Below are 288,358 nucleotides of genomic sequence, written 5' to 3'. Positions count from 1 at the left end.
GGGATTCAAATCGGGACAGCGAGCAGGCCACACATGCATGCAGTTTCTTCCGTTTCCAAGAAAACATCAGCCGTTCGTGCTGTATGAGGTCGAACATTATCATCCATCAATATGGGGTGTGTGCTGACAGCCCCTCGTAATAACCTTACATGAGGTCCTCAGATCTCGTTACGGTACCTGTCAGCAGTTTAATCTTTCCAATTCACCGATACAATTTCAGGAACAGGTGTTCGAGTGGGTAATAATCCCTGTCCAGCCCTTTAGCGATCCTCCTCGATACCAGTCTCTTTCCACAATTATCGGGTCTCAGAAAGGTCTTCCACATTCCCTTCAGATGCGAATCTGTCGAGAATCACTCTCCAGACCAAATCGCGACTCATCTGTGGAACGAACATTGGTCCACTCTTCGACTGTCCCGGTGGAATGCTGACAATTCCATTCTAGACGTCCCCTTCTGTGACGACTCGTTAAAGGCATACATACGGCAGGTCGCGAACAATAAAGGCAACTCTGTCGAAGCCCTCTCTACGCCGTTTGCCTCGATACAAAACGTCCAGTGGATGCTGCGAGATCAGATGCCAGTGGCCGTGCAGTACTAAGACGGCACCGTCTTGCCTTTACAGTCAAATAATGGTTCTCCCTTTCTGATGTCAAATGTGTCGGAGCTGCCCTGTCCTTCGAGATACAGTTTCGGTGTCTATAAACTGTCGCCATGTCCGAGAAACAACAGAACGATTCACGTTAAGCCATCTTTCCACAAGAGTATGCGACTGTCCTGTTTCCATTCTTCCTATGGCCCTTCACCTCAGAGAGTTTGATAGGAGTCTTCTCTGCCCTACACTGCACAGTCTGTGACTATGTACACAGATATTGTGGACGTTGGACTACCAGACGAACTCTACTCCGTTTGATAGGTGTCCGGACGTCATCGTTGGCGTGGTTTTCCGCTGACTTAAATGCCGTCTTCCGTGCAGAATACGATCTGTTGACAGTTTGTATAAGTATATCGTGAATTAAACACAGGACGTTGAAACAGCTGTTCGTTGCTTAAATTTTGGACACAAGTGTATGTATGTTGGGTCCATATTGCTGTTATAACTAAGTTCGGTTAAGTCCTCTTTCGTTATTCAGATCTTGCACTGATATTCCGTGAAACTCACGTTGTCTCAACGTTTCCCAGCTCTGGTAGACGTGATGACAGTCGCGATCTCAATACGATGAGTCGTGGATCCAAACCCTTGCTGAAATTGAAAAGTCTGTCGCGAACACCCAAAGGACTTTTGGTTATCATTTCAGATCAAGGGAGTCATCGCGTTATCGAGTGGTGCAGTCGCTATATTTATAAGTGGAAAAGATCGGTAGACTTCGAACACCATTGCTCTAATTACAAGCAAGGGTGGCGCACACACTCCGGCGTGCTGCTCCATCGAGACGTTGATATCAGTTTTGAGAGACAGTATCCGAAAAATAACCAAACCGCGCGAGTAGTTCGTTTTTATAATACTTACAGATTGGCGTTGTCGTAATCGACGGACGCCGTTCCACGTCGTCTCGATTGGGACAACCATTACCATCAAGCCGAGAAAGAAACAAGACGTCACACTACGGAAAGATAGCTCCGAGTGCATTCGCTCCCGCCAACAAAGATGATCTAGGTATCCGAAAGCAGGATGTGTACTACGATAAATACGAATGTGACATGCCTTACATGAGGCAGAGTATTAGACCAGTCGAGGAGAGAAGCAAGAAACATCAATGACACGTCTCACTAAAGCAGCAAGTCGAAATCACGGCCGCCGATTACTGCCTCGAATATACCATCTTCTGACAAATTTCATCCACTGAAGAATTCCTAGGAAAACTCGTTATAAACAATTTTCACTAGTACAGTATTAGGAACCACAGTCATCACATTATCCGGAGCTTTGCAATAAGCCGAGCCACTCTGCTGAGCTTCAGTCACGTCGCTGAATTCGTTAAACTTCAAATAATAAAAACGGTCAAGAGCGGGAATAAAGTTCAGAGTGAAAGGATGTCTGTGCGAAAATTCGCTGATAATATTGGTACCCTCAGTCAAAGTGAGAAGCGTTATAGGACGTATTGAATGGAATGCACGTTCTAACTAGTACAGGATATGGTTTGAGCTTAATCCGAAGAAAGACGTAACGTCAAAATTAGGAATCACGAATTAGAAGACTAACAAATTCTGCTACCTTGGAAGCCAGATAATACATAACAAACGAAACAAACTTGGCATAAAAAAGCATATTAGCACAGGAATTAAAGCATGTCTCGCCAAGAGAAGGATCCTAGTACAAACATCGGCTTTAATCTGAGGAAGGCATTTCTTTGAGTACGTTTGATGGACAGCATTTTAGACAAAGAATCATGGACCATTGGAAAACTGGAGAAAAGGGAATCGAAGCGTTTGAGAGGGGGTCCTATACAAGGATAAGAAACGAGGCGGTTATCCACAGAATCGACGAAGAAAGGTGTTTACGGTACATACTGAAAAGATATGGATCAGGATAGGTTACGATATCAGGGAATCTCTTGGTACTAAAAGGAACTGTGTGGGGTATGCACTGAGGTGACAAAAGTCATGGGATAGTGATATCCACACATACAGATGGCGGTAGTATCGTGTACACGAGCTATAAAAGGGCAGTGGATAGGCGGAGCTGTCTTTAGCGCTCAGGTGATTCGTGTGTCGCACAACGGGAGTTAACAGACCTTGAACGCGGAATAGTAGTTGGAGCTAGAAGCATAGGACATTCCACTTCGGAAATCGTCGGGGGATTAAATATTCAGAGACCCACAGTGTCAAGAGTGCGTCAAGAATATCAAGTTTCTGGTATTACCTCTCACCACGGACAACGCAGCGGCCGGCGGCCTTCACTTAACGACCGAGAGCAGCGGCGTTCGCTTTGAGCTGCCAGTGCTAACAGACAAATAACACTGCGTAAAATAACAGCAGAAATCACTGCGGGACCTATGGCGAAGATATTCGTTAAGACAGTGAGGCTAAATCTGCCGTCAACAGGCTATGGCTGCAGACTACAGACACGAGTGCCTTTCTTAAAAGAACGGTACAGCCTGGTCAAATGAGTCCTGAGTTCACTTCGTAAGAGCTGACGGTAGGGTTCGAGTGTGGCGTAGACTCCACGAAACTATGTATTCAAGTTGTCAACAAGGCTCTGTGCAAGCTGCTGGTGGCTCCAGAATGGTGCGGGCTGTATTTACAGGACTGATAATTGACTGGCAGTGGTTATATTGGGCTACTTTGAGACCTTGGAGAACGCCGACATAGAGACGTAATGAAACGGCTTCGGAAACCACAATGATTAGAAGCAATCCACTATTTGTGTTGTTGCGTTACAGTAGTCTTGACCTAAAAGCATTCCTGTGCAAAATCAAATCAAAATAACAGTGTCAAACAAATGCGAGGGTCAGAATACATGAGGCCATTTACGTTCGCTGACGTACAGAAGGCGTTTCTGGGTAGAGGGGCGGCTTTGGATATCAGTAAACTCAGCCTGAATGCGCTGCGGGCACGACAAAGAGGGAAGCCAACTTGGCCAGCATGCGACCTGACGTTTGAATAGAGGTACTGCGTCGTCGATAAACACAGTCGTCCGTTTCCATGTATCTAACAATCGCTGTCAGTAGAAAATCATTAATTACCATTTCAGAAGTATCTAAAGCCGTGATAAATATTTATGACACGTCTTCCGGTTGCGTTGCTTCGATAGTGAGCGGGCGTCGCAAACAATGCAGCGAAGAGCGTGCGAGGCGGTGTCTGAATGCTGCTGTGTACGCGAGGCAGGGGCGCCGCGATGTATCGGGGCTGGCGCTGCGGCTTTTTACCCCTGACGTGGCTTCCGGCGCCTCGTACGCGAAGGCCAACGGGGCGGAAATCAGCAGCGTCTGCGATCGCAGAGGAGGAGCGAAAGAATCTCACAGATGGGATAGAGGTCTTGTAGGGGACATCCCACTGTACAACTTTCTACAGGAGACTCCGGACTTTTAACGACGAAACTACGTAAAACCACACAGATAGTTAAGGGTCCAGTAGTTATAAATGACTGTCCAAAGCGGTGCGAAATCTTGAACAAGCCAAGAATGTAAGATATAGGTTTTTAAACTGCTAATGTTTCGTAAATCTTTTTAATACGCATACAAAAACTTTTTCCGGTGTGTGGGCTGCGGGACTGTGTGCTGAGTTGTGTGGGAGTGGGTTGGGGGAGGGGGGGGAGGAGAGAAGGAAACAGCGTTCCACGACACCTCTATATTTTCCATTTCGATTCTTTATCTTTCGTTCTTTGATGCTAGTTTGGAGGTCATTGTCCTTTTCTGAAGCTGCCCTCACCGACATCTGCCAAACCATCGGACTGGGCTCCAGAGAATCTTCATAATCTCTCGTCAACATATATCATAGTCCTATGGAATTTTAATGTGCCTAATAAACACAATAAAATGAAACTCAAACTCATACATAAGATAAAGTGTAATAATGACCTAGGTAGAGGTTTTGCAATATACTCGTACAAAATAACACTCCAGGAACGCTGCATCTTCTATTACACTCCTGTAAATTGAAATAAGAACACCGTGAATTCATTGTCCCAGGAAGGGGAAACTTTATTGACACATTCCTGGGGTCAGATACATCACATGATCACACTGACAGAACCACAGGCACATAGACACAGGCAACAGAGCATGCACAATGTCGGCACTAGTACAGTGTATATCCACCTTTCGCAGCAATGCAGGCTGCTATTCTCCCATGGAGACGATCGTAGAGATGCTGGATGTAGTCCTGTGGAACGGCTTGCCATGCCATTTCCACCTGGCGCCTCAGTTGGACCAGCGTTCGTGCTGGACGTGCAGACCGCGTGAGACGACGCTTCATCCAGTCCCAAACATGCTCAATGGGGGACAGATCCGGAGATCTTGCTGGCCAGGGTAGTTGACTTACACCTTCTAGAGCACGTTGGGTGGCACGGGATACATGCGGACGTGCATTGTCCTGTTGGAACAGCAAGTTCCCTTGCCGGTCTAGGAATGGTAGAACGATGGGTTCGATGACGGTTTGGATGTACCGTGCACTATTCAGTGTCCCCTCGACGATCACCAGTGGTGTACGGCCAGTGTAGGAGATCGCTCCCCACACCATGATGCCGGGTGTTGGCCCTGTGTGCCTCGGTCGTATGCAGTCCTGATTGTGGCGCTCACCTGCACGGCGCCAAACACGCATACGACCATCATTGGCACCAAGGCAGAAGCGACTCTCATCGCTGAAGACGACACGTCTCCATTCGTCCCTCCATTCACGCCTGTCGCGACACCACTGGAGGCGGGCTGCACGATGATGGGGCGTGAGCGGAAGACGGCCTAACGGTGTGCGGGACCGTAGCCCAGCTTCATGGAGACGGTTGCGAATGGTCCTCGCCGATACCCCAGGAGCAACAGTGTCCCTAATTTGCTGGGAAGTGGCGGTGCGGTCCCCTACGGCACTGCGTAGGATCCTACGGTCTAGGCGTGCATCCGTGCGTCGCTGCGGTCCGGTCCCAGGTCGACGGGCACGTGCACCTTCCGCCGACCACTGGCGACAACATCGATGTACTGTGGAGACCTCACGCCCCACGTGTTGAGCAATTCGGCGGTACGTCCACCCGGCCTCCCGCATGCCCACTATACGCCCTCGCTCAAAGTCCGTCAACTGCACATACGGTTCACGTCCACGCTGTCGCGGCATGCTACCAGTGTTAAAGACTGCGATGGAGCTCCGTATGCCACGGCAAACTGGCTGACACTGACGGCGGCGGTGCACAAATGCTGCGCAGCTAGCGCCATTCGACGGCCAACACCGCGGTTCCTGGTGTGTCCGCTGTGCCGTGCGTGTGATCATTGCTTGTACAGCCCTCTCGCAGTGTCCGGAGCAAGTATGGTGGGTCTGACACACCGGTGTCAATGTGTTCTTTTTTCCATTTCCAGGAGTGTATAACAGTATACAGAGCACATTAAAGCCTACACACACAACAGACACTTATCAGCAATATACTCACATACAGTACAGGACAGCGATTTGGAAATGTAGAGCAAAAGTCAAAGTATTCTACCGATTAAACAAACGTTATAAAATCTGTAGGAATAACTAGAGATATATTTACATTACAGAAAATTTAAAGACAAATTATTAAACTAAAAAGCTGAAACTGACTCAGAGAATTTCTGTTTTCTGCTGTGACTGTAAATAATTGATACAAAGAAATTAGTACCTTTACTAAATACTCAAAGTAAAATTATGATGAAAATTATGAAGAAAAATACTCTGTGCACGAAAGAATAATATATCATTCGCTGTTGACATCTATGGCTTTATCTCTGTTGACTGTACCTACAAATATTTGCTTATCTGTTTTGTTTTTATACTTTTTATATTGCGAAATTTTACTGTGCAAACAAAACTGTTTGGTTGTTTATCATATATGAGTTTTCACCTAAGTGGTCTACAAGAATATCGTAAGTGGAAGTTCTATTCGAATTCGCCGTTAACTCTGTAAGAAAACAGTTCACTAATTACGAAATTGTTCGCGTTTATATATTACGGTAAAGGTAACTCAACAATTAGCACCTCACATAACGAAAACGTCATGAATAAATGGCGTAATAAACAAAAAACGCACTGGAAAATTTCGGTAAGTTTCCGAAACGCGCCGTGCAAAATACAAATAAAAAGAAAATTGCGACCTTTAGGAGAACAAGTTATGTTATAAACAAATTATTCAAGCGAACATTGGTTTTGTTTTGGGGAATACATTTATAAGATCGTACATTTGGAAACAGCACTGTATATCAGTGAATCGTGAACCATGGGAAAATCAGTGCGTTTCAGAATACAACTACATGGATACTCTGCAAATCAAATTCAAGTGCCTGGCAGAGGGTTCATCAAACAACCTTCACAGCTCTCTATTATTCCAAACTCGTTTAGCGCGCGGAAAGAACAAACACCTCTAACCGTACGAGTTCTGATTTCCCTTATCTTATCATTGTGTTCGTTTCTCCCTATGTAGGTAGGTGACAACTAAATATTTTCGCAGTCGGAGAAGAAAGTTGGTGATAGGAATTTCGTGAGAAGATTCCGCCGCAACGAAAAACATCTTTCTTTTAATGATGTCAGCCCCAAATCCTGCATCATTTCAGTGACACTCTCTCCCCTATTTCGCGATAATACAAAACGTGCTGCCCTTCTTAGAAGTTTTTCGACGTTCTCCCTCAATCCTACCTCGTAAGGATCCCACACCGTGCAATGTTGGTAGCTGTTCTCGATTCTGATTCTGGAATATTTACTTCGTCTTCTTTTGTGAAGGCAGCACTCTGCTTTGGCAGCACTGTCTTCGATAGTATCTCCATTGCTATCGCGCAGAGAAGGCATTAATTATTTCTTGTCACTAGCATACTTCACATACGACCAGAATCTCATTGGATTTTCTGCCAGATTTCGGGCCAAATTTTCGTTGTGGAAACTATTATAAGCATCTCGAATCGAAGTCCGCGCTAAATTTCGGGCTTACGTAAAACATCGCCAATCGTGTGGAATTTGCGCCTGTTTAAATTTGGCATGTTTGTTTCGTTGTTTCTGCAACAGTGCTCTGACCCGTTTCGTGTACCAAGGAGGAGCAGCTCCGTCGTTTGTTAATTTCTTTGGTGTAAATCTCTCAATTGCTGCCTATACTATTTCTTTGAATTCAAGCCATATCTGGTCTACACTTATTTTGTTAATTTGAAAGGAGTGGAGACTGTCTCTGAGGAAGGCGTCAAGTGAATTTTTATCTGCTTTTTTGAATATATATATATATATATATATATATATATATATATATATATATATATATATATATTTGTTTATTTTTGGCGGATTTGGAATACATGCCAACCATCGGAAAGAAAAAAGGGACGGTAAGCTGGGACATGTACATCTTGGTACTAGAGAGAGCTGTAGAGAGTAAAAAACTGTAGGATAAGGCAGAGATTATATGCAAGCGGTTCAGTTTAAGTACAACTCTGCGTTGAAGAGGTGGCACTAGTCAGAAAGTTAATGACAACAACAACAGAAATAATATAGGGAATGGCTACTTTAAGTAAAGGAAAACACAGTTCATGAAGGCCATTTAGGTTGTTCGGAAACATGACATACGAACTGAATGGAACTCCTCAGTCAGAACGCCAATGAAATAATCCCGGGAAAGGGTACTTCAGATTTAGGAACGCACAGGCCATTCAGGACGTTGACGAGAAAGATATGCAAACTGAATGGGGCTCTGTCATTTTGGAACCAATCATATACATGAATATCAAGTGCGATTCTTTCAGCAATGTTCGATGTGTGTCTTTCAGTAATACAATATGCATTTGTGGTACAGATAGCAGATGTTCGCTTATTGCTCAATCATTTACTGGAGTATCCACTATTTCACTGCGTACGTGTGTCAAAGCCTCGCTATATGTGTGCTGGTAGGAGATTCCCAATAGCACTTACTGAGAGAACGAACGTTTCGTATTTGGAAAAAGAGGCCTCATGTGAGAAAATTGCATTCTAAATGAAGTGGCCATGTAGTGCTGCAGTATCCATTATCCGTATTGGGTCAACAAGAAGTTAAATCTTGCACTTTCTGTTAACGTAGCACTGAGCTGCATTTCTTTTATCATTGGACGAGAACACCATAGCAAGAAAATGGAAATGCACTTTAATGTTTCTGTAACTGAATTTTTGTACGTGTAAGAACTTCTTCGGATCGCTTTACCTGGCACCTCTAAGCTCTCTGATTGTCAGACATACACTGAGGTGACAAATACTGTTCGATAAGTAGTATCGGGTCGGAACTCCTTTTGATCGGTGTAACGCATCAACTTGACGTGGCATAGGCTCAACTAGTAGTTTGAAATCCCCTGCGGAAATATTAAGCCACTCTGCCTCTTAGCCGTCCATAACTGCAAAAGAGTTGCCGGTGCAGGATTTTGTGCACGAATTGACCTCTAGATTATGTCCCATAAATGTTCGATGGATTTATGTCTGAAAAATTGGGGGTCAAATAATTCGCTCGACATTTCCAGAGCGTTCGTCGAACGAATCGCCAACAGTGGTGATCCAGTGACATGATGCAGAACAAATCCATCGTTGTTTGGTAACTTGAAGTCCACGAATGACTGAAAATGGTCTACAAGTAGCCAAACATAGCCATATCCAGTGAATGATCGGTCCATTTGGACCAGAGGATGCAGGCCATTCAGTGTGAACGCAGACCTCACCGCTATGGAGACACCACTAGCTTGCACAGTGACAACTTAGTCCTGGGCTTCGTGGGTTCTGCGCCACATTCGAACACTCCCATCAGTTCTTACCAACTGAAATCGAGACTAATGTGACCAGGCCATGGTTTTACAGTCGTCTAGGATCCAACCGATATGTTCACGAGTCCAGCATTGGCACTGCAGGCGATATCGTGCTGTTAGCAAAGCCACACATGTGGGTCGGCTGCTGCCACTGCCCACTGACGCCGAATTTCGCCACACTGTCCAGGGGTACGCTAATTGTACGTTCCACATTCATTTCCGGTGTTATTTTACTCAGTGTTACTTGTCTCTTGTCACTGAAACCTCTACACAAACGCTTCTGCTCTCGGTCGTTAAGCGACGCCCATCGACCACTGCACTGTCCGTAGTGAGAGAAACTCGGTATTCACGGCACACTCTTGACACTATGGATATTGAATTTGCTAATGACTAGCGAAATGAAATATCCTATGCGTCTATCTCCAACTACCATTCCGCGTTCAGAATCTGTCAGTTCACGTCGTGCGGCCACAATCACCTCGGAAAACTTACGAACGACATCTAAGCCAATGCACTGCCCTCATAACATTGCGCATGCGATACTACTGCCACTTGTATATGTGCATATCGCTATCCCATGACTCTTGTCACCTCGCTGCATATCACATTCCTATGGAATTTTAGTGTGGCTATGACCAGTTTCTAATAAATATAATGAACTACGTAAGTAGTCTGTTTGTATGTTGGCTGCGCTATAGACTGCGATAATATAGCTGACAGCGCTCTGCCCCTTCGGCAAGAGACTCTGTGGTTAGACGGACTAGCAGCTAGCGAGTGGATAGAGCAGTGTACGGACATGTTTTTCTTAGTGGAGACTCTGTGTTGGTAGGACACGTATTGTAAAGTGAGACGCAAGAAACTGAGGATGGATGTTGTGGTAATGTTTGGATAGTGGAAATATTGACATCTATGTAATTTTTGGAACTACTTTTACATGATAAGGTAAAATTTTCTAAATACATTGTTTGCGAACCATATGCCACCTAGTAATTTGGATCTTTTTATTTAGCTGGCTATAGTTGCTGCTTGCTGTAATTGCTGTAGTTCGTGTTAGGAAGATTTTCTGTGAGGTAAGTGACATATAAATGAAATGAGGTTCATGATTGAAATGAGTTTAGGCAACTAACAGAGTTGGATGCTGAAATCCCTGGGCTAGCAGGACAAAGCGGATGAGATTATATTTGTGGAAAGGGGCCAAAATAAATTACTGTCAGTTGCACTCAACATATAAACTTAATTTGCTAAAACACACAATCACACAAGCAAGAATCAAAAACTCCCAGGGTTTTAACGAAAGACCTCCTTTGATTTAATGTAGATTGGCTGAAGGCCACATCGAAATTCCAAGCACAAGACCTAAGCAAGGAATTGAGTACAGAAGTTCTTCTGAAGGTTTCACTTCTTTAAAAAAATTATTTTACCTTCAATATACACTCCTGGAAATTGAAATAAGAACACCGCGAATTCATTGTCCCAGGAAGGGGAAACTTTATTGACACATTCCTGGGGTCAGATACATCACATGATCACACTGACAGAACCACAGGCACATAGACACAGGCAACAGAGCATACACAATGTCGGCACTAGTACAGTGTATATCCACCTTTCGCAGCAATGCAGGCTGCTATTCTCCCATGGAGACGATCGTAGAGATGCTGGATGTAGTCCTGTGGAACGGCTTGCCATGCCATTTCCACCTGGCGCCTCAGTTGGACCAGCGTTCGTGCTGGACGTGCAGACCGCGTGAGACGACGCTTCATCCAGTCCCAAACATGCTCAATGGGGGACAGATCCGGAGATCTTGCTGGCCAGGGTAGTTGACTTACACCTTCTAGAGCACGTTGGGTGGCACGGGATACATGCGGACGTGCATTGTCCTGTTGGAACAGCAAGTTCCCTTGCCGGTCTAGGAATGGTAGAACGATGGGTTCGATGACGGTTTGGATGTACCGTGCACTATTCAGTGTCCCCTCGACGATCACCAGTGGTGTACGGCCAGTGTAGGAGATCGCTCCCCACACCATGATGCCGGGTGTTGGCCCTGTGTGCCTCGGTCGTATGCAGTCCTGATTGTGGCGCTCACCTGCACGGCGCCAAACACGCATACGACCATCATTGGCACCAAGGCAGAAGCGACTCTCATCGCTGAAGACGACACGTCTCCATTCGTCCCTCCATTCACGCCTGTCGCGACACCACTGGAGGCGGGCTGCACGATGTTGGGGCGTGAGCGGAAGACGGCCTAACGGTGTGCGGGACCGTAGCCCAGCTTCATGGAGACGGTTGCGAATGGTCCTCGCCGATACCCCAGGAGCAACAGTGTCCCTAATTTGCTGGGAAGTGGCGGTGCGGTCCCCTACGGCACTGCGTAGGATCCTACGGTCTAGGCGTGCATCCGTGCGTCGCTGCGGTCCGGTCCCAGGTCGACGGGCACGTGCACCTTCCGCCGACCACTGGCGACAACATCGATGTACTGTGGAGACCTCACGCCCCACGTGTTGAGCAATTCGGCGGTACGTCCACCCGGCCTCCCGCATGCCCACTATACGCCCTCGCTCAAAGTCCGTCAACTGCACATACGGTTCACGTCCACGCTGTCGCGGCATGCTACCAGTGTTAAAGACTGCGATGGAGCTCCGTATGCCACGGCAAACTGGCTGACACTGACGGCGGCGGTGCACAAATGCTGCGCAGCTAGCGCCATTCGACGGCCAACACCGCGGCTCCTGGTGTGTCCGCTGCGCCGTGCGTGTGATCATTGCTTGTACAGCCCTCTCGCAGTGTCCGGAGCAAGTATGGTGGGTCTGACACACCGGTGTCAATGTGTTCTTTTTTCCATTTCCAGGAGTGTAAATAGGCCTGAGGACTTAGCTTGAATCTTTCCCATAGAACTCGGCTAAAGGTCACACATTAATCAGGAACAGTGTTACGGCTTAAGGCCGAGACAAAGTTTTTCAATCTTTAATCTAAATAGGCTGAAAATTCGGCTGAAGGCCGCATGTCAACAAACCAATTTAACGGCTTAAGGCCTAGGAAGAAGAGCTTCCAAATTGAAAAGGCTGAAAGCAAGACAAGGATTTTGAATTTTTAAAGTAAGAGATATTAAAACTCGGCTGAAGGCCACACATCCCGCAGAAAACAATTTTACGGCTTAAGGCCTAGTGGGAAGAGCTTCTAAATTTCTACTAAAATAGGCTTTATCCTAAAATGATTCACATAAAACTCGGCTGAAGGCCACATACGAAACCCAAACAATCTCATGGCTTAAAGCCTAGATAAAGAAATTTCCAATTTTTAATTTAAGCTGGAAAACTCGGCTGAAGGCCACCTACAAAATAGAAAATATTTCTTGCGGCTTGCCGGCCGCTGTGACCGAGGGAGTCTAGGCGCTTCAGTCCGGAACCGCGCGACCGCTACGGTCGCAGATTCGAATCCTGCCTCGAACATGGCTGTGTGTGATGTCCTTAGGTTAGTTAGGTTAAAGTAGTTCTAAGTTCTAGAGGACTGATGACCTCAAATGTTAAGTCCCATAGTGCTCAGAGGCATTTGAACCATTTGATTGTTATGGCTTAAGGCCTAGGCACCATTTTTCAACTTTTGATTTGAAAAGACTGAAACTCGGCTAAAGGCCACATACCAAACAAGAAACAATTTTTTTTTAGGGCTTAAGGTCGAAGAAGAAAAGCCTTGCAATTTTAATAAGCTAAAACTCGGCTGAAACTCACACAGGGTACTTAAGACTGAAAAGAAAATCACTATGTAAAACACAAGGAGCGGTGCTCAGAAGGTTCCAAGGGTCGGCCTGGGAAGGTAACACTGACGCACGTTTAGGTGTGACAGGCAGCCAGGACGGCAACCTCTTACTCGGAAGGCAACCCAACTGCAAGCCAGCCAACGAACCAACCAACAGGATCGGTTCTGCTCCGCCCGACCATCAAAACTACAACAAGATGTCAATAGCACTACATTCTGGATACTGGTACCTAATCCAATCAGGCCAGAATAAACGCCCAAAACCACCAACAACACCTCTGCTGTCACACTGCACGCCGTGCTGGACAGCATCAACATGGCGAGGAAAATAGACTGCTGAAAACTACATCAACGGCCAGTTCAGGTAACCAGAAAGTCAACGGCCACAAGGCAGCAGACACCGCTGGTACACTTAATTAATGAAGGAATGAATTAAGTTAAACACCACACAGGAAGATGGCTGCAATTCTAGCCGACTTCGATGCACACACATTGTTGCTCGCGGGAATCTCCCACAAAGCGAAAACCAGGATCAAACGAAGACATGTGATAGCAGTTGAGGCTTGATAGTAGGTTAAGTGAGAACTCAACTTTAGTGTCCAGGATCGGTGGGCGGCGAACTTCGTAACCCTCGCAAGAAGCGCCTCACAACTCCAGCCGCGCGTGCACGCCGCCAGTGGCTCCGGCCTGTCCACGCGCCACGGAGACTTCCTCGCTGCTCTGCCCCAACCAACTAACTGTGTAAGTATGCAGTTTAGGTTTTTTTATTGGTAACGCCACGTAGCGCTCTGTATGAAAATCACTGGCTGTGCTGTGTGCAGTCTGTGGCTGGTTTGCATTGTTGTTGGCTACTGTAGTGCTGGGCAGTTGGCTGTGAACAGCGCATAGCGTTGCGCAGTTGGAGGTGAGCCGCCAGCAGTGGTGGATGTGGGGAAGTGAGATGGCGGATTTTTGAGAGCGGATGATCTGGACGTGTGTCCCCCATTACCTGTATGCATGTCAAGAGTCAGCACTGTCTTTCCGTTGGAAGGACAACACTACTTCTTCAAGACTGCATGGAATTCCACTACTTCCGTGTGCATTCTCTTTTACTGCTCACACTTTGAGAAAAAAAAAAACACTGCAATTTTACTGTGATGAATGATCAGGACTGTCTTTATGGACTGTGAGAAAATTTTAGGTTTTGACCAACATTGTATCAATAAGTGTGTGCATTTGATATCTTTGTTATTGTAATTATGAAAAATTTTATGAAATCGTTATTGGTCACTGCCCAAAACAATTTGTAAAATTTTTTGTGGGGAGCATGGGGGCTATGTAAGTAGGCTGTTTAGGTTTTTTTATTGGTAACGCCACGTAGCGCTCTGTATGAAAATCACTGGCTGTGCTGTGTGCAGTCTGTGGCTGGTTTGCATTGTTGTTGGCTATTGTAGTGTTGGGCAGTTGGCTGTGAACAGCGCGTAGCGCTGCGCAGTTGGAGGTGAGCCGCCAGCAGTGGTGGATGTGGGTAGAAATTGAAACAATCAGTGAACAGGGAACTATCGTCGATCGGTCGGTCGGTAACATTTCGCCTCAGGAATGCAAAATAACAGAACAAAATCTTGCAAATACTGTAGATTCAGGTTTGGCATCATTACACTTTTCTCAATTACGTCAATACACACTCTCTGCTTTTCAAAATACGAATATTGTCAGTGAAAACCCACATACGAAAAACACGAAAGAACATGTTTCAGTCACTAACGCATTTTTATTGCAGTTAATTATAAATGTGGACAAACAGAGGAACAAACACAGCAACAACCTCAAAATTTACACGCAATGGAACAAAATCAGAAACAAACACAGCAAAAAATGAAACAAAATTAGAAACAAAAACAGCAACAGCTTCAAAATTAGACACAATTAACGAAATTAAACAAACACTTGAACAAACACGTAAAGATTTAACCGCTGTGATACACAAAATCGAATCGAAACATCAAAACATTTCTGAAGACGTAAAAACACAAATTTGTGAGGATTTTCAGCCTTTTTTTTCGTGAGATGAAGATACACTACAGAACGACGAAGCAGCGGTAAAAAACTGCTGACCATTTTAGACGAAAATCACGACACCTTGCAGGCTAAAGCTGACTGTGTTGCATCTACCGATACGGTCGTGCAACTTGTCAAAAATCAGGAAAAGTTAAAGAACACAGTAGATACGATCACGACACAAATGGACACTCTAAAACTTGGCTCTGAAAAACACACGGAGGAAATCAGCACACTATCGAACAAATTAGCCAAACTTCCGGATTAGTTAACAATTTATCTACGTAGGTAGATGATGATTTGAATGATACAAGATCGATAGCCTTTACTGACACAGAGAAGTATGAGAAAATTATGAATTTTAAACAGAGTCAGAAACAAATTAATACGCAAGACAAGAGAGATCAGTTGGCACAGGTGATACAAGAATTACATATTTGAGAGGATACTCGCGATCCGATACGGGAAGAGGGATGTTGAAATACGGAAAAGTCATACGGTAATAATACATGGTATTTCCGAGATCTTTTTGCCTCTATGGGTTAGAGAACTGGGAGAATTGTCTAGTTACATAGCTGGTGTCAGTGAAAAACACAAATGCCTTTGCACAGTAGCAGACTAAGTGCAAGGCAGTTTATGTTGAGTTTTTTTGCTGGAGATAAAATTCTATATTTAGAAACAGCAGAGTTAAAGTTAAAAAAGCATGCACTTGTGAGAGTAAAGTGTACGTAAAGGGAATTAGAGTCGAAAAAAGGCTGCATACTGCTGCTTGTTGCATATGCTCTGCAATGTGCATTATGTTTAGCACTGCCACTTGAGAGACGCTATACATTTCCGAGATCTCTTTGATGTGACGGTCTGAACATAATGACAGTGGGAAGAACATGCAACAAGTAGCAGTATGCAGACGTTTTTAGGCTCTGCTTCCCTGTAAGTACCCTTTACTCTTACATATTCATATCTTTTAAGTTTAACAGTGCCTTTTTCTAAACATTCAATTTTATCACTAGCAAAAGATGCAAGGTGACCTGCCTTGCACTTGGTCTGATGCTGTGGAATATTTACACTCTTCATTAACACCTGATAGCTAACTAAAAATTTTCCACCTGAAGGTGATGGTGTGAACCATCGAAACGCTAGCGGTAGAAAAAATATGAGTCTGATGCAGAAAATTCTTTTATTTATTTTTGTAAACATACGCAGCCCTCATGATGTCACAGTTTATGGATGAAATATTAACAAGGTCTACATTGTATACAACTGCCTTTGAATTACGAAGGAAACAGAAATCTTCAAGAACAGTAATACATAATGGTAAGAACGCAAAACAAAGAAGTGGACGCATTGCTGGGCGCACACGCGCGAATCAGTTAGACGCGTGATGAGAATCACTCAGCATAAGCCCTCCGTGAGGACCTCTCCGTCTTCTGCGAAGACGGATGCCACCTCGGATGACCGGCGCCATCCACCAGAGCGCGTTATCGCGCCGCCGGCCGCGATTGGCCTGTGCGGTCACGTGCGCTCGAGATGGATGCCCCAATATCTGGCGCTCCATCCCTCACGGCGACCCGCGGCGCTGACCGAATGTCGACCTGCAGTTGGTGGCACTTCCCGCGTCACGAAGCGGCCGCTACTGACCTCGCTCAACTCCTAGACACGATTCCTCGAAACAGTACGCAATTAGCATCGCTCTCCCAAACACGACCAACGAGTCTCTTCGAGTACCACAATTTGTTCCCAAGCAGCCACTTGACTGGACACGGTTACAGTCTTCTAGACTGGAATCTGGAACCCGTAACATTTAGACCTAGTTACTGCTTTTCAGTATCACGAATATCCTAATAGCTGTCGGTTAGTACCGTAACATCCAACTGCTCTACTTCCTAACTTTTTGTTTTCTCATATTACAAGCACCAAGTTTTCGATCTCCCATTACAAAGAAAATATTCGCATGAGTCACTAGTTTCTGTATATACATGCTGCACCATAGCGTTATCACGGGGCTTATTTACATGCTGTAATTGCTGACGGATGGCAAATTTATCTAATAACAACACCCTCTCTAATTATTCAGCATAGTTGACAAGTGGCACATAGAATTAATTCCCGAGTACATCTGAGGTTTCAGGACAGAATCATTTTTGACAGTTACTAACCTATCACGGTTCAACGTAATACTTTCATATAACTTGTTTCATACTTAATATCTTATCATCAGAGTGTCCTCATTGACATATGAGTTGTAATTCAGTGATGATTTGATGAGAAGTACTGTTTCTTTTTGTCAGAGGGTGCGGATAAAATGTAACTAGTACTGGAGCTTACCACTGTTACAAAAAACGCCAAACCAGAAAACGTAGCGAATCACTACCTCATGATGCCGTCAGTCTTGATGCGCTGTACACTGTGCCACCTTGCGGTGAACAAACCAATTGTTTCATATTTTGTCTCAAACAGGCATATAACTTAAATGCCTGTTTTCAAAACAAGCGAAATTGGAAACTCTAATTTGTTGTAAAAAGGTTAACAAAACGAGGCCAATGGAGTGTTTCGAAAAGGACTTGTAGCTCATTCTTTCTGAAAGTCAACGCACAAATAATTCATTGCCAGCTACACAGCAATGTGATGTAATTATACTGGAATTTACAGAAAACCTTGTAATATTTGATAAAAATGTAAGCATCTTTAGTGGTGTGTCAGTGGGTAGGGGTCGGTCTACAAGAATAAATGTTCGGCACTCAATTATTAATCACTTCTAGGAACTTTTAATTTATTTATAGCTCCTTTCATCTCTGGCAGTAATTTGTATGTGAGAGCAATGACATGCTGCACCATTGTGCAGGTTATTCTGCAGGTTCCTAAATATATCTGTTCAAAGTTCGTTAGTTAGTTGCATGTCTCATAAATAATTTGAACTCGTCGTAATGGCGAGGAACGAGTCAGTTTACAGATATGTTAACACTGTCACTGTTAAAATTAACGAACACATTGTATTCCTACTTATGCCACTGACATTTGTAGTTTTTTTTTTTTGTCATCAGTCTACTGACTGTTTTGATGCGGCCCGCCACGAATTATTTTCCTGTGCTAACCTCTTCATCTCAGAGTAGCACTTGCAACCTACGTCCTCAATTATTTGCTTGACGTATTCCAATCTCTGTCTTCCTCTACAGTTTTTGCCCTCTACAGCTCCCTCTAGTACCATGGAAGTCATTCCCTCATGTCTTAGCAGATGTCCTATCATCCTGACCCTTCTCCTTATCAGTGTTTTCCACATATTCCTTTCCTCTCCGATTCTGCGTAGAACCTCCTCATTCCTTACCTTATCAGTCCACCTAATTTTCAACATTCGTCTGTAGCACCACATCTCAAATGCTTCGATTCTCTTCTCTTCCGGTTTTCCCACAGTCCATGTTTCACTACCATACAATGCTGTACTCCAGACGTACATCCTCAGACATTTCTTCCTCAAATTAAGGCCGGTATTTGATATTAGTAGACTTCTCTTGGCCAGAAATGCCTTTTTTGCCATAGCGAGTCTGCTTTTAATGTCCTCCTTGTTCTGTCCGTCATTGGTTATTTTACTGCCTAGGTAGCAGAATTCCTTAACTTCATTGACTTCGTGACCATCAATCCTGATGTTAAGATTCTCGCTGTTCTCATTTCTACTACTTCTCATTACCTTCGTCTTTCTCCGATTTACTCTCAAAACATACTGTGTACTCAATAGACTGTTCATTCCGTTCAGCAGATCATTTAATTCTTCTTCACTTTCACTCAGGATAGCAATGTCATCAGCGAATCGTATCATTGATATCCTTTCACCTTGTATTTTAATTCCACTCCTGAACCATTCTTTTATTTCAATCATAGCTTCCTCGATGTACATATTGGAGAGAAGGGGCGAAATGCTACAGCCTTGTCTTACACCCTTCTTAATACGAGCACTTCGTTCTTGATCGTCCACTCTTGATATTCTCTCTTGGTTGTTGTACATACTGTATATGACCCGTCTCTCCCTATAGCTTACCCCTACTTTTTTCAGAATCTCGAACAGCTTGCACCATTTAATATTGTCGAACGCTTTTTCCAGGTCGACAAATCCTATGAAAGTGTCTTGATTTTTCTTTAGCCTTGCTGCCATTATTAGCCGTAACGTCAGAATTGCCTCTCTCGTCCCTTTACTTTTCCTAAAGCCAAACTGATCGTCACCTAGCGCATTCTCAATTTTCTTTTCCATTCTTCTGTATATTACTCTTATAAGCAGCTTCGATGCATGAGATGTTAAGCTGATTGTGCGATAATTATCGCACTTGTCAGCTCTTGCCGTCTTCGGAATTGTGTGGATGATGCTTTTCCGAAAGTCAGATGGTATATCGCCAGACTCATATATTCTACACACGAACGTGAATAGTCGTTTTGTTGCTTCCCCCAACGATTTTAGAAATTCTGATGGAATGTTATCTATCCCTTCTGCCTTATTTGACCGTAAGTCCTCCAAAGCTCTTTTAAATTCCGATTCTAATACTGGATCCCCTATCTCTTCTAAATCGACTCCTGTTTCTTCTTCTATCACATCAGACAAATCTTCACCCTTATAGAGGCTTTTAATGTATTCTTTCCACCTATTTGCTCTCTCCTCTGCATTTAACAGTGGAATTCCCGTTGTACTCCTAATGTTACCACCGTTGCTTTTAATTTCACCAAAGGTTGTTTTGACTTTCCTGTATGCTGACTCTGTCCTTCCGACAATCATATCTTTTTCGATGTCTTCACATTTTTCCTGCAGCCATTTCGTCTTAGCTTCCCTGCACTTCCTATTTATTTCATTCCTCAGCGACTTGTATTTCTGTATTCCTGATTTTCCCGGAACATGTTTGTACTTCCTCCTTTCATCAATCAACTGAAGTATTTCTTCTGTTACCCATGGTTTCTTCGCAGCTACCTTCTTTGAACCTTTGTTTTCCTTCCCAACTTCTGTGTTGGCCCTTTTTAGAGATGTCCATTCCTCTTCAACTGTACTGCCTACTGCGCTATTCCTTATTGCTGTATCTATAGCGTAAGAGAACTTCACACGTATCTCGTCATTCCTTAGTACTTCCGTATCCCACTTCTTTGCGTATTGATTCTTCCTGACTAATGTCTTGAACTTCAGCCTACTCTTCATCACTACTATATTGTGATCTGAGTCTATATCTGCACCTGGGTACGCCTTACAATCCGGTATCTGATTTCAGAATCTCTGTCTGACCATGATGTAATCTAATAGAAATCTTCCCGTATCTCCCGGGCTTTTCCAAGTATACCTCCTCCTCTTGTGATTCTTGAACAGGGTATTCGCTATTACTAGCTGAAACTTGTTACAGAACTCAATTAGTCTTTCTCCTCTTTCATTCCTTGTCCCAAGCCCATATTCTTCTGTAACCTTTTCTTCTACTCCTTCCCCTACAACTGCATTCCATTCGCCCATGACTATTAGATTTTCGTCCCCCTTTACTTACTGTATTACCCTTTCAATATCCTCATACACTTTCTCTCTCTGTTCATCTTCAGCTTGCGACGTCGGCATGTATACCTGAACTATCGCTGTCGGTGTTGGTCTGCTGTCGATTCTGATTAGAACAACCCGGTCACTGTTCACAGTAACACACCCTCTGCTCTACCGTCCTATTCATAACGAATCCTACACCTGTTATACCATTTTATGCTGCTGTTGATATTACCCGATACTCATCTGACCAGAAATCCTTGTCTTCCTTCCACTTCACTTCACTGACCCCTACTATATCTAGATTGAGCCTTTGCATTTCCCTTTTCAGATTTTCTTGTTTCCCTACCACGTTCAAGCTTCTGACATTCCACGCCCCGACTCGTAGAACGTTATCCTTTCGTCGATTATTCAATCTTTTTCTCATGGTAACCTCCCCCTTGGCAGTGCCCTCCCGGAGATCCGAATGGGGACTATTCCGGAATCTTTTGCCAATGGAGAGATCATCATGACACTTCTTCAATTACAGGCCACATGTCCTGTGGATACACGTTACGTGTCTTTAATCAGTGGTTTCCATTGCCTTCTGCATCCTCATGTCGTTGATCATTGCTGATTGTTCCGCCTTTAGAGGCAATTTCCCACCCCTAGGACAAGAGAGTGCCCTGAACCTCTGACCGCTCCTCCGCCCTCTTTGACAAGGCCGTTGGCAGAATGAGGCTGACTTCTTATGCCGTAAGTCTTCGGCCGCCAATGCTGATTACACTGGGCAACAACCAAAAAAACGTCATGGGTTTCTCAGCTGATTTCGACTAATTTTGGTGTTCTGAGTCCGAATATCACATTGATTTTGCTCTATCAGGTCAACTTTTTGAGATACAGCCATAGGCCTACATGACCATTTTTCCCTGAAATGTAAGCCTTTTTATAGGCTTCAATATGCTAATATTAGGGGTTTTAAGGGGATTATTCAGGACATATGAAAACAAAAGAAGCCTTTAAGATTGTAACAGTTAATCATTCCAATAGATGCCTTTTTTCCTTACTATAGTATAAAATTTATTCTAATTTTTATTGTCTGACAGTCAACTGCATATTTCTATTACTATTTCAGATTGATATGGCTACTGCGCGACGTTCATGCAAGAATAATCCAGACGTTTTCTGCTACATCTGCGGAGAATACACGCTTTCAGTGGACAGGAAGAACATCACGGGATTTGTGAAGAACGCCTACCAGGCTTACTTTCAAGTCAAGCTGGGTGACCAAGATAAGCCCTGGGCACCGCACACGGTCTGCAAGAAGTGCGTGGAATACCTCCGGCGGTGGACGAAGGGCACGAAAACTTCACTGAAGTTTGGGATTCCGATGGTTTGGAGGGAGCCCTTTGACCATGCATCGGATTGTTACTTCTGCGCCATCAATACTACTGGCATCAACCGGATGAATCGGCACAGCCTCCAGTACCCCGACCTTCCATCTGCCCGCCGTCCAGTTGCTCACTGCGAAGAAATTCCTGTACCAGCGTTCACAGAACTTCCTAACATCGACGACGAGGCCACCACTGCAGACGAGGGAGGATATATAGCAGACGAGGAGTATGAAGCACAAGATGGTCGGCAGCTCTTTTCACAATGTGAGCTTAATGATCTTGTTCGGGATCTCAGCTTGTCGAAGACTTCATCCGAGCTGTTGGCCTCCAGACTCAAAGAGAAAAATCTACTTGGCGAGGACGCGCGTATCACTTTCTTTCGTAGAAGGCATGAGGACTACATGGGCTACTTCTGCCAGGAGGAAGACGTAGTGTACTGCCGAGATGTCGCCGGTCTTCTTGTTAAAATCGGGGCTCCTACATACGATCCGAGAGATTGGCGACTCTTTATTGACAGCTGCAAGCGCTCTTTGAAGTGTGTGCTCCTCCACAACGGGAACGAGTTCGCCTCAATCCCTCTTGCTCACTCCACAACTCTCGTAGAGAAATATGAAGCAGTGAAGTACGTGATCGACAAAATCCAATACGAGCAGCACCAATGGATCATCTGCGTCGACTTCAAGATGGTGAACTTTCTACTTGGTCAGCAGTCCGGGTTCACGAAATACCCATGCTTTATATGTATGTGGGACAGTCGAGACAGAACCCAGCACTATGTAAAGAAAGTGTGGCCGCCACGAGAGCAGTTAGTACCTGGTGCGAGAAACATCATAAACGAACCTCTTGTTGACCGGGAGAAGATATTGATCCCACCGCTACACATGAAGCTTGGGTTAATGAAACAGTTCGCGCGTGCTCTGGACAAGGATGGGAGGTGCTTCCACTACCTGTGCCGAGCCTTTCCGCGACTGACCATTGAGAAGCTGAAGGCCGGCATTTTCGATGGGCCACAGATACGGCAGCTCATAAAGGACACAGAGTTCGAAAACTCCATGAACACGTTAGAGTGCGCCGCGTGGAAATCGTTTGTGCAGGTGGTGAACAACTTCCGGGGGAACACGAAGGCAGCAAATCACGCCAGACTCATCAGCAGCATGACAGAGGCCTTTCAAAAGCTCGGGTGTTTGATGAGTATAAAGAAGCACTTCCTGTACTCACACATGGAGAAGTTTCCTGGAAACCTTGGGGCGATGAGCGACCAGCAGGGAGAAAGGTTCCATCAGGACATGCGCCAAATGGAGGATAGGTACCAGGGGAGGTGGGACGCAGTCATGATGGCGGACTACTGCTGGATGCTGAAGAGAGACAACCCAGCAGCTGCTCACAAACGGGAATCGAAGAAACGCCGATTCATGCCGTGAACTCTGAACTTTTGTGTCACGTAACGATCATTGTTATACTAATATTATGATAAATATGCTTATTTAATTTGATGGAGTAAATAAAAACTTAATGAATTTGCATACGTTGACGTTTATTTCTTGAGGAAAACGGAAAAAATCTTCCGGGGTTTCTCAGCAGATGATACAAAGAAATTTGTTTTCTTACGAAAAATCGATTTTTAAAAATTTCTGTAGCAAAAAATCCTGACCTGATAGAACAAAACCAAGGTCATTTTCGGAGTCAGGGCATCAACATTAGTCTAATTCAGCGGGAAAACCATAGACTTTTTTTAAAAAAATTTTTTTTTGTTGCCCAGTGTTATTTATCAAAATTTAGGCAGTGGCGGAGATCGAACCCAGGACCGAAGACGTTTTGATTATGAATCAAAGACGTTACCCCTAGACCACGGGTAATAGATTGTAAATGTTTTTTCCACAAGTGTTGTGGGTGTGGAATCACTATTGTTCCCAAATTGTGATGGTTTATTTATGACGAATTTCACTAGCGAATATATATATATATATATATATATATATATATATATATATATATATATATTGATGGTGCAGGTAACATGCCAAACTCCATCAAGAACTACCTAAATGACGACTGCCAGTGAACACCACATATTGTTCTTATTGCCCGCTTTTATGCAATCAATACTTTGTTTCAAAGTAGTGAATTGCCCCAGAAAATCATGTCATAAGACATTATTGAGTAGAAATGTGCAAAATATGAAACATAGTTAATTAGTTTGTTTCCAAGACTAGCAATTTTACGAAAAACAAAAGTAGCTGAATTTCACTGGTCGAGAGGCTCAGTAATATGCTTCTTCCGGTTCAAGTATTCATCAGTATGAACACAAAAAAATTTTGAGCAAATCCAAATACGTATATTACCCTATGTACTAAAGAGCGTTTTTGGGATGAGTTTATTTGTTGTACAGAATTATATACAGTGTGTTTTCTCAAAATTGAGGGAGTGTTTGGTTTCAGAGAACCACTTAACAATTCTTTGAAAAACATCATTAACAATCTCTTCCGTTGCTTTCTTTCTCATAGGATTTGTTACAACACGAGTATTTTCTGAAAAATGTACCTGTTATTCTTGTTAAATGTTAAGTGGAAGTTATTTATATGTACGATTATATAAGGAATAAGAGTGGAAACAAAACGGAAACTTGTGGGACTCACTTTATGATTTCTCCACGGTCACTAAAATTTTCTACTTTCCCAGCATTCCTTGAATATTCAGCACAACTTTATGAATTCTATTTGTTAAGTATAATTCAAATCAGTTGTGTGTAAAGCCATACACTCCGTAAATTTAAGTTTTCCTAAGAGAGTAACATAATCGATACAGTCAAGCTCCTTAGAAAGATCACAAAAATTTCCAGCTAGTAATAATTTATTATTTACGGTTCATAACATTTGCTGGATAAGCGTATAAATCGCATTCTCGGACGGGTAACACTTTTTCAAATATTTTGCAAAATGATGACTGTAAGGAAATAGGACTATAATTATGTAGTCTTTCTTGTCACCTTTCTTTTCAAAAGGTCTACCAATTACACACTTTAATCGGTCTGGAAAAATTCCTTACTCCAGTGGTGCATTACACATACCACTAAGGTCAATACTTATTGAGCAAGGGCATCTTTCCAGAATTCCTATTGAAACCCCTCGACATCGTATGAGCTTTTGTTCTTTATAATTTTTACAATTCTATTAATTTTAGTGAAGAATGTTCGTGCTACTTCTAGTTGTTCAAGTTCTGTGAAGTGACATTTTTATTATATTGTCTTGCTTCTAGAACTAAGCCGTTTGATTGTATTTTTGCTTCTACATTTAGAAAGTGACTTTTAAAAGTACATGCAACTTGCGAATTATCGGTCAGAAAATTGTCATGTAGATAAATTGCTATTGTATCCTGTACACTGATATCCTGTACACAGACTGGCTGACATATCCACAATTTGAAAATACCCTGTACAGCTGTAACATTATTATCTGCGTTGTTTATTTGCGTCAGGGCATGCTTACTTCTAGAAATTCTAAACAGTTTCCTTGAAATACTACAGCATTTTTTGTACTATGCAAATAGTATCGATGTCGTGGCCCTTACATAATTTTCTCTCTTCCTGTTACATAAGATTTTATTATCGTTAGTTGTCCAGAGCTTTAACTGTTTTGTTAATGGATTTCCTGGATAACATTTTAGGAAAGCTTCATGCAAACGATGATACAAATTCACTCTGAAATAATGAATTTACTCGTTAAATACTGTATCCTGGTGTCACTAGTAATTCTCACTGCTTTGTATGAACTTGCCTCAGGGATGTAAGGTACTATATTCTTTATTTCAATAAATTCTGCATCATGATCTCATGATCAAATGGTCCATTAACAATTGCGTAAACATTATCTATTTCATCCTGAGCAGTCTGAAATATGTTATGAATCAGGGACCTGCCACCTTGCTGCACACGAGTTGGAAAGTTAAATACTGAAACTCCAAAATAATGATTCCAGTTCATTTTTTCTGCCTGTACCTTTTAAATCTACTTTGAAATATTCTCAAACTAATAACTGTGTCTTCTTGTCTGACAAGCAGCTCAAAATGCATCTAAATTTCCCATAAATAGTTGTCAGTTTATAACACTACCGCCTGCTACTGCTGTACCATAACCTTAAAGTTGGAGACAGGTTGTGAAATAAAACTATCTTCTTAAAGCAGTTATGGTATAACGCAACAGAGCAGTGTTAGCCTCTGAGAGAAATTTTGTTATATTGACCGCATTGTACCTAACGGAGGTGGCTTATCGGAAGTGAAAGTCTGGATTACTTAAACATTCAAACAGTAACAAGTAATATATTACCTAGCTACACTGTTTAAAGAATAACGGAAACGGTCGACAGCCTAATTAGGCAAGAGAATTATTAACATGCTTGTTTAAGAAAACAGTTATCAGTAACTTCAAGGGACAAACACAACCTATATTTTGCCACACGCGAGAGCAATGAACTCTGACACTTGCATATGTTCACGGTTAAGATTGGAAGCTGACAGAGCAGGACAGGCTATTTGCATAAATATAACAGATGACGAAACACACTATCACTTTCAGGGCTTATTCAAACCGAATAAGTTTTATAACATTACTATTAATATGCACCGCAGACCCATAAATTGGACACAGGTTAAGTATTAATTTTCAAACACTTTCCTAGTTGACATAAAATTATATATGTAGTTCACTGCAAAATTATGAGCTGGTCACAGGTTAAGTCTCTCTCAGTTAAATACTTTACTATTTAAAATGAAAGTTAATTGGAATTCGCCAACAGGTTACTTCTCACTGTCTTTTGAATAAATAAATTATTGTTTTCATAAATAGTGGTCTTCCTGTTCCTTGTTACCTAGCATTAGCACAATAGACGAACTGTGGATCCTATTATACTATTAATATGCACTTCCAATACACAAGAGAGACAAACACTTAGCAAACCTGAATATATAACTTTCTACTACTGCAGTTTTCCACTTTTGTTACAGTGAAACACAATGTTGACAAATTTGCAAGAAACTGACTCACCTTTTAAAATTTACTGCAGGCAGCACTATGATCATTAACTAAGCAAAACTTTATAAGCCTTAGTTTTAAGGACTTAAAAGAAACAGCAAATTGTCTTTATTACCACAGTCTTCTACTTTCAAGTAAATGATTACATAGGTGTCTTTGAAACTTCACAAAACTACATTTACTACCTCCCACAATTTCACTAAATCCACAGTAAACCTGAATATTCCCTTCTTACCAAAGATCAAACAACATTATTTAACTAACTATTTTGCTTTAAGGCTTTCATTTTTTCCACAAACTAGGACACTCGGTAATCATAGTTCAAATGGAGAGGAACCTGAGAGGTGTTGTGATAGGGAAAAAATCAAGGTAGGTACATAAATTCAGTTGTAAGTCACCTTATATTTGTGCACACTAAAACATCCAATAAGCTGATCCTTCACTGTACATTATTATAGTATTCCGTTACAGTGATTGCGCAATGTGGTGGCTACTGCATGTTGGTAGGTGGACTTGCAGGCAGAATTGCTGGACTCTGTCCCTTCTTGGTGGCGATGATAGATACCAATTCGAGAATAGTTCCAGCTATTTATCCATCCATCCGAGGCATTGGTAAGCGGCAGGAAAAGCCTCTCTCGGAACCAGCATAATTCTACCTGTGCCAACCACAATTTGCGCGCGGTACACAGTTCCGTTCCCGAGGGGAACCACAACACCTTTTATATACAAATAACTAAGTACCCTAAGTGAGGATCAGCAATTTGCATAACAGTAACCAAATATATTAATTAAAACAGAACATTTGCACATATTGACATTTCTAAAAAAACTGTTTAAACAAATTCCAAATATATACAGTAAGTTTTGTCTCCCTCCAATTGGGACAAAGAGTTTAAATGACAGGTATACTACATTGCATAGAATCAAATCATGACATCAAAGTTTTTACAAAGTAGGGAGTATAAGGTTTTGTGTTATCTATTCAATCAAGCACATTTCCAGAGGTTCAACGATGTAACATTAAATAAAACAAAAGGTAAAATAAATCATTAGAGTGTTAGAGCTATGGTGTTAAAAGTTTCCTTGAAGGAATCTATAGACTGTTAAAATTACCAGGGAAGTATAACAACTCCGAGGTACATATAAACCAGTTTATTTCAAATTACAAATTTTGCAACTCCTCTTTTCTTCATATTAACGCTACATCGCCAGGGCTCAACCACTAGAGGGAACACCAGCGTCTAACCGCATGACCAGGTGGAAGAGCAAGCTACCATCTGATATCCCTGTGAAGGAAGAGCTAGCTCCAGAAAATGACTTGCCCTACCCTATTTGGAGATCGCTCAATCGTCTTAGGGTGGGTGTTCCCCTTTGCAAGACCAACATGTATAAATGGGACATTCTTCCAGGTGATGGAGATACATCCTGCGACTGCGGAACAACACAAGACCCGGCCCACCTGCTTATTTGTCCTCAACTTGAATAACCGTGCACAACACAGGACCTGATCGAGGGAAACAGCAAGCCCATCGGGGTTGCTACCTTCTGTAAATGATGACGGGACACGGAAACGAATGAATTATCGTTGGTATTTAACTTCTTCATCCCTGTGGTTACGCGATTTCATAGAGGCACAGAACATCTATCACTTCCGAGTTTTACACATCTTCTGTACATACAAGAAGCTCAGCTGTCTTGTTTTCGAGCCCCTTCACTTTTCCTGAAACGGTTACATGAATTATGATCTCGTTCTGTTCTAACTTACCTGAAGACTGTCTGTTTGTAGCCTGATTGTAACCTGAAAAATGTGCCCCTCTCACGCCACTAATCACAGGGATTTTGTTTTGCTTGCTTGTGGCCCACTCCCTTACACTTTCTGCAAGGAGCTCAGCTATCTATCCTCCTCCCACCTATTCATGTGCAGGTTTTGGTTTGTGTATCCCCAACTCTCTATTGCAGCAATAGGTGCAGCACAGATATGAGACTTTGTTTCAGTCGAAAGCAACCCACTCAGCTCTTTGTCTACGTAGCTCGCAGGGCTGATCGTTTCGCTGTAAATCACATATGAATTTTTTTGGTGCACCTATTTCCTCCACGTACCATTTAACGCTAATCCGTCGTTTGCGGCTTCATCCGTTATATCTATCTCATCCTCTTTATCAACATCTCTGCGCAGATCCACTACGTTCTCTATCACCTGGCTAAGCTTGGGACTAGGTATTCTACACCTAGATTTTCTTACAGCATTTGGCCGGTACCCCTCCCGTGACGAGTCCCTAGCAGTAATATTCTTTTGTTTCTATGTAAATTTTCAACCGACTATGCTTTGAAGTTGTTCATACGAGTCTGCTGCACACTAATTTGCTCACAACATTGGTTGAGTCTCTTTTCCTATTTCAGGTAACAAATCAGAATGGTTGCTGACAGGAATCTGAAACATAATTTCTGAGATTTTCTACTTTTTCTTTTTATTTGCCACCTTTTCCCAGCTCGCAACGCCTCTTTCTCCATTCGATACATCTAATTAAAAATACGTCATTTCTAATCCTACGTCGGGCATAAATCTTTCTTCCTTGTTCCACGATACTCTTTCCTACACTACGTGATCTACATCATGGGAGAGCCTCATCTGATACTGTTCCCATCCTAAGGCAGTATTCAGATTTGCCACTCATGACAATTTTTCTACCTTAAACTAAAAAGCACTAAAACACATACTATAATAAATTAAGATTTAGTGAAAACTTATTTGCCGATGAGCAGCGCAGCTAACTTCCATGCGACAGGCGGACGTGAAACACGAAAATATAAACACGACACAGATACCCGCTGAAAGTAAGTTTTAGGTAGCACAAGACGCGAAATGAAGGAAAACAAAAAAGTACTATATTTTTAACAACAATCTTCAACCGAAAATATCAGGAAATTGTGTAACACACTGAAATGTGTCAAAACAACTCCCAACGACAAAACGGCTGTCTGATATTAACACTAGAATGTAAATACACCACAGATACTCACTAAACTTTTATATCGCAGAGTATACGAAATGAATGAAAACAAAAAAAAAGATATTTTAACAACAACATTAAGCAGACACTATCAAGAAATTAACACATACGCGACTGCTGACGCTGAATGGAGAGTGCTCGCGGACCGCGACCTGTCGCCTCCGGTTGTCAAGGTCGTTTGAGTACGCTGCACAAGTTTCATTGGGAAACCATTACACATCCTCCATACAGTCGCTGTCTCTTCCCCCGTGATATCCATATTTCAGGAGCCTTGAAGAAAGACATTCCTGGCCGTCGGTTTGCATCAGGCGAGGAGGTGCTCGCCTGGTACCAGTCATGTTTCTGTAGTATATGTACTCTCTTACTTATATTCCATACATTATGAAGCACAGTTACTACGTTGTAATTACTATCTCACAGTTTAAATAACGTTAAAATGTACAGTAAGTACATATGCACTGTATTTGCAGATAATAGTACTTACCTTGCAAAGTTGGTCTCAGTGTCACGGCTGATTCCTTTGTTCCTGTTTAAGCTATTAAAAAGATTTTGGCCATGGTCGTTTGCTGACAAATTAGTGGAACTTTATGTTGCTTTTAAGCATTTTTCTTCTTTTATTTTCATGTTATTGAAAAATAATTTACCTTCATGTATTTGAAACTTTTTAAATGTACATTGTTCAAGTTGCTTAAACCATACAAAGAATCTATCAGAGAACAACACATGCCAAACTAAGCAGATGCTAAACCAATTCTGACGCTGTCCAACCAAATTCTTACGAGCTTGGCGCCATACATCGAACTATATAGCACGAGCCCAGTGTCCAGTGCCTTCTGGAATAGGATATGGTCCAAATTAGCATTAGCATGTCTGTCTTAATTGAAATTGTTTTTCAAATATAATCTATATGTTGTGTTTTAAAAATAATTATTTATGTGATTTATAGGCTTGATTGTTAACAAAAGAAGGCTGCGAATTTTGACACTGCGAAAATTGGTAGCTAACCGTCATTTTTTAAAATCAATTCCATTATCGACAGTAAAAGTAAAAAAAAATTATAAATAAAGACAGAAATATTGTTTGCATGAAAACTGAGGACTAATAATATTGTGTTTAGTGGAAATTTGTTTTTAGATCATTTTATGATTACTAATTTTCAAGGTACTAGATTGATACTACGAAATGTATCGATAGGAATAACAAAAAAATATTATCGGAAAAGTAGTTCTTTGTTAATCACACATGTTCAGGGATACCTTCATATAAGAAATATATAATTAGAGTTAAAAAAATTAACGCAAGTCTGGCCAAAACTTATACAGAATCGAACATTTCGGTTTAAATGCGAAAGATCCATGATTGTGCGATAATTCTCGCACGTGTCAACTCTTGCAGTTTTCGGAATTGTGTAGATGATTTGTTGTTGTTGATGTGGTCTTCAATCCTGAGACTGGTTTGATGCAGCTCACCATGCTACTCTATCCTGTGCAAGCTTCTTCATCTCCCAGTACCTACTGCAACCTACATCCTTCTGAATCTACTTAGTGTATTGATCTCTTGGTCTCCCTCTAAGATTTTTACCCTCCACGCTGCCCTCCAATGCTAAATTTGTGATCCCTTGATGCCTCAAAACATGTCCTACCAACCGATTCCTTCTTCTAGTCAAGTTGTGCCACAAACTTCTCTTCTCCCCAATCCTATTCAATACCTCTTCTTCAGAAACGATTTCCTTGCCACTGCCAGTCTACATTTTATATCCTCTCTACTTCGACCATCATCAGTTATTTTACTCCCTAAATAGCAAAACTCCTTTACTACTTTAAGTGTCTCATTTCCTAATCTAATCCCCTCAGCATCACCCGATTTAATTTGACTACATTCCATTATCCTCGTTTTGCTTTTGTTGATGTTCATCTTATATCCTCCTTTCAAGACACTGTCCATTCCGTTCAACTGCTCTTCCAAGTCCTTTGCTGTCTCTGACAGAATTACAATGTCATCGGCGAATCTCAAAGTTTTTATTTCTTCTCCGTGGATTTTAATACCTACTCCGAATTTTTCTTTTGTTTCCTTTACTGCTTGCTCAATATACAGATTGAATAACATCGGGGAGAGTCTACAACCCTGTCTCACTCCCTTCCCAACCACTGCTTCCCTTTCATGTCCCTCGACTCTTATAACTGCCCTCTGGTTTCTGTACAAATTGTAAATAGCCTTTCGCTCCCTGTATTTTACCCTGCCACCTTCAGAATTTGAAAGAGAGTATTCCAGTTAACGTTGTCAAAAGCTTTCTCTAAGTCTACAAATGCTAGAAACGTAGGTTTGCCTTTTCTTAATCTTTCTTCTAAGATAAGTCGTAAGGTTAGTATTGCCTCACGTGTTCCAACATTTCTACGGAATCCAAACTGATCTTCCCCGAGGTCCGCTTCTACCAGTTTTTCCATTCGTCTGTAAAGAATTCGCGTTAGTATTTTGCAGCTGTGACTTATTAAACTGATAGTTCGGTAATTTTCACATCTGTCAACACCTGCTTTCTTTGGTATTGGAATTATTATATTCTTCTTGAAGTCTGTGGGTATTTCGCCTGTCTCATACATCTTGCTCACCAGATGGTAGAGTTTTGTCATGACTGGCTCTCCCAAGGCCATCAGTAGTTCTAATGGAATGTTGTCTATTCCCGGGGCCTTGTTTCGACTCAGGTCTTTCAGTGCTCTGTCAAACTCTTCACGCAGTATCTTATCTCCCATTTCATCTTCATCTACATCCTCTTCCATTTCCATAATACTGTCCTCAAGTACATCGCCCTTGTATAAACCCTCTATATACTCCTTCCACCTTTCTGCCTTCCCTTCTTTGCTTAGAACTGGGTTGCCATCTGAGCTCTTGATATTCATGCAAGTGGTTCTCTTCTCTCCAAAGGTCTCTTTAATTTTCCTGTAGGCAGTATCTATCTTACCCCTAGTGAGACAAGCCTCTACATCCTTACATTTGTCCTCTAGCCATCCCTGCTTAGCCATTTTGGACTTTCTGTGGATCTCATTTTTGAGACGTTTGTATTCCCTTTTGCCTGCTTCATTTACTGCATTTCTATATTTTCTCCTTTCATCAATTAAATTCAATATTTCTTACCCAAGGATTTCTATTAGCCCTCGTCTTTTTACCTACTTTATCCTCTGCTGCCTTCACTACTTCATCCCTCAGAGCTACCCATTCTTCTTCTACTGTATTTCTTTCCCCCATTCCTGTCAATTGTTCCCTTATGCTCTCCCTGAAACTCTCTACAACCTCTGGTTCTTTCAGTTTATCCAGGTCCCATCTCCTTAAATTCCCACCTTTTTGCAGTTTCTTCAGTTTCAATCTGCAGTTCATAACCAATAGATTGTGGTCAGAATCCACATCTGCCCCTGGAAATGTCTTACAATTTAAAACCTGGTTCCTAAATCTCTGTCTTACCATTATATAATCTATCTGATACCTATTAGTATCTCCAGGATTCTTCCAGGTATACAACCTTCTTTTATGATTCTTGAACCAAGTGTTAGCTATGATTAAGTTATGCTCTGTGCAAAATTCTACAAGGCGGCTTCCTCTTTCATTTCTTCCCCCCAATCCATATTCACCTACTATGTTTCCTTCTCTCCCTTTTCCTACTGACGAATTCCAGTCACCCATGACTATTAAATTTTCGTTTCCCTTCACTACCTGAATAATTTCTTTTATCTCGTCATACATTTCATCAATTTCTTCATCATCTGCAGAGCTAGTTGGCATATAAACTTGTACTACTGTAGTAGGCATGGGCTTTGTGTCTATCTTGGCCACAATAATGCGTTCACTATGCTGTTTGTAGTAGCTAACCCGCACTCCTATTTTTTATTCATTATTAAACCTACTCCTGCATTACCCCTATTCGATTTTGTATTTATAACCCTGTAATCACCTGACCAAAAGTCTTGTTCCTCCTGCCACCGAACTTCACTAATTCCCACTATATCTAACTTTAACCTATCCATTTCCCTTTTTAAATTTTCTAACCTACCTGCCTGATTAAGGGATCTGACATTCCACGCTCCGATCCGTAGAATGCCAGTTTTCTTTCTCCTGATAACGACGTCCTCTTGAGTAGTCCCCGCCCGGAGATCCGAATGGGGGACTATTTTACCTCCGGAATATTTTACCCAAGAGGACGCCATCATCATTTAATCATACAGTAAAGCTGCATGTCCTCGGGAAAAATTACGGCTGTAGCTTCCCCTTGCTTTCAGCCGTTCGCAGTACCAGCACAGCAAGGCCGTTTTGGTTAATGTTACAAGGCCAGATCAGTCAATCATCCAGACTGTTGCCCCTGCAACTAGTGAAAAGGCTGCTGCCCCTCTTCAGGAACCACATGTTTGTCTGGGCTCTCAACAGATACCTCTCCGTTGTGGTTGCACCTACGGTACGGCCATCTGTATCGCTGAGGCACGCAAGCGTCCCCACCAACGGCAAGGTCCATGGTTCATGGGGGAAGGTGTAGATGATATTTTTCCGAAAGTCAGATGGTATGTCGCCAGACTCATACATTCTATACACCAACATGAATAGTCGTTTTGTTGTCACTTCGCCCAATGTTTTTAAAAATTCTGATTGAATGTTATCTATCCCTTCTGTCTTATTTGATCTTAAGCCCTCCAAAACTCCCTTAAATAATGATTCTAATATTGAATCCCTTATCACTTCCAAACCGACTCCTGTTTCTTCTTCTATTCAAATCATCCTCCTCATACAAGCCTTCAATGTACTCATTAAACATATCCGTTCTTTCCTCTACATTTACAGTGGAATTCCCATTGCACTCTTAAAGTTACCACCAGTGCCTTTAATTTCACTGAAGGTTATTTTGACTTTCCTACACGCTGAGTCAGTCCTACCGACAATTATTTCATTTTCAGTTTTTTGGTATTTTTCATAGAGCCATTTCATCTTAGCTTCCCTGCACGTCCTATTTATTTCATTGCTAAGCGATTTGTATTTCTGTATTCCTGAATTTTCCTGAATATTATTGCACTTCCTTCTTTAATCGATAAACTACAGTATTCTTTCTGTTACCCATGGTTTCTTCGCCGTTTCTTTCTTTGTACTTATACTTTTCTTTCCTACTTCTGTGATTGCTCTTTTTTGAGATGTACATTTCTCTTCAACTGTACTGCCTGCTAAGCTATTGTTCCATAAAATTTGGGGCGTGCAGCTGCATAGATTTGACTTCTTTTTCTAATATTTCAGCTGATTACCGTCCAGCTATCTTCAGAGTGAGGCGAGGTGACTGACGCTCTAGCACTTGCTCCGTCCTTTTAAAATTGCGAATCGCACCACTGCGCGTGCGGACATAGATACACAAGGCGCCAGAAACGTTGATCGGCGCCAAAGAGGTATGGCATATGCATGGAATTACATCTATGGCTGCGCGGTTGATCCACACCGTGATATCGATGTGTCACTGCGAGCTGCACCTTCGAGACGTCTTTGTGAGTTTGTTACAGAAATTGCTGGATTCCATGATTTTCCAGATCTGAAGCCACTGTCTCTATTAATTTAATTCATCGCCACCCGAATTTCAATTGCTTCTTTCATCACGGAGTCCCAGAAAGATGAAGTCGAGACTAAAATTTCGACATTGTCGTACACCATAGAGTGCCCAGTGTCAATACAGTGCTCTGCCTCCGCAGATTTAATTTATTACGTTCTAAGAGCCGGATTTATTCGGCTGCACGCCCCAAATTTTTATGAACAGACTTTGTGCCGTGAAAATATGAAGGTGCATACTGAGCTATTGCTTCTAGCTGTATCTATAGCCTTAGGAACTTAAAGCGTATCTCGTCATTGCTTGGTACTTCTGTATCCCACTTATTTGCGTATTGATTCTTATGACTAGTCTCTTAAACTTCAACCAACTGTGCTCGGTGCATCTCTCTCTTGGATTGTACGTGTCGTCCGTCAGATGTATGAACGGCCGTACTCACAGGGGATCTTGTAAACCCCACGCTTCCGAAGCACCAAGTCATCTTCAACAGAACCCAGGAGTACTTCTGTCTTTGGTGGAGTGCAAAAGATCACTTTCACTTTGTGTTTACTGAGGATCACCGATCAACGTCTCTGGCGCCTTGTGTATCTATGGCCGGATGCGCATTGGTGTGGTCCACAGGTTTAAAAGGACGAAGCAAGTGCTAGAGCGTCAGTCACCTCGTCTCACTCTGAAGATGGCTGGACGATATTCAGCCGAAATATTAGAAGAAGAAGTCGAATTTATTCGGCTGCACGCCCCAAATTTTTATGAACAGTCTTTGTGCCGCGAAACTAGGAAGGTGCATACTGAGCTATTGCTTCTAGCTGTATCTATAGCCTTAGGAACTTAAAGCGTATCTCGTCATTGCTTAGTACTTCTGTATCCCACTTATTTGCGTATTGATTCTTATGACTAGTCTCTTAAACTTCAACCTACTCGTCATCACTACTACATTGTGATCTGAGTCTATATCTGCTCCTGGGTACACTTTACAATCGAGTATTTGATTTACGAACGTCTGTCTGATCATCTAACTGAAATCCTCCCGTAACACCCAGCCTTCTCCAAGTACACTTCCTTCTCTTGTGATTCTTGAACAGAATATTCGCTATTACTAGCTGAAATTTATTACTGGACTCATTTAGTCATTCTCCTCTCTCATTTCTTGTCCCAAGCCCATGTTCTCCCACAACCTTTTCTTCTACTCTCCTCGTAACTGTATTCCAGACCCCATGACTATAAGATTTTCTTCTCCCTTTATGTACTGTAATACCGTTGCAGTACCTTCACATACTTCATCCATCTCTTCTTCAGCTTGTGACGTCGGCAAGTGTACCTGAACTGTCGTTGTCAGTGTTGGTTTGATGTAGGTTCTGATAAGAGCGACCATATCACTTGTTCTCAGTAACACACTCTCTACCCTACGTTCCTATTAATAACGGATAGTACTCTCGATATATATTTTTCTGTTGCTGTTGATATTAGCCTATATCATTTCACCACAAATGCTTTTCTTCTTTCCATTTCGTTTCACTGACCCCTACTGTATCTAGGTTGAGCGTTTGCCTTTCCCTTTTGAGATTTTGTAGCTTCCCTACCACGTTCAAACTTCTGAAATTTCACACCCCAATTCGTAGAACGATCTCCTTTCGTTGGCTTTTCAATCTTTCTCTCGTGGTCACTTCCACTTTGTCAGTTCCCTCCCGGAGATCAGAATGGGGGACTACTCTGGAATCTTTCGCCAATGGAGAGATGATCATGACACTGTTTAAAATACAGGCTACATGTCCTGTGGATACGCTTTATTTGTCTTCAACGCAGTCTTTTCCATTGCCTTCTAAGTCCTCATGCCGTTGATCATTGGTGACATTTCCGCCTCTAGGGCACATTCCTGCCCCAAGGACAAGAGAGTGCTCTGAACCTCTGCCCGCTCCTCCGACCTCTTTGACAAGACCGTTGGCAGAATGAGGGTGACTTCTTGTGCCAGAAGTCTACACCGCCAATACTGGTTATTAATCAAATTTTTATTAGTGGCATGTTTCGAACACGGAACGGGGTATATTTTGATTACTAATCAAAGACGCTACCCCTTTTCTTCGGTCTGTTAGGGCCCCAGCCAACTACAGATTGGAGGAGACAAGGTGGGCAGGGGCCGAATCCCGAGGACTGACCACAATGCTTACCCCTTCCTGTCGCCGTGCTCCGCCCTCACATTGCTCACATTAATTTTACATATTTAATTCTTTATTTAAGTTTTTATGGAAATATGTACAGATGAATTACAGTTTAAAACAAGTCCACCCACCGGAATCCTGGAAACATCGCAAGGTGGTAAAGGATGGCAGGCGGCTCGAACCCAAGGCGTAAGCGCGTCTTGGATCAGTCCTATGGCATGGAGCCGCTGATTAGTTGGATACTTTCCACAGGTCGCTTAATACCAAGTCGATCTGATATGCTTCGGAATGTGGGGCCAAATCATAGTTCACCGCAGCAACGGAAACTTGCCTTCTTCGACGTTACAGGTGACACCAGGCAGGAAAAGGACGGAAATCCTTCGCCCTCAGCAGCGGCGTTCGTGCGAGTTCGGCGAGGGATACTGGCACAAGGACGGCAATTAATTGGTGTCTAACGCAGGCCTTGATATTGCGCCATTGTTTATGCATTGCGGCCATGTACAGTGCTGCCACACGATAGCGGACGTTCGTAACACCACCCGTCCTGGACGCGGGAGGGGGAGGGGGGGCGAGTGCGTGTGTCGCAGTGTACTTATAAGATGGATCCAGCAGTCACAAAGTATCTAAATGTCGCTTGAATACAACGTCCTATCGTAATCGGCAACGGTAGAATCTGCGATGGATGCTACATAGGCATTCAGGTGGGCAGCGCGCTGCAAAGGACAGAGGTGGCGTAGGGACCTGTGACTGATTATCATACGGACGGTTCTCAAAACTTGGCGAAAGGTGACCGGCGCTATACGGCGCGTTGACAATGTTAAGATGATCCCAAGATAGAGGAGATGTTGGACACAGGGCAGGGGTGCCATGTCTTCCACGGTTAACCCGCGACCAATAAACAGTGCCGTAGATTTGCGCATATTCATCACACTTACGTCCTATCGTAATCGGCAACGGTAGAATCTGCGATGGATGCTACATAGGCATTCAGGTGGGCAACGCGCTGCAAAGGACAGAGGTGGCGTAGGGACCTGTGACTGATTATCATACGGACGGTTCTCAAAACTTGGCGAAAGGTGACCGGCGCTATACGGCGCGTTGACAATGTTAAGATGATCCCAAGGTAGAGGAGATGTTGGACACAGGGCAGGGGTGCCATGTCTTCCACGGTTAACCCGCGACCAATAAACAGTGCCGTAGATTTGCGCATATTCATCACACTTACGTCCTATCGTAATCGGCAACGGTAGAATCTGCGATGGATGCTACATAGGCATTCAGGTGGGCAACGCGCTGCAAAGGACAGAGGTGGCGTAGGGACCTGTGACTGATTATCATACGGACGGTTCTCAAAACTTGGCGAAAGGTGACCGGCGCTATACGGCGCGTTGACAATGTTAAGATGATCCCAAGGTAGAGGAGATGTTGGACACAGGGCAGGGGTGCCATGTCTTCCACGGTTAACCCGCGACCAATAAACAGTGCCGTAGATTTGCGCATATTCATCACACTTACGTCCTATCGTAATCGGCAACGGTAGAATCTGCGATGGATGCTACATAGGCATTCAGGTGGGCAACGCGCTGCAAAGGACAGAGGTGGCGTAGGGACCTGTGACTGATTATCATACGGACGGTTCTCAAAACTTGGCGAAAGGTGACCGGCGCTATACGGCGCGTTGACAATGTTAAGATGATCCCAAGATAGAGGAGATGTTGGACACAGGGCAGGGGTGCCATGTCTTCCACGGTTAACCCGCGACCAATAAACAGTGCCGTAGATTTGCGCATATTCATCACACTTCCATCCTCTCTTCCATGAGCCGTGGGGGTATGGAGGATCTGTGTGACCTCCTCCCGAGACCAGCAGCAGGAGGTTATCTCCATATGAGATACACGACATCGGAAGGTGTAACCGGGTAAGGAGAGTCCAGACAACAGAGTCGTCAGCAGGCTTATGAGCAGCTCCAGCGCCACTGCATAAAAGTACATGGACGGGGTACACCCTTGTCGGATCGACCGTTGGGTCTGTATCGGACCCGTCACGCGCCCACTGAAGGCCGCTAATGAATCGGGCAAGAAAGAGAATACAGGAAGACATGGCGCACCCTGTCAAACGCACGGTCAAAATCTACGGCAACAATCGCCTTACTAAGTCTGCACGCCTCTGCCAGCGCAGTCTCGTCGCTGTAGTCTCCAGTTGCTGTTTGGACTTTAGCTGTGCCATCTGGCGTAGTTTGCGCGTTGGAGAGGGCACGTGGTAATATGGGTGTACAGCGCGCCGCCAATAACCATTCAAAAACCTTGCAAACATTATTTAATAAGATGATAGAGCCGAAGTGGCCCATAGTAATCCCAGGTGTCGGTTTATGAACGGGAATAATTATGCCCTCGCCTAAGGCTGGCGGAATCGCAGATGCAGACGTAATGAGCTCATTGTAAATCTCTGTCTATCGTGTTGACATGAGACCAAAAAACGTACGATAAAATTCAGTAGGAAGTCCGGCGATGATTGGTGATTGAAGATAGCGGTACTGACCTCCACGGAGGTGAAAGGTACCATTAACGTAAGCTCCTCTTCGGGCGTGAGGGTGTGCGCAAAGTCTACGGGGATAGGATCGTAGTCCAGGATGGCCCCGTCACTGGCGCAGTACACTCGGCGTAAATGTTCGATGAACCAATGGACTATGTTCGCTTGGCAGGTCACCCACTGCACACGAATTCGAGAACTAAATTTTGGCTTCTATGTCTGCGATCGTGCACAGTATGTTGCATGGAGGGATTCTCCTGCCACAACACATCACGTCTGCGGGCACGCACCACAGCCCCCTGTAGTTTACGGCGAGCAGTCGCTAGTAGCTTCGCCTTAATCACGCTGCGTTCAGTCTGTACTTCCATGGAACGTGGCTGCCTATCAGGGTCACGGAGGGAGCTGAAGTACAAGGCTGTAGTGTGCCAGTACCAAGCGATGAAGTGATGAATGTGCGCCTGAGCATCGGTTGTGCATGATTCAGCCTCCGACGACGGATGCGTAGTGTAGGAGACGCTTTTCGCATCTTGTTCACGTCTCAGTGATACCTTGGCGACAATCAGAATCCTGAAGAAGCTGAGTGTGAAGTTTCCATGGCGCTCGACTCCTCCAAACCTCCTGCTGAAGCAGCAGCAATTTACGTATGTACTCGCAGTAGTCAGAGAACACCAAAGGCCAGCGCTCTACGTCGAGCACCGCATCAATCAGCCTGCGGAAGACATAAATTCGGTCTAATCGACTAGCCGAATAATCCGTGTGAAACGTGAATCCCGGATCGTCGACGTGCCGCACCTTCCAGGTATCCCGTAGGGCTAGATCACAAACAATGAGAGGGACTTCCTGGCATGGTATAAAATTCGGGTATTGGTCTTTCCTCCAGAGCACGCAATTAAAGTCCCCTCAAAAGAGATTATGTTCATCTCGACCTAAGAACAATGGGGTAATCTCCTCCGCATAAAACTGTGCTCTTTCACGCCGACATCCAGTACCAGAAGGCGGATATATATTAATGAAACGCGTGGAGTGAATCGTAGAAGCCTTACCCCTGAAAGATAGGAGGTACATGATGTCGTCAATCAGGATGCCTTCGATATACACAGACCGCCACTCCACGGCCAACGTGATCGTCATAAGGGGCATAGAAGTGCCTGCTGTCCTGCTCTCCTGCTGCTCGGGGTAGCGCTGCTAAATGCACCTCCTGTAACAATGCGATGTCTAGTTTTAGTTTTGAGAAGATGGATGTCGACCGGCGCGCAGAAGCCGTTAACATTCACCGTCGCAATACGGTATGCGTGGAGCTGTGCCCTATCAGGGTGGGAGGCTGTAGGTCGCTGCTGTGAAGATGCGGGGGGCACCCGGGTCAGCAGGGGCTGTCGGCGTCCCTCGCACGGCCGACCGGAGTGGCCGAGCGGTTGTAGGCGCTACAGTCTGGAGCCGCGCGGCCGCTACGGTCGCAGGTTCGAATCCTGCCTCGGGCATGGATGTGTGTGATGTCCTTAGGTTAGTTAGGTTTAAGTAGTTCTAAGTTCTAGGGAACTGATGACCTCAGAAGTTAAGTCCCATAGTGCTCAGAGCCATTTGAACCATTTTGTCGTCCCTCGCACGGCGCAGAATTTGACATCAGCAGATGGAGACTCCTGCACTGGATCTGTCGTTTCTTCAAAATCCTCGCACTACTCCGGGGGTGACCCGTCGCCGTGGTATCCGTATGTTCAACGGCTTCTGACACAGTCAGATCGACCGGTATCATTCCTTCTTCGGCATGAGCTTCAGAAGCAGGAACATTCCGTTACGTCGATGCGAGAGACCCTGAGAGCCGCCGTTCCACAGACGCACTGACGGCGCCGTTGTCCACGGTCTCAGACAATGAAGCGTTGATTTCATCATACGCCGACTACCACTGCGGCGTTTAGGGGAGCGTTGTTTACGCAAAAGTCCTTAGGCGGGAGGGAGTCGCGTTGGTCAGGCAGAAAGGCCGCCATCGGGAAAACATAGAATCGACCTAGGGGTCACGGTCAACATCACCGTCTACCACGGGCGCAGCCAGAGCAACCTTTGGAACTGAGGATATGGCGGAACTCATATCGTCAGTCATCTCGTCCGAAACCGGTTCAGGAAGGAGCGTTAGATCCGTCAGCAGTCCACTTTATTCCGAAAGCCGCCGGGTGGCCGACGGCAACTTAAAGATCGTCGCATATATGATCAGAAGTACCGCAGACGATGAGGAAAGTGCTACGCCTCCAGTGGGTAGCGGCGTTATCCGTCGCTGCAGACATTCAGGTTTGATGTGTCGCTGTTTTGCACACCCAGAACAAGTACGCGGCTGTCCTTCGTACATGATTAAGTCTCGACAATCCGCTGATGGTGAGATAAGACGGAACACGACTTCGCAGTTCAATTGTAATCTGGAGTGCGCTTTTAAAAACATGGCATATGCGGAGTGGGACCCAGCGTTCTGCCTTATGATCATGAACAGCGCCTTATAGCCGGAAAGCCGCTACGACGTCCTCTGCAGGTACCTCGGTTGGCAGTTCGAACACGCGAATAGTTCTAACGCCTAATCCCGCATGTTCGACTTTGACTATGCGGACGTTACCGTCAGCATGACGGAAACAGATTCCCTGATCATTTTATCGTAAACGGTGTTGCCGAGAAAGGAGAGGTGGATACCCATACGTTCCGATGGCAGGATCTTCGCCTCCTCACGAAGGAAACGTTCCACATCTAAGGCTTTGGGGTCGTTCAAATTACGGGCAACAGCTGAATCGTAATGTCGATTTGCTGAACTTATTTGCCTTATAGCAGTTCGCGAAGGCCGAGCGCAGGCCAAGTCGCAATGTAAACAAATACGAGCTCACACGCTCCGCAGGCGGAATCACGGCACGTCCACTACAAGCTACCCATAAATACATATGTTCCGCAAACATTTTTCCTTGAAGACTAGACTGTCTTGTCTCAGAGTAGGATAAATTCATCAACAGTTATGGCTACTAATTTTGAAATAATAAACAGTTTACGCTCTTATTTCCATCTGCCTCGTTTTTATTTGACTTATACTAGAACTTCGATCGTTGGTTTTATAATCAGTATACGTATCTTCCTGAAAACTGCGTAATCTGATCTGGCTTTATGTCTTTTAATTAGTTTCCACAGAAGGCAGCGTCCCCGTTAAATTACACTCACGTCACAAATGTCTAAGGAGCATCGTAACATCGTGTCGTACCTCCTTTAGCCCGGCGTAGCGCAGGGACACGACGTGGCATTGGCCCAACGAGTCCTTGGAATTCCCCTGTAGAAATATTGAGCCATGCTGCCTCCGAAGGCGTCCATAATTGCGGAAGTGCACGAACTAACGTCTCGATGATGTCCCATAGATGTTAGATGGGTGCCCACATCATTCACTCGAATGATCCAGAATGTTCTTCAAACAAATTGCGAACAATTGTGAGCCGATGACATGGTGTATTGTCAACCATAAAAATAACATCGTCGTTCGGAAATATGACGTCCGAACATAACTGTTTTCAATGATCTGTTCGGTTGGACTAGAGGACCCAGTCCATGCCACGTAAACACAGCGCACACCATTATGGAGCCACCACCAGCTTGCATAGTCCATTGTTGGCAGGTTGGGTCCATGGCTTCGTGGGGTTTGCGCCGGACTCGAAGCCTGCCATCAGCCCTTAGCGACCGAAATAAGAGCTCGTTTGACGAGGTCACCGTTTTCCACTAGTCTAAGGTACAACCGACTGGCGACGAGCCCAGGAGAGGTGCAGCAGGTATGTGCTGTTAACAAAGCGACTCGTGTCGATCTCCCGCTGCCATAGTCCGTTAACGCCAAATTTCACTGCACTGTGCTGACTGATACGTTCGTCGTTCGTCCCACATTGATGACAACTCTCGATCGTTAAGTGAAGGCCTCCGGCCACTGCATTATCTGTGGTGACAGGTACTGCCTGAAATTTAGTGTTCTCGGGACAATCACCCTCGTCGTGTCGGTTACGCGTGTGCTCGTCCGAATGATATTGTGGACTGTTAATCAACCATTAATCGGGATAACTCTTCTGAATTAGAATGTAAACAGTGCAATCTGCGACTTTCTTTTATCGTCTCAGAATATAGTTGTTCATACCAGACGTCGGACAGTGTTGTGTTTCAATGTTGAGTGACTCTCCTAAACCCTCTTGCATACTTCGATAGATAATTTCAGGCAAGCCAGCAGCAGTGTGGAGCAGAACAGTACGACCGCCGCGGGATTATCAGGTACGTGGTGTGGACAGGGTGCACGGTCAAGCAACAGTCCGAAACGACAAACAGTTTAAGGGTCCCCCACCCCCATTAGTACTCCCGGGCGTGTTACATACTGTACCCTATCTCTGAATTCAGTTTATTTGTAAACTGGTTTTCCATCGACTCGTTAACTGGTCTTTTCTGAATTCAGTTTATTCGTAAACTGGTTTTCCATCGACTCGTTAACTGGACTTACAGCTATGTAGCTGAATCATTCTTAAAACAAGACATATGTTTATATAACCTCTTTGACTAGAATGAGAAATCAGGGGTTTTTTAACTGTCCGACGGTTGTCTATAACCTCATCTTCGGTACGGTGCACGAATTGCCAGTGGGCAGAAAAAGTAGTGTGCGGCAGTGAGGCCTGATAGCAGGGCTCGTTATCTGCCTTGGGACACAAAGGCGCAGCCGTATGGCTCCCCTCTGACAGCAGTGGCCTCTGGGGAAAGCAGGTCAGCAGCGGCGGGAAGTGGGAGTCGCGGCACCTCGCGCTGACCTCGCCTTAGCTGCTGACGTATTTCGTCCCATCAGTGCGTTTTGCGTCATACGACTTGTAGGCGCCTCCGGTCGTACGATCTGGCAACCCTGCGTCGCTTGTAGTCGGATACTCCAAACTGGCCGTCGGCCGCAAGCGCCAACACCCGACAACTTTGGCCGACGCAGGGAGAGGTGAGGTGTGTGGGTGGCTCGCATCCCTCTCGATAAGCTGATGGGCTACACCCGTGCCTTCGGTTTCAGCGAAATCAGCGCGAACACATGATGATATCTAGCGCTGATTATTCTTGTTGTCGTGGAAGTCAAACTCTAACCCTGTGATGACATCTCCATACATTTAAGAACACAGAAGCGAACAACAAAAATACAAAACAAAGTGGTATACACAAAACAAGAGATAATAGCTAGTGTAACTGCATGATATAAACGAGGAATTAGTGACCCGATCTCTAACGATATCTTAATGCAGCCTTTGTCCACGGCATCCATCCCCATCCTTCCCTTTCTGCCCTCCCCCTAGGGCATCAGTTTACATAATATGTATTGCAGCTGCGGGTTCCGCGTGGTTTCTGTTCCTTCAGACATGTACGAAAGAACAGATAACACATAACACACTTTCATATAAAAAGATCGTTCCCTCTCCCTGTGCAGGAGTCGGGAAATGCGCGACCGTATTGGTTGTGGACTACGTGACATACGGTTTTGGTCGGTCCTGGAGGTGTGTTCGGGTAGCCGTAGTCGTAAAAGTAAAGGTGGTTAAGGCGACCACTGTTGGTAAGTGGGAAATACGGTTTCAGGCCCCGTCCGGCACACAGATAACTTCACTCCGGATTCTCGAAATCCGAATCCACTTCATAATTTCTAAGGTCGATATCTGAAACCAGTAGGTTTCTTTTAGCCAGTAATCCCGTCTTGCATACCCTAGTCTGCTTTTTATGTCCTTCCTGCTTCGTCTCCCCTGTGTTATTTGATTTCCACGGTAGCAGAAGTCATTCATGCCGTTTTCTGGGTTACCAATTTCGGTGTTAAGTTTATCGCTGATCGTATTTCTGTTACTCCTCATTACTTCCGGCTTCCTTTGGTTTCATTTATTCCATTCATCAAGTGATGCAATTATTTCTCATTTTCATTTAGCAATGTCATGGATGAATATTTCATCCACATGCTTTCCACCGGAATTAAAATCCTACTCCCCAAACTTTCTTTTGTTTCCACCATTCCTTCTTCGAGGTATAGATTGAACAGTGGTGATGAAAGACTGCGTTCCTGTCTTACACCCCTTTTAATCTAAACTCTTTGTTCTTGGCCTTCCATTCTTATTATGAAGCACTTCACAGTGCATCGTGGGTGCCACCTACAACTCCTTCTGAGGAAAAAGAGCTTACAATCCACATTGAGGACAGTCACTTACTTCAAAACATGTTTGCACTACAGCGCTCTTCTCCTTAGAGACATTTGCTTCATCCACACTCGTTTCAAATAGCCGAATAATGGTGTAGGTTACCCGCCCGTACAGCCGCGCGCACTAGCACGCCGATTAGAGGATTCCGGGATACGTTCCGGCCCAGGATCGGATGCGGCCAGCGGGTTAACGTCAAAGGCTGGTGTGCCGGTTAGATTGGATTTTTAGGCGGTTCTCCCGATCTGACTAGATGAATACCTGGCTGATACACACGTTCCGCTTTAGTTACAGTGTTACACGATTCGTAAACATTTAGATAAGTTTCTTACACATTCCCGTGGGATAAAACTGGACGCAGACAGGTGAGGTACAGGGTGGACATCCGGTCGCCCAATACTAGCATTGCAAATCAAGATTAATCTGTCGACCACGTGCATACACGGGATATGGCCAGCAAGGAAAAAGGAATAATGATGGATATTGACGCACGAATATATCATTTCGTTTTGCCTCCCTGGATGTATACACAATTAAATGTTGTTGAATATTTTGAGCTTATTTCTTTGACATCGCAAAATTGTAGCTGTCGTAAGTGTATCCCTAGTCTTGAAAATACACATTTATGTGTCCACCTGTGAAAAGCTTGAGTAACCACTTTTTGCAGAGCAATCACAATGAAACATGTAGTGAACCAGACTGTGATGTTCTGGAAGGTATTGCCGGCCGGGGTGGCCGAGTGGTTCTAGGCGCTACAGTCTGTAACCGCTCGGCCGCTCGCTACGGTCGCAAGTTCGAGTCCTGCCTCGGGCGTGGATGTGTGTGATGTCTTTAGGTTAGTTAGGTTTAAGTAGTTCTAAGTTCTAGGGGACTGATGACCTCAGCAGTTAAATCCCATAGTGCTCAGAGCCATTTGAACCATTGTTTTGGAAAGTATCGACAGGGATATGGAGCCATGCCGACTCCAGAGCCGTGGCTAGCTGCAATTGATTTTTCGACTGAGGGTGAATGGCACGAACAGCCCGTTTGGTTCAAATTCAAATGGCTCTGAGCACTATGGGCCTTGACATCTGAGGTCATCAGTCTCCTAGAACTTAGAACTACTTAAACCTAACTAACCTAAGGACATCACAAACATACATGCCCGAAGCAGGATTCGAACCTGCGACCGTAGCGGTCGCGCGGTTCCAGAATGAATCGCCTAGAACCTTTCGGCCACACCGGCCGGCGCCCGTTTGGTGATCGGGGGAGTACGGTAAACTCGTCCTGGTGCTCTTCGAACCAAGAACGTTCACTGCGCGCTGTGTGACACATTGCATTGTCTTGCTGGTAGATGCCCTCGGGCCGAGGAAAAACAAACTGCAAGCGGGGGACAGGATCCCTAAGGATAGCTGCACAAATGTGTTGATCCATTGTGCCTTTCAGAATGACGAGACCACCCAGACAGTGTTTACCAGCGATTGTTGCAGGACGTCTGCTTTCAGACGTTTCACGCCGTACACGCCAACGGCCATCTGTCCGATGGAGCACAAGACGTCATTCACCGGAAAACGACACACGTCGGCACTCAGTGTATGTCCAGTTGAGGTATTGCATCAAGCAGGCGACTGTTGCAGAAGCCCACATGCAACAACGTTCACTGGACGGTCGCACAGCAGACACTGTTGTTAGAACCTTGCTTCATCTACGCCAACGGCCTTGCCGCAGTGGTAACAGCAGTTCCCGTCAGACCACCGAAGTTAACCGCTGTCGGGCTGGGCTAGCACGTAGATGGGTAACCATCCGGTCTGCCGAGCGCTGTTGGCAAGCTGGGTGCACTCTGCCCTTGGGAGGCAAACTGAGGAGCCACTTGACCGAGAAGTAGCGGCTCTGGTCTCATAAACTGAATACGGCCAGGAGAGGGATGTGCTGACCACATGCCCCTCCATATCCGCATCCAGTGACACCTTTGGGATGAGGATGATACGGTGGCCGGTCGGTACCGTTGGGATTTAAAAGGGCTGTTCGGACTGAGTTTAGTTTAGTTTTTCTTCATCTAGGCGGTCAAGTACTCAACAGTTGCACATCAGTTCCCCCGTACACATCTCGGTGGACGTCGTTTACCCTTGCAGTCTATCGCCCGTGGTAAACTACACTCATGCTCATAAATGAAGGATAATGCTGATACATGGTGAAACAACGCTCTCGTGGGCGGTTTGCGGGTTTAAATCACCTCGGGGTATGATCATGCGGTGCATTTGACCTGCGGTCGTCTCACGGTGGCGCTGGCAGCAGTCCACATACGCAGAGCTGTGTTGGTGCATGTCAGAGTACGGTGCAGCGAGTAAGTGTGCAGACGTTTCCAGACGTGCTAATGGTGCCTGAGTGTTGAAGATGGCTCAAAGAACACATATTGATGACGTTATGAGGGGCTGAATACTAGGGCGACTGGAGGCTGGTCAAACACAGCAGGTCGTAGCACGGGCCCTCCGTGTGCCACAAAGTGTGATCCCAAGATTATGGCAACGATTCCAGCAGACAGGAAACGTGTCCAGGCGCTACAGTACGGGACATACACAGTGTACAACACCATAAGAAGACCGATAACTCACCATCAGTGCCCGCAGACGACCACGGAGTACTGCAAGTAGCCTTGCTCGGGACCTTACTGCAGCCACTGGAACAGTTGTCTCCAGACACACAGTCTACAGACGACTGAACAGACATGGTTTACTCGTCCGAAGACCTGCAAGGTGCATTCCACTGACCCCTGGTCACAGGAGAGCCCTTAAAGCCTGGTGTCAAGAACAACGGTATATGGTCATTGGAACATTGGTCCCAGGTTATGTTCATGGACGAGTCCAGGTATAGTCTGAACTGTGATTCTCGCCGGGTTTTCATCTGGCGTGAACCAGGAACCAGATACCAACCCCTTAATGTCCTTGAAAGGGACCTGTATGGAGGCCGTGGTTTGATCGTGTGCGGTGGGATTATGATTGGTGAACGTACAGCCCTGCATGTCTTTGACAGAAGAACTGTAACAGGTCAGGTGTATCGGGATGTCATTTTGCACCAGTATGTCCGCCTTTTTAGGGGTGCAGTGGGTCCTATCTTCCTCCTGATGGATGATAACGCACGGCCCCACCGAGCTGCCATCGTGGAGGAGTACCTTAAAATAGAAAATATCAGGCGAATGGAGTGGCCTGCCTGTTCTCCATACCTAAACCCCATCGAGCACGTCTGGGATGCTCTCTGCCGACGTATCGCAGCACGTCTTCAAACCCCTACGACACTTCAGAAGCTCCGACAGGCACTGGTGCAAGAATGGGAGGCTATACCCCAGCATTTGTTCGAACACCTCATCCAGAGTATGCCAACCCGTTGTGCGACCTGTGTACGTGTGCATGGTGATCATATCCCATATTGATGTCGCGATACATGCGCAGGAAACAGTGGCGTTTTGTAGCACATGTGTTTCGGGACGGTTTTCTCGAGTTATCACCAATACTGTGGGATTACAGATCTGTGTCGTGTGTGTTCCTAATGTGCCTATGCTATTAGCACCAGTTTTGTATAGTGCCACGTTGTTGGCACCACATTCTGGATTTATCCTTAATTTATGAGCATGGGTGTAGTTACGTTGGTGCACGGCGGCACGCTAACAGTTTACAAACTTAGCCATTTCTGAAATGCTTCCACCCTTACCATGAAAGCCAAATATGCCGATTTGGACGTCAGAGAATTCGTTCCACTTACGCTTTATGACAATGACAGCACTGTTTTTCGCATCACCGGACACGCTATGTACACCCTCCACTGCTGGTGCTGCCATCTAATGTCTGAGAATGGTTACTGCACGTTGGTGGCGAACATAGACGGTGGCCACATTAATGTGACTAAACCGTATATAATCGCCGGGAATTACACAATTTGACAGAATGCTAGGTATTTCATCCAACCAATCTCTGTTTTGCTCCGTGGGTTTGGTCTCCCATTGCTTTCAGACTCCTTATTTGTTTCCAGTTTCCGTTTTAATTGTATTTCTGAGTCTCGGTCACACAATATCATCAATTTCGAACTCCTAGTAAGTCATGATCAGATATTGCGTATTCGTGAAGTAACCGTTCAAGTAAACAGGCAAGAGGTGTGGCCGAAGCTGAGGAATACAATGAAAGAATTTCGTTGCACGACGATCACCACCGTCACGTCTGTTCGGATACAGAAGGCTGTTGCAGAATTGCGTTCTTTTCAAACACAGCCCTGAGACTGTGAAGAATAGTTAAAAATGAAAAACACCCTAGAAAGGTTTATTCAATTCGGCATTTGCCTTATAACTAAGGGAGACCATAGAACAAATTTAATCGTAGGCGAAGGATCTGAGTAATGGAGGAGAGTTGCGTACAGTAATAGGAAAAGGAAACTGTGATAAATATTGGTTCCCAACCCCAACAAGCTTTAACAGCAGACAGAAAGTGCTGCGGTACATAAGCGCATAGTGTGGCAACGGTCATGAGCAACGAGTAATTACTTTGTTTTACCGACGTGACCGGATGGCATTAATAACATTGGGGGAACAATGTGTAAAACAATTTCTGTTGTGTTGCATGTTTAAGCTGTTGCACCCGTGGTCTAGGGGTAGCGTCTTTCATTCATAATCAAAACATCTTCGGTCCCGTGTTTGAATCTCACCACTGCTTATATTTTAATTAATAATCAGCATTGGTGGCCGAAGACTTCCGGCATAAGAAGTCACCCTCATTCTGCCAACGGTCTTGTCAAAGTGGTCGCAAGAGCAGACAGAGTTTCAGGGCACTGTCTTGTCCAAGGAGTGGGAAACTGCCCCTAGAGGCGGAAGAATCAGCAATGATCAACGGCATGAGGATGCTGAAGGCAATGGAAAACACTACATTAAACACACGTAACGTGTATCCACAGGACATGTGGACTTTCATTGAAGAAGTGTCATGATGATCTCTCCATTGGCAAAAGATTCCGGAATAGTCCCCCATTCGGATCTCCTGGAGGCGACTGCGAAAGGGGAGGTTACCATGAGAAAAAGACTGAATAATCATCGAGTCGGGGCGAGGAATGTCAGAAGCCTGAACGTAGTAGGGATGATGGAAAATATGAAAAAGGAAATGCAAAGGCTCCGTCTACATATAGTAGGGGTCACTGAACTGAAGTGGAAATAAGACAAGGATTTCTGGTCAGATGAGTATAGGATAATTCCAAAGCAGCAGAAAATTTTATAACAGGAGTAGGATTCCTCATGAATAGGAAGGTAGGGCACAGATTGTGATACTGTGAACAGTTCAGTGATAGAGTTGTTCGCATCAGAATCAACAGCAAACCAACGATAGTTCAGGTATACATGCCGACGTCGCAAGCTGAAGGTTAAGAGATAAAGAAGGTGAATAAGGATGTTGAAAGGGTAATACAATGTGAAAATGTATTAGTTATGGCGGACTGGAATGCAGCTGTAGGGGAAGGAGTAGAAGAAAAGGTTACTCGAGAATATGAGCTTGGGACAGGGAATGAGAGAGGAGGATGACTAATTGAGTTCTGTAACAAGTTTCAGGTAGTAATAACGAATATTCTGTTAAAGGATCACGAGAGAAGGAGGTATACTTGGAAAAGGTCGGATGATACGGGAAGATTACAGTTAGATTACATCATGGTCAGACAGAGATTTCGAAATCAAATACTAGATTGTAAGGTGTACCCAGTAACAGATATAGAATCAGATCCATCACAGTAATGATGAAGAGTAGTCTGAACTTTAAGACATTAGTCAGGAAGAATCAATACGCAAAGAAGTGGGATACGGAAATACAAAGGAGTGAAACGATACGGTTGAAGCTCTCTAAGGCTACAGATACAGCAATAAGGAGTAGCTCAGTAGGCAGTGCAGTGGAAGAGAAATGGAAATCTCTAAAAAGAACCACCACAGAAGCTGGGAATGAAGACATAGGTACAAAGAAGGTAACTGCGAACAAACCATTGGTAACAGAGGAAATACTTCAATTGATCGATGATAGGAGGAAGTAAAAAAACTTTCGGGAAAACTGAGGAATAGAGAAATACAAGTCGCTGGGCAATGAAATAAATAGGAAGTGCAGGGAAGCTTAGCGAAATGGCTGCAGGAAAAATGTGAAGACATCGAAAAAGAAATGATTGTTGGAAGGACAGACTCATCCTAAAGGACAGTCAAAATATCCTTCGGTGACATTAAGAGCAAGGCTGATAACATTATGAGTGCAACTGGAATTACACTGTCAAATGCAGAGGAGAGAGCAGATAGGTGGAAAGAATACATACATGGCCTATATGAGGGAGAAGATTTGCCTGATGTGACAGAAGAAGAAACAGGAGTCGAAGCAGAAGAGATAGGACATCCAGTATCAGAATGAGAATTTAAAAGAGCTTTGGAGGACTTAAGATCAAATAGGGCAGAAGGGTTTGATAACATTCCATCAGAATTTCTAAAATCATTGAGGAAAGTGGCAACAAAACGACTATTCACTTCGGTATGTACAATCTATGTGTCTGGCAACATGCAATCCGACTTTCGGAAAAATATCATTCACATCTGGAAACTGCAAGAGCTGACAAGTGCGAGAATTATCGCACAATCAGCTTAACACCTCATGCATCCAATATGTTTACAAGAATAATATACCGAAGAAGGGAAAAGAAAATTGAGAGTGCGCTAGATGACGATCAGTTTAGCTTTAGGAAAGCTAAAGGCACATGAGAGGCAATTCTGAAGTTGCCGTTATTAATGGAAGCAACACTGAAGAAAAATCAAGACACGTTCATAGGATTTGTCGGCCTGGAAAAAGCGTTCGACAATGTAAAATGGTGAAAGATGTTCGAAATTCTTTAATAAGTAGGGGTAAGGTATAGTGAGAGACGGGTCATATACAATATGTACAACAGCCAAGAGCGAATATCAAGAGTGGACGACCAAGAACAAAGCGCGCGTATTAAAAAGAGTGTAAGACAAAGTTGTAGCCTTTCGCCCTAACTGCCCAATCTGTGCATCGAGGAAGCAATGATGGAAACAAAAGCAAGGTTCAGGAGTGGAAATAAAGTTCAAAATGATATGGATATCAATGATACGATTCGCTGGTGACATTGCTGCCTTGAGTGAAAGTGAAGAAGAATTACATGATCTGCTGAACGGAATCAACAGTCTATTGAGTACAAAGTATAGATTGAGAGTAAATCGAAGAAAGACGAAGGTAATGAGAAGTATGAGAAATGACAACAGCGACAAACGTAACATCGGGATTGATGGTCACGAAGATGATGAAGTTAAGGAATTGTGCTACCTAGGCAGTAAAATAACCAATGACGGACGGGGCAAGTAGGACATCAAAAGCAGACTATCAATGACAAAAGGGGCATTACTGGCCAAGCGAAGTCTACTGATATCAAATATTGGCCTTAAATTGAGGAATAAATTTAAAAGACGTACGTGTGGAGTAAAGCATAGTTTGGTAGTGAAACATGAGCTGTGGGGAAACCGGAACAGATGAGAATCGAAGCATTTGAGATGTGGTGCAACAGACGAATGTTACAGATTAGGTAGAGTGGTAAGGTAAGGGGTAAGGAGGTTCTGCGCAGAATCGGAGAGGAAAGGAACATGTGGAAAACACTGATAAGGAAGGGAAAGAATGATAGGACGTCTGTTAAGACATGAGGGAATGACTTCCATTGTACTAGATAGTGCTGTTGAGGACAAAAACTGTAGAGGAAGACAGAGATTGGAATACATCCAGCAAATAATTGAGGACGTAGGTTGCAAGTGCTGCTCTGAGATGAAGATGTTAGCACAGGAAAGGAATTCGTGGCGGGCCGCATCAAATCAGTCAGAAGCCTGATGACAAAAAAGATAGTTAAATATTCATGTTGATTCCAAAAGTGTTATTAGTTTGCTTCTACCACGTTAAGTTTTTGTGTACACTTTATGCGAATATGACCAATCTCCGGGAGATCTAACGTGGAGCACAGCAAGCACTATTGCTCTCCCATTGGCTGACATAAGCCTTCTCCGACCGACGAGGGGAGGGATGAATGACACCGCAGCAGACCAGCGGCAGGTTCATTATGTCTAGACCACTCATTTACACTTGAGATACTGTAGTGAGACGTTGTGTTACTCTGATATAGTGAATCATATTCCGATGTCGGAGCGGATTTCTTGTTTATGTGCAAATATGGCCGAGCGGTTTTAGGCGCTTCAGTCTGGAACCGCGCGACTACGGACACAGGTTCGAATTCTACCTCGGGCATGGATGTGTGTGATGTCCTTAGGTTAGTTAGGTTTAAGTAGTTCTAAGTTCTAGGGGACACATACCTCAGATGTTAAGTCCCATAGTGCTCAGAGCCATTTGAATCATTTTTGTGCAAATATTGCAGTGTTTAGTTTTTTTTAATTTAAATATAAACTAGTACCTTCTCTGAAGTCTATTGGCAGTTCGCATCTTAAGTCCTTAAACAGACTCTATTCAATTTACAGTATATGCGACAATTTTACCATTCTTAGTCAAAGAACAAACATCAATACCTTTTTCAGGAAAACCTATTTTGCCTATTTTAAAGTGAAATTTACTGATCAAAATAAATCATGGACCCCTGCGCAAGGAGTGGTCGAAATGGTCGGATGTGGATGGACGGATCACGTGGTAAATTTCCATTTGGTATATCTATGATTTGGCGAGGGTCTGTTCCTTGTCTATAGTGAAAATGTCAGGATACAACAAGAAGACAAACATAAAACAAAATATCCTAGTTTACCATTAGTTATAAGTCCAGTGCATTGTTCAGATGAAATCGCAGTGCCAGTTTTCAAGGAATTACGCTCTCTGGAAACACAGGAGTACGAGTCTCGTGGAGATCGAAGTGAATCGAAGTGACCCCAACGACGAAGATATTGCTACTAATGATAGTTCCGTTCTTAAGGGATTTGAGTAGCATGAGTTGAACGATTTGGCAACCAATTTGTGACTATCCGTAAAACTTTCAGAATATTAGCATCTTTACTTGCTTGAAAAAGGAGCTAAGGTATCCTACTTTCCATCAAGAGAAATCGCGTTTTTACGATACGTTTGAAGTGATGATGGAGTTTTATGTTGCCACAGCGTACATGATTTATGGCTGGAGTTGTGAATTTCAGCTTATGCATCGATATCTCAAATCGGAGATTGAAATGTGTCCCCCTTCACAATGGAAATTTATTTGGTTTAATTCCAATAGGACATTCCGTTTGTTTGCGAGAACAAAACCAAGATATAAAGAGTCACTGATTTGTTGCAATATCATATGCACCAAAGGATCATTGTGTTGACTTTAAAATGGTCTGATTCCTGCTTGGCCAGCTAAATGGGTATATCAAGTAAAGCTGTCATTTATTGTGTATGTGAGAAAGCAGAGTCGTGAAAAGCAATGGATGCAGCCGATTTGGCCGCCAAGGTCTAACCTGAAACCTGGTGATCCAAACATTCTACATCAGTCACCTGTCGACAGAAAGGGCATCATATTTCCACCTCTGCATACAAAACTGGGCCTCAAGAAGAAATTTGTTAAATCTGTGTCAATTGAGCTGAAGGAGACTCGAGTACAGTATCTCATTTCGGCATTTACTACCGTGTTATATGAAAAGATAAAGGCAAGTGTGTTTGTTGATCTACAAATTCTGAACTCGTTAAAAATGAACACTTCGTCGTAACTATGACAGAACTTAAAAATAATTCTTGGTTGGCATTCAGAAACATTGTGAACGAAGTTCTTGGAAATGTGCACACTTGGAACTACACCGAAAATGTTGAGCAACTCTTGGAGAGCTTCAAAATACTTGGTTGCAAAATGAGAATGAAACTGCATTTTTTCCATAGCCATCCTGCTGACTTCGAGGAAAATATTGGTGCTGTAAGCGATTAGCAGAGCAAGCAATTCCATGCTAGCAATTCCACGAAGCTTTGAAGATCATGGAGCCACGGTATCAAGGTAGGTGGGATATACATTTGATGCCTCACTATTTGGAATGTCCACAGATTAAACATTCCAGAAGACGCTATAAGCGAAACATTTTACATTAAATTGTATGTTTACCATTTGGTAAATAAACTGTAGTATTTTAATGAATTTAAATTCCATTAACTTGTCTGATAGCAATTTTGTCAGTGAATATAAGGTAGTAGCGATGTTCGAATTAGTTTACTCAGGCCTTTGTAATAAGTAGCGAAATAATTCCGTCTTATAGTTTAGGTAAAGTCTGTAGCCCTTTCACAGATCAGAATTGAAACATCTCTAAAACTACACATCGTATCCAAACAACTTACAATTAAAATTTGATTGTCTCGGAGGGGCACATACCACACTCGACCCTACACCCTCACCCAACGTGTGTGCGTCGGAGGGGAGGGGGGGGGGGGATGGGACCAACTTTGAAATCTTAAATTGAAATCCCCATTTTTATTTCTAATTCGGATTCTACGGAAAAAATACGTAAGTTTTGTGTGGAACTTTTTTTTCCTTTCGCTACAGATGACGCTGTAACAGGAAAAATCAAAATGTGTAGAAAATAGAGTATGTTTCAAAATGATATCCAATGACTCTTGAATTAACCTCCACGCTGCGAGGATAAGACAGGCAATTATTTCGCAACTTTTAATGCGAAACCACATTCTCAACGTTGTATTCCTCCGACAAAACGAAAAGAGGACTGCCCTACACGCCACGCCGTGTAGCGAACTATGACTTATCAAAATGGGCAGTCCAGTGCGACCAGAGAAAGGTTCATAGATTTTTTTAGCAGTAGGTCAAAAATAACGGTTAGCTTTCACCATGAACAACGACGTGGGAGTAGTAGTTTGCTTTTCACTTTGGGGTGTTTGATGAGTTTAAGTCCCTGGGAATCTCACATATCGCAGTGATTTTTTTCTAATTAGAGTAAGTGTTTAAACATTTGAAGTTCAATACATTTATTGATCCTTCCTTCAGATGACTGTGCAGAGGACAGAAGCATATCTGTGGGAATTTCAGCAGAAGCGTTTCTTACGCATTCTACTATGTTTTGAAGTTCTGTTAGCACTTTACGTGAAACTCATCTTTTAGGTAATCACATAGAACGAAATACGACGAAGTCACAGTAGGCCAATCCACCAACCATTGCAAACACGGTCTAATACCTAGTGTGCTTGAACTGAGTAATGCACTGGACAACCGTCACGCTGGAATGACATATTTTGTCGAACGTCCAATGGAACGGCGTCAAGTGGTATCGGTAGTTCCTGCTCCAAAAAATTTCAATAATTGATTCCATTCAGAAATCCTCCAATAACGTAAGGACCAATTGTAACACCTGTTTTTGACTTATTTTGTATCTATATCGATACTTCTATTTTGTCCCTCTCCTTCCTGCCCCCTCCCCCCCCCCCCCCCCGCCCCCCACGCCACACACACACACACACATACACGCGCGCACACACACGTGTTATTGACTTATTTTGTATCTATATCGATACTTCTATTTTGTCCCTCTCCTTCCTGCCCCCTCCCCCCCCCCCCCGCCCCCCACGCCACACACACACATACATACATACACGTGCGCACACACACACACACACACACACACACACACACACACACACATGGGGTAGGGTGGATGGTCGAGTTTGGTATTATTGGATGTCCCCATCCGAGACGAACAACTTTTAGTTAAAAATTGCTTGGATTCATCCTGTATTTGTTCATTTTTCGAGTTAATTCAATGTCTTGAGATAACTGAACACACTGTATACACACTTACAGAAGAAAAATTGCACCACCCAACAATAATTGAAGTAGAGTAATGATCTTTCGGGAATATATTTGTGTAGGTAAAATATTTGAATGATTAACATTTCAAGATAACAAGTTAATATAAGCGCCAAGAAACATAACGGATGTCATCCGTTAGATTTCGTAAAGAATTGCTAAAGAATTTTTCCTGATTACTTACCTGATGTGAGAAAAGATAGATGTAATGATTAGCGCCTATGAAGGTGATGCCAAGCGCTGGGGACTTAACCTGAATAATGAGCAAATGACTTTTAATAAATTTAAACAAAAATTCACAGAAGAATATTGGTTTGAACAAAAGCAGGAGTGCTTATGGCCGGAGTTTATGATGACTAAATTCCATGATAACAGGAGCAGGAATTCTATAAAAGATTTCTGCCAATACTGGTATGGGCGTTGACACACTTACGAATTAGACGATCAGAATCCGAAATTATCTAGGAACTATGGAAAAAGCTCCCAGAATATACAGAAAGATACCAGGAAGCAACCACCAAAGCTTCTTAACGTTCTTAGGAGTGGACGACGAAGACCATTGGCGAGGAAACAGGGATAACCGCCTGAATAATACTAACAGAAACAATCGTAAATATGACGAACAAAATGACAGGGATGGTTATAGAGTTAATGTAATCAAGGTAATTCAAAGAGGTGGAAGTAGGGGCAGAGGAAGAGGAAACTCTGCCGGTCGCGGTAGAGGTTTTACCCAAACGAAATGCACACCGGAATGATACGCAAAACTGAATACCGCCGATGTTAAGGGCCATACTGACGTGGACAGAATTTACTGGCCCAAACGAGGTAAATTTTTCCGGAATAGTCACCAAATAATGAAACAGGAAAACGGTTGCACGGCAAAGCACAACGCATCACGTACATCGACAGGTGCACGCTACAGTGATCCCCCGATGGCAGGCAGCGGGCCCAATTTCAGCAAACTTATAAGCTATCAGAGAGCAACGACCGGTGCGAATGTTCCAGCTATTCCAACAGAAGCCGTGTGTGATTCAGAAGAACAGAATGTAAGCATCACAGCAGATAGAAGCAAAACCGCCACGGTAAATAATAGTTCCGTGGTGGAGGAAGAAACAGGCGCATTCATACACGTAAGAGAACGCGCGAGTAGCAGTACAAATAGGAGTGAAATTAGCGAAAATGAGTTTTTACTCGTGACAGAATGGCGTGTGCAGATAGTCGATCTGTACAGGGGCCTCACAATCAGAATGGAGGGATTTTACGAAAACATATGCAACCAAAAAGTTGATTAAAGGTAGGAGACATAATAGGGACCCCGATTAGGTGACGTTGCCCGAAAATAAGGAAGGGGAAATAAAAAGCGCCGCGCAACGTTCGCATGCAGCCAATGAAAAGGTCGTTATGGATAGAAGGGTGTTGGAGGACGAAATCCTAGGCATTAACGATGTCTGTTAACGGTTCGCAAACAGTACTAACTGCTACCGAAAGGCTCGGATTTGAAGATAATGATAATATAGACAATTGTGTACGTGTTCTTGGAGCCCATAAAGATGATACGAAGTATGAAGTAACTGTGGACCTTATTAGAGCTGACGAGGATGATAGATCATCAGAAAAAATGTGCGAGCCTGAGAGATTAGTTGCACCAACCAATGACAGAAAGAAGGATCCACATGATGATAATTAACACTTCAACGAAGCGTTCAAGTAATTAAAAACTTTGAATTTCAGGAAGCCACCTGATATAGGTGATTTACACTAGGAAGGTTTGTAGGACCTATTCCCACCATAACCATCGAGCATGGGGCAGATTTGTACTTGAATTTGAGAGTGTATTGAATACCTAGCTCATGAATGTACTGGGTTCACATCTGAGGAAATCCTGCTCAATAATAAGAGCAAATGTTTAATTGAGGAAAAACTACAAATTCCACCGTGTACAGATTTGGGATTAACCCAAAAAAACAGTTAATAAGGAAAAAAAGCAGAAGCGAGATCTAAAAGGCACAATAGGAACCGGAAGTTTGCCAGGTTCAAGATCGGAGACTATGTTCTTTTGAAGACTCATGAAAAATCAAGTGAACTTAACTATGATATATCAAAATTTAAATATGCGTATAATGGGTCACTCATAATACAAGATACGCCTCACAACAATTTTTATTTAATCCGCCCAAAGTCCCGTAACATAGTGGTTATCAAACTGTATGTCCCTGGGTATGAGTAACAAAGTATATTCAGACATGATATTGGAATAAAAAATATATATTACACTGTAATATAAATGTACCTATCGTATAAAGTTTCTGTAATGTACTTAACTGTAATTTATGTTTTTATAAAAGTGTTGGTACCTGTATAAAATTGCTGATACTTCTAAGTTTCAGATTCAAAAAATTCTTGTAAATGACTAAAGGCAAAATGTTGCGAAATTGAAAAGAAATGTGGACTGGCTTAAATACAGAGTGGGCAGCATAAAAGACTTGCCAAAGTGTGGCAAGAACATATATCTGAAGAGGACTGCCAAAACCCAAAGTTAGCAGCCAGTTGATTAATATAATGAATATGCAGTGTTGAAATATTTAGAAACATGGTCTTCCAAATGCTATTGCAGGCAGAAAACTTTATTTGATTGTTATCTTGGTAAATGTTGTATGAGTTTTGCTATGATTTTCAAAGATGGTCAGTGACAAAATAATACTAGGTTCAATTTAAAGATGTTTATATGTCTATGTAAGTATGAATGAATGGACTGCTATTATTCGAAGCAGCATTGACAATTTCTCGCTTAATAAGTTCAGAATTATGCTATACTATATATTACATGTACAGTGTTAAAATTTCTTGTAATATTGTTAGGTGTATACTTGTATATGCATACCTACATTTTGTGAATGCTTACAACATTCTACTCAATGTTCTTGGCAATACGGAAAAATTTTGATTACTAGTCAACTTGTTGTGTAACAAATTAAGGATCAATAATGATAGGTGTACAGAATTGAATACTGATGCCTACGTCTTTTTTTGTGTATTGGTGTGTATAAAGTGTATGTGTTTTAGTGAGTTTGTGAGATTTTTATTTTCATGCCCAACTCTGGTTGGCGTAATTATTTTTTTTTTGACTGCTCGACACTATTTAGGTGTTATTGATGTTCCATTGATGTATCGCTGACAGGAAACATCAATGAATCATGGGGCATATGTAACACCTATTTTTGACCTATTTTGTATCTGTATCGATATTTCTGTCAATTTGTAGTACTGCTTGTGTATAACGTTGTATTTGTCATGAAAATTCTTTGACTATGTATACATGTTTCAGTTATGTGAGATTTTGAAGGATGTTTTTTAAATTATGCTTGTGAATTTAAATAATTACTGAAATGATTGTTATGTATTGTACTATAAATGACTTGGTCCATAATTAGAGAACGTATGGTTAAATGTAAAAGATGTGGGGCCTGGCGGACTGGAAAAGGAGTAGTTGGCGCGTGAGTGGCAGCTCGACCTTTGTGACTGGTAAGGAGCCTGGGCTGAGCAGTGCTGTGGTTAACATCTCTCTAGCAGTAGTGGATCATTGCGGCTCACATTCCTGGAGATTTGAGGCCAGATGAGCTTAGGGGCAGTATTATGGGTTTCGGATGCTGCATCTGGTGATACCATTAACGTGGCATGATTTTTGCCCTATAAAAGTATAATTCTGACGCCAAGAAGGTATGTAACAGGGCGAGGCCAACAGTATTGCTGTGACTGCATCGCCGCCAGGTTAACAGGCACTGCAAATTGCGCCACCAGTGCCACCAGTCTTCCACTAAATTGTTTATATTTGGCACTCTTTAAATGGACCCGGTATTTCTGAAATTTGGTTGATTTTAATAACAATAACAACCACGACGATCCCAAATCACAAACCTAGACATTAATCCTGTCCTGATGTATTTAATTCCGAGTGTCCTGATTTATTATGAGAAAGTGGTTAAACTTGAATATAAATTTGTGTTGTTATTTGCACAGCCAATTATACTTTCTAGTAGGTCAAAAACTGCTTTTGAAAGTACATTTGTTGTATGAAAAGCTATAGTTTGTTGTACATTATTTAACTAATAATTAATGACAATAATACTTACCTTTTCTCATATATGCTGGTGTAGTTTTGTTAATGAGCATGATTCTTCATTTACAAAAGTTTAAGGGACCTCATGTATTATCCAAGTTAGTTAATGAAGCATTGCAATGCCAAGGCTCCCTCAGAGCCAGTGTAATTAGATTTTCATTCCGTTTAGTTGTCTCAAACCGAATTTATGAAAGAACTATTTAATGCGTTATCTTTTCTAATGCAAGTTGGTTAATGCACAGTGCATAGGCATAGAGACCCAGTACTAAGCAATGAAGTAATGGAGTATGATCATTAACAGACCCCTGATTCCAGAATCATTTCAAGCTTTTCCCTGTTCAATATTGCTACTAATTTCATGTGTGTCGGTAGTTGGTTTTATAAACCGTTGCACCTAGTTCATTTAAAGTACGTGTTGTTGAGAGGCTTACGTTGCTGTTTACTATCTCATTGGCCATTTGTTATCTGACTTACTAATTAGTAGCACATTTATCTGCAAGGTCACGTTACTGCGTTGTAGTGTGAACAGACATAAGGAAAGAATTTAGTGTGTGTGTGTGTGTCAAGGAAGGTTAGGTTATTCTTAGCACTGCTTTCTGCTTCATCATTTTGCTTGACAGAAGAGTGTCTAATTAGGCTGGCGACCAATTTTACTATGTCATGTTACAACTTTCTTTTGTGCTGAGAGAACGTCTGTTCAAGAACCTCGTTTACTGTTGTTTGTACTCTGCTGGAGTGTTTCGGAACGAATCCCAGTTTGATTGTTCTGTTTCCATTAGGTTATATCACGGTCACAGCTTTCAAAAATTCCTCGCAGAGGTATAACGTTAGCAACGATTGCCGTTTAAGGTGACCGGTGGTACTATTGCACAATGAGTTTGTTCCCTATGATGCCACACCCAACATTTACTGACCAAGGACGCTGATGTTCATCTTGTCGTAAGCATTGCGGATTTCCTACATGCTAGTAATGTATGTTATGGCAATAAACGTTACCAAGGTTTGTGAATATAAACTCATTCAAAAATATTACATTAGCAAAGACGTTGCGGTTAGTTTGAATTTGTTGAAATGCCCATTCAAACAATACTACTACACTACGAAAATGTCACCGTTAAGTCCCGATGTAGTGTAAATTCATATGGAGCATATTTATAACAAAATAATGTGAAAGTACTACTTATGGAAATTCGAGAATCGCATTGTAACTGCCGAGTGCTTATCTGTGGGTTTTTGTGAACGGCTGCTGATACAGCTATATCATTACCTTTTCGTGTAACAGATTTTCTTCTTTTCCTTTTTTCGGTGTTCAGGCATTCACAACTTTGTAAAAAAGAACGAGAGCGAACATTATCTGAAAACCGCTCAGCAGGCAAGGCAACAGCATCTTCAATATTTCCTGTACATTCGTCATAAATCAGTAACGTCCAATATTTTTCTTCTGCAGCAATACTGTCCACTTGTAATTCTGTTCCAGAAATGAAGGGTAGACGTGATGGCAAATAAAACTACTTACGCAATGAAATGTTTATAGACGCTTGCAGTTCTGCTTCCGAAAGAAAAGTAAACAGTGATCGCATTGCAGTGCCTTTTAGGATATGTCGTAGTTCGCTACATGGTCACTAAGACGCGTCGTATATTCTCAATTTTAATTTTTTCCAGAGCAATACAACATTGAGAATAGGGTTCTCCATTAAAAGTCATGAAATAATTGTTGCCCTAATGCCAGAATATGGACCTGAAGGACTAATTCAAGTGTGACTGGACATCATTTTTAAACCTACGACTTTCTACCCGGTTTGATTTTTTCCGATTATAGCACCACCTGAGACGAAACGTAAAAAACGTTTCAGATAAAACGATTATATTTCTTCTGTGGATTCCGAATCTGCAATAAAAATCGGAGTTCCCATGTAAGATTCAATGTTGTCACTCTCCTCCCTGGCTTCCCCCTCCCCCGCTCCCCCCCGCTGCGCCAGCCCCCCCCCCCCCCTCCCCCCCCCCCACACACACAAATTGCTTTGATCCGACCTGTAGTTTTGCGGTTTTCGAGGTAATTCAATATCTTGAGGTATGTGAACACACTGTACCTTGTAGACTGTATACACTTAGGGCAGAACAATCGCAGCACTCAAAAATAATTGATGTAGAGTAATGACATTTCGGTAATATATTTGTCTAGGTAAAATATCTGAGTGATTAACATTTCAAGATCACAAGTTAATGTAAGCATGAAATAAGCTGTTGAAAATGTCAAATGCTGGTACATTAATAACCGGTGTAACCGCCAGAATGTTGAATACAGGGATGAAAACGTGCATGCATTGTGTTGCACAGGTATCGGATGTCAATTTGTGTGACTGAGTTGCGTGCTTGTTGCACTTGGTCCAATACAGGGGTGGTTAAAGATGTTTGTGGATGACGCTGAAGTAGTGGCCCCATGATGTCCCATATGTGCTCGAATAAAGACGGATCTGGTGATCGAGAAGGAAAAGGCAATATGTCGATACTCTGTAGAGCATGTTGCGGTTGCAACAGCCTTATGAGAGTCAGCGTTATCCTGTTGGAAAACACCCCCTGGAATGATGTTCATGAAAGGCAGCACAACATGTCGAATCACCAAACCGACATACAGATTTGCAGTCAGGTTTCGTCGGATAACCACGAGACTGTTCGTGATGTCGTACGAAATCGCGCCCGAGACCATAACTCCAGGTGTAATTCCAGTGTGTCTAGCACGCAGACAGGTTGGTTGCGAGTCCTCAACTGGTCTCCTAACCAGGACATGGCCATCACTAGCTTTGAGGCAGAAACAGATTTCACCAGAAAACACAACAGACCTCCACCCTACCCTCCAACAAGCTCTCCCTTGACGCCACTGAGTCGCAGATGGCGGTGGTTTGGAGTCAGTGGAATGCACGCTGCAGGGCGTCTGTCTCGGAGCTGTGCGTGAAGTAACCAGTTTGTGACAGTTCACTTTGGCACTGTGGAGCCAACTGCTGCTCAAATTACTGCTGCAGATGCACTACAATGCACCACAGCCATACGCCGAACACTATGCTCTTCCCTCTCGGTAGTGCTACGTGTCGTCTTTCGTGCCCAGTCTGCTAGCAACCATACATTCTCGTGACCACCGTTGCCAACAACGGGGTGAGATGTTGATAATGCCGTCTTTGTCATGCTAAAGGTGTTCTTCACTAACATCGACTCACCATGTCCCGTCTCACAGGTAACTAACCCGCAACACAGTTACAGAGTGAATTTGAAACACACCTGATTTGCACCGTGATACTGGAACCACTAGCGCCACTCTTATGCGACTGGCGCGAAATTTGAATAGAAATCATCTTTTAATTTTTTATCACAGTAATAGGCAGAGTTCTTTGCATTCTCGAAGATATTTACCATTGGAGTGATGATGAAAGTTTTAGTTATACAATAACAAAAATATCGCCAATATGCCTGGTGTTCTTTGCTCCATGCAGGCTGTATAGCTCATGGCATGTTCTACGTACTTATTCAGTACTGATTACACAAACGAGTGATGCTGGAAGTTAAAGCACGGCTACATACCGGCTACTGAGCGCTTTGTCACTGGCAGATGCTATACTCTGACCAGTCACCAGCTCTTGGGCGACACCTCAACTGTACGGAGCTTCCCAGCACTGGTGTATCATTAGCGCATAGTCCTTAACAATCTGACCCACTATTTCGATCTGAATTAAATCTCTTTTGGCCGGCCGCGGTGGTCTCGCGGTTCTAGGCGCGCAGTCCGGAACCGCGCGACTGCTACGGTCGCAGGTTCGAATCCTGCCTCGGGCATGGATGTGTGTGATGTCCTTAGGTTAGTTAGGTTTAAGTAGTTCTAAGTTCTAGGGGACTTATGACCACAGCAGTTGAGTCCCATAGCGCTCAGAACCATTTGAACCATTTTTTAAATCTCTTTTACCATGATATTTGTGTTATCATTATCATCAGTACAACAGCCATAGAGACAAACATCGTATTAATTTCAATTTTAAAAACCAACAGCCTCAGTTGCAAAGTTAACCTAGCTTTACCTAGGTTTCAGTCAGGATAACCCAACCTTCTTCAGAATAAGAGTAACTACCGTTTGTCCATAGTGGACATCGTCAAGCTAAAACTACAAATCCATGAATTCATGAATTATCGTCACACCGTAAAAACTTATCTGGCACTGCCTCGGTCCGACTTTGCGACCGCGGTGCGGCAGCCACGAGTGCTGTACTGGAACTGACCGTGGCGTCATGAGGCCCGCCTAAGCGGACACAATATCTGGCGCCTGCGCATAAACTGTGTGATGGGTACTTGTTGGGACAAGACGTGAACCTAACTCCTGACCTTTACTACTAAAGTGAAGTAAAAGGTACAGCCAAGGAAAAGGGCGTACTTGTTATCTTGTGCAGAACGTGCTTAGATCGACTGTCTTAACATTTATGAAGTATTCGTTGGTCATGATATAAGGAAGACATTGTGTGCTTACAACGTATGGCCTGTCTAGGAAAAGTTTGTGCTTAAGCACGAAGTTTAATCACATAAAAAGAACTAAGGAGTGGGAAGGATAATATAAAGCCCATGGTTTGGACTAGTTCTTTAAGTACACATTGAACATTGTCGGTGAGTTATTTTAAGTGTGTTAACTGGAGCGATGTTCGCCGAGTCACACATCAGGTTTGAGCAAAGTTGACCTTTGTCGGTCAATAGTTTTAAGTGTGTTGACCAGAGCGATGTTCGCCAAGACACACTTTAGCTTTAAATACAATTCCGCTGTCATTCCCTAAGTTCAATGACAGTTGACACCAGCCCGAATTATGCTGGCAGTGTTCAACACACAGTTTTTACAATAAGTGTGTGGATCACTTCCACGAAGACAAATTGAGTACCCCATTGCCGCCACATTATCCCTTACTTTAGATTTTTCTGTAACTCATAAACATAACTTCGTCATGAAACTCAGCCAGGCACGTGGATTAGTTTGATAGACCATTTCAGGTCAAATATACTAATCAGCCGGCCGCGGTGGTTTAGCGGTTCTAGGCGCTCAGTCCGGAGCCGCGCGACTGCTACGGTCGCAGGTTCGAATCCTGCCTCGGGCATGGATGTGTGTGATGTCCTTAGGTTAGTTAGCTTTAAGTGGTTCTAAGTTCTAGGGGCTTATGACCTCAGCAGTTGAGTCCCATAGTGCTCAGAGCCATTTGAACCATTTTTATACTAATCATGAATAATGACCATCTATTTTAAATGTCCCGTATTGCCGGATGTAGACTTGTTCATAAGTTCATTCATGACCATTTGTGTGCTAAGTCAATAGGATGTTCATGGGTTGTAACCATAGCTAAGCAAATGCTTAACATTTACGTCCAAAAAATTTTTAGACCTAGTCATAATAATGACGATGTTGGCTTTATATTATCCTTCCCACTCCTAAGTTCTGTTTAGGTGATTAAACTTCGTGCTTAAGCAGAAAAGTTTCCTAGACAGGCCATACGTTGCAAGCACACGATGTCTTCCTTATATCATGACCAACGAATACTTCATAAATGTTAAGACAGTCAATCTAAATACGTTCTGCACAAGATAACATATACGCCCTTTTCCTCAGCTGTACCTTTTACTTCACTTTAGTAGTAAATTAAAGGTCAGGAGTTAGGTTCACGTCTTGTCCCAACAAGTACCCATCACACAGTTTATGCGCAGGCGCCAGATATTGTGTCCGCTTAGGCGGGCCTCATGACGCCACGGTCAGTTCCAGTACAGCACTCGTGGCTGCCGCACCGCGGTCGCAAAGTCGGACCGAGGCAGTGCCAGATAAGTTTTTACGGTCTGACGATAATTCATGGATTCATGGATTTGTAGTTTTAGCTTGACGATGTCCACTATGGACAAACGGTAGTTACTCTTATTCTGAAGAAGGTTGGGTTATCCCGACTGAAACCTAGGTAAAGCTAGGTTAACTTTGCAACTGAGGCTGTTGGTTGTTGGTTTTTAAAATCAAAATTAAGATTTATAAAGCTGCTGACAGGGCCGAGAAATGTTTAAAATATACAAACATCATATGCTTACATTCAAATTTCATGTTATTCATAAATAATAATAATCTGGAAATGTCGTAAGTGAAATACTGCACATCAAGTTTAAAATTCCACGTCAGAATCGTAAGGTCTGTTCATAAATAATGCAACACATTCTTCCCTGAAAGTAGGTTGATTTTATTCATGATTCCAATACACCATATGATTCCCCATGCTTTTGGCTACAAAATCCTATTTTTCAGCATCATCCTCCTAATACCTAGAACAAGGATCGGGATTAATTTAAGGAAAGGGTGGCCCAACTTGATACATCATTAATCTATCCCAAACAAATATTTTTATTTAATAACAATTAGGTCATGAGTCAACTAACAGTTACGACGATTCTTGCGAAATACAAACAATTAGTTACGATTTCGAAATTGAATTCACAATGTATAAGGGTATTTGGATTACGTATAAAATTACCAATAGTAGACAAAAAATGTCAGTTGTGCAACACATCGGTGACTCGACTACAAACGGTTCATTAATCAAATGAACCTGCGGCAGCACTCTGTCTCCGCAACTAGATCACAACTCTTAGTTAATCCCACAACAGGACTTGAATGTAAGTTCAAAAAACGTCAAATAAAAAACATTGAAATGCGTGCATCTCCATTGGTCATTCTGTTCTAATATAGAGATATGGCCATGCTGCCCAAAGGCTACCCACATGTAGAACCGAGGTAACACTAGTACTTCACTGCCTGACCACAAGCTTGTTCCATGTAAACCACGTTAAGTCCTTAAATAAATTTTGCGCCCCCTAAAACACAATTAAAATGATAATGACAATTAAACCCTTAATTTTTTAAAGAAAACAGGAAACTCTGTGCTCAGTTTGCCCAAAGACTTTCACCACACGCTCACAAGCGTCTTACAATAGCGGAAATACTGAGTCAACTACTTCCTAACCCGGCGACACCCTCGTCGTGGCATGATACCAAAAGAATAACAACAAACTACCCAACTAGGGGCTGGAACGAGAGATGTGCGGAATCGCGTGTGACCTGCCAACACATAAGGCCTCTTGCGATGATGGGAATGCCGCCGAGGAGAAGGTAAACGTGTCCCTGCACCGGACCAGCAGAACAGCAACGCGTCAACCGCTGCCGATACGAGGCTGTCAACAAACAGCAAAGCTAGTTTGATAAAAATTCACATACCTAGTAAGACGAGAAATTGAAAATTCAGCTATTAAAATTTCAGTGTGGGAGTGGCCCGCTCGTAACATTGTAAGTTATCCTTCCCAGCAATAACAAAAAACAACGTGCAAGGTCATTTAAAAGAAGAATTGCATAATAATTCCAACAATATTTTAAAAAATCAAGGTGTACCGTTACTGGGCCCTCTTAGGGGCTAACGGACACTGTAACTGGGATACGCACCAAATGTCAGATTACCGGTTAAACTGTAGAGCTATAACCAGAAGGAATCCTCAGTACCGAGTAAGGCAGTGTACAAATACATGAACGCACACACACACCTCGCCCACTTGTGGATACCTTTAGGCTGTGCGTACACAACTTTCGTTACAACCCAAATCCGGGAAAGGGCCATGTAACAAACAGAAATCGCACTCAGTAGTATCAAATACTCAATAATAACAAGCCAAGGTTTAAAGTACAAGATTAACATTGCAATAATCTAGCTTGGCGTACACAGACACCTCCTGATTGAGACACACAGCCCCAAAGGGGTCACCAAAAGTCGTAAGAAAACTGGATTCCTGGCCAGCTCACACCGTGTGGAATTAACATTACTTAGTCTTCATAGACAATTTCAAGCAAATGCCAAGGAGGCAAATAGCTTCAGGACTCCAGGTAGGCAACGGATACTACTTCCCTGCTTCTCGTGGCTGCTAACAATACATCTCGCCGTATGTAGCACACCTCAACTTATTGATGCACGTCGTGACCGGGTTGCAAGCGTCGAGAGCCGTTCCTTGCCACTAAACTCCCCGACAGCAACGGTCAACGGTGCAGGAAAACACGGGGCCACATAGCCCAACGGTCAAAGGTGTTAACTCGCTGCAATCTCCAGGACGCTGATTACTCGGGCACATACGTTGATCTCCGTGTCCGACACACCACTCGCCACCACACAGCCCCATCGAAGGTCATACGATGAGGGCCACAGTCGATTGAACAAGCGGCGCCATTAGGATAACACGCGCCCTCGCGGAAGCCGCGGCGCCTCATTCCTGTCGATGCAGCGGCCTTACGCCACTGTACTGGGAGGCCCTGTAAGTCTGGACAGTACCAATCTACTGATCGACTTCAGAGCCAATGTCTTTTTGCACCAATAAGCTCCCTATTATCCGCGTACTGCTTCCTGCGGAATGCATCCTTCATTGGGCCCAACAAATGGAAGTCGGAATGTGCGAGAACCGGACTGTAGGGTGGATGAGGAAGAGCAGTCCAGTGAAGTTCCTCCCAGGGGATTTATGTCAAGCCTTGCACTATCATGGAGAAGGAAAGTTCGTTTGAATTTTTGTGACAACGAAAACTCTGAAGTCTTTTCTTTCGTTTCCTGGAGGGGATCGGGAAGGTTTGCGCGATGATGCAGACGTGTCGCCCAACGACTGACTGTGCTTTTATTCACTTCTAAATCTCTGCAGACGTTTTACAGGCTCCTACTAATTATTGCGCTTCTCTGGTTTGCCGCCGAAAAAAAACTCAATAGCAGCTCTCTGTTTGGAACACATCTCCGTTACAGATCCCATTTAGGAGGCTACGTGTAGCACCGCGTACTCTAGAAACTTCATGAAATTACAGCGGCTGAAACGGGAATGTTCAATGTCACACAACAAATTCCGCCTATCTTTTCTACCAAAATTGTCCGAGAAAAAAATGTGTTGCATTACTTACTGAACGCCCCTTGTGTTTATTTCAGTAAATAGTTTACCGTGTTTTCTTCCGGCGAGAAACTGGAATCAGTTGCCATCCGTCGAAAATGTGTGGAAGTTATTTTTTCAGACAAAGCGGCGGATAATACGTCATTAGTTGCACAAAAACACCTCCACGGCGTCTCCCCAGCCGTTGAATTAGAGCGTCGCCCGCTTAAGACATATACGTGGAGTGTAGTGACGCTAGATAGGGATTCAAAGGGCTCTAAGCACTATGGGACTTAACTTCTGAGGTCATCAGTCCCATAGAACTTAGAACTACTTAAACCTAATAACCTTTGGACAACACACACATCCAAGCCCGAGGCAGGATCCGAACCTACCACCGAAGCGGTCGCGCGGCTCCAGACTGTAGCGCCTAGAACCGCTCGGCCACTCCGGCCGGCCTAGATAGGGAAAGTTTTATTGGTAAAAAAGAAAAATGCTAAAATTCAGGATCGAATTGGGGCAGGAAGGAGAAGAACATAAGGCGTACTTTTTACTAAGAAACCATTACGGCATCTTTATTTACCGATACACAGAAAGCACGGAAAACTTCAAGCAGAAAGGCCATCCTCCCAAAAGCGAGTCCAGTGTATTACCCCTGCATCACATCGTTCTTAATATATGACATGTACTCCAGTAACTTCCATGAGGTTGCGGTTGTCGTCATATCCCCTGGCACTTTCTCTTGCGAAGTGCAGCTAGTTACCCGTGCACAATTCAGTTCACTACGACATGTTAAGAAAGAATTCATATACGAAAGTGCGCAGATGAACCCTACAGTGTTCACGATCACTCGCTGGAGGCCCCGGTCACTCAACAGCACAGCTGCACTTCTTCCTCACCAAGAATGTGATTGATTTGGTCCACACCGATGCGCATATACAAACTGGATGTGCTGCTACACCCATCCATGTTAGATCCACACGATATTACTCTTTCAGACATACATAAAACAGCCCTGCCACAGCCTACGGATACGCTCACATGGGTGGCAGTATTACGTGTGGCATGTTTAAAGGTTATCGGTACCTCACGTTACTGTAGCCAGGAGGACTGTAAACGTACAATATCTGATGTACGTACAGTGCTGGTATTACTTCTCTACTTCCGGAACAAAGCGATGTAGTGTCAAAATGTTGGTGTTCGTTCCTTTGCCATACACCCTCGTACATGTATGGAAACTGAGGCTTCACACTTTGTCTCCGCCGAGTAAGTGTACTGTGCCGTTTATGTTGATTTATTTATTTGGTTTCCGTGGATCATGTGAGCCAAAGCTACGTGGCGTGTATAGGAATAAATAAGACGTTAGACAGAAAAGTTCTGAACCACTGCGAGTAACTCCTGTACAGAACATACGGAGTGTGCCACAAGCAAACCTTTCAACTTCCATTTAAATAGTCGGAGGTTAGTTACTCAATTTTTTCCAGTTCTGATCAAATTTGCTGGACAGTACACGCCCTTTTGTATACTGCATCACTAACTGTTATGTAACTTCATATGGTTTTTCCGTCTATTTTGCACTTCATGAATTCTCCAATTTCTTCTGAACGAGTCGATATCGTCAACAAAAAAATCCAACGACGGATAACATGTAGAGCGATGGCCGAGGATGGGATTCAGCGACCCTTGAAGAACGTCCTAAAGGAAGTTCGCGAACAGATAGATCAGTTTTTCCTGGACTTATGATATCCTTTTTTTGCACAGAGTTGCCGGAAAATGTAACACCATACGACATAACACAGTGAAAGTAATCAAAATAAACAAGCCTTCGTATTTCAGTGTCAGAGACAATGGATGTCAATCGTATTGTTAAGACAGTAGCAGTAATTTTCTGTACAAGATCTTAAAAGCTATTCTTCCAGGAAAGTGTTCCATCCACCCTCAGTCCCAAAATTTGAAATGGTCGATTACACTGTCTGTTTGATCATTTTAGAACGGCAAAATTACGCCTCTACAAGAGCTCCGTGTCAGAAACGTTATGCATAACGTTTTGTTGCAGTAAATATTTTCTCTTAAAGACACGTGCTGATGATACTGATTACCCTTCCAGCTACATCATTTGTTTTAGGTTCCACGTCTTTGACAGTAACACTGTGCCGTCATCGCCCATGCTCGCTGCAGATCAGTCATGTATGATACATGCATTTTCAGAGTTCTATAATTTCTAAATTATTACAAGTACAAATATGATAGACTCGCCGAGTTTGCATTCTGGCCATCAGTTGGCGCTGCGTATGCAGTACCTTCGCAAAACGGCGACAAAGCAAGAAAAGAGTATTGTGTGTAGGAATATGCGAGAGGTTTATCTGTTATGAAAGTGCAGCATGAATTGAGAAGGAAGTATGGAAAAGAAGTGTATACTGCGTGGAAGATTTTGTGGCGGCTATTATTAGGTTGGTGCATACACGATAAGTTCGCAGCGTTTTTATTTTGCATGTATGTATTCCGATTGTAATGGGTTTATATATCGATTGTCATTTTTTTTTGTACTTGCTATTAGAGTATACCTATTGTCGTTTTGTCCTTTGGAAGTAGTGAATGGAGCGTTGGACGCTAAAAAATGGAGTGCCAAGTGGGGAATTTGGAGCACTGCCCAGATATCCTTCTGTCTGAGTTCGGGGTAGCAGCGGCGGAGGCAGCCAGAAACACTTGCGCCGTGTATGGGATAATGCCATTGGACAGAGCATGGCAAGGAAATAGTTTTCTCGTTTTAAGGAGGATAGTTTTGACATTAGTAACTCTTCAGGTTCACGAAGACCTTCAGGATTTGATGAAGATTGTTTAAACGCATTAATCCACAATGATCCCCGTCAGTGTACTTGAGAACTGACAGATGTGATGAACTTGATTGTGCGACATTTGCAGCAAATCCCCGTAAGACGATCTACGCGCATCCACGAAAGGACGACTGTGTGACGACTACTAATTGCTTTACCGAGGTGTGACTATCACTAATGACGTTTATTGTTAACAACTGAGATGTCTTGCAGAGGCAGTCCAAGAACAACGACCAGGAAGACTACGTGAAGTGATGCTAGTCAACAATAACGCTCGGCCGCATTGTGCTCGCGCCCTCAGGTTTTCCCCTCTTCCGTTCTCTATGGAATAGCCCTCAAAGGAACTTTCTTACCGGTTAAAAATGAGCCACGAACAAGGCCCAACGAGATCTTCGCATCAAAACAACGCGACTTCTACAATCGCTGAAACGAAAAGCTACCCCAGCGTTGACAGACTGTTGTAAACAGTCAAGGAGAACCCATTATTGATCACTAAACGCCCTATTATGAGTATCTGTTGTATTTATTAAAGTTACGGAAAAGCGCTAAGAAGTTATACACAAACCCAATACATTCCTAACCATACCGTCTGCAGTTCGACCAATAGTTGATATAGGAATATCATGGATGGCGTCTTCAATTTTGTGTAATAATGCAGGAAGTACCAGAGGATGTTGTGTGACCAGATGGGCACTCATATAGCATTTGAAGAGGGCAACTGCAAACTTGGTGGGTTTACCGTTCTATTCACGCATCAGTCATGTTTGTAACTGTAATAGTTGGAAAACATAGTGCTCTGAAAACGAGTGAATGATTTATAGTAATACTTATTGTTGTGAGCAGACGAAACCACTTTCGTCCGACCTTAGCTGTGCGTCTCTGATTTCTCTGGGAAAACGTTCTTCAAACTAGAACACATGCAATATCTGTTCACTTTATTACATAAATGAACAAAAGGTTTACTTAACTTTAACATATTTCTTTGCCGCAGGAGTACTGGATGATTTTTAACAAACCGTTCTCTTAAGGTACAGTGTTCAACATTTACAACAGCACAAGTTCACCTGAAACTTTAACAACTCGTTGGCCCAACACTACGACGCTGACTCCTTCAGATCAGGTCACGAACTCGGTTGAGCTCCTGCTTGCTTTACACTATATTGGCCTCAGCGTAGCGGCACTGAAGTTTGCTCTCGTGGTCCAGGGGCAGTCGGCTCTCAGCCGTGGCAGCGTGCGGACGGCCCCGCGCGCCGGCCAGTGCTCCGCTGCAGGCGTTGTTTACTTCCGCGTCGTAGCTTTAAGGCTTGTGTCCGTCCACCGTGAACAACATGTCGAGCGCTTACCGCCGTGCGACGCTTAAAGTTTCCTTCCCAGCTGAACATGCACGACCTCGTGCACATGAAGTTGAAACGTTCATACGTGAAGAAGTTCGTTTAGATCCTAACCACGTTATCGGAATCCATTTTTCGATCACGAGTAGTGTCGTTCATATTAAAATGACAAACACCGAGGTGTGTGAAGATGTTATTCGCCGCCATGCCAATGGACTTAAGTTCAAATACTCTGATGGTCACGTCGGAGCTGTAACACTTGAACTCGCAGAGTACGGTCAACGCACGATTAGGGTGTCTGAACTACCTTTTGAAGTGCCGAAGGACGAAGTTGTCTCTGCGTTACAACCAAACGGTAACGTCATCGGTTACGTAGAGGAAAAATGGCAAACCTTCACGACCTACCATGTCCATGCGTCAGGTCAAAATTGAACTGAAAAAACATATAACATCATACCTGACCATTGGCGGGGTGCGAGCCATTGTCATGTACGACGGCCAACCCCGAACATGTGCGGGTTGTGGACAAGAAGGCCACGTCAGATCCGCCTGCATGCGACGCCGCCTGATCCAGACGCCGGTCGGCGAGGAAGCGTCCCCAGCGGTGATGACTCAGATCCCTGTCACATACGCCAAGGTTGCCCAGGAAGGTAGCACGTCTACACAGAGTCTTCCTTCTCCGTTGACGTCGTCTGATCCGGTAGATGCAACCGCTCCTGAGATTCCTTCTGAGGTGCCCCAGACGCCAGATCCTGACCTGCCGAATCATCGCAGCACTGTGACTGAAAATGCTACTGAGATGGACGTTGATCCGGGAGTGGTACCTAATTCTGCTTTCCTTCAGACTGGTCCGGAGTCCGACGAAAGCCACCCGCAATCGGACACTGAACGACCTGTTCGAAAACAAGGGTCGACACAAAAGAGAAAGAAACGTAGCCGTACACCCCCTGATGAATCCATTCTACGGATGGATACCAGGGATGCAGACCCGAAGATGGACGACAAACCGCTCTTTGATGACCAAAAGTCTGATGCGAAAGACCCGCCACAGGCGACCACTGGCAACGAACACCCCTCCTTACTGGCGCCGTCGCCCCCACAGGTCGCCGTTGAAGAGAGCCTATCCGATGAGACGAAAACTACGTCTCCTCTCCACGTGGATGATGCCCTACCGCAGACGACGTGAAGATCGAAGGGACTGGGGTGGACCCTGCTGATGATGGGGCACCCCCATCGGTTGCGCCCGCGGCCGCAAACTCTCCACAATAGCAGCCTCTTCAGCGGACCGGCAAGATCGACGACCTCTCGCTCCTGAAGAAGAAGCCCCAGCTGTGCCTGTGGGACTCCAAAACCAGCATTATCGTGCCGCAACGATTAACCTCGCGACCATTCGTGCGCCCCACAAACTGGCGCTGCTCCGCGATAAGATTTATGATGCGGACATACACTCCTGGAAATTGAAATAAGAACACCGTGAATTCATTGTCCCAGGAAGGGGAAACTTTATTGACACATTCCTGGGGTCAGATACATCACATGATCACACTGACAGAACCACAGGCACATAGACACAGGCAACAGAGCATGCACAATGTCGGCACTAGTACAGTGTATATCCACCTTTCGCAGCAATGCAGGCTGCTATTCTCCCATGGAGACGATCGTAGAGATGCTGGATGTAGTCCTGTGGAACGGCTTGCCATGCCACCTGGCGCCTCAGTTGGACCAGCGTTCGTGCTGGACGTACAGACCGCGTGAGACGACGCTTCATCCAGTCCCAAACATGCTCAATGGGGGACAGATCCGGAGATCTTGCTGGCCAGGGTAGTTGACTTACACCTTCTAGAGCACGTTGGGTGGCACGGGATACATGCGGACGTGCATTGTCCTGTTGGAACAGCAAGTTCCCTTGCCGGTCTAGGAATGGTAGAACGATGGGTTCGATGACGGTTTGGATGTACCGTGCACTATTCAGTGTCCCCTCGACGATCACCAGTGCTGTACGGCCAGTGTAGGAGATCGCTCCCCACACCATGATGTCGGGTGTTGGCCCTGTGTGCCTCGGTCGTATGCAGTCCTGATTGTGGCGCTCACCTGCACGGCGCCAAACACGCATACGACCATCATTGGCACCAAGGCAGAAGCGACTCTCATCGCTGAAGACGACACGTCTCCATTCGTCCCTCCATTCACGCCTGTCGCGACATCACTGGAGGCGCGCTGCACGATGTTGGGGCGTGAGCGGAAGACGGCCTAACGGTGTGCGGGACCGTAGCCCAGCTTCATGGAGACGGTTGCGAATGGTCCTCGCCGATACCCCAGGAGCAACAGTGTCCCTAATTTGCTGGGAAGTGGCGGTGCGGTCCCCTACGGCACTGCGTAGGATCCTACGGTCTTGGCGTGCATCCGTGCGTCGCTGCGGTCCGGTCCCAGGTCGACGGGCACGTGCACCTTCCGCTGACCACTGGCGACAACATCGATGTACTGTGGAGACCACACGCCACACGTGTTGAGCAATTCGGCGGTACGTCCACCCGGCCTCCCGCATGCCCACTATACGCCATCGCTCAAAGTCCGTCAACTGCACATACGGTTCACGTCCACGCTGTCGCGGCATGCTACCAGTGTTAAAGACTGCGATGGAGCTCCGTATGCCACGGCAAACTGGCTGACACTGACGGCGGCGGTGCACAAATGCTGCGCAGCTAGCGCCATTCGACGGCCAACACCGCGGTTCCTGGTGTGTCCGCTGTGCCGTGCGTGTGATCATTGCTTGTACAGCCCTCTCGCAGTGTCCGGAGCAAGTATGGTGGGTCTGACACACCGGTGTCAATGTGTTCTTTTTTCCATTTCCAGGAGGGTAGATATTGCGCTTTTTCAGGAAGTGCATGTCGCCGATTTTTCACCACCACATGGCTTCACGGTGCATCTTTCTCCCGCTTCGGACACCGGTAGTGGTGTTGCCATCATCTTACGCGAAGGTCTTCCTGCCGAAGATGTCCTATACCTCCCAGCGGCAGAGGTATGGCCCTTACTCTCTTTGGTGTACGCATCGTCAACATTTATGCGCCGTCGGGCTCCAGCTACCGTCGTGAACGCAATGCCTTCTTCGCGAATGAAGTTACACCCCTTTTTATGGGACCACACGATGACTGGGTCATGGGTGGAGACTTCAACTGCACCCAGCGACCTCAGGATCAATTGCCGCGTCACTCACCATGCGCAGCTCTGGAAACAGTCGTCACGCGGCTACAATTTGTCGACACGTGGAGACATGTTCACGGTGATCTTTTGGGCTTTACGTACTACACTGCGCACTCCTCTAGCCGACTGGATCGCATCTACATCTCGCGATCCCTAATTCAACACACTCGACAGGCTGAAATCTGGCCTGTTGCTTTCTCAAACCATGAGGCTTACTTCTGTGATGTTGTTCTCACAAGACAGGCAGTATGGCACGGACGTGGTTTATGGAAACTGAACACGGCACTTCTTAATTCACCTGACTGTCGACTTCTAATAGAAGACACTTGGATCACATGTAATAGACGCCGACCCACGTATCCGTCTACCATATCCTGGTGGATCCAGTGTGCAAAACCTGCTCTTCGAAAAACTTTAATCCGGTATGGAAAAGATGTTGTCGCCTGGAGGAAGAGCACTATGGAGTTTTACTACAGGATCCTACGAGAATGCTCCACGATGCCAGCCTCCCCTGAGCGCCATACAAGGATGAACCAAGCTAAGGCCCAAATCTCCAATCTCATGCGACGGCATTTGGAAGGTGCGATAGTACGATCTCGTACTGCTGATCGCATGCCTCATGAACATCCGTCGATGTACCATATCATCCAAGAACGACAAAATCGACGCCGAAAATAGATTCACGTCCTAACGGATCAATGAGGGCGTCGCTACGTAACCCAATCTGCAATAGGGAATGTGCTTCACGCCCACTACCGGCAGCTCTACGCCGCAATTCCACATTCCCCAGAGTTGATCGAGGAAGTCTAACAGCTCAACTTCGGTGGTATCCCAGGAGATGCGGCGATTGACTTGATGTCAGAGGTGACTGATGAGGAAGTCCGCGATGCGATCCGGGCAGGAACCATCAATCGCTCCCCAGGACCCGACGGTCTTCCCCTCGAATTTTATCGCACCTTCCGTGATTTGTTAGAGTCCACATTCACCTCCATCTGTCGGGAACTGATGTCTCCGGAAGTACCTGTGCCGGACGCTTTCACGGAAGGAATTATTATTCCTGTACATAAACCGCACGGTGGCAACAATATCAGTGATTATCGGCCCCTCACCCTCCTTAACAGTGATATGAAAATCTTCACTCGCCTTTTGGCAGCACGACTTAAAAACGTTGCCCGATATGTTGTGTCGCCAGACCAAGCCTCTTTGGGAGGAGATAATAATATTCGCACGGCTTTATGCCGCTACAGGGATATGATCGCCGTTACCCAGGCACAACGCCTCTCTGGGGCACTTGCGTCTTTGGACTTTAGTCAAGCTTTTGATAGGGTTGACATTTCGTTCCTTACGGCCGTTCTCCACCATATGGGTTTCCCAGTCGCCGTTATCACGGTAGTGATGCGCCTTCTGCGGGGTGCCTCATCCAGGTTTATTTACAATGGCAGACTCACTCCACCGATAATAATAGGTCGATCCGTACGTCAAGGTTGCCCTCTATCAGCAATTTTGTACGCCTTTTCCTTGGAATCCTTGCTATGTGGACTAAGACACCGTTTGGTAGGGTTGTCCATAGATCGCTACCGATTCTGTTGCACGGCCTATGCTGACGATGTACTCATCTGTTTACGTAATGCTGACGAGGTTCGAGCTGGTTTGACGTGGGTAGCGACTTATGGTGAGGCGTCGGGAAGCTCTTTAAACGTACGTAAGTCACAAGTTATGTTCATTGGCACGGGACTTCCCGTGGAGTGCGTTATACCTCTCACCACCGTTGATACCATTCGCTGTTTGGGAATGGATTTTTCATCTGATCTCCGGCGTTCAGCCACCATCAAATGCCGACGCCTCCTTTTAATGATCAGAGCAGGTCTTATGGACCATCGCCTTCGATCCCTAGATATTCTCCAACGAGTTCAATATGTGAATACATATATTGCATCCCGAGTTCCCCATGTAGCACAAGTTCTACCTTTCCCGCTTACTGTGGCATGTCGCATGTTGGCAGCGATGGCATCTTTCGTCAGCTCAGGGCTGCTGTTCAAAGTTAACTATGCAACCCTTATTCTTCCCCGTGAACGAGGTGGGATAGGTCTGTTTCACGTGCCGGATAGAGCTCGCGCCCTATTTGTCAGCTCCCAGATGACGGTATGGACACGTTGCCCAACGAGCCTCACTGGTCTCCTCCTGTCGGCATACTCGCCGGTCTCACTGTCAGCCCCAGTGATGATCTCGGATGTTCCGGCCCAGTTCCATTATATACGGTACTTCTTTCTGGAACTCAGTTATCTAAGCCTCACCTTACCAAGACAGTTTTTACTCAAGACAAAGGCAGTATACAATGTCCTCCAATTAGGTCGTCCACCTAACCCGATTGAACGAAAGTTCCCCCAGGTTGACTGGCGTCATGTATGGCGCGCGGTGTTCGCCTGTTACCTTGACACGAATGTTCAATCTGTCTGGTACCTAACTGTCAATGGTAAGCAAATCAACCAATTTCGCCTTCATCGTATCCACCTCGCCCAATCACCTCTATGCTCCACGTGTGGAGTGCCAGACAATGATGAACATCGGTTTGATTGCGGACCGGCGGCGGAGGTTTGGCACTTGGTTCGACGTATTGTGGCTTTTCTAACGCGGGACATTCCGGATCGGATTACTCCCCTTTCATTATTATTTCCGGAACGTGACTATTTTCCTCGGACAAAGACCACTGCTGTGTATTGGATTCGCGGACATGCCATTCACTACTTATTTGGACAAACTGTAGACTCTGTACTCGATTTTTGGACATACCTCAATGACCGTCATTATGTCGTTGTCCGTCACCCAAAATACAGACAATTTTTCTCGAACTTCCTTGGGAGTGCTTTCCACGAGCCGCCTCGCAGCTGGAATGTGTTAAGCCAAGAGAGAAGAAGGTTTCCTGTTTGAACCGATGAACATTTCTGAACAATTGAACGGAACACATCAATTTCGAGAAGACGTGACTCAACATATTACCAGTGGGGCGCAGAAGGCCTCTGATCACTTACACACACACAACAACACCAAAAAAAAAAAAAAAAAAAAAAAAAAAAATCAGAAAAAGGAAGATTTTGTTTTGTTTGTAAAGATAGCCCTAACCTTGATTTCCCATATTTACCCTGGTATATAGGCAGCTCTCTGGGGTAGGTTTAGTCAGGAGCCAACGCCTGAAGTGGCCTAGATTTTTTTTGTTATAGGATGAAAAGTGGCGCTTGTTTTTTTTTTCGTTCCACTTTATTACAGGGTTTCTTAAAAAAAAGAAAAAAAAAGGGGTAGCATCTTTGATTCATCATCAAAACGTCTTCGGTCCCGGGTTCGAATCCCACCGATACGTAAATTTTGATTAATAATCAGCATTGGTAGCCGAACACTTTCGGCATAAGAAGCCACATTCATTCTGCCAACGGCCTTGTCAAAGAGGGCGGAGGAGCGGACAGAGTTTCGGGGCACTCTCTTGTCCCAGGATTGGGAAACTGCCCCTAAATGCGGAAGAATCAGCAGTGATCAATGGCATGAGGATGCAGAAGGCAATGGAAACCACTGCATTAAAGACACGTAACGTGTATCCACAGGACATGTGGCCTGTAACTGAAGAAGTGTCATAATGATCTCTCCATTGGCAAAAGAATCCGGATCAGTCCCCCATTCGGATCTCCGGGAGGCGTTTGCCAAAGGGGAGGTAACCATGAGACAAACATTGAATTATCAACGAAAGGATAATGTTCTACGAATTGGGACGTGGAATGACCGAAGCTTGAACGTGGTAGTAGGAAAACTAGCAAATCTAAAAACTCAAAAGGGAAATGCAAAGTCTCAATCTAGATATAGTAGGGACCAGTGAAGTGATGTGGAAAGAAGACAAGGTGTTCTGGTCAGAAGAGTATAGGGTAATATCAACAGCAGCAGAAAGTGGTATAACGGGAGTAGGATTCGTTATGAATAGGAAGGTAGGGCAGAGAGTACGTTAGTGTGAACAGTTCAGGACAGGGTTGTTTTAATCATAATCGACAGTAAACCAACACCGACAACGATAGTTCAGGTATACATGCCGACGTCGCAAGCTGAAGATGAAGAGGTAGAAAAAGTGTTTGAGGATATTGAAAGGGAATTACAGTATGTAAAGGGGGATGAAAATCTAATAGTTATGGGGGACTGGAATGCAGTTGTAGGGGAAGCAGTAGAAGAATATGGGATTGGGACAAGGAATGAAAGAGGAGGAAGACTAATTGAGTTCTGTAACAAGTTTCAGCTAGTAATAGCGAATACTCTGTTCAAAAATCACAAGGGGAGGAGGTATACTTGGAAAAAGCCGTGTGATACGGGAAGATTTCAGTTAGATTACATCATCGTCAGACAGAGAGTCCGAAATCAGATACTGGATTGTAAGGCATACCCAGGAGCAGATATGGACTGTGTAGTGATAAACAGTAGGCTGAATTGTAAGATATTAGTCAGGAAGAATATATACGCAAAGAAGTGGGATACGGAAGTGTTAAGGAATGACGAGATACGGTTGAAGTTCTCTAAGGCTATAGATATAGCATATGGAATAGCTAAGAAGAGACCACAGATGAAGAAGAATGAACATTTCTAAAAAAAAAGCCATCACGAAAGTTGGGAAGGAAAACATAGTAACAAAGAAGGTAACAGCGAAGAAACCATGGGTAACAGAAGAAATACTTCAATTGATCGATGAAAGGAGGAAGTACACAAATCTTCCGGAAAACTCAGGAATACAGAAATACAAGTTGCTGAGAAATAAAATAAATAGGAAGTGCAGTGAAGTTAAGACGAAATGGGTGCAGGAAAAATGTGAAGACATCGAAAAAGGAATGATTGTCGGAAGGACAGATTCAGCATACAGGAAAGCCAAGACAGCCTTCGGTGACATTAAACGCAAGGGTGATAACATTAAGTGTGCAACGGGAATTGCACTGTTAAATGCAAAGGAGAGAGTAGATAGGTGGAAAGAATGCATTGAAAGCCTCCATGAGGCGGAATGTTTGTCTGATGTGATAGAAGAAGGAACAGGAGTCGATTTAGAAGAGATAGGGGATCTCGTGTTAGAATCAGAATTTAAAAGAGCTTTGGAGGATTAAGATCAAATATGGCAGAAGGGATAGATAACATTCTATCAGAACTTCTAGAATCTTTGGGGGCAGTAGCAACAAAAGGACTGTTCACGTTGATGTGTAGAATGTATGAGTCTGGCGACATACCATCTGACTTTCGGAAAAGCATCATCCGTACAATTCCGAAGACTGCAAGAGCTGATAAGTGCGAAAATTATCGCACAATCATCGTAACAGCTCATGCATCCAAGTTGCTGAGAAGAATAATGTGCAAAAAAATGGAAAAGAGAATTAAGGATGCGCTAGATGACGATCAGTTTGGCTCTAGGAAAGGTAAAGGCACGAGAGAGGCAATTCTGACGTTGCGTCTATTAATGGAAGCAAGACTAAAGAAAAATCAAGACGCTTTCATAGGATTTGTCGACCTGGAATAAGCGTTCGACAGTGTAAAATGCTGCAAGATGTTCGGAATTCTGAAAAAGTAGGGGTAACCTATAGGGAGTGATGGGTCATATACAGTATGTACAACAGCCAAGAGGGAATAATAAGAGTGGACCACTAAGAACGAAGTGCCCGTATTAAAAACGATGTAAGACAAGTATGTAGCATTTCAGACTTACCGTTCAATCGGCACATCGAGGAAGCAATAATGGAAATAAAAGAAAGGTTCAGGAGTGGAATTAAAATTCATGGTGAAAGGATATCAAGGATATGATTCTCTGATAACATTGCTATCTTGAGTGAAAGTGAAGAAGAATTACATGAGCTGCTCAACGGAATGAACAGTCTAATGGGTACGGTGTATGGGTTCAAGGTAAACTGAAGAAAGACGAAGGTAATGAAAAGTAGTAGAAATGAGAACAGCGAGAAATTTAACATCAGGATTGATAATCACAAAGTAGATGAAGTTAAAGAATTCTGCTACCTAGGCAATAAAATAACAAACGACGGACGGAGCAAGGAGGACATGAAAAGCAGACTAGTGACGTCCAAAAGGGCATTCCTGGCCAAGTGAAGTCTACTAATATCAAATATCGGCCTTAATTTGAGGAGGAAATTTCTGAGAGTTTATGTCTGGAGTATAGCATTGTATGGTAGTGAAACATGGACTAGGGGAAAAGCGGAACAGAAGAGAATCGGAGCATCTGAGATGTGGTGCTACAGACTAATGTTGAAAATTAGGTGGACTGATAGGGTAAGGAATGAGGAGGTTCTGCGCAGAATCGGAGAGGAAAGGAATATGTGGAAAACACTGATAAGAAGAAGGGGCAAGATGATTGGACATCTGTTAAGACATGAGGGAATGACTTCCATGGTACTAGAGGGAGCTGTAGTGGGCAAAAACTGTAGAAGAAGAGAGAGTTTGAAATACATCCAGCAAATAACTGAGGGCGTAGGAAGCAAGTGCTACTCTGAGATGAAGAGGTTAGCACAGGACAGGAATTCGTGGCGGGTGAGAAGACTGATGACAAACAAAGAAAGGAGGGGAGGGCACTGCAGTTCTGAGAGGGAGGAGAGCTCTTCTGGATTGCCTGACATTGATTGTTTCGGGCTGCAGCGAGATCTCCTAGTGTCGTACAGACACTGGATGATATCACACTTAGATCAACGGGAGCCACAGATGCAAGATATAACACTGTGGTACCTGCTCCTCTCTCTCCTCTCCACCTTCCACATGATCCCAGTCAGATTGAAAGCTCTTCCCTGATGTTGACTCTGAAGGACAATTCTGCATCCCACTTTCCAACTACGAAGTAATCATTGTTGAGCTTTTTTCTCTGATCTCACTATGTCCCAGTTTAAGCAAAGCAGTTGCATGGTGTAGACCGTTGTGGGAATCTGTGTATGTGCTAGCCACGCAGTGACATTAGCGATAAGAGATGAAGAGAGAGGTGTGCCCTTGCAGCCTCCCACGAGGACCGAAGCCGTTGAGTTGGGCACGTGGCTGTGCATCCTGGGAGCGGCGCGACGGCGGGTCGTACAGGGAGGCAGCCAGTAGCAGGCGGCCGGCAGTCGGCAGCTCCGGCGGCGATCGGGCGTGGCGCGGCCGCGGATAGCCGGATTACCGGCGCTCATTAAAATGGAAATTGCGATAAGGCCGATAAGGCGCGCCGGGGCGGGCCGGCGCCGTCCTGGGATTCCTGGCGGATAGCCGCCTAAATCACGCAGCGGCGTGCCCCCGGCGCCGGAGCGCAGCGCCCCAAGCCGAACAAGGGAGGGGCGCTGCGTACCGCACCAGCGGCTGCTAGCACGACGTCTTTCAACAGAAGGAGGCAACGTAATCTTAGAATACCTCGCTGAGTCAGGGGCCAGTTGTGGAATAGTTTTTCTTCGATAAATTTTTAAAAGAAGGCTATTTTAACGCCGAGTATCCTCTAATGTTCCAACATTATTATACACTGACGGGAAGAAAATCGCAAAACGAACAAGCAGTTGTGCGACGTAAACAAAAGTTGGTTGGCGTATTTCTACATCTGAAAGATAATACCTGTTCAAATTCGCGCCAGTAGTATAAGAGTGGCACTAGTAGCGTCTATATGAGGATGCATATCAAGTTTGTTTTAAATACACGCTGTAACGGTCATGGGCGTATCATGTCATTTCTGGAAACCCAGAATCTACTGTGTAGGAATCAACATGGATTCCGCAAACAGCGATCGTGTGAGACCCAACTCGCTTTATTTGTTCATGAGACCCAGATACAGGCTCACAGGTAGATGCCATTTTCCTTGACTTCCGGAAGGCGTTCGATACAGTTCCGCACTGTCACCTGATAAACAAAGTAAAAGCCTACGGAACATCAGACCAGCTGTGTGGCTGGATTGAAGAGTTTTTAGCAAACAGAAAAGAGCATGTTGTTCTCAATGGAGAGACGTCCACAGACGTTAAAGTAACCTCTGGCGTGCCACAGGGGAGTGTTATGGGACCATTGCTTTTCGCAATATATATAAATGACCTAGTAGATAGTGTCGGAAGTTCCATGCGGCTTTTCGCGGATGATGCTGTAGTATACAGAGAAGTTGCAGAATTAGGAAATTGCAGCGAAAAGCAGGAAGATCTGCAGCGGATAGGCACTTGGTGCAGGGAGTGGCAACTGACCCTTAACATAGACAAATGTAATGTATTGCGAATACATAGAAAGAAGGATCCTTTATTGTATGATTATATGATAGCGGAACAAACACTGGTAGCAGTTACTTCTGTAAAATATCTGGCAGTATGCCTGTTGAACGATTTGAAGTGGAATGATCATATAAAATTAATTCTTGGTAAGGCGGGTGCCGGGTTGAGATTCATTGGGAGAGTCCTTAGAAAATGTAGTCCATCAACAAAGGAGGTGGCTTACAAAACACTCGTTCGACCTACACTTGAGTATTGCTCATCAGTGTGGGATCCGTACCAGGTCGGGTTGACGGAGGAGATACAGAAGATCCAAAGAAGAGCGGCGCGTTTCGTCACAGGGTTATTTGGTAACCGTGATAGCGTTACGGAGATGTTTATCAAACTCAAGTGGCAGACTCTGCAAGAGAGGCGCTCTGCATCGCAGTGTAGCTTCCTGTACAGGTTCCGAGAGGGTGCGTTTCTGGATGAGGTATCGAATATATTGCTTCCCCCTACTTATACCTCCCGAGGAGATCACGAGTGTAAAAAGAGAGTTCGAGCGCGCACGGAGGCTTTCCGGCAGTCGTCCTTCCCGCGAACCATACGCGACTGGAACAGAAAAGGGAGGTAATGAGAGTGACACGTAAAGTGCCTTCCGCCACACACCGTTGGGTGGCTTGCGGAGTATAAATGTAGATGTAGATGTAGAGGGTTAGTTATTCACGAGATTGGATGAGGCTAATGTTAGACAAGAATGTCTTTATCAACACTTCGCTGAGTTTGAACGGAGTCGTGTAACAAGGCTACGAGAGGCTGGATGTTCCTTCTGCGATGTTACAGAAAGACTTGGCATCAACAAGGGCACTCTACATGATTTCTGACAACGGTGGTCACGAGAATGTACAGTCGAAAGAAGACAGGGTTACAGACGCTTACGTGGCACTACTGAGAAGGATGGTGGTGGTTGTTAGTGTTTAACGTCTCGTCGACAACGAGGTCATTAGAGACGGAGCGCAAGCTCGGGTTAGGGAAGGATTGGGAAGGAAATCGGCCGTGCCCTTTCAAAGGAACCATCCCGGCATTTACCTGAAACGATTTAGGGAAATCACGGAAAACCTAAATCAGGATGGCTGGAGACGGGATTGAACCGTCGTCCTCCCGAATGCGAGTCCAGTGACCGAGAAGGAAGACCATCAAGTTCGGAGTATGGTTCAAATGGCTCTGAGCACTATGCGGCTTAACTTCTGAGGTCATCAGTCGCCTAGAACTTAGAACTATTTAAACCTAACCAACATAAGGACACCACACACATCCATGCCCGAGGCAGGATTCGAACCTGCGACCGTAGCGGTCGCTCGGCTCCAGACTGTAGCGCCTAGAACCGCACGGCTTCGGAGTATGGTTCTGGCTCAGTGTACTGCATCTGCAGCAGCAATCTGAACAGCTGCTGGCATCACAGTCACACAACGAACTGCCTTTTCTTTTGTTGTAATTTTCTCATGTCTTAACCGATGCCCTATCATCCTGCTACCATCCTGTCCCTGCTGCTTATCAGTGTTTTCCACATATTCCCTCTCCGATTCTGCGCAGAATCTCCTCATTCCTTACCTTATCATTGCATCTACACTACTGGCCATTAAAATTGCTACACCACGAAGATGACGTTCTACTGTCGCGAAATTTAACCGACAAGAAGAAGATGCTGTGATATGGAATGATTGGCTTTTCAGAGCATTCACACAAGGTTGGCGCCGGTGGCGACACCTACAACGTGCTGACAAGAGGGAAGTTTCCAACCGATTTCTCATACACAAACAGCACCTGACCGGCGTTGCCTGGTGAAACGTTGTTGTGATGCCTCGTGTGAGGAGGAGAAATGCTTAACCATCACGTTTCCGACTTTGATAAAGGTCGGATTGTAGCCTATCACGATTGCGGTTTAAAGTATCGAGACATTGCTCCTCGCGTTGATCGAGGTCCAATGACTATGAGCAGAATATGGAATCGTTGGGTTCAGGAGGGTAATACGGAACGCCGTGCTGGACCCCAACGGCCTCATATCACTAGCAGTCGAGATGACAGGCATCTTATCCGCATGGCTGTAACGGATCGTGCAGTCACGTCACGATCCCTGAGTCAACAGATGGGGACGTTTGCAAGACAACAACCAACTGCACGAACAGTTCGACGACGTTTGCAGCAGCATGGACTATCAGCTCGGAGACCATGGATGCGGTTAACCTTGACGCTGCATCACAGACAGGAGCGCCTGCGATGGTGCACTCAACGACGAACCTGGGTGCACGAATGGCAAGACGTCATTTTTTCGGATGAATCCAGGTTCTGTTTACAGCATCATGGTGGTCGCATCCGTGTTTGGTGACATAGCGGTGAACGCACGTTGGAAGCGTGTATTCATCGGCATACTGGCGTATCACCCGGCGTGATGGTATGGGGTGCCATTGGTTACACGTCTCGGTCACCTCTTGTTCACATTCACGGCACTTTGAACAGTGGACGTTACATTCGTACGACCCGTGGCTCCACCCTTCATTCGATCCCTGCGAAACCCTACATTTCAGCAGGATAATGCACGAACGCATGTTGCAGGTCCTGTACGGGCCTTTCAGGATACAGGAAATGTTCGACTGCTGCGCTGGCCAGCACATTCTCCAGATCTCTCACCAATTGAAAACGTCTGGTCAATGGTGGCCGAGCAACTGTCTCGTCACAATACGCCAGTCACTACTCTTGATGAACTGTGGTATCGTGTTGAAGCTGCATGGGCAGCTGTACCTGTACACGCCATCCAAGCTCTGTTTGACTCAATGCCCAGGCGTATCAAGGCCATTATTATGGCCAGAGGTGGTTGTTCTGGGTATTGATTTCTCAGGATCTATGCACCCAAATTGCGTGAAAATGTAATCACATATCAGTTCTAGTATAATATATTTGTCCAATGAATACCCGTTTATCATCTGCATTTCTTCTTGGTGTGGCAATTTTAATGGCCAGTAGTGTAATTTCTTCCCCCATGAACCATGGACCTTGCCGTTGGTGGGGAGGCTTGCGTGCCTCAGCGATACAGATGGCCGTACCGTAGGTGCAACCACAACGGAGGGGTAATTGTTGAGAGGCCAGACAAACATGTGGTTCCTGAAGAGGGGCAGCAACCTTTTCAGTAGTTGCAGGGGCAACAGTCTGGATGATTGACTGATCTGGCATTGTAACATTAACCAAAACGGCCTTGCTGTGCTGGTACTGCGAACGGCTGAAAGCAAGGGGAAACTACAGCCGTAATTTTTCCCGAGGGCATGCAGCTTTACTCTATGATTAATTGATGATGGCGTCCTCTTGGGTAAAATATTCCGGAGGTAAAATAGTCCCCCATTCGGATCTCCGGGCAGGGACTACTCAAGAGGACGTCGTTATCAGGAGAAAGAAAACTGGCATTCTACGGATCGGAGCAGGTAGGTTAGAAAATTTAAAAAGGGAAATGGATAGGTTAAAGTTAGATATAGTGGGAATTAGTGAAGTTCGGTGGCAGGAGGAACAAGACTTTTGGTCAGGTGATTACAGGGTTATAAATACAAAATCAAATAGGGGTAATGCAGGAGTAGGTTTAATAATGAATAAAAAAAATAGGAGTGCGGGTTAGCTACTACAAACAGCATAGTGAACGCATTATTGTGGCCAAGATAGACACGAAGCCCATGCCTACTACAGTAGTACAAGTTTATATGCCAACTAGCTCTGCAGATGATGAAGAAATTGATGAAATGTATGACGAGATAAAAGAAATTATTCAGGTAGTGAAGGGAGACGAAAATTTAATAGTCATGGGTGACTGGAATTCGACAGTAGGAAAAGGGAGAGAAGGAAACATAGTAGGTGAATATGGATTGGGGGGAAGAAATGAAAGAGGAGCCTCCTTGTAGAATTTTGCACAGAGCATAACTTAATCATAGCTAACACTTGGTTCAAGAATCATAAAAGAATGTTGTATACCTGGAAGAATCCTGGAGATACTAATAGGTGTCAGATAGATTATATAATGGTAAGACAGAGTTTTAGGAACCAGGTTTTAAATTGTAAGACATTTCCAGGGGCAGATGTGGATTCTGACCACAATCTATTGGTTATGAACTGCAGATTGAAACTGAAGAAACTGCAAAAAGGTGGGAATTTAAGGAGATGGGACCTGGATAAACTGACTTAACCAGAGGTTGTAGAGAGTTTCAGGGAGAGCATAAGGGCACAATTGACAGGAATGGGGGAAAGAAATACAGTAGAAGAAGAATGGGTAGCTCTGAGGGATGAAGTAGTGAAGGCAGCAGAGGATCAAGTAGGTAAAAAGACGAGGGCTAATAGAAATCCTTGGGTAACAGAAGACGTATTGAATTTAATTGATGAAAGGAGAAAATATAAAAAAAACAGTAAATGTAGCAGGCAAAAGGGAATACAAACGTCTCAAAAATGAGATCGACAGAAAGTGCAAAATGGCTAAGCAGGGATGGCTAGAGGACAAATGTAAGGATGTAGAGGCTTGTCTCACTAGGGGTAAGATAGATACTGCCTACAGGAAAATTAAAGAGACCTTTGGAGAGAAGAGAACCACTTGTATGAATATCAAGAGCTCAGATGGCAACCTAGTTCTAAGCAAAGAAGGGAAGGCAGAAAGGTGGAAGGAGTATATAGAGGATTTATACAAGGGCGATGTACTTGAGGACAATATTATGGAGATGGAAGAGGATGTAGATGAAGATGACATGGGAGTTAAGATACTGCGTGAAGAGTTTGACAGAGCACTGAAAGACCTGAGTCGAAACAAGGCCCCGGGAGTAGACAACATTCCATTCGAACCATCTTATGAGCAAGATGTATGAGACTGGCGAAATACCCTCAGACTTCAAGAAGAATATAATAATTCCAATCCCAAAGAAAGCAGGTGTTGACAGATGTGAAAATTACCGAACTATCAGTTTAATAAGTCACAGCTGCAAAATACTAACGCGAATTCTATACAGACGAATGGAAAAACTGGTAGAAGCGGACCTCGGGGAAGATCAGTTTGGATTCCGTAGAAATGTTGGAACACGTGAGGTAATACTAACCTTACGACATATCTTAAAAGAAAGATTAAGAAAAGGCAAACCTACGTTTCTAGCATTTGTAGACTTAGAGAAAGCTTTTGACAACGTTAACTGGAATACTCTCTTTCAAATTCTGAAGGTGGCAGGGGTAAAATACAGGGAGCGAAAGGCTATTTACAATTTGTACAGAAACCAGATGGCAGTTATAAGAGTCGAGGGGCATGAAAGGGAAGCAGTGGTTGGGAAAGGAGTGAGACAGGGTTGTAGCCTCTCCCCGATGTTATTCAATCTGTATATTGAGCAAGCAGTAAAGGAAACAAAAGAAAAATTCGGAGTAGGTATTAAAATTCATGGAGAAGAAGTAAAAACTTTGAGGTTCGCCGATGACATTGTAATTCTGTCAGAGACAGCAAAGGACTTGGAAGAGCAGTTGAACGGAATGGTCAGTGTCTTGAAAGGAGGATGTAAGATGAACATCAACAAAAGCAAAACGAGGATAATGGAATGTAGTCAAATTAAATCGGGTGATGCTGAGGGGATTAGATTAGGAAATGAGACACTTAAAGTAGTAAAGGAGTTTTGCTATTTAGGGAGTAAAATAACTGATGATGGTCGAAGTAGAGAGGATATAAAATGTAGACTGGCAATGGCAAGGAAATCGTTTCTGAAGAAGAGAAATTTGTTAACATCGAGTATAGATTTAAGTGTCAGGAAGTCGTTTCTGAAAGTATTAGTATGGAGTGTAGCCATGTATGGAAGTGAAACATGGACGATAACCAGTTTGGACAAGAAGAGAATAGAAGCTTTCGAAATGTGGTGCTACAGAAGAATGCTGAAGATAAGATGGGTAGATCACGTAACTAATGGGGAGGTATTGAATAGAATTGGGGAGAAGAGAAGTTTGTGGCACAACTTGACTAGAAGAAGGGATCGGTTGGTAGGACATGTTTTGAGGCATCAAGGGATCACAAATTTAGCATTGGATGGCAGCGTGGAGGGTAAAAATCGTAGAGGGAGACCAAGAGATGAATACACTAAGCAGAATCAGAAGGATGTAGGTTGCAGTAGGTACTGGGAGATGAAGAAGCTTGCACAGGATAGAGTAGCATGGAGAGCTGCATCAAACCAGTCTCAGGACTGAAGACCACAACAATAGTGTAATTTACAACATTCGTCTGTAGAACCACGTTTCGTATGCTTCGATTCTCTTCTGTTCCAGTTTCCTCATAGTCCATGTTCCGCTACCATACAATGCTGTGTTCCAATAGTACATTCTCAGTAATTTCTTCCTCAAATTAACGTCTATGTTCGATACTAACAGACTTCTCTTGGCCGTGAATGCCCTTTTGGGTATGTTAGTCTGCTTTTGATGTCCTCCTTGCTCCGTCCGCCATAGGTTATTTTGCTGCCTAGATAGTAGAATGCCTTAACTTCATCTACTTCGTGACCATCAATCCTGACGTTAAGTTTCTCACTGTCCTTATTTATTGATTGGCGACTCCATGGAGTGTTCTGTGCACCACGACCAAATAGTGGATAGAATTGGAAGGAAAATCAGCATTGGCCGTATGTTATTGTTTTATTGTCAGCAAAATCTATTTTCGGTCACTTAGTGACCATCCTCAGTGCTGTAATATGCAATTAAAATTGGTAGGCACTGGTATCAAGCTATAACCACAAGCCTAGAGCGATCACATAAACTGAACCAACATCAGTTTATGTGATCGCTCTAAGCTTGTGGTTATAGCTTGATACCAGTGCCTACCAATTTTAATTGTATATTACAGCACTGAGGATGGTCACTAAGTGACCGAAAATCGATTTTGCTGACAATAAAACAACAAAATATGGCCAATGCTGATTTTCCTTCCAATTCTGTCCTTATTTATGCTACATCTCATTACATTCGTCTTTTTCGATTTACTCTCAGTCCATGTTCTGTACTCATTAGACTGTTCATTCTATTCAGCAGACCACGTAATTCTTCTTCACTTTCGCTTAGGATAACAATGTTATCAACGAATATTATCATTGGTATTCTTTCACCTTGAATTTTAATTCCAGTCCTGTTTGGTACATGACCGCTGCTCGTTTAACAACCGGTCATGAAGCAAATAGTTTTGTCTTGTGACTTCGGTTTTACATATCTGATGGAAAAGAATGACCATGAGAGTAGTTGTTTTTTTTATTTTTTTGTGACAATGATTTTATATCAGCAGGTCTGCCTCATGTATCGTTATATCCAAATGGTTTGTAAATGTTAAGCTACATTCAGATCCGATGATGGCAACTTTAGTGCGTTGAAACCGGTTATCCAGTAAAGAGTATTTAAGCGAGATGGCTTTTGAATTATTTCTACCTATGAAGGTGTCTAGATTTTTCTTTAGTCTTGCTTCTAATATCAATCGCAAGTTCACAATTGTCTCCATGATGTCTTTACCCTAGCCAAAGCCAAACTGATCGTCATCTAACACATCGTCAATTTTCCTTTCCATTCTTCTGGTTATTTTTCTTGTAAGAAACTTGGATGCATGATCTGCTATGCTGCACTTGCCAGCTCTTGCACTCTTAGGAATTGTGTGGATGATATTTTTCCGAAAGTCAGATGGAATGTCGCCAGACATATGCATTTTACACACCAACTTGTTGCCCCTTACCCCAGTGATTTTAGAAATTCTGATGGAATATTATCTATCCCTTCTGCCTTATTTGATCTTAAGTCCTCTGAAGCTCTCTTAAATTCTTATCCTAATAGTGGATCCCCTGTCTCTTCTTTTTCGACTCCTACTTCTTCTTCTATCACATCAGACAAATCATTCCCCTCATAGAGGTCTTCAATGTACACTTTCCACGTATTCGCTCTCTCATCTGCATCAACAGTGGAACTCCCGTTGCACTCTTAATGTTACAACCCTTGCTTTCAATTTCATAGAAGATTGTCTTCCTATATGCTGAGTTAGTCCTCTGACAGTCATATCTCTTTCGATTTCTTCACATTTTACCTGCATCCATTTTGTCTTAGCTCCCGTGCATTTCATATTTACTTCATTCCTCAGCAATATGTATTTCTATATTCCTGAATTTTTCCTAAACGTTTTCTACTTCTTTCTTTCATCGATCAACTACATCATTTCTTCAGCTACCCATTGTTTCTTCGCGGTTACCTTCTCAGTACCTACGTTTCTCTTTCCAGTTTCTGTGTTTGCCATTGCTAGAGATGTCCATTCGTCTTCAACTGTACTGCCTACTTGGTGATTCTTAATTGCTGTATCTACAGCCTTAGGGAACATCGAGCGTATTTTGTTATTCCTCAGTATTTCCGTATCTCAGTATTTGTTAATTTATTCTTCCTGACTAATCTCTTCAACTTCAGCCTACTCTCCATAACTACTACATTGTGATCTGAGTCTATGTCTCCTCCTGGGTACGTCTCACAATCGCGTATCTGATTTCGGAATCTCTGTCTGACCATGACGTAATCTAACTCAAGTTTTCACGTATCAACCCGTGTTTTGCAAGTACCCCTCCTCCTCTTGTGATTCTTGAACAGAGTATTCGCTATTACTAGCTGATATTTGTTACAGAACTCAATTAGTCTTTCTCCTCTCTCCTTCCTTGTCCCAAGCCCATACTCCCCTGTAACCTTTTCTTCTACTCCATCCCCTGCAACTGCATTCCAGTCCCCTTGACACTCAGATTTTCGTCTTCCTCTCGTACTTTCTCTGCCTCTTCATCTTCAGCTTGCGATGTCGCCATGTATACCTCGGCTATCGTTGTTGGTGTTGGTTTACCGTCCATTCTACTAAGAACAACCTTATCACTGAACTGTTCATAGTAGGACACTCTCTGCCCTACATCCCTATTCATAGCGAAGCCTACTCGCGTTATACCATTATGTGCTGCTGTTGTTATAACTCAATTCTCATCTGGCCAGGAATTGTTGTCTTCTTTCCAATTTATTTCACTGACCAGTAATATGCCTAGATTGAGTCTTTGCATTTCCCTTTTCAGATTCTCTAGCTTACCTACCACCTTCAACCTCCTGACATTCCAAGTCCCGACTCGTAGATCCTTTCGTTGGTTGCTCAATATTTTTCTCAGGGTCACCTCCCATTTGGCAGTCCCCTACCAGAGAAACGAATTGGGGACTATTTCGGAATCTTTCACCAATGGAGAGATCAACATGACACTTTTTCAATTACAGGCCACATGCCCTTTGGATACACGTTGTACGTCTTTAATGGAGTGGTTTCCGTTGCCTTCTGCACCCTCATACTGTTGGTCATTGCTGATTTATCCGCTTTTAGGGGCATTTTTCACCCCAAGGACAAGACAGTGCCCTGAACCTCTCTCCGCTCTTCCGCCCTCTTTGACAAGACTGTTGGGAGAATGAGGGTGACGTCTTATGCCGGATGTACTGGTACTAATCAAAATTCAAGCGGTGCTGGGACCGAGATGTTTTGATTCATAATCAAAGACGCTATCCTTTTTTTTTTAAAAAAAAAAGGAACTTTCCTGGCGCCCAAAGGGAGGGGTGGGGGCATACTGGGTAGGGTTGCAACCCGCGGGCTGACAACCGTGTCCCGTTCCTACCCAAGGAAAGCGTAGGGAAGAGAGTAGAGGTGCAATGTACATCGTTTATTTATTCATTTTTCTTTTCGTTCTCTTTATTTTTATTTATTTATTTTTTACATAAATACCACCGAGAATATCAGGAAACCGGCGTCACACTAGGAGGAGGGCGCAGTAAGCCATCAGGCTTTTTGAGACTATGAACGTATAGTTGCTCCGAAAGAACATTCCGATTACCAGTGAAGATATGGGTTCTAAGTATGGAAGAGGTTCGGATCAACTCTTCTTGACAGAAGCATTCCAGCTCTGCGGTGGGTTAAGGAAGACACTGCAGAGGGAACTGGATAAAAATAGTCAATGGCGTTCATTAAGGAACTGCCAAAAGTCAAGGGTACTTTTCTCGCCATAAGCAAACAAGAAGTTTGCTGCGCGTCCACAAATCCACCACACAGAATTAGTCTTCGCTTCCTGGATGTATCCCAAGTCCGGAAAGAGGAGCAGTTGGGTAGGTATCTGATGAGGTGTCATACTGGTCATGAGGGACAACATCTGTTGCGCGAAGAACCAGACACCTCTCGCCGACCTGCACACCAGGCGGTGTTCGTCTCTGTCCATAATATCACAGTCGACACCCAAGGGGTGATCTGCGAGGTGAATCCTGTGAAGACGTGACCGGCATAGTTGCTTCGCATTGACAGTAAGGAACTATGTGGACTGGACGGTAGTGTGAAGATGAGGAGTGCACATTGATTGCCAACCGACACGTTAGTCGACGTGGGGAAGCTTCCTCTCAACCACATTCGGTGACCGGTGCTGGTGAAGGAAACCATAGATCGCCTTCGTGGATGTCAATTGCGTCGGCAGTATCACAGTACGGGCATGGCTCAGTTCAAGGAAAAAGCGGCGGATGTAAAAGAAGGGTGGCGGAACTTCCGAAAGTTGGATAGGTGCTGATACAGAGTGTGGTGCAAGGATCTCCAGCAATAGGCTTGTAAGGCACGTAGGACTACGGCGCCACAGCGTCATGTGAGAGCCAATGAAAAGGGCTACCGCTCTGTCAGGCATATGATACAGATATAAACCTCCCCTGCACCGTGGGAGGGAGAGGTTTCCGTACCTAATTTGAACAGAAAGCCTGTGCCGTTAGCAAGCAGCGGGCCATTGGTGGCGGAATAGGAAGTGTCTGTGCCACGTGGGCGGGAGGGGCGTGGGATACGTGACGGCAAATATTCATTTACGTAATGTGTGCGCTGCATAAGCTAGAGTGCTCATAAACGGTGATCTAAGAGCCCAGTTCGTAGTTGGGAAAGTTGAGGGCAATTGTTCCAAGTCAAGATATGCTAAAAGTCCAGCCGTACGACGAACGTGAGCAAGAGTGATTATGTCCCGACAGATGCAGAGGGCAGTGCGGATTTTATTGGTACCGCCCAAAGAAGTTTGATCGGGGGGAAACCACGTACCGAGCTCTCCGTTTAAGCCACGCAGCCATCAGCCGGGTAAAGATCTTTGTATCGCCGATGAGCAACATCAAGTGGTGGTAAGCTCATATCCGTGAGATATCCCGAGGCTTGTGGATGGGAATAAGGAAACCATCGAGGAAACCGCCTCGATTCGGCACGAAATGTGACATAAGGTCCTGACAAATTTCCATCCACAATGGCGCCAGAAGGGGACGAAACGACCGATAAAACTACAGTGGGAGGCGACCAGGGCCAGCCGAACTGTCCGTAGAACCCGCCTGGATAGCGTCTTGGACTTCGTCCTCCGTGACGTTAACAGAAATGAAATGAGCTTACGGCATCGTTGGTCGGGAGGCCCCATGCGGGGAAGTTCAGCCTCCAAGTGCAAGTCTTGTTTCATTCGACGCCACATTGGGCGACTTGAGGGCAGATGATGAGGATGAAATGATGATGAGGACAACACAGCACTCAGTCCCAGAGCGGAGAAAACCTCCAACCCGGTCGGGAATCGAACCGGGCCTGCTGGCATGGGAGGCGAGCACGTTACCACGCAGCTAAGCAGGCGGACATTACGTTAGCAATCAGATCCATCGTCGCATCCACGGGTACCGAGTCTGGAGACAGTCGTAATGTTGTCAGGGCGGTGACATTGTTCAGAGTACAGCGTAACATAATGTCCGTGGAGGGCAGACGCGATACCCCGGGTATCAAAACACTGCCCATCATCAGTCGTAAGGACATTAAGCAAATTGCTATGACGATGGCGTCGTTCCGCTACGATATAATACATAGATGGAAGCTCTTCCACTAACCCATCGTGTTTGCACGCCCTGACCACAGCTCCTTCAAGGTGGCGGCGAGAGAGGGACGTGAGCTGAGCCTTAGCACGATTCGCCATCGCATGGCACTCTGTCGATTACGACATCATAGTACATTCCAGGAGAATGGTGGAAAAGAATGTCTGAGTCCGTCACCGCCACGCCGCAACCTTCCGTAAACGATCAAGGCCTTGCGGAGAGCATTCTTTGCACAGAGCACTCACCAAGACAGGACAGACTGAAGGGCATCACGGCGTCGAAGACAAGCTGCCCACGTGGTCTCGATGAGCTGCCGGCAGTAGGGTGAAGTAAGGTGGATCGTGTTCAGTTTCCATGGTCCATAACCACGCCGCACTCTTTGGCGGCAGAGATGGATGGCGCAGATATATGCGTCATAGTCAGAGAAGGCAATGGGCTATACTTGAGCAGCCTGCACTCCACTGACAATATCGCGGGCGATATAAACACGATCGAGTCGGCTGGAAGAATGGCTACTGAAATACGTAAACCCCGGACGATCGCCAAAAACAGGCTCCCAAGAATCACTAGGCCGAGGTTCTGGAGAATTGTCGCTAGCGCCGCGCACGGAGAGTGACATTGTAGTTGATTTTTTGGTGGCGGGGTGCAGTTGAAATCGCCTCCCATGATCAATGCATCCTGCCGACCCATGAAGAGAGGCATGACTGTCTCTGAGAAGAATGTGGAACTTTATGGCACCGACCCGAACCAGATGGCACATAACATTAACGATGCTGACGCCACTAAACGTGAGAGCCACACCTCTGGCATCAGAGAGATAGGCAACTGCATCAGCGAGGATACCGTCCCGTAAGAGGATCGCCATCCCACTACCAGTAGGGGAAGCATGAGAGACATGTGCTGTAAAACCGTGGAGAGCACAGAAGTTGCAACTTGCACCTCCTGAAAGAGAAGTACATCAACGCGGCATACAGCATGTCATCATGTCGTGAAGTAAAGCCAGTTTGTGGCGTACACGAATAGTATTGACACTGACAGTGTCTATGCGATAAGTCTGAAAAGCTGCCGTCACCAAGAGGACAGGAAGGGAACATCGCTGTGACGGGGAGGAAGCTGACTCAACAAGGGTGGTACATCGTTCTGTACAGCTCCAGAATGTCCATCCTCAACATCGATGGGCCGGTTCAGTGGAACATTACCAGAGGTGCGCCCACAGGTAGCGTAAGACACAAAGGGAGGCAACCACATAAGACGCAGGCGAGAGAAGTTCGGTGTCCGGAGGTGGATGCCGATTGGAGACGGAGGGGGAAGGACGTCGCATCGTCAGATGACAGAGCGTCAGAGGACAGCGCACCATAAGTAGCAGGGTCGTCATCCAGTGCAGATTTCCGATGGACGCAGTCATCAGAAGGTGTACTGCGTTGTCTCTTCCGTTTCCTCGGCGACCGTCGCTTCCTAACGTGGTGTTCCGTGTTGTATGGTGGGCATCTGTCGTCCGACATGTGGCCAAATGGCAGAAAGGCGGAGGTAGGTACAGCTCCATGATCAACACCCATGGGGTCGGGACTGACAGCTTGTGCCTGCCGACGGTCATAGTTCTTTTGCATTGCCTCCGGCAGGGGTGCTGGAGAGACAGGCGAAACACCCATCGCGTCGTAGAGAGAAGCCGACACTGGTATCGACTGGTTCAGAGGGGTCTCAGCAGACAGTACAGCTGCAGACGCTTAGGACAGAAGTGACACAGTGGGCACCACAGGAGGAGCGATGTCTCCGATCGGCGTCTGAACCAGTCTACGTCGGATACATTCAGAACGGAGATGGTCTTTATGGCTAAAACCTGAACAGGTGCGCGGTTGGCCATAGTACATGACGACAGCCCTGCAGCCGGCAATAATCAAGTAGGAAGGCACGTATTTCCGTAGTTCAATTTTTATCTGGCAGACACTATTGGGGACACGGTATGTATCGAAAGTCTTCCACGTGACTGACGACGTTGCCGTAAGGCTTAAAAGCGGCTACCACAGCGTCCGACCGTACTTCAAACGGGAGTTCGAAAACCCGTAACGTTCGGAGGCTAAAACCAGTGTGGTCAACCATTAGAGTCCCTACATGTCCGTCAGAGTATCGAAACTTGAGATCGCTAGCGTGGCGACGTACAACGCGGGGTACAGATCGTCAATCGCCAACTTTATGTACACAGTCGTATTGAGGATCGAAAAATATATTCCGACAATGTCTTGTGGCGGGAGAAGCAGTTCATCCCGTATAAAGCGTTCAACTTCATACGCTTTTGGTCGTTCCTGCTAATGGAAAAGTTAATTTAATTGTGGTTTGGCAGTAAGAAAACATCATGATGATCATTGAAGTCGGACTCTGAGACAAGCCGCTACGAGGAAGTAAACAAACGCCCTCTCGCACGCAAGCAGCACAACAGCCAAGACGCAAACAAGGCGTGCGTGCCTCTTCATAGCCAAAGGCCGACTGACCCATAAAAAATGGCTCTGAGCACGATGGGACTTAACATCTGAGATCATCAGTGCCCTAGAACTTAGAACTACTTAAACATAACTAACCTAAGGACATCACACACATGCATGCCCGAGGCAGGATTCGAACCTGCGACCGTAGCGGTCGCGCGGTTCCAGGCTGAAGCGCCTAGAACCGCTCGGCCACTTCGACCGGTGACTGACCCATAGACAACGGTTACAAATCGTTGACTCCAAGACAGACGTCATGTACCGACCACAAACCACCGCCATGTGTGTCTTTACCAAGTCAGAGCACATTGGAGTTATTATTTTATTTATTTATTGCCAAATTATAGACCTGTTACCTAATGTTTTAAAACAGGTCGTACATCTTACAATATTCGTTTTTCATCTTTTTACAGTTTTCTTTTCTTCTGTTTTATCTACAACATTTACAAAGAATGATACTTTTCAAAACAACAATAATTTAAGTTTGCTATATAAATAAATTTTGTTGTTTTTTTAAGAACAATATAAAAAGATTATAGGATAGAGGAGAGATTTGTTAGTACCTTCACCGAATATGACTGACGGTGAATACCTCGGAATGGTTTCTTCGAGCCGCTGACCGCCAGTCACACACACACACACACACACACACACACACACACACACACAGACACACACACACATACACACAAATGGTTATTACTAGAGAAATAGTATTACTTATGCTGTTTATTACTAATCCTATGTATTAACTTCAACGTATTAACTTTAGGTGCTCATTCTTGGCTAGATCGCCAGCACCTTATGCCTATTTACTATCACATCTGGGCTACGTCCTCCTGTTTCTCCTCATTGTCACTGTTTACGCTGTCACTGTGGGTATCGCTGTCCACCCTCTGAAGATTGTTGTTTCGTTGCACATAGGCATGTCTGTTATGTCGTGTCCGCATGTATTCTTCATGTGTTGTTTTTGAAATACTGTTTGTCAGCACTTTTAATTGTGCCCATTATTATTCGTCTCTTATTGCTGTGTATATATCTACGTCTGTACCTGTGTAGTCTAAGTGTAGTGTATATCTATTGTTCACGTATTGCCCGCAGAAAAAGACAGTGTGTTCTAGGGAATCTTCTTCCCCGCATGTGCATGTGGGTGTCTGCCTCAGACTCACGCCGTTTAAGTGCGTGGGATAAGGTCCGTGTCCGGTTAAGAAATGTAACATACCGCGGCTAGGATCGATATGTTTCATTCTCAACCGCTCCCTTATGTCAGGGAGGAGGTCGTGCAGTCTACGTCCCTTATCACTTACATCTCACTCACCTTGCCATGCATCCAAACGCCAACTTTTACGGTGATGTATCGTCTCTATCGGCACACCAGTTATTGTGTGTACGTTATCTAGTCTCCCCATCTTTAACCAGTACCTTGCAGCTCTGTATTTGATCGTGCTATCTCTGGGGCATATTCCGAGCACCACACACAGTGCATCCGCTGAGGTGGTTCCGAAGGCTCCAGATAGCCTAAGTAGGACACTTCTCTGCTCTCGTATGACCGATGCTTTGTAGGTGACCACGTTGTCTATGTGCCCACGTGCTAACTGCGAAGCTGAGTACTGATTTGAAGAGCGCACAGTGGTACATCCGTATGACTGGTAGAGGTATTCTGTACTGTTTTGAATGTTGCCTCACCAGTTTCTGAAGTATTTTTTCTGCTTTGTCAGTTGTTAACCTTATGCGTTCGTGGTAATTTAATTTTTTATCTATGTGTATCCCAACATAGGGCGTAACGTGTGCTCGTTTGATGTTTGTGTCCTCAATTTTAACCAAAGGATTCCTTTGGAGTGATCCTTTCAGTAATGTGTATGTTGTTTTTTTTCTTTTTCGGCTATCCTGAGCTTATTTTTGTGACAACACTGTGTAATTGTTTGAAGTATTCCACTGACTTTTTCTTATAACTTGGCTCTGTTGTTTGCAGTGACTACAACTAATAGGTCATCTGCGTAGGCGACAATTCCGTCTGACCTGTCATCCCCATCCAGAAGTTGTAGGAGGGGTTCGATTGTTATGTCCCAGAAGATGTGGCCGCAGATCGATCCTTGAGGACAGCCTTTGGTAATTCTTTTAATTACTTTCCGGCTGTCCATCTGCCATTCGACTACTCGGTGTTTACCATAGTCTAGGAAACTGTTGTACAGTGACCTCGGTACCTCCAGATGTTTTAACCTTGGAAAAAGTGCGGGCCACCAGAGATTATAGAATGCTCCGGCAATGTCAATCATTATTGCCATGGCGTATATCTGTTTTTTAGTATTACCTATGTGTAGGGCCTGGTTGATGGCATCATCTAAAGATATGCCAGTTCTGAAGCCGAATTGGTGTTGGCTCATACCCCTGAGAGCTCTGAGTGTTTGCAGGCGCTTATACAGTAGCTTCTCCTGAATCTCTGCTAGGGTGTTTATTAGGCATATTGGCCTTTAAGTCTTTGGATCTGAGGGATCCGTGTCCTCGGATTTCTTAATAATGGCTGCTTTGAGGTTTTCCGTACTGTAGGTAACCTGCCCAGCCTTGTAGGGCAGCGTTCAGTAACGTTGTTAGGAACCGAGTGACCTGCGGTGCCAGTTTTTTCAGTGTTTCCGAGTGGATACCATCTGGTCCAGGTGCTTTCTTGTTTTTGAACTCTGAGATTGCTAGCGCAACCTCTTACTGCACAAAATTGCAGGTGACAGTTGCAGTGTTGTATGGTGTGTGTAGGTGTTTTCTTAGTGTTGCTTGATATTGTGTGTCTGTATCGATAACGTCGTAAGGGAGCAGTTTATACATAGGGTCTGTTTGTATAAGTCTTGTGCATGCCTATATGCTTCAAGTCTTATTCGTCTGTCCCTATCTGCTATCGGCCTTTGATATAATTTTCTTTTGCGTCTTGCATCTTGTTTGAGTCTCGTTAGTTCGTTGGTCCATGGTACTGGTGAGCGTTTTGTGTTCTTTGCTGTCGATATTGATGTGTTTTGTGCATGTTGTATTACCTGTGTTAACTTGTGTGTTCTGTAATCGATACTTCCATTGATGTTTTCTAGATCGTGTCGTTGGATAACTTCCGTTAATTTGTTCCTGTTTGCTTTGTGCAACAATAGGTGTCTGGTGTGTGAGTTAGTGTGCATGTTATGAAATTGTGATCACTACTGATTATGTCGTCGTGTACAGTCCAGTTTGTAATGTATGCCATTGCTGCATTATTTGCTAGTGTAAAGTCTGTTATTACTGCTCGTACCATCGAACCTTGAATATGTTGGTATAGGCCCTTCCCTATTCATTACATGTAATTGTGTTAATTATATTAGGTCGGTGATTATGCGTCCTCTGTCATCTGTTCTGTCTGAGTTCCAGAGGGTCCATCTGGAATTAATGTCAGCACTTATCACTATTTTTTTGCCTCTGGCATAAATTGCTAGGTATCTGATGTAGTCTGCGTACGGCTGTATTTGATGGTTGTATTGCGCGTACATGGATTCAGTAACCCATGTGACGTTCCCATTAGTTATCTCTATGGTAACTAGATTTGGCTGCATAACTGTGTTCCATTAATTATGTTATAAGTTCTATTTAAAATTACTATTTCAGCCTTACAGTCATTGCTGCATGTTATTGTGGTAGCATGTTTTGGTAGACAAATCAGTTGCCCTTTTCTGTTATAAGGTTCTTGTAAGTACATGATGTCTGCCTGCAGGTCTTGTGCTATTTTAGGGATTTCCGCGCTGACTGTCGTACTGTTGAAACTTCCTGACAGATTAAAACCGTGTGCCGGACGGGGGACTCGAACTCGGGACCTATGCCTTTCGCGGGCAAGTGCTCTACCAACTGAGCTACCCAAGCACGACTCACGACCCGTCCTCACAGCTTTACTTCTGCCAGTACCTCGTCTCCTACCTTCCATACTTTACAGAAGCTCTCCTGCGAACCTTGCAGAACTAGCACTCCTGAAAGAAAGGATATTGCGGAGACATGGCTTAGCCACAGCATGGGGGATGTTTCCAGAATGAGATTTCCACTCTGCAGCGGAGTGTGCGCTGATATGAAACTTCCTGGCAGATTAAAGCTGTGTGCCGGACCGAGACGAGGTACTGGCAGAAGTAAAGCTGTGAGGACGGGCCGTGAGTCGTGCTTGGGTAGCTCAGTTGGTAGAGCACTTGCCCGTGAAAGGCAAAGGTCACGAATTCGAGTCTCGGTCCGGCACACAGTTTTAATCTGCCAGGAAGTTTCATATCAGCGCACACTCCGCTGCAGAGTGAAAAATCTCATTCTGTCGTACTGTACATTGTATCATGTTGCAAGATATTCATTTTTTGTCTATTGGAGTGCAGGATGGAGGTGTGTCGTGTTTCCTGATGAAAGATGGTTCTGCCTCGGTGTCAGTAATGGCCGTGTGTTGAATAGGAAGAGGCCACTGCAACCAACTGTCTGCGTGCTGGCCACATTGGATCTACATCTGGAGTTTGGTCTGGGGTTCGATTTCTTATGACAGCTGGAGCAATCTCGTGGGTATTCCACACACACTGACTACAAAGTTGTATATCAGTTTGGTGATTCGACATGTTGTGCTGCATTCGTGAACAGTATTCCAAGGGGGGGGTGGGGGGGGTGACGGGTTCCAACCATAACACGGGGGGGGGGGATGACGGGTTCCAACCATAACACGCTCTACAGACTGGCGAAATGTTGTCTTAGCGTGCTCGATCACTGGATCTGCCTTCAATCGCGCACACACAGGACATCACGGACGGTAAATTTAGCGCCATCCACAACGAGCATTAACCGTCCCTGCCTTGACCGACCAAGTGAAACAGACATGGAACTCCACCACATTAACGTGCTTGCATTCAACATTCTGGTGGTTAACCGGTTATTAATGCACCAGCAACTAACATTTCCAATAGCTTAATTCGTGTTTACGTTAACCTGTGATCTTACAATGTTAATCACTTGAATATGTCACCCAGACAGACGTATTCTCAAAATTTCATTACTCTAAATTAAATTATTTTTTGGTGTTGTTATCTTCTTCCGTCAGTGTAGATTGATCGCGTATTCCCTTTTTATTATGCTCAGCTATGAGGAATATCACTGACATTACATTAGTTCCGGTCATGCTCTCTATATCAGGTCACATTTCTTTCATGTCCTTCTCCTCCTCTCCCTTCGTTCCATTATTCTGCCCGTATCCTTAATTCCTCACAAAGGAGAGTGCTAACTGGATAAAAGTTCTGTCGGAATACACATTTCGGGGTTCTGTCGGAATACACAACTAATTTCGGGCACCACTTTTGTGTAAATATTTGGACAGTAGTTGACATTTGTCGAGAAGCCAGCCCTATTGTATAGGGGAACTATTCTATGGGCACCTAACGTGCCAAATTTTACAGAAGGAGCGCCAAACTGATGGCAAAATCCTGGATGTATCGAGAAATTAGTTCTTCTGTCCCAGTAAGTTGTTTGCAGTTATGCTCCTGACTTGGGTAACATTATATTGTCAAAAACAAGTTTTGAAACGCACTCATCACTTGTACGAGGGATGTCCAAAAACTAACGCTGCACTTTTCTTTCTGGAGACATGCTGGTTTTATTCAGAATTCAAATAATCCATATTATTCCGCATGCTTCCGGCTACAAAACTCAGTTTCTCAATATAATCTCGGTTCATTGCAGCGGTCTTATGCCAACTTACTGGAAGGGCCCGAACACCCGTATGGTTCGATGTCAGAGCCAACGTCTTTCTGCATCAGAAATTTATCCGTCATCCACGCACCGCTTCCCGCGGAGTGCATCGTTCATTGGGACAAACAGATAAAAGTCGGAATGTGCGAGGAAGAAATGTGTTGCATTACTTATTGAGCGCCCATCGTTTTTTGACCACAGAGTAATACAGAGGCTTATTCTGGAGATAGTGATTGTCAATGAAGTGAAATGGGAAGAAGATAAGGATTTACTGTCACCTGAAAATAGAGTCATACCAATAGCAGCAGAAAATCGTGAAACGTGAGTAGAATTCGACATGAATAGGAAGGTAGGTCAAAGACTGAGTTACATACTATAAACACTTGAGTGATGGGAGAGTTCGAGTCAGAATCGATAACAATAGTTCAGGTATTCATGCCATTGCCGATGTCATAAGCATAAGATGAAAGAAAGGAAAGTACGCAACGACATTGAATGGTTAATGCAGTATGTAATGGGGATGGAAAGCTCATACATATGGGAATTGGAACGTCTTAGTAAAGAATGGAACTAATGACACTGAATGGATAATACAGTATGTAACGAGGATGAAAGACTCATAAATTTGGGGAATTGGAACGCCTTTGTAAGGGAGGGAACAGGGGAAAGAGTTACGGGACAATATGCCCAGAGATGCAGGACAATTCGAGCATACGCAGGGACTAATGTAGACTCAGACCACATTTAGTACTGGTGAACAGTAGACAAGTTTAAGAGAATTGTCCGGAGGAATTAATGTAGAAGAAGAATGATGCGACCCGCTTGAAGTTATCTAAGGTTGTAGATACTACGATAACGATTAAGAACATAGCCAGTTCACCTAAAGAAGAATGGAAAGCTCTAAGAAGAGCAATCATAGAAGTTGAATGGCCAAACGCAGGTACTGGAATGTAACACTGAAGAAAGCTGACATAAAACAAGATGTAATCGAGGAACGATAAACGCACAAAAATGATGAGAACACCGGAATACAGCAATATAAGACACAGAAATTAAAATATAGGGAAGCTAAAGCGAATTCATTGATGGAAAATTGCTAAGAAATCGAGAAAGAAATAAACCTCGGGGGTAAAGATTGAGCATATAGAAAAATCAACCCCCCTTCGGTGAAATTAAAGCAAATGTCTCCATATTATAAGAGGAATTTCACTATCAATGACAGAGGGATGAGGGCATACGGATGAAAAGAGTACCCTGAAGACCTCCACGAGGGGCAGAAACTGTTTCACGACGCGATAAAAGAAGAAATAAGATTCCATGTGGATGGGATAATGAATCCAGTATTAGAGTCCGAGTTTGGCAAAAGTTTAGAAGACTGACGATCAAATAAAGCTGAACGCATAAAAAACATTCCTTCGGAATTTCTGATATCATTGGTGGAAGTAGTAAGCATTGACTGTTCAGTTTGGTGCTCAGTACCTATGAAACTGGAGAAACACCATCACGGATTTGTTTCCAAGAAGCGGGAACTACAAAATTTCGCTCGCATTTACGACTTCAAACATTAATATTAATGAATAGTTTCTCTTTGACGAACAACATAGCACTGATGTCCTAATACAGCTCCCCATTGTATCGTATACAAACATGGTTTATGGTTTTTTTTAAGATGTTCGTCTTTTTCACACATTTAATAAGAAAAATGGCTTCAGAACAGGAGAAGTTAATTTCCCTCAGGGATTAGTTACAAGTGTAGCTATGTTTGCTACATTAAGTAATGGTATTACCAAGCCTTCGAACTACCATCCAATGTCGAAAATTCCTGGCAGATTAAAACTTAGTATTGGAGCCTACTCGAAACCAGGACATTTGCCTTTGGCAAACAAATGCTCAACCAAGTGAGAACCTGAGTACGACTCACGACCCATCCTCACATCTTTACTTGATCTCCTGTCATCGAACTTCACAGAAAATCTCATGCTTAACTTGCAGGACTAGCACTCCTAAAAAAAAAAATATTTTTTTCTTAAGTCTAACTTTCGGTTAGGCCCTTTCATTAACGTGACACCTCAAGCACTTAAAGTTTGTATCGTTCAGTTTGTGTCACCTGTTACGGGGAGAGGATGAAAACAGTTATACTGTTTACGTTTTAGCTGGCAATACATTTTGAAATAATTTCTATCGATTGTTGTGAGGGTATCAGGTTAATAATAGGGCTATGTAATGCTAGTCTGATTCAGAAGCGCTTTGTAGAGCCTGGCAGAGCCGTAACCAACCATCTGAAGACAGCTGCGCGCTTGTCATATTACAGAGAAGTATCAACTCTACATGTTATCCATGGTTTACGTTTCCTCCCCCCCCCCTCCCCCCCCCCCTACAAAGTGCAGGTCATAGAATTATGTTAAGTGACCAAGAGTAAAGAGCCATTTGATATTCATGCTAAGCAACTACTTGAAAAAACAGTGTGTGAAGTCTTTTGGAGAACAAAATCCAGGATGGAGCCATGCAGAACCCTGGCTAATAAGGAGAATCATTTTAGGTTTATCAGACTACACAAATAGTTGTGACAAAACCAAGTACGCAGGTCCATGTTTTTTATTTGTTGGAATTTTTCTCTAATAGATCGAAGCTCGAAAACATTTGGATGGAAAGTAAGAGCAATTAGGGTTTAACGTCCCCTTGACAACGAGTTCATAAGAGACGCTGCAAAAGCTCGATCTGAGAAACGATGAAGGAACTAGGTCCTATCGTTTCAAGAGCATTCATCGCAGGATTTCGTTAAGCGATTTAGATGAACAATTGAAAACCTGAATTGCAATAGCCAGACAGAGATTTCAACTGCTGTGCCCCCGAAAGCAACTGATACCACTGAGTCGAGACTCGACTACAAAATATAATCATTGTGTCTGATGCAAGGTTATTTTCGATTCTGGGCTCTTGAAGCAGACGAGACGATATCACACACTTTAATTTCCTTTTTCCTGCAACGGTGCATATGTATCCAGTAGACAGACAATTTCTTTTTAACTAGTAGAATACTGCAGCACAACGTTTCATCCGCTTACATGAAGCCCCATGGCTCTTGTGCAACAGAACCATCTGACAACAGAAGAAATAGCAGGGCTGAGGGAAAATACTAGTCGATGTAGCCTCCTTGCACTGGGGCAGAAGGGCAGAAGAGGCTATTCTAGCGTGCATCTAGACAGAATGCAATCCAATGACAAACAGGTTTCTTTTCTGGCAGAAGAAGAAACCAGTGTGCAGAGCATGTGGCATAGAGAGTTAAGTGTTCCATATTTCAATGTAAGGTAATTAACTTGCTCATCCACTGATCAATTTGTATGTCACATGTAGACAGATACTGGGATATATGCTCGTCCTCTGTTTTATTATGATCAACGAAGTACAATCCCATAGCAAGTGTGTTCTTGTAGCATTGACTTCTCAGCTGCGGAAGTGGACCTTACATTTGATTAAATTTTGCATTTTCAGTGGTTGTGTACACATTTCATCCAGATCTCTTATAAATAGTGTAGAGAATCTGCAACAAAGGGTTGCTTAGAGAATGTCTAGAGTCTTCCCATTAAACAAGAAAGCAATAAATCCCCTATTCAGTCACTCGTTGACCACGATGGCACCGAAACAGAGGACGACCGAAGAAAGGCAGAAATACTGAATTCAGTGTTCCGAAACTGTTTCACTGCGGAAAATCGTAACACGGTCCCTGACTTCAGCCGTCGCACGGACGCCAAAATGGAAAATATTGAAATAAACGATATCGGAATTGAAAAACAACTGCTATCACTTAGTAGCGGAAAAGCACCCGGACCAGACGAGATACCCTTAAGATTCTACAGTGATTATGCTAAAGAACTTGCCCCCTTTCTATCAGCAATTTATCGTAGATCTCTGGAAGAACGTAAAGTACCTAGCGACTGGAAGAAAGCGCAGGTCGTTCCCATTTTCAAGAAGGGTCATAAATCAGATGCGAATAATTATAGGCCTATTTCGCTTACGTCAATCTGTTGTAGAATAATGGAACATGTTTTGTGTTCTCGTATTATGACGTTCTTAGATAATGCAAATCTCCTTCATCATAACCAACATGGATTCCGCAAACAGAGATCATGTGAAACTCAGCTCGCCCTATTTGCCCAAGAAATTCACAGTGCCGTAGACACTGGCGAGCAGATTGATGCCGTATTCCTGGACTTCAGGAAGGCATTTGATACGGTTCCGCACTTACGTTTAGTGAAAAAAATACGAGCTTACGGAATATCGGACCAGGTTTGTGATTGGATTCAGGATTTCCTAGAAGAAAGAACACAACATGTCATTCTTAACGGTTCAAAATCTGCAGATGTAGAGGTAATTTCGGGAGTACCGCAAGGAAGCGTGATAGGACCTTTATTGTTTACAATATACATAAATGACTTAGTTGACAACATCGGTAGCTCCGTGAGGCTATTTGCAGATGACACGGTTGTCTACAAGAAAGTAGCAACATCAGAAGACTCGTACGTACTCCAGGAAGACCTGCAGAGGATTAATGAATGGTGCGACAGCTGGCAGCTTTCCCTAAACGTAGATAAATGTAATATAATGCGCATACATAGGGGCAGAAATCCATTCCAGTACGATTATGCCATAGGTGGTAAATCATTGGAAGCGGTAACGACCGTAAAATACTTAGGAGTTACTATCCGGAGCGATCTGAAGTGGAATGATCACATAAAACAAATAGTGGGAAAAGCAGGCGCCAGGTTGAGATTCATAGGAAGAATTCTAAGAAAATGTGACTCATCGACGAAAGAAGTAGCTTACAAAACGCTTGTTCGTCCGATTCTTGAGTATTGCTCATCAGTATGGGACCCTTACCAGGTTGGATTAATAGAAGAGATAGACATGATCCAGCGAAAAGCAGCGCGATTCGTCATGGGGACATTTAGTCAGCGCGAGAGCGTTACGGAGATGCTGAACAAGCTCCAGTGGCGGACACTTCAAGAAAGGCGTTACGCAATACGGAGAGGTTTATTATCGAAATTACGAGAGAGCACATTCCGGGAAGAGATGGGCAACATATTACTACCGCCCACATATATCTCGCGTAATGATCACAACGAAAAGATCCGAGAAATTAGAGCAAATACGGAGACTTACAAGCAGTCGTTCTTCCCACGCACAATTCGTGAATGGAACAGGGAAGGGGGGATCAGATAGTGGTACAATAAGTACCCTCCGCCACACACCGTAAGGTGGCTCGCGGAGTATAGATGTAGATGTAGATGTAGTGAAAGCCTACCGCAAATATGCCGCCAATGATGAAGTAGAAACGAGGAAAAAAATGTTTTCGTAAAAAGTCTAACTGTTGTGTGAGTCTGAGCAATGGCATAAACCTTTTTCAATAACCACATTGTAAACATCGTAACTATTAAAACGCAAGCACCATTACTGTAATTGTGCTGCTTCGTAAGTATAGGTGTAAGATACAACGTCGCAATGTCATATATGAAATAAAAACCTTGTCGATATTGTAACTTAATGTTGTTTTACTCGGTCTGTTCTGGATCTCATTAAGTGGCAATTAACCACTTTTATAAAACTAATGTAGTATCTGTGACCTATCAGCCTCACCAAACTGTACATTTTTACCTCATGTACCATGTCAACTTGTTTCTATTGTTCTTATACATTTGAGTCTCCAGCGTGCTTGACTGTCGTTTTCGTATTACACATTAAAACTTTCATACGAATGAAATCTAATCTACTGTTTAAAGTTCCACTGATTGGAAGCTTCTATGTTTTTCTACTTTCTTTCACATACATACTCTTACGAAACAGCACAATTACAGTAATGGTGCTTGCGTTTTAATAGTTACGATGTTTACGATGTGGTTATTGAAGAAGGTTTATGCCATTGCTCAGACTCACACAACGTTTAGACTTTTTAGGAAAATTACTATTAAAAACAGTCTTGATCACAATTTATTTAACAAGGTGACCGGTTTCAACCACTACTGTGGTCATCTTCAGACCATTGAGTAGGAACCTCTTTCCTTGAAGAATCACCCATAATGTATTCAAAAGTAATTTTTTTAGGAAAACATTTTTTTCCTCGTTTCTACTTCATCATTGGCGGCATATTTGCATTTATTGCTTTCTTGTTTAATGGGAAGACTCTTTAGTTAAGTACAATAATTTTATGGGTATTATAAACGTGATATGTTACTGTAACGAGACAGCACGGACGAATATATTGTAAATGACTTTGATTACTGCTGCTGCCTCAAAGCAAAAAAAGTAAGAAACCCATATCTTAAGTTCATCCGTTCCTTAGCTTAGCAGTGCCGAATACTCGTACTTATTTCTCAATGGACGAGATTTTTTTAGCTAATGGCTATTTGTGTAAGTACAATGTTGTAAGAGATGATATAGAACCGTCAGAATTCGATATGTATTATGGATTTTTCTGTGACATGTACCGCGTACCTTTCGGTACATTATATCTTTGGAATAGCTTATTCTTTAAGTGGTTATCGCAGACAGTTTTATGTGGGATTATGATACAAATATACAAATGACATGCGGTACGTGTATTTTACATCCATTACAGTACGATTTACTTGGGGTATGTATTTTGACAGATACGTTACATGTTAACTGTATGAGAGATGCCGTTGTACGAAATATCGTTTTGCACGTGCGGATAGTCCTGCGTGTACGATGTTGCTGTGTACACTGTTGCTTTAGTTCTCAGTTTCTCAAGGAAGGGAAAAAACATCTGTCTCGAGGATTCTAAATAATTAAAGAAGACGTGGCTTTACGCATTTGGCTTTATAGTGCTTACGTTTCCGTGAAGCTACCGAATATTTTGCTACTTCATATTGCAACAACTGGTAGAAAAATTATTCTCTGGCTTGGTTATTGGACATTATGTCCTAACATGTCCAAATGTTAAGTAAATAAATACTTTCGTGAAGATACGATGTCTCAGATATTTCAAAAGTGGTTAATTATAATCGAAGATATACGTTCTAATCTGTAATAGGCTGTATGAAAATTAATTGTGGTTGAGATGTTGGTTTTAAGTAAAAGAGCAATTTCTTTCCCTTCAAAATATCTTTCTTAGCGTTCGCAAGTAATATTTTATTTAGGTTTTCTAGAACACGTGTTATATTTCGTCCAATAGAAACAGATATTGAAACATTTTAGACAATAGGTCGCATATGTGCGCTTGCTTGCCTGATATTCATGAATTCTATCCTTTCGCACCATTCCTCTGAACGCTTCTAACATACTTATGATTTACATTACGTGCATAGGTGCTAATGTTCTTGTTTTGTGCGCCCAAAAAAGAAATCATCATCAAACGCAAACACGAGATTTTCATCCATCGTCGCCTCTATACGTGGCAAGGTAATTAAGAGGAATATTTGTACTAACGTCGTGGAGTCATAAAACTGACTACTACCACAGGCATGTAAATCAGAGGAACGGTCCAGATGTTTCGAATCAGGACCCATATCGTAATCAGTATCAACCACACTTAATGGAGTGCTATTCTGAAAACACGCAGACCCACTCAATTTCAAAGGTACAGTATGTCTGTTGCAAAGAAGAGTATAGATGCGACTCTTCCTGGGCCGAAGTCACACAGTGAAGGTAGTGGCGTCCACCATCCGCAGCTGCTGCTGCTCGTTGTCGGGAGTGTGGTCGTCGACGTCTGCACCGTCAGTGTCAGTGTCAGCAGCGGGAGAGCCCGCCGGCGCGGTGAGGACGGCTCGCAGCCGCCTCCACATGGAGTGCTGGGCGGATGGCTGCGACGGCCACGTCAGGTAGGTGCGCGTGTCGATCAGGAAGCGCAGGTGCCGCTCCAGCTGGCGCCGCTCCAGCCGTTCCAGCTCCAACAGCACCAAGTGGTGCACCTTCTGCGACGCCAGATCCAGCTCCCAGCGGCACCACTGCAACATATCATTCACCTTCAAGAAAATCCAACAACTCAGATGATGCTTCCGGTCAAAGTAGTACAAGGTAGAAATCGTTTGTCTTTGAAATATATGCTAACGAATCTGCCTCTACTTATGAACTTCGGAAGCCACCGTGCGATGAATGGCGGAGTGTACTATACATCCCCACTAATCACTTCCTCTCCTCTTCACTCACAAATACTCAAAAACAATTACCTATGCGCTTTTTTTCTTGATTCGTCGATCTTCTGAGTGGTTTATGAGGCCCGCCACGAATTTCTAACCTGTAGGAACCTCTTCACCTCAGAGTGGCACTTGCAACCTACACTATGTGATCAAAAGTATCCGGACATACGTTTTTCTTATTATCAGGTTACCCTCCATTCTGAGGCTGTTGCACGCAGCGACCGTTATTTTGATTTGTAAATGACAGATTTTATGTCAGTCATCCTTTGGAATTTTTACTGGCAGATCTAGATTTCAGATAGAAACTAGCCTTCTCAATGTACTATCATTTTTGGTCAATGAATGTAATGCCTGTTGGTCGAGCTTTGTCCACAGTTCATTGAATGATAGTGCATTGATAATGGCTAGTTTCTATCTGAAATCTAGATCTGCCAATAAAAAATCAAGGACGACTGATAGCTGAAATCTATTATTTACATTTTTTTCTTATTAGGTGCATTGTGCTGCCATCTACGGCCTGGTATTCCGTATCAGTGACCTCAGTAGTCATTAGAGATCGGGAGAGAGCAGAATGGAACACTCCGAGGAATTCACGGACTTCGAACGTGGTCAGGTGATTGGATGTGACTCGTGTCATACGTCTGTATGCGAGATTTCCACACTCCTAAACATCCCTAGGTCCACTGTTTCCGATGTGATAGTGAAGGGGAAACGTACAGCACAAAAGCGTACAGGCCGACCTCGTCTGTTGGCTGACAGAGACCGCCGACAGTTGAAGAGGGTAGTAATATGTTATATGTTGTTGTTGTTGTGATCTTCAGTCCTGAGACTGGTTTGATGCAGCTCTCCATGCTACTCTATCCTGTGATCTACCTATCTAATCTTCAGCATTCTTCTGTAGCACCACATATCGAAACCTATTCTCTTCTTGTCTAAAATATTTATCGTCCATGTTTCACTTCCATACATGGCTACACTCCATATAAATACTTTCAGAAAAGACTTACTGACACTTAAATCTATACTCGATGTTAACAAATTTCTCTTCTTTAGAAATGCTTTCCTTGCCATTGCCAGTCTACATTTTATATCGTCTCTACTTCGACCATCATCAGTTATTTTGCTCCCCAAACAGCAAAACTCCTTTACTACTTTAAATGTTTCATTTTCTAATCTAATTGCCTCAGCATCACCCGATTTAATTTGACTACTTTCCATTATCCTCGTTTTGTTTTTGTTGATGTTCATCTTATATCCTCCTTTCAAGACACTGTCCATTCCGTTCAACTGCTCTTCCAAGTCCTTTGCTGTCTCTGACAGAATTACAATGTCATCGGCGAACCTCAAAGTTTTTACTTCTTCTCCATGAATTTTAATACCTACTCCGAATTTTTCTTTTGTTTCCTTTACTGCTTGCTCAATATACAGATTGAATAACATCGGGGAGAGGCTACAACCCTGTCTCACTCCTTTCCCAACCACTGCTTCCCTTTCATGCCCCTCGACTCTTATAACTGCCATCTGGTTTCTGTACAAATTGTAAATAGCCTTTCGCTCCCTGTATTTTACCCCTGCCACCTTCAGAATTTGAAAGAGAGTATTCCAGTTAACGTTGTCAAAAGCTTTCTCTAAGTCTACAAATGCTAGAGACGTAGGTTTGCCTTTTCTTAATCTTTCTTCTAAGATAAGTCGTAAGGTTGGTATTTCCTCACGTGTTCCAACATTTCTACGGAATCCAAACTGATCTTCCCCGAGGTCCGCTTCTACCAGTTTTTCCATTCGTCTGTAAAGAATTCGCGTTAGTATTTTGCAGCTGTGACTTATTAAACTGATATTTCGGTAATTTTCACATCTGTCAACACCTGCTTTCTTTGGTATTGGAATTATTATATTCTTCTTGAAGTCTGTGGGTATTTCGCCTGTCTCGTACATCTTGCTCACCAGATGGTAGAGTTTTGTCATGACTGGCTCCCCCAAGGCCATCAGTAGTTCTAATGGAATGTTGTCTACTCCCGGGGCCTTGTTTCGACTCAGGTCTTTCAGTGCTCTGTCAAACTCTTCACGCAGTATCTTATCTCCCATTTCATCTACATCCTCTTCCATTTCCATAATACTGTCCTCAAGTACATCGCCCTTGTATAAACCCTCTATATACTCCTTCCACCTTTCTGCCTTCCCTTCTTTGCTTAGAACTGGGTTGCCATCTGAGCTCTTGATATTCATACAAGTGGTTCTCTTACCTCCAAAGGTCTCTTTAATTTTCCTGTAGGCAGTATCGATCTTACCCCTAGTGAGACAAGCCTCTACATCCTTACATTTGTCCTCTAGCCATCCCTGCTTAGCCATTTTGCACTTTCTGTCGATCTCATTCTTGAGACGTTTGTATTCCCTTTTGCCTGCTTCATTTACTGCATTTTTATATTTTCTCCTTTCATCAATTAAATTCAATATTTCTTCTGTTACCCAAGGATTTCTATTAGCCCTTGTCTTTTTACCTACTTGATCCTCTGCTGCCTTCACTACTTCATCCCTCAGAGCTACCCATTCTTCTTCTACTGTATTTCTTTCCCCCATTCCTGTCAATTGTTCCCTTATGCTCTCCCTGAAACTCTGTACAACGTCTGGTTCTTTCAGTTTATCCAGGTCCCATCTCCTTAAATTCCCACCTTTTTGCAGTTTCTTCAGTTTCAATCTGCAGTTCATAACCAATAGATTGTGGTCAGAATCCACATCTGCCCCAGGAAATGTCTTACAATTTAAAACCTGGTTCCTAAATCTCTGTCTTACCATTATATAATCTATCTGATACCTATTAGTATCTCCAGGATTCTTCCAGGTATACAACCTTCTTTTATGATTCTTGAACCAAGTGTTAGCTATGATTAAGTTATGCTCTGTGCAAAATTCTACAAGGCGGCTTCCTCTTTCATTTCTTCCCCCCAATCCATATTCACATACTATGTTTCCTTCTCTCCCTTTTCCTACTGACGAATTCCAGTCACCCATGACTATTAAATTTTCGTCTCCCTTCACTACCTGAATAATTTCTTTTATCTCGTCATACATTTCATCAATTTCTTCATCATCTGCAGAGCTAGTTGGCATATAAACTTGTACTACTGTAGTAGGCATGGGCTTTGTGTCTATCTTGGCCACAATAATGCGTTCACTATGCTGTTTGTAGTAGCTAACCCGCACTCCTATTTTTTTTATTCATTATTAAACCTACTCCTGCATTACCCCTATTTGATTTTGTATTTATAACCCTGTAATCACCTGACCAAAAGTCTTGTTCCTCCTGCCACCGAACTTCACTAATTCCCACTATATCTAACTTTAACCTATCCATTTCCCTTTATAAATTTTCTAACCTACCTGCCCGATTAAGGGATCTGACATTCCACGCTCCGATCCGTAGAATGCCAGTTTTCTTTCTCCTGATAACGACGTCCTCTTGAGTAGTCCCCGCCCGGAGATCCGAATGGGGGACTATTTTACCTCCGGAATATTTTACCCAAGAGGACGCCATCATCATTTAATCATACAGTAAAGCTGCATGTCCTCGGGAAAAATTACGGCTGTAGTTTCCCCTTGCTTTCAGCCGTTCGCAGTACCAGCACAGCAAGGCCGTTTTGGTTAATGTTACAAGGCCAGATCAGTCAATCATCCAGACTGTTGCCCCTGCAACTACTGAAAGGGCTGCTGCCCCTCTTCAGGAACCACATGTTTGTCTGGCCTCTCAACAGATACCCCTCCGTTGTGGTTGCACCTAAGGTACGGCCATCTGTATCGCTGAGGCACGCAAGCCTCCCCACCAACGGCAAGGTCCATGGTTCATGGGGGAAGAATATGTTATAGGCAGCCATCTATCCAGAACATCACGTATGAATTCCAAACTCCATCAAGGAGCCACTGCAAGTACTATGACAGGTAGGCAGGAGGTGAGAAAACTTGGATTTCTTGGCCGAGCGGCTGCTCATAAACCACACATCAGGCCGGTAAATGTCAAACGCCGCCTGGCTTGGTGCAAGGAGCGTAAACATTGGACGATTGAACGGTGTAAAAACGTTGTGTGCAGTAACGAATCACTGTGCACAATGTGGCGATCCGATGGCAAGGCGTGATTATAGCGAAGGCCCGGTGAACGTCATCCGTCAGCGTGCGTAGTGCCAACAGTAAAATTCGGAGGCGGTGGTTTTATGACGTGCTCGTGTTTTTCAAGGAGGGGGCTTCCATCCCTTATTGTTTTCCGTGGCACTATCACAGCACAGGCCTACATTTATGTTTTAAGCACCTTCTTGCTTCCCACTGTTGAAGAACAATTCGTGGATGGGGACTGCATCTATCAACACGATCGAGCACGTTTTCATAATGCACGGCCTCTGGCGGAGTGGTTACACGACAACAACATCCATGTAATGGACTGGCCTCCACAGTGTCCTGACCTGAACCATATAGAACATGTTTGGGATGTTTTGGAACGCCGAGTTCGTACCACGCCTCACCGACTGACACCGATACCTCTCCACAGTGCAGCACTCCTTGAAGAAAGGGATGCCATTCCCCAAGAGACCTTCCGGCACAAGATTGAACGTATGCCTGCGAGAGTGGAAGCTGTCAGCAAGGCTAAGGGTGGGCCAACACCACATTGAATTCTAGCATTATCGATGGAGGGCGCCACGAACTTTTAAGTCATTTTCAGCTACGTGTCCGGACACTTTTGATCACATAGTGTACATCATCGTTATTCAAATGGTTCTGATCACTATGGGACTTAACATCTGAGGTCTCAATCCCCTAGAACTTAGAACTACTTAAGCCTAACTAACCTAAGGACATCACACACATCCATGCCCGAGGCAGGATTCGAACCTGCGACCGTAGCAGTCGCGTGGCTCCGGACTGAAGCGCCTGGTACCGCTCGGCCACAGCGGCCGACCATCATCGTTATTATACCAAATCTACAATCAAATATACCGTAACTGATGTAACCTTATCAGTTACAAGAATAGCCCGTCCAACTTATCAGCAAAACTTCACGTGTTACGCCACAGGGTAAAATAGTGGTTTGGTAGAAACCATTACATTAAATGTTTCAGTGACTTTGAAATGAGTTGCAGTTCTAGATGAATTACGTGTAATTCGACATTCAGTTCCTGCTTGTTGTTATCCAGGTATCTAATTTCATATTTCAGCCAGTTAGTTTTGCCAGCAACAGTACGTGAAGAAGTAAAAACATCCAGAAGACACCGCCAACGACCTAAAAATTATCAAATGCAGCCACAACCCCCAACAGAATCTAATAAGTGAAGAATTCCCCCAAATACAGAAAGCCATAGTTGAAAATAAAAAAATAAATAAACTGATGCTTCAAATTCATCAAGCATGTCTAGGTAAGAATAAGAACCAATTCAAAATGAAACTGCATATTTCTGAACATATGATGATTAATTATTTTATTTTTGTCTACACATCTGACGAAACCGACCATTGTAATAAAAATTTGAAGCAATCTAGAAAAACAACAAAATATGTGTAACGACAAGTGATAACGCAATTTCTCCCATGACAGTACGTTAATTTATGCAAATATAGATGGTAACTGATCTAAAATTGTCGATATTATGAACTAATGACCGGTAATGAGTATTTAGTTTCTCACTGACGTAAACTTCTCTATTAACAGCTTAAACTCACGTCAAACGTTCGAAGTGCCTACCGGCCGGTGCATAAATACTACCGCTCTCTTCCAGAAAGAGTTGTACAGTACAGCTCGGATCCAGTTCCAACCATTTTGTCTCCATTTTGTACTGGCTTTTCATACAACAACGACTAGATGTAGCCCCATAGTAAAATGACCATACGAGCCAGATCCTTGGATAGCTCCAGCCATTGGATATTCTAAACAGACGATCAGGGTATCTGTCGTTTAGCTGCTCACAGATGTTACTATCAAAGTGGAATCGTGTTCCGTCATATTGAAACACGATAACGAGAACTGTATGCTCCAACGACTGTGGCAGTATATCCAGCCCCGGACCTACGATATTTCCGAACCGGGCAAATACCTGATAGGGGCGACCTCCCGCCTCCTGCTCGAGCGCTTGGCATAGGACGTCAAAAATTAAAAAAAAAAATGGTTCAAATGGATCTGAGCACTATGGGACTTTACATCTACGGTCATCAGCCCCTAGAACTTAGAACTACTTAAACCTAACTAACCTAAGGACATCACACAACACCCAGTCATCACGAAGCAGAGAAAATCCCTGACCCCGCCGGGAATCGAACCCGGGAACCCGGGCGTGGGAAGCGAGAACGCTACCGTACGACCACGAGCTGCGGACAAAAATTAAAAAAAAATCGATTTTTCAAGTATGTGTTCATTTTGTAGCGCACATCCTTCTGATGGGTTTGATATATTAAACATGTATGTTCGAGAATGTTTAAAATGTGTTATTTGGTCTTAGGTGTGCCAAAGTGCAGTGCCACACCTCATCACACAGCATTCTTCTATCCCATGTTACTTTATTTCGAACTGTGGATTTCAAACTTATATATTTTGTAATAGAGGCCATCAAGCATATATTCTTGACAATGGAAATTAAAATGTCCTGTGGTGCCTCTCCTGCTCCCAGTCGGCCGGTTTGATATCGTACCTACCTTAAAAAATTTCGCAGTTAATACTGCGTGTGATTATTCGTAACAGGGAAAATAAGAACTCTTCAGAAAATTTGCCCTCTTCATCGCCTATTAGATAATAACATTCTCTTCTCTGTGACATAAAATTAAATGTGGGAAACAAAAAGCTAGGAAACGCAAGAGACAAGGAAGATAGTACACATTTCTTCAATCCTTAGGTCCAGCATTTTTTTTCTCTCTAATCTTGCTACAGCTTTACATGCAGTGCTTTACTTTCTGCGAAGGAAACTATTACATCATCAAAGTTCGTCAAAGGTTTTGCTACGTGAAAAATCAAAATGTCCTTGTCTAATACTGAAAAAGTTGTTAATACGAGTAGTATCCAAGATTAGAGTGGTTTTTCGATTTGATTACGTCTGTTTTTCCACTGTCTGCTACATAAAACGAGAAGGTATTTCTAATATTGCAGCAATTGTAACACACGCCAAATAAGCGAGTCTGTTTCAATACAAATAGTCCTTTTTTCCTACATCATTTACATAAATAACACAACAGAATATAATTCACGATATACCAACACCAAATTCCAACAGGGCCTACTACAAGCAAAAAGGTTTTCATACATACGCTCCAGTTTCCCAAACATGAGACTGAAAAGTAGTAGTAAGAAAGTCTTACGTAAAATTTGGAATCGTCATATTCTTCCATATAATCCGTGTGACGTCCCCATTTCTTCTCTTTCCTAGTTCTAATAAGCTACCTTCTCATTCTGTAACTATTCCTCTATTCCTGCTATTGTAAAAACTTATTCTCCGGTTAACTTTATTAACCCTGCCGGAGTCACCGGATTAGTTACCCCGCCTTTATTGTCCGATTAGGCGTTATTACGTGTTCGTACAACGCGTTTTCCGCGCTTTTCCGATAACAAAACTTAAACGCTGCTAAACGGTGACTTTACAATTGGGCCTTCCTAGTGTTGGTAGTATTGGATACACCTAGAAGATAATATGTAATCTTTCTTACCTGTTATTTCTGTTAGTCGTTTGCTTCCACCCTGGTAGACTGAATCTATGGATTTCACTAATTTGGACTGCAGGTTTTGGTTCATTCACCAATAGCAGATCAAGGGAAGTGTTGGTACAATGTATAGACCGCAAGAAATGGGCACCTGATAAATGTAAGCAGAAGCTGCCCATTTTGTTTGTCAAAATTTTCAGATTAATTTCGTAAAGTCCTAACAATTTTTATTTCAGGGCTGTTATCAGCTAACTGTTTTCACCGTAGGATATTGTTGAAGGCCTACGATCTTAGCTTTTTCTTGTATATGTTGAATTGCCGAACTTCTTGTGTAGAATCATCAGAATTATTTTGCTTGTCTATATGTTATTAGTGTTAAATATGGTAGTTCTATTTTAATCTTGAATGTTCCTTTGGCTTGAATTAATTTATATGAATACAGGAAGTGTTTTGTTACTTTAAACACCTACATTTTTCATGTAATATTAACACGTGACAAGGAACTCCATCCGTGTTACTACCTTCCCAGTCTCGGAGACGGCAGTGGCAAACAGCGCATAATAGAAAAGGCAATGCTAATTTTATCATAATAATTATGAAGCCATATATTATTTTACAAACATTCTTAAAAATATAGACTACAAGTTAGTGAAATTAAAGTGAGAGTATTCATGTTGACGATCACCTAAAAAATTAAAAATAAAGGAAGAGAATACCATACCCGGCATCCCCTATACATTACAGATGATTGTGTGCTATTTTACAAGACATCGGCTCCAAATTCAGATCAGCACCAGTTGATAATTATGAAACATAATCAGTTTACACACAGGATCGACACCTAATCTCACATAAAGTATTTTTTTTTTTGTACTTGTAGATATTAATTTTCCAATATCGTAAACATGGCTGCAACTTCAGCAACTATGTTACAGTAAACGTGGAGAGGTTGAAAAATTCAACCAGTCAGTAGCAAATAAAGATTTATTGGTACCCTTGACCTTGGTATATACAATTTTAAAATTGTCTTCTTCAGAAGGTGTAATTGACATTGTTACATCGATGCCGATTAAGTACACTGAATAAAGCCAAACAGCTCTATCCATCTTACGAACACAAATAATCACAAGCCATGACTTAGGATTGCAGCACTACTGTGTTTCAGGCATCCAGACAAAATGCCAGGTGCAGTGGCCAATGAACAAAAAGGTCTCGTCGACGTAAAATTCGACTTGTATACAATAGATTACAATGGAGCACAGCACTGCCACCTGGCTTGCAGCAGTATGTGTACAGCAAACAGTCAAATCTTGACGGGCCTTTTAGTCCCTAGATTGTTACCTTCTTCCTACAACTCACCCGGCTGTCGACGAAAGCTTGAGACAGGACAATGACTGTTGAGCGGCTGGTTTTCATGGAGGTGACAATGTTGTCAGCAATGTAGGATCCCAGCGGGAAGTCCCTCTCGTGCAGGCAGAGACGCAGCGCCACTTCATCGGGGGAATCCCCCGCAGTCTCCAGGTGCGGTACTAGTTGGTCCACAACCCACTCCCGGTCCGCACTGCTGCTCTCCCAGAAATAATAATGTCACATGTAATGCAATATTGACACATGAAATATTCAGATTTTTATTTCTCCTTTTAAACTTGATGGAAATTTGAGCTATTATACTGAAATCCAAACATGTATAAACGGATGTACGAACGAATATTGCATCGCAGGATAGCACAAAGGAACTGGATGATAGTTACCATGCAGCAGTCCAGAGTCCGACTGTAGCAGAGCCTATCATCTTTCATGTGCAGTGCAGTCAAGAGAACAAACGAATGGGTGCGATTTCCTTGCGTTGTGAGTGAACATGCAAATGCTGTATAGACACATTGATGACGTTGAAATACCTTCATTCGTGACCACAGGCGTTAACGTAGTGTTCTTGAGGAAAAATATTGTCAATGCACCGAAAATAGCAATATTCCAAGAACCAGATTTTGCACAAGAGTATCGTGCACTTAGATTTGAAGCTATATGACGTATCAAATTCCTGTGCTGGACTGAAATTTACAGAAGTTGATCATAAATTTTTAACTAACTGAAGTTACAAAATTATTTTTTTCTTTGTTTGCAGTTACGCGACTGTAGGCGTGATACTAAAATTCCCGCATCCATTAACAATTTTGCCTTCGCTTCTCTAGAATTCGTGATTGGCCGCAACAAATCAGTCAAAAGACTGAAGACGCAAAGAAAGTAATGCCCAGAATAGAACAGTCACTCATGACTTGTCACCAGTGATCAACACTGAAGTGGGCACATCACAGGCGACGGTGTACTGTTTTAAAGCTTCACCTGCAAATCGCTTAATGGTTACAAGGCGAGATATCGTAGCAAAATGTTTACGTCATCTGGCAAAAATACCGAGACAGTGTGGAACTACTAGTTTTAACTGAAGATATCAATACATGCTGCGTATCTAACGTTTGGGTAAGACATACCGTAACTGTTTACAATAGTAACGGTATAAATACAGACTGCATACTGCATACACGGTGAGTAGTGTAACACACTTTACCTGTTCCGATTTACTGTTTCCTTAGGCGATTACATTGCTCGATTTCGGAATTTTGGGGTGGAATTATAAATAAATGAATAGTCAATGCTGTTAACATAAGAAACATTAATCCTACGTAAAAATTTGCGTAAATACCTGTTTTCCAATGAGTAGAGGAGATAGTTACACAATAAACCTAGTGCAATCACATCACAATATTGACAAGCTCTGAGCTTATGTTGTCGTGTAGACAACGTACGAATAAGGTGTGGTAGGAATGATAAACGTTGTAGGCTGCGTACCTAACGAAAATTAGATTAAAAGTACAGCAGTGTTTTCTTAAGTTGGTTAATCCTAGGAAACACTGATAATTTTTAAACAGTTGTTAACATGAGATGGTTACATTGTATAAGATTTATGGTATTGTATCACACATTATTACCGAAGGATAAAATGCTGATGGCATCAAATTGATGTAAAAGTTTGCACGGATTGAAAGACTCTCTACGTGTGTATGTTAGTGTGTGTGTGTGTTTTGGTAGTTACATATCTTCAGGAGGCGAAATTATTTTGAGTACTGTCAATAGACACATTTCGAAGTACACGACGGAACTATCCTAACTTTAGGAATGAGTAGATCCATCCTCGGGTAAGAGGAAGAAATAGATTGGGGAAGGTAAAAGGGAGGGGCTGCTCAATATGAGAGGCACCCAGCTGCTGTGAGGGCGAGGTGAGACAAACAAGAACGGGAAACGCCGGAAAGAGTAGTCGAACATAGATGGTTCACGGATAAGCTGTGTGCCAGTATCAGTCCAGAGACGATGAGAACGAAACAAACAAAGATGAATCACGAGGAATAGGAATGAAATGGGTAGTGCAATTATGAACTAGAGGTAAATGAGATCGAAGAAAACATCGAGAGAAATGGGATGTATGCGAGTGAGAAGAATCAAGATGAAAAAATAAAGAAAAAGGGAATGAAATAAGACATAGCACATAAAAAGCACGTGAAATGCAAATAATAATGAAGAAACAGAGTGGTAGCCAATAAGTCAACGAAATCCAGGTGTGTGCTGGAATGCTATGGTATGTTGCAGGGAAAGTACTCATCTCTGAGGTTCAAGGTTAGATTTAAAGAGCCCATATGTAGTAGCAGCCACTCAGCTCCCTTAAGTAATACTGTGGAACAAGATTGGCAACTGATTTCTGTTCCAAAGGTTAGGAGTTCTTCTATGTTTGCACGCGCTCATCCAGTTTAGTGCGGAAATTCGTTCATAAAACGCTATGCAGTGGGTACATGTTAGCTGTAAAACAACGTGCGTGGTTTCTCAAGTTGCTCTGTCGCCGATATTGTGTGACTTACTAGTGGTGGGCTGCAATAGATGGCGAAGAATTCGTGCTCTGAGTTCATAATGCTATTTCTTCCTTGCACAGTAACAATAAATAAGTGACTGTAACAAAATTTCGCTCTATGCATATTCTGTAGTAGTAAAAGAGATCAAAGAATGGCACTTTGATTACACTGTATTCACAAGTACGCCGCATACATTCATTTTCTCGTATTGGGATCTGGATTCGAATGTATTAGATGAAATGTGTAACGAAATGTTAGTCACAAAATACCTTTGTGGTTTCAAAGAGACATCTGCGTGAAACGTACAACACATACAGCAAATTGACACTAATCAGTAGGTGGAGCACCTATCCAAGTTCTTAGGTGACGTTACAGGTGCTCAACATACACACCGTTTGTGATGTGGTAAACGTTAACAAGGTATGAAACTTCCTGGCAGATTAAAACTGTGTGCCCGACCGAGACTCGAACTCGGGACCTTTGCCTTTCGCGGGCAAGTGCTCTACCAACTGAGCTACCGAAGCACGACTCACGCCCGGTACTCACAGCTTTACTTCTGCCAGTACCTCGTCTCCTACCTTCCAAACTTTACAGAAGCTCTCCTGCGAACCATGCAGAACTAGCACTCCTGAAAGAAAGGATATTGCGGAGACATGGCTTAACCACAGCCTGGGGGATGTTTCCAGAATGAGATTTTCACTCTGCAGCGGAGTGTGCGCTGATATGAAACTTCCTGGCAGATTCGCAGGAGAGCTTCTGTAAAGTTTGGAAGGTAGGAGACGAGGTACTGGCAGAAGTAAAGCTGTGAGTACCGGGCGTGAGTCGTGCTTCGGTAGCTCAGTTGGTAGAGCACTTGCCCGCGAAAGGCAAAGGTCCCGAGTTCGAGTCTCGGTCGGGCACACAGTTTTAATCTGCCAGGAAGTTTCATATCAGCGCACACTCCGCTGCAGAGTGAAAATCTCATTCTGTTAACAAGGTAGTCAAATTCTGGCTCCATATGTCCAAACACATCATAGTCGATATCAGCGATTGCGTTTATTATTTTTCCTTTCAATTCTTCCATATTAAGTGGCACTGGAGGTAAAAAACGCAAGATGTGAGACATAACTCCTCACTAAGATCTCACATGGTGCTAGGTGGCAGTGGGGGCCATTGAAGAAGAGTCGCGTTGCGACGCACGTCCAATCCAGTCCTGCGGCAGTTCGAACGTCTGAAAGAAAGTGTGGTGGCACACTTCCTCATTGCATACTGAAGTTTCCTCTGCCTTGCTGTAATTGTACAGCAGTTCGTCCACGTACACGAAATCAGTCACTGTTTTCTCTGCAAAGAAAAAACGTCCATATACTTTGGAAGAAGATATTAATTCTAGGTGAATTTCGAACGTGTGGACGTTCTGTGCTCAAATAAGCAATCGTCTTTCTACACACACGAAACTTGGTTCTGTCACTGAAAACCAACTTCTGCGAGACGCCTCCCTCCTCCAGTAGCCGCTGCAAAACTAAGAAGGAAATTCACCGCCCCAGGTATTCAGCGCACGTAACAACTGCAATCAGTATCGTTTCACACCCATAGTACATCATAAGAAATGAAATAATAAAGTTGATAGTACTTCATTTCTGTGTCACTATTTAGTTATTGCACTGTTTTGTACAAGACCTGCAGTAATTGCTGCATACTGATTAATCAGCTTAATACTACACCACGCATACTAAAAATTAGAAAATGAAAACAGAAACATTTACTCTTGTAGTCGAAACCTCCACCTCTAGCTATATATTCTACACTCTAGAAGTCGCTTGTAGATTACTAGTGAATAAGTGATGAGCAAAGTGTGCAGCGTTTGCGTAATTATATGAATTGTGGAAGGAGGTAGGAAAAAGACAAGGAAAACGAAGGGGTTGTTGATAGTAGTTGCATCAGGACTTCGTGCGGCATAAGCGGCGACGAGTGAAAATATGTGCCACGCCTTCTCTCGTCGCCGCTGATGATGTAATTGACAATGGAGGTATTCATGTTGCAGTTCGTTACGCTGCCAAAGGGGTATTCTCAGACATGCACTTTTTTATGGAGTTATGCAAAAGACGGACTCTTGTTGTAGGCTTTTTCGTTGATAGTAGTTTAGTAATCACACTGTGGACTACAAATGCACAGTACGCAGGATAAGCCGGCTGAAGGAGGCTAGCACAATGCCGTTTTATTTTCTTTTTTCTATGAGATTGGAAAGAGCCATCCCAGAGGACCACAATGACATTGGAACAGAAACAGCCTGCTTTGTATGGCGGCTTTACATTAAGGCAAATAAACGATTTTCAAGCTCCTGATGTGTAGCCTGCCCTGCATCGCATATCTATTGTAGTAATAATAGTACTGATCTCCTTTATTGAACTCTACTGCAGAGCCTACACATGTGTATGAGCGTGTCTGGGGCAGCTTGGGATGCGTAGAGGCTTGGATGAAGAGAGCGAGGGGGGAAGGAAATGGACAGAGGTGAGGAGGGGGAAGTGACTGAGGCCGCTGGAAGCTGTAGATGTGGCTTGGGCATGTGGGAAAGGAAGAGGGGGAGTCGTAGATTGAAAGAGAGATTGGGGCAGTAACATGGTATGAAGGGAAGGGAAGGAAAGGAAAATATAGTCAGAGAGAGGGATGGAGAAAATGGACAAAGAGAGGGGAGGAGAAGATGAAAATATGGAAAAAGTGGGAAGGAGGCGATAGACAGAGGTGGGAGGATCGGATGGACAGACAGAGCAAGGAAAATGTGGACACAGAGAGAGCGAGGAAGTGGTGTGTCCAATATATGAGTCGAATGCATAAGTGGTCAGAGCCGTGGGGAAAAGGCTAGTGATCCATAAGCAACATTAGTTGTGTATGAAATATATAATAAGACTTCAGTCGTCTTTCCATCCCTTTAAAAGTAAGAATCGCCTTCACTCTCATGCTCACCACAAATAATAATTATTTCTTATCTTGTTGCTATGAAAACAAGTTTCCTTTTAAACTGAAAGAATACGCTGGAATAACCGGTATCATGTAAATATTGTAACGCATTGTCGATGATTATTTCCAAGACTGTACGAAAATTTTAGTGGAAGACTGAGTTCCTAGATTGTACCTGGCTATATTATTTTATCTTTTTATTCGAGCTGAAACTATTGGAGAATTTTGCCTCTTCTGAGCCGAGAAAAGCGACTTTTATGTGAAATAAGAGAGACCAGGGGTGTGAAAAATTATATGACAAAACTCCAGTTCTATAATTCAAACTAAAGGGAAACAACGTAGGTGTAGCCTTGACTGAAATGAGGTACCAACTGTTGTTCCATTGTCTCAAGAGAAGTATGCCACAACGTAGTAAGAGAGTGTGTAATATTGTATATAAAATGGGGTAAGAATCGATGGCATGCACCTTATATAGTGAGTGTTATAGGTATCTCAAATACGATCGACCCTTAAAACGATGCGATATCGCATTGCCTGTGTTATTCCGATTTACAAGAATCCTTCGGACATGCATGATTGTTTGCCGGAACAGACCCTGCGGCAACTACAGCCATTATGAAATACATTCAAAACGGAATGACGACAACAAATAATTTGTGCCGGATCGTGACACGAACCCAGATTTTCCACTTATCGCTTTACCATTTTTTTCGAAAGGAACCTTCCTGGAGACCAAAGGGAGGGGTGGGCGCAAAGTGGGCAGGGGTCGCAACCCGAGGGCTCGCCACTATGTACAGTCCCCTCCTCAGGAACCAAGGAAAGTTTAGGCAATGTGGAGCAGAAGTACATAGAACATTAATGGTTTATTTATTTGTATGCAGCAGTAATTTCCTTTGTTTTTTAATTGATTTTTTGTGTGTGTGAACATTCCGATGAGCAGAGAATAATCACTTCTAAGAGTGGGAATGGTTTCTATCAACTACTCATTGCAGCAACACCCCAAATCAACGGGTGGGGTAAGAAAGACAAAAAAAAAATGGCTCTGAGCACTATGGGACTCAACTGCTGAGGTCATTAGTCCCCTAGAACTTAGAACTAGTTAAACCTACCTAACCTAAGGACATCACAAACATCCATGCCCGAGGCAGGATTCGAACCTCCGACCGTAGCGGTCTTGCGGTTCCAGACTGCAGCGCCTTTAACCGCACGGCCACTTCGGCCGGCTAAGAAAGACACTACGAAGGAAATACGAGGAAAATTGTCTGTATTTGGGATTGCGGACAACTGCACAACGGCGTTCATATAAGAAGTGGCAAAAATCAAGGATATTTTTCTTGCCTTCAGCAAACAAGAGAAAACTGCGTGTCCACAAATTCGCTTCACGGAGCTACTCATGGCTTGCGGAAAGGTCCGGAAAGAGGAGCAAGCGATGATTTATCTGGTGAGGAGTCGTACCGGTAATGATGGCCAGCATCTGTCACACCAAGATCACGTATTCGCCAATCGGCACACCAAGGGATGCTCGTCATAACATAACAGGTGGCATACAACGGGGTGTCTGGAAGATGAATTGCATGAAGGCGAGACTGGCATTCTATCATCCCACTGACCGCAAGGTACCTTGCAGACTATATATCACTGGCAAGGTAAAGAGCGCACACCGATCACCACACCGCACGCCAGTCGACGTGGGGATGCTCCCCCTTAACCACATCCAGTGACCTGTGCTGCTGAAGTAAACCGTAGACCGCCTCTGTGGATGTCAAGTGCGTTAACAGTACCTCAGGATGGGCGTAGATCAGTTCGAAGGGAAATTGACGGAAGGACGGGTGGTGCGACGTCTGAAAGCTGGATAGGCGGTGAGAGAATGTGGTGCAAAGGCCACCAGCAACAGGCTGGTAAGGTTCGTAGGACAATGGTTCCACAGCGCCGTATGAGAGCCGAGGAAAAGGACTATCGCTCCATAAGGGGCATGATAGAGACCTAAACCGACCCTGCGCCGCGGGAGGGTGAGTGTCTCGTATCTTTTCTCGAATAGCAAGCCTTGGCAAACATACAAACTCAATGCCGCTAGCATGCAGCAGGCAACGGACGGAGGAATAGGACGTTTCTGTGCCCAGTGGGGGGGATACGTGACGCCAAATATACATTTGCATATTGTGTCCGCTTCAGAAGATGGAGGGGGCGTAAATGATGCTCTAAGAACCCAGCTCGAAGTTGGGACAGTATGCGCCGGCAGTTGAGGGCGATCGTGCGCCGCATATCACTTGCGGAATCGAGTCCTAAGCACTGCATAGCTGCAGCTACAGCCAAAGAAGCAGCTCTGTCTGCAGGAAGCACCGCACCTATAGCCATAGCGCTCGGTTTGTGGACCTTAAGCCTCGCCATTAGGTGGTAACCCATGCCAGTGACTCCTTGACCTCAGCACCGCTACGAAGAACGATGACGAAATCGTCTGCATACGCAGTCCAGCTGAATACATGGTCACCGAGAGACATCCCAGAGAGGCGTCTAGGAGGACGCAGAGCAACAGTTCCATGGCGAAAGCCCAGTGCAGAGAGCTGCAGCCTTCATGTACTGATCGACGGATCGAGATGGTAGGAGTGAGGTGGTCATTGTACCTCCACGAAGGAGACGCATTACGACGTCGACGGTAGTATCAAGGTATCTCATAATGCGAAGTGATTGACCCGATCACTTTAAACACAGAGTTCCATTAGAGCAGTTCAATAATTGGTACTTGTGAACAATAGTTTTAGAAAAAACTATTTTCAAGGTGCAGGGTGAGTAACAGAGGTCGTTTTATCGTTTCTATGGCTGCGTACGCCATTTGACCCATGCAAATGTAAAGTTGTTAGTTGCTATACATCGAGTTTTGTAAATATCATACTACATATCGACGCGAAGTATCACTTATGTCAACTGATGAATTTATTTACGAGCAGAATAGGATTACTTCGTCCTGTTGAATGGAGTTGGTTTATAATACGTGACATGTGAATAATCTTGTTAAAAGCAAGGTGAGATTTCTTTTGCTTGTATGTTAGTATCTGGAATGACCAGTGATTTTATAAAGTATTACAGTATAATTCAAAGAATAAAATTAAATCGCAAACAAAGACTAAAATTAAATCGCAAACAGACATCTATGAAGTTAACTCTGCGAACAAATGAAACTTCGAAAATATTGAATTCTTTCATCGATTAGTAAAAATTTAAACTAATTACGAACGCAGTTGCAACTATAGAGTCAGTATACTAGGGCTATTCGGAAAGTAAGTTCCGATTGATCGCGAAATGGAAACCACTGAGACAAGTAGAAATATTTTACCTGAAACAGTTAGCCACAGCTTCCAGCCACTGCTCTACATAGTCACCACTCCGACTTAGACATTTGTCGTAGCGTTGTACCAACTTTCCAATATCCTCAGCATAGAAAGCAGCCGCCTGTGCTTCCCGCCAATTATGTACGCTCATCTGTAGCTCGTTGTCTGTGCGAAAATGTTGTCTTCACAGCCAGTAATTAATGTGAGCAGAGATGGAACACAGAGGGAGCCAATTACCGGCTGTAGTGCGGATGATCAAATACTTTCTATCTAAAACGCTGCAGGAGCATTTTCATTGCCCCTGCAAATTGCGACCGAGAACTGCCACGAAGTAGGAACCGTATGACAGTTCTGTAATGTGGGCTGCATAACATCAGGCGAATTCTCTCACCAGGACCTCATACTTGGCGGGAGACACTATTTTCTACGCATCTTTATGTGCTCACCATGCGCTCAGAACTAAAAAGAGCCAAGTGATGCAACCGATAGGCATACTAGAGACAATTTCGAACACACATGTGCAAAACTTTATTAGATTTTCACAGTGGTTTCCATTTCTTGACCGATCGGAACTTACTTTCCGAATATCCCTCGTACATACAGTTAACTGCGAAAATATTTTTGTATATAACAGTGAAATTTGGAGAGTTGATGTATTGTTTAAGTGTTGTTTCAATGTCTAAATCTGCTGGAGGCAACAAGTGAATGTCCTTCGCATATGCCTATAGTGTCATTTAAGGTGTTGGTACTGCGAATACACATTGAAATAACTTTTTATTTAATTAATGTTTAACTAGCCAATAAAACAGCACATGACACTGTTATCATTGACAGAATAATATCAGTCAGTGTAGAAAACGAAGCACATACTGTTGCGAGAAGTACAGCTTTGTTATATAGTGATGAACCAAAACATTATGACCTCCAGCTTAATAGGTTCTTTATCCTTGGGGACAAAATAAATCACTGATTCTGCGTATCAAGGATACGACTGTTTACTGGTAGGATTATGGAGGTATGTGGCATTACATGTCTACGAACAGATCATTTAACCCGCGTAAATAACGAGTCGCTGATTTGAGTACGCGTTGATGGCGCCCGATAGCGACCCAGATGGGTTCCATAGGATTTACATCAGGCGAATTTGGTCACCTATAAATCAACGTGAATTCGCTATAATACTCCTCAAACCACTTTAGCACGGTTATGGCTCCGAGATACGGAAAACTATACTGCTGAAAGATGACGTCGCCGTCGGGGAAGTCATCAAGCATGAATGGGTGCAGGTGGTTCGCAGCTGTCAGCGTGTTTTCGCTTACTACCATAGGTCCCATGAAAGTGCAGGGGAATGTCTCCCATAACATAATACTGCGTCCGTGGCGCGGAGCACGGTTCGAACCGCCGTTCACCTCGATGACGGCGTTCGTGGGGATGACCAACGACCTTGCGTAGCAAACATGTGATTGACCCGAAGAGCCGACATGTTTCATTGATCCCCGGTCGAATCTCGATAGTCGCTTGCACGCTGAAATCGTAACTGACGGTGTCGTTAGGTCAACGTGTGACCACGTAGGGGTGGTCTGCTGCGGAGCTCCATGTGTGACAATGTCGATGAACGATGTGCTCTAAAACACTTGTGTGTGTACCAGCATTGTGCTCTTTTGCAAGAGATGCCTTAGACACCATCTATCCTACCATACAGAGCAGACAAGCGTCTGAACCCCCTCAGAACTCCACGTTCTGTGAAGAGTTGTGTACGCCCAACCATTCAGCGCCTAGTGGTCGTTTCGCTGTCCTACTTCTTTCCGTAGCTGCTCGTGACAGTAACCTGTGAACATTCGACCAGCTTCGCCGAATAGTCTGCCCTTTGTCAGAGTCGCTTAACTCAATGGATTTCCCCATTTTCAGCCCATATCTTTGCTAGGCTGATACCCGTCCATGTCCGCTCCACTTGCATACTTTCGTTCCCGCGTCACGTGCCCGCAACGTCACCAGGCGGCATACAACGTCGCGGTGGGCATTGGTCATAATATTTTGGATGATCAGTGTATTTTGTTTGATATTATAATGCCAAGATAAACTTTATCAGATCATTGCTAGATGGAAATACGAGTGTAACAGTCTGTAATGATAGCTCCGGAAAGTAAAACTCTCACAGCATAGTTTCCTGTACAGCGGAATGTTTGAGAGTGAGACTCAAGCACAGTGCTACGAGTAACTAGAGGTCACCATTGCCGGGATAACGGGAGAGCAGTGCGTCTGCCAGAGCCGTTTCGCGGAATTTGCGAGTGCTGATTGCGTTACTCACCTGTAGCAGACGAAAGCGTCGTATTTGTAGCTGCCTGAATTACGCCTCTCGGCGGCCACTCTTTCACGTCGCATCTCCATCAGGTGCATCATGTAAGTTATCTCATACCTGGGCGGACATATGTTCACAAATTAAACACTCTTTTGTTATTTAATGGAACTCTTGCTGAACTGTATTAACGACAACTATACAGAAAAGACAGACAAAAGCTGAGAAATTTGTCACGGAAATTCTCAAGTGCCGAGAATGTCTATTTCCGTTTTGAAAGTGTACGTGGAAGATACAATGCCAAAATTGGGAAATACGTCCCTAGACGTATTTTTAATGACTCTGCAAGCAGAGAAATTCGGGCAGATGTGTATATACATCAGTTCCTATTGCACACTACCTGCAATTTTAGCAGCGAGAAAAATATATTCTCTCGTCATATCGTACCATGGTTTCTGTAGTGTAGCTATTGATGCATGTATGACGTGATGTATACTGAGAGATAGTGGTTCAAGAATTCACGTCCTTGACTCGTTTGAAACATAGTCTGCTTAACGTGGTAGTATAATTTCGTACTCTCGTATACTACTGGTAAGGGATTCACATGTCAAACGGTTACTGATTCGTTACAAACCAATCATTGGTCAAAATTTACGATGAATACGTTGCTGCTGTTCTTCTCCTAGGCCAGTACTGAGTTTCATATGGGTCGTGTTGATGACAGATATACTGTAGTCTGAGCGGCATTAAGACCGCTACTTTGAAGCATAGAATATTCTACCTTACAGCTGGAGTTGCATTTGTTTAAATAAACGTTTCTGCAAGATATATGAAGGATTTACGTTCATTTGAAGCGCTCTCAAATAACTTAGAGCAAATTAATTCACCTCCTTTAGATTGTACATATCATTTCGACACCAGAAGGATGTTCAACTTACCATACCACTGCGAAATGGCTTCACAAGGTATGTGTTCAAAGGGCGCCTACTTCGATTTTTTTTATATAGCATTTCAAGGTCAATGATAGGTCATAAATTTCTCTACGCACTATGATGCATTTCCCGAAAGCACTCCAAAAATCGAATTTGAACATTTTCGAGCGTTATTAAGTATAAAACATTAAGAGATGAGGTGTGTTAGACTGATTTACCCTAATCATGGATTTAACCAAAGGCGATCTGAAATAAAATTCCCGATATGTTTTACAGATTAATAATTAATATGGAATATTTGTGTGTAATTTTTAACAAAATAGAACAAGAAGGGGATATGACTTGTTGACTTGTCTTTTATCAGTAAGATCCATAAAAAGGGAAACAAGCGGTGTTGTCCAAATTGCATGGAATTTGTGTAGTACATGGAATAACAAAACTTTCCTCTAGTATCTTTAAGGAAGAAGCTTGAAAAATTACTCCGAGGTACAAAGTGGCGCTAGAACAGGTAGATCATGTTTAGATAATATCCACTATAAGACTGAAGAATGTAGCCAGTAACAGGAAAAGGCACGTGACTTCTGTTGAACAAGCATGTTAAGCACACGAAGATTGCATGTGGCATGAAGAGACTAAAAGTACGAGATGAACGGGTTTACAGAATTACGAGATTCCACAAAGAGACAGAAGCAAAAGTAAAGCTGGAAAACAGAATAACAGAAACTGTTAAAGCCATGAAAATCCTTAAGGAAAGTTACAGTCTGTCTACTTTTTAACATAAGGATGAGCCAATCACTGAAGGTATAGACAAAACAGGTTAAAGTATGAGTATGTTAAATGGACAGGACAGAATGTTGCAAACGATCAAATAACCATCGAAATTAGGATATACACTATGGAACACATTCTAGAAGGTTGTAGCTGAGGTCTAAAACTAAATTTTGAAAAGAAAGAGTAGGCGTACACGTATATTGGTAACGAAAGAACGGATTTTCTATTGCTTGATAAGAAAATAAAAATATAAAATTTTTAAATATTTAGGCATTGTTTAGGCATTGTCATAACGTAGTGAAAGCGCCCGCAAAAAAGCCATGGGCGACAAAATAGAGACGAATTCTCCACATGGACTGATTTGGAACGATAGTAATAGTCGACAGAACACAGCAACATATTCCATAGCGATATTGAATATATGTAACTTCTTACGATGCAGAAAGGTGACCACTTACCAACATAAGAAGGGGCAAGATCAGAACAGTGGACTTAGATTATATGAGGAGATTAATGGATTCATATGCAGAGGGTTGACAAAAATATGGAAACACCAAAAACACAACACATCACTGTGCCTAAAACGGTGCAGGAAGACCGATGGATTTTATAACAGCTTCCAGTCGTCTTGAAGTGGATAAATACTGGTGCTGTCTCGGTTTCTATCTGCACAATAATGGCACGTTCAGGTAACGTTGGTGGAGGTGGATAGCTACCAGGCACTCTTCTCTCCAAAGTAGACCTCAAAGACTCAATAATATTGTAATCTTGTGATTGTGATGGCCAGGAGAGGTGCGACAATTCATCCTCGTTCTCAGAAAACCTGTCCTGAATGATGCGTGCTGTGTGAACAGGGGCCCTTACATCTTGAAGCACAACATCACCATTGAGGAACGAATACTGTACCATGGAATGAAATAGACCAGCCAGATTGGTCACATAAACCTTGGAAATAACGTGACCTTGCAAACGATTGGGCGCATGGAATTCGGCGATATGACTACCACAATTATAATCTTGGAAGTAATCTCGGTCAGGAGTTGGAAACAATATGAAACAAGAGTCACCCGATTAAATGACTTTCTGGTATTGCTCTATAGACCTGGTTTTATGGCTCTGGCACCGGGTTTTCTTATTACGGGGATTGTATCACTGATGATGTGGTTTTGGAATTCTAGCTCGCCCTGCGGTTCCCAGTTTATGGAGATCTCTTCGTGTTACTTTTGGCGCTGACAGGTTTCACATGTGCAACATTCGCTTCCGCTGTTGTAATATTATTTTTCGTCATATTCCTCTTCAATCATCGTCTGTCACGAGCACACAACACACACTTTGTCCACGTTGTGCCTTTCTCTCTTTCCGTTGTACGCGGTATACAATGAGTGACAAAAGTAATGTGTATTGTGTCGAAGCTCCTTTGGCCCAGCGTAGTGCAGCATCTCGACGCGGCATGGACACAACAAGTTGTTGGAAGTCTTGTGCAGGAATATTGAACTGTGGTACATTTATAGTCATCCACAACTGCGAAGGTGTGGCCGGTGCAGGAGTATGCGCACGAAATTATCTCTAGATCATGTCCCACAAATGTTCGATGGGATTCATTCTGGGCAATCTGGATGATTAAACCATTCACCAGAACTGTTCAGAATGTTCTTCAGACCAATCGCGAACAATTGTGGCCCAGTGATATGGCGCACTGTCATCCATTAAAATTCTACCGTTGCCTGGGAATATGAAGCCTATGAATTGCTGAAAACTATCCCCAAGTATCCGAATAAAACCATTTCCCGCCAACGTTCCGTTCAGTTGGACCAGGGGCTCGGTATATTCCATGTAAACACAGCCCACACCATTATGGAGCCACCACCAGCATGCACGTTGCCCTGTTGACAACATGTGTCCATGGCTTCCGTGGGGTCTGCGCGACACTCGAAGGCTACCATCAGCTCTTACCATCTGAAATGGGGACTCATCTGACCAGGCCACTGTTTTCAAGTCCTCTAGGGTCCGACCGATATGGTCACGAACCCAGGAGAGGCACTGGAAGCAATATGCTGTTTTGCAAAGGCACTCACGTCTGTCATCTGCTGCCATAGCCTACTAACGTCAAGTTTTGATGCACTGTCCTAACGGATATGTTTGTCGTACATCCTAAATTAATTTCTGCGGGCATTTCAAACAGTATTTCATGTCAGCAGTGACGACTCAGTGCAAACGCAGCTGCTCGCGGTCGCTAAGTGGAGGCCGTTCGCCACTGCGATCTCCGTGGTGGTATTTATGAATCACTCTTGACACTGTGGATCACGTAGTACTGAAATCTCTAACGATTTCCAAATGGAATGTCCCATGTCTAGTTATAACCAACATTCCGCGCTCAGAGTCCATTGCCGTCATGCGGCCGTAATCACATGGGCAACCTTCTCACACGAATCACCTGAGTATAAATGACTGTTCCGCCAAAATACTGCCTTTTTATACCGTGTGTATGCGATAATACTGCCACCTGTATATATGCATATCGCTATCCCATGCCTTCTGCCACCTAAGAGTAAATCTTCAATATGGAGCCTCTAGAATCACCAATCACTTTGGATACCTCGGCTATAGAAGCACCCACCACACGAACACCAACCATTTGCTTAGCTTTCAGAATATGCACGGACAACACAAAACTCAACGGTTAACACTTGCAACGTATTGAGAACATACGTTGCGGTTGGCAGTCACATGCAACAGCGGAACCTGCTGCCTCATCTAGCCTCTGAATTTATGTTCAAGCATGCATTTTTCGTGGTTTCTGCATATTTTTGTCCAGTGCCTGTAGTAATGAGAATGTAGGAAAAGACTGATGCCGAATGGATGGGGCAGCTTTGGTGTTGTGATTATATATTGGTCGAGTGATAAATGGGAGGAGTTAGCAGCTTACGATTACAGTAATCTACACTCCTGGAAATTGAAATAAGAACACCGTGAATTCATTGTCCCAGGAAGGGGAAACTTTATTGACACATTCCTGGGGTCAGATACATCACATGATCACACTGACAGAACCACAGGCACATAGACACAGGCAACAGAGCATGCACAATGTCGGCACTAGTACAGTGTATATCCACCTTTCGCAGCAATGCAGGCTGCTATTCTCCCATGGAGACGATCGTAGAGATGCTGGATGTAGTCCTGTGGAACGACTTGCCATGCCATTTCCACCTGGCGCCTCAGTTGGACCAGCGTTCGTGCTGGACGTGCAGACCGCGTGAGACGACGCTTCATCCAGTCCCAAACATGCTCAATGGGGGACAGATCCGGAGATCTTGCTGGCCAGGGTAGTTGACTTACACCTTCTAGAGCACGTTGGGTGGCACGGGATACATGCGGACGTGCATTGTCCTGTTGGAACAGCAAGTTCCCTTGCCGGTCTAGGAATGGTAGAACATGGGTTCGATGACGGTTTGGATGTACCGTGCACTATTCAGTGTCCCCTCGACGATCACCAGTGGTGTACGGCCAGTGTAGGAGATCGCTCCCCACACCATGATGCCGGGTGTTGGCCCTGTGTGCCTCGGTCGTATGCAGTCCTGATTGTGGCGCTCACCTGCACGGCGCCAAACACGCATACGACCATCATTGGCACCAAGGCAGAAGCGACTCTCATCGCTGAAGACGACACGTCTCCATTCGTCCCTCCATTCACGCCTGTCGCGACACCACTGGAGGCGGGCTGCACGATGTTGGGGCGTGAGCGGAAGACGGCCTAACGGTGTGCGGGACCGTAGCCCAGCTTCATGGAGACGGCTGCGAATGGTCCCCGCCGATACCCCAGGAGCAACAGTGTCTCTAATTTGCTGGGAAGTGGCGGTGCGGTCCCCTACGGCACTGCGTAGGATCCTACGGTCTTGGCGTGCATCCGTGCGTCGCTGCGGTCCGGTCCCAGGTCGACGGGCACGTGCACCTTCCGCCGACCACTGGCGACAACATCGATGTACTGTGGAGACCTCACGCCCCACGTGTTGAGCAATTCGGCGGTACGTCCACCCGGCCTCCCGCATGCCCACTATACGCCCTCGCTCAAAGTCCGTCAACTGCACATACGGTTCACGTCCACGCTGTCGCAGCATGCTACCAGTGTTAAAGACTGCGATGGAGCTCCGTATGCCACGGCAAACTGGCTGACACTGACGGCGGCGGTGCACAAATGCTGCGCAGCTAGCGCCATTCGACGGCCAACACCGCGGTTCCTGGTGTGTCCGCTGTGCCGTGCTTGTGATCATTGCTTGTACAGCCCTCTCGCAGTGTCCGGAGCAAGTATGGTGGGTCTGACACACCGGCGTCAATGTGTTCTTTTTTCCATTTCCAGGAGTGTAGACTACTAGAAGGCGTAAACGAATGAACTCTAGTGGGAAAAATCAAAGAAGAAAGTTACCATGCGCTGACCTTCGAAACTTGTAAGAAATCTTCTAAGGATGAAGAAATTCGAAGACAACAAATGCATAAGATCATCTCGTTGGATGTGTTCCACCAAATTCAGGGAAATATAGAAAGATAAAAAAAGCTACATGCCACAAAGTGGTCATCCGAATGGGACGGAAATCGATAAATGTGATGTACTTGTACAGACAAACGATAATAATTTCAGAAAACTTGCTTGACTTAATCACGAGAAAAAGTTTCACGAATTGAGCAAGTCAGTAGACATCCGGTCACTATGCTGGCATTGAGTGACAGTTGTTGGATGTCCTCCAAAAGGATATCGTGCCAGATTCTATCCAATTGGTGCCTGATATCGTCAAAATCCCTAGCCTTATGGAGGGCCATGCCAATAATTCTCCAAACATTCTGAATTGGGGCGAGATCAGATGACCTCGCTGGCCAAGGGAGGAGTTGCAAAGCACGAAGAGAAGCAGCAGAAATCGTCGCCGTTTGTGTCACCCATGAAGGTGATCAAAACGGGGCATAGAATCTTGTCGACGAGCCTCTGTACTGTGAAGGTGCCACGGATAACGACTAAATAGGTCGCGCCATGAAATAAAATGGCATGACAGATCGTCACTGCTGGCTGTCGAGTCATATGGCGGGCGACATTTAGGTTGCACCCCACAGAAACAGACGGGTTGGTGTCCAACCAATGTTTGGGGCGTCTCAAGACACGTCTTTGCTGGATTTCAGGGCTCAAGCGAAGTGGGACTCTCATTCACTGAAGCTGAATAGTCTTCAGTGATGAATCCCGCTTCGAACTGAGCTCCTATGACCAGCGAATATGCCCCTGGAGACAGTCCAGACAGCGGTGGGATTACAGCCTGACCACCACCGGCTCGACAACCAGGAGTGACCCTCTGGTTGGCCGTTTCGTTTCATAGCGGGGTGCCTGTGGTTGTCATCTGCAACACGCTACATCGACAATATTCTACCTCCCGTTTTGTTGCCCTCCGTGGCAAGCCATCCTGGGTTTACTTTTTAGCAAGATAAGCCCGCCCGCACACAGCGATGGTTTCTACTGCTTGTCTTCGTGCTTGGAAAACCCTACCTTGGACAACAAGTTTACCCGTGTCTACCCATTTGGGCACATTTGGAACATTAAGGGCAGGGCACTCCAACCATCACGGAATTCTGACGATGTCGCGTGTCAGTTGGACAGAACCTGTCACGATATCCCTTAAGATGATATACAACAACTTTTTCAATCAGCGCCAAGCCGGAAAAGTTCTCGTACAAGGACCAGACGGTGGACCACCGCGTTATTGACTTCCTCAATTTATGAAAGTCTTCCTCTTAAATCCATTTATTCTGAAACTGTAATAAACTGTTTATCTGTACATGTACATCACATATACCGATTTCGCTCCCTTTTGGGATAATTGGTTAGAGGTGGAAGTTTCTTGTGCTGGAGGGAGTGTACCTGAATCAAATTTTCAAGCAAGTTTTGAAGCGGTGGACCTGACCTGCGGCAGTAGCAGACAGCGCAGACGACGGCGACGACCGCCAGCAGCGAGACGCAGAGCAGTGCGGACTGCGCCACGTGGCGGGCGGAGCCGGGGCAGCTCGGCGAGTCCCGCAGAGAGGGCGCCTGCAGCAGCGGCGTGCCGGCAGCTGGCCACGGGCCGGAGCACACCGGCCGCAGCGGCCGCACCACGCGCGGGCCTCCCGCCGACGCGCTACGGCAGCATCAGCACACTACAGCCACTGCACGGGGCTACGCAATTTCAGCATTTTACTGATGAAGGACCTCCAACTCACTTTTTCATGAAGAACTTGTTACAAAGACGTTACAGTTCAATTACATACACAGTAACGGAAAAAAACATCGCAACACAAAAAATTAATTAATTTAGAGTAATGAAATTTCTGGAATACATTTGTCTGGGTAACATATGTAAGTGGGTAACATTGCGAGATCAAAGCGCAATATAAGTCATTGTGAAATTTAGATACATGAGGTGTTACCTCCAGAACGTTGAATGCAAGCCCGCAAACGTGCATGCTTTCTGTTGTACAGGTGGCGGATGGTAGTTGGTGGGATGGAGTTTCGTGCTTGTTGCGCTTGATCAATGCAGGGACGGTAATGTAGTTTGAGAATGAAGCTGGTGTTGTTGTCCAGTAATGTCCCAAATGTGCTCGATTGGAGACAGAGCTGGTGATCGACCACGCCAAAGCAACATGTCGACACTCTGTAGAGCATGTTGGGTTAAAACAGCGGTATACAGGCGAACGTTATCCCGTTGGGACTCCCCCCCCCCCCCCCCCGCCTTGAATCCTGTTCATGAGTGGCAGCACAACAGATCGAATCACCAGATTGGCCAAATTAGTAGCCGGGTTGCGTGGGGTAACCACGAGAGTGGTTCTGCCATCACGAAATCGCACGCCAGACCATAACTCCAGGTATAGGTCTAGTGCGTCTAGCAATCAAGCAGATTGGTTGCAAGCCCGCACATGGTCTCATTCTAACCAACACCCGGCCTCCACTGGCATCGAGGCAGAACTATCTGTCATCAGGAAACACAACAGGCCTCCACCCTGACCTACACTGACACAACGTAAGTCTCAAATGGCGTAATACAAGCTACAGGCCGCCTGGCTCGGACCTGTCCACGAAATAAGCAATTCGTTACAGTTCATTGTGACACTGGGTGCCAATTGCTGCACAAATTGCTGCTCCATATGCACTTCGATGCGCCAGAGCCATACGCCGAACACTATGATCATCCCTGTCGGTAGTGCCATGTGGCCATCGTGAGCCCGGTCTTCTTGCGACCGTGCATTCTCGACACCGCCGCTGCCAGCAGTCATGTACAGTGGCTACATTTCTCCCAAGTCTTATCTGACTGGCAAGAAATTTTAATACACATCATCTTTCAGATACGGAAACACACCTAAAACATTCGTTTACGTCGCGCAACTTGTTTTTGGTGTCTTAATTTTTTTTCACCATCAGTTAATTTTCGGGACTAGTTTCCAACAGACTGATTCATTGTTACTTATCATCCGTCTTGATTGCAAAAATGTTTATTCACATGACAGTTTTCGGTTCCTCTAGAACCATCTTCAGATCTGAAACGACAATGATACTAATTTACTATTTCACAAATGCAAACCTTTTTCATCCTATCCGATCAACTTCAAATGTACCAGAACGTACCTGTGTTTTCGGTTACAAGAGTAACCAGTCCACACGCAGCAACCTTCAAATGCTGTGTCACATTAAATTGGTAGGCAGAATGCATTTCATTTATATTAATTATAAAACTATTACCGACAGGTGGCATCTGGTACATTTGTTACATTACATATGCACATTCCGTATTAAGTAGATTTTTCTAATTTGCTTTTATCTTTAAAAATACTTAATTAAAATCTTTAGTTGTCAAGGTTACAATCTGTACTTGTCAAAATTAAAATACACGATAAAATTATCATTTTAACGTCGTTGACGGGGCCCTCCTGCACGGCCCTCATACCCACGGCGATGGACATCATACGACTGAACGGCTCGCGGCACAACACCGAAAATAGCGGGAACCACGGAAGCAGATCATGGATGGAAACAAGTGTACACCAGCACCATGGATATAGAAATTGCCCTTTATTTTCGATCGTTTGTAAGTAACATTGTGTAAACAGTGCTTGCGGTATCCAATCAGACATTATGTCTGTTTTTGCAAAGGCTGATTCATTCTGGAGACTGATCTGACTTTTTATAGTGAGCATATGTATATTGTGACGTATATCTACCGCCACTGTGTGATGAATGCATTGCCAATTTTAGATGTCAACAAATTCACGCACTTTCAGTGCGGCCTCGGTAGCTCAGGCTTGAAATAGAGGCAGCCGTGACGGATTTGTAACAAACGCGTTACTGTACAAGGCACCAGAAGCGTAAGTCAGTGTGGCGTTCAAGGCAGCGTGGCCACTCGAGAGTGTATCCGATTTTTTTATTTTTTACTCGCAAAGCGAGGCTCATTTAAGAGATCAGCTCACTGAGCTGTGTGGTTCTTGCCGTGTGTTCACCCACGGCACGGACACACCTCGTGTTGGTATGAAACTTCCAGACAGGTTAAAACCTTGTGCCAGCCCAAGATTCGAACTCGGTACCTTTGCCTTTTGCGGCAAGTACTCCACTGACTGAACTACCCCAAGTCACGATGATAGCTCCTCATAGCTTTACCTACGCCAGTACCTCATCTCCTGCCTCCATGTTGGTGTGTGTCTCAATACCCATACTACTGCGAATCAGGCACGCGCCAAGTTTGCGCTCCGTGAACCACTGCATGGAGTGGATATGTTTATTGTCTTACCATACCATCTGGTACGGTAAGGTTCAGTGATGACATCGCTATCTTCAGCGAAACTGAGAGAATTGCAGACACCTATCTAATGAGAACAGAATATGGATTCATTATAAACCAAAGAAAGGCGAAATCAATCAGGAGCAGAAAAAATGAGATTAGCGATAAACCTGACCCCAAAAGTGGTAACCAATAAATAGACGAAGTGGAGAAATTTTGCTAATTTGGTATTAAAATAAAGCATGGTGGACGAAGGATGGGGAAGCAGAAGTGAGTTATTTCTTTAAAGTCAGTACCACCATTTGACTGTTTTTTATTTGCAGTGTTACATTTACACGATCATGATTTCGGCTTCAAAGTGCCATTATCAAGTGTTTTAATGTTTTACAGTGCCTAAGATGGCATACTGTCGTATTTAAAATACACTATTAGACACAATGTAGAGTATTTTAGATACGACAGTATGCCATCTTAGACACTATAACATTAAAACACTTGATAATGACAATTTGAAACCGAAATCATGATCGTGTTAATGTAACACTGCAAATAAAAAATAATCAAATGGCGATACTGACTTTAAAGAAGTGTATTATGACTGTGGCCCCACATTATGAAAAAATTATTAGGAGTGAAATACGTATTTTGGTAGAAAAGCATTGTATCGTAGCGAATGAAGGACAATGAAGAAGCCAGAACAAAATAAAATCAAAGTGACTGAGCTGTGGAGTTATCGAAGGATATTGGAAACTAATTGAACCGAGAAGGCACAAAGTAAGGACATTGTGCGCAGAGTCAGCGAATGAAGGAATGTGTGGAAATGACCGAACAGAAGAAGGGGCACGATAGAAACAGACGGGTTGAGGCAGCAGGGAATAATTTCCGTGGTAGCAGAGAGAGCTGTGAAGTGTACAACTTGTTGGAGAAGACGGATATTGGAACAGTGGGTACACCAAAAGATTGTGATAACCGAAGCTCACAATATTATAATACAGAAAGCAATATGAGTTGGCTTAGATTCAAAATAACGGAACACATATCACGAGATTTTAATTCATTGAGGCAGGCAGGACACCAAAGGAGGAATGGGCATGTGGGGAAATCGATATTGAAAAGGATGTTGTCAGACCATCTAATTCACCATATGGAATCCCTATATTTCTAGTAGCCAAGTCCGATTGCCAGTGTAGACCTAGCCTGTGGTGGACTACTGTGAACTGAATAAACAGATCATAATTAGGTCACTCCTTTATTGGATACACATTCCAGTTTAGTGTGGTTCAAGAGAGCCACGATTTTCACAAAGTTAGTTCTTAACCAAGCATATAACCAGATCCCGTTGGCCAATGAGTCGGAGACGGTAACTGAACTTTCTACGACTAAAATATCTATGGGTACGTGTACCATTTGGGCTAGCGACTGCGGCGGTTGTTCTATCCCAATTAATGAGTCAATTTTTTGGAGCCATAAAATTCAGATATCTGTGCCACTACCTAGCCGATCCTTGAGGAACATGGACAGTATTTGAAGGAAGTTTGTACAAGGTTGACGAAAGGTGAATTAACTATGAATCCTAAGAAATTGAAGCAGACATACAGTAGCATGCAATTCTTGGGTCACACTGTGTCAGCTGATGGCGTGGTTATTGATACCCAGAGGGTGCAACCCATACTAGAATTTTCGACACCCACTAACGTAAAGGCCAATGCTGGCTTCGTCGGCATGGCGAATTTTTCTCGAAAACTTATTGGCAACTTCGCTCAAAAGACTGCTCCACTAGATAGTGTAAGGCGCAAAGAGTGCAAATTTAAGTGGAGGGAACACCAACAACCGGTACTCGAAAGTATTATGCAAGCACTGAGTACGGCATTGGATTTGGCAAGGCCAGATTTTAATAGCCAATTTATCCTTCAGACTGATGCATTCATGCAGGGAGTGAGAGCGGATTTGCTCGAGGAAAGTGCTGAATTGAGGCAACCCATAGGTTATGCATCGAGGGCGCTTAACGAATTGCAAAAAAACATGTTCCGTTTACGAAGTGGAAGCGCTGGCAGTACTGTAAGGATTAGAAAAGTTCGGAAACTACCAAGAACACGCCCGCTTTAAACCGGATACAGACAACAGGCTCTTAGTTGGGTGCTGGTCAAACCTCGTAAACATAGTGCGATGGACACCAAGTAGACTAATTTTTCTTTGCTATAGTAAATATAAGAGGAAGAGACAAACATTATTGTGGATACCTTAGGTAGAATGTTTGATTCACGGAACTCCTAAGAAGAACCGCAGTTACTTAATTTTATATTAAATGATACACCAGACTTATTTAAGGATATTGTGGAATTTCAGACACAAGATCAGAAATTGATTGATATCACAAATATGGTTAAAAAGGAAGATATTCAGAAGCCATACATTATGAAAAAGGGAGTGTTATGCTATTATGCTGAAAGCCTATGGTGGTAGCTCCTCAGGCTCTGGTTCCATACATGTTTAAATATTTCAATGAGTCACCAGAGGGGCACACGGGAGTATATAAAACTCGTAGAAAAATCTGGGAAAGTTTATCTGGGAAAATATGGATACCGATATAAGAAACCATACTGCAGCCTGCCAGATTTGTGCGGAGAGCAAGCCGGCACAGAAAATGGGGTCATGCCGAAAGACACGATATTCCGTACGACCTTCGTCGACTTTGGCAGACATCTCAAGAAAACAAAGGAAGGGAATATCTTTATTTACGTTGAGGTATTTTGTAGATTTACCTCCTCTACCCCGACGAAAGAGGCAAACTCTCACGCAGTTCTCTGTGGTTTGAAGGATGATTTTGCAGTGTTTGGTCCGGTCAACGTTGGCAGTGGATAATGCATTGCCATTTACGTCATATGATTTTAAATATTTTTTTTAAGGATATGGTGATCAAGTATATTATCACTACACCTTACTGTCCAAATCCTTCGTATGTGGAACGTGTAAATCGGAAGCTCACTGTTTGCGGTAGTTGCGTACCACGGCAAAGGCCAGGACTGCACGTAGTCTTGGTTCATGCTTTCATTTAATACCGCTAAGCATGGGAATACTCCCTCCGAATTAATCTTCGAATTCAAAGTGGTGACTAACTTGTGCAGCTTGTGGTCATTAGATGATCCGTTGCCGGTAAGGCAGTTGGATGGACAATGGAGGAACACCAAACGGGACATACATCAAGCGCATGTGGTTGAAACTAAGAGTTATAATGATGTTAGGAAGAATTCCGCTAACAGCTTGTAAATCTTGTTTATCAGAACAACCGGTTTCTCTGGCTAAAGCCACATCAACAGGTGCAAAAAAGCAAAGTGCAGTGTTATCACATTTTGTGGAAGTTAAAGAAATGGTTCAAATGGCTCTGAGCACTATGGGACTCAACTTCTGAGGTCATCAGTTCCCCAGACATAGAACTGCTTAAACCTAAGGACATCACAAACAACCATGCCCGAGGCAGGATTCGAACCTGCGACCGTAGCAGCAGCGCGGTTCCGGACTGGAGCGCCTAGAACCGATCGGCCACCACGGCCGGCCTGTGGAGGTTAAAATTAATAACGAATTTTTAAAATATATAATCACAATCTTAAAATATCATAGGCTTACCCATCGATCCCCGTCAAAATTTACTGTTCAGTCAATATCATTAATACTATGGCGAGCGAAACGTAAAGAATAAGTGCTCCATTCTTTAAAATTTACCTGTATCTGTGAAGAAAACAGAAAATATTTCATACTGAGCAGAAGCTAAAAGGTCTTAAAACGGGACCAGATTGGCGATAAAAAATTTGTCACTGTCAATATGATTAGTCACGGCACATGCAAATTACTATGTGGAATATATCAGGTGTCAGTGTCTTACCGGTGTGACAGCAGGGTAACGCGGTGTTGGGCAAAGTAAAAGCGACCCTCACGAAAGACAAAGAGAAACCAGCTGACGTAATGGAAGCTATCAATGTGGGCAGTGTGACGTCCTATATTCATGGCTAGGAGCGCTGGGTTCCTACCTTTACAAGCGAGAATAATACACAGTTTTATTCTTACTAATACCTAATCATACAAGCAACCAAAATTAGCCAGAACGCTATGGTGCTTTAAGTCCGATTTGTTATTCAAAGTGAACTGTGCTTTTTGGGTACTTATGCCTAAAAATATTGTGAAGGTCCCCTCTTGCCGTACGTGCGCTGTTAATGATGACCGTGTGTTATTTAAGTCAAGGCCTTCCTGAAACCTTATTCGAAATGACCTAACGGTTTGTCCTAAATATTTCATAGGGCAATCATTACCTGGAAAGCAGTATAGTATACAACCGCTTCATTATTTTTATTTACCATAGCTTCATTCCTTGTGTCTGAATTTTATGCCTAGATTCGAAAATGTAAAATACACTGGAATAATGTTTTGGTCTCATAAGTCGAACAGTTTTTTCGGATACTACACCCAGATGTGGTAGTCTACAGAAAATAGTTTGTTCCTTTCTCTGTTCGGTTGGTCTAAGCGTTATAAATTCTGCCTCAGATCCGCTATGGGAAGGAACATTATTCCAACGTATTTCAAATTGTTTGTGCCGTAAAAAACTTCTGTATTATTCTCGCTTGTAAAAGTAGCGACCCAGCGCTCCTAGTCATGAGCGAGGCCTACGAGAAAGACAGGCTGCGGCGCTTACGTCACGAAAGTAGGACTGAATTCGCTCACTCGTTCGCTCAATTCAGAAGACAAACTACGTTTCTACACTTGTTAACTCGCAGCTGGGAGTGTACGTACCTACCAGAACTGTATCTCCTACTGGAATCTGCTATTAAGAAGTCTCACAGATCAATATTACAACAACATTTCATTTAAGATAAATACTCGATTGTTGTTGTTGTTGCTGCTGTCTTCAGTCCTGAGACTGGTTTGATGCAGCTCTCCATGCTACTCCATCCTGTGCAAGCTTCTTCATCTCCCAGTACTTACTGCAACCTACATCCTTCTGAATCTGCTTAGTGCATTCATCTCTTGGTCTCCCTCTACGATTTTTACCCTCCACGCTGCCCTCCAATACTAAATTTGTGATCCTTTAATGCCTCAGAACATGTCCTACCAACCGGTCCCTTCTTCTTGTCAAGTTGTGCCACAAACTCCTCTACTCCCCAATTCTATTCAATACCTCCTCATTAGTTATGTGATCTACCTATCTAATCTTCAGCATTCTTCTGTAGCACCACATATCGAAACCTATTCTCTTCTTGTCTAAAATATTTATCGTCCATGTTTCACTTCCATACATGGCTACACTCCATATAAATACTTTCAGAAAAGACTTACTGACACTTAAATCTATACTCGATGTTAACAAATTTCTCTTCTTTAGAAATGCTTTCCTTGCCATTGCCAGTCTACATTTTATATCGTCTCTACTTCGACCATCATCAGTTATTTTGCTCCCCAAACAGCAAAACTCCTTTACTACTTTAAATGTTTCATTTTCTAATCTAATTGCCTCAGCATCACCCGACTTAATTTGACTACATTCCATTATCCTCGTTTTGCTTTTGTTGATGTTCATCTTATATCCTCCTTTCAAGACACTGTCCATTCCGTTCAACTGCACTTCCAAGTACTTTGCTGTCTCTGACAGAATTACAATGTCATCGGCGAACCTCAGCGTTTTTATTTATTCTACATGCAATTTAATACCAACTCCGAATTTTTCTTTTGTTTCCTTTACTGCTTGCTCAATATACAGATTGAATAACATCGGGGAGAGGCTACAACCCTGTCTCACTCCCTTCCCAACCACTGCTTCCCTTTCATGCCCCTCGACTCTTATAACTGCCATCTGGTTTCTGTACAAATTGTAAATAGCCTTTTGCTTCCTGTATTTTACCCCTGCCACCTTCAGAATTTGAAAGAGAGTATTCCAGTCCACATTGTCAAAAGCTTCCTCTAAGTTTGCAAATGCTAGAAACATAGGTTTGCCTTTTCTTAATCTAGCTTCTAAAATAAGTCGTAGGGTCAGTATTACCTCACGTGCTCCAACATTTCTGCAGAATCCAAACTGATCTTCACCGAGGTCGGCGTCTACCAGTTTTTCCATTCGTCTGTAAAGAATTCGCTTTAGTATTTTGCAGCTGTGACTTATTAAACTGATAGTTCGGTAATTTTCACATCTGCCAACACCTGCTTTCTTTGTACCGGATTGGAATTATTATATTCTTCTTGAAGTCTGAGGGTATTTCGCCTGTCTCATACATCTTACTCACCAGATGGTAGAGTTTTGTCAGGACTGGCTCTCCCAAGTCCGTCAGTAGTTCCAATGGAATATTGTCTACTCCCGGGGCCTTGTTTCGACTCAGGTCTTTCAGTGCTCCGTCAAACTCTTCACGCAGTATCGTATCTCCCGTTTCATCCTCATCTACATCCTCTTCCATTTCCATAATATTGTCCTCAAGTACGTCGCCCTTGTATAGACCCTCTATATACTCCTTCCACCTTTCTGCTTTCCCTTCTTTGCTTAGAACTGGGTTTCCATCTGAGCTCTTGGTATTCATACAGGTGATGGTTCTCTTTTCCTGTAGGCAGTGTCTATCTTACCCCTAGTGATATGTGCCTCTACATCCTTACAGTTGTCCCCTAGCCATCCCTGCTTAGCCATTTTGCACTTCCTGTCGATCTCATTTTTGAGACGTTTGTATTCCTTTTTGCCTGCTTCATTTACTGCGTTTTTATATTTCCTCCTTTCATCAATTAAATTCAATATTTCTTCTGTTACCCAAGGTTTTCTACTAGCCCTCGTCTTTTTACCTACTTGATCCTCTGCTGCCTTCACTACTTCATCCCTCAGAGCTACCCATTCTTCTTCTACTGTATTTCTTTCCCCCATTACTGTCAATTGTTCCCTTATGCTCTCCCTGAAACTCTGTACAACCTCTGGTTTAGTCTGTTTATCCAGGTCCCATCTCCTTAAATTCCCACCTTTTTGCAGTTTCTTCAGTTTTAATCTACAGATTGTGGTCAGAGTCCACATCTGCCCCTGGAAATGTCTTACAATTTAAAATCTGGTTCCCAAATCTCTGTCTTACCATTATATAATCTATCCGATACCTTCTAGTATCTCCAGGATTCTTCCATATATACAACCTTCTTTTATGATTCTTGAACCGAGTGTTAACTATGATTAAGTTATGCTCTGTGCAAAATTCTATCAGGCGGCTTCCTCTTTCATTTCTTAGCCCCAATCCATATTCACCTATTACGTTTCCTTCTCTCCCTTTACCTACTCTCGAATTCCAGGCACCCATGACTATTAAATTTTCGTCTCCCTTCACTACTTGAATAATTTCTTTTATCTCATCATACATTTCATCAATTTCTTCATCTGCAGAGCTAGTTGGCATATAAACTTGTACTACTGTAGTAGGCATGGGCTTCGTGTCTATTTTGGCCACAATAATGCGTTCACTATGCTGTTTGTAGTAGCTTACCCGCACTCCTATTTTTTTATTCATTATTAAACTCGATATAAATGCTATAACAGCTTGTTTATGGTATTTAGTCTTTTCTGCTTAACAGACCTCATTTCATACAGGAAGTGGCACCTTATACAACTGCTAATCATTTTTGCATGATTTTAATCTTATTGTAGCCCAGTACAGCTGTAACAAATTATAAGTACGCCTATGGACTTCCGATTATTATAGGACTAACAACAGTAAGACCCCATAATTGTGTATTCCAGTATAAGATACAATTTTCATTTGTATGTACACACCTAGATACGAGTTAAAAAGTGTAGAAGCGTAGAATATCTGCTGAGTTGAGCGAGCGTGCGATCTCAGGCCTACCTTCGTGACTTACTACTTGACGCCAGCGAGGGAAGGGACATGTGTTCTCATCTTTCCCAGGTGAAGAAACGAGCCCCTGATAAGCCCAAAACTCTGACACTGTGGTATTATTGTGTGATCTCTCGGAAGCGTGGAAGAGAGGATGTGGTGGAATAGAAGGGGGTTAACTTGTGCCGGTTTGCACGTCTTTGCCACGCATCTCGTGGTCGTGCGGTAGCGTTCTCGTTTCCCACGCCCGGGTTCCCGGGTTCGATTCCCGGCGGGGTCAGGGATTTTCTCTGCCTCGTGATGGCTGGGTGTTGTGTGATGTCCTTAGGTTAGTTAGGTTTAAGCAGTTCTAAATTCTAGGGGACTGATGACCATAGATGTTTAGTCCCATAGTGCTCAGAGCCACGTCTTTGCCCATCTATGGCGGTCGATGGGCTGCGTGTCGTGCATCGCCGGGAGGGTGACGCCAACGGCTGGGACGGTTGTTACATGGGGGACCGCGAAGCGATAACAAGCAAGCGCAGGCTGTTTGTGGGGTAGGACGTACCGGAACGGGTGTGTAACAAGTTCGGCTAGGGCAATCGGTGTCCTGTAAACGACGTGGAAGTTTGCAGTGGTCACTGTGGTTAAGTCTGTGGGGATTTTGAGTCATTTTCTCCAGAGGGGAACAAGACCTATGTAACATGGACATGATGATATGTTGCTTTGATGGGACGTGGTAGAATGGAGAAGTTTCCCGTTCTATAGTAGGGATCGACCGAGTCAAGGGAATCTTATGCGGTTAGCAGTCTGAGTAATTCCGTACTGAAGGTAACTTGCTGCTCTGAACTGACTGCTTGTTGTCACTGTGTTTTGCCGCACACTTACTGGCCGTGGCCCCATGTAAGTATGGGGCCTTGTGATCCATTAACCATTACAGAACACTCGTAACGGAGCAGATGGCATTGAGATGGCATTGATGATTTTTGCCCGTCGGGTTAGCGCGTATATTTTGATGCGAGTAGAAAGTCCACAGCTCATTGATGTGGAGACTGGGTTATAGTGCAATTCTGGTATTAAATCACATTTACCTAACTCCGGTTCTAATCGTGTCATTGGACCTCACGTGAATTTTTCTGCTTCTTGCTGGCCAGCAGAGGCGTATCACATAGTGTCTCTGTCTCAGATGAACTTCAGATTTGGTAAGTACCAGTTACATGTGTACACAGGAAACAGAAAGGCCCAACCAAGTAGTGGCGGTTAGATGAAAGGAAACGTACCACGCTGGTGGCAAAAGATGCATCTGCATGAGCCACTTCGCTGATGTTCACAAAGTACGTAAATGTTTGTTTTGTATCTCTGTGTCCTACATTAACTGCTTTTAAATTCATTAATTATATTTTAGTTTTGTAATTTAGTAATGCTATTGTTGAGGGACTATTGTGTGGGCTTTGCTATTTCCCCATCAGACGCCTCCCCAGGTGGCGGATGGAAGAAAGCTCTCCAGATATGGAGGGTACGGGAGAAATAAAATACCTTGGGTGGACCAAAACTAGCATGGGCGGAAGAGGCTCGCCAAGCCGTGGTGAAGGCAACGCTCTTACTGGTAGAACTCCTCAAAATCAAGACTCCTGATCCTTGAAGTTGAGGTTTGTGCTGAGAGCTACCAACCTACTTACGTAAAGATGCTGACCGGTGAGGATACTCAATGCATGCCTCGGTAACAGGACAGAATATACTGGAACAAAAGTTGGCAAAGCTACAAGGGATTCTCTTTTGGTTCTTGGAAAATCAGAAGTCTCTACCGCCCTAGAAATGCCCAAATGCTAATAAATTAAGTACAGAAATGCAGGGTACAACTGGTTGCTTTCCTATAAGTAAGATGGCAAGGAACTGGCTCACTGAAAACAGGAGACGGACTATAATGCATGGAGATTGCGGCTAACGCCATGAGTTTGGAACTGGATTCCACATTCACAAATCAATAAATGACTCGATAAAGGAATTCAAACATGTGACTAATCGAATATCATACATCGCAGTTCAGGTTCAGTGGTTAGATATTACATTTCTAAATGCCCATGCACCCACAGAAGATAAGGATAATGGTATGAAAGAAGAATTCTTCAGTCAATTGGCCCACACATACAACTCAATAAGTAGACATAATGTAAAAGTAGCCTTAGGAGATTTTAATGCCAAAGCAGAAAAAGAGGAAATTTGCAAACCATTGGCAATTTCAGCTTACACGAGAAAAGTTCTGATAATGGGTTTCGACTTATAAACTTTGCAATAACAAATGATCTCACCCTAAGCACCACAAAATTTCAACACAAACACATTCACTTAGGGACATGGATATCACCTTATGGAGAAGTAGTGAATCAGATTGACCATGTGGCTATCCAAAAAAGATTACAACAGAATTAAAGATATTAGAACCTTTATGGGCGCCTATTGTGACACAGACCATGCGTTAATCATGTCAAAAATTAAAATAAAATTAAAAAGGAAAATAAATGGAAATAGAGCGGAAATTACTAGATATAACCTAGGAAATCTGGCTGAAGAATCTTCAAAAGAAAACTTTACCAAAGAAATGAAAAGCAACCTACCAAAACCAACAATGTCCAACAGGGAACAACAAGATGTCGAAAGCAGATGGAGACCCCTGAAGGACATTATTCAGGAGGCGTCTTCCAAAGTTATAGGAAAAAGGAAACGACCCAACAGAATTTGGTCTAACAAAAAGTGCCAAGAAATAGTTGAGGAGAGAAGAAATGCGAGAAAAGTGTGGATTACAGAAATGAAAGATATGATACTGATGGAAAGACATTACAAAATTCGCCAGGAAACACAACTAACCCTAAGACAAGAGAAATTGGAGTACTGGGACAATATGATGAAAGAAGCAGAGGATGATTTTAAGCACCACAGAGCAAGGCAGATATATCAAAATATTGAATAATCTTTGGGTAAATCTACTAAAAGAGAACAGTTTATAAAGGATCAGCATGGGAAAATACTGACCAAAAACAGTGACACCCAAAAACGTGGAAGACATACTTGTCACAATTATTCACCTGCAATGAACCACAGTCTTACTTTAAATCTGAAGAACCTGATACAGTCGATGCGCAAGTTACCACCCCATCAGTAAATGAAATACAACAAACCATAATGAAATTTAAGAATAACAAGGCTTGTGGTGAAGACCAGATACACGCTGAGTTATTAAAGAATGGAGTACGACAACTGGAAGTAGAGCTACAATCTTTAATAAAACAATTTGGAAGACATAAACCATACCTGCAGACTGGAAAATCGAAATTATAGCCCCATAGTTAAGAAGAATGATCCCCTTGTGTGCGAAAACTATAGAGGAATTGCTTTACTGGATGTTACTTATAAAATCCTATCGAAGTGCCTCTTAAACAGACTGATCCCAATTACTGAAGAATTAATTGGTGACTAACAGTGCGGTTTCCGCAGAAATAGATCCACACTAAATCATCTTTTCACTCTAAGACAGATAACTGAAAAAGCGTGGGAATTCCATGCAGATGTACACATATTATTTGTAGATTTCAAAAAGGCCTACGATAGCATACACCAGCTGACACTTCTAAATATAATGAGAGAATTTTAAATATCATCAAAGCTAATCAAATTAATCCAGATGAAACTTTATGTCGTATCAAGACACCTGTAGGAGAAACAGAAAATTTTAAGGGGTTGACTAGACTGAGACAAGGCCAAGTAATGTAGATTATTGCTGGTTCTTACGGTGCTACAGTTTTATGTCTGACATGGCCAAACTTCGACATACACTACTTTAGTGTCACTCGCTTCTGAAGAAGGCCAAATTCTTTTGGCTGACACCTGGGTAAAATTTGGTTTCTATTTGCAACTGAGGCTGACATGTTACATGTTCAATAATCACAGTTGCTGACAGGGCTGCACAATGTTAAAAATTCTTAGCCATACATGATTTACGTCGATCGCATGGGCATGTGGCACGCTATGTTCTATCTGGCATTACTTCTGCCCTTTTCCCCCCACTCCCCGTTCTCCTCACTACTGTCTGTTAATCACAAAATTATTTCATTCAGCTTCAATGTGCACTAGAAAGTTTCACACCTCAGGTACTAGATGCATTACCGTTATGAAGCACATTATCATGTCGAGTGCAACGTTGTGTTCGTGCTGTTGATAGTTGTAATGGGGCAGAGAAACTAAATACACCGTATTTAGCAAAATGGTAAGTTCATTCAATGGCCTGACAGTGTACTTTAAAAATAATCTGGGAAATAATTCAAAATTTAATCTGGAACACTGGTGTACAGTTGAGCATGTACGATTCGTATATTGTCGAAGGGGAAGAGGTAGGAAGAGCAATTGAGGTGGCAGTTAACAATGATGAAATGACAACTTACGAAGTATGCCGAATTCAGTAATATCCGACCTCTGCAGTGAAAAGACTACGAATACATGAAAATTTCATAGTGTCAGTGAAATCTGAACTCTGAACACTGTTTGAGATTACCTGCAACGTGAATTCCAAGTTTTGCAAGAAGATATTCACTGCATGGTCTTTGGCCACAGAGGATAAGCAAAGTAAACACTTTGGAACATCAAGTGCCTAAAGTGTTAGACCTATGTTAGACAAAAGGTATCCAGTCCCAGTAAGAATCGAATTTATTTCATTTAATTGACAACTGAAACATGTGGAATACAGTCCCATCAAACTGCAAATCCACACTACTTCAACCCTGTACCAGAATTCATCAGTTGTAGCAGCAGCTACTGCCAAGCAGTGGTGTGCAACTCTCTCAACAAGCCATGGCCAGGTGTTGTCAGCGGGTGAGAGGTTTGGAGATCATGCTCACCATTGTAACTGTCGAACACCCTCTGGATTGGGCATGTGGTCTTGTGTTTCCTTGATGAAATATAGCGTCACGGAGACCACATGTATGACTGGGGAATATTTTAGTTTAACATCACAGTATAACTGGAACACTTCCAATGCACTTCTTGGCAGACGCCCACGTGTGTGCCCCCTCGCGACACAAAGGCAAGGCAAACCTAAATTCACAGAATGGTCTTCCAAGGCTACAGCGTGTGGTTAACACTTGCCAAACATGCCAAGGAGATGCCACGACAAGGCCTAACGCATGATAGGAATAACACATTTCCGAATCTTGACCAATAGATTGAAAATTAAGACCATCATATGGGGACGCAATGTTCCAGAACAGGTCATATGTAACCAGATCCGAATGGACAAAAGCTCTTGAAAAGAGTATAAAGAGACAGCCATGGTGAGCGTCGAATCAGTAATGGAGTAACAGAGTTACAAGCAGTAGCGGAGAGCAATAGGGCAGCTCAATGGCGGAATACCAAAGAACTATCCAGAAGGAGCTAGCAACACTGCTTGAGAGCAGCCACTACAGATGGAGCAGTAGGATTTCATCCAAGAGCAAACAGTATTACTCAGACGACGAAACTGCAAGAGATAGATGTGTAACAATTTTACTAGTGTCTTTTATAAAGACACATCAAAAAAATTTCCCAGAACTCCTGAAGACAGATGTTGACTGTGGATATTGTATCACAGACACCGTCCCTTTTATTATTCAGAGATGTCACTAAACCCGTCCAGAGATGTAAGCAACCATCAGCCAGCAGCGCTCATTAGACGGAAGGGGTCCGATAGCCTATCAGTTCCAGTCATCCAACAGGGAGGAGGTGTACGGCTCGTGTTGTGTGTAACTCAACCATGCCTAGCCAGTCAGTACCGTGGTTCGATCGCGTCCACATTGTTACTGTGCCAGGAAGGGCTCTCAACAAGGGAAGTGTCCAGGCGTCTCTGAGTGAACCAAAGCGATGTTGTTCGCATTTGCCTCGCTCAGGGCGTCCAAGGGCTACTACTGCAGTGGATGACCGCTACCTACGGATTATGGCTCGGAGGAACACTGACAGCAACGCCACCATGTTGCATAATGCTTTTCGTGCAGCCACATGACGTAGTGTTACTACTCAAACTGTGCGCAATAGGCTGCATGACGCGCAACTTCGCCCCCAACGTCCATGGCGTGGTCCATCTTTGCAACCACGACACCATGCAGCGCGATACAGATGGGCCCAACAACATGCTGAATGGACCGCTCTGTATTGGCATCACGTTCTCTTCACTGATGGGTGCTGTATATGCCTTCAACCAGCCAATGGTCGGAGACGTATTTGAAGGCAACCCGGTCAGGCTGAACGCCTTAGATACACCTTCCAGTGAGTGCAGTAAGGTCGAGGTTCCCTGCTGTTTTGGGGTGGCATTATGTGGGGCCGAAGTACGCCGCTGGTGGTCATGGAAGGCGCCGTAACGGCTGTACGATACGTGAATGCCATCCTCCGACCAATAGTGCAACCATGTCGGCAGCATACAGGCGAGGCATTCGTCTTAATGGAAGACAATTCGCGTCCCCATCATGCACATCTTGTAAGTGACTTCCTCCAGGATAACGACATCGCTTGACTAGAGTGGCCAGCATGTTCTTCAGACATGAACCCTATCGAATATGCCTGGGATAGATTTAAAAGGACTGCTTATGGAAGACCACTCTGACGGATCTACGCCGTTGGGGAGTTGGACAATCTGAACCAACAGTTCCTTGATGAATTTGTAGGTAGTATGTCACGACGAATCAGCCATGCATCAGTGTAAGAGGACGATCTATTGAGTATTAGAGGTATCGGTGTGTACAGCAATCTGGACCACAACATCTGAAGGTCTCGCTGTATGGTGGTACAACATGTGAAACGTGGATACTTACTGGAATTAAGGAAAACGCGGAAGGGACGTCCCACCAATATAACTTTCTTTTGACACAACCTGTTTATTTAACAATCTATAACCATACTTTTTTTTACAAACGAATTTGAAAAACTCTTTTGACCTTAAAAAGGTGAATATGCTTTTGCAAAAGGAATCAAAACAGCAAACAATATGACAATAATTAGAAGAAGGCCGGACCTGCAGCCCACCCGTTATAGGGTGAAACAGCAGTGTTTGCTACTGTGCTGGACACAGTCTCTCGGACTTCGTGACTACCTCTTGTCGCGACGCTGCCGCCAATCCCCAAACTTCATGCCTCCGCCTCTCAGGCCAGCGAGTCTTATATATATATATATATATATATATATATATATATATATATATATATAGGCGACACCACCCTTGAGCCAATGGAGCCAGACGGAACAGTCTATTAACTCAATGGCGCCATGGCTCAACATGCAATGTGTGGTTTTCATGAGCAATAAAAGAGCGAAATTGATGTTTATGTTGACCTCTATTCCAGTTTTCTGTACATGTTCCCGAACTATCGGAACCGTGGAGATGCAAAAGTGTTTTTGATGTGTGTGTATATATTTTCCACTGAATAGTGGTGAAGAGAGACAGACTGTTTGTGTCTCAAATAACCGTGTTATTTCAGTTACTATTAGGAAGAAATAGCTGCATACTATTTGTCTCTTGTGAATTAGTTTATTAGTATTAGTTTATTAGTCGGAGCTAAGTGAATTCTATCGTGGGCAAATTGTTGGTGCTCATATGGTGGGTGCCTCCGTAACCAAAGAAGCCGATGTGTTTGGTGTTTCAAAAGGCACCACGTCGAAGATTTATACTACATGCAGAGAAATTGGAACACAACACGCGCTGAGTCACAACGCGACGAAAGAGCGTGTCGGATGATCGTGACAGACGGTCACTGAAAAGGACTGTGACGAAAAGTAGTAGGACGACAGCTTCTAAAGTGAATGCCAGCCCTGTTAGCACCAATACAACACAAAGTTCCAGCAGCAGCAAATTGTAGGGCAAGCAGGACCTCCAAAAACACAGTGATCCTGTCAAAAGATTCTTCTCTATTCCCCAGTATTAACTCTAAATAACCAAGGAGGCTCTACTCCCTTTCGATTTCGTTGTAAAGGTTAGTCAGGGGAAACACAACAGAACAACAATGTAATCAACGTCCTTATTACGCCATGCAGGCTACATCAAATCGCTATTGGTAGCTTGGGCATGTGACAGAACGCGACATACGAAATACAGCAAACAGGAAAACCAAGAAATTGACGGTGAACATAATAGAAAAGGCATTTCGAACTTTTATGTGAGAAAGCCTATGACGTGTAGTGCACGTACGTTCTGTTCCCGTTTGTGTGTGAGGAGTGTATTCTGAAAATTTGGAACTTTTTGTTACACATAGCATAAAAATTAGAGGATGATGTCCCCTACTCAATACGACATTGCTCACACACGAAAGCTTCGATAACGTTGCAGAGCAAGGAGTTGGAATAATTTCAGCAACAGTAAAAATATATATCTATAAATATATTACTTATTTTTGAGAATGCCGGTTATTGTTTTACACATATTTATTTTATATTACTCAGAAATCTTTCATTATTCGACGTTCTTTTATCAACACTTCAGACCCAACTGTTTAGGGAAAAAGGTAACTTACAACTCGTTCCATTGTATCGATGTATCCTAAACTTATTTAACAAACAGAGGCGTGATCGCATTAAGTTGTTAACTTTTATTTTTTAGATGACCGGTTTCTATCTTCTAAGAGCTCTCATCATATCTATATTCATTGATAACTGTAGGAATCGCCGATGTGGAGCAGGTCCGTCCATGCTGACGTGCAAACTGCAGTGCTCATGACTTTTGTTTATTAAGTGAGGTATAACATTAATTGATTACTGTTTTTCTTAGAGCTATGTTCCCAAAGATTTCGTTTTTGTTACCATTGATTTACAGGACGCTCTCTTCACGGTATATATCAATGTAATGAATTATGTTACTTTTGGTAAATTATTCAATAGTCTGTTCATCGTTTCAGTTTTCTGGGGAAATAAAATTGTTGCTTGTATCTACCATTTCATGGATTAATTATTTCGTCTTTTTTAAATGAGCAGCTTTACACACTACGTACCGTAAATGGGATCATCCATTTGGAGTAGGCCTACCAGTGATGAGAAGAATAATCGGAATGATACTCACGTGGTGCTCCTGTTCCCTTAGTGAAGTCGAAGATTAGATGAACTTCGCTTCACTGTGCAAAAAATTACTGTGTACGAAGCCGCTCGGACTGTGCGGCTGATTCCGGCGGAGTTTCGAGTCCTCCCTCTGGCATGGGTGTGTGTGTGTGTGTTTGTCCTTAGGATAATTTAGGTTAAGTAGTGTGTAAGCTTAGGGACTGATGACCTTAGCAGTTAAGTCCCATAAGATTTCACACACACCTGAACATTTGGACTGTGTACGAAACTTATATTAATGTTACCGTTAACTTTAGTTATAGTGCCGCTAAAGTGCCGCGTTACTTTTTCGTCTAAGAACGGGTTTCCCGTTGCAGTGACAAAGTACAGTTGTAATTGTTCCAACACAGGAGGGAAAAAAATAATATTTTTCTACTTCTAATAAAAGACGCAAAACATGATTATTAACTCAGTTTTAAATGTTGTAGTGAATAATTTACGTTGAATTTCGCAGATGGCTGAATATTACTTCTAACTCAACACAGTGAATTCCTACCGATGAACATGAGCATTTAGTCATAGAAACAAATGTTCCACTGTCGGACGCTACGACCTTCACTCGGAATCTGTATGCCCTCACCACACTTCCATTTTCCGGCTGAGTTACAACAGAATTACTTTTTTTCTCTCGCAGAGTGGCAATTGCACAGCTGTAGCTGCCTCGTCTTTACCACAAAGCACTTTCACATTTGCAGACGTAACGTTACATAAGGGAGACGCGGTATGGTCCAACACAGTGTGGATCTCGAATGGGCGTGAGATACGCTTATTGCTTTCCGTATTGGATGTGCACTGGATGCACTGGATACACTGGATGTGCACTTTAGATATCATGCCATAGGCACCCATTTGCACATTTGCTGTTAGCAAATACAACAGGAGGGCGACGCATATCCATGTACTGAATTTGCCTGTGGTAGACAATCGCAGGTTTCTGTCTGCCAAGCACATACCAAGAAGAAGGAATCCTTCTCAAAGGTTAAACTATCGAACTGTAGTTTGTTGAAAACAAAAATATAACATGCTCTTCAGTCGGGAGACTAAGAAATGACATATGCCGAAAGTAAAATTTCATCTGAAGTACAAACTGTTATCAAAGGCTTTGTAGTAAAGCCATCGAAACATATAGTCATGGTGACTATTTTTAGAGAAAAGGAGAAACCAGGAGCCACGTTCCCTGTCCACGGTGCTTAGGCCGCTGTCCGACGTCTGAGGCGTCCGAACAAAGTGAACTTCTGATGGCGTCCCTGCAGCTATGAATGAAACGGCAGGAACAAGAAAATTTCATGGATCACTTCTTTGCAACCCGGAAGATTCACCGACAACTATTTTAATGTCTGATTTTACACTGAATGCGTTGTATCGCCTACACCAGCCTTGAAACGCCCTATTCTTGAGTATTGCTCGAGCGTTTGGGATCCCTATCAGGTCGGATTGAGGGAGGACATAGAAGCAATTCAGAGGTGGGCTGCTAGATTTGTTACTGGTAGGTTTGATCATCACGCGAGTGTTACGGAAATGCTTCAGGAACTCGGGTGGGAGTCTCTGGAGGAAAGGAAGCGTTCTTTTCGTGAATCGCTACTGAGGAAATTTAGAGAACCAGCATTTGAGGCTGACTGCAGTACAATTTTACTGCCGCCAACTTATATTTCTCGGAAAGACCACAAAGATAAGATAAGAGAGATTAGGGCTCGTACAGAGGGATATAGGCAGTCATTTTTCCCTCGTTCTGTTTGGGAGTGGAACAGGGAGAGAAGATGCTAATTGTGGTACGAGGTACCCTCCGCCACGCACCGTATGGTGGGTTGCGGAGTATGTATGTAAATGTAAGTGAAACAGTTGGGTACTCAAGAAAGCAGGTGTTGGGGAGGAGTGGAGTAACACGGGGCACTGCATCATGCGGCATGCCAGCGAGTAGTGTCGCATCTGCTGGACAAAAATACGGAAACGCCGCGATAAATGTACGCTTCAACATAAATTCAGAAGCTAGCTGAGCCTGCAGGTTGCGCTGTCGTAGTTGACCACGAACGGCACCTTGGCAATGTCCTAAATGCGTTGGAAATGTCAGTTGTGTTCACAACAGAGTTTTGTGAAGTCGTGAGCCCATTAGGTCGTAGACAAGTGAATTAGAAGGCGGGAAAATTGTGGGTACTTTCGCAACAAACGGAGCCGTAGTGCTCTGTGTTTCGAAAGGCGTCGTGTCGCAGATTTATATCACGTGCGGAGAAACCGGAAAAACATTATCTGCTAAGTCACAATGCGGTCGAAAGAGTGCGTTGAGTGATCGTGACGGTCTCAGGAGAGGATTGTAACGAAGAATAAGAGGAGAATAGACGAAGATCCCTGCGAGCTCCTGCAGCACCAGAACAACACAAAGGGAACTCCACAAGCAGGAAGTTGCAGGGGAAGCTGTAACTCCAAAAAACACAAAGCCGCGTAAGAAAAACGTGTTGCGAGTCCAAAAACGTGGGCTCTTGAACGACGGAAGAAAGTTATTTGGTCGGATGAGTCTTTTTTCACAGTCTTTTTTGGTCAAGTTTACTTCCTAAGCGTGATAGATGGCGGGGATTCGGTGATGATTTGGACAGCTATATCGTGTTAATCCAAGAGGCCCATAGTTACTCTGCAAGGACGCATTTTTGCCAAGGTTTATACGACCATTTAGCTGATCAGGTGCGTCCCAGGGTGCAACATCTGTTCCCCAGTAGTAACCCTGTGTTCCGGGCTGATAGGGCACCTGTTCAGATAACTTTTATCACCCAGGACTGGTTTCGTGAATACGAGGGTGAATTGCCGTAACTCTTCTGGCCAGCACAGTCACATCTCAATATTATTGAGTTCTAGTTGTCTGCTTTGGGAAGGAGTGATCGCTATCCACCTCCATCATCGTTGCCTGAACGTGCCGTTATTTTACAGGAAGAATGGTGTAAGATTCTCTTGTAAACCAGACAGGAACTGTACCTGTCCTTTTCGGGACGAATGGAAGCTGTGTCAAAATCCAACCGTATCCCTACACCGTATTAAACGTGGTAATGTGTTGCGTTTCTGCTGTTTCCATTTTTTTTTCACCCCCTGTAGCGCATCTGTCAGTATCCAGTTCTTAGCGGAGCACCTTCAATAAGTATCGTTGATTTTTGGTTTAGTTAGTGTTTCCTACGCCTTACTAGGCGTAGTAGTGTGCTGTATTTGTGATGCTGCCATTTTTTTATCAACTCTCTGTAGTGCATCTGTCTGTCTGCAGCCTGCGCTTTGTGGAACCCTCTTCCATAAGTACTGTTGATTTTTATTTGAGTGTAGACGTGCAGTGTGGCACAACAAGTGTACACACTGGAGCTGCCGCGAAGTAGTCTCCGTCTCCATCTGCACCGAACGCCTCACGCTCTTGATTTATAACTTGTACACCACTCTAGAAGTAGCTGTCTTGTAGCTTGGTGCCCGAAAGGAAACACTACTCGTGGCAGCGTACTACACAAGCCGCACACTGAATGAGGTCCCAAGACTGGGAGGGGCTGACTCACTTGGACATCTGGCGGAGCAGCCAGCAGCGCAGCTGCAGGGCGACGCGGCTGGCCGGGGAGCAGGGGTCGCAGTCCAGCGGCAGGTCCTCCCCCAGGTCCACCAGCAGGGACGGGCTGGGGTACGAGCCTCCAGACCACTCCAGGCCCAGCGCCGCCCCAGGGTTCCCCACCAGGGCGATCTCGTGGCCTCGAACCTGTTGCAAACCCGGGAATTGCTCCTCTCTGCTGCAGTGCCAAAGCTAATGGTAGTAAAACTAAAAATGGCACGGAACCCGGCGATCCCAAAGTAACATGTGACTACTTCAAGAAACTTCAGATGTGCTTTTATACAATAATAACAAATATTAATAACAATTGAGAACAGCTCAAGTACATCCATACCGAAAATTCACAAAGTAAATACAGCTATCAAACCAGTGATAAAATGTAAATCTGCACCAGAAGAACAAGTTATGTTCAATAAAATACCTAAGAATATGCATATAGAGCGATTTGAAGTGGAACGACCACGTAAGATTCAGTGAAGGCAGGTAGATTCATTGGAAGGAAATTTAGTTCTTCATTGAAGATACTTATAAATCACTCGTTGGACCAACAAATGGGTATATCTTGTCAGTCTGGGGTCTGTACCAAATAGAAGAAATACAGAAAAATCCAAATAAGAGCAGTACATTTCAGATTCTTTTGGAGATTTGTGCTAAAGATCTATGGGACCAAATTGCTGAGGTCATCGGTCCCTAGGTTTAACACAAATTAAACTAACTTAAACTAACTTACGCTAGGGACAACACACACTCCCATGCCCGAGGGAGGACTCTAACCACGGGTGGAGTCGCGCGATACGTGACAAGGCGCCTTAGACTGCGCGGCTACCCCGTGCGGCACAGCACATTTCATTATATGTACATGTAGTAAGTTCGGATGTGTCCGATGCTGCAAGACAGACATTCTGCAGTCTGCTTTTGAAGTTCCAAGAGCACACATCCTACAAGAGTCTCCCAAGTAGAACATGAATGTTAGAGCTATTGGAGCCCACTCGAAGGCTTACCAGCAATTATATTTCTCACAAACTCTACGCGACTAGAACAGGAAAACGGGGAAGTGACAGTACACAAAGCACCCTCCATGGCTTGCAGAATATAAATGTAGATGCAGATGTATATGTAGATGTAGTTATAGAAGGATCCATACGCTTTTGAAATATTGCACGTGGATCAGCTCGCAGGAGAGCTCTGTTGTTTTTGGTACAAGTTCTTGTAACAATGCGCACTTCCATCTGTTAGAGTAACTGGAGATATAACTGCACAAAATCAAAAAATCAGAATCTATATCAAGTGAACAAACAGATTTCGCAAGCCACAGTTACTTCAGTAATCTTAAAGACGTATTCTTAAGTTGCTGCATATATGAATTGTCTTATAATTATATGTTTAGCACTACGAATAAATTCATCGCCGGCCGCTGTGGCCGAGCGGTTCTAGGCGCTTCAGTCCGGAACCGCGCTGCTGCTACGGTCGCAAGTTCGAATCCTGCCTCGGTCATGGATGTGTGTGATGTCCTTAGGTTAGTTAGGATTAAATAGTTCTAAGTCGAGGGGACTGATGACTTCAGATCTTAAGTCCCATAGTGCTTAGAGCCATTTGAACCTTTTGAATAAATTCATCTTTGACCACACCATGTACAAAAACATCGGTGAATACAAACGTGTATGCAAATGTGCCTCTTGAATGATGTGACATGTATGAAAACGGTCGATAAAAGAATGTATGCTGGTGCTAAAACGTTAAAAACGCTTTTCTTGGATTATGTGGTAAGTTTACACTGTTCATCTTTTCCACTATTTCGCACATATTTTCCGCGTTTGACTTACGAAATTCATAACATCAAACCTTTTCGTGACAAGAATACGCATTTCAGCTTATTCAAGAGAAAAAATAAAGCATGTATTAATAAAAATTACACTTGCTCCCACAGGGTACGAAATGCATTGTGCACTTAATAAAAAACGAAAAGTTGTGACCGAAGACGTTTTTTAATTCATACCTCCAGTACACTTCTAAATGTCTTTCTTCAAGAGCTGAAGCGTTGTTCCTTATCAAGATAGACCTATTGCATAGGGGCCTATACGAGAGCTATTTAGAAAGTAAGGTCCGATAGGTCGCCAAATAGCAGTAAAAATCCGATAACGCTTTGCACAGATGTGTTGGTTAGTGTAAGTGTTATGCCCTTCGACAGCGTCACTTGACTTTTTCAGATCTGAGCAGACAGCGAGTATGTACAGATGCCTGGAACAATAGTGCCTCCTGCCAGCTATGGGTGACCACTGTGAGATTTCGCCTATTTTCATGCAACCCCACATAACGTGCCTATCTTGCATTTTCTTCTTGATGACAATTCACAGCCCTACCCTGAGGGGACAACGAGCTTGCGCCTGCAATGTTTTCTATGGAAGTGTTTGATCACCCACTGTGCAGCCTGGACTTAGCTCCCTCTGAGTTTCATTTCTGTTCACTTGGAAACTACATTGGTATAAACAACAAACTGCAGACTAGCGTAAAGAAGTGACGTAAAGAACAGGCGGCTGTCTTCTACAACGAGGATGTTGGGAAGTTGGTACAACGCTATGACAGTGTCTAAGTCGGAGCGACGACTGTGTAGAGAAATAGGTGGACTACTGTCTACAGTAAAGTAATGGCGGCTAGTGCACGCAAACTGCGTCGCAATTTTTCTCAAAGGAATGTATAATACTCTTTTTTTCTTAATGGTCATAGCTATTGTGATATCTCGAAATTAAGTAATCCACTGCACAAAATTCAGATCGTTTGCATAGGAGTAAATCAGTCGTTATGATTTTATATTTAGTGCATTGTGTAAATTAGGTCGTTCATTGCTGCGTGCAAAATGTAATTAAGATACTGAATTTTTTAAACTGGAGGCCTCTATATCCAACTCCAATCTAGAAAAAATGAATTGTACGTAGCGCACACACTTCCACCATCATGCACAAACAGCGTGGTCAGACTAATTGTTCAGACATCCACATTTCTCATAAACAGTTTAAGAGTTCTAAACGGATTTTTCGGGTAATGATTGCACCAAGAATGGAGAGTATTTTGCCGTATCGTTAATACATGAAATTCTGCATCTACTGTGACACAAAGCAACTACAAAATATTTTTAATGGGTTACTGTATTATTTTAAAGGTCATCGATAGCTGGTGAAATGAGAGATATTATGGGTTTGCAGCAAGTAAAGAAATTACGTTAATTTTTATTATTTTTTACCACCAATGGGCTTTCCTAGAAGTGACAGACAATTACATCTGCAGGTGCACTACATTCTACGTGTACTTCTCTACCTGTCTGGCCAGGCAGAGTCCACACAGGATACAGTGGCCTATGTACACAGACGAATTCTCGTCCAAAGTTCTGGGTGAGTTCATTTGTTTGTACAGAAGTGGAGGCGGCCATTGTTTGCCCGCTTTCTGCCAGCTGGCGACGCACTGCGTTGACGGAATCGAGGCGCACGCCCTGAAATCTTCGGCATGCAATTTTACAGAAAATCAAAAAAATTGATTTTGCATTAATTATAGCTTTATATGTCAGCTTCACGATGAAGTTCCCATCATTACGTTAATGGCAATAGTTCTGATATTTGCATTCAAATAAGAAACTGCCGCCGTGCGTGGTAGCCGCACGGTCCAGGGCGGTCTTCTTACGGTCCGCGTGGCTCCCCGTGCCGGAAGTTCGAGTCCTCCCTCGGGCATGAGTGTGTGTGTCGTCCTTAGCGTAAGCTAATGACCTCAGCAGTTTGGTCCCATAAAACCTTACCACAAATTTTCCAAAAAAAGAAAAGAAAAGAAACTGCCCAAAATTCCTAAAGGTTTGCAATGAAAACTAGGGGCAGCAACGATTTTGCGTTTGGTGCATATTAGATCACATTATGTAACATGCAACAAACGCAGAATTAGCTAACATATTGAATTTTTTTTTCTTTTGGTTTGGGTGGAGGTCACCAGTCTTTAAAAAATTGATTTTATGTACGATACTCAGTTGCAATCACGTACACCAGTGACAAAGCCAGAATGAATTATCCATTCTTAATATCTCATAAACGGTTTCAGACATCGAAACGAAATTTTCGCATACAAAGGGGAGATTGTTTTGCCATACTGAAAACATCCAAAATTTCAATTTCTTCCCTAGTACTCCACTAACAGCTGACTTCTTCTATGAACTAATGTAATCCTTAAGGACCATAGTTAGGTAGTGAATCGAGAAGTGCTGTGGGTTTTGGTAAAACGTAAGTGAAGACCTTACGCTATTATTACGGTACCGAGGATGAGCTTTTTCGTAAGCTACTGACCTCACTTGTTCGCAGTTCATCTACATCTACATTTATACTCCGCAAGCCACCCAACGGTGTGTGGCGGAGGGCACTTTACGTGCCACAGCATTACCTCCCTTTCCTGTTCCAGTCGCGTATGGTTCGCGGGAAGAACGACTGCCGGAAAGCCTCCGTGCGTTCTCGAATCTCTCTAATTTTACGTTCGTGATCTCCTCGGGAGGTATAAGTAGGGGGAAGCAATATATGTGGCCGAGCGGTTCTAGGCGCTACAGTCTGGAACCGCGCGACCGCTATGGTCGCAGGTTCGAATCCTGCCTCGGGCATGGGTGTGTGTGATGTCCTTAGGTTAGTTAGGTTTAAGTAGTTATTAGTTCTAGGGGACTGATGACCTCAGAAGTTGAGTCGCATAGTGCTCAGACCCATTTGAATCATTTTTTTGACGCAATATATTCGATACCTCATCCAGAAACGCACCCTCTCGAAACCTGAACAGCAAGCTACACCGCGATGCAGAGCACCTTTCTTGCAGAGTCTGCCACTTGAGTTTGCTAAACATCTCCGTAACGCTATCACGCTTACCAAATAACACTGTGACGAAACGCGCCGCTCTTCTTTGGATCTTCTGTATCTCCTCCGTCAACCCGACCTGGTACGGATCCCACACTGATGAGCAATACTCAAGTATAGGTCGAACGAGTGTTTTGTAAGCCACCTCCTTTGTTGATGGACTACATTTTCTAAGGACTCTCCCAATGAATCTCAACCTGGCACCCGCCTTAACAACAATTAATTTTATATGATCATTCCACTTCAAATCGTTCCGTACGCATATTACCAGATATTTTACAGAAGTAACTGCTACCGGTGTTTGTTCTGCTATCATATAATCATACAATAAAGGATCCTTCTTTCTATGTATTCGTAACACATTATATTTGTCTACGTTAAGGGTCAGTTGCCACTCCCTGCACCAAGTCCCCATCCGCTGCAGATCTACCTGCATTTCGTTGAAATTTTCTAATGCTGCAACTTCTCTGTATACCACAGCATCATCCGCGAAAAGCCGCATGGAACTTCCGGTACTATCTACTAGGTCATTTATATATATTGTGAAAAGCAATGGCCGGACGGAGTGGCCGTGCGATTCTAGGCGCTATAGTCTGGAACCCAGCGACCGCTACGGTCGCAGGTTCGAATCCTGCCTCGGGCATGGATGTGTGTGATATCCTTAGGTTAGTTAGGTTTAATTAGTTCTAAGTTTTAGGCGACTGATGACCTCAGAAGTTAAGTCGCATAGTGCTCAGAGCCATTTGAACCATTTGAAAAGCAATGGTCCCATAACACTCCCCTGTGACACGCCAGAGGTTACTTTAACGTCTGTAGACGACTCTGCATTGAGAACAACATGCTGTGTTTTGTTTGCTAAAAACTCTTCAATCCACCCACACAGCTGGTGTAGTATTCCGTAGGCTCTTACTTCGTTTATCAGGCGACAGTGCGGAACTGTATCCTCACTTGATAAACTTGATGAACCACTGTTTCAAGATTCTGTCGCAATTGCGCCTGCACCATATGTTAGTCAGGTGACACTGTGTAAACTCCACTGTTGTTTGGCAAAAGAAGAAAATTTTAACAAGGCAGCAATAGACTTATAAATCACAATCAATTGCCACTCGTGGCACTTCTCTGAAAGTGCTTAACAAGTCGGACGAAAATAAATCGCTGCTTTTGTTGCATTTTTATGGAATTCTTTTTAGATACTAACCACAGCGGAGATGACAACAGATCTTTTCGGGCGATCACTATACAATTCTAGGCGTGGGGGACCCGACTTAATATTTACAAAACGATGGTTTAGAGCGGCATTCCTTCTGCAGTGCTCTTGCATTTCCCTTCCAGCGCTATGACGGCCCGCCCGCAGTCCCTCCCCATTACCCCTTTCCCCATGCTTGGCCACCCAACTGCACGTTTACCGGCCATGTTATTCTGGTACAGTCTAACCAAGCATTCTGTGTGCCTCTGCAGGCTTATGTAACTGCGCTAGGGCGTGGGGGTATGAGTACCTTCTACCAGCTTTCTTTGTTTCCCTACATTTTGATGACACGTCACACGAGAGACCACGGTATGGGACTCCCAGCGTCACCAACCTCCAGCAGAGAAAGCGGAAATCACTGGCTCCCAGTAGGAAACAGCGCAGGGAGAGCCGACACCAGCTCCTTAGAGAAAATTTCCACACATCTTCTCGGAGCAGCCATTGCTAAACATGACGTTTGTGCCTGCATTTTTTCATTACCTTAATACCAGACTCTACATCTTACCACCATCATACCGTCGGGCGACCGCTGTCTGCGCATCGCCACTGTGCTTGCTTACTTGGGTCGAGTAGACTTCACGTTGCAGTCGTGACGCCACTAGTGCGCTTCCGACTATAGACTTTTGCGAGCTTGTGTGCACGCCCCAGTGTGAATCAACTGAAGATGTGTACAGACAAGTCACCCTTATCATAAAAAGTCAGTTAATAAAGCATGGAAGATACAATGCTTCATCAGATATTACGTTAATCGCTACGAGAGACAGAACTCGTACGATTAATCTGTAGCGTAATAAATAACGTCGCGGTTTTCAGAGGTGATAGGTTCGGATCTTGCTACAAATTGACATTTTCTCCCATATTAGCGTTGTTAACAGGTTCTGGGGCTTCTTTATGAATGTAATACCAGTATTTTCAGCAATATTCAACCTTATTTAACATTTCCGTCTTATTAGGGAACAAAGAATGGCATAAATATTTGCCTGTCCATTTCCGAATACGTGATGATTTCCGAGTGTGTGGTTAGGCACGAACTTTAGAGGACAGCTTAGATCGTTGCAAGTGAAACGATGAGCAATAACATTCATATTCATCCTTTCGCACGTTACACAACCACAAAAACATTCCCGTAAAGAGTTTCGCTACAACTGAGATTCTTCTATCATATCCATAAACATCATCACCTCAGCGCTACAGCCATCGACAAATCGATAGCCTCGTTTCTGGTCTCCTTCACAGCACCTCTATGTCACGATTACGTCAGTTCCTGCAAAAAGTAGTGAGGAACGCACTCGGTCGTGCTTACTCTGGCACGTATCCGAAGGCTTCGCTCATAAGTCGCCTAGTGATCAGTGAGCTCCTACCTGAACCAAGGCCACCGTAACACGCCAGCGGCTCGCCGTGCCCGCCCTAATCAGACATTCTGGCATCGCCTATGGCGTGGTCTGCTACTTGTATAGCGCTTAACGAAACGAACAACGTGCGAGTTCTCTTGTTCAGTTCTGCGTAGCAGCTTTTCTCGAACCACAGGAGACGGGCCTGTCCATCGTTTTAACCGTGAGATCATGCGACCTCGTGCCACGTCGCTGTACCCAAGCTCCGATTGATAATGGGATCGAAGGATTTGTGACTGGTTTCCGTCTTCTGACGATTCAATAAACCACTTACCTGCAGTGCTGGTCACTGAGAGATTGTCCTAGATGCGGAATTTTATTTTGACCTCCGACTTACTGTGTTTAGAGCATGATGCGTGGGAAGCAGAAGAAGATAGAGTGAGCCTAATATTTCCATCACAAGTTATTGATGCATTTGGATACAAAAATCAACCGAAATTTTACTACTTTTCTTTGTTTCAGAGTACTTAGAAACGTAAAAAAGAGCGAATTGGTATAATATCTTCTCTTATCTTTAGAATGTACCGTACAATTTAAGAGCGAATGCTCTATGATGATGACGTCTTCTAGGTAACTGTAATTGGATTTTAAGAGCAATATTGTCTGTTTTTACATGAAGAGCACGAGAAAAAAGCTACAATCAGTATTTATCGAATCACTGAAACAATTCTTAGTCTGAGAGGAAAACTAATTTTCCGTCCTCCATTTTTTAGACCACACGACACACGTTTGATCAACGTTTTCGAAAAGCTAAGACCAATTTGTCTTCGAATTACAAGTTCAGCAGAATTTGCGGAGAATTTTGTTTCCTACATGGCACAAAAAGTGCCTCCTACGTTCATCTCTCATCGCTGAGTATCACTCACATCTTTGTCATTCTAGACCTGTAAGTCTGCTATTGTCTCTATATGTGATTTACTTTATTTTTGTTGCTCTTAAACTGTAATACCAATGCATGTCCAATATCCCTGTAAAAGAGATCCACGGGTAATAAAAGCAGCTACTACTACTACTACTACTACTACTACTACTACTACTACTACTAATACTATTGCGATAATATCGGAAATGCCTTTTGGAGCGCACTAGTCTGCGACATAAGAATGAGGAAGATAATTATCTGTTAGATGACTATCAGTGTGTTGTTCGGAAAGGGTAGCACCAGAGTGGCGGTCCTGACGTTGCTATTGGAAACAAGAATTAAGAAAAATCAAGACATGTTAAAGGGATGTATCGACACGGAAAAAGCATTCGTCGGTGTAAAATGGTGCAAGATGTCCAGAATTACGAAAAAATACAAGTTGTACAATAACCAAGAGGGAACCAAAAGAATTGATGATCAAGAACGAAGTTATCGGATTAGAAAGACTGTAGCCTCAGGCATTAGCCCCTACTGCTCAAACTACACATCGAAATTGCAATGACGGAAATAAGAGAAAGTTTCAAATGCGAGAATAAAATTCAAGGTGAAACGATATCAGTCATAAGATTCGCTGATGACATTGCTATCCATATTGAAAGTCAAGAATTAAAGGACGTGTTCAATGGAATGAACAGTACGCTGAGAATATGCATTGAGAGAAAACCGAAGAAAAACGAAAGTAATACAGAGTGGCAGAAATTAAATTACAGGAACAACTTCAGATCGACATTTGGGATCAAGAAGTTGACGCAGTTAACGGATTTTGCTACCCTGTAAGCAAAATAAATCTGAAGGACGAAGCAAGCAGGTCGTAAAAAGCAGATAAGCTTAAGCATAGAGGGCACACTCCGCCAAACGAAACATCAAAAATCGGCCTTAAATAGAGTAATAAATTTCTGAGACCGTATATTTGAAGCACAGCATGGTGCGGTAGTGAGTCACGGATTGCGGGATATCAGGAAAAGAAGACAACCGAAACGTTTGAGATGTGGCGCTACAGGACGTTGTAGAAAGTTATGCGGGTTAATAAGGTGAGGGATGAAGAGGTTCTCCACAGAGTCGACGAGGGTAGAAACATTTCAAAGTGGATCAAACATGGCCGTCAGATGATTTTACAGGCCCCCTTCGTCAGCAGCAGTAGTGTCGGAATATCTGAGGGGATCTTGGAGAATGTTTCGAGTAAATTCCCTTGTCATGTTGTAATTTTGTCAGGTATAGACTCACACTAGTGATTAGGAGGGTAGCAGGGATAGAAAATGAAGTGAAATTGTTCTAAATGCTGTATCCGAAATTTTACTTTCAACAGTTAATCGGAGAACCGGCTCCCGAAGATAATATTTTAGACCTGCTGGTGACAAACAGACCAGAAGTTTTCGACTCAGTTGACGTTGAACAGAGAACAGTGATCATAAGTCATTATAGCATCACTGCATACGGCTGGAAATAGGAATACAAAGAAAGGGAGGAAGATCTTTCCGTTTATCAAGAGGTGACATTAAATGGATTTCAGATTACCTGACAGGTTTAACACGAAAATCTCCTGCGCTGAAAATACTGAGCATCAACGGACAAAGTTTAAAATCATCGTACGATACGCTTTAGACAGCTAAGTGCCGAGCAAATTTGTGAAGGATGGAAAAGACCCATCATGGCACGTCAACCGTGTTAGAAAGCTGCAAGGAAATCAAAGAGAGCTTCACTGAAAATTTAAATGTAGCCAAAACCTCACAGACAGAAAACACTAACAGAAACCAAAATTAGCGTAAGAAGCGTTACGCGTGAAGCGTTCAACGAATTTCAAAGTGAAATTTAACCTACCGATCTCAAAATATGTCCTAATAAGTTTTGGTCATAATATTAAACCAGTAAACGGGTCGAAGCCGTCTACCAAGACCCTTTGCGATCGTAATGGCGTTGAAAAAGAGGACGAAAAAATACCCAATAGTGAACCTCTTCCTACAAAAATGTTTCAAAAAGAAAGATCGCACCGTAGTTCTTGCTTTGAATCGCCGTACGAACGACAAAATAAAATACATCGCAATAAGTGACCAAAGGATAGAAAGACAACTGAAATTGCTCTACAGAGGAAAGGCAACTGGACCAAATTGGATATAGATTTCATTCTACACTGAATAGCCTAACGATTGGAATAAAGTACAGCTCATTCTACTTTTGAAGAATAGTCGTCGAACTGACTTATAAAACTATACATCTATATCTCTGACGTCGCTCTGTTGTAGAATTTTGGAACATGTTTTACATTAGCGCATTATGCCATTTCTGGAGACTGAATACCTCCTCTGTACGTTTCCAAAAATAATGATCATGTAAAACCCAGCTCGCTCTGTTCGTTCACGAGACCCAGAAGGGAGTAGATACAGGCTACCACGTAGATTCCGTGACTTTCGGAATGTGTTCGATAGAGTTCCGCGTCTCCGCTCAATGACAAGCGTACGGAATATGAGGACAACTGTGTGGACTGAAGACTTTCTAGCAGACAGAACACTGCATATCAGTTTGAATGGAGACAAGTCTTCAGACGAAAAAGTAACTTACGGCGTACCCAAAGGAGTATTATAGGATCTCTGCTTTCCATAATATAAATAAATGACTTAGTCAGTAACATCGAAAGTTCCATGAAGCTTTTCGCGGATGATGCTGTTGTGAACAGAGAGCTCGCAACGCTAGAAAATTTTAGCGAAACAGGGAAACCTGCAGTGGATCGTTGCTTGGTGCAGAAGCATGCAATTGGTCCCTAGCATAAACAAAAAGAATGTTTTGCGAGTACATAGACAGAACGATTCTTTATTGCATCATTACACGACTACAGAACAACCACTGGAAGCAGTCACTTGCATAAAATATACTAGGAGTATGGTTACGGAGCGATCTGAAGTGGGTCGACCACACAGAAGTAATCGTGGGAAAGACAGATGCCAGACTGAGAGTTGTTGGAAGAAACCTCAAGAAATGTAGTCCAGCAGCAAAGGAAGTAGCTAATAAAACGCTGGCTTGACCACTACTTAATACGTACGAGATAGGACTGATAGAAGAAATACAAATTGGAAAGTTTCAAAGAAGAACAGCACGTTTCGTTACAGGTTCATTTACCTACCACAAAAGTGTCACAGAGAGCTCAGCTAAATCCATTGGCCGCCAGTGCAAGAGAAGTGTTTCTGTTGAAGTCCAGAGAGCGTACTTTCTAGACAGAGTCAGCCAGTAATTTGCTTTCTCCTACGTACGTCATGCAAAAACATTGACAAAAAGATATAAGAAAATAACTTCCATGGTCATGAGAGAGAGCTGTAGGTTGCAAAAACTGGCGGGGAAGATTGAGAGTGGAATACATCCAACAAATAATTGAGAATTTAGTGTTCAAATGCTACTCTGAGGTTAACAGTTTATCGTAAGAGACGAATGCGTCGTGGATCACACCGAACCAGTCAGATGACTGAAAAATAAATACATGTTTGTATCTGAAAATCCTCTGGTCAGGTCAAATGATTGCCTCTTGGGTGTCTGCCAGCTAGCCTCCAATTATCCCACGATTACCTACGATAGTACCGGAGACACCAAAAAAGGATCGCTCTGCTTAGAAACTCTGACTTCAGTTACCTGTCTCCTCTGAGCAGGTCTACTGACGAAAACCTCAATGATCGTATCGCTATTGAGGACTTTTATCATTTCACAGTCCACCATTTGTCGACAATGACGGATATTCCACTGCAAAATCTCTCTTGAAATATCAGAGCTCATAAATGCTTATAGCTCGACATGGTATCACTTAGCGTCCTTCTGCGAAAGTAAGGCGTCGTAAGTCACGCGAAATCTTCGGCAGGGCCAACTGCTTGTGCACGCAAATCATTACACAAATAAACAGGCGTCAGCAGAAAATCTCGAGAGCAATGTACGGCCCCGCCAGCCAGGTTAACAATAAATTATACTTGATAATTGCTGAACAGGACTGCAACCGAATTGAAGTCCACAGTTCTATGCTAGCTAGGGGATTACTTCCATCTACATATACAGGGTGATTCAAAAAAAATACCACAACTTTAAAAATGTGTATTTAATGAAAGAAACATAATATAACCTTCAGTTATACATCATTAGAGTATTTAAAAAGGTTTTTTTCACTCAAAAACAAGTTCAGAGATGTTCAATATGGCCCCCTCCAGACACACGAGCAATATCAACCCGATACTCCAACTCGTTCCACACTCTCTGTAGCATATCAGGCGTAACAGTTTGGATAGCTGCTGTTATTTCTCGTTTCAAATCATCAATGGTGGCTGGGAGAGGTGGCCGAAACACCATATCCTTAACATACCCCCATAAGAAAAAATCGCAGGGGGTAAGATCAGGGCTTCTTGGAGGCCAGTGATGAAGTGCTCTGTCACGGGCTGCCTGGCGGCCGATCCATCGCCTCGGGTAGTTGACGTTCAGGTAGTTACTGACAGATAAGTGCCAATGTGGTGGCGCTCCATCCTGCTGAAATATGAATTGTTGTGCTTCTTGTTCGAGCTGAGGTAACAGCCAATTCTCGATTTTCCTGGGCTGCGAACAAATGCTTGCTTGATGCGTGCTACATTTTCATCACTCGTTCTCGGCCGTCCAGAACTTTTCCCTTTGCACAAACACCCATTCTCTGTAAACTGTTAATACCAACGTTTAATACACCACCTATCAGGAGGTTTAACACCATACTTCGTTCGAAATGCACGCTGAACAACTGTCGTCGATTCACTTCTGCCGTACTCAATAACACAAAAAGCTTTCTGTTGAGCGGTCGCCATCTTAGCATCAACTGACGCTGACGCCTAGTCAACAGCGCCTCAAGCGAACAAATGTACAACTAAATGAAACTTTATAGCTCCCTTAATTCGCCGACAGATAGTGCTTAGCTCTGCCTTTTGTCGTTGCAGAGTTTTAAATTCCTAAAGTTGTGGTATTCTTTTTGAATCACCCTGTATATCTCTATCCACACGATGCATACCACAGTGAAGCGCATGGCAGAAGGCAATCCCCATTGTACCAGTAATAAGACCTATCTCCCCGTTTCGTTCAGGTAAGGAGCGCGGATGGAAATTTAATCCTCACGAACCCTGCTGGAACGATATGGACGAGATAGTAATATATCCCTGCACTCATCATTTAAAGCCTGTTCTAGGAACTTTTTAAGTAGGTTTTCTCGGGTTAGTTTGCGTCTATCTTCGTCTGCTAGCTCAGTTTCTTCAATCTAAATGGCTCTGAGCACTATGGGACTCAACTGCTGTGGTCATAAGTCCCCTAGAACTTAGAACTACTTAAACCTAACTAACCTAAGGACATCACACACATCCATGCCCGAGTCAGGATTCGAACCTGCGACCGTAGCAGTCGCACGATTCCGGACTGCGCGCCTAGAACCGCGAGACCACTGCGGCCGGCTTTCTTCAATCTCTCTGCGACACTCTCCTACAGGTCAAACAAATCTGTGACCATTTGTATTGCCCTTCTCTGTTTACACTCAATATCCCGTTATTCCTATTCTGTGCGGATCGTTCATTCTTGAGCAGCATTCTGCATTATATCGCACGATTCTTTTGTAAGCAATACGTTTGCACACTGATTGCGTTCCTCCAGATACCGAAGTCTGCTTTTTGGACATGGTTGTGGAGATGAAGCAGCGATTAGTATGATTAATCAATTACTCAAAAACAGTCTTAATCGCATTTATTATTGTTATACCGCCAACCGGTTTCAACCCGACGTAGGGGGTCATCTTCTGCGCGTTTACACTGTGAAATTATAGATATCCGTCAGAAAAGTTCCATTATACAACAGCTAAAATTATGTAAATTTAAAATATGTTACCCATTGGTCGACTGCTGGTGGTGTTACTCCTGTCTACATAACGGCAGGAAACTATGCAAGACTAACCCTTCGTATGGGATTAAATAGCGCGCTGAGATCACGTGAATAGACGGCAACACCCCCAGCGGCGATCAACGGCATTTAATACTGTTTATTATATGTAATTACTAGTCACTTTGGTTTAACATAAATTTAAGTGACTGTAAATAACAGAAAACGGAACCATTCCATTTAAAAAGAGTTACAATTATAGTGTTAATTATAAAATAATAACAAATGTTCCATAGTAAACTCGTAAAATTCGTAAAAGTATATTGCATTATGTGCCATAATATAAAGTAAAACAATTTGTGACACACAAAACCTGGTGTCGTCTTGTATTATAATATATCTATTCGTATATTTACGTAGAAAACATTTGAGTCAATTTAATAAAACGGCTAATATGGAAGGACTACAAAGCCGTCTACTCCTTGTGGTGAGGACGCTGTTGCCATGGATTATAAAGCGTATATCAGGCGCTCTCTAGTCTGTGTAGCGATGACGCCGTCGTCATGGTAGCAGCTGGTGTGTTCGTATGGTGTTATCTTTGCCCAGGCCACGGCGTCCGTTGCCGTGGTAGAGGTATGTCACGGCTCTTCATCCACAGTGAAGTTGTGACTTATTTGAGGTTATGGAAATATCGACAATCAAGGATAACCTAAAAAATCTAAAGATAGGAAAAAAGTTTACGACACGTTTTTAGTACCCATTAAAGGAATTAAAGTATTAAAATAATAAAAGGAAAAGTAGCATCATTGTGAACAAATAATATTTTCGAATGGCTCGAAAAAAATTTTATCGTGACTATTTGTTCATTCAGCATCTCTGCGGGATTCCGTTTATTATGCATAAAAATTTCCAGGCTCTCTAGAATATCCATCATAGGTCCTTTTCGGTTACATGCAGTATCTTCAGATTTTCCCTTATATTGATTTCTGCATGTTTTTCCATATCTAAATGCTGTCCGAAGAGTGATATTAAAACTTCTCCCTGTTTGCCCGATGTAAATTTGCTACAATCTTTACAAGTCAATTTATAAATTCCTGATTTAGCAAGCATCTTGTTTTCAACATCTCATATACTATGCCTAAGACTATTAGCTATGGTATTTGTAGAGAAGGAAATCGTAACATCCGAATTCTTGAACAGTTTGTTTATCCTATCTGATATAGTCCCCATACATAGCGTCTTCGCAAAAGTTCTCTTTTCGGATATTTTCGCCAGTCTGACGTGTATTTTCTGTTGTATCGTCTCCACTATATTTGCGTTATATCCATTAGATATCGCAATTTGATTAACCGAAGTCTGCTGTCTACTTTACCTACGACTTATTATTCCAATAGAATAATGAAACTCTAATGACTCCAAGAAAAATGAACTGCGATGATATTGCCCCACGCGGCAAGTTTCTCACCTTCCAGGACTGGATGTCGTTGTACGATGCGTCTATGTAGGACACACATCCCGGCCCCAAAAGGTTGAGTCTCCGAAGCTGGTTGTGGGAGACGTTGAGCAGCTCCAGCTGGTGGGACAGCCACAGGTCCTCCACGGCAAATAGCCCGTTGTGCGACACGTCCAGCAGCCTCAATGTCTGCAGTGGGACCAGCAACTGAGGGCACAACGTTTGCAGCCTGTTGTGGGACACCTACACACACGAAGGGAAAGTCGGTGAGTTTCAAACGCTGACGTCGGTTAATACGTAAATTAAAACGATAGCTGAAGACGTTCAAATGGCTCTGAGCACGATGGGACTTAACTTCTAAGGTCACCAGTCCCCTAGAACTTAGAACTACTTAAACCTAACTAACCTAAGGACATCACACACATCCATGCCCGCGGCAGGATTCGAACCTGCGACCGTAGCGGTCGCGCGGTTCCAGACTGTAGCGCTTTTAACCGCTTGGCCACCACGGCCGGCAGCTGAAGACGTGCTCTGAAAAATCTGTTACTGAACAAGAACAAAATGTGACACTTTACCTGATGGTCAACAGTTTTTTATAATTTTTTAGTCTAACTGGAGATACATTAAGAAGTATCTACCAGATGGAGCTATCAAGAAAACTTACCAAGCTCTAGCTGTGTTACTTCACTCGCAGAAACCGTTATTATCTGCGCTGAACATCCTCAATGGAAAGTGCTTTCGCCGAAGCTGCTGACGTTTTATTGATGTTAACAACAGGAAAGAAACGACGAGCGTTGTATTTGTTTTACAGTTTAGTTAAAATCTGGACACAGGTCTGGAGTAAACAGTAAACAATGAAACGCAATTACCAGTGAGAGCTCCGAAAGATGTCCAAATAGACTTGCCCAAAAGAATGAAAGGATCGCTCTTTTTAAATCCTGTAATTTTGCCCCATTGTCGCGAAGAAGTTTGAAATTTGGCTGAAAGGTGGTTACGACCTCCCTTGTAATTGTGCAAAAGCGCGGTGCTCTGCGACGCCATCCTTGGGCTTGGCGACGCTTCCAACAGCAGGGTATCGATACATGCGAAAAAATAAGGCCAGAGCTCAAAGGTTCATGTGGGGTGTAATCATGTCAAACTGGCACCAAATTTCACCACAATTTTGCTCGACGCCACCGTCGACCAGTCACATGAGCTCGACACCCCTTCCCCTTTATCTCACTACATCTCTTGACTGCGACGGAGGACAGAATCGCGAAACCCAATGTTGAAATCGCGTGGTTTCCTTACTAAGGCCGAGGAAAACATTCCAGAGTCACCGATGCTCAGAATCGACACGAAAAGACATCAGGAGGTGGCCTAAATGGTGTCATTATATAGACTCTTCTCTTGGAGCTCTCATTGAACACATTTTGTAGTCTAAACGACAGTTTTCAATGCATTTTGCATCAGAACATTTTCGGTAACATTTGACTCTGCTGACTCTTCCAAGACGATTCATTCCCTCTGTAACGCCTTCCAGCCAAACTGAACAGGATATGACCCATTTGAGGCGTAGCACAATCACAGTTTTTCTCTAGTGTATATGGTGGAACGACTAGTGACTATTAAAAACCATTCGATTAAATATGAATTTGACAGAAAGGAGCAAATGGGGCTTAGCTTTTCCAGGCCTACAGCTTGACATTGACACATACATGCAAAAGATCCCTCTAAGGCCCCAGTTCCGCAACACCCTTGGTGACACCAGCATACTTTTGTTGAACACTTTAAAAAGGTACCTGTACAAAGGCAACCCTTGACAAATTTCTAGGCGCCTGCAGGCAGGCAACCCCTTCGACACACAACAGCTAATTGGCGATAGACTGCTTCTCTCGTTCCAGGTTCTGCTCATGTTGAACCTTGGTGTGCAGTAGTGTTCTTCAGTCTATGGACGCAACGACTTATCTCATTGCACTTCTTCGTCTCACTAATCGAATTATTTGCTAAAATTTTTGTTTACATTCATATGATCTTTTCCCTTCTTGAAGTCACACACGCAGCAAGACGATTCCACCAGAAAGCATTCCAGTGTCACCTTCGCAGCAAACTCCCTGTTCAGGTGTACTGCCCATTTGTCAGCTCCATTCGGTAAGTGTCTTTATTGTTCAGTTATCACTTTTGCTGCGGTTCAGCAACATGCACTGGGTTCACAACAGGACCTCGTTCGTGGATACCACAGCATAACTTAAAAGTGACTTGCACAGCCTCTGTAGCTATAGGCAGACAACGACATTTCAGATATACGTGCCGAAGTCGCAGGCTGAAGATGAAGAGGTAGAGAAAGTACATGAGGATACTGAAAGGGTAATGCAGTACGTAAATCTAATAGTCATGTGTGACTGGAATGCAGTTGTAGGGGCAGGAGTGGTAGAAAAGGTTACATATGGGCTTGGGACAAAGAATGAGAGAGGAGAAGGCTAGTATTAGCAAATACTCTCTTCAAGAATCACAAGAGGATCTGGTATATTTCCTTTACTTTACGTCTATAATCACAATCTTTTTGTCAACAGATTACCGGTTACGGTCTAAAATCACCATCTTCAGATCTGTTTTATAAAAACATGCCATAGTGGCATGGCTGCAGTACATTAAGACATCGTTTTTATAAAACAGATCTGAAGATGGTCATTATAGACCGATACCGGTAATCTGTTGACAAAAGTTTGTGACCATAGACGTAAAGCAAAGGAAATTTATTCTATATTCGGGTCACTATTTTATTCGCGACAATGGCGCAGCTTGTGAAAGGATGAGGTATATACTTGGAAAAGGCCAAATGACATGGGAAGATTTAAGTTAGATTCCGTCATGGTCAGGCAGACACTCCGAAATCAGATACTAGATTGTAAGGCGTACCAAGGAGCACATACAGACTCAGATCACAATGTAGTAGTGATGAAGAGAAGGCTAAAGATTAAGACATTAATCAGGAAGAATCAATATACAAAGAAGTGGTTTACGGAAGTATTAAGGAATGATGAGACAAACTTGAAGTTCTCTAACGTTATAGATAAGGCAATAAGGAATAGCTTTGTAGGCAGTACAGTTGAAGAGGAATGGACATCTCTAGAAAGGAAAATCACAGAAGTCGGAAAGAAAAACATAGGTACAACGAAGCTAACTGCGAAGAAACCAAGGGTAACAGAATAAATACTTCAATAGGCCGATGAAGGAAGGAAGTACAAAATGTCCAGGTTAATTCAGGAATACAGAAATCAAGTCACCGAGGGATGAAATAAACAGTAAGTGCTGGGAAGCTAAGACGAAATGGCTGCATGAAAAATGTGTAGAAATCGAAAAAGAATTGATTGTCGTAAGGACTGACTCAGCATATAGGAAAATAAAAACAAACTTCGGTGAAATTAAAAGTATGGACGGGAATTCCACTGTCAAATGCAGAGGAGAGAGCGAACAGGTAGAAAGAGTACATTGAACGGCTCTATGACGGGGAAGATTTGTCTGATGTGATAGAAGAGATAGGGGACCCAGCAATAGAATCGTTATTTAAGAGAGCTTTGGAGGACTTACGATCAGATAAGGCAATAAAGCAGAAGGGATAGACAATATTACAGCAGATTAGCAACAAAACGACTATTTACGATGGTGTGCAGAACGTATGAGTCTGGAGACATGCCATCGAACTTTCGGCAAAATATCATCCACACAATTCCGAAGACTGCAAGAAATGACAAGTGCGAGAATTATTGCACAATCAGCTTAACAGCTCGTGCATCCAAATTGCTAACAAGGATAATATACAGGACAATGGGAAAGAAAACTGAGGATGTGTTATATGACGATGAGTTTCGCTTTAGGAAAAATCAAGAGACGTTCATAGGATTTGTCAACCTCGAAAAAGCGTTCTAAAATGCAAAATGGTGCAGGATGTTAAGGATAAGCTTTAGAAACACACAGTTAATATACAACATGTTCAAGAACCGAGACGGAATAATAAAAGTGACAACCAAGAACGAAGTGCTCGGATTAAATAGGGCGTAAGATAGAAATATAGCTTTTCGCTCCTACTGTTCAACCTGTACATTGAAGAAGCAATGATGGAATTAAAAGAAAGGTTCTGGAGGGGAATTAAAATTCAAGGTGAAAAGATATCAATGATACGATTCGCTTATGGCATTGCTATCCTGAGTGAAAGTGAAGAAGAATTTCAGGCTCTGCTAAATGGAATGAACAGTCTAATGAGTACAGAATATGGAATGAGAGTAAATCGAAGAAAGACGAAAGTAATGAGAAATAGCAGAAATGAGAACAGAGAGAAACTTTACATTAGGACTGATGGTCACGAAGTAGATGAAGTTAAGGAATTGTACTATAACCAGTGACACACGGAGCAAGGAGGGCTTCAAAAACAGACTAGCACTGGCAAAAAGGGCATTCCTGGCGAGGACAAGTCTACTATTACCAAACATAGGCCTTGATTTGAGGAAGAAATTTCTGAGAACGTACGTTTGGAGCGCAGCCTATGTAGCGAAACATGCAGTGTGGGAATCCGGAACAGAAGAGAATCGAAGCATTTGAGCTCTGGTGCTACAGGCGAATGTTGAAAATTAGATGGACTGATAAGGTGAGGAATTAGGAAGTTCTGCGCCGAATCGGAGAGGGGAAGAATGTGAGGGAAACGCTGACAAGGAGAAGGGACAGGATGACAGGACATCTGTAAGGACATCAGGAAAAGACTTCCATGGTAATAGTGCGATCTGTAGAGCGCAAAAACTGTAGAGGAAGACTGAGATTGGAATACATCCAGCAAATAATTGAACACGTAGGCTACAAGTGCTACTCTGAGATGAAAAGGTTGGCACAGGATAGGAAATCGTGGCGGGTCGCATCAAAACAGTCAAAAACCAAAAAATAAATAATAAAATGTAAAATGCCTCAAGTGTTTTGAGTTTCAAGATTTTACTCTAAATCAATTTGCTTTTTTAAGCTTTTAATAGCTTCTGATAACAGTCATTAGATCAGCTGGGCGTCCCACTTACCTACCGCCACAGCGAACGCGTCCTCCTTAACCGCATTACCTGCAGTACTTGTAGCGCTGGAGGCAGGTGCTGGGGCAGCTCCAGCAGCAGGTTGTGAGAGGCGGCGAGCAGCCACAGCCCTGCTGGTAGCCTCTGGGGCAGCCTCCTCAGCCTATTATTCGACGCATCCAGCTGCTGCAGGCCGCCAGGTAGCGGCTCCGGCAGCGTCTGCAACGACGCTATGTCACCTTACCATCGGGTAGTTCAGTTGCAGACGAGACTAAAAGCTAAGATAACCAACATTTTCAGAAGATCAATTTGGATTTAGGGAATGAAAAGGAACCATGGAATCTATAATGACAAACACTTAAACATTCAAGAACAGTAGACCTGCCAGTTTTCTGCTGAACTGAAACAACCGACGGAAGGCAACCCTGATATTTTCATTAAGGGGGGGTAGGACGTCAAACGGGACGACTTGGAGCAGGAGAGGCACCAGAGGACATTTTAATTTCCGCTGTCTATACTTTTACGAATAAATTCATAAAACTTTGTCAAAATGACCAGAGAGTATTCAGGATTTACACTCATAGCAGTAGAAGTTCAAAAATATAAGAATTTTTTTTTACATTTGAAATTTGATCTTTTTTCACTTACCATTGGCTGCATTTGTTGCTATAGGTACACTTTTCTTCATAAGTAAGGGAGATTCTTCAATGAATTTTGCACAGCATACAAACAATACTTACAGATGTATGAAACTCTAGAATTATCCAAATCTATTGAAAACTGTGGTAAAAATTGAGATAATTAACTATAAAATTTTAGTTTTTTCTAAACATGAAGTTTAAAATGTAACAGCACTTTCATTTTTTCATAAATTAAATAATTTCTCTTTCTTATGAAGAAACGTGTACCTACAGCAACAAATGCAGCCAATAGTAAGTGAAAAAATGAACTTTCACATGTAAAACAAAATTAATTTTGTTATGTTTTTGACCTTCCACTGCTATGAGTGGGAATCCTGAATCCTTCCTGGTCATGCTGAAAAAGGTTTATGAATTTATTCGTAGAAATATAGACAGTGGGAATTAAAAAGTCCTGTGGTGTCTCTCCTGCTCCAAGACGGCCCGTTTAACGTCCTACCCCCCTTAATGTAATGGATACATTATTACTTTCGTATTCTAAATGAAGTGATGAAAATGTATAATTTTTTGTAAGGGTAACTGAAACGAACTACCTGTGAATGTTATCTGTTCCATATGTAATTTACTTTGAGAGGGACATCTCGTACGTGCCGACCAGCCGATTCCAGCCCCGCCTGGCACAAGCTACATTTTCTGTGTGTCCTTTACCTACACATATTTGAAAGTAACATCGCTAAAAATTATCTATTGCCATGCAGCATCGTAGAAGGCACCCTCTGTCATCAAACATTGGTGTTAAATATCCCTCGACTATACAAAAACAGTACTAAACACCTTCTGCCATTCAACATTTGTACAAAGCACCCTCTGTGATCCAACACCAAAACAGAACACGTCTGCCACTCGGCATTGGTATGAAGCACCCTCTGCAGCACAACATCCCTACGGATCATCCGTCTCCATATGATATTGGTATAGTGCTCCCCCACTGTATAACACTGGTACGAATTACCCTCAGTCATGTAAAACAGTACTAAGCACCATTTTTTCATGCATCATTGGTACGAAGCACACTCCGCCACGCGAACATCGGTACGAAGCACTGTCATCCATGAAACAAAGGTACGGAACATACACTGCCACGCAAGCATCAGTACGAAGCGTCCTTCACCACATAACATTGAGAGAAAGCACTCTCTGGTGCGCAGCATTGGTACAAAGCACCTTCTGATACATAACACTGATAAGAAGCACCCACCACCCTTCAATATTCGTTAGGAGCCTTGCGCCAGTTACCGCAAATCCTAAGAATTCTGCCACTCACTTACACCTACATTCACCGTATGATTTATGGAGCAGGGTATGTTGTATCACTACTTCCAATTCTACTCCATGTTCCACTCTCAAAAAGGAACGTGGGAGAAACAGCCATCTATATACCTCCGTCCGAACCCTAATTTCTCTTATCTTGTCTTCACTCGAATTTTGGGAATGTACGTTGGACACAGTAGAATCTTCCTGCTGTCAGAGGCAAATGCGTGTTCTATAAATTTTTTTAGTAATCTTTCGCGAAAAGAACAGTGTCTTCCCTCCAGGTATTCCTATTCCAGTTCACGAAGGATCTCCGGAACTCTCGCGTGTTGATTGTACCAGTAAATGGGTTACACTTTCCCAGAATTCCCCCCAATAAACCATTCGCTTTCCCTAACACTGTCCTTAAGTCCATTTCCTATCGCTTTTCAACGTTACGCCTAGATATTTAATTGAAGTAAATGTGTCAAGCGGTACAAAACTGTACTTGGGCGATACAGGATTGTTTTTCCTACTTCTCTTCATTAACGTCTACGTTTAGAGCATCCTGCCCATCCAGCGCACCAAATACAAATTCTGTCTTAGTCATCCTTAACCCACTGTAGTCACTCAACGACGTTACTTTCCCGGATACTGAAGCGTCATCAGCAAACCGTCTCAGCTTGCTGGTCACGCTATCCTCAGATGATTTACATGATATAAAGTTTAAAAGCGGTCCTATCACACTCTCGTGGGAAGAAACTGAAGATACCTTTGCCACTAATGCACAGACCGCCGTCCAGGCCAATGTATTTGGTGGGTTCGAGCCGCTCACATACCTGGAAAACTATTCGGTATGCTCGGACCTTCGTTCACAGTCTGCAGTAAGGTACCGTGACGAACGCTTTTCGGAAAAACCAGAAATATGTTTGGTGCCTGTTGCTTTTCATCCATTATCAGCAGGATATCACGTGAGAAAGAGGCAAGCTGAGTTTCGAACAATCTATGCTTTCAAAATTCGTGCTGATTTGGAGGACTGAAGCTTCTCTGTCTCAAGAGAATTTATTCTGCTCGATATGAGAACATGTCCGAGTATTCAGCAGCAAACCTGATTTAAGGACAGTGGTCCGTATTTCTGCGGGTCCGCTGTTTTATCCTTCTTTTGCTCAGGAGTCACCTGCGCTTTTTTCCAATCGCTTGGGACTGCTCTGGCCGAGAAATTGGCGATAAATGCAAGCTGATTAAGGGGTCAATGTCGTAGTTTACTCTCTGTAAAACTACTTGACGGCAATGGTGTCTTTTTCACAGTGGTGGGAGACTTTAATCCATCATGTTTCATCTAGTTTGCAGTAAATATTTATGGATAATATACGCAAACCTTCCTTGTAAATGAGTCTAGTGAAAACAGCATCAAAATCCCTACAGTAGTTCCTGAGATTAGTCCGAACACACAGACAGAAACATGAAGGGGGACTTCAGTTCATATGTATTTTTATGTACAGTCAGGCAAAGATTCTTCATTGTGTTAGTAGTCACCAGGTATAGTGAACTCTTAATGAGAAATTTCTTGCGTTAATATTTAGATGGTGACATCTTGTTCATGTCTTTGTTGGTATCTTTTTAATAATGCAGTTGCACTAGGTTTTATTCTGCGTAAGGTTATTTTGCTATCATAAAACTTTAGCAATTACAGAAGGTACTTTCACTATTCTCTGCTTAACCTATCTTTGGCACAGAAAGGCTAAAATATGCTGCTGTAAAACTTTTCTATAAATTACCAGACGAAATAAAATGTCTGACAGGCAGCAGTAATAGTTTCAAAAATAAACTGAAATAGTATCTGCTTGACAGCTCCTTCTATATCATATATGAATTCTTGGAAAAGAATAACAAATCTGTAGGTATAACACAGTGTGTTTCAAAATGAACATACGGGTTTTAAGGCTTTGTAGCATTTATTACGTCCACCTTACAAATATAAATAATACATCAAATAAAAGAGCAACTCAAACAGTTTTGTTTATATACCTGTACGCAAAGGGAAGAGACTGAAACGACCAAGAGTGACTGAAGGACGTGTCGAACGAGTGAGAGACTTTCACGCGTAGCAGCAAGAAATCAGTTCGGATGGCTAGTCGTGATTTAGCATTTCCAGTGATTGTGGAGACGTTTAAGGAGACGCTTACAACTACATCCTTATCGTCTGCAGTTGTTACAAGCTGTAAGAAGACCACCGCGTACGGTTTATGTGTCAGTTTTGCAAACGAAACGTTGCTGCATGACGATGAAGATATTCTGGGTCGTGTCGTCTTCGGTGATGACTTGACATTTCACCTAAGTGAACACTTGTAAGAAAAACTGTTTCAGCTGCACTTTCATTTGATGTATTATTTATAACTGTAAGTTGAATGTAGTAAATGCTAAAAGCCTTAGAACCCGTACATTCATTATGAAACGCCCTGTATATGCATTTTGTGCCATTTAAGGGAATGGAGAAGGTAATAAAAATTCTATGCTTTTTTTTAAAGTAAAGAATCTCGATTAATGTGTGCACTTCTTATACACTTGACACGTTCCACATCACAGCAGTCCCGGCGAGATTGATCAATGGAACACGTAACTGACTAACTAACTAACTACACTGTCGTTTGTGAAAGGTGTAGCACCGAGAAGGAATTACCCGAACAGCGCCACACTTGGTTGAAGTGGCGACGGGTGTGCAAGCAATACGTGATACGTTTTGCAGCGAGATGGGGTACACGTAGGCCGAGCAGAGCCAGGATCGGTGTTGCGCCTAGTGTAGTAGGTGCAGAGCTGTCACACAAGGTGGAAACAATACACTGAGTGCCAGTATGCCTCGGCGACGTCAAAGGGAGTCATATCGACATGTGGGTGAGTTCTAACGGGGGAGAACGATCAGTCTCCGGGAAACGGGGTTGTCATACGTGACATATCGGCTCGCACAGGGCATGCTGCTACGACAATGCGTGTGTGGAAGCAGTGGATAGAGGAAAGTCGTACGCAGCGACAAGCAGGAACTGGACCACGGAACATGACCAGAGCACGGGATGACTTTCATCTTGTCCGCATGGTCAATACTGACCGTACAGCGTCATCCACAGTGTTGGCTCGTCGCTGGACCACAGAAACAGGTGTGAATATGTCTGCATCGACGGTTTGTTGCCGTCTGTTGCCGGTTGGACTGGTTGCACGCATGTTTTTACTTCGGTTTCCATTGTCCATAAACCACAAGTTCCTTCAACTGCAATGGGCTCTTGAACACCCTCACTGGGGTGCTGAGTGGCAACATGTAATCTGTTCGGATGAGTCCCGCTTCAACGTGTCCTACAGTGACGGCCGCATACTTGTTCGGCGGTACCGTGGTGAGTGCAACCTGGAGGGCTGCATTTTGGAGCAGCATAGTGGACGCCAGGTGTGACCGTTTGGGGCGCCATTCGTTACAACAACCATCTCGCCTCGTATGTATTGAGGGAACTTTGAACAGCAATCGGTACCTAACGAAGGTTGTGGAGCCTGAGGTACTCCCCCTGCTTCAGGCATCTCCACAGGCCACATTTCAACAGGACAATGCCCGGCCACATATTGCGAGGAATGTACAGGCCTTCTTCAAAGAGGAACGGGTACCGTTGCTTCCCTGACCTGCACGCTCGCCAGACATGTCGCCCATCGAACATGTCTGGGATATGGTTGGTCGACACCTGGAGCGTCACGGTCCTCCAGTAACTGGTGTTACGGATTTGTGGACTCGGATACAAACTGCGCGGAGGGAAATCCCTCAGGAACATATTCAGAACTTTATTGATTCACTGCCACGCGGTATGACAACTGTGATTGCAGAGCATGGTGGCCACACGACATGCTGAATAGTAGGGCTCAAAGGACATGTACAGATTTGAAAAGGTAATCATTTGTTACTTGTCATGTACCTAACATGTGGTATTAAATTAATTGAATTCATGCGTTTTATTCTTGATGTTGCAATTTCCACAAACGGTAATGCAGTTAGTGGGGCAAGTCGTCTTCAAGGAAGCGGTGTAATTTTATATTTTCAACTTCGCATAATAAATGTTTCATTTTTAAAATAGTTATAAAATCACAGAGTTCATAGTTGTTAAATGAAATTCGTAATTCTCTCAGAATTACGTATTCTGATTTGTTTACAGGTTGAACTCCCAATTCAGAGCAAACAAGGCTGGCCAGCAACAATATTTTAACTATGTTTTGTTATGTTTAATATTTAACAGGTCAGTTGTGAATTATTGTAAAATATATCGCACGCAATCAGACCAATTCCCCCACTCCCTTTGTGCTCGTTATCGATAACTGTTGACAGAATATACTTAATTTCAATTTTGCGTGAGAAAGTCCTCAAGTAGTTAATGTATCCTAATTTACAGTATATTTCATGTTGCGTTTCTCAGAGCAGTTAACTGCAAATATAATTAAACGACCGCATTGAACTACCGCAGATGATCAGCCTGATTTAAAAGTGGTGTTTATCATTACAATGTTTTGTGGTTTATGCACGTTCCCCATTATGAGTGCTGATAAACTGTGCTGACACTAGTTTATGTTTATAAAGTGTTCTGATACTGCGAGTATGTCAGACAAGGACTGTACTTGCCTCTAGATTGTTGAAGGAAACGTTGAGGATGATGAGTGACTGAGGCAGTCTGGCGTTGAGAGCAATCATCCTATTGCGGGAGACATTGAGGTTCTCTAGTCTCGCAGGCAACAGCTGTGGCAGTTCCTCCAACTCGTTGCCAGAGAGGTCCAGCTTCAGCAACCAGGGTACGCCCTCGAGCGCAGCTGTGGTCCAATGAAGCACCATGTTCTGTGTTACTAAAACCTCCTAATCAAACATAACACAACATCTCTCATTCTACACAAATGTCCCCTTTCAGTGGCTTCTGTAGCCCCAACATTCATCTTTGAAAATGACATTGTAATTGCGATCTTCCACAACGCTTTCTATAGAATTAGATGAATGACGTTATTCTTTGTCACATTTAATGCATTATTTAAATTTAGCCGCATTAGAATGGAACCGATTTAAGTGAGAGATTGTCTTGTAAGATTTATAAAATGTTATACGTATACGGCCTCACAACCTTCTTTTACTTTCCAGTGTTAGTACATGTCTAATTCACTTTCAGAAGTATATTTTATTGCTATGCTCTGTGTTGATAACAGGACGTGATTTATTACGTTAGTATGTCATTCGTAGTGTAATATTTTAGTGCTTTTTATTTGCTTTCTGTTCTCAGAACCTAACATAGAGAACGGGTTTCTAGGGGTAATGACCCATTGTAGAGTCAGAGACTTCCCAGCCAGACACCAGGCGAGCTGGTAGCGGGACAGAGATGATCACAATTGGAAATATTTGAGAGAAGATTTCCAATGATGAAATCTGAACTACAGCCAAGGTACGTCCCCCAAAACTGAAGGTGGATCTGTATTAATTTAAACATGCTCCTTTTTTACTTACTAAAATAATCAACAATGAGTCGCACAAAAGATGGATAAAATATTATACTTTTTTAACTTTCTGTTCTCAGCTTGAAGAGCGGGCTGTTGCAGATCCATTCCAGTACAGAACCTTGTTTGTTTTATTCATATACCAGGCCAGCTTTTAGTGCAACAGAAGGGGAGAGGATAAGCAGTTGTATCATTTGCTTACAACAAAGGAAAAACCATCGATAACCTTTTGCAGAAAGGAGGTAACTATTTTTGTTTTTGGGACCATGTTGCCCTTTACCCTGTACCGTGATTACGCGACTCAGAATTATTTCCACCTCTATCCAGCAGGTGGCGTCAAGGTGACAGCATTTCACTCGGATGATCAGAGGGAGGAGGGTGGGAAGAGGGTGGACAGAGGGCCACCTGTATCAAGAACAGAGTTTCTGCAAAGGTCACCCGAAATCATCAAGCTGGAGGCCAGAATGACGAAAAGTCAGTCTGTCGGGGATCAGCGGGGTCGCCTAGTCTGGAAACATGCGCCGGCGAAACTCGTTGGCAGCTGCGTTTGTCAACATAGAGGGGGCGGTACGAACACATGAAGAGTGGGCCGGACGGTGTTCTGCTGGTTCCCGGGCAGACCGTGCCTACAGTGCACAGACGTGGCGCTGATTAGTACAGTGTGTCCGGCACACAGGATTGCTTAAGGAAACTGTCAAACTTTTCAGTTGGAAGTTAGCCATCTTTGAAACTTCTTATGCATTTCATGGTTTAACGCGGGGAATGGCTTAACACAACAGATGTATTTAGTTGTGTGCTTTTTGTATTTTGAAACGGTGTTGCTGATTGCTCACTACGTACTACAGCCGATTGCAAAGACAATATTGTTACCATAGGGGCCTCTCCTGCCTTGTTAAGTCTCATTGTTACACTTGGAAGCCCTTCATGCAGATTCGTGTCTGCTCTGATGAAACATTGTTCTCGCATTCTTAGTTTTTTAATATGGTATCACGATACCTTCCAGGATCGAGGTTTAGTTATGTTAAGAGTTTCTCATACTCTTTTGATCTCATGTTATTCATGTTGTGGAATGAAGTATGTGTATGCAAGGAAGGTTTTCAATTAGCATAATATTTTGGCTTCAGCCAGTATTACGGTGTCTCTAGTTGATTGTGTTTCATCTATTTTGTACAATATCAGTTTTAATGGCAACATTATGTTATGGCTTTTAGATTAGTGATATAGTGTTACCTTGCTGATTATTCTCTGACTGAGTATTTAGTGTTAACTATTTGATTATTCTTTGTTTTTTCTTTCTTTCTTGTATTTCAATTCCCCCTCAAGATTGGGGGGGGGGGGGGGCTGGCAGCAGCGTAATATGCTGCTCTACAGCCTACAGAAAAGTTAAAAAACATAATGAGAACAGAAACAAACAAGGAAAACAGAAACAAACAAGGAAAACAGAAACAAACAAGGAAAACAGAAACAAACAAGGAAAACAGAAACAAACAAGGAAAACAGGCGATAAAACGGTGACTTCTCTTTGGTCCAATGAAGGATGCACTCCGCAGGAAGCAGTACTTGGATGACAGAGGTTACTGATGCAGCAAGACGTTGGTTCCTTCGTCGACAAGTAAAGTTGTACCATGCGAGCCTAGAGGCCCTCCCAGTAAGGTAGCGTGAGGTCGTTGCATTTTGATGAGAAGTAGGGTTTTGTAGTTAAAAGAGTGGGGAATAATATGACGTATTGGAATCCTGAATAAAACCAACTTGCTTTAAGAAAAAATGCATTGCATTCCTTACTGAACGTCTCTCGTAATCATTTTAGGGCAGTTTATCTTGAATTCTAACGCGAATTCTTTACAGAAGAATGGAAAAACTAGTAGAAACCGACCTCGGGGAAGATCAGTTTGGATTCCGTAGAAATATTGGAACACGTGAGGCAATACTGACCCTACGACTTATCTTAGAAGCTAGATTAAGGAAAGGCAAACCTACATCTCTAGCATTTGTGGACTTACAGAAAGCTTTTGACAGTGTTGACTGGAATACTCTCTTCCAAATTCTGAAGGTGACACTGGTAAAATACAGGGAGCGAAAGGCTATTTACAATTTGTACAGAAACCAGATGGCAGTTACAAGAGTCGAGGGACACGAAAGGGAAGCAGTGGTTGGGAAGGGAGTCGGACAGTGTTTAACCTCTCCCCGATGTTATTCAATCTGTATATTGAGCAAGCAGTGAAGGAAACAAAAGACAAATTTGGAGTAGGTATTAAAATCCATGGAGAAGAAATAAAAACTTTGAGGTTCGCCGATGACATTGTAATTCTGTCAGAGACAGCAAAGGACTTGGAAGAACAGTTGAACGGAATGGATAGTGTCTTGAAAGGAGGATATAAGATGAACATCAACAAAAGCAAAGCGAAGATAATGGAATGTAGTCGAATTAAATCGGGTGATGCTGAGGGAATTAGATTAGGAAATGAGACACTTAAAGTAGTAAAGGAGTTTTGCTATTTGGGGAGCAAAATAACTGATGATGGTCGAAGTAGAGAGGATATATAATGTAGACTGGTAATGGCTAGGAAAGCGTTTCTGAAGAAGAGAAATTTATTAACATCGAGTGTAGATTTAAGTGTCAGGAAGTCATTTCTGAAAGTATTTGTATGGAGTGTAGCCATGTATGGAAGTGAAACATGAACGATAAATAGTTTGGACAAGAAGAGAATAGAAGCTTTTGAAATGTGGTGCTACAGAAGAATGCTGAAGATTAGATGGGTAGATCACATAACTAATGAGGAGGTACTAAATAGGATTGGGGAGAAGTTTGTGGCACAACGTGACTAGAAGAAGGGATCGGTTAGTGGGACATGTTCTGAGGCATCAAGGGATCACCAATTTAGTATTTGATGGTAGCGTGGAGGGTAAAAATCGTAGAGGGAAACCAAGAGATGAATACACTAAGCAGATTCAGAAGGATGTAGGTTGCAGTAGTCACTAGGAGATGAAGGAGCTTGCACAGGATAGAGTAGCATGGAGAGCTGCATCAAACCAGTCTCAGGACTGAAGACCACAACAACAACAACAACTTGATAGTGCAGTGATTTTGCAGTAGTAGTGTTGTTATAAATGGTATCCCTGCTAAATTATCATTACTCGTTCACAACCCCTTGCCCCTTCCACTCCACAGCCTTTGTTGCTGGTAATGGCAGTTCTTCCTCAGGAACTACATTTGTGTGTGTGTGTGTGTGTGTGTGTGTGTGTGTGTGTGTGTGTGTGTGTGAGTTTGTTAAATATATTTTTCATTTGCTAGGTAGAGCGAAGGACTGTTCAAGTAATAATCCTTTGTAGACCAGCCAAATACAAAGTGAATTGGTACTGGTGCTGAAGGATTATTTGAGAGGGGTTTCCAGTTCTGCTATTTACGTTATAGCCAAGGATTATCTTCCAGAAAACAGTTTTGGTAGACAGTAGCTATTTATAATTTAATTCTGAGTCAATATGTTCCAGAAGAAAACTGAAAACCTTCTGTATATGAAATGTCTACGAGTGCACAGAGTAAATTCAGTGGCTTAGTTGTGACAAAACTTTTCGTTTTCTTTGTTGTAAAGAGTGAAATGAGACCCACCCCATTACTCCGAAGCGGCTCTGTCTAACCGTTTGCTAGGCAATGTGGTATTAGTGTAGAGAAATTCCCAATTAGATGTGTATGGAAGCCTACTATTCGCTCCTGCATTCACAGAACTTGATCGGAACCGAGGAATTCCGAATACGCAAAACCAGTTCTACAAAATGTTGCCCATTGTCCTATTCACAAACCAAAATTTGTGTGCACATCTTTCTTTCCGAACTAGTGAGAGCAGGGCAGGCTGCTGTAGCACTTCTACGTTTTTAGCCAGATATCCGAACAGGCTGGAAGTGAGTCAACGCGTGCGTGTTTCTCATACAGTACCTTTTATTCCATGCCCCTAAAGGCAGAGTAATGACTCACGACAGTCAACCACCTTTCAGACAAATATCAAACGATCTGTTAGTGGGGCAGACGGAGTCCCAAATGAGAATATGTGTGAGTGAATTTCCAGGCAGAAAATTTGCATTACAACCAAAGGAAACCTCGAAAAAATCTTAGTCAGAACTCTTGGGTGCGAACTGTTTTTAATTTCAGGGACAATATGTCTCAGTGAAATAATATGGATAAGTGTAACTGGTTTTGTGTATACCGATTGAAGCCAAGGACTTGTTTGATGTGTGTGCCGGTAGTGTTTCTTTAGGTGAACAAGTGTGTAGAGTAGCTATCGTGTCTATTCTAGAGCATCAAGGAAACAGTTCCGTGAGATGTTAACACCAGAGAGCATTTCCTTGGTGATTGCTGCGGCATTACGTACCACCAGAATGTGGTACAGAAAATTTAAAGCTTGAAAGTAATACCTCACTCTCATTACAACCGTCACATTCGTCGCGAGAGAATAGATATTGTGCTGATATTTAAAACAATTCTAGTATATCATTTATTTTTCAGTTCCAGCTGCACATTTTTTTTAAATATCTTAGTTCCGATCTCTCTGTATCATCTTCGGATCTAATAATCACATCAGCATCCCGTCTTGTCTACATCAGAAATATTATATGAGAAATATTTTAAAGTTGTAATAGCATTAAAATCAAATGTAGAGCTAGATTTCGTAGTACATATGTAATTTTAATTCCACAGGAAATAGCTACAGGAAATAGCTACATGAAATTTAGTCCTTTTCTTGCTTGCCAAATTCAGCACGTCTTACGTTATCTATTGAGCTATAAATCATAATATGACAAATAAATTTTAATGATTCTCTTACATTGATTCATAGTTTGGGAAATGGACGAAACCACGTCCACTACGCTTACCGGTAAAGTTCTTCCACCTCCAGGTTTCAACTGGCTACCTAACGTACAAGAGCCACTGCGTCATTCCGATGTAGATGACCCTGGGCACGAGCAGGTAGTGAAGGTCTGAAAAAAGCAGCCGAGTTCGACCGTTGACACCGCACCTTCACGGCTCCAGAGGTGTTTCAGCCACAGCAATAGAGCGTCTTGTTGGAATAACTGCTTATTTCTTCACGCCATAATGTTTGCTACGCCTGCACAGGCATACCAGCTACGTGTACATGATGATTTACATGCCTTTATAAAGTTACACAAATGAAGAAGCGCCTTACCTTCGCTGACGCGACTAATGTTGTCGTCGGGTAGACTCAGTTCATGCAGTGTGGGCATTATAAGGAGAGGTTTCTCCAGCTGGCCAATCGTCATATCCGCCAGCTTCAGCACTCTCATGTGCAGATCAGGGGAGAGATGTTGTGTTAGAAAACTGACTGGGATGGCGGTCAGTAAATCTGAAGAGCCCAACGACAGATGCGTCAACTCAGCTCCCAGTTCGCCCACAAAGCGCCGCAACAGGAACGGCCAGAAGTCGTCGTTGGTGAACGTCCAATTGTAGGCTGCATGGATGATATCCGTCAAGAAGATGACCTTCTCAATACAGTCTTCTTTTAGTTGTTGCCTGCAACACCAGTAAGCGCAGCTAACTTTCCACAAACAATCATTTTAATGGCTGACGGAAGGGAGCGGGAAGTCTTTAGTACGGAATCTGAAAGGGCAGAAATGCTATCAATAAAAGACTACTTGTGCGACGTCGTTTCCTGTTTATGAATTTACCGGTGAACAAGTCATCCATTACAATTTTATACTACTTCCAGCCGGAAGCCAAAGACATTGGCTTTATGCAGACATAACTGGATGGTTCAGATGGTAATAGCACAGCTAAAGGAAGCAAAATTTTGTAGGAGCATGCTCTCCAGTACAAAGATTAATTCTAGAAACGATTTCTTAAGCTGCGACTAAGCCGTTTCTATGCAATATCTTACTTTCAGCAAGTGTACTGCAGCAAGGTATCCACAAGAACTCCCGTGACGTTTAGATAGTAGGAGGGGTCTTTGCAGAACTTAATGTGTGAGAATGGGTACAGTTATACCGAGATATTGCAATGACAAAGAGCTTATTCGGTAAACCAAGGTCTGGTTTCTAGTTCTGGTCAGGAGGACATTGCTAATCGACCTTGCAGTTGTGTGTATGTTCCATATTTTGTGTTATTTATCTACTTAATGAACCAATACTAGATAACTTTAGGCCTACAATAATAAACGTTTCTTTCTCTTACCTTAGGAAGCGGCTGTAGTTTTTCAATGACTTCCTCTAACAGGTTGGTTCAAATGGCTCTGAGCACTATGGGACTCAACTTCTGAGGTCATTAGTCCCCTAGAATTTAGAACTAGTTAAACCGAATTAACCTAAGGACAGCACGCACATCCATGCCCGAGGCAGGATTCGAACCTGCGACCGTAGCGGTCTCGCGGTTCCAGACTGCAGCGCCTAGAACCGCACGGCCACTTCGGCCGGCCTCTAACAGGTAACTGATAGGTGTTGTTGTTGTGGTCCTTAGATGCAAGACTGCAGTACTGCTTTTCTCTGCGCTAGTTTATACTGTGCAAGTCTCTTTACCTCTGAATAATTACTGCAGCCTTCATTCGTTTGAACCTGCTTACTGTGAACAACCCTTGGTCTCCCCCAACAACTTTTGCCTCTTGTACTTCTCTCCACTCCCAAATTCACGATCTCGAGATCGCTTTTTTTAATCAGGTTGTGCCAATAGAGTCAGTATCTTTTTTGCTGCACGACATATTCATGTAATTTAAGTATTCTTGGGTCAATTTCAAAAGCTTCTGTTCTCTTATTGCCGTAACTGTTTGCCATCAACATTTCACTTCCTTAGGGCACACCTTGATAAAAATACAGCTTACAATGTGTGGTAGATGAAACATTGAATACCAATCAGTAAAGCCAAATGAACATACGTTCATATTTTCCCCCACCAGGTCGGATTAAAGCAAGACATCAAAGCAGTTCAGAGGTGTGATGCTCGATTTGTTCCTGGTAGTTTCGATCAGCAATATGGAAAGTCTTCGTGAATTCAAGTTTGAGTCCCCGACGTCCTTTTCGCAATGCACTCTTGAAGAAATTTAGAGCCAGCTGAAGAACGATTGTACTGCCACAACATACCTTTCGCGTAAGGACCATGAGGATAGACTAAGAGAAATTAGGTCTTGTGTAGTGGCATATAGAGAGTCGTTTTGTCCCTCGCTCTATTTTGGAGTGGAACAGGAGAGAATATGACTGCTAGTAGCCCGCGGTATTCTCCTCTATGTACTATGCAGTACCTTGCGGAGCATGTATATAGATGTAGGTAAGCAAATACCTGCTGAAATATGGGCCGTTTTACTTTTGAAGACTATACAACTGCATTTAATATTCCATGGCTCAATGAGTCATATGCGAGGTTTGTTTTTTTTTTTTTCCTCCGATCGGTCCCGAAATCGAAACAACAGTGCAACTCAAACATATTTTATTTGCAACGTTTAGCTACACCTTCCAGCTACTTCTCTACGTAGTCACTGGTCTGATTTAGACATTTGGTACCAACTCTCCAATACCATTGTCATTGAAGGTAGCCGCCTGTGACTTCCGCCAATTCTCTACACTGGACACCAGCTTGTTATCTGTGTCAAAATGCTATGACGATGTACCAGTGATTCTTGTGAACGAAGAGGTGAAAAGCACAGGGAGCCAAGTCTGAGCTTTATGGTTCATATCAAACACTTCCAATCCGAAACGCTGCATTTGCAGTATGCACCCGCGAATTGTCAAGAATAGTGAAACACGTGACAGTTATGTTATGTGGGCTGCATGAAATCAGGCGAAATTTCTCAGGTGCGCATCTTTACGTGCTCACTGTGCACTCAGAATTGAGAAGTGCGACATAGTGTGATAGACGGTCGTACTAGAGACACTGGACAACATACCTGTATAAAGCTTCAATAGACTTTCACTGTGGTTATAATTTTGCGAGCGATCCGAGGCTGTAAGAAAAGAAAGCCGTCTTGTAACATAGCATTTCGTTACATCACTGCTTTACTTGGCATCCAAGTCGTAGGTAAAGTAATGAGTTTGATTCAGGTATGCTGAGCCAAGTATAATATAATTACTGATTGATTGGGGCTCTAGAAGTTATAACAATGTTTATTTATTACCATGTTACACCGGCATGTCTCGACAAGTAAAATGAGACAACTGTTATTAGTCTGAAACTTCCTGGCCGATTAAAACTGTGTGCCGGACCGAGACTCGAATTGTGGACCTATGCCTTTCGCGGGAAAGTGCTCTACCATCATTATTAGTCTATTAAATGTTAATATTTGGACATAACGAAATTTATATTTATGTCTCTCTAAATTTCGTGACCGCATTTAGTACTGGTATATGACTGTGCCTGGTGGAATCTTACTTCAAGGACATTTATTTCTCTAAGATTGGAAATTGCCGTAAGAAAGTCATTGTACTCGCAAATCAGTAAGTCTTATATATCGTCTTATTCGTCTGCTGAAACGTTCAAGATACATACAGGATTTTCCAGGTCTTTGATACCTGGAGATGTAGTGTAAGTAGGATGTGTTATTTCAGTCCTTTGATGCATTACATTTGTGGGTAAGGGATTTTTTTTTTTTAATAACGGAGATCTACTCTCGTTTGTTTCTTATCACAAATTGCTGTTTCCATGGAATTCTCTTTCGGCACCAACTGTCACTTTGCAATTTACTTATTTCTTACCCAGCCTGTATTCTCTGTTTGAATTAAACTGTTTCGCACATTCAATATCGCTCCTTTCGCCTCTCCTCTGCCGCTGCCTCCACTCTCCCTTTACCTTCTGCCTATTTGCGCGTCACGAGCGCTTCACTACCCAGTCTGCCGCCCGATCCTGAGTGTCTGTGCACCGAAGAAAATCAAAGATGGTGATTTAAGTAAGAAGAGGAACTACTTTATTTTCTGCGGATCGTACCACAGTAGCTCACCGCAACTTTTCATAGGTGATAGGCGACGGATTGGTGGAGTAGATCCGGTATCATGGCGCCCCCGTCACCGGATCTGAATCCGTTGGATACCCGGTTTTGGAGACATTTCAAGGCATTGGTATATGCCTAAGCCATTGAAAATGTGCAAAAGCTACAGCAGCGCTTGACAGATGAATATGACGCAATTCTTATGTAGTCAGGTGTGTTTGAAAAAGTACGCGATTCACAGCTAAAAAAGCTGAAAGATGTGTAAGGATGCATGGTGACTGCATGCATCGCTGCCTATGGTGTCTATTTCTTCACAACAGGCTGACAGCAATGAGACGACAGGGTGGTACATATCTGAACAGGTACTGACTTCCGGACAATCTATGGGAACTTTTCGTATACTTTTGACCTGTACTACCTCCTGTAGGAATATCTGACACTCGTTTGAAAAAAAAAAAAAAAAAAAAAAAAGAAAGAGAGAGAGAGAGAGAGAGATTTTGCTTTGCGATGTTGTATGTTTACATTTATTAAATTTAACATCGTGATCATTAGGTCAGATGTGGCCACAAATTGTAACTTTAACGATGAACCCTTACATGTTGCATGATTTCACCTGAGCACTGCCGGCAACTGAGCTTATAGAGTATTTTTGCTCCGCTTTCGCTCTGCGTAAACAGAACAGTGGCAAATCTATTAACTCTTCCTTCAATCTTTTCTACCTATTCCGTTAATTGAGCTGAGTAGAGGTCCCAGACTAACGAACAGTACGCGAAAGTTCATCGAGACAACGTTTCGAAAGCAATCCCCTTTTTGAAATAATTACAGTCATAGTGTTGTTCCAAAAAGCAAAGTGCTACCTCAGTACAAATGTTTCACGGAATTTTGATAGGATAGTCACACACGCATTCACTATTGGCTTCCTCATTTCTTCTTTTTGTGTCAGCTTACATAACAATTCTCCACGAATATCGAGAGCTTCGCATGTATATTCTTCTTTTTCTGTCAGCTTACATCATTATTAGCCACAATTTTACACCTAGCTAATAATTCCGAACAATGTTGTAAATTGCAAGGAGTTTTCGTTCACTTTAGCTGCCACGGACCCGTGGTCATTTTGTAATATCGTTAAACATTCTATGCCCATTCCGGTCTTCAAATTTTTATTCTCCAGAATTTTCCGTCGGCAATCTATCCATTTTCTGCTGCATCCCGACAAAATTTGACACTCAGCGGCACTTTGTAACTCTCATATTGTACTTTTCTCGCCGTCTTCTATCCAGATTGTTGCACCACTATATGTACAGGTTCGACTGGTTCTCAGCAGCTTTTGAGACCTACAGGGCATATGTTTTCGGTATGAAACGTATGTTCATTTGGCTTTACTGACATAATTACGTTCCAATATAGTCTCGTAGGTTACTTTTCTGCAGGTAACGCCGTATCAACGACGATTTCTCCGTCCGTCTGCCCCCTCCCCCCCCCCCCCCCCGCAGCTTCCCTCCCACCGCTCTGTTCCTCGAGTTCAGAGAGGAGTTAATAGCCCCAAGCGAAAGGCTGAGAAGACTGGTTTCCCTGACGTTTCTGTGCGAAGGTCTCGACCTTTTTGCCACATAATATATACCTTCCGAGGTCGTGCTCAGTCGTGACGCAAAACGTTTCGCCGTTGGCGTATCCCTCGCCAGTGTACCAGCGTACTTCTTCCAACTCATCTGCCTTCCATGAAACTTGTATCCGTTTCACTTCAATTCACAATCTAAATTCGACCTTTACTCGGAAGTGCATTTACTGGTCTCTTTCCTGTCGTAGCAATTATGTAACACTAGAGAATTCTCTCTGTTTTTTGTTCTTAGGTTGTTTCGTTTTTAACAGTACAAATGAAGTTCTTTTGTTCTCAATCCACAGAATAGTCAGCTCGCCATACGTTGTTACTTTAGCTCGTATGTCGTCTGTTTGAAGTAGTGAAACTGTGAACTTCCTCGTGCATATTTTCTGTCTTCAGTACGACCGACCAACGTTTGTGCAGGGGATCAGATGCGCTTCCACTTCTTAACAGCCCTTCAAAACGACATTTTTCTCCTGTGATATTAAAGACTTCTTCAGTGGTCATTCTGCACATCCATAAGATCCTTTGGACTCTTGTTCATCACCCTACCTCAGACTATGTAGCCGTTTTTGGTGTAACTCCCCTACCGTCGATTTCACTGTACCATAGACTGCAAAATTTTAAACCAAAAATTTACGTAGTGTTTCCTGGTGTTTAAAATCATTGGTTAAAGTGTTGAATCCTGCTTCATCTTCCGTACTTCTACGTTTAATCTCCTGGTAGAATCTGCCTTCCTCAGTTATTCAGCTACGTAAGTACTTAAAAAAAGTTGCTTTTTTCAGATACTCTGCAACCAAATTTATTTTTGCTACTATTGACTCCAAGATTCCAGTTTTCTTCCTACCTCAGTCTTGACGGAGGCTGTTAAAATCAGCTGTGAATAAACTTCAATTAATAAAGTAAACAGCCATCAGCTGATTGGTTGTTTCCTTTATTAATCGATTCATCTTAATTATTACATGTTATATGTTTGCGAAAAGAAGTAACTCATTACTTCCTTAACCTCTTGAGAAATATGATCAGATTTTGGATGATAGTGCTAGAATGTATTGAGATACAAACTTTTTATGTTTCCCCCCCGTGTACAATAATTCCATCAACATAGGTGTGTTTACGTTTGGAGTTTTCATCAATAGAGTATTTGTTAAAGGAAAAAGTGTGTACTCTCACAGTCCTGTAAAACTGCTGTTTTCATGTCTCTGCAACACAACTCCATACGCTCTTATATCAGTCTACATTGTCCCAAAATTTTTAGATCAATAAATTCTACAAATAATTATTTCTCAATGCTAAGCATTTTATCACATGGTATTAATAAGCTAATTATAGATTTTCTAGTCACTCTGTATTTACTACATCCCCAGTAATATTATTAGTCAGTAGAGTTTTGATTAATCTTGTTGATTAAAACCTTCGTCAGAACGCCCGAATCGGCAAGGTTAGTGTACGATAGTTTCCATACCAGTCCGATGAGGCCATGTTGGGTGTCGTACGAGGACAGTTTTTTTTTTTTAATCTTATAACTCTTTTGTCATGGATATCGCGTATGAGTTCATAAGGAGCAGCTTATTGTTTCATCACTTAATGGTTGGAGCATTTCTCCCGGTAGTGGATGTCAACTGGTTTTTTGTGAGTTTGGTTTTTTAATTACTTTATCAGTTTCTGCACTAAGCGTTTTCGGTCCAAGTTCATGATGTGATGCAGATCTTGCGTCATGCATTAAGCCATCCTTTATTCCAAGCCCCGCATATAATGTCTGATGGTATCTGTTCCGCCTAGTGAGGCTGCCCATTGTTAAGGGATAGGAGCTACATTCTGGGAGACGGCTGTTTGTATCCCTGTCTGTCTATCCTCATTAGGTCTGCTTGAATCACTTCACGGGAATGGCGGTGGTGGTTCCATTGAAACTGAGACGGCGGATTACCTTCACCAGTCTTCCGCAATCCGAGCTCCAGCTGCCTCAATAATGAGTTTGTTGTCTACAGGACAATAAATTCTGATCTTCCTTTTACTATTCTTTCTATTGTTGTGCCTTTCGTTCTTAGAACGGTGTATTGTGCAGTTGATAGATTCTCTGTGCCTTTCTCCTCATCACATTTCACACTTTAAACCTACTTTCTTCTAATATTCTGCTGTATCTTAAGATAAAGTCTCTTCACATATTTGTCACAAATTCAAGTTTCTCTTATGTTTTCAAATCAACAAATCATGTTAATATTTGCACAATGGATCTACATCTACATCTACATCTATACTCCGCGAGCCACCTTACGGTGTGTGGCGGAGGGTACTTATTGTACCACTATCTGATCCCCCCTTCCCTGTTCCATTCACGAATTGTGCGCGGGAAGAACGACTGCTTGTAAGTCTCCGTATTTGCTCTAATTTCTCGGATCTTTTCGTTGTGATCATTACGCGAGATATATGTGGGCGGTAGTAATATGTTGCCCATCTCTTCCCGGAATGTGCTCTCTCGTAATTTCGATAATAAACCTCTCCGTATTGCGTAACGCCTTTCTTGAAGTGTCCGCCACTGGAGCTTGTTCAGCATCTCCGTAACGCTCTCGCGCTGACTAAATGTCCCCATGACGAATCGCGCTGCTTTTCGCTGTATCATGTCTATCTCTTCTATTAATCCAACCTGGTAAGGGTCCCATACTGATGAGCAATACTCAAGAATCGGACGAACAAGCGTTTTGTAAGCTACTTCTTTCGTCGATGAGTCACATTTTCTTAGAATTCTTCCTATGAATCTCAACCTGGCGCCTGCTTTTCCCACTATTTGTTTTATGTGATCATTCCACTTCAGATCGCTCCGGATAGTAACTCCTAAGTATTTTACGGTCGTTACCGCTTCCAATGATTTGCCACCTATGGCATAATCGTACTGGAATGGATTTCTGCCCCTATGTATGCGCATTATATTACATTTATCTACGTTTAGGGAAAGCTGCCAGCTGTCGCACCATTCATTAATCCTCTGCAGGTCTTCCTGGAGTACGTACGAGTCTTCTGATGTTGCTACTTTCTTGTGGACAACCGTGTCATCTGCAAATAGCCTCACGGAGCTACCGATGTTGTCAACTAAGTCATTTATGTATATTGTAAACAATAAAGGTCCTATCACGCTTCCTTGCGGTACTCCCGAAATTACCTCTACATCTGCAGATTTTGAACCGTTAAGAATGACATGTTGTGTTCTTTCTTCTAGGAAATCCTGAATCCAATCACAAACCTGGTCCGATATTCCGTAAGCTCGTATTTTTTTCACTAAACGTAAGTGCGGAACCGTATCAAATGCCTTCCTGAAGTCCAGGAATACGGCATCAATCTGCTCGCCAGTGTCTACGGCACTGTGAATTTCTTGGACAAATAGGGCGAGCTGAGTTTCACATGATCTCTGTTTGCGGAATCCATGTTGGTTATGATGAAGGAGATTTGTATTATCTAAGAACGTCATAATACGAGAACATAAAACATGTTCCATTATTCTACAACAGATTGACGTAAGCGAAATAGGCCTATAATTATTCGCATCTGATTTATGACCCTTCTTGAAAATGGGAACGACCTGCGCTTTCTTCCAGTCGCTAGGTACTTTACGTTCTTCCAGAGATCTACGATAAATTGCTGATAGAAAGGGGGCAAGTTCTTTAGCATAATCACTGTAGAATCTTACGGGTATCTCGTCTGGTCCGGATGCTTTTCCGCTACTAAGTGATAGCAGTTGTTTTTCAATTCCGATATCGTTTATTTCAATATTTTCCATTTTGGCGTCCGTGCGACAGCTGAAGTCAGGGACCGTGTTACGATTTTCCGCAGTGAAACAGTTTCGGAACACTGAATTCAGTATTTCTGCCTTTCTTCGGTCGTCCTCTGTTTCGGTGCCATCGTGGTCAACGAGTGACTGAATAGGGGATTTAGATCCGCTTACCGATTTTACATATGACCAAAACTTTTTAGGGTTCTTGTTTAGACTGTTTGCCAATGTTTTATGTTCGAATTTGTTGAATGCTTCTCTCATTGCTCTCTTTACGCTCTTTTTCGCTTCGTTCAGCTTTTCCTTATCAGCTATGATTCGACTACTCTTAAACCTATGATGAAGCTTTCTTTGTTTCCGTAGTACCTTTCGTACATGATTGTTATACCACGGTGGATCTTTCCCCTCGCTTTGGACCTTAGTCGGTACGAACTTATCTAAGGCGTACTGGACGATGTTTCTGAATTTTTTCCATTTTTGTTCCACATCCTCTTCCTCAGAAATGAACGTTTGATGGTGGTCACTCAGATATTCTGCGATTTGTGCCCTATCACTCTTGTTAAGCAAATATATTTTCCTTCCTTTCTTGGCATTTCTTATTACACTTGTAGTCATTGATGCAACCACTGACTTATGATCACTGATACCCTCTTCTACATTCACGGAGTCGAAAAGTTCCGGTCTATTTGTTGCTATGAGGTCTAAAACGTTAGCTTCACGAGTTGGTTCTCTAACTATCTGCTCGAAGTAATTCTCGGACAAGGCAGTCAGGATAATGTCACAAGAGTCTCTGTCCCTGGCTCCAGTTCTGATTGTGTGACTATCCCATTCTATACCTGGTAGATTGAAGTCTCCCCGTATTACAATAGTATGATCATGAAACTTCTTCACGACGTTCTGCAGGTTCTCTCTGAGGCGCTCAACTACTACGGTTGCTGATGCAGGTGGTCTATAGAAGCATCCGACTATCATATCTGACCCACCTTTGATACTTAACTTAACCCAGATTATTTCACATTCGCATTCGCTAATAACTTCACTGGATATTATTGAATTCTTTACTGCTATAAATACTCCTCCACCATTGGCGTTTATCCTATCCTTGCGGTATATATTCCATTCTGTGTCTAGGATTTCGTTACTGTTCACTTCCGGTTTTAACCAACTTTCCGTTCCTAATACTATATGCGCACTATTTCCTTCAATAAGCGATACTAATTCAGGAACCTTGCCCTGGATACTCCTGCAGTTTACCAATATTACGTTAACTTTTCCTGTTTTTGGTCTCTGAGGACGGACGTTCTTTATCAACGATGCTGATGTTCTCTCTGGTAAGCCGTCAGGTATTTTATCGTTTCGCCCAAGGGGGGGTCCCTCTAACCTAAAAAACCCCCGTGTGCACGCCACACGTACTCTGCTACCCTAGTAGCTGCTTCCGGTGTGTAGTGCACGCCTGACCTGTCTAGGGGGGCCCTACAGTTCTCCACCCAATAACGGAGGTCGATGAATTTGCAACCATTATAGTCGCAGAGTCGTCTGAGCCTCTGGTTTAGACCCTCCACACGGCTCCAAACCAGAGGACCGCGATCGACTCTGGGCACTATGCTGCAGATATTAAGCTCAGCTTGCACTCCGCGTGCGATGCTGGTTGTCTTCACCAAATCAGCCAGCCGCCGGAAGGAACCAAGGATGGCCTCAGAACCCAAGCGGCAGGCGTCATTCGTTCCGACATGTGCTACTATCTGCAGCCGGTCACACCCAGTGCGTTCAATAGCTGCCGGAAGGGCCTCCTCCACATTACGGACGAGACCCCCCGGCAAGCACACCGAGTGCACACTGGCGTTCTTCCCCGACCTACCCGCTATTTTCCTGAGGGGCTCCATAACCCGCCTAACGTTGGAGCTCCATATAACTAATAGGCCCGCCCTCTGTGACTGTCGGGACCTTGCCGGAGAATCGGCCACTGGCCCAACAGGCGAGGCATCCTGTGGTGGCTCGGAAACGATGTCATCACCACTAGGAAGCACCCCGTACCTGTTGGAAAGGGGTAAGGCAGCTGCCACGCGGCCAGATCCCACCTTCGCCTTTCGGCCAGGCACACGCGAGCCCACCACTGTCCGCCATTCACCCTGGAGTGATGGCTGACCGGTAAGATGCTCACTGCCGGAAGACGCAGCGACATCTGAGGTTCCATGTGATTCCAAGGCCACCGAAGTAGGCATAGGTCTCACCACAGTTGCCCCAACGCCACTACGAGCCGACGCCTGCGCCTCGAGCTCGATGAGCCTAACAGACAAAGCCTTCACCTGCCCCCGAAGAGTGGCCAATTCTCCTTGCGTCCGCTCACAACAACCACAGTCCCTACACATGACTGTGTTTACCCTACTCTATACGGTGACAAATTCCCAAGATAATCTTCTGATGAGCTACTCTGATAATCAAGAAACACTCACTGAAATACGAGACGCGAAAACTACGCTAGGTTTTCCCAGAAAAACTATTTAAAAGCTAAGCGCAGCAAATAAGTACAAAATAAATTTCTCTCCTAACGATCAAGAACTGTTAGTTTCTATGCAGAGCAGATAAACACAAATAGAATCCCTTCCTTAGTGGAAGGTCGTAAACAAAATGCAAAATAAACGCTTTATACAAAAAGTACTCGCTGCTGCTGGTGCTCTCGCTCTGGCTGTCAGCGGAGCTATTAATTTGCGATTTGCACCATTATTTTATTCTTAACACATGTATGGTATCTTCACTAGGATCTTATGTTGCCTTGTGGAAATTTAGTTCATTCTCTCAAGAGATGTTGGTAAGTATAATCACTGTATCCTGAAAACTCTTCTGCTGGACCATGTTTGCATAAAAACAATATATGATTGTGGATCCACTTTGAAGCAAAAGACTTGTTTTATTTTCTTCCCCAAACTAGTTTCAGCGACAATATTACCATGGACAGTAGGGTTTTATTTCTTCTAGAACATGTAACATTGTCATCGTTGCAGGCATCACAAAACGTTATTACAGGTGAAATGTTTGGTTCCGGATACTATATTGTCTGAATTGTCTCATAGTACATACTTTTAACTTGCAGCATGGTTTCTACATTTGTTGCCATGTTTTAGGCATATTCTGAGTGTTTTGGTACCGATTTTTCGGCATACAGCATGTCATCTGCAACTGTATGAGAGGTTGTTATTAACCGATATGAATATGTGAACTTACATAAGTCCGTGTTATACGTTGGGAATTGCGGTAGTTTTGTGGACGCAGTTTTGGTGGCCACTGGGCTGTTACGTAATATGTCCTCTACCCACGTTCGTTGGTCGACTTGTAGCAGCTTTAGTCATAGAAAAACATAACTTTTACACCTTCGCCGTAATTCAAAGTTCTACGCTATCTTGTTGTTCGGGTGTGTTGCGAGGTGTAACGCCTATCGCGAGGTTTTGAAAATTGTAGCGGGAGTTCTGACGACCTCTGTTCCGTATATATGTCTCATTGTGTGATGGAGATGTGATTTGGTGTGTATGTATGTGTGTGTGTGTGTGTGCACGCGTGCGTGTATGCGCATGTGTCCTGTGTTGAATCTCTTATAGCCGTAAATAGTGTGTTCTTCTAAAGTGTCGTGTTTCCTGTTACTACGTTTTTGCCTCCAATACAGCCTTTTGTAAGTAAAAAATTTTTCTATTCTTTGTTTTCGGTGTAAATTATTGCTCTGTTTCGGAATGAGCAGATGGATTTCGATGTTAGTAGGGTGGTAGCTTTTACATATTGTCCTGCGAAAGTGGTATTTTGTGCTGTCGCTCTTCAGAGCTCTCATGCGCTCTCTTTCTTGTGCTCCGTGTACCTAGTTTGGAAGTTTGTGGTTGTTTGTATGACGTTTTGTGATTAACAGGATCTGCATGTAAGTTGGTAAAGTTCTACATTGCTGAATTTGCCTGAGGTTCTAATGTCTGATTTTAGCCTTTGTTGAAATATGTTGTTTGTTTCGAACGATAGTAGGATCCCCCGCTTCTTCAACGTGTTTGCAGTTGAATGTGCTATTTTATTATTGTATGGTAGTGTTTACCATTTGTTTCTTTTTCTGATGTGATGTGCTGTGTTGTCTCTGTATTCTGCCTCTGTATTTTCAGCCACATTGGTTGTGTTCTTGAGTGGACGGTCACTGTCATTATTTTCCATTTCTACGTTCTTGCTGAATTTGGTTATTGTATCAGTTTTGTATTAATTTCAACAGCAATTGGTCTGATTACTTAATTCGTGTGTGTGTGTGTGTGTGTGTGTGTGTGTGTGTGTGTGTGTGTGTGTGTGTGTGTGTGTGTGTGTAGTTTTCAGGTTTAAGAGGTGTTCGGTTTATCCTGTGGAGCACATGTCTGAAACTGGTATACTTATGAGATGTTAGGTGGCTGGATGAGCTATGGATAACATTGCTTGTGGCTGTAGGTTTTCTGTAGATGGAAAACTGAGTTAAACAGGAAAACTGGGACATATTCATATTAGAAGTAGAAAATGGTACTCAGGGACGACAGTAATTGGCATATAACATGATGAAGTACTTGAATAAATAGACAAAAATAATATGACCATTGAAATGTTAAGTAACTTAGAGTAGTTAGACTACTATAAGAAGCTTTGAACAAATCAGTATGGTGCAAATAGAAACTTAGGAGAACAGGTTGTAACACCTGAAGAGAACAAGGAAGTAAGTGTATAGAATAGCAATGACTAGAGTTGCGCTCCACCAAAACTATGATTCGGTAGTTTCGGAACAGTACATAAATGACAGAGTAAATGGTATGATTACGGGAGTATTAGTAGCATTGGTAGAAAAGAAACATTAACGAATGTGTCAGAGAGAAACTGGGAGCCAACGACTTCTCTTTGTTTACCGTCTGTGTATTTTACAAGTAATTAGAACCACACTTTGTTTAGGGTTAGTCCAGTGAGTATCTTATGTCCTTACAAAATAAAAATTGCGTTTCATAAGTAATAAAAGTAACTGCATGCATAACGTCTGCGCTTTTATGTAACCAAAGCAAATACATTTGATGGAAGTTCAGCTCACATACACAAACACAAGAAAATCTCTATAATTATTGTTGATATTTAGTACTCAAAAGAACGTTCTGTATCATTATGAAAAGCAAGAGTTTTCTAGTATTATTGATAAGTGTGAAAGCTGTTTAGCAATAAGAGATACATATTTTAATTGCACTTTGCCAAGTACTGATGTGATGTTTGATATGTTTTGGTTTGCGTTTTTTTTTATTTTACTTTTTCTGAGGAAATTGCGTTTCCTAGTTCAATATGATCAATCTATATTTCTTTGTTTTTATCACGTTACTCTGTTACGCGTTCCAAATCAACTATTTTTTAATAAAACATCAATCAAATATTTAAAATTTCAGTTTTGCTATAAATATTGTTCATTTTTAAGTGACAGACCAGTGGATAACTATGTAGAAAACAAATGTTCCCCGAGTTATGCCGCCATTTATATACTTTCACTCAGTTTGTAGATGGTTCACTCCTTCCGGTTCCTAGAGGATTATAGTAAGATACTGATCGCATACGCAAGTAAAGCCATCGAAATGAAGTAACGCTCGATAGATGTGCAACACACCTAACGCACAGGTAACGGATTAAGATCTTAGCTGACCAAACATGTTGGGAAAACTAACTTAGAGTACGCTTACTTATAATAGTCTACAGTAGCTTATGGTAGTCTTACAACACTAGAAATGACAGAATTAGAGAATGCGTTAAGAAAATTGAAAAACCAGGACATAACAACACGAACACCCAATTGATTGAGTTGAAATTTGCTTTTATTAAATCTTGGTTCATTCCTTTCATCATCATATGCTGGATAACGAAAGAAATTCTAAACATCTGGAAATTAATCATAGTAAAACTTACATTTAAGAAGGGAGATAGAAAATTATGAGAATTATATGGGAATTCCTTTACACAAAACTGTAAATAGAATATTTTCGTAGATAACAACATAAAGAGGCGCAGTACTTTAATAAAAATGTTGTTGAAGGAGAAAATTGGTTTCAGAAAGAGTAAGTCTCGCTCAGGTGACACATTTGTCATTAGATAAGTAACTAGAAAGTGTGTAATAAAACCCCTCTGATGTCTGTTTATTGTTTGTTTATTGTTCTTAACAATGGAGACAGAAAAATACTGCGAGGAATATGTCTGGAGATAGATATCACACCACTACGAATAATACAACACTCTAAAGCAGCTATTTGTGCAGAAGAGAATGTTAGAGGAACAACAAATTTAGGATTATGACAAGGATGCAGTTTGTGTCCCATACTTTGTAGTATCTATGTTCATGATATTTTGAGACAATGACTAAAAGAAATGGAGTTTTATTTCTATAATCTTTAATAATGAACTCATGCAATTATAATATTCTTTTCTGGTAACCAGTTTATAATAGCTGACAGTCAGGACACCTAACAAAAAGCCAATTGTAAATTAAATGTCACTGTCAAAGCTATAACTTAACAATTGTGGCCGTAAAAACAAAATTTTTAAAGGTCAAGAACCGGTCCCGAGCAAAATGATAAATAATGAATTCAGAGTCTTTGGTAATACCATCTCCATCACAAATGAGAAGGACATACCGGAAAAATTTGGAAAATATTGTTATATTAATAAGGTCACATTCAAATTCTGAATAAAAAGGTGGAGAAAGGAACTCTAATGAAGTTCTATAAAACAATGGCAATACCGTCTCTACTTTTTGATAGTGAGACTTGGTCAATAATAGCTCAAAACGCGTAAGTACAGCTAAGTACAATCTGATACGACAAGGAATACAACAATCAGACAAGAACTAGGACTAAAAGCGTAAACGAACAGATCAAACTATGTATAAATAAAAGTAATGACTTTTGTGTTTTCATAACAACAGTTAATGAAAACAGAATACCAAAGTAATAATGAATTATTGATCAACAGAGAAAAGATCAATAGGTAGACCAAGAAAGACAAAGAAAAATCTAACAGAAACTAACCACAGAAACAGAGGCACTGAGTAAGAGCACGTAACAGGCAAATGCCTAACACTGGTAAAAAAATGGAAGAAAACTGTTACCCATTTCATGGAAAGAAATTAAACAGCATCTGATGTGGTGCAAGAGGCAACAGTGAATCCAGAGACTTTAACCACTGAAGACAAATGCATATTTAAGTTCCCCGTTAATACAAAAGTGGTATGTGAAAGATCAGTCTATTTAATATAACCGAAGAGACGTTTTTATGTAAGGTAAACTTCTGTTACCGTGTACCATCGTAAGAATTCTCAATGAAGTATATCCTCGGTGAGCCAACGCTTATAAGCAGGCGGAAGACTTAATTCTCTGCAAGACAATGTGAACGACGCGGTTGCGAGCAGAGTGTTGTAAAAATCGTACTTTACAACAAAATATCACAACTAAAGCATAGTTTCCCAAAGAAATAGAATTAAAAAATACCGCTTAATGTTTCTACAGAAGTGATTATGATAACACACTATTTGACACTGTACCTGAATACACCACGGCAGTGGGAATGAACGTAGATCTTCGCAACGGGAAACTGCTTTGTGAAGTTGATACGTCCATAACTATCGTCCGAGAATAAGGAGATGAAGCTGAGGAAACCAGCTGCCAGCACCCCAACCGTGTGGCCTTCTGGTATGTCCTTGGACCTGCAAAAAATAGGAATAGCTTCTGGAAAGGACTGAAGCTTGCTGAATTACATATACAGTTACAGACTAACTGCCGTTAGTAAACTACGTCATATTTCCCTGTGGAGACAGAATTTGAATATATTTGTCAACCTAAAGAATTAGACTAATGGGCAACCAAACACAAACTATTTGTCAAGTTCTATGCATTTTCTTGTGACAGAGAGATAAATGATCCCATTTGATCAACACCGTATGAATCATCTGCGTATGTTCCAAAGTTGCACAGTGATCCGCCGATTTGCACACGATATCTGTGCTGTAATATGTCAGTAAGTGCCTGTTATACACACATACTGTTAAAAATACGAGGCCTGAATCATCTGTAATACTGCGAAATTCCTCCTAAACCCCTTATACTACAGTCAAAATGGAATTATCACAGAGTCACAAAAGCGGTAGCTCAGTAAAATAAAGTAACTACTAATACGTCGTTTACCATAGCTCTAAGTGATTTGACGCTGAGCTACTTCGCCCTGTGATAATTTAGTTGTAAGTTATGACACATGCCCTTCAGTACATACTAATCTTGCATAAATGACGACACAAAATGATTTATATTTGTGTACAGTAGTAAATTATGTTAAGAGCAACCATTTATAATATCAAAGTAAAAAAAAAAATAGAAAACAAGAATGAATTAAAAAAACATAAAATATATTAAATCAAGTTCCAAGTGAATAATTTCCAGGTTATGTTGCTACATATTTGACAGTTTCGGAATAACTCGAAGTTTGCCTACTAACAGCAACTACACTTACTTCTAAACCTATTAATGCTATACTATTCTACATAGCCCCCACTGGTATGTGTGTGCCTCAGCAATCCTCGAGTCTAAGCATACCTCTGGGAGTGGCCTTAGCACTCGTTCTTTCTTTCTCTCTTTCCTTCGTTTTTTTTATTTCTCCTATATACATAACTATACATATATTTTTTAAAGTTTCTGTTAATTGAATTTATATGTGCCTATCATTATCTATAATGGAAGAAACACTTTTTGTGATCTGTTGACGTTATTTTGATAATCAGAGCTTCTACTTTATCTTATAGACCGACAGTTAAGCAGTTGCCCTTTAGATATTCTATGTGCAATCGTAATAACTGAAGTTCATAAGTTTTGGTCAGTTTCAGTTGTTTGCATATCGCAGTCACAGTGTCTGCCGTCGCTCTCTATCTCGAAAACGGGGGCATCTGAGAACGACATGAACGGCGGGGCCTTCCTCTTCATATTCACAGACTGGTGTGTTACTACATCCCACCCGCTGCAAATGTTTGAGATATGGACCGTGACCTGCTAGTAGTTTGCGCCATAGCTCGAGTAGGGCCGATCTCACGCAGTCTGAGCCTGTCACTGGTGCTTGGTAATACATTGTAAACCCGCTCTTCAGTGCTTTTAGTATCCCAGTCAAACTGCCATTCATCTAACTTCCAGGCTCATACTTGACTTATATAAGTAATATTATTTCCTGTGATATCGTACATACGATCATATTGTCAACGCCCCAACCAATACAGCGCTGCCCTGTAACGTATCACAATATCCATCGGACATGCCCCGATAATAACTAGTAATCCCTCAACTGGGCAGTGTAAAACGCACAAGTGATCCTCAGAAGTACGCTCCGCAGAATTTGTTGCAGTATTGCTTTGTAGCTGCCTAGTCGAAGGCAGAGGTTCAGGGCACTCTCTCTTCCTTGGGATGGGAAACTGCCCCTAAATCAGCAATGACCGACGGCATGAGGTATACAGAAATCAATGGAAACCACTGCACTGAAGACACATAACGTATATCCACAGGACATGTGGCCTGTAATTGAAAAAGTGTCATGATGATCACTCCATTGGAAAAAGATTTCCGAATAGATCCCCATTCGGATCTCCCGGAGGGGACTGCCAAGGGGGAGGTCACCATGAGAAAAAGACTGAATAATCAACGAAAGGATAACGTTCTACGAGTCGGGGCGTGGAATGTCAGAAGCTTGAACGTGGTAGGGAAGCTAGAAAATCTGAAAAGGGAAATGCAAAGGCTCAGTCTAGATATAATAGGATCAGTGAAGTGAAATGGAGAGAAAACAAGGATTTATGGTCAGACGAATATAGGAAAATATCAGTAGCAGCATAAAACGGGATAACAGGAGTAGGATTTGTTATGAATAGGGAGAGAGGGCAGAGAATGTCTTACTGTGAACAGTTCAGTGAAAGGGTTGTTCTTACCAGGATCGATAGCAAACCAACATCGACAACGGTAGTTCAGGTATACACGCCGAAGATGTAGAGATAGGGAAATTATATGAGGATATTAAAATAGTAATACAGTACGCAAAGGGAGATGAAACTCTAATACTCATGGAGGACTGTAATGTAGTTGTAGAAGAAGGAGGACAAGAAACGATTACAGGAGAATACTGGCTTGGGGCAAGTAATGAGAGAGGAGAAAGACGAACTGAGATCTGTAATAAATTTCAGCTACTAAAAACTAATAATCTTCACAAAAATCACAAGAGAAGGACGTATACTTGGGAAAGACTGGGTGATACGGAAAGATTTCAGTTAGGTTACATCATTGTCAGAAAGAGGTTCCAACATTAGATAATGAATTGTAAGGCTTATCCAGTAGCAGATACAGACTCAGATCACAATGTAGTAGTGATGAACAGTTGGCTGAAGTTTAAGAGATTAGTCAGGAAGAATCAATCGGCAGTAGGATAGGGAAGTACTAAGGATTGACGAGATACGCTTGAAGTACTCTAAGGCTATATAGATACAGTAAAAATGAAGAGTTCATTAGGCAATACAGTTAAAGAGGAATGTAAATTCCTAAAAAGATCAATCATAGAAACTGAAAAGAAAAACATAGGTACGACGAACCCTGAGCAACAGAAAAATTAGTTCAGTTGATCGATGAAAGAAGAAAGTACAAAAATGTTAGGGAAACTCGGGGATACATAATTAAAAGTCACTGAGGAATGAAATAAATAGGAAGTGCAGGGAAGCTAAGACGTTATGGCTGCATGAAAAATGTGAAGAAATAGAAAAAGAAATGAATGTCGGAAAGACTGACTCAGCATATAGGAAACAAAACAACCTTCGATGAAACTGAAAGCAATGATGGTAACATTAAGAGTGCAACAGCAATTCCATTGTTAAATACAAAGGAGAGAGCGGACAGGTGGATAGAGTACACTGAAGGCCTGTGTCAGGGGTAAGATTTGTCTAATGTGATAGAAGAAGAAACAAGAGTCGATTTAGAAGAGATACGGGATCCAATATTAGAATCATAATTTAAGAGAGCTTTGGAGGACTTAAGATCAAATAGGGCAGAGGCGACAGACATATTTCCGCCTGAATTTCTAAAATCATTGCGGGAAGTGACAACTAAACGACTATTCACGTTGGTGAGTAGAATGTATGAGTCTGGCCACATATCATCTGACTTTAGGAAAAATATCATCCACACAACTCCGAAGACTGCAAGAGCTGACAAGCGCGAGAATTATCAATCAATCAGCTTAACAGCTCATGCATCTAAATTACTGACAATAATGATATACAGAAGAATCGAAAAGAAAATTGGGAATTTGTTAGATGACGATCAGTTTGGCTTTAGGAAAGGGAAAGGCACCACGGAGGTAATCCTGACGTTGCTATTTATAATGGAAGCCTAAAGAAAAATCAAGACACATTAAAATGATTTGTCGATCTGGATGAAGCTTTCGACAATGTTAAATGTGAAATATGTTTGAAATTCTGAGGAATACAGGGGTAGGCAATAGAGAGAGACGAGTATTTCAAGGTGAATGGATATCAGTGATACAATACGCTGATGAAATTGCTATTCTGAGTAAAAGTGAAGAAGAATTACATAAGCTGTTGAATGGAATGAACAGTCTAATGAGTAAGTAATGAAAAGTATCAGAAATGAGAACACCGAGAAACTCAGCATCAGGTTTGATGGTCACTGATGTAGATGAAGCTAAGAAATTCTGCCAGCTAGGAAGCAAAATAACCAATGATATATGGAGCAAGGAGTATATCAAAAGCAGACTAGCAATAGGAAGAAGGGCATTCCTGGCCAAGAGATGTCTACTAGTGTCAAACATAGACATTAATTTGAGAAAGAAGTTTCTTAGAATGTACGTCTTGAGTACAGCAGTGTACGATTGTGAAACATGGACCGTGAGAAAACCAGAAGAGAAGAGAATCGTATCATTTGAGGTGTGGTGCTACAGACTAATGTTGAAAATTAGGTAGACTGATAAAGTAAGGAATGAGGAGGTCCTGCGCAGAATCGAAGAGGAAAGGAATATGTGAAAAACACTGATAAGGAGAAGGGACAGATGAGGGGAGATTGGAATACATCGAGCAAATAGTTTGGGGACGTGGGTTGCAAGTGCTGCCTACAGATGAAGAGGTTGGCACAGGAGAGTAATTCGTGACGGGCCGCACCAAACCAATCAGAAGACTGATAACAAAAAAAAAAAAAAAAAGGCGATGCGCGCAAATGCTGGCAGCGAATCCCACTATGGCGCTGAAGATAGCTTCGTGATATCACCGTACCACACGCAACGGTAATTTACCGTCAGCAGTGCCAGCACGGGCAATCTTACGAATAATTTGAGCCGTTTTCTTAATAATAAATTGTACGTGTTCTAGAAAATTGCTTCCTCGTCGTGAAGAATATCTAAACATCTACAAACAATGCTGCGTTTTACAGGGATTCCGTCAAGCCTCAGGGACGGGTTTCTGCAAGAGAAAATCTTCGCGTTAGAAATATGTTTCTACATCTACATATATACTCCGCTAGCCACCAAGCAGTGAGTGGCGGAGGGCAAAATTCGTGCCAAAGTCATATTCCCCCCCTCCCCCCCCCCCCCCTCTGTTCCTCTGTTCCATTCGCTGAACGTGCGAGGGAAAAACGACTGTCTGAACGCCTCAGTGCTGGCTCTAATTTCCATTATCTTTAAATGGTGATCATTGCGCGATTTGAAAGTTGGTGGTAATAATATCTACTCTACATTCTCTGTGAAGATCGGATTTTGGAATTTAGTGAGCAGCCCCTTCCGTTTAAAGCACCGTCTATCTGCAAGTGTGTCCCACTTTAAACTTTCTATAAGATTTGTAACTCTCTCGCGATGGCTAAATGCACCAGTGACGAATCTTGCCGCTCTTCTTTGGACCTTCTCAATCTCTTGAATCAGACCCAACTGGTATTGTAAGCTATTGTTGTTTTATGAACTGTTATAGTCAGTTTGTTGCACAAATGCTGTACCTGAGCTAACACATCATTCGTCTTTTCCTCATGTCTCGCACTGGAGTCTGCCGACACGACTGCTAGCATATCATGTGATTGCGCATCGACAGCTTCAGTAGTATCCATCCCATCCAACAGACGTAATAGAAGTTCAGTAATAAAATTACCTTTCTTTGTTCTGCAATCCATGGACACTAGCAGGCCACCAAAGATTATCAACTGCGGTTGCGATGTCAATCTTGAGCGCGAGTGCATACTTCGCTGTCGAATTTTCTACAGCAGATAGCTCTGATAACTGCATCATATATACACTTCCCTACTCTGAATCCATATTGACAATGGTTTAGGCCTCAGAGCTTCGTGTGAGCCTACAAGCGGATACAGAGCAGATGCTCCTCAACTTTGACAAAACGTTCACTAAGCTCTTCGGTGATACCGGGTCATTATCCTTCCCTTTTTAATCACTAATGCTCTAGTTGTTTTTCATACTGCCGGAGTCCTGCCTATTCGCAACGTGTTGTTTAGTAATGCTGTCAAATATGGCACTATCGGTGGACCTATTATCTGCACGACTTGAAGGCACACGCCATCCGGACGAGGTGCCTTTCCAGTTTTGTGGTTGGAAATTGCTACAGAAACTTCTTCTTGAGCGAAAAGTGTAGCCAACATCAGATCATCGTGTTCGTTATCTTGTTCGTTTCTAAGTTTGTGCGTATTTAAGCTTCTGTGTTGATGCTATCATCATGAAATAGGGCAGTTAGCAGATAGTCTACTAACTCCCTCCATCTAGCCATCCTTGAGTCCTTCTCTTTACCAACTGTAGAAATGATAGTAGGTTCCTTATACTTTTCGGTCATTAATTTATATGGTATTCCTCATATGTGAGATTGAAGTTAACTTCGTAGGCACTTCGCCCAATATGTTCTTTTGATTTTCTGAAGCGTTGAACACAGTAGACTGGAAATAGCACATGACGTATCTTCTGAGAACAGCACCTTAAGGAACACACGATTGAAGAACTGTTTTGACACAATAAGCTATAAGCAAAATATGTGAAACAGAGGAATCTAGAAGTAACGTTGAGATATAATAATGTACAAGTACAAGAACGCTGCCATAGTAATGATATAGAAAGTTAATTAAAACAATGTAAAAAACCGAAATATGTAGTAATTGACACATCAAGTTTAGTCAGTAAGAACAAAGTGCAAATTGGGAACAAAATTGGCAGAAAGAAAGAAATAACAAAGATTGAAAATAAAGTAATTACATTCCCTCAGTTGCTCAGCATGTGAACGTAATGTGCTGCAAGAGCCACGTCTTGATTATTGTTAGGACTAGCGCTAATACCACGAAGAGCACCTCTCTTCAATTCATAAAAAGCAGCCAATGCACAAAACGGATTTTCATTTTCTAATCTACTTGGTGATTTTGCATAGCATAGATGGGTTCTTACCAAGTGTTAAATTATTTATGTCCATACAATGTAGAGTTTTTGAGAATGGTACAAATTGTCACTTGAAGAGGAACATTATGCAGAAGCGAGCGTTACAGAAACAAGCAGTCCATATACAACGTTGCTATGACAGCTCAAAGCTTCAGGTGAGGCTCTAAATGACATCTTAGTCCATGATTTCCGTGAATCGTTTCAGGAGTTTTCAGTACAAATTATAATACAATTACACTCATACTTAAATGTGTAAGCATTGCACAACGAGTGACACAGTACAGATCCTCTGACTTCACCAGTGCAGCTGGTCGTGGTAGCGCTTATACACTTTATGCTTTTTTTTTTCAGTTTACCATAATACTACAGTGTCTGTTTACATCAACAGTAAAATCACTTTCATTACACTGAACACAGGGTTACGTCTAATGGCGGCTTTAAGCTGTCTATCTTGACTGTGGACCACGTGACAGCGATGCAGGTAACTCAAGAGTTGCAGCTGCATGCGGCTACATGAAGCTATTTACACTCCTGGAAATTGAAATAGGAACGCCGTGAATTCATTGTCCCAGGAAGGGGAAACTTTATTGACACATTCCTGGGGTCAGATACATCACATGATCACACTGACAGAACCACAGGCACATAGACACAGGCAACAGAGCATGCACAATGTCGGCACTAGTACAGTGTATATCCACCTTTCGCAGCAATGCAGGCTGCTATTCTCCCATGGAGACGATCGTAGAGATGCTGGATGTAGTCCTGTGGAACGGCTTGCCATGCCATTTCCACCTGGCGCCTCAGTTGGACCAGCGTTCGTGCTGGACGTGCAGACCGCGTGAGACGACGCTACATCCAGTCCCAAACATGCTCAATGGGGGACAGATCCGGAGATCTTGCTGGCCAGGGTAGTTGACTTACACCTTCTAGAGCACGTTGGGTGGCACGGGATACATGTGTACGTGCATTGTCCTGTTGGAACAGCAAGTTCCCTTGCCGGTCTAGGAATGGTAGAACGATGGGTTCGATGACGGTTTGGATGTACCGTGCACTATTCAGTGTCCCCTCGACGATCACCAGTGGTGTACGGCCAGTGTAGGAGATCGCTCCCCACACCATGATGCCGGGTGTTGGCCCTGTGTGCCTCGGTCGTATGCAGTCCTGATTGTGGCGCTCACCTGCACGGCGCCAAACACGCATACGACCATCATTGGCACCAAGGCAGAAGCGACATCGCTGAAGACGACACGTCTCCATTCGTCCCTCCATTCACGGCTGTCGCGACACCACTGGAGGCGGGCTGCACGATGTTGGGGCGTGAGCGGAAGACGGCCTAACGGTGTGCGGGACCGTAGCCCAGCTTCATGGAGACGGTTGCGAATGGTCCTCGCCGATACCCCAGGAGCAACAGTGTCCCTAATTTGCTGGGAAGTGGCGGTGCGGTCCCCTACGGCACTGCGTAGGATCCTACGGTCTTGGCGTGCATCCGTGTGTCGCTGCGGTCCGGTCCCAGGTCGACGGGCACGTGCACTTTCCGCCGACCACTGGCGACAACATCGATGTACTGTGGAGACCTCACGCCCCACGTGTTGAGCAATTCGGCGGTACGTCCACCCGGCCTCCCGCATGCCCACTATACGCCCTCGCTCAAAGTCCGTCAACTGCACATACGGTTCACATCCACGCTGTCGCGGCATGCTACCAGTGTTAAAGACTGCGATGGAGCTCCGTATGCCACGGCAAACTGGCTGACACTGACGGCGGCGGTGCACAAGTGCTGCGCAGCTAGCGCCATTCGACGGCCAACACCGCCGTTCCTTGTGTGTCCGCTGTGCCTTGCGTGTGATCATTGCTTGTACAGCCCTCTCGCAGTGTCCGGAGCAAGTATGGTGGGTCTGACACACCGGTGTCAATGTGTTCTTTTTTCCATTTCCAGGAGTGTAGAAATAGAACGATGCAGGCGGGGGCATAAGGACTGAGAATGAAGAATCATACTGAATGTTCCTAATACTAATTACGCCAGAATTCTTGCTTACAAGGAAATGGACTTGTCATGTCGAAATCTGTGTTGAGTTTTCCAAATTGTTCGACACGTTGAAAAAAATTGGTACGCAAAATTTTAGCTGAAGACGTAAACTGATAAACCATAAAAATTATGAAATATGACTTTTTTCGCATGGTTTCCGTGCTTGGAATTGGCTGGTGTGCAGCGCTCAATTCTCTCGCTTCACCATGCACCGCTCTCTTGTCACTGCTTCCATTGCTTTTGCGACGCGAGCACAAGTTCGCCGACTAAAGGCCATAACCAGACCCAACCCAATCCAACGTGAACCCAAAGCAGCCTAACAAAACGCAACGTAATCAAAAAATACCACTCATATTTCATCTGTAACATTTATTCCAAATTGGTACTGACAATATGCACATATATATGAAATCCCCAACATGTATACATTAATTTATTTTTTTCCGCTTTATCAAAAATCTGAAATATTGATACAATATTCCAACGTTTTCTGTACACCATGAACATAAATTAAGTACCAAAAGTGGCGCACCCTGTGAGCAGCAGAAGAACTTTGACGTTTTTATAGAAAAGTGGGCTGTAACTAGGTATCACACCAGCCTAATATTGGTTTATTTTGTGAAGATCTATGCGTATTTAATCATATTTAGAAACTTATAAAAGTAAAATACACAGTAATATTGTGTGAAAATTCGGAATATTCTCAAGTCAGTATACTGAAAGTTGCAGGGATCTTTCCATAATATTTTTCTATAATAATGCTCCGTAAAATGAATTTGATTGATGGAAAGTCCTCGGTCTAACGGTTGACGTTCATCCGTCCTACCAGGTTCAGTCTAAAGTATCTGTACATCTTCATCGGCGTCAATTCTAAATGCTACTGATAATAATTCAGAATTTGTGTGACATGATCAGGGATTTAGAATGAGAAGAGGTTTGGTTTCACTAAATGGATGAAAAGCGTGTCTCACAAAAAAGTAGTACTTTTACTAGACTTTGATGTGTCTATCACAAGACTTTCTATCCAGAATATTGACATTTTCACACATGGTGCAAATTGTTCGGTCGATTCTTGAAGAGAAATAAATAACGTAGGTAACAGTGGTTCCCAACTTGAGGGTAATTTCCCCGGAGGACTACAGTGAAATTTCCTGAGGGGTTGCTCAAAACAGTTCTACTGTATTTCGACCACGAAGAAAAATTTTTGTAAAAGATCAATATTGTTATCACTGTTTTGTAAGACTTTAATGCTGACTACGTAAGTTGCCAGAATAATATCTTTTTTAAACACTAGCATTAAGGCCTGACACACTGTGATGTAGGTTAGAGCTTAAACAACTGTAGGGATATCATCCTTCTTGTTCTTCACATAGTGTACCTACTACACTTGTACTTTGTACCATGTATCTATAACAATAGAAATGAGACGTATATATTTAAATATCTGATGAAAATGCCTTCTCCGAGGAGTAGGTACTTCTCGCAATGGACAGAAATTGCTTCATTATTCATTTCATAAGTGATAAATGAGGTAATTGACAGCAAAATACAACATAACTGTGTAGTGTGTATTACATTGGTGAAGAGGCTATACGTTATTATCAATATTACTACTTTCATTATTATTATTATTATTATTATTATTATTATTATTATTATTATTATTATTATTATTATTATTATTATTATTATTATTAGTGGCTTGTGTTAGATAATACCAAAGGCTGCTTGATGTCTTCCAGTTTTTGCTAGTTCAGAAGTAAGCAGCCCAGCGATAAAGTGATTTACAGCAGTATGTACAGTGCACACATTTTAACTTGGTATATTTTACATGGAGGGGCAAGGTGTCTGTGAAGCTAGTGTCGCAAGGGGGAGGACTTGTGCAGGAGAAATATGTTTTGTAAGAAGTGTCTGCCCTCACTGTGGATAGTAAACTTTCCTTTCCGGGAAGGAGTTGTAGGTATAACTTTCGGTGGCCTGAGACTTGTTACATCACATGGTGGTAAATTATATTAGCTCAAGCCGAGCGGCTCTTGTCATGTTTAAGATTTTGAAGGTGAATACATTATTGATGACTAAAATCTCTGTTATGTTTATCTGTTGTGTTCCTGCAAGTTATGGAAAAGAGCTACAGACTTATGCACCAATCCAATATATATAATTCCTCATTATTGCTTGTATGTTATGACGTTGTGTCCTTGCGAAGTTCAGAGAGTAAGACTGGATGAATTCAGAAAAAGTTGTACAACATTAGAAGACAATATCTTCCATTGATCCGATGGTTCGATATGGCTTTTCTGATAATACATTTTGCTCCACACAAGGATAACCAATGCGCACCAGACGAATTAAATAATACGTTTCGTATGTATCTTTCATGTACGCAGTACATTACATTTACCGCAACAGAGTGGCGCAACCAATTCATTGAAGTGCCCAATATTAAGAGAAAAGAGAGTCATCGTCTAATAATGAAATACTGATAACATTAACAACGAAGTGCGACGTGATTGCAACATTCACTACAATGGTCAGATGCTTGACAATTTAGGTTCGCGTCTTTTCAACGATCTGCTATCGAACCTAGAAATGTATCGTCCACAGAGAAAATACCTCACCAGGTATAAGGTTTCGTTTAGACGCAATCAATATCGTGAAGTTCTTCTGAGAAATCTTCGGTACCCTTCTGCACTGTCACCTAATATAATCGAAATACATTCCTAAGGATTAGCTGAGGCGGTTATGCGAGTTAAAACTTTCAAGCAAAGACAACGCAGTACATCTTCAGAAGCTAGACTAGCGTCCAGTGTACCTCAGGCGAGTGCAATAGGACCATTACTGTTCACTATCATAGGTACGAAATATCTGCCTTGCACTGTTCTTAGCTCTATGCACCTGTTCGCAGCTATGCCGTTAGAAAATTGTTACGAAATTCATGAAGACTTCAAGACCATCAATGCCAGGTGTATAGACTGTAGATGAGGCTAACATACATACGTATAATGTAGCGTGCCTACTATACCATACTGGGGAGTGCAGCACCAGAAGTCACTCATCTCTCCCACATTACTAAACGGATAAATAGATCACCCAATCCCAGTTGCAGGTTGTCTTTCTAATACCGTACAGAAGCAACAAAAATTTGATTTTCGTATTTCATACTATTATTTACCAAACTTAAAAATCTAAAATGCGGTTATAATCTAAAGTTTTAACACGGTACGTTAAGTACTGAAGTTAGGAACTGAGGCAGCGTAATTCACGGCTCAAAAATTACCCAGACCATGCTCTTTGTGTGATTGGTAATGAGAACACCTGACGACTTTCAAGAAACTTTCCACATCAACGTCTCCTAAACCTCTTCACACTTATAGCCGCGCACAATAATGTTTGGAAAACGGTCAATCGCTTACTAAATGATTCAAATGGCTCTGAGCACTATGGGACCTAACTTCTGAGGTCGTCAGTCCCCTCGAACTTAGAACTACTTAAACCTAACTAACCTAAGGACGTCACACACATCCATGCCCGAGGCAGGATTCAAACCTGCGACCGTAGCGGTCGCGCGGTTCCAGACTGTAGCGCCTACAACCGCTCGGCCACTCCGGCCGGCGCTTACTAAATGTTCGTTGCTCTTGTGGTAAAACTTCAGAATCAAGCATGACGTTTTAATTCATTATTACTATTAACTTCGTTCGCCACCCTTTCTGCAGACAGTAGTCAGTTGTACCAGTAAAGATAGCTACAATATTTCACAAAATAACACATAGTTTAGGAAAAAAACTAGATTTTCCGAAAAATACACTCATTTTAAAAGTAATGAGACGTCGAAGCTGCTTTATACATAAGAGTTCTATTCTTTTCAGAGTAGGACGTGAGGGGCTCCTGGTTATAATCTGTGGCAACTGTCAAGTCCTTGGGAGCATCTACAGTCTACACGAAGCGATTAGAGGTGGGACGACCACATAATTCTACACGTGGGTCAGACAGTGCACGTTCATCGACGGACAATGTAATACACTCACGACGAAAGTCGTTGACAAATCCTTCGTTCGACCCACTCCTTTCATTGTCAATCCGCGGTCCTTATAAAAATAGATATACAAAAGAGAGACAGATTATTCATATCAGAACCAGGCAATTAGTCAAGGGTTTATTCTTCCATTGCTAGAGCATCACAAAAAAAAAAAAAAACTTTCAGGGAGCTCACGAGACAATAAGAGCCAAGAAACACATAGAAATTTATTATTTCATCAGTTATATATCATGCATCCTGAATACGGTGGTAAAAATCAAACGAAATTGAGCTTCAACATAGAGGAAATTCCCATGCAGCACATACAATAATGTGACTTTGATAGTACAATTATATTCGTACATGTAAATTTTAACACTTGTCGAACGGCATCAATACAAAGGCAATACAACTGTGCAATCTTTAATATGAACAAGCGGAAAACGTTTTGTAGCATATAAATGTCCCCACATTCGCATCGTACATTCAAGAAATGATATATGCTCGTTGACAATTGCTACGAAATACAGACGTAGTGGAATAATCACAGATAATGACAGACGACATGGAATACAATACGTACATAATATACTCTGAGTGGAACATCCGCAATGAAAAATGCTACAGATTTCTCCGCGCGGTAAAACAGGATAACATACATAAATAGCGTTCATGTTTGATCCACGTCAGGCGCACAACATCAAGTTTGATATCGGAATCTGAGTAAAGAATTTGCCCTCCTCGGGCACTAATGCACATTTTGCTCCTGTCGTTAACGTTGGCTATCAAACTGTTCAGCAGTCCTTGGATGATATTGCCCACTCCTCTATCAGAGAGGTTTTCCTTTCATGCACAGTTCGGGGAGGGGGTGTCGCTGAGAAATACTTCTACCAAGAATATCCCTCGCATGCGCTATAGCTTTTAGGTCCAGAATAAGCATGCCACTCCATACGTTCAATATCTTCAGTTTTCAGTGTGTCCGACACCTCAGCAGTTCTTTGTGGGCGGACACTGTCGTCCATAAGATCGAAAGTACGAACCTGTCGCACTCCTAAACAGACGGACATGATCCAGAATTATCTCGCACAATAACGCCGTGCTTTAAATGGACCTCGCACAAAGATACACAGCGGTGTTCGCTCATTGTGCATAACGCCTTCCCGTACCATAACGCTTTTCTTTTTTTTTAAATCGTCAACATTCAGTGGTCTATAACGTGTTCCCCTCTCTCTCTCCACACTAACTAACGGCCAGAATCACGTGCCACAATGAAGCGGTATTCATTGGAGAACCACTTTTGTTGACCCCAACCAACATACTCTGCACCAACTAACTCTTCCTCGACGATGAAGTGGTTAATGTGGGATGAGTTCAACAGCCTTCCGAGCGTACAAACCAACCTGATTTAATCGCTGCGAAATGGAGTGAGATATCTGTTTCTTTTCGCCATTAGTATCGGTCCTCTTGCAGTATGGTGGTCCGTCTTATACCAACGGCATGCTTTTGGAAAGCGTTTGCACTAGTGTCCTTTCTTAAGCGCGAGATGACACTTTTGGACTCAGCAATTACTTTGGCCACAGTGGTGGCACTTGACTGGCTTCGAACCGTTCAACTGCTATTCCACGATCCTTAGTATTTACATCATGTCTTGTAAATGTGTTGTCGAACGACATGGAATACCTTCGTAAAACAACGTACTGCGTGAACTGTCGAATGCATGCAAAGCGCTCGTGCAGAGGATCGTTACAGTTAATAAGTCGCGCCATCTGCATTTCATTTTATTATCATTGATCGGGTGTTCCGTAGCAATTGTTGGCTGCTCCATAGCAACTGGCAGTTGTTCCTTAGAAGTGTCAGTTGTTCCTTAGCAACTGTCAAGCAGTATATAAATTCGAATGGTAATTTGATGGTACCAAGAAAGTCGTGTAAACAGCTTTCATTACTATTTACAACCAGATCTGCAGTTTTTCACTCACTGTCAACATATTAATCGTAATACTGCCTAGAACTTACCACTTACGGAGATGCGCGGACTGGAGATAGGCACAGTAGACTCCTTGTTGTTCCGTACGTGTGGGAGGTAGAATGCGGAACGTCAGAGTGTTTAGCAGCTTCGTCCTATATGCACTCACGAGGTCACTTGATCCAGTATGTACGGAAAGTATGATGCACGTGACCTGAAATGAAAACAAAAATGCTCACAATCTCATTTCCATTTCGACTTCTGAAAGATTTACGTAATAGTCTCGTACGTCCATAACGAAATATGCGTTTGTAACCGTGTCCTGAAGACGGCAAAGCAACATCAACGTAAGTGCTTCTATTCATTTGTAGTGACGAAGTGACAGGCTCAACTTCGCGTACTCAGTCCTAAACTTTTTTTACCAGCAGTTTGTTGTATTATCGTCGTGATCATTGGAAGACATTTCGGTGACAGGAAGAATTATGTTTCTTGGTTCGTACGTGAATTGTGTAAATGGTCCTTCCTGTAGTATCTCACATTTACGATTATATGACGTTGGCCACAAGCAAATATTTCTAAAGACCATTGTGCCTCTTCTGTTGACGTAACTGTCAAACATAGTGTATGATGATACGCACAATACAGCGCTTAGTCAACATTAAAATTGCTGAGGGTTATAGAATATTGACTACAGAAGTGCAAATTACAGAAAATGTGCACCAGTAACCAAAAGGAACATCTAGCCGTCTTGTGAGCACTAGAGGAACTAGATTAATTACGCAAAAAAAGAGTATTTTAAACGAAGCTATAATATGCAGATGAATTACAAGATAAAAAAATTAAAAGGAAGCTGTAACACGCACGGACAGTCGAATTACGCTGGGTTCACTGAAAAATACCTGAAATCAAAAATGTATTACAGAACAGATCAGAAACAAAAGTAGGGAAGGAATCGAATGGAAAAAAGTCAGCAAGAAACTTTTAGGAATGAATTTTCAGGCAAGTTTGACAATAGATATCTACATAAAACTTAATAGGAAGCTGCAAGAGAATTCGTGCACCTGTGTTCAAAAATAAATTAAAATGTGCTAAAAAAGAAAAGAGGGAAAAGGACTGGGCTGAACTTTAAAAGAGACGAGCACAGAGGAGTTTACCCCGACTGTTAAAAGTCGTCTTTCCATTATGTCATCATCGGCCTCTAATCTTGCAACATTGTTAGCTGGGCACGGGAAGTTATACTGCCATCGGTTCAGACAAGTCCCCAATGGTGGTTGCACATGTCGTGAACATAATAATGAGAGAGATATTTAGGAAGAGCATTACACAAAAGGGAGTTAGGTGACCATTCGGCAACCAGTTTTAATAATTTCACAAATTTTGTAATGTAATAAACTTTTCCAACATATAAATACACAGTCCAGTCAGAAGAATCCGGACACCTGTTAGTGGACACTAAACCAGTTAAGATAGTGATGCTGGATACTGGACCGAAGTCATATTCTCAGTCATAGCAAAGGTGCTCCATTGCGATCATGTCGGGTCCTTGATCAGGGCACTCTGTTGTTGTCCCTAAACCATTGTCACACAAATGCTGCAGTATGACAGGGTGTATTCTCGTGCTGATACAATCAATTATCGTCTGCGAACAGCTCCTCTACCGTATACAGTACACAGTGCTGTATTTGTATCCTTCCACATTTAGCGTATTCATAGGCGCATTAAGGGAAGCAGTCACTATCTAAGAAAAAGCGCCATAAACATCACCACCTCCTCTCTACTTCACTTTTGGCACTACATATGATGGCAGGTAATACTCTCCAATAATTCGCCAGACCTAAGCTCTTTTATTGGATTGTCAGAGCGTATAGCATGATGCATCACTCCAAATCACTCTTACCGATCATCCACTGCCAGTGCTGTCTCTCTTTGCACCGCCACAGGTGTAGCTTAACATTGAGTACTGAAATCTATGGCTTATGAGGCGCTGCTCGACCACTGTACTTCCTTCTTACTTTGAGCTAACTGGGCTGTTGATAGCGCTTTGAAACTCAAGAATAATTTTTTCGGAAGGTTACGTGCGATATTTTAAAACCAAGCTCCACAATGGCCGATGGTCCACGTCCGTCAGCGCATGACATGTGCTTGATCTTGGTTTAGCTGGGATTGTTCCTTAGCGTTTGCACTTCACACTCACGTCATCGACTGCCCCCTTGGGCAGCGTTGTAAGTGTTCGTTAATCAGGTGACATACAATAACTTGTTCATGTTCGACGTCATCGAGCCCCCCTGACCGACACCGCTTCTCTAGTGATAACAAAATACACCCCGCATCCTTTTATAATGGCTTTTCTATTGACAGCACAGTACACCCCTCCCCCTTTTATAATGGCGACTCCGCCTCTCGCTATATCCAGTGGTCAATTTCGCATTGCATATGATCAATCACATTACTTGTAGAAAACCTGATGTGGTGTACACATTTGTTCTTATAACAAGATCTTAATATTTTTGCATATTATTACGAAAGCTCGAATTAAAAGAATGTGAAACACAGTGAAACGTACTCCTATATATGTAATTAACTTCATATTTTCACTCACTTAGTGGTAATTCATTCCCTTTAGCCTTGTTCTTCGCATATCTTGTCCAGAAATTAAACATAAAGCATTAGAAACATTAAAATGGATATGACGCAAAAACAGATAAACACTAATCAAGAATCGGTCGTGTCAGTGTTTGATATGCAATTTCTCTCGCAAGAGTACCCTAACGTTCTAACAGCATTTGCCTTCGCTACAAGTAGATTTATACAGTCATCGCTCTGCACGGATAGCCCTGGATTTCACCGAGAGAACTCTTCAAGTATAATCGTCTGCGAATTAGGGTTCGGCAAATGAGCGGAACACGAAGCCCAGTACATTTACCCGGACGTTCCCCGCCGCACGTAGCGTACGCCAAGGTGAACGTGTTATTTTATTTTAAGCCACGAACGAACAAACGCTAACTCTCGAGTGACAGGCACATGTTTGAAACTAAGTACATCAATCTTGCGGGCCCCTATTGCGTATCCGCTTTGCAGTTGCTACACCCAAAATAGGAGAGAAGGAAGGAAGGTTAGGGTTTAACGTCCCGTCGACATCGAGGTTATCAGAGATGGAGCGCAAGCTCGGAATATTTCAAGGAGGAAGAACGAAACCGGCCATGCCCTTTCAAAGTAAACATTTCAGCAGTAGCCTGTAGACGTAAAACCAAACTCTGGATGACTGTACGCGGATTTGAACCGTCCTACTCCCGACTGCGAGTACAGTGTGCTAGGCACTGCGTCAAATCGCACGGTGCACCCAAAATAAATGTAATAATCTTTGTCTACTTATCGATATAGCATCTCAGTTTTCTTACCTTGAGGGCCAGCTAACAATATTTGCAACAAGAAAGAAACCTGCTGTCGTAATTGCCGTGTACATCTCGTTGGCTAGACCTGTCCAGTACAATCTAACATTTGCCTACGTAGCCGAGGTCGCTAAGGTGCTGTGGCGTTCGACGCGGAAAAATCTGGTTTGAATCCTGATGGCGGAAAAAATTTTCAACGCCAGTACTTACTCAGCAATTAGAGGAGTAGCAGTGGTTTAAAGTTATTGGCCAAAACATATCGTACTATGTTGCGAAGTAAACTTTAACTCTCTGCAATGTCTTATGGAATGAGAACACATTGCACAGTAAGTTATGGTTCTTCTGCCGAGTCGTGATTTTAATTCGGCAACTCTCTTGGTGCTCGTTCACCCTCTTCCTTCTCTCATCATGATGCAACACAAACATGACATCGCGTTATGTACGCACCTGCAGTCAACAGATATACAGAAGACGCACCTATCACACAACACAAGGACAGCGACCATCATATGCGCAGGAAGAAAATTGCTTCGTGTTAGGCAACTGACCATATCCTGTCGGTCTCGTAGCCAGCAACACCACACGACACATCTTCCACTGCACCGACCATCACCAACACACTCAAAAAATATATCCGATTGATATGGAATGAGCCTCTCTGACGAGAATGATGCTCCTAACCGAGCTTAATTGATACAGTCACACTCACTATCACTTTCACTTCAAATTGCAGCGGCAGTATTGCAGCAGTGCCTTGTAATTGGGAACTGGTGAAATACCTGTAGGTCATCTCTGGAGATGACGCTAAAGCGACAGCCCTGGAGCACATCAGTATTGTTGTCGTGTACGTTGTCACACGTCAGTTGAGCAAAGTTGATGCGTTTAGCACCCAGGCCACCTGCCGATGAGTGAGACATGAGCAGCAGAAGCAGCAGCAGCGGCCAGCACATGCTGCCGCAGCGGCGCCCGCAGTTACACGGATTCGACTGAACGCCAAAGGACGCCAAATACGTCACACGTTATGCCAACGTCCCCTCCTTCCCCCCCCCTCCCCCCCTCCCCCTCTCCCTCCGCGAGCACCGATTAGTCCGAGATCTCGAGCCAAACCTGTTCAGCACGTAAACGCCAACCTGTCTGCCTCGGTCTCGTCATACTGTCCCACCATTATATTTTTTGCACTCATCGTTCACTCCGTTCAATGTGGTACACTTTCAAAGCCTAATAGTTTACTCTGTTATGTGTACCTACTTATCCGCGATCTAGAGAGTAAGAGAAGTTATGTTTACCAACATTTACAATTTTTCATTTGTATATAAAACGAAAACTCTGCTACTGGCAGAATATTAGAGCAACATTAAATCAATAGCAAAGATAAAAAAAATGAATATCAAGAGTTGCAATCATGAGTGCTTGTGTAATGTAACGACCTAGGACTTCTGCTACTAAATGTGCGCGCGTAAAAAAATTAATCACAACCAGAGGACATCATGCTAATATCGTGTAACGCTGTGTCTACCCTTGACAACGGTCTCAGTTTGGCGAGGAAGTGAGTTTACAAGTTCCTGAAGCAGCTGCGACGCGTAGTGGATTACAACCCGGACTTCGGGAATAGTTGCTGCATTTCACTCTCTGTTCTCAGTTGCCTTCATACATTTTCTGTGGGATTAAGATCGGTTTAAATTCGGAAATTCGAGGTAAGTTCCTATGGGACCAACATCGCTCCCTAGGCTCACACACTACTTAATCTAACTTAAGGGGACCACACCGTGGTTCAGGTAAAAAAAATCTATTTTCGGCTTTCATAATATTTCGATAGATTAAGGTTTTATTTAAGTACTCTGAAAAGGATTTTGCTGAAAAAAATTTTTTTTCGAGCATTTAAAGAACATTTTCCTACCACGTGTGTTTATGTGCCACGCCCACTTTTCTGCCACCGACTTTTCTGCATATATTTTAGATTTTTATATCCCCTACATTTCACGTTAGGGATGTTTTTTCAATCCCGAGTGTGTTGGCTATCCTCGGAATGCAACGGTCGGTATTCTTTTGTTTCTGCTGTTTGTAAACAACACGCTTTCAAACACGCGGTTAGTTTTGTTCAAGTGTGATTGCGAGTAGTTGTTATACTTAGGCGGCCGAAGTGGTCGAGCGGTTCTAGGCTCTACAGTATGGAACCGCGCGACCGCTACGGTCACAGGTTCGAATCCTGCCTCTGGTTGGTTAGGTTTAAGCAGTTCTAAGTTCTAGGGGACTGATGACCACAGCAGTTAAGTCCCATAGTGCTCAGAGTCATTTGAACCATTTGTTATACTCACGTTTGTAGTGCTTGTTTACGTGTGTTTTGTTGTGTTTATTGAAGATGACGAAACGTAAAGGCATTTTCAAGAAACGACGATGTAGAGGAAACAAGTTTAGAAAGTTTTCTGTACAAGGTTATGTCGCCTGCCAACGATGTTTCTAATTGTAATTCTTCAACAAGTGCATCATCAAAGAAGATTTCACCATTACAAGAGAGTTACAACGAATTTACTGTAAGTGACAAGGAGTACAGTAACATTATTATAAACTTGAGAATATTATCAGATGTAATTTCTAAATTTGTACAATGTAGACAGTGTGGTGAGCCGCAGAGTGTGAAAATTTGTGAGAGTGCCAGTGGGAGAAAAGGCCTAGCAATTGCTTTGGATTTAATTTACACTAAATGCTCAGCTGTGATTTCATTCTGAGTTCTTAAAAACCAGATGCAAGTGGCCCTTATGAAATCAATATTAGATTAGTTTATGCCTTACGATCCATTGGCAAGGGCATGGCTGCAGGGAGAACATTTTTTTCAGTGATGAACTTACATCAACCACCAAATAAATTTGCAAAACTGATTGCAATACTAGAGAAAGCTGTATGTGAGGTCAGTGAGGAAAGCATGAAACTGGCTGCTAGGGAAGCAGTGCAAGAAAATGATGGATGTTCGGACATTGCAGTTGCACTTGATGGAAGTTGGCAGAAAAGAGGACATACTTCACTGAATGGAGTAGTGACTGCCACGAGTGTAGACACCGGTGATAGATGTGGAGATAATGTCTAAATATTGCAAATGTTTTAAAGTCAATGAACATAAAGAACACAACTGAGTGGCTAATTTTAGAGGAACAAGTGGTGGTATGGAATTTCATGAGTACAACAAATATTTCATCGCTCCGTAGAAACAAGAGGCGTACGGTACACCAAATATTTGGGCGATGGTGACAGTAAGGCATACAACAATGTGATGAATTCTATTCCATATGGAGATGCCATTATTACCAAAATTGAATGTGTAGGCCATGTTCAAAAACGTTTGGGAACAAGGCAGAGAAAACTAACTGATTATATGAGAGGAAAAAAATTATATGGTGGAAAATTGTTGACCGGACAGGGTCAGTTAACTAAAACTGAAATAGAAAACTTTCAGATATACTATGGGCAGGAAATTAGGAGAAAAAGAAAATCTGGAGGCAATGAAGAGAGGTGTTTGGGCCATATTCTTCCATAAGTCCCCTACTGATGATAAGCCATGTCATGGATTGTGTCCATCAGGAGAAACTTCGTGGTGCAAATACAATAGGGCTCAGGCAACTGGAGAATCTTATTCTCACCAGCATTCTCTTCCTGCTGCTGTTATTACAGCAATTAAACCTATTTTCAGAGACTTGGCTCATCCTGACCTTCTAAGGAAATGTCTGCATGGGCAGACACAGAACCCAAATGAAAGTTTCAACAGCATAATTTGGAACCGCCTTCCTAAAACTGTATTTGTAGGCATGCATACAATGAAACTAGGAGTTCATGATGCTGCTGTTACATTCAGTTGTGGTAATATTGGAAAGTGTTGGGTACTGAAAAAGTTGGAAACTAATCCTGGCGAAAATATGATCACTGGGCTGCAACACTGCGATAAAATGAGGATAGCCGATGCAGATAGGTCTGCATCTAATATGGCCAAGAAAGCAAGACAAACATCCAGGAAGGTGAAAAAGGAGCTGGAAGACCTGATAGAGGGCAAAGAAGGGCCATCATATGCAGCAGGTCAGTTTTAATTAACTATAAGTAACAAATTTCAAAACTTATTTCTTTAAAGTCAATTTCCCGCAAACTAAAATTTTCAGTACATATGCCCCTTATATCAGAAACTATCATAGATAAATGAATGAAATTTTCAGAGACTCTGCATAACATAAAAACCCACCTCTGGTACTACATTCATTAATATTCCCCGCTTAGGAAGTTCACAAAAAATTATGTTTGTTAATAAATTTAAAAAAGTATTTCTTAAAAACTAGAAAATGGATAAAGTAAATTTTAGCACAGTTGACTCTATTAGCATCATGCAACATGCAGTAAAAATATTAAGGTCCTGCATCAAATAGCTTTTTTTCAGAAATGGGTCAAATACTTGCTTAAATTAATACGGATTAGATAGGCAGGATGTGGTCCCCTTAAAGTAACTTACGCTAAGGACAACACACACACACCCGTACCCGAGGGAGGACTCGAACCTCCGGCGGGGGCAGCCGCGCGAACCGTTGCAAGGCGCCTTAGAACGCACGGCTACCACGCGCGGCTAAGGTCAGTTGACTTAGCGAGCCACTCGAAGTGCTCTATGAGGCCTGGCAGTCAAACCATGGAACTTTGAACAATGGTACTGTCAGCTTTGGAGACGGGAGTGCCCATAGCATACTTGTACTGAATATGTAATGGCAAGGGCAACACCTCACCCTCGAGAGTCTTGAAGTGAGCATCCTTCATGTTCACAATAATCTCAATGATGGGCCCAATCCACATAAGAAAGAGGCCCCCAAAATTTCCTAGAACCACCTCTACACACTGGAGGTTAAATGCCTCATAGATTCGTCGCTGGACTCGATTACTTGCACTATTTGGAAAGAGGCAAAACTGTTGAGATCCCCTATTATACCCGCAGGACAGGACAGAGAGCATATTGTGTGGAAAGGGGCAAAAATGAGTTGCTGTAAGTTGCACTCGACATACTAGTTAATTCATTTGACAAACATTACAAGAGTAAAGAAAACATTAAAAACAAAGCAAGCCAAACATTGCTTTTAGAACTAAATTCCCGGCTAAATGCGCCATTGACTCGCATGCCTCAAGGGCAAAAAAACTTTATTTTAAAAGCGGCTGAAGGCCAATCACTTAAGACTCCAAAACAAGAATTTGAATTTTAAAAGGCAGATGGCCTCATCTTAAAACATCTCTGAATTAGGCTGAAAGCCCAAACAATCTCACGCCTTAAAGGCAAAACAACTTTAATTTAAAATCTGCTGGAAGCCATACATAAACAAACAACAAGGACAAATAAGAAAAGGCAGCACATCAAACGGCGCTTAGAAGTTTCCAAGGGTCGGCCTGGAATGCAAACACTAAAGCTTGCTTTGGTGAGACAGGCAGTCAGCCCAACTAATTCTCAATCCGACGGCAACCCAACCGACAGACAGTCAACAGACCAAGCGACAGGATAATTTCTGCTCCACCCGGCCAGCACACAACAGGGAGTTCAATGGAACAACGCAGAAGGTATCGGCGCCCACAACGAATTACACATTCAGCTGTCAAACTACACCCCGTGCTGGACAGCCAGAACACGACGAGGAAAATACATTGCCTGAATTTACGTCAGCGGCCAGGGCAGGCAACCTGAACGTTAACGGCCACAAGGCAGAAGACCCCGCAGGTGAACTTCAATTCAAAAATAATCTAGTTAAACTCCGCAGGAGGGCGACTAGAATTTCGCCAACTTGAAAACACACGTCATTGCTCTAGGGAATGTCCCAACAGCCCACAACGCAATTTAAACGGCACAATGTGAACGGTTGGGGCTGGTTGGTAGATTAAGTAAAGACTCGTGTCCGGGATCGGTGAGCCACGGACCTCGTAGCAATGGGAACAGCCTTCACAATTCCGACCGACGCCGCCAGCGACCTCAGCCAGACAAGCGCCACGGAGACTTCTTCGCTGCTCCACGCCAACCGACCAACTTCCCAGGCCCGGAAACGGTGAAAGGACCAAATATACGTCAGCCGTTGAGACGACCAACCAACGGTCGTCCCGCTCCAATCTCCTTCCGTCGGACTGTTCATGTGTGTCGCCAGCGGTCGGCGAACACTGGCTGTCGGCGCCTCCCGGGCGCTCCGTCCCCGACTTCACTGCTGCTGGGTCCCGACTGCACTGCTGGTCCGTGCCGAACTGACTGCCAGACGGACGACGATCCAGAAATACTATCGGTTGCACCAGAGATGGTACGACAGGGCACTTATCGATACGCGCTGCTGCTGCCGCTCACGAGCAAGTAAGGCAGGAAGTTAGTGACGCCAGTAAATGGAAAAGAAAACGAGGCGGCAGTACCGTAATAGAAGATGACAAACAATAAATGGGATAAACGCGAGCCATGCACGGCTCAACTGTGACTGATCAGACCGTAGCATATGAGTACAGTCAGCTAATGGTCATTTTCTGCGTTTTTTAGCACCGCGAATGCGCGCAACATTATGTGCCGCTTTGTGCTTTTGCGTGGCACCCAACTGCAAACGACCATAATATGCAGTATCTTTCATTATATTCATTTCGAAACTGGTTGAGATGATCTCATATTCGCTGATAGCAGCAATCTGTCGGCTTGTCACTGGCTACACGTGACACTTGTTCAGGATATTTTTATGACCACTGTCCTTACGCCATGTTACATGGCATCTTTGTAGATACGTTGCACAGTCCGCATTGATACAAAATGATATTGGGCAACTATTAACGGGATGGCAATGGTCTCGTCGAAACGAGACTGCTGCATTGCATCATTCTGTCAACGTCGATCAGTTTTACTCTGCAGATTCCATAGAGCCGATTCGTACAAATATGACACATCAGTATGGTAGGTTACGTTAACGGATGGAAGGCCGTCGAATCGCCTAATACTAATTCTAAATCACCTACGACCATTGTGCTCTATAATCTCTTATATCCACGAAAGAAAGAAATTGTAACAATGATCTACGCACATACTCTGACGAAAAAAAATTCAGTACCCTCGATCACATGGTTATTTTATCGACAAGTGAGGTGGAAGGTAGTTCATTATTGTAGGAGCATACGATAACGCATAGATAACAAATGAACCACACATGTCACCATAAAGGATGTCCAAACAGTCGCATAAATACGTAGTGTAGGGTGTATTCTCGCATTCAAACGATCATAAAAGTGCCGAATATCATCCTACGAATACAAAAGTCTCAAAAATGAGATCGACAGGAAGTGCGAAATGGCTAAGCAGGCATGGCTAGAGTACAAATGTAAGGATGTAGAGGCTTATCTCACTAGGGGTAAGATAGATACTGCCTACAGGAAAATTAAAGAGACCTTTGGAGAAAAGAGAACGACTTGTATGAATATCAAGAGCTCAGATGGAAACCCAGTTCTAAGCAAAGAAGGGAAAGCAGAATGGTGGAAGGAGTATATAGAGGGTCTATACAAGGGCGATGTACTTGAGGACAATATTATGGAAAGGGAAGAGGATGTAGATGAAGATGAAATGGGAGATATGATACTGCGTGAAGAGTTTGACGAAGCTCTGAAAGACCTGAGTCGAAATAAGGCCCCGGAATTAGACAACATTCCATTAGAACTACTGACAGCCTTGGGAGAGCCAGTCCTGACAAAACTTTATCATTTGGTGAGCAAAATGTATGAGACAGGAGAAAGACCCTCAGACTTCAAGAAGAATATAATAATTCCAATCCAAAAGAAAGCAGAAGTTGACAGATGTGAAAATTACCGAACTATCAGTTTAATAAGTCGCGGCTGCAAAATACTAACGCGAATTCTTTACAGACGAATGGAAAATCTGGTAGACGCCGACCTTGGGGGAGATCAGTTTAGATTCCGTAGAAATGTTGGAACACGTGAGGCAATACTGACCCTACGACTTATTTTAGAAGCTAGATTAAGAAAAGGCAAACCTATGTTTCTAGCATTTGTAGACTTAGAGAAAGCTTTTGACAATGTGGACTGGAATACTCTCTTTCAAATTCTGAAGGTGGCAGGGGTAAAATACAGGAAGCGAAAGGCTATTTACAATTTGTACAGAAACCAGATGGCAGTTATAAGAGTCGAGGGGCATGAAAGGGAAGCAGTGGTTGGGAAGGGAGTGAGACAGGGTTGTAGCCTCTCCCCGATATTGTTCAATCTGTATATTCAGCAAGCAGTAAAGGAAACAAAATAAAGATTTGGATTAGGTATTAAAATCCACGGAGAAGAAATAAAAACTTTGAGGTTTGCCAATTACATTGTAATTCTGTCAGAGACAGCAAAGGACTTGGAAGAACAGTTGAACGGAATGGACAGTGTCTTGAAAGGAGGGTATAAGATGAACATCAACAAAAGCAAAACGAGGATAATGGAATGTAGTCGAATTAAGTCGGGTGATGCTGAGGGAATTAGATTAAGAAATCAGACACTTAGGAAGCAAAATAACTGATGATGGTCGAAGTAGAGAGGATATAAAATGTAGACTGGCAATGGCTAGGAAAGCGTTTCTGAAGAAGAGAAATTTGTTAACATCGAGTATAGATTTAAGTGTCAGGAAGTCGTTTCTGAAAGTATTTGTATGGAGCGTAGCCATGTATGGAAGTGAAACATGGACGATAAATAGTTTGGACAAGAAGAGAATAGAAGCTTTCGAAATGTGGTGCTACAGAAGAATGCTGAGGATTAGATGGGTAGATCACATAACTAATGAGGAGGTACTGAATAGGATTGGGGAGAAGAGGAGTTTGTGGCACAATTTGACTAGAAGAAGGGATCGGTCGGTAGGACATGTTCTGAGGCATCAAGGGATCACCAATTTAGTATTGGAGGGCAGCGTGGAGGGTAAAAATCGTCGAGGGAGACCAAGAGATGAATACACTAAGCAGATTCAGAAGGATGTAGGCTGCAGTACGTACTGGGAGATGAAGAAGCTTGCACAGGATAGAGTAGCGTGGAGAGCTGCACCAAACCAGTCTCAGGACTGAAAACCACAACAACAACAACATCCTACGAAAGACTGTCCCATGCATCTTGCACCTTCTGTTGAAATTCGGCAATGTTTCTTGCAGGCCCCGGAGGACGAGTACGTTTCCGCTCCACAATCTCCCGTGAGTTTTCAGTTGGCAAGAGATCTTGCGATTTTGCTGACCAGGGCAGATGTTTTACACCATGAAGAGCACGTTGTGTCGATGCACCCGTATGTAGACATGGATTGCTCTACTGAAAAATGCACTTCATCTTCCTGTCGAAGAAATGGCGGTAGCGCGGGGATAACAGCCTGCGCTAGCCTGGTTGCTTTACCCTTCGGAAACACCACACGTGACCGCAAGTAGTAACTGGTGGCCTTTCTACCCCATAAAGCTTGGACTGGGCACTCTGTGTCGTCTGCGGATGCGCTCTGGGACAGTCAGATCACCAGAGCTACACCGCACACATCTACGTCCGTCATTCACATACATAGAGAAATTATTCTCACCACTGGAGACAACAGAGCGCCAATCCACTTTCACGACACCAGGCTAGCTGTGCCTGGTGGTATCGGGGCGTCAATGATAGCCCGCCCAGAGGCACACGAGATCTTAATCCTGTTGCAATCAGAGAGGTCCCAGAGGCCCCTGATGACAAAGGGGGTGAAACATGTACCCAGACTTCATCCCTGGATGATGTTCGGTCAGCCAACGCTGCTCGCCCAATCCGTCGATCGTGACGTGTGTCTGACTGTGCGGACGCCCATAGCCCGGTCTACACGTGTGGGAATGATCCACAGGCCACTGCTGAAAGCAGCGAAACACCATCGACATATATTGCCCAAGATGTGCAACAATCCTTCGATACGTGCATCCAGCTACCCGCAGGTCCAGAATTCGATCCTCTTCAAGTGGCTGAAGCTGTTCAATAGGAGTACGGACTTGTCGATGGGGCGTAGTTGTACTCTAGAATCATTGTTGCAAACACTGTTCACCTGTAAACTCTGCACTGTTAACTGCATGCAGAGTCAAAACAGAGGCTGCACATACAGAGCACCAGCTTATCGGTTTTACCATGCCTAATCAATTAGTAACATTACAGCCCCTCAGTATGCATCCATTTTGCCCTAGTCCCACTAAATACAGTCTTGTGTTGCGTGTTTTCCGGCAGTCTGTCTACCCGTTACAGCAAAATTAAATTAAAAACAAAGAGAAAAATATTTAGTAATAATGAAACAAAATAAAAATAAATATGCACATTGCATGTTTCAGTTACTTTATGACGAGAGGAACGGCATCCTGCGAACCTCTGCCACTAAAACTGCTAAATCCTAATTGATGAACCGACCCTGTGTGGTGTCTGTTACTTTAATACATGTATAGATCCTATTGATAATATGTGCATAGAGAATACAGAGAATATAGAGAAGGACGTAAAGGAATAATACTCTTACATAAGTGACTACTCTGTTGTTCCTATGACACCTTACATTAAATGAGATAGTTGGTTCCGGAATCCTATTTGGAGAACGAGTTGTGGAAAGACTGCCGATACTGTTCTTTATGTTGATCCAACAACTTAAGATCTCGTTTTGAACTTGCTGATGGAAAATGCAAACCGCACCACTTTGCTTACGCAGATAACCTGTCAATGCACTGGTCTCTACGAATAAGTGAAAAACTCGTGGAAACTGCAACAACATGGAAAAACACAACATTTCAGCCGTTTTGTGTCACCTTGCAACGATATGAAGCACGCTAGAAAAGTGCATAGTTTCTTTTTTTTCAGAATATCACCCGTAATGTATATTATAATCGTGTGAATCAAAGCTTCCTGCATGGCCGAGTTTGTCAAAATTAGTACTGCCTGCTGGAAGAGCAGGCGTGTATATTTACAACACAAGCTACAATCTAAAATTGTAAATTACAGATGTAAGATTATTATTTACACAGATGTTATCCAAGCATGGCTTCATACACGAACTATTGCAATGTGTAGAATTACCCTGGTACACTGGTGTAGTTAATGTTAGTGAGCAACAGAAATTGTGTATTACGGAACTCACTTTAGAGCACTCGAAGCTCTCAATGATAGGTGGGAAGTCGAGGTAGATTATGTGGTACGAAGGGTGCAAGGAACACGGGCACTAGAGCTCGTGTTCCACCAGTCGCCACGTGATGAAGTGTCCAGTAGAACTACACTACAGGCCATTAAAATTGCTACACCAAGAAGAAATGTAGATGATAAACGGGTATTCATTGGACAAATATATTATACTAGAACTGACATGTGATAACGTTTTTAAGCAATTTGGGTGCATAGATCCTGAGAAATCAGTACCCAGAACAATCACCTCTGGCCGTAATAACGACCTTGATACGCCTGGGAATTGAGTCAAACAGAGCTTGGATGGCGTGGACAGGTACAGCTGCCCATGCAGCTACAACACGATACCACAGTTAATCAAGAGTAGTGACTAGCATAATGTGACGAGCCAGTTGCTCGGCCACCATTGACCAGACGTTTTCAATTGGTGAGAGATCTGGAGAATGTGCTGGCCAGGGCAGCAGTCGAACATTTTCTGTATCCAGAAAGGCCCGTACAGGAACTGCAACATGCGGTCCTGCGTTATCCTGCTGAAATGTAGGGTTTCGCAGGGATCGAGTGAAGAGTAGAGCCACGTGTCGTAACACATCTGAAATGTAACGTCCACTGCTCAAAGTGTCGTCAATGCGAACAAGAGGTGACCGAGACGTGCAACCAATGGCACCCTACACCATCACGCCGGGTGATACGCCAGTATGGCGATGACGAATACACGCTTCCAATGTGCGTTCACCGCGATGTCGCCAGACACGGATGCGACCACCATGATGCTGTAAACACAACCTGGATTCATCCGAAAAAATGACGTTTTGTCATTCGTGCACCCAGGTTCGTCGTTGAGTACACCATCGCAGGCGCTCTTGTCTGTGATGCAGCGTCAAGGGTAACCGCAGCCATGGCCTCCGAGCTGATAGTCCATGCTGCTGCTAACGTCGTCGAACTGTTCGTGCAGATTGTTGTTGTCCTGAAAACCTGAAAAAGTCCCCACCTGTTGACTCACGTTGCTGCACGATCCGTTACAGCCATGCGGATAAGATGCCTGTCATCTCGACTGCTAGTGATACGAGGCCGTTGGGATCCAGCACGGCGTTCCGTATTACCCTCCTGAACCCACCGATTCCATATTCTGCTAACAGTCATTGGATCTCGACCAACGCGAGCAGCAATGTCGCGATACGATAAACCGCAATCGCGATAGGCTACAATCCGACCTTTATCAAAGTCATAAACGTGATGGTACGCATTTCTCCTCCCTACACGAGGCATCACAACAACGTTTCACCAGGTAACGCCGGTCAACTGCTGTTTGTGTATGAGAAATCGTTTGGAAACTTTCCTCATGTCAGCACGTTGCAGGTGTCGTCACGGGCGCCAACCTTGTGTGAATGCTCTGAAAACCTAGTCATTTGCATATCACAGCATCTTCTTCCTGTGGTTTAAATTTCACGTCAGTTGGACGTCATCTTCGTGATGTAGCAATTTTAATGGCCAGTAATGTAAACAATAATCACTTCTGCGGGCGATGTGGTCTCATTAGGAAGCGTTAATGATGGTTACGCACGATTTATCACAATGAAAGGCGATACGTTCGCCAGTCTGAAAGACAACGGCAGGCTATTTTTTTAAAAAAACTGGAAAGACTATTAATATTTAAGTCCGTCTTGGGCTATAGAAAGCTGTTTATTGGCTCAAAATCGACGCTTTTCACTCTGGTAGAGCGTCATCAGGTTATGTGGAACTACAATGAAAATTGGACATAATAAATATCCGGGTGTAGTCCTATCCTATCCTCAACAGCGATAGCAAAAACGTAAAAGGACAGGAAAGCATGTCAAAATACTATAATTACTGTCATGAGGCATTCGTGAAATACGCCTAGAATAGACGGTGAACGAATATGAAAAACACCGTGCGAAATGGTATAAAGAATACGAGAAATAAACCGACAGAGGAATACATAAGAAGTATAAACTCGTGCAATGTGCTGCGCTCTAACAAAACTGTGGCTCATTAGCTACACTGGTTGGAAAAGGAAAATAAATGAATGGTTAGGAGAGGAACTGGGGGCCGACGACTTCTGTTTGCTTTTTTTGTTTGTTTAAATGTTTGCTTTGCTCATAATAAATGTTAGTCTATTGTGTATTTTATATCCTTACACAATATAAATTGCATTTCATAAGCAATAATAATTTTTTGAACTCGTAACTTCTGCGCTTTTACTTAACCAAAGCAGTTACTTTTGATACAAATATAGTTTTAATGCACAAATCTAAAAAATATAAGTAACTATTGTTGTTATTACGCATTCAATAGAACTTTCATCATCATCATCATCTACATCTACATCTACATCCATACTCCGCAAACCACCTGACGGTGTGTGGCGAAGGGTACCCTTAGTACCTCTATCGGTTCTCCCTTCTATTCCAGTCTCGTATTGTCCGTGGAAAGAAGGATTGTCGGTATGCTTCTGTGTGGGCTCTAATCTCTCTGATTTTATCCTCATGGTCTCTTCGCGAGATATACGTAGGAGGGAGCAATATACTGCTTGACTCTTCGGTCAAGGTATGTTCTCGAAACTTTAACAAAAGCCCGTACCGAGCTACTGAGCGTCTCTCCTGCAGAGTCTTCCACTGGAGTTTATCTGTCATGTCCGTAACGCTTTCGCGATCACTAAATGATCCTGTAACGAAGCGCGCTGCTTTCCGTTGGATCTTCTCTATCTCTTCTATCAACCCTATCTGGTACGGATCCCACACTGCTTAGCGGTATTCAAGCAGTGGCCGTACAAGCGTACTGTAATTTACTTCCTTTGTTTTCGGATTGCATTTCCTTAGGATTCTTCCAATGAATCTCAGTCTGGCATCTGCTTTACCGACGATCAACTTTATATGATCATTCCATTTTAAATCACTCCTAATGCGTACTCCAAGATAATTTATGGAATTAACTGCTTCCAGTTGCTGACCTGCTATTTTGTAGCTAAATGATAAGGGATCTATCTTTCTATGTATTCGAAGCACATTACACTTGTCTACATTGGGATTCAATTGCCATTCCCTGCACCATGCGTCAATTCGCTGCTGATCCTCCTGCATTTCAGTACAATTTTCCATTGTTACAACCTCTCGATACACCACGGCATCATCTGCAAAAAGCCTCAGTGAACTTCCGATGTCATCCACAAGGTCATTTATGTATATTGTGAATAGCAACGGTCCTATGACACTCCCCTGCGGCACACGTGAAATCACTCTTACTTCGGAAGACTTCTCTCCATTGAGAATAACATGTTGCGTTCTGTTATCTAGGAACTCTTCAATCCAATCACACAATTGGTCTGATAGTCCATATGCTCTTACTTTGTTCATTATACGACTGTGGGAAATTGTATCGAACGCCTTGCGGAAGTCAAGAAACACGGCATCTATCTGGGAACCCGTGTCTATGGCCCTGTGAGTCTCGTGGACGAATAGCGAGAGCTGGGTTTCACACGACCGTCCATTTCGAAACCCATGCTGATTCCTACAGAGTATATTTCTAGTCTCCATAAAAGTCATTATACTCGAACATAATACGTGTTCCAAAATTCTACAACTGATCGACGTTAGAGATATAGGTCTATAGTTCTGCACATCTGTTCGACGTCCCTTCTTGAAAACGGGGATGACCTGTGCCCTTTTCTAATCCTTTGGAACGCTACTATCTTCTAGAGACCTACGGTATACCGCTGCAAGAAGGGGGGCAAGTTCCTTCGCAGACTCTGTGTAAAAGCGAACTGGTATACCATCAGGTCCAGCGGCCTTTCCTCTTTTGAGCGATTTTAATTGTTTCTCTATCCCTCTGTCGTCTATTTCGATGTCTACCATTTTTTCATCTGTACGACAATCTAGAGAAGGAACTACAGTGCAGTCTTCCTCTGTGAAACAGCTTTGGAAAAAGACATTTAGTATTTCGGCCTTTAGTCACTCATCCTCTGTTTCAGTACCATTCTGGTCACAGATTGTCTGGACATTTTGTTTTGATCCACCTACCGCTTTGACATAAGACCAAAATTTCTTAGGATTTTGTGCCAAGTCAGTACATAGAACCTTACTTTCGAATTCATTGGACGCCTCTCACATAGCCCTCCTCAGACTACATTTCGCTTCGCGTAATTTTTTGTTTGTCTGCAAGGCTTTGGCTATGTTCATGTTTGCTGTGAAGTTCCCTTTGCTTCCGCAGCAGTTTTCTAACTCGGTTGTTGTACCACGGTGGCTCTTTTCCATCTCTACGATCTTGCTAGACACATACTCATCTAACGCATATTGTACGATGGTTTTGAACTTTGTCCACTGATCCTCAACACTATCTGTACTTAAGACAAAACTTTTGTGTTGACCCATCAGGTACTCTGTAATCTGCGTTTTGTCACTTTTGATAAACAGAAAAATCTTCCTACCTTTTTTAATATTTCTATTTACGGCTGAAATCATCGATGCCGTAACCGCTTTATGATCGCTGATTCCTTGTTCTGCGTTAACTGTTTCAAATAGTTCGGGTCTGTTTGTCACCAGAAAGTCTAATAAGTTATCGCCACGAGTCGTTTCTCTGTTTAACTGCTCAAGGTAGTTCTCAGATAAAGCACTTAAAAAATTTCGTTGGATTCTTTGTCCCTGCCACCCGTTATGAACGTTTGTGTCTCCCAGTCTATATCCGGCAAATTAAAATCTCCACCCAGAACTATAACATGGTGCGGAAATCTACTCGAAATATTTTCCAAATTATCCTTCAGGTGCTCAGCCACAACAGCTGCTGAGCCAGGGGGCCTATAGAGACATCCAATTACCATGTCTGAGCCTGCTTTAACCGTGACCTTCACCCAAATCATTTCACATTCCGGATCTCCGTCAATTTCCTTCGATACTATTGCACATCCTATCGCTGTAAACACGCCTCCCCCTTCACTGTCCAGCCTGTCTCTGCGGTATACATTCCAACCTGAGTTTAGGATTTCATTATTGTTTACGTCTGGTTTCAGCCAAATTTCTGTCCCTAGTACTATATGGTCGTTGTGACCGTTTATTAATGAGAGCAGTTCTTGGACCTTTCTATAGACGCTCCTGCAGTTTACTATTAGCACATTAATATTGTTATTCCCTGTTGCATTTTGCCTACTCCTACCTTGCCGCGTCTCAGGATGCGTCTTTTCGGGCCTAGGGAGGGAATTCTCTAACCTAAAAAACCCCCATGTGCACTCCACACGTACTCCGCTACCCTTGTAGCCGCTTCCGGCGTGTAGTGCACGCCTGACCTATTCAGGGGGACCCTACATTTCTCCACCTGATAGCGGAGGTGGAGAAATTTGCACCCCAGATCTCCGCAGAATCGTCTGAGCCCCTGGTTTAAGCCTTCCACTCGGCTCCAAACCAGAGGACCGCGATCGGTTCTGGGAACAATACTACAAATAGTTAGCTCTGATTCCACCCCGCGAGCGAGGCTTTCCGCCTTCACCAATTCCGCCAACCGCCTATACGAACTGAGGATGACCTCTGAACCCAGACGGCAGGAGTCATTGGTGCCGACATGAGCAACAATTTGCAGTCGGGTGCACCCAGTGCTCTCTATCGCCGCCGGCAGGGCCTCCTCCACATCTCGGATGAGACCCCCGGCAAGCAGACAGATTGAACACTGGCCTTCTTCCCCGACCTTTCCGCTATTTCCCTACGGGGCTCCATCACCCGCCTAACGTTGGAGCTCCCAATAACTAATAAACCCCTCCCCCCGTGTGCCTGCTCGGACCTTGCTGAAGGAGTAGCCACATGTCCACTCACAGGCAGAGCGGGCGATGCCACACGGCCAGCCTCCACATTTACCCTCCGCCTCGTGCGCCGCGAACGCCACTGAACCCGCCACTCCCCTTGGGGAGAGGGTGGCCCAACCGGCCCGGTACCCGCGAAGATGTCTCGACAGCAGGGACAGTGGGTGAAGCATGTAACACCTGGGGTGTACCATGCGACGCACCAGACTCCCCACTGCCGCTACACTCCGAGGCAGCAGCCTGAAGACGGCTGACCGTGGCCATCAACACGCTCAGCTGTTCGCGAACAGTGGCCAGCTCCTCCTACGTCCGTATACAGCGTCACACATCCTATCCATCCTGAGGAATCAATTTACTGTAGCGAGTTAATCAACTTTTAACTAGACTGCTAATTCACTACAGGCGGCTGATTGTTGACTAAACTGTGATTGCTAGCCACTTCTTGTAGAAAACAATGAAAATAGCACTACCTGTCTCTGGACTGTATTGAAAACAAACACTAGCACTACTGGCACTATGATTGACTAAAGGGACTCTCTCTGACTGTATTCAAAACAAACACGAAGTTTATGGAACTCTATTACTAGCACTCGACAATGAAAGCTTCCTAAAAATTAAAGCTTCATAAAAGGCAAGAGTTTTCCATTATTATTGATAAATGCGAAAGCTGTTTATGAACAACCAAAACATGTTTAATATAATTTTTATGAAGTACTGAACTGATGTTTGATATGCACTGACGAGCTAAAACATTGTAACCACCTGCTTACTAAGTTGTTGGTCTACGGATTCGACAGTTTGTTGGTAGTTTCGTGGAGGTACGTCGCACCAGATGTTCACGCTCAAGTCATGTAATTTCCTTAGACCGCGGGCCGCTGATTTTTGTACCTGGTGATGTCGCTTGATAGCGACCCATATGGATTCCATTGGATTCAAATAAAAGGAAGTTCGTCACAAAAACCACCAACGTGAGTACGATTTCATGCTTCTCAAACAACTGCGGATTTGGGACATGGACAATTATCCTGCCCGAAGATGTCTCCCGTAGCATAATACTGCTCCCACCACCTGCGTCCCTGCCGCAGTGAACATTCGAACCGCCGTTCGCGCGAATGACGGTGTTCGTCGAGACGACCTTCGGCCTCGTGCAGCAAAGACGTCGTTCATCCGCCATGAGAACACGGATTCATTGATCCAGGGTCCAATCCCACGATTCCATGACCACTGCAATCGTAGCTGAGTACGACATTGGACATACATGTGAAGACGTAGGATAGTTTGCGTCGGAGCCTCGTATTCAACAATGTACGACGTACGGTGTGCTCCGAAACACTTATGTATGCACCATCATTGTGCTCCTTCGCAGACATGCCTCAGATCACCACCTATTCTACTTTACAGAGCAGACAAGCCTGCAAATCCCACGTTCCGTACAGAGTCGTGTACATCCAACCACTCATCATGCAGTGGTAGCATCACTGTAGTTCTATTACTTTCCGTAGATGCTCACTATAATGGCACGTGAACGTTCGATCAGCTACATTCGAGATAATCGTTCACAGGCTGTGGGTAATAATAATATCACCATTGTCAAAGTCGATTATTTCAGTGGATTTCCCCATTTGCGAGCCGTGTCGTCGATAGAATGATACCCCATCCGTCTTTGATCCACTTACATATTTTGCTTACCGCGTCACGTTCCCGCAACGCCACAAGGCAACATCCAACCTCGGGGTGAGCAGTGGTCAAATGTTTCGCCCTATCAGTGTATTTTTGTTCTGCGTTTTCTAGCGCCATATGTTAAAACCGTATTGTTTTATTTTTTCTTATAACATTCCTCTATTTCGCTTAACAAATCGACAGTTTTCGAATGAAACCTGAATTGAAAATTGACAGTTTCAGTTTTGTTGTAAGTACTGTTAACTTTCAAATAACAGGCAGGAGGATAACTATGTAGGAGAAAATCATTCCATACTTTTCCTGGCCCATTTATATATCATCACTCAGTTTCTAGACGGTTCACTGTTTATGATTTTTGTGGGAATCTAGTAAGACACTGACCACATACGTAAAGAAAGCGAACATCATGAGGTAACGCCCAGCTTGTATGCAACACTCTAAACGTACAGGTAACGCGGGTACTATCTTAACTGCTGGTAGGAAAACTACCGTAATCTACGCTTACTTATGATAGTTTTCGGTAACCTACGGTAGTTCTATAATTGTAGATACAGGACATTGTTCATAGCAACGCAGAGTAAGGTCACGCTCACAAACTGTAAACATGGCCCCGGAGCGAATTGCTGGTGGCTGAACCGTGCTCACACAGTATATACGCAATACGGACTGAATCAGAAGCACGAAGATAGCCGTTACTAAGCGGTCAAATGACGGTGTAGAGACATAAATGAAAAATAATTATAGAAGAGAGAAATAAAGTTCCCTAGGTGAGCTACAAACACGTTAAATAAGTAATAGACTTCACAAATATTGTTACAGAATCCTGCCTAGTGCCCGAGGCTTGGAGTTGAAGTATGCAACGTATTACAGTGGAATAGAAAAGACTTAGAAAGAAGAAATGCGGCAAAGGTGCATAATACAATAAACTAAGTAGGAAATCTGTTAAACAATAAGAAGATAAAGTAAAAATAATTATAAAATGTAATACATAAGCGGGAGTACTTCTCAGAACAAAATTTGAAGATTTTTTATCCAGAATGACTGAAACTAAAAGAGGGCCAGTATTTGCAAGGGTGTATAGCCCTAAACACAATTACTTTATAATCCTAAAATTGGTATATACTTCTGCTGACATAACAAGATTCTTCAGTATAAAATAAGACAAAACTGCAAACCTCAAACAATTCATAATATACAACGCAATTACGAAACTATTTTTTTAAGCTAAAATCATAACTGAAACCAATAATAAGCTTTACAAATCAAAAACAGTACCTTCATAATACAATACGATGCACAGGGTAACCGGCTGGGAGGCATACGTCGTTTTTGAGTCAACAACGAGCTCTCTGTGACCTAAGACTGTCTTTAATATTAACTACAGCAGAAAGTTGTTATACCACCGCGCTACAATGGATTGGAATAAAATTTCTAAAGAGGTTTATTACACAAAGACAGGTAATAGTTATGCCGTACGGCCCAAGGTCTCGTGCAAGCTTTCAATTGGACGCCGCTTCGGCGGCTGGCGTGTCGCTGAGCTGGCGGCAACTACACTTTTTTTCCGCCGCTCACCTTAAAAGCCTTATCTCGCCTCTCTTCTAGACGCCGTTGTTGCACTCTGTTTTTCCTGAAAGAGCGCTTTCTTCTTCAACGTAGAACACAGAATCCTCGCAGAAATAAAAATAATTATTTCGCTGTAAGCACTGTCTCTAAAGGAAACTATAAGTTCGTAGTGCATCTTCGTGACGAGAAAACAGCAGTGAAATGAGATTGCACTTTTGCGTTTTAAAGTTAATTGTTGCAGATATCGACGAATTTGGAATAATTGCATTGACACATTTCTTCTAAAAAAAGTTTAAGGTCTACAAGCCAAAATAAAGAAAAGTGCCTCTTCATTCGTGGTCACACAAGACACGGCAGTAACTTAAATACCCTGAACAAAGGAAAAGTCTTACACGACTTTACAAATGGGAATAAATATCTTCCTGAAAGATGTGGATAAAATTTACATGGATTCTGTCTCTTCAATCAAAGCATCATCTGCATAACACAAAACTTCTATCGACAAATAACGCCCTCAGCGGAAACGATATCGTTATTTTACAAAAATTAAGATAGTTACCCTCTTGCAAGATATTGTATCTTTATCAAATTTAGGGGTCTTGCGCAAAGAAAATTTCTTCTGCCGTATTATGAACTCTGAACAAGTCTGTGCTGCAGATTTTAAGATATAAATTTTCGAGTATCAAAAGATTCATGTTTCTGTCGTCTACCTTTACGCACATTCTCCAGCTGTAATGCATGTCTTTGCTGAAAGCTTTCTGAACAGCTATTTTTAAGAAGTTCTGTAATGTCTGCTATCGCATATGTTGCTGCCACATATAGATTAGAAACCGCTATTCGTCTGTTATTTCCAGACCAAAAAATGCCCGTGCTGCATAGCAACTGTCTGATTATTTGTAACTCTTTTGCTGTTACAAAATTTGTCGAAGTACGTGATCACAGTTGTGGTAGCGCAGAACTGTTATCGACGTTCAATAGACAATCCACAACATTTCGCTGCCAGTATTCCACATCGATCCGAAGTGACCTTCAGGTGTGGTGAGAGGTAACGAGCAGAGATATTTGGCTACGTTCCCTCCAAGTGACGTTGTGGGGTACGGGTGTCGTGCTTGTTCGTCGCAGACCTGTCTCTGACAGCCTTATGGAGCTTCTTCGCCGTTCTAGACGTGACTAAATATTCCTCAAATATTTAGCTTTTCTGTGTGAAAAAATACCGTACGAATGCTAACTAGGGTGGGACGTTCGACGGGTCGTTGGAGCTACCTATGAAATTATTTGTTACTTCCTGAACAGTGCAGATATGGATTCGTCGGGATGCTTTCCGCATATGGGCATTATTCTGTCAGCCAATCCTAATTCTCCCTCATGGGAGGGGGGGGGGGGGTAGCGTGTTTATCGCGTGAAGCTCTTTACGGAACCCCCACCCGCCCTTACAACATCCAGCAAACAGCTTGCACTATAGCGCAATCTGTTTCCTTCGCCAAGATGTGAATTTGTTCGAAGAACTAACTCTCTGACGAGAGGAAAACCATTAGTTGGACTTCCTGTGGTAGTGCGACGTTTCTAATAAAATGTGTTTTTGCTAGAGTCCTAATAGAGGTCAGAAGCCAACGTCAATTTTATGTCGTCGTTTTCTCCAAGTTTACTTGAAAAAAAAAAACACCTAAGATTATTTGTTGATCGTTGATTTGGAACTACAGTGGTTCATGTAGTGGTACGCATGGGGACTAGGACCTTCTCATGCCGATTGGTGTTGGACCCTGACGCTTGCTTACACAACTGTGATATACGAGGTGTGGCTAGAAAAAAACCGGACTAGTACTGGTGAAACAATAAAACGAATGCAATAAGGCTGAAAGTCGCGTGGCCTGTCACGTGACTCTCGCTCCGCCTACTGCTCGAGTTTCATCTGCCTCCTGCACTCAGTCTGCCCGTGGCGTCTGTTTTAAGTAGTTGACGTTTTGTCTGTGCGTCGGAAAATGTTGAGTGTACAGAAAGAACAGCGTGTTAACATCAAATTTTGTTTCAAACTAGGAAAATCTGCAAGTGAAACGTTTGTAATGATACAACAAGTGTACGGCGATGATTGTTTATCGCGAACACAAGTGTTTGAGTGGTTTAAACGATTTAAAGATGGCCGCGAAGACACCAGTGATGACACTCGCACTGGTAGACCATTGTCAGTAAAAACTGATGCAAACATTGAAAAAATCGGTAAACTTGTTCGACAAGATCGCCGTTTAACAATCAGAGCAGTGTCTGAGTTAACAGGAGTTGACAAGGAAAGTGTTAGGCAGATTCTTCATGAAAGTTTCAACATGAACAAAGTGTGTTCAAAAATGGTTCCAAAGTGTCTCACAATTGAACAGAAGGAACGCCGAAGAATGATTTGTTCTGACATCCTGGAAAACATTGAAAGTGATCCCACCTTCTTACAAAATGTTATTACTTGCGATGAATCGTGGTTTTTTACTTACGATCCCGAAACTAAACGCCAATCGATGCATTGGAAAACTCCTGGTTCTCCACGACAAAAAAAGCACGAACGTCAAAATCGAAATTCAAGGCAATGATGATTGTTTTTTTTTTTTTTTTGACATCAAAGGGATTGTGCACATTGATTGGGTACCAGAGGGACAAACAGTGAATCAGCATTACTACATTAGCGTCCTGGCTACCCTACGTGAGCGAGTACGGAGAAAACGGAACGATTTGTGGAGAAAAAAGTCATGGATCCTTCACCAAGACAATGCCTCAGCTCACAGTGCGTTGTCAGTGAAGACGTTTTTGGCAAAACACAACATTCCCATCTTAGATCATCCACCCTACTCACCTGATTTGGCCCCCTGTGACTTTTTTCTTTTCCCTAAAGTCAAGTCAGCTTTGAAAGGAACTAGATTTGAGACTGTTGAAGCAGTAAAAGAAAAAGCGACGGAAGTAATGTATGGACTTACCGAAAATGATCTGCAGCATTGCTATGAACTGTGGAAAATTCGTATGGAGCGGTGTAGAGACCGAGGAGGAGAGTACATTGAAGGAGATAACATGAAATTGTAAATAATTGTAAATAAATGTTTTTTCCAGCATCAGTCCGGTTTTTTTCTAGCCGCACCTCGTAGGGTATGGTGCATCGATGGTCTCCCTCTTAGTAAAAAACAAGCCGTCATCTGCGTGCGCCCGCCAGCCCACCTGTGCACCCCGGTACATGGAACTCAGTTTGTGCACCAGAGGATCCACTGACATCACGAGGAGCCCCATGGAAAGTAAACAGCCAAGCTTTACTCAACTTCGCGCATTTATAGATACAGCTTTGCGTTAATAATAATAATCCTTGACTTTGAGTTGGACAACAGTTTCATAACTGCGTTAGTAAATTTGGTACCTGTGGTGTGCGTACTGTAAGACCTTCGGTACACACACCATCAGATTATTTGACTTGTCACTCTAACGAAGTAGGCGAATGTCAGCAATATGTCTCGTGGTCTTATTGTGGCGTGTTTATCTTCTGCCGTTAGGTCAGACGATAGAAGTGCCACTTGCACACTTAGAGTAGCAGATTGACGGTGACCAACTTTAAACAGAACTTGATTAATTTTCACACACATTTATTAAAATAATAACAAGCATAAAATTACTTAACTTGATTCTGGATGCTATTTACAATTGACAATCTGAAGTGCCTTTGGTCTTGTTACATTAATCTTATTCTCACATATCTCTGATACTTGACAAAGTGTCTATACATTTATCTTCTTAGGTGCAGACTGAAACTTGACTATAGCTGGTACAGACTAATTCAGACTGGTACAGACTGCTGCAGACAAATGCAGACTGACTGATCGGAGGTCTGTACACTCGTTATAATACCTCGCGCGTTCATGTATCACTGCGCGAGTGTGATCCACGAGGAGGAAAGGTTCTACGTTAGCAGCAATCTCATTGGCTGCATTACATATTAATACGCAGATCGGCGGAAGCAGAATTTGGTCCGTCTCTAAGGCAGCGCCATCTAGTAGTGCGGAGACAGACGAGCGCTGCGCCTGCGCTGTTGTGCTTAGCGGGACGTGCTCTAGTGGGAAATTTGTGTACGTGCTGACTACGCGGAACTATGTACACAACAGTACCAAAACTAAAATTCATCACAATGTTATCTAGCGTCTTGGAACGTCCACCGAAAGGATTTCCAGTTTTGCATCTCTACACATAAGCAGGCACTCGAAGATAGTACGACCAGGGATCACGCATCGTCGATAACGTTAAGTACTTCCCAGAACTTGCAGGTGAGCAGCAAAGCAGCGGCCAACGAGATTGTAGTCGGCATTGGCCGTTTCGTCTAAGAATGTTGAAAGAACTGGAATGCCATTAAGTACTTCACTGACGAACTGTGTTGTCGTTGCGCCAGCATGTCACAAAACCGGAGACAGAATTCACGGGGCATGCCATCCGCCCCTGGCCCCTTTCATCTTGTGCATTTTACAGAACGTTGCGAACTTCATATTCTGTGAAGTGTTCGAACAGATATCGCCCATCTGTTCTGCTTAGAATATTGGCATTACTTGCTCAAAGGCTACGTTATCCATTACTTTCCCCTGCGACAAACTGGTAAAAAATATGTGCGCTTCCGACAACATCGCAGCCTGGGTGGTAAGATGTTCTCGGTTTTTGCCTTTTAGTTCGTCCAGCATATATTGGCGGCTGTGCTTGTGTTCCCACATAATACGCTAAACGCGTGGCTATTCCCACAAATGTTGCCGGGTGGATGAATTGTAACAATAGTACCTTCAGCCTGAGCTCTCTGTACCGAAAGAATCGCCGACTTCATTCGTTTTGATGACAGCAGAAGGTCGACTGAGCGACTGAAGATAGAATTCCGTTGTAGACTTGTGCCAAAACGCTTTCTCCCCGCTATGTTAATAGAAACCTCTGTAGCTATATTTCAGGTACGTTTATTACGCCATAATCGGGTTTCCTCTAAATGAACATCTTCATTTAGCTTGCAGTTCGACAAGACATTAATTAAGACAAAGATTAGGCTACAATCCACCAAAACATGCACATAATTTGGTACTATTAACAGATGCGGACGTTGACTCTGCTTCAGCATATCGTGCAGTAGCACTCTTACCCCTTGTTAAAAGCACAATATCGTCTCTCTTATACCACAGTGATGGTTAGCAGGAATATTCGGAAAGGAGTTTACTTTTTACAATAGCGTGCACGTTAATAAACTCGCAAACACATATGCACATGACCAGCAGTGAGATTTCGTTCTAAATAGAGCTGCTTGTCGAAGACTTGCATTCAGCGAATGTTTCACAGACCAAGTTTTTCTCAGCAATACGTCAACGCGCTGTTTGAAATCATAGTTCAAAACTCTATTGAGCAGTACCGTTCCTCTTTTGCAGAACGAAGATAACATTTATTAAATTTTAGGACGTAGGGAATAATTTCATCCCCAAACAGACTGCTAATGTTCTTGTTGAATGCGGAATGTTTATTGCTGTAGTGCAGCTAACAAGGACATAGATGTTGGCTTTAGTTAGCCTTTCAGAAAAAAAGTTCAAGAATAAATTATTGGCTAACAAGAAATTATCACCATCAGAAGTGGGGGTGGAGTATAGCATTAATCAGTGCAAGAAGCACGTTGTGGGAAATATGCAAATGTAGTGACTACATAATGGTTTTGGGAGGGGATAAAGTTGGATGAGTGTGAAATAAATTAGATGTGGCTACCAACAGAGTAGTACATATGCAAAACTTCGATTGTCTATAATTAAAAACATTGAGTAAATCTTTCAGTATACCTGAGGACGAGTAAGTGACCACACATAATATGAAACTACTCAAGAAGTGGAATTCATTCTACGGTATCCGTGGAAAAGTGTCTGCAGTATACCTGAAGCTGAGTGTGTGGAACCAAAGCTAATGAGGCAAAGCAAGTAGTACGAGTTGATTAAATTTAGTTCTTGTATTATCGTTGTGAAATGCGACATAAGTGTAAGTCGAATGAACACCAACTTTATTAGATGTACTTTTTTTTTCATATAGCTTCTGATTACATTGCTGCGGCCCGCCACGAATTTCTATCCTGTGCCAGCCTCTTAATATCAGAGTATCACTTGCCACCTATGTCCTCAGTTATTTGCTGGATATATTCCAGTCTCTGCCTACCTCTACTGTTTGTAGCCTCTACAACTCCCTCTAGTACTATGTCTTAACAGATTAACTATCATTCCATCCCTCCTTCTTATCACAATTGTCCTCATTCCATACTTCATCACTCCACCTAATTTTCAACATTCGTCTGTAGCACCTCATATCAAATACTTCGACTGTCATCTGTTCCGGTTGTCCCACAGTCCATGTTTCTCAACTATACAAAATCTGTTCTCCTGAAGTACATTCTCAGAAATGTTTCCTCAAATTAAGACCTATGTTTGATACTAGCAGACTTCTTTAGGCCAGGAATGCCCTTTTTGTCAGTACTAGTCTGCTTTTATGTCCTCCTTCCTCCGTCCATCATGGGTTATTTTGCTGCCTAATTAAGTTTATCGCTGTTCTCATTTCTGATACTTCTCATTACTTTCGTTCTTTCGCGATTTACTCTCAGTACATATTCTGTTCTCTTTAGGCTGTTCAATCCATTCAACAGATGCTGTAATTCTTCTTCACTTCCACAGGGCACAGCAATGTCGTCAGCGAATAGTGTCTTTGATATCCTTTCACCATGAATTTAAATTCCACTTCTGAACCTTTCTTTTATTTCCGTCATTGCTTCTTCGATGTATAGATTGTACAATAGGGGTGATAGGCTACATCCCTGTGCTATGCTCTTTATAATCCGAGCATTTCATTCTTGGTCTTCCACTCTTATTATTCCCTCTTGACTCTTGTACATGTTGTATATTACACATCTCTCCCTATGGCTTACCCCTACTTTCGAACGTCTTGCACCATTTGACATTATTGAAAGCTTCTTCCACGTCTACAAATCCTATGAATGTGCCTTGATTTTTCTTTAGGCATGCTTCCATTGTCAACCGCAACGTCAGAACTGCTTCTCTTATGTCTTTCCCTTTTGTACTGCTAAACCGATCGTCATCTAACACGTTCTCAATTTTCTTTTCGATTTTACTGTATGTTATTCTTGTCAGTCATTTAGATGCACATGCTGTTAAGCTGAGTATACGATAGATAATTCTCGTACTTGTCAGCTCTTGCAGTGTTCGGAATTGTGTGGATGATCTTTTTCCGAAAGTCAGATTATAGATCGCCAGAATCATACAGTCTACACACCAATATGAATAATTGTTCTGTTTTCACTTCGCCCAGTGATCTTAGAAATTCGGATGAAATGTTATCAATCCCTTCTGCCTTAGATGATATTAAGTCTTACTAAACTCTTTTAAATTCCAATACTGGTTTTCCTATTTCTTCTAATCGACATCTGCTTCTTCTTCAGTCACAAGTCTTCGCCTTCATAGAGGCCTTCAGTGTACTTTTTACATCCAACCGCTCTCTCCTCTCCATTCAACAGCGGAAATAAAATTGCAATCTTAACATTACCACCCATGTTCTCAATTTCAACATAAATTATACTGATTTCTCTATATGCTGCCTCAGTCCTTCCAACAATCCTTTCTTTTCCTATTTCTTCATCTTTACCACCCATGTTCTCAATTTCAACATAAATTATACTGATTTCTCTATATGCTGCCTCAGTCCTTCCAACAATCCTTTCTTTTCCTATTTCTTCATCTTTTGTCATGCAGCCATTTCGCCTTACCTTCCCTGCACTTCCCATTTATTTCGTTCTTAAGCGACTTGTATATCTGTGTTTCTATATTTCCCTGAACTTTTCTCCATTTCCTTCTTTCATCAATTAACTGAAGTATTTTTTCTGCTTCTACTTATGGTGTGTTCGCAGTTACCTTCATTGTGTCTATGTTTTTCTTTCCAGCTTCTGTGATTGCCCCTTTTGAAACGTCCATTCCGCTTCAACTGAACCTCCTAATGAGCTACTTTTTATCGCAGTATCTATAGCCTCGAGGAATTCAATCGTATTTCTTCATCCCTTAATACTTCCGCATCCCACTTCCTTGCGTATTTTTTCGTCCAGACTATTCTCTTCAAATTCAACCTAATCTTCATGGCTACTAAATTGTGATCTGAGTCTATAGCTGCATCTGAGTACGCCTTACAATCCAGTATCTGATTTCGGAATCTCTGCATGACCATGATGTAATCTAACTGAAATCTTCCCGTATCTCTCGACCTTTTACAAGTGTACCTCCACGTCTTGGGATTCTTGAACAGAGTATTCGCTATTAATAGCTGAAATTTATTGCAGAACACACTCTCTGCCCTACCTTCCCATTCATAACGATCCCCACTCACTTATGCCATTTTCTGCTCCTGCTGATATTACCCTATATTTATCTGACCAGAACTCTTTTTCTTCTTTCCATTTCACTTCACTGACCCCACAATATCTAGATTGAGTCTTTTCTTACCGTTATCAGATCTTCTAGTTTCCCTACCACGCTCAAACTTCTGATATTCCATGCAGTGGTTTCCATTGCCTTCTGCATCCTCATGCTGTTGATTATTGCTGATTCTTCCAGCTTTAGAGTGGTAAAAAGATGCGTTCTTCTTACAGTTCACTGTTTGAAAATCTTAACGATCTTTTTCAGTGAACCTGACGAGAAGGTTATAGCGAAAACCAGTGTCATACTATTTCTAAAACTGAAACTAATTCGAGACAGTGCTTTAACTTTTTTTCAAACTCTGTGAAATTATCATCTTGTAATTTTTACGCAAGTACTTTAGTGCAGTATCCTAACCATGAAAAAAGACTGATTAACCAATGAAAGGATAACATTTTACGAGTAGGGGTTAGAATGTCAGAATTTTGAACGTGATAGGGAAGCTACGAAAAGGGAAATGCTAAGGCTCAGTCTAAATACAGTGAGGGTCAGTGAAGTGAAATGGAAAGACGACAAGGATTCCCGGATAGAAGAGTACGGGCTAATATCAACAGCAGCACAAATTTGTATAATGAGAATAGGATTCGTTATGAATAGAAAGAGAAGGCATTGAGAGAGTTACTGCGGACAGTCCAATGATAGGTCTGTTCTCATCAGAATTGTCAGCAAACTAACACCGACAACAATAGTTCAGACACATATGCCGACATCTAAAGGAGAAGACGAAGTGATAGAGAAACCATATGAGCATACTGAACAGGTAATTCAATACTTAAACGAAGATGAAATGTAATAGCCGTGGGGTACGGGAATGGGGTTGTAGGGGAAGGAGCATAAGAATGGTTTACCGGAGAATATGGACTTGGTAGTCGTAATGAAATAGGAGGGAACTAGTTTATTTTGGCTAATAATAACGAGTACTCGGTTCAACAATCCCAAGAGGAGGAGGTATACTTGGAAAAGGCCGAGAGATAGGGTAAGATTCCAGTTACTTTACGTCAAGCATAAATTTTGAAATCAGATATTGGATGGTAAGGCGTACCCAGTAGCTGATATGGACTCAGATCATAATTCAGTAATGATGAAGCAGATGCTGACGGTTAAGATGCAGGTCAGGGAAAATCAATACTCAAAGAAGTTGAGTAGGGAGACGTTAAGGAATCAGGAAATACGCTTGAAGATCGCTTTGTCTGTAATGAGTAGCTCAATAGGCCGTTTAGTTGAACAGCAATGTACATATCTGAAAAGACCAGTCACAGAAGTTGCAAAGAGAGACATAGGTAACTACGAAGAAGCTATGGGAACGAAAGAAATATTTTACTTGACGGACTGAAGAAGGAAGTACAAAAAAGTTTAGGGAACTTGCAGAATACAGAGATACAAGTCACTTAGGAATGAAACAAATAGCCAAAGCAGGGAAGCTAGGGCTGCCGGAAAAGCATAGGTACAAGGAAGGCAACTCCGAAGAAACCTTGGGCAACAGAAAAAATACTTCAGTCGATCTACGAAAGAAGGAAGTACAAAACTGTTCAAGGAAATTCAGGAATAAAGACATACAAATAACTTAGGAATGAAATAAATAAGGAGTTTTTGGAAGCTAAGGCGAAATGGCTACATCAAAAATGTGAAGAAATCGAAAAAAAAATGGTTATCGGAGAAACTGACTTACAGGACACTCATTACAACTTTCTGTGAAATTAAAAACAAAGGCAGTTCCACTGTTAAATGCAGAGGAAGGAGCAGAGAGGCGGAAAGAGTACACTGAAGACCTCTGTGAGGGGGAGGACATACCTGATGACGTGACAAAAGCAGAAACAGGAGTCAATAGTTAAGAGCTAGGGGTTCCAGTATGTAAAAAAGCTTTGCAGAACTTCAGGTCAAACAAGGGATATATAACAGTCCATCAAAACTTCTAAGAACATTAGGGGAAGTGATGTGTAGAATGTATGAGAGAATGAGAATGGTGATATACTATCGGAATTTGGGAAAAACATCATCCACACAATCCCGAAGATTGCATGAGCCAACAAGCGGGAGAATTATTGGACAATCAGCTTAACTGAAACTTCCTGGCAGATTAAAATTGTGTGCCGGACCGAGACTTGAACTCGGGACCTTTGCCTTTCGCGGGCAATGTCCCAAGTTCGAGTCTCGGTCCGGCACACAGTTTTAATCTGCCAGGAAGTTTCATATCAGCGCACACTCCGCTGTAGAGTTAAAATCTCATTCTGGAATCAGCTTAACTGTTCACGTATCCCAGTCGGCGACAAGAATAATATACCGTCGAATGGAAAGGAAAAGTGAGTATCTGTTAGATGACGAGGAAGGGGAGGCTGTCGTACTCTCGGTTCAAAAGAGAACGCAAAAATGGCGACAAGCCCAGGTTAGTGGAGATTCGTGCGTCTATGAAAAGATCTATGCGCGAAGCACACAACAACTACCATTTTCACATCTTAGCAAAAGATCTGGCAGAGAAATCTGGAAAGTTCTGGTCCTATGTAAAAGCGCTAAACGAGTCTACGGCTTCTATTCTCTCGACCACTCTGGTGTGGCAACTGAAGATAGCAAAACAAAAGACCGAGGTTTTAAATTTCACTTTCAAGAAATCGTTCACACAGGAGAATCATGCAAATATACCGTCATCTGACCATCGAACAGACTGGGATTAAAATTCCCGATGAAAGGATATTGATGATAAGACTCGCTGATGCCATTCCTATCCTGAGTGGAAGTGAAGAAGAGTTACAGGATACGTTGAATGAAATAAATAGTCTAATGAGAAACAACTGAAAGATTTGAAAGCAAATAAATCGACAGGTCCGGATGGAAACCCAGTTCGGTGCTCTGCGGCTTTGTCCCCTTACCTAGCTTTCATTTATCGTGAAGTCCGAAGCAACTGGATAAACGTCCAAGTGACTTCACCTTCATAAGATGGGTAAAAGAACGGACCCGCAAAAATACAGACCAATACCTCTAACTTCGGTTTGCTGCATAATCCTTGAAAATTAGCATGGTTCCAGAAGGAACTGCTTGTGCGATACTCAGTTTGCCCTTTTCTCACATCATGTACTGCAGGTTATTGATGAAGGGCAACAGGCAGATTCCGTATTCCTAGATTTCCGGAAAGCATTTGACACGGTTTCCCATTAACGAAGGTACGAGCGAATCGAATAAGTTCACGGATATGGGAGTGAAGCGAAGACTTCGTAAGTGATAGAACGCAATATGTCGTCCTCGACGACGAGTGTTCATGAGAGACAAGGGTACGTTCAGGAGTGAACCAAGGAAATGTGATTGTTGCCCTTTTTATACGTAAATGATTTGGCGGAGAGGATGGGCAACGGCTTGCGGTTGTTTGCCGATGATGCTGTGACGTACGGTGAGGTGTTGATATTGAGTGGTTGTTGCGATTTAAACAAAATTTGTAGTTGGTGTGATGAATGGAAGCTAGTTCTAAATGTGGAAAAATGGAAGTTAAAGCGGATAAATGATGAGTACAAACCTGTAATGTTCGGATACAGTATTACTAGTGTACTGTTTGACACAATCAAATCGTTTAAATATCTGGGCATAACGTTGCAAAGCGATGAGAACTGTGGTAGGAAAGGCAAATGGATGACGTCGGTTTATTGGAAGAAATTTAGTAAAGAGTCGTTCACCTGTAAAGGAGATCGCATATAGGACGCTGATGCGACCTATTCTTCAGTACCGTTCGAGTGTGTGGAATCCGTACGATGTCGGATTGAAGGAAAATATCGAAGCAGTTCAGAGGCAGGCTGCTAGATTTGTTACCGGTAAGTTCGAAAAACACGTAAGTCTTCCGAAGATGCTTCGGGACCTCAAATAGGCATCCCTATAGGGAAGTCGACGTTCTGTTCGTCAAAGACTATTCATAAAATTTAGACAACCGCTATTTGAAACTGACCGCCACACGATTCTGCTGCCGACAACATACATTGCGCTTGAGGACCACCAAGGTAGGATTCACCAAATTAGGGCTCAGAGGGATATATTGACAGTCGTTTATCCCTCGCTCTATGTGCGAGTGGAACAGGAAAGGGAATGACTAGTATTGGTACAGAGTACCCTCCATCACGCACCGTACGGTAGCTTGCGGAGTATCTATGCCGACTTAGATGTAGATGTAGACGATCAGTTTGATTTTAGACAATGCAGAAGCAGTTCTCACGGTTCGATTGATAATGGAGGCAAGACTGAAGAAAATCAAGACACGTTCATAAGATTATTAGGCCTGGAAGATGCGTTCGACAATGTAAAGTAGTGCAAGATGTTCGAAATCCTGAGAAAAATAGGGGTTGGGAAATATACAATATGTACAGAAAACAAGAGGGAGTAATAATAACGGAAGACCAAAATCGAAGTGTTCGGATTAAAAAGGGTGTAAGATAGAAATGTACTCTTTCGCCGCTATTTTTCAATCTATACATCTAAAAAGCAACAAAGGAAATAAAAGAAAGTTTCAGGACTCGGGTTAAAACTCGTGATGAAAGGATGTCAATGATAAGACTCGTTTATGACATTCCTGTCCCGAGTGAAAGTGAGGAAGAATTACAAGATATGTTGAATAATAAAGTCTAATTAGTATAGGATATGGTTCGAGAGTAATTGAAAGAAAAACAAAATTAATAAGAAGTAGCAGAAATGAGAACAGCGACAAACTTAATAATTAGAATTGATGATACGAAGCATATAAAGTTATGGGTTTTTAGTACATACACAACAAGAAACACATGGCGGACGGATTTATTTATTTTATTTATATAGCGTATGGCTATACATGCAACATTAATACATCAAGTGTTAGAGATTAAAATTTTATAACAATCATAAATATAATTTATGTTTATATTGGTCAGTTAAAAGGTTATATCGAGGTTTGAGATCCATTCTAGCGCCGATGGGGATGCCTCCAGGAAGTCGGACCAGTTCCCTGCATATGCTCGCAAGGAGCATTCACCATGGATGTGTTGGATCGTCTGTCTAGGGGCACCGCAGTCGCATTCTGGTGACATCGCTCTTCCCCATTTGTGTAGTGAATCCGCACACCTGCCATGTCCAGTACGTATTCGATTTAATGCGGACCATGTTTTCCGTGTTAGTTCCATTCCAGAGATGTTGCAGTTATAGCTCTCAAACCAGGTCTGTAGTTGGTCATTTGTCTTTTGGTTCCAATCTAGTCTCCATTGTTTCATGTGGTCATAGTTATTATTTTGAAGCTGCTCAGCTGTGCGTATGGGTGGCTTTCTTGATTTCAATTGAGTGTGTCGCAGTTGTGAGAATTCTTCTTTAATTGGTACTTCTGGTTTTGTCTCAATCTTCCTGAATTCGTGCAGTAGGGCCGCTTTTCTACGCAGGTCCGGGGGCAGGATATTACATAGCACCGGTAACCAGTACGTGGGCGTTGATTTAACAGTTCCAGAAATCAACCTCATTGTGTTATTTAATTGCCTGTCAATAAGTTTGGTGTGACAGCTATTAATCCAGACTGGAGCGCAGTACTCAGCTACAGAGAACACTAAGGCGATAGATGAGGTGCGTAATGTTTTTGCGTTAGCTCCCCAAGTAGTACCGCTAAGTTTTTGGATGATGTTATTCCGTGTTCCAATTTTTGCAGTGGTGTTCTCCAGACGTTTTCGGTAAGAAAGAGTGCGATCCAATGTTATACGTAAGTACTTTGGAAACTTATTATGTTTGAGGTTGGTGGACATAAAAAGTAGACTAGCACTGGCAAATAGAGCATTCCTGGCCAGGACAAGTCTACAAGTATCCAACATAGGCCTTAATTTGAGGAACCAATTTCAGAGAGTGTACTTTTGGAGCGCAGACGGCATTGGATGGTAGTGAAACATGGAGTGTGGGAAAACCGGAACAGAAGTGAATCGAAGCATTTGAGATGCGGTGCTACAGATTAACATTGAAAATTAGTACCTGTAAATGGGGAAGTTCCTCGCAGAATCAGCGGGGAAAGGAACACATGGAAAACACAAACAGATTGACAGGATATCTCTTAATACAGTACATCAGGCAATAACGTCCATGGAAGCAAACGGAGTTGAATGGGGTCAAAACTGTAGGGTAAGACAGATTGACATACGTACGAGTACAGCAAATAATTGAAGATACAGACTGAAAGTACTAACCATAGATGAAAAAGTGGCCACAGGAGATGAATTTGTGGCGGGCCACACCAAATCGATCAGAACACTGTTGACTCAAGAACAAAAGAATCTTTATTCTGAAACCATTTTAGTTTCAACATACATCACTAAATTAAGAAGCGTGGGAGGTGCAAGCTGCCATCGCACTGGATTTCATCGTCCTACCAGCACGACATATCCAACACCACCACACAGGTTCTTGAACTGCACTGGGCAGGTTTAGAAGACACGGAGCCTTATTATTCTTATTTCAGACTGAATTCTGGGTATAAATATTTATTAACTAAAGCTGGTGCAGCAGAAGCACATGAACTTAAAATTATATACCGAAAAAGCAGCAGAACACTGTCACATCTACAAACTGAATTGAGAAAAGAATTTTGCAATGTTAGTTCCGGAAAATTAATGCAACGTCCGAAGGTTAATCATTAGATTGCTCTTTCAAATGTAAAAGTTTCGGTGTTGACCGTTTCAACAGAACTCTTAAGAATAAGATGTTCAAAAAAATTACATCACAAGATTCCTACAAACAGATTAATATTGTACTACCTTTACTGCACACCTCAATAATTTTAATCGGAAGGAGCAGGGTGTGAAACTGAATGATATATAGATTTCGGTGCTTCAGCAGAAGTGTGCCAGTCTCCCACAATGGGAGCAATAGATGAAGAAAGCAAACGACGGCGGCCAATTGCAGTCAACTTTTCAAATCATGTTATGTCACGCCTCTGTGTGGGAGCACACAGAAACGGCATTTTAATTCAGTCAGTTTGCGAGCCAGGGTGTGCATCGGACGATCCTCCGCCGTCGGGAACGAAGCGTTCAACAAGAAAGTCATCCCAGCATGACATAGTAGATGAAATATTTTAAGAAATGAGAACACATTACGTGAACCGACAAACGAATCGCTGCACTATTGTTTAAATTCATTGTTTATGGATTTCCGTATATTATTTGCTGTTTCAGTTTCAGTGTCTCGCTTCCACAAAGATCAGTCGAAGAAATTGTAAAAGGTTGTTATACTTTTCAGTCATTAGTTTCTCTCTAGTATAGTAATGATAATTTGTCTGGTTTTCAAAACGTTTGTTAGCTGGTGAATAGATCTACAGCGGTCACTTGGTGTAGTTAAATATGAGTACAGACACAAAATAAAAATTATGCATACTTATTTCTAACGTCATCGTTATTCATACCTTGAAGTCAGTGTTTGAAGTCAATATGTCACAGATGATTCATAAATAAGAAACAGTTGAGAAAATTAAAAAAAAAAAATAGAGGTTACTTTGAAGCATTCTTATACCACATCTGCGACATGTGACAGTAGTTTTATTTCTTTCCACGTTGATGATGTCCCAAATAAAGAGTTATTTGAAATTGACAAAAAAATAGATTCTAGTCTATCCAAAGAGCCACACCGACATTTGTCAGGCATTGCTCACGAAAAAAGCGGAAAACTTATATTTGAAAGGGGGGACTAGTATTTCATCCTAAATTTCCCTAATGGGAGTTCAGCGACTTAACACTGCACCAACGGACTCAGGATAAAATCCAACGTTGAATATGGAAGAAATACGGTAAGAACGGATCTTCTGGACCTGGCAGCAAAATATTACGTCGTCTTTGTCCTTTGTGTGCTTCAATCACCGTCCTTCAGATTATGACGCCTGCTGCAAATACTAGATGCAACCCACCAAACCTACCGCACTAGCGGATAAACACCTTGTCTTACGACAGGCGCTATCGCAGTTTCTCGTGAGCCTAACACCATTAGGTCGTCAATTTATGTGTCATCTGTGTCACACGTGCGTCTAACACTACTGATTTTAACGTATAAATAATGACGAAGGTAACTCAGAAGTAAGTGTAAATAATATTTACCTTACATTCATACCTCATTTTAACAAGACCATGCAAAATCTGTTGAATTATTTATCTGCTAAACAATCTTTTCTGCATAATGCAAGTCCGTGTCACTGTACTAGAGAGAGAGATTCATGATCGAAAAATTTATCAAGTTTTATCACTTTCTTATTAGTAATCTCCATAGAAGGTAGACAACGAAATAATAACCAAATATCATACAAGGAAATGTCTAAACAACGGGTACAGTACAGCGAATGTTGGCCGTTTCATGTAATGTGCACTACTCATAAAAAAATAGAGTTTGGGTTGTTAAGTAGATAACGTTTCTCACAAATTCATCTATAGGTTTGCCATGTCATAGATGGACGTAACATTTTCCATTTTTTTATTTAATTACATGAAGGAATACTGATATTTGTGGTAGCGTTAGATCGAAAATGTCCCGTGGGAGAAGAAATTCGATATTGCGTAGTTAGGAAATTAATAAACAAATTAAAGCACCAGTTAGTATGAGAACTGTGAGATATGGAATCGAAAGAACACACCCTACATGTTGATGTTACTATCAATCGGAAATTTGCAACAGATTTCATTGTCTTATACATCTATTATGGAGATAACTCGTTTGACATTTCTGAATTTACACCAAAAGCAGTAAAATACATGTTTATCAGAGAGATGATTACAATGGTTTCTTATGATATGTTAATGTCAAAGTGGTCATCTTCCAAAAGGGAATGGTTTTAACATCGTGGTGCCTCTAAACCATTATGTCTTCCGATTGCGTTTGATAGCCTAATAAGTCGTGTATGTATTGTTAATTCAGACTGAGCCAAATAGTATTCTTTTGTAAATGCTACATCTTTCCAAAGTTCTTGGATTTCGTCATAATTGGTTTGTTGTGTTTTTCACCCGTACATCCTTTAGGTTTTTATATTGGTAACGCCACGTAGCGCTCTGTATGAAAATCACTGGCTGTGCTGTGTGCAGTCTGTGGCTGGTTTGTATTGTTGTTGGCCATTGTAGTGTTGGGCAGTTGGCTGTTAACAGCGCGTAGCGTTGCGCAGTTGGAGGTGAGCCTCCAGCAGTGGTGGATGTGGGGAAGTGAGATGGCAGATTTTTGAGAGCGGATGATCTGGACGTTTGTCCATCACAGACAGTACATTTGGAAGACTGGATGTCATGAACTGATATATATATATATATATATATATATATATATATATATATATATATATATATATAATATGACTTTTGAACAATATTAAGGTAAATGTATTGTTTGTTCTCTATCAAAATCTTCCTTTTGCTAACTGTGCCTATCAGTAGTTAGTGCCTTCAGTAGTTTGAATCTTTTATTTACCTGGCAGTAGTGGCGCTCGCTGTACTGCAGTAGTTCGAGTAACGAAGATTTTTGTGAAGTAAGTGAATTGTGAAACGTGTAGGTTAATGTTAGTCAGGGCCATTCTTTTGTATGAATTATTGAAAGTCAGATTGCGTTGCGCTAAAAATATTGTGTGTCAGTTTAAGCACAGTCATGTAAAATTGTTCAAAGGGGACGTTTCAACTGAACACAAAAAGCACAGTCTCCGTTACCCGTCATGGTCAAACACACACACAGCTGATAACAACTTTCATCTTGGCGCCAACATGCCCCTTGGATCCATGAAGAGAAGCACTGACCAGTCGTCCAGACTGAAGCTAATGCCCCATGCTGATGGAAAAGCACCGCAGTCTCGGAACTCAGAGGCCTACAGAGTCCTCCATCTCGCCTCTCCTGCTTTGATACACAAACTTCACAATGCCTCGTCCAGCTGGCTGCTATCTCTGATAGTAGTTGTCAGGACCTCATCCTGGCCATCTTCATACCGTCTCCACTGTGGTTCACTCTCCTCTGGTGACAGTACTGGTCGTCCCATTCTCCAAGTACACAGATCACCAGCACCAGCTGACTTCATGAGCCAGTTATGCCAGGTCATAAACAAGATGCTGCACGTGAAGCATCATCTCCTGCTGTTCATGGTCCCTGACGCTCGTTTAATGTTGCCAGTTTACTCCTGTACATCAGAGTACACCTCACTGTGTCAGTATGCTACTCAACATCTTGCTATGACGCTAAGTGCGGCTATCTTGCTGTTGTCAACCTGCTGTGTGGTTTTGGAAGATAACACCAGCACTGCCACCAACTGTCAGGGGGAACAGGAATACTAGTGTGCAAAGAATCGCCAATTCATGGCATTGTTTCGGTGTACGAACTGCGGATTTCATCAGATCTTTGGACAAGCTGGGATGAATTATGATAGACAATTATGATTTATTTGTATGACATTCTGACCCCATCAGTGTCTTGTGTAGAACATGAAACGACATGAGAAGAAATAATTACAGTACCTGAGAGCAGGAGTGTCAGGAAATCTCGAAAACCAACAATCAAAATTTTTGGACAAAAATATACTCTTCCAGATGTAGATAACTTGAAAGCAGTTAAAAAGTTTTCGGTGCAACAATACTAAAACCAATTAAAAAGCTTTTAGGACTTTGTGAATTCTATAGATGATTTTTAAATTATCGCTTATTAACTGACCTATAAGTGGCTGACTTATTAAGAAATAAGTTGATATGGAACTGGACATAAGTATTTCAAAATATTTATCAAGCCACTAAAAAGCAGTTATGTATCCTCGAAACATCAAGACTCTAAAAAAAGACTTCTGCCTGGCCTGTAATAGTTTCGAATACGGCAGGGGAAAGCATCTTTATCAGGAAAATAACAATCTTACTACAGGCAGTATAACATTTGCCAGCAGAATGTTCAACAACTCCGAAGAACAATATACCATCACACAATGGGACATGATTTGGAGGTTGTATAGGCACCTGAAAACCAAGATACTGCTTTCAATGCGATAGACCTTAAAGACTTCAGCGCAGGATAGCCTGAATGAAAAACGTTTTATTGCAATGATAAAAGGTATAGAATATCAAAGCGAAGGTAAGCAACTATTTAAGAACATTAGACAGGTGCAGAATGAAGATCCGGATTAAAAAAGTGTGAAAACATGTATCTGATGCTCATCTGACGAAAAGGGGAAGAAACATTACTTCATCGACAGTGGCGTACTATACTGTGCAACTAATAATAGGACGCAGGGAAACACAAAGTTGAAGCCTTCATGGGGTACATACACCTAAGCAACACACACCTCACACACTATGGTACAGACAAGTATGTAGGAAAACTGAGGAAAGAGTGTTTTTTTAATCAAAAGGTAAATAAGCAAGTTCTTATGAGTCTGATAAGTATCTCAAAACTCGCAAGCTTCAACAAAAAAGAGTGAAGGCCCAGTACATTCAGATACATCAAAAAATATAAGACAACAAAGCTATTGACCTACTGGAGCTGCTACTGAGAACTTCTGGCAAAGGCTCTAAAATCACGTCGTTTTGAAACTGCTGTCCCAACATGTCAAATGGTATACAGTTAGGGCAACAGTAAAGTAACAGCTTCAAGAATTTAACTGGATTATCTCAGTACCGTGTGCCAACCCAAAAAACATATCCTGAGTGACAATGGACTGCAATTCACATCCAAAGCAAGGAAATATATGGTAGAATGAATAAAATATCAAAGAAACATTGATAACCAAGTGCAGACCAGCATCTAATACAATTGACCCGGTAGTGAAGGAAATGAATCATTTGTCCCATGCTTACTGCCACAAACAACACAAAAAGTGGTAAGGTGTTCTGAATGTCTGTAAGACTGATGAAGTTAATCTACTGTAGCACTCAAAAGTTTTTGTTGAACACATTAGATACAATTACGAAAAGGAAAAAACAGCCAGTTCATAACTGAAAAGTATTCAGTGGTAGTACATTTAGTACAAAACTTCATTTAGTTTAAACAAGGTTATGTTACATCGGAACAGAAGCAACAATTCTCCTGACTAAAAAGTAACGTGCAGATTATGGTATATGAGAATAAACCAAAATTATTTTGGGATCTGAACAAAAAATCAAAATTCAATTGCATACGCATGGGCTTTGATCATAGCTGCATGTTTCTTTGGCACTGAAACCACTAGCTTTTGTAATAGGTCACGTGCGAGTTTTGACCGTTCGGTCAGTAAGGCACCAGTAAATTGATGTTTGGGCAGCGTGTATGACAAACAGATTGATTCAATGCATCCCAGAGTTGTGCAGTTGTATGTTGATCTAGGCTCTGGCTTGGCCACTCAAAAGAAAGATTTTTTTTATGTGAAAAGAATTTTTGTAAACGGCTGGCAGTTAGTTTTGACTTATTGTCCTGCTGAAATATCCAATTACATGGTATATTTTTGTCCCATGTGGAACCATATTCTTTTCCAATATATCACTGTATAGCAAACGATTCATTGAGCCTTGTGTTGGACTGGAGGACCAACCTCACGTCTAGGAAAACAGCACTGCACTATGGTAGTGCCACCACCATGCTTAATGTGTCGGGATCTGGTACTTTTTGTTTTTTGGTCGATGTTCGTACTGCACACCGTCAGAAGTAAACAAATTAAATATAGATTCATCACTCCAAAAAAAACCCTAGACGAGTCTGAACATTACAATTGTGATGTTTCTTTGCAGATTATCTCCTGGCTTTCGTATTTCTTTACCTACTACTAGACGACGTTTTACACTTGTGTAGGTTGAGTCCAAGACGCTACGCAGATCATACCTAACTTGTCGAGCCAATTTTCTTGGATCAGTAGCCGACGGCTTACAGATCATTCTGTCTTCCTCCTTGTTGTTTTTCGAGGACTACCTGAATTTGGCTTATTGGACACTGTTACTTCTTGTTTTTGCCGTCTATTCCAAGTGCTTATTAGCTGTTGTGATATGCCATTATCTCTAGGAACGTCAAAATGCGACTTTCCCTTTTTCAAAGCATGAAAACCGCTTGTCTCACATCAGTTGATTTTACTTTATATTTTGTCGTGCTTCTAGTTGTCTCTACAAGTAGACAAACACTGTCAGAATACATAGGTAATAATAGTTAATAAAAACTGTACCACCGAAGTAAATTACGAAATATTTTTCAACTAAACGAATATGTACCTACATTGTTGGTGTATGACCTTACTTGTTTACTAGATATATAACCACCGCAGCATGAAGCTCTTGATGGAGTGACTCAGCTACGTGTGTTGTTCTGGTGTGACTGCACGCATACATTGCTGACGACAAAATACTGCAACTACAAATTACTTTTTGAGCGCTACTGCAGTAACACAGTTGACACAAGGGGAAATACTTTTAGATTAACAACTGATCAGTATTATACGAGAAATCATTAAAGATACCCATGACAATAAATGAATTGGGGCACAGAAATACAGAAATCCATGAGTAATTCAGGATTTGAATCTCTGCAGGATAAGAAGAGGCATGGAAAATCAACAAGACCGATAAATTACAATGATGGTGACTTAGTGTTGATCAAAATGTATACACCACCATCCAAGGAAACGGGATGGATCAGTAATTTCCATAATAAATATGGGGATACCTGCTTTATCATTGCCCAGGATTCCCCAAAAAGCCTTCGTAGAAGCGACTTGCTCAGAACTGTATGAGGACATACATCATGTGGAAAATGTTGTTCCCTATCATGGACATGGTAACATGAATGTAAATGAAGGAAGGAAAGATATTCAGCATTTGGAATTTTTCAGTAATAATAAACACAATAACACAGTGAAGCAGGAGAAAAGAATGGAATGCAATCTGGGCAAACGCAACTAGACAGTCAGAGTTATTATCAACATTATTCGAGTCTCGGTCTGGCACACAGTTTTAATCTGCCAGGAAGTTTCATATCAGCGCACACTCCGCTGCAGAGTGAAAATATCATTCTGGAAACATCCTCCAGGCTATGGCTAAGCCATGTCTCCGCAATATCCTTTCTTCCAGGAGTGCTAGTTCTGCTAGGTCCGCAGGAGAGCTTCTGTGAAGTTTGGAAGGTAGGGGACGAGATACTGGCAGAAGTAAAGCTGTGACGACGTGCCTTGAGTCGTGCTTTGGTAGCTCAGTTTGTAGAGCACTTGACCGCGAAAGGCAAAGGTCCCGAGTTCGAGTCTCGGTCCGGCACACAGTTTTAATCTACCAGGAAGTTTCATATCAGCGCACACTCCGCTGCAGAGTGAAAATCTCATTCTCATTATGTTCACAAGATTGGAAAACATGGACCAGCAATAAAAAGTTTTCCGCAAGAGCGATGCTAAAAATCAGTTTTAAAAACTGATTCTTTGTCCTCAAAAGAATTAGCATAGATGGAGAAAGATGCAGATGTTACAGTACGTCTGCATTGACTTCAAACTGCAGCAAGTATGAGAAAAGGAGTCATCCCATTATTCTAAAAAATATGATAATCTAGATGTCAACATTTCTTATTTCTTTAAGCACAGTTACATAACAAAATTATTAATATCATTAGTTTACAAGAAATTGCCATAAGCGTGCTACACGTTAATTTTTTTTACTGTTGTATTTTACTTTTGCACCCAGATGTGTTTCGCCTTATGCACAAGGCATCTTCAGTGGATGTCCTGAAATATTACCTGAGTTTTCCGGTTGCACATACGGACTGTAGACTTAAAACTGTTCATAGAATTTTTACAATAAAATGGAAAGTACCAACAGATCAACATTTAATTCAGCGTTTGTAAGCCAAACAGCTTTCTCTCATGCTGTAATCTGGTTGATAGCTTGCAGTTATTCTTGTGGTCTGGTTTCAATACATAGAACTGTAACTATTCTTTCTGCGTCTAGTATCATTTGTTTTCTTAGTGTCGCGAGCTTTCTCAGTTTTTGCTTTGATAGGTTTCTTCATTGACGTTATGTGTGTTGATGTAAGTTGTGTAAGTGTGTGTTTACTTTTATTTTTATAATTTTTTCAATTACTCATTTTTTAAATTTTATTTGTATATTTATTTTTTATTTGTTTACTTTTTCTTAAGAAGAAAACGGGATTTGTGATCATCTTTTGGCATTCCTCTCTGTTACATGATGAGTCAGTTTAAAAAGTGTGTGGTTAATTACATTCACTTGGTCGTAATGTAAATCGTATTACCGAGAAAGTGGTAATGTTTCTACTAATGCTTTATTGCAGTGTGTTTTCAGTATTGTGAAGAATCGGCCAAAAATATTTTTGTAGAAATCTGCTGCATTCGCTAGTGTATGGAAAGTATTGTTGTTCGCAGTGTCTATGTAAATGTGAAAATCAATTATTATCAAGTTATCTGTGACAATGTAACCGAGAAACTCCAGTAACACTACAAAACTGCACTGTGCTGTTTGAAAATAAACGTATTTTGCCGATAATGCAGTGGTACTTAAGAACTTTATAGTAGTATTAGGTCGCAAAATAAATTTTCAGAACTTCGTCGTACAACAATGACGTACAACAATGAAAAGTCAGAAATAGTTCTGCCCACACAATGTACGATTAACAGTTATTAAATATAAGGTTCAGTTAATTAATTTCATCGAAGTATTTTCAGAATATTTGCGAGATTATTTTCTAGCTTGTGGTTCGTCGTTCGGAAGTCTCCTTGCTATCTATTTAGTGAATAGTTTCAGGTACGATCTGTTGCAGTGTTGACAGTGAAAGTTGCAACCTATTTACCGTCGAGAGGTGCTCTTGTTGGACGTTAGTGGATGTACAAATGCGCCGCACACGTTTTATTTCGTAATGTGTCACGTGCAAATAAAAGCAACGAGGTCAAATATCATAATAAAAGTTCCAGAAAAAGCTCTAACAAGACTGTAAAAGCGCGATTCTTGCAGGTGCCGTGATAAATCGGCATACCTGTTCTGGTGAAACATAGTGGTTTGTCTCAGCGAGAGAAGCGTACTGAGTATTCTTCACGGACATAAATATCATCCGTTCCACACTTCTCTACATCGAGAACTGCACGGCAGTGATGTTTTGAATTCTGTGAGTAGAGTCTCCATTAAGATAATAATTTTGTGGAGGAAGTATTGTTTATTGACGAGAATACGTTCATAGATAATGGCAATGTAAAGTTCCACAACAGTTCAGTGGAAAACTGTAACTGACTTCTTCATGTGTCCAACTAACGACTGTGGTGTGTGAATGGCATAATCGATCAGCTAGTGATCGACTCTTGAAAGGTGGTCATGACATTCTGTGTTTTGTATCCCATCGATGTTCACGTCAAAGAGAGTGTAAGTTACATTACTGTTAAAAAAATCTTGTTGTGTCACAATCTTGCCTCTGCGTAGTCTAATATATTTCTAGTTGAAGTGTGGTACATCTAAATCTACATATATACTCCGCCAACCAACAAGCGGTGTGTGGCGGAGGGCACAATTCGCGCCGAAGTCATATTTCCCCCCTGCTCTGTTCCACTCGCGGATCGCGGGAAGGAAAAACGACTGTCTGAACGCCTCAATACGAGCTCTAATTTCCCTTATGTTTGAATGGTGATCATTGCACGATCTGAAAGTTGGTGGTAATAATATTTGCTCCACATCCTCGGTGAAGATCGGATTTCGGAATTTAGTGAGCAGCCCATTCCGTTTAGCGCGCCATCTATCTGCAAGTGTGTCCCATTTAAAACTTTCTATGAGATTTGTAATGCTCTCGGATTGGCTAAATGTACCAGTCACGAATCTTGCTGCTCTTCTTTGGACCTTCTCAATCTCTTGAATCAGACCCAACTGGTAAGGGTGCCATACAGACGAACAATACTCTAAGTCTGGACGAACTAACGTATTGTAAGTTATTTCCTTTGTTGAAGGACTGCATCGCTTCAGGATTCTACCAATAAACCGCACTCTAGAGTTCGCCTTACCCGTTACTTGTGCAATCTGATCATTCCATTTGAGATCAATTCGAATAGTCACACCCAGATACTTCATGGATGTTACCGCTTCCAATGACTGAGCATTTATTTTGTACTCGTACATTAGTGGGAAGTTTCCCCTTGATATACGCAGTAGGTTACACTTAGTTATATTGAGTGATAACTGCCAGTCATTACACCACGCAATTATTTTCTGCAAATCCTCATTGATTTGTTCACAACTTTCGTGTGATACTACTTTCCTGTATACTACAGCATCATCGGCAAACAGTCTAATGCTGCAGTCAGTGCCATCAACCAGATCGTTTATGTAAATCGTAAAAAGCAGCGAACCTATTACGCTGCCATGGGGCGCACCTGATGTTACGCTTGTTTCTGTTGAAGTCTCCCCATTCAGGACGACATACTGCTTTCTGTCTGTTAGGAAACTTTCTGTCCAACCGCATATGTCGTCGGATAGACCGTAAGCGTGCACTTTTTGGAACAAGCGACAGTGCGGAAAGGAGTCGAACGCCTTTCGAAAGTGGAGAAACGTGACATCAACCTGAGAGCCGGTATCTAGAGCCTGTTTTATATCATGCACAAAGAGGGCCAGCTGTGTCTCGCATGACCGCTGTTTCCTAAAACCATATTGGTTTCTGCATATGAGCTTCTCAGAGTCTAGAAAGGTCATTATGTCTGAACACAAAATATGTTCCATGATTCTACAACAAATCGATGTCAGTGAAATTTTGCCGGTAATTATGTGCATCCGATTTTCTACCCTTTTTATAGATTGCTATGACCTGGGCTTTCTTTCAGTCCCGTGGAACTTCCCGCTGTTCCAATGACCCCAGACGATGGATAAGAATGGTGCTATATTTGTAGCATAGTCAACATATAATCTTACGGGGATACCGTCTGGGCCAGATGCCTTCCCGGCGTCTAAGGATCTTAACTTTTTTGCAATCCCAGGTACACTAAACACTATGTCAACCATCCTTGAATTTGTACGATAATTGAAGGGGGAAATGGTGCTGCAGTCCTCTACCGTAAACGAGTTTTTGAAAGCTAGATTTAGAGTTTCGGCCTTCTGTTTATCATAACATTACCCGTACTGTTAGCAGGAGAAGGTATTGAATTATTTGCAGCGTTCATAGATTTTACGTACGACCAAAATTTATTGGGGTTATTTTTAGAATTTTCAGATAAAATATTGCTTTCAAATTCGTTAAAAGAATCTCTCATTGTCCTTCTTACAGCTGCTTTCATTTCACATAATTTCTGTTGGTCAGCGGGGCAATGACTACGTTTAAAACGACTGTGCAAAATTCTTTGCTTCCTCAGCAACTTCCTAATATGTTTGTTGTACCGAGATGGATCCTTTCCCTCCCCCATATTTTTGCTAGGCACATACTTCTCTAGCACATGGTGGACAATACCTTTAAACTGCGACCAAAGATGCTCAATATCTTTGTGTCCTGTGGTGAATGCTTGGAGCTGACTATGAAGATATTCATTAATGACACTTTTATTTGCTTTCCCAAACAAACGGACGTATTATATAATGCTGTGTTGACTTGTGATTGTATCTATTAGATGAAGAAAGATTGTAAAATGAAGATTACTAAATGAAGAAACTACAAATTTTGAATAATGTTGCTATTTTTTTAAGTTTGAGGTAAGACTGCAGTACTGCCCAGCTAATTTGTAGAAATGACTATTGGGAGTTAATTACCTTTGTTCTCTTGCTCGTAACTGAGAGAGAGACCATCCCACTTCACTGAGTTCTGCATTTGCAGATAATTGATTAAGCTGTTTGATTTTTATAGATATTCTCTGTCAACATTTTGCCCTCTTTAATTCATTGTTCACTTTGTTAAGCATACTATTGTTCAGACCAATTGTTATATGTGAAGATTGCACGAAGTTTTTTTCTATCTCTTTGAATATATACTTCATTCGAAAAACGTTGTCTTGGAACATCATTTCATAGGAATAGTTACTCTCTCCACCACACTGTTTATCACTTTGCATTACCACATGTGGTATGCAGCAGTTGGAAATTTTATTTAAAAATAGAAGTCCAGCTCAACCGCTGACTGTTTGCTGTTTGCTCTTGCGTTTTAGAGATATCTGCAACAATGTTGTCAAAACACAAGGTAACTGGAAATTTTTATTAGGGCCACATAATTGTTTTACTTCAATTGCGCATTTGACATAAAGACATGTTGTATTCAGACCAGTTACAGCTCAGTTCAAATTATGTTCTGTTTAGCCAAGTGTTAGTGTACGAGTTTAGGTTGGATAACATTTTGTGGGTTATAGGTTTGGTAATACATAGATTTTTACTGAGTTGGAGGTAAAGTTGGGCTAAATTTCAAACAGAAACAAATATGGTGGGAAGGTTACACGCTCAATTCGTTGAGAGTACGTTGAATGAGGATAAATACACACATCTTTTTATTAACACTTTATCCTTTTTATTAGGCAATGCACACTCGAACTGCCCAGATAGTCCCTCGCGTGAGGTGGTGCGCCAGCATTGGTTTGAGTACGACCAGAAGATTAGCGACGGCCAGCCTGGATGTGGTTTTCAGGTGGTTTCTCACATCTCGTATTAAATTTTACATAAAAAAAAAATTCTGTTTTTTTTTAGGTCTGAGAATGGTTGTGTGACCAGCTGAAACTAATTATCAGATTTAATGTTTCATTTGTTTACGATACAGACAGTTAAAAGATTGTATACAAAGTTTCTTTAAAAAATTATTGGAAAATGTAAATGGAGTGTTCACTTTTTTTTAAATGTGGAACACACTGCAATGAATACACTGGAGACTGTAATCCCTCGTTAAATATCTGGTCTTTTTGGAAACTGTTCGAACTGCCCATGAACAATTTCCGTTGTTCATATAAAATTCCCATTTTAAACAAGAGAAAATTAAATAAAAGAATAATAGGAGCCAATGGGAAAGAGTATTAGCCTATACGCAAGGTATCAAGTTACTAACGAACGTCCCTTTTGTTTCACAGCCAGCCGCTGTGGCCGAGCGGTTTTAGGCGCTTCAGTTTGGAACCGCGCTGCTGCTACGGTCGCAGGTTCGAATCCTGCCTCGGGCATGGATGTGTGTGATGTCCTTAGGTTAGTTAGGTTTAAGTAATTCTAAGTCTAGGGGACTGATGACCTCAGATGTTAAGTCCCATAGTGCTTACAGCCATTTGAACCATTTGAATTTTTGTTCCACAACTAGAATATAAAACCAACAGGCGTATTGCTAATGTCTTTATCGTCTTGGAGTCTTTAGCGTCTGAGAGTCATTGTGTTCGAAATTTTAGTGTCAGAGCTTTTAACATTTCAGTCCTAAGTATTCGCGTCTCTTCAGTTCATGCGCCGGTCCGTGAAACAGTTAACTTCGTTGGAAGCCGGACTAATGAAATGTAAATTTCTATTCGTTTCATTTACTGTCAAAAGTACGAAAATTGACATAACTGAGATAAAGTTAATATCCGGCGAACACCTCAATCGATAAAAGATTGATATCATTAATTTCAATTTAAGAACTTCAGTTGTTGCCGAAGCTACTATTCAAATATCGTGTCGCAACTTGACTTTTGGTTATAGACTGTTTGGACATCGGTTATCGAGCTAAAGTGTGACCATCCATAGTAGTGAATCATATCAAAGAAACTGTGTAAATAAAAACCGAGTTAAGGAAAAATTATAGTGCTCGATTTCGAACACAGTATCAGTTGAAGTGAACCTTGCATTAGATTATCTCTGGACAGTACTACTACTACTACTAATAATAATAATAATGCTTATGCTATACCAATATTAACCTACTCATTTGGAGTAGTGAAATGGAGTAACACAGACCTAGAAGCACTCAATACACTTACACGATCACAATGCAACAAATATAGAATACATCACATACATTCAGCAACAGAAAGATTCACATTAAGCAGAAAGGAAGGAGGAAGGGGATTTATCGACATAAAAAAAACCTACATTATGGACAAATAGACAATTTAAGAAAATTCATAAAACGAGCAGAAACTAGCAAAATACACAAAGCAATCAGTCATATAAATACACTGTACTTTCATACCCACTTCGACAACCCTTTAGATCACATAACATCAATAGATACGAAGAAAGTAAATTGGAAAAAGAAAACACTACATGGCAAGACATTGCAAACAACAAATAGAAACAGTAGTTCACATCACAAGCGGTTGTACAATACTAGCAAATACAGAATACCCCAGAAGACACGACAATGTAGCAAAAATAATACATCAACAACTTGCCATACAACATAAACTAATAAAACAACACGTTCCCACATACAAGTATGCGCCACAAAATGTACTGGAGAATGATGAATACAAATTATACTGACATCATACTCACCAATAAAAAGAAGAAATTAACACAACTAATCGAAATATCGATACCCAATGCAACAAATATACAGAAGAAAACACGAGAAAAAATTGAAAAATACGTGCAACTGGCTGAGGAAGTCAAGGACATGTGGCATCAGGATAAAGTTGACATTGTACCAATTATACTATCAACTACAGGAGTCATACCACACAATATCCACCAGTACATCAACGCAATGCAGCTACATCCAAACGTATATATACAAGTACAGAAATCTGTAATTATTGATAGATGTTCAATTACCCGAAAGTTCCTAAATGCAATGTAACATATACCGTACAGTTAAAAAGGAAGTCACGCTTGATCAAGGTGCGCGTCACTTTCCATTTTTAACCAGACATATCGTCTGAGAAAGGAAAGAAATAATAATAATAGTTTATTCAGTATTAATATTAATGGTAATAATTTTCAGTGGACAAAACGTCGTACTGTATTAAATGAACCCAGTGTCTTTTGAAGGAATTAAGTCGATATATATGTGCTACGCTAATCAAAAAATCAATTCATTTTGAAACGCGAATCAGCCGCCTAGTAACTGTTAATGAGCATCTTTGGTGGGAACCGTTCAACAACGCAGCTAGGTGACAGTAACGATTCGAATCTAAATTTATTGACAAAAGACGCTTTAAAAATTAGTGCAAAGATCGGACATTATAAACAAACATTGACTGCAATAAAAGATATGGTCGTGTCGCCTCGCTTTCACGTATCTCGACGAGGTGAAAAATACTGGCAGCGCATAGAAACGATTTGCACTTTCGCTGATCTTGGAAGTGCCTCTAGGCAGCAGTAAGAGGCTCACAAGACGCAGCGCGCAGGGAAAATAAAGCTTACCGCGTAGCGTGCTGCATTTTGAAAACCTAAATCTGTCTTCGGTAAACACAGCCACCCATTGTGAACTATGTATCTACGGCCCGCTTTCGCTACAAAATCATTAATTACCATTTCAGAAGAATCACAGGGCGTGATAAATATTTATGGCACATCTTCCGGCCCGGCACCGCGGTTGCGCGATAGCAGCAGGAGGCGGTAACACTACGGGGAGGAGCGTGCGAGGCCACGTCTGAATGCTAGTGTATACGTTGGCGTGGCGGGGGCGGGGGCGGGGGCGGGCTGCAGCGATGGATGGGCTGGCTCTGCGGCTGCGGCTTTTTGCGGCTGACGTGACTTCCGACACCCCGCAGATGGAGGCCGAAGGCGCGGCCGGATATCGGCGGCTGGGAGCAGCGTGGACCTGGCGAAGGGGTCGCGCAGAGGGCGTAGCGGTTTCGCAGAGTGTTTTGCACCCGTACTCCTTTACTTCCTATGCCAGTGTTCTGTATTAACGTTTGCATTTGGGCCCTATTGGGCCACGCGACATACAACACAGAGATTTTCTTTGCACGCCGGTTACTTTCATTCTCTCCGAACGGGTTGTTCTCCGCTCGCCAGACGAAGCTGTTCCGGTCCTCTTGGTTTTTCTGCCAGGCCAAACATCCAGTCGGGAATTTCCTGCCTAATTTTTCTTGCAGGTTTACGGAGTTGTGTTACTCCTGCCTCTTTCAGCTATTCCTTCACTGCTCCGATCCATTTCAGTTTTCAATTCCAACTCTACTGCAACTTCCGTAGAATTTCACAACCTGTGTAGGTAATGTCGTTGGTTTCATTCCCACAGCAGTCTACATTTCTCCATACTGAAATAAATGTTCCTGTACTTTTCAGTTTCTTTACTTGCTCTTAGTCTATATGTACCTTCTTCAGTGTAAGTTTGACCTACGGTTTTTGTGGTGTCACCGCCAGACGCCACACTTGCTAGGTGGTAGCCTTTAAATCGGCCGCGATCCGTTAGTATACGTCGGACCCGCGTGTCGCCACTATCAGTCATTGCAGACCGAGCGCCGCCACACGGCAGGTCTAGAGAGACTTCCTAGCACTCGCCCCAGTTGTACTGCCGACTTTTCTAGCGATGGTTCACTGACAAAATACGCTCTCATTTACAGAGACGACAGTTTAGCATAGCCTTCAGCTACGTCATTTTCTACGACCTAGCAAGGCGCCATATTCTTCAAGAATGTATTCTGAACTGATAATATTGTGATTCATGTACCATCAAGAGCGGCGTTCATCATTAATGGATTAAAGTTAAGTATCAAACTAATTACGTCCGCTTTCTGAATTCTAATTCCTTGTCATGTTCCAGACTTCCCGTCAGTATAGTTCTTCCCTCCTCGCGCCAAACTGCGCGAGCTAAAACTCGTGCATTTCGGCCTCCACTAGTAACACGGTGTTGGCTCTTCTGCCAAAACAATAGTTTTACTGATTACTATCCGTTCTCTCTTCCGGATTTCTTCAATGGCTCTCCTTATGTGTAATCTTCCATGGTTAAAATTTATTTCGCACATGTTTGAAAAAAGATCAAAAACTGTCTTGCTTTGTGATGAATAATCCACTTGCTCTACCAAAACAGTTTTAAGCTACCCTATTTTGAAAATCGTTGAACTGGGACACATATGTTCCACACACCTTAGTAGATCCAAGTTTTCATGTGAACCTATGAATTTCAGAGTCATGTTTTTTAAATTCTTGAATTGTTTTATTAGGATAGCAATTATGGAAAAAGTATAACAGCTCAGTACCAAACACATCTAGTCTCACGACAGTGAGAAACACAAATTTTAAACACAGCATTTGAAAATGGCTTTGAAATACCACACAACAATGTTTTCTCATTCTATGAATTTCCTGGGGCATGTACGACCAGTTACATTCAAATTATGTACAAAGCAACAGAATTACTATGATGCGTAGCAATATTCCAAAACGGTGTCTATGATGTATAACACAATACAATCAATTTCTTCAAACATCCTTGGAATGTAGCAGATGGTGACTTGATCTGATTTTCGTGAAACACAGTATAAGCACACGCCGCCCCATTTGATCGCTCACAGTATAGCCCATGATCCGTAGTATTTTTTTCCAAGATGCGAAAGCATCTCGCCACATGTTAGTGCTAGACAGATATGAGATACAGATGTCTAGACTACTTATTACTGTTGTGTAATACGAGTGTATCCATCAACTACAAAAGGATTTTAATGAGTTTTTCAGCTCCATAAAGACACTAATTTGATGATTGTGTTGTAGTACTTCAGTTCTGTATATCTTCAGACACATTTTGCTATACATGCCTTCCGTAAGTCTGAATTTCTTAGTCATTATTCTCCAGGCGAGTCTCCTGAGTGGTCCAGCCTAAATATTTGAAATGAAAACGTTCCCGTCTTTATGTTTCAGAATGTTGAGTGGAAAATTGTTACTAGACGTGTGTAATTTTTAAAATGGAATTTAGAGTCCTACTCTTTCTGAATTCTTTAAAAATTTCTATTTGTTTCTCCGTGTTTTAATGCTCTGACAGAGAATAGTCAGGTCGTTTGTAAAAGCTAAGCAGACTATCTAAAAATTGGTGTTTCTAATTCGATCATTTTTAAACTCCGATTTTAGTTTAGCTACTTGGATTTCTTTTCTAAGATACGGTTGAAAAAAATGAAGAAAATTCGTCGCCTTTGATCACGTCCGTGCTTTAATTTGAAAATGATTTTGTAATCTACAAGGGTTCAAACCATGTTCTCATTATAAATTTTTTGATATCTGCAAATGATGTTTTTGATAGCAACGGCTTTTTTCAACAGTCAGGTTGTACTGGATGAAACTGAGCTCCACCGGCAAAATTTCGTATTTCGTTTCGGAATATCTTCTCAGTGTTTTGTTATAAGTGACCCTTAGTCTCTGGTGGCTTGTTACAC

The 288,358-nt window shown here is 42.8% G+C and overlaps 1 protein-coding gene across 1 annotated transcript; it reads right to left on the bottom strand.

Annotated features, from left to right (window-relative positions):
* Nucleotides 1–113,635: 113,635 nt before the first annotated feature.
* Nucleotides 113,636–235,530, bottom strand: LOC126194578 (toll-like receptor 2). The gene is made up of 12 exons (XM_049932786.1): nt 235,341–235,530; nt 231,223–231,386; nt 216,267–216,428; nt 199,626–199,969; nt 193,595–193,779; nt 187,073–187,240; nt 182,007–182,237; nt 166,221–166,414; nt 142,952–143,164; nt 135,322–135,429; nt 124,214–124,418; nt 113,636–115,003 (listed from the first exon to the last, which is right to left on the bottom strand). The coding sequence occupies exons 1-12, from the start codon at nt 235,509–235,511 to the stop codon at nt 114,692–114,694; spliced, it is 2,457 nt and encodes an 818-aa protein (XP_049788743.1). The 5' UTR covers nt 235,512–235,530; the 3' UTR covers nt 113,636–114,691.
* Between the last annotated feature and the right edge of the window lie 52,828 nt (nt 235,531–288,358).

Source organism: Schistocerca nitens, chromosome 1, assembly GCF_023898315.1.
Source record: "Schistocerca nitens isolate TAMUIC-IGC-003100 chromosome 1, iqSchNite1.1, whole genome shotgun sequence".
Taxonomy (NCBI): domain Eukaryota; kingdom Metazoa; phylum Arthropoda; class Insecta; order Orthoptera; family Acrididae; genus Schistocerca; species Schistocerca nitens.
The sequence above is the reverse complement of the archived record's forward strand: the minus strand, read 5'-3'. Positions and strand labels throughout refer to the sequence as shown.

Coding starts and splice junctions, on each gene's coding strand:
- LOC126194578 (XM_049932786.1), bottom strand. CDS start 235,511: ATGTGCTGGCCGCTGCTGCTGCTTCTGCTGCTCATGTCTCACTCATCG. Junction 216,429..231,222: donor TCCGCGCATCTCCGTAAGTG/GTAAGTTCTAGG, acceptor TATTTTTTGCAG/GTCCAAGGACATACCAGAAG. Junction 166,415..182,006: donor ACGACATCCAGTCCTGGAAG/GTGAGAAACTTG, acceptor GGTTTGCAACAG/GTTCGAGGCCACGAGATCGC.